The sequence below is a fragment of the Harpia harpyja genome, chromosome 14 (genome assembly GCF_026419915.1).
Source record: "Harpia harpyja isolate bHarHar1 chromosome 14, bHarHar1 primary haplotype, whole genome shotgun sequence".
NCBI lineage: Eukaryota > Metazoa > Chordata > Aves > Accipitriformes > Accipitridae > Harpia > Harpia harpyja.
Window position 1 is genome coordinate 15,006,445 of NC_068953.1, and position 243,793 is coordinate 15,250,237.

General features: G+C 45.8%; 3 protein-coding genes and 2 long non-coding RNA genes across 13 annotated transcripts; 2 read left to right on the forward strand and 3 right to left on the reverse strand.

Moving 5' to 3' along the window:
* The first annotated feature begins 74,493 nt into the window (after positions 1-74,493).
* On the forward strand, positions 74,494-76,962 carry LOC128151073 (uncharacterized). Its single transcript, XR_008238273.1, has 2 exons — positions 74,494-74,812; positions 74,907-76,962. It is a non-coding gene; the product is annotated as an uncharacterized LOC128151073 (long non-coding RNA).
* Positions 76,963-96,451: 19,489 nt separating this feature from the next.
* Positions 96,452-109,646, reverse strand: LOC128151490 (uncharacterized). The gene is made up of 3 exons (XR_008238386.1): positions 109,247-109,646; positions 97,431-97,519; positions 96,452-96,938 (listed from the first exon to the last, which is right to left on the reverse strand). It is a non-coding gene; the product is annotated as an uncharacterized LOC128151490 (long non-coding RNA).
* A 4,363-nt stretch (positions 109,647-114,009) lies between these two features.
* On the reverse strand, positions 114,010-190,934 carry IQGAP1 (IQ motif containing GTPase activating protein 1). Its single transcript, XM_052807404.1, has 38 exons — positions 190,749-190,934; positions 188,811-188,910; positions 163,622-163,778; positions 163,173-163,250; positions 161,423-161,499; positions 158,588-158,655; positions 157,454-157,567; positions 156,860-157,038; positions 156,092-156,182; positions 155,476-155,639; positions 149,378-149,462; positions 148,074-148,237; positions 147,552-147,712; positions 146,918-147,042; positions 143,177-143,340; positions 140,331-140,421; positions 137,737-137,904; positions 137,198-137,340; positions 136,678-136,848; positions 135,465-135,548; positions 135,297-135,368; positions 135,129-135,198; positions 134,520-134,728; positions 133,353-133,508; positions 133,030-133,193; positions 131,670-131,894; positions 130,264-130,404; positions 130,087-130,171; positions 127,620-127,852; positions 126,695-126,827; positions 126,238-126,340; positions 124,644-124,779; positions 122,701-122,788; positions 122,063-122,275; positions 120,225-120,391; positions 119,206-119,328; positions 118,165-118,273; positions 114,010-116,414 (listed from the first exon to the last, which is right to left on the reverse strand). The coding sequence occupies exons 1-38, from the start codon at positions 190,798-190,800 to the stop codon at positions 116,301-116,303; spliced, it is 4,977 nt and encodes a 1,658-aa protein (XP_052663364.1). The 5' UTR covers positions 190,801-190,934; the 3' UTR covers positions 114,010-116,300.
* A 5,143-nt stretch (positions 190,935-196,077) lies between these two features.
* On the forward strand, positions 196,078-209,794 carry TUBGCP4 (tubulin gamma complex associated protein 4). Its single transcript, XM_052808320.1, has 18 exons — positions 196,078-196,201; positions 196,277-196,405; positions 196,995-197,117; positions 197,619-197,672; positions 198,072-198,128; positions 198,671-198,750; positions 199,452-199,653; positions 201,507-201,672; positions 202,843-202,967; positions 203,664-203,714; positions 204,117-204,222; positions 204,570-204,677; positions 204,913-205,051; positions 205,525-205,702; positions 206,653-206,787; positions 207,927-208,043; positions 208,506-208,645; positions 208,950-209,794. The coding sequence occupies exons 1-18, from the start codon at positions 196,124-196,126 to the stop codon at positions 208,960-208,962; spliced, it is 2,001 nt and encodes a 666-aa protein (XP_052664280.1). The 5' UTR covers positions 196,078-196,123; the 3' UTR covers positions 208,963-209,794.
* A 1,265-nt stretch (positions 209,795-211,059) lies between these two features.
* TP53BP1 (tumor protein p53 binding protein 1) lies at positions 211,060-242,663 on the reverse strand. 9 transcript variants are annotated; one of them, XM_052807814.1, is made up of 27 exons: positions 242,403-242,660; positions 242,252-242,303; positions 242,094-242,181; positions 241,690-241,760; positions 240,881-241,039; positions 240,328-240,409; positions 239,327-239,472; positions 237,945-238,065; positions 237,515-237,606; positions 236,235-236,437; positions 233,923-235,177; positions 225,963-226,082; positions 225,094-225,330; positions 224,495-224,552; positions 223,215-223,307; positions 221,570-222,071; positions 219,558-219,710; positions 217,957-218,249; positions 217,446-217,622; positions 216,808-217,229; positions 216,485-216,676; positions 215,768-215,971; positions 214,993-215,205; positions 214,246-214,340; positions 213,041-213,240; positions 212,042-212,187; positions 211,060-211,400 (listed from the first exon to the last, which is right to left on the reverse strand). In XM_052807814.1, exons 1-27 carry the CDS (start codon positions 242,580-242,582, stop codon positions 211,213-211,215), a joined length of 5,742 nt encoding a protein of 1,913 aa, XP_052663774.1. In that variant the 5' UTR covers positions 242,583-242,660; the 3' UTR covers positions 211,060-211,212. The 9 variants fall into 9 exon arrangements, 8 of the variants coding, with proteins under 8 accessions (XP_052663774.1, XP_052663767.1, XP_052663768.1 ...); XM_052807807.1 differs by lacking the exon at positions 240,881-241,039 and having other exon boundaries at positions 233,923-235,156; XM_052807808.1 differs by lacking the exon at positions 240,881-241,039 and having other exon boundaries at positions 236,235-236,407; positions 242,403-242,659.
* Positions 242,664-243,793: the final 1,130 nt, after the last annotated feature.

Here is a 243,793-nt window from a genome sequence, read left to right on the forward strand (position 1 = left end):
CTCCATCTCTTAGGCTGGGCACTCAGGACAGGAGAGGCGGTCTGTTGCATGGAGTTACTGGGCACCAAAGCCAGCTCAGGTCAGAACCAAGAGGTTCCCCTCGTTTTCAGTGTCCAAAGCGTCACTTGTAGCATCTAGGCCACCCTTTCAGTGCCCAAAGCCTCCTTTTTAGGGCCCAAATCCTCATTTTTAGGGGCCCAAGCCCATCTTTCATTTCCCATAGACTTTTCTTTGGGCCCATAGTTCCACCTTGAGGGTCTAAACCCTAAAGGCGGAGCTCGACGCGTGGCAACGTCTGCCAAGAAGTCTGTGGGGAGACAGGAATGAAGAGGGAGCTGAGGGGCACCAGCCCCACTGCACACAACTCCTCTTTTTACCTGCCAGAGCTCCAGTGCTGCAGAGAGTTGAAACCACTGCACTGGTCCCCTGAGCCCAAGCCTCTCTGTGCCTTGAAGGTCAGACCTTGAGCTGGGGGAAACGGTGCAGAGGCCAGGCTTGCTGCCCCTGGTGGATAACAGGAAGGTGGGTAGGGGATTGCGCACTGTGGGATGGACACCGATGGCAGGGCCCTGGGATCCTCTCTTTCTGCTCTGCCCGGTTAATTCCTGTCCTGGACAAAAGGGAGCACTGCACAGCCTTGGGGGCTGGGACCAGAACCACTTGCACCCTGGTCACTCCGAGTAGTTTCCCCAGCCCGAGCCAACCCCATGGGCCTGTAATGGCAGAGATATGTGAACAAGGAGGACCGGCAGATTCAACATTGCCGCTGGGGCAGGAGTCCACAGCAGGAGGGACAACTGGCCTGGGAAACACAATGCTCTGCCGACCTCCTTCCCCAGACTGATGGCACTCCCTGTTGTGGATATGAAAAATTCCTGGGATTCACTTTCTGAGTTCTTAACAGAGACGTTCCTGACAAAGTAGCCAGCGCCACCATTGGCTCTCATTCATCCAGCAGCCTGTTGAGTCGCTGCCGTAACCAATGCAGCACAGGGAGATTCAAGAGAAAATTCGGGCTTCCCTCATACTTTGTTTTGTGGCTTTCGAGGTGTCCCGATGGGTAATGGGGCTCCTTCCACAAGAGCTCTCGCCCCAAACCGGCCTTGTCTCCATTGCTATGGGATGTCAGGGGCAAACGACGAGGCCCTCTCAAGCCCAGGAACTACGGAGAAAACCGTAGTTTTACCAAGGGAGGAACTCTTTTGGATACTCAGCTGGCTGGGACTGGAGAAGAGGGGAGAATGAAACACGACTCCCTTGCAAAGCTGATGCCCAATGTCTTTAATGAGAAAATCCAAGGAGAAAGGAAAAGACGAGAGCATTTGGGAGGCTGAGTAAAGCTCCGAGGAGTGCTGCCATCTGAAGGAAAACCTCCACGGCAGGGATGCTTCTTTTCCAATTCCCCTTCAAGGCTCTAGCAATCATGTATCGTATCACCTAGACCCGTTGCTACGGAAGGAAGGAGGAGGTATTTCATGGGGAGCATGAGGTAAAGCAGAGCAAGAGGGGGAAAGAGAGAGGCTTCCTTGGAAGAGACGGAAGGCCAGCGCAGGCCCCTTCCTCCCAGCGCAGGCGGAGAAGCGGGAGCTCGGCTCCTCTGCAGACCATGGCCACGCTCTCAGGGCCGGCTCCAGGGCTTTCCTCGAGGCTCCTGGCGCTCGGCCACGAGCAGGCAATCCACGGGCTTCAGCATAAGAGATTGCCCCGTCCCAGAGGCCCACAGAGCCCACGGCCCAGACCGGACCACCCAAAGCCCCCCAGCCCCAGGGAGCCCCCAGAAGCGATGGGCACACTGCCAGCGCTGAGAGAGCTCCCCACGGCAGCCGACGCGGTGGATCCCACAGCTGTGCTCTGAGGGAAGGAGCTGAGGATTGGGCCCGGCAGCGTCACCAGGACTGGCGAGGGCTGGATCGCAACGCTGGAGTCGGCGCACCGGATGACGCACGGCTCGTTGCAGCTGTTGGCAAGCGGGGTTGGGCCGCAGGCGGCTGGCAGGCAGGGGCTGTAGCACGACATGTCTCGCGGAGGGAGGCGACCCTGTAAGACCGGGAGGGAGCAGAGGGCATTAGCTGTTGGGCCCTTTCGGACCCCCAGCTCGGCTCCCCTGAAAACGGGCAGCGCCTGGGAGCTCAGCGGGGAGAGATTTGGGATGGGGCATGAGTCAAGAAAGCTGTGTCCAGCAGCAGGGCTCACAACGGTGCCCTGCTGTGCTTTTGGCCGAACACCACAACGCACCCTCCTCTTCTCCGCCTTAACCTCCCCGCTGCCTGGTCACACCCTGCCCTATCTGAAGACCTCTTCTCTCAGCCGCCTGGGATGTCTCACCCACAGGGACCTGGGCTAACGTGGCCAGAGTTACTTGCAACACCCCCATGAAATGCAGGGTCCCACTTGGTAACCATTCTCAAAGGCGGAAGCAGTGGCATGGCCCAACAGTTGATGGACCTCCAGTGTCTGCAGAGAGGGGGTTTCTGGGCCTTTTGGTGGGCCAGCAGTGGGTATTTGTTTGTAATTGAAGGGTGATCCGAGAGGGTCCGTCCAAACACAAGGAAGCTCCTCCTGTCCAAGTCAAGCTCCTTCGCAGCCTATACCTCAGCCGGCCTTGCCGCTCCCAGGCATGCCTGACCCATGGAGGCACTCTGCTACCTCCGGTTGCTCCATTACCAAGGGTGCGTCTGCAGGCTGTGAGGCTATTTCACAACAGTCCTTCTGCTCAGCCTTGAAGGCTTGGTAAGGAAGGCGCTCCAGAGAGAGCCCTCAGTAAGCCCCCTCCCAGTATGAGGAACTGGATGCCAGGTTTTTCAGATGGGTTGAGCGTAGCCTTGATGCCATGGCCTTAGTCAGGGAAAGATTTCCTACTGCAGACCAAGAGGCTCCCCCTCCTCTTGGTGTCAGGCTGTGTACCTACCTCCTGATCATCAGCCCTTGTACCAGCATCAGTGTGTTCACTCAGACAAACAGGTCTCCTTCTTCCCCCTCCCCGCCCTCGAGACCCCTACTCTTGTCAGGTCAGGCTCCTCTCGCCCACTTCTCTCAGGAGGGGACATGTCTGAGTAAAACGCAACAGGGCTCCTGAAGACAGCAGCCACTACGGCAGAAGACGTCTATGGTGGGACTAGCTCTCCTGAGGAAGCTCCTCGTCAGGCCAATAGTGCAAAGGGAGCATTGCCGAACTGCGGATGGCAGAGGAAGTGCCCAGTCATTGGTTAGAGAGTGCTGGCCGTACGTCCTGAGCCTTGGAAAGAACCGCTGCTGGCAAAGAAACCAACCCATGCCCTGTTTCACATCCTAGACCATTCACCGAGGACAAGGGAGGCAAAATGCATGCAGCCCTCTCCACAAAAACTGTCCTGCCAACCGAGGAGACGAGAGGCAAAATGAACTGAGACTTACCAACTTCCCAGAGCAGAGGAAGGCACGAGGAGAGGATAGAGGAGCTGGGAGTTGGGCACACTTTTATACAGCGGGCCAGAGCCCCAGGGGAGCTGAAAAATGACACAAACATGAAGCATGTTGAGAAACAGCAATTTTGGCTTCTCAAAGCTCTGCCGGTAGATGAAAGACATGCCTCCTTTGCCTGAAATGCTTGGCTCCCCTTTCATCCTGGGTAGCACTGAAGTGATTTTGTTGATAGCAATTATGTTTCTCCCCCAGACCAAGGCTCGTTTGAGGTCTCATTCCAGCAGCAGATTCAGGTCACGAGTAGGTGTTGTGCACGTCCTGCCCTTCCTGGGGAACACGGCCACCACTCACTTAGGACTTTGCCTGTGGAGCATGCCTGAAGGCCACTCAGAAGGGTCTCTCTTTGATGGGCTGAGGCTGACCCGGAGCAACACCAGTGCCTGCAGGCTGTGGAGCTGCTCAGCGCCCAGCCAAGCCTCTGCAGGATGGCTGTTCCGCTGAGGGACAGAGAACGGAGGAGACTCAGATCCGCGGGGTGACTGGAAGGTGGTGGTCAAACAAGGCCCTCCTGCAGTCTGGAGAGAAACCCCGTTGTGTACAGGGATGGGGACGCTGAGGCCATTGCTGGAGTGGATGAGGGTACTCGGTGGCCAATCTCTGCTCCCCCCCTGGGCCTCGGTGATGCACACACTTGCCGGCCATGCAAAGGGAGCCCAGCAGTTGAGCTGTCGTCTTCAGTCAGGAAAGGCCAGAGTGTTTTCTTTGGGAACTGCACAGCCCTTGCCTCGCCTGCCAGGACTTTACTCATTACTCTCCTGAGGAGAAGCAACGGCTCAACGTGGCCCTGGAGAGCAGTGAAGGAGCCTGCTGACTCGTGCCTGAAAGTGAGCCATCACCAAGTGGACCGGTTTGCTTCGGCGCAGTCTTCCCAAACAACACTCATCTTTGCATCGTTGCTGGGTGCTCGTTCAGGTCACTGACCCAGAGGGTCTGGCTTGTTTTTCCTGGCTCAGGGACGGATTGGCACATTTAATTGCAAGGTGGCACCAGCAGAACACCTCGGAGTCACCTGTGAGTCACCAAAAAGTGCCGAGGCACTATGAGAGACCTCAGCTCCACCTCGGTGCGAATCATCCGTGCACTGGCGTGAGGGGCTCTGGGGGAAATGGATTCAGACGTGCAGAGGACCCTAGGCGCAACCTCATGTCCGCATTCCTGCAGAAATGCAGCTTTTTGTACAGTGTTGTCATCACATCATGGCTGTTAGCATCTTGCCCAACCGCTTGGTGACTCCTTGAAATCCTGTCATGCTCCTTGGTGAAACTGCAGCCAAAGGAGGACATCATGGACGTGCCCTGACGTTCCCACTCCCGGACAATTCTGGAGCACAGACCAAATTGAGGGAAGTTGCCGCCCCTATGTGTCCAGGGCCTGGGGAGCCTGCTTTTTTGACGGACCGGTGTGACAGACCACCGGACTGAGGCTGCAGCCACTGAGTGGCACCAGATGGTGCTCCCTGCTGCCCTATGAGACATAGAGGAGACTGGGCCAGTCGGTCTGGGAAGGTTGGGGGGGAGCTCAAAGGCCAGGCACGTGTCGCCAGCCCTGAGAGCTGCCTGGAAAAGGCCTCTGACTACCCACGCTGCTTGGGAAGGTGGGCCACGCTCTCACCCGGGCGGCTGTGCTGTTTGGGGGAAGGGTCTTGGGAGGGGATCGTTGTTTTGTCCTGCAGAGGACAGATGGCTCTGTCTCGCTTCTGCTGTCATTTCCAGCAGGGCCATGCTCTGGGGCTGTTGTGCCATCCTGCCAGGACGGTCGACCCAGTGCCGCAGCTCACAGCAGAAACGCACTCACTGCGTACAGGCAGAAACAGGTCCCAGGAGTCAGTATGGCACCAGAGCCAAGGAGTGATCAGCAAAACCCGCTCACCTTTTAATAGTCCCATATGGCCAGTGTGAAAGTCTAATGGGGAGTGGAGACTAACAGTTGACTATCGCGGCCTGAATGAAGTTATGCCACCGCTGAGTGCTGCCGTTCCAGATATGCTAGAACTTCAATACGAACTAGAGTCAAAGGCAGCCAAGTGGTATGCTACAATTGACATTGCTAATGCGTTTTTCTCAATCCCTCTGGCAGCAGAGTGTCGTCCACCATTTGCCTTTACTTGGAGGGGTGTCCAGTACACTTGGAATCGATTGCCCCAGGGGTGGAAACACAGCCCCACCATTTGCCATGGACTAATCCAGACTGCACTGGAAAAAGGTGAAGCTCCGGAACACCTGCAATACATTGATGACATCATCGTATGGGGCAACACGGCAGAAGAAGTCTTTGAGAAAGGGAAGAAAATAATCCAAAACCTTCTGAAAGCCGGTTTTGCCATAAAAGAAAGTAAGGTCAAGGGACCTGCACGGGAGATCCAGTTTTTAGGAATAAAATGGCAAGATGGGCGTCGTCAGATCCCAATGGATGTGATTAACAAAATAGCAGCTATGTCTCCACCAACTAATAAAAAGGAAACACAGGCCTTCTTAGGTGTCGTGGGGTTTTGGAGAATGCATATTCCAAATTACAGTCTGATTGTAAGCCCTCTCTATCAAGTGACCCGAAAGAAGAATGATTTTCAATGGGGCCCTGAGCAACAACAAGCCTTTGAACAAATTAAACGGGAGATTGTCCACGCAGTAGCCCTTGGACCAGTCCGGACAGGACAAGATGTTAAAAATGTGCTCTATACTGCAGCTGGGGAGAATGGCCCTACCTGGAGCCTCTGGCAGAAAGCACCTGGGGAGACCCGAGGCCGACCCCTGGGGTTTTGGAGTTGAGGATATCGGGGATCCGAAGCTCGCTATACTCCAACTGAAAAAGAGATATTGGCAGCATATGAAGGAGTTCGAGCTGCCTCAGAAGTGGTTGGTACTGAAACACAGCTCCTCTTAGCACCCCGACTGCCAGTGCTGGGCTGGATGTTCAAAGGGAGGGTCTCCTCTACACATCACGCGACTGATGCCACGTGGAGTAAGTGGATTGCACTGATCACACAACGGGCTCGCATAGGAAACCCCAGTCGCCCAGGAATTTTGGAATTGATCACGGACTGGCCAGAAGGCAAAGATTTTGGAATGTCGCCAGAGGAGGAGGTGGCACGTGCTGAAGAGGCCCCGCTGTATAATAAACTGCCAGAAAATGAGAGGCAATATGCCCTGTTCACTGACGGATCCTGTCGCATCGTGGGAAAGCATCGGAGGTGGAAAGCTGCCGTATGGAGTCCTACACGACAAGTTGCAGAAACTGCTGAAGGAGAAGGTGAATCGAGTCAGTTTGCAGAGGTGAAAGCCATCCAGCTAGCATTAGATATTGCTGAAAGAGAAAAGTGGCCAGTGCTCTATCTCTATACTGACTCATGGATGGTGGCAAATGCCCTGTGGGGGTGGCTACAGCAATGGAAGCAGAGCAACTGGCAGCGCAGAGGTAAACCCATCTGGGCTGCCGCACTGTGGCAAGATATTGCATCCCGGCTAGAGAATCTGGTTGTAAAAGTACGTCATGTAGATGCTCACATACCCAAGAGTCGGGCCACTGAAGAACATCAAAACAACCAACAGGTGGATCAGGCTGCCAAGATTGAAGTGGCTCAGGTGGACCTGGACTGGCAACATAAGGGTGAGCTATTTATGGCTCGGTGGGCCCATGATGCTTCAGGCCATCAGGGAAGAGATGCAACATATAGATGGGCTCGTGATCGAGGGGTGGACTTGACCATGGACACTATCGCACAGGTTATCCATGAATGTGAAACATGTGCTGCAATTAAGCAAGCCAAGCGGTTAAAGCCCCTGTGGTATGGAGGGCGATGGCTGAAATATAAATATGGAGAAGCCTGGCAGATTGACTATATCACACTCCCACAAACTCGCCAAGGCAAGCGCTATGTGCTTATGATGGTGGAAGCAACCACTGGATGGCTGGAAACATATTCTGTGCCCCATGCCACCGCCCGGAACACTATCCTGGGCCTAGAAAAGCAAGTCTTGTGGCGACATGGCACCCCAGAAAGAATTGAGTCAGACAACGGGACTCATTTCCGAAACAACCTCATAGACACCTGGGCCAAAGAGCATGGCATTGAGTGGGTGTATCATATCCCCTATCATGCACCAGCCTCTGGGAAAATTGAGCGATACAATGGACTGTTAAAGACTACATTGAGAGCAATGGGGGGTGGAACTTTCAAACATTGGGATACACATTTAGCAAAAGCCACCTGGTTAGTCAACACCAGAGGATCTGCCAATCGGGGTGGCCCTGCCCAGTCAGAATTTTTACATACTGTAGAAGGGGATAAAGTCCCTGTAGTGCACATAAAAAATATGTTAGGGAAGACAGTCTGGGTTACTCCTGCCTCAGGCAAAGGTAAACCCATTCGTGGGATTGCTTTTGCTCAAGGGCCTGGGTGCACTTGGTGGGTGATGCGAAAAGATGGGGAAGTCCGATGTGTGCCTCAAGGGGATTTAATTTTAGGTGAGAACAGCCAGAATTAAACTGTACATTAGTTGCTATATAACCCTGCTACTGTATGTTATCCTTACTATAATTATGTGCTATATCCATAGTACTATAGTAAGAATCACTTAGATCAAGCAAGAAAAGAACTGTGATAAAACTGAGCAAAGCGCAGTAGTGATGGAACCAGAACTGACTCCAGCATGCAACAATCCAACGGTGCACACCATCCTCCTGCTGCGCCAAATGTCACCTGCTTGTCACACTGCACTGAAGCCCAATTCTGCTCTACCGACTGAGAGGACTTTGCACCATCCCTCCTGCCCAGAAAGACTGGTATGACAGATGGAGCCCAGAGTCGGAAACTAAATGAACTCAATGAACGTTTTATGAACATGACCCATGAACTAAAGGAATGATATCTCTGTGTGTGTATACATATATATATATCATTGCTCATATGTCTTAAAGGAATGGAAAGGTGATGATTGATCAGGATGTAACTAAAGGTATGGGAACTGTGCATGATGTCAATGGTATAGAATAAGGGGTGGATACTGTCCTGGTTTCAGCCGGGATAGAGTTAACTGTCTTCCTAGTAGCTGGTACAGTGCTATGTTTTGAGTTCAGAGCGAAGAATGTTGATAACACTGATGTTTTCAGTTGTTGCTCGGTAGTGTTTAGACTAATGTCAAGGATTTTTCAGCTTCTCATGCCCAGCCAGTGAGAAACCTGGAGGGGCACAAGAAGTTGGCACAGGACACAGCCAGGGCACCTGACCCAAACTGGCCAACGGTGTATTCCATACCATGTGACGTCCCATCCAGTATAGGAACGGGGAAGTGGGGGCGGGGAATCGCTGCTCGGCTCTTTTCCAGGTGGAACTGGAAGCGCACTGACAAAGCAGCCAGTGATGCTCCCTCCTGAAAGGCTCCGAGAGGAACTTGCGAGGCACATGCGAGGCACTCAAGCCCCAGCGTGTCCTCAGCTGAAGGGCAGGAAGCAGCTGCCTATCTCTTCCAGCCCCCAGAGCCCCAAGGTGTGGCCCTTTGAGATGTGGCCCAGCCCTGCAGAAGAGGCACGGGTTGCCCACAGCAATCTCTACGGGGGAAGCCGCCAGCAGGAACCAGCCACGAGGGGAACTCCCCGAATGGGACGACCTGCCTGTCGTGGCTTAACCCTAGCCGGCAACTGAGCACCACGCAGCTGCTCACTCACCTCCCTCACAGTGGCATGGGGGAGAGAATCAGAAGGGTAAAAGTGAGAAAACTCGTGGGCTGAGATAAAGGCAGTTTAATAGGTAAAGCAAAAGCCGTGCACGCAGGCAAAGCAAAACAAGGGATTCATTCACTACTTCCCATCGGCAGGCAGGTGTTCCGCCTCCATCTCCAGGAAAGCAGGGCTCCATCACGCATAACGGTTACTTGGGAAGACAAACGCCATCACTCCGAACGTCCCCCCCTTCCTTCTTCTTCCCCCAGCTTTATATGCTGAGCATGACGTCATATGGTCTGGATTATCCCTTTTGTCAGTTGGGGTCAGCTGTCCCAGCTGTGTCTCCTCCCAACTTCTTGTGCACCCCCAGCCTACTCGCTGGTGGGGTGGGGTGAGAAGCAGAAAAGGCCTTGACTCTGTAGAAGCACTGCTCAGCAGTAACGAAAGCATCTCAGCATTATCAACGCTGTTTTCAGCACAAATCCAAAACATAGCCCCATAGTAGCTACTATGAAGAAAATTAACTCTATCCCAGCCAAACCCAGCACACTGCCCTACGGCTGCTCTGTTCCCGGATGGTGCACTAATGGAGGAGCGCTCAAACTACTGATGTGCACCAGCACGTGCCAAAGGCCACGGTGGGTGAGGGGAGAAGTTGAGTACAGCCTTGCTGTTCGTCCCTCCCTGCTCTCCCTTCTGGCAATTGAGAGGCCATGCAAAGAGGAGCAGACGCCAGGACAGACACTCTGCTCCTCACGTAGCCTCCTTTGCCACCAGACAGGAGCATGACACAGCCCGTCACACCTCCGCTACAGCAGGCAGTGAGTACCATTGCTGGGCTGCTCTCCTCCTTGGCCTGCCACCCTGCCCCGCTGCTGGATGCGGGAAGGGTGGCGAGGCATTCCTCTGCCGCATGAGGAGCCTGGCATTTGCTGTGCCTGAGCAAAGCTGAGGCAGCGGGAGAGGGCACATGCATCCACCTGCCTCAGCAGCCATGTGGTAACACCTGAGGGCAGGAAGCGGACAGCACAGGCCCATCCTTGCTCCGCAAGATGCCTTCTGCTTTGAACTGCAGCCACAAGAGGACATGTCCTTCCCAGGGCTGGCAAGGCAACCGAAAGTGAAGAGCACCCTCAGTCAAATGCCTATGAGTTTACTCCTCAGCCACTTTGACCTTGCACCCTTGGGGCTGACTACCCACTTTGAGAATGACAGTTTTGAGAACGAGAATTGACAGATTTCCACAGAACAAGATTCCCCCCCCCCGCCCCCTTCCCCTTTTTTCCTTTGTTTTGGGGCCACCGGGCCACCTCTAGGAATGCTCCCAGTGCCCCCACCCCTTCACACAGCGGCGCTTCTCTCCATCTCACAGAGGGTCCTTCCTTGGCCTTCACCTTCCAACCACCTCTGGGCTTCTGAGTCCCCTCCTTTCCGTCTCCCTCGGCCAGACAAGCATCCAGCTGGGGCTTGGCTGATTGCTGAGCCCTTCCGTGGCCCTGCGGGGCCTTGTGTTTCTCAGGGTCAGCCTCAGCCCTTCAACAGGAGACCCACGTGAGTGGCCTTCATCAGGAGTGCTCCGCAGCTGAAGGCCTGACTGAGAGTGGTAGTCACGTTCCCCAGCAAGGATGTGCACAACCCACACACAGGCCCTGGAGCTACTGAAACCCTTTCCTGGGAACTGGCATGGGACCTCAAATGACCCTTGCTTTGAGGAGCCAGCATCTAATGCATCACTGTGCTCTCGCCCAATAGGGAAATGCAAGCCAGACCTTTCAGATGAAAGAGACAAGCTCTTCATCTCTTGGCTGCGCTTTGCAAGCCTCAAATTGCTGTTGGTCAAAGTGCTTCACGCAGAAGGTGTGTTCCAGCTCTCCTGAGGCGCTGGCTCGCCATATAAAAAGCCTGTGCCACTCCAGGCCCTTCCATCCAAATCTCTTCCCTTGCTCTCCACGGTGAACGTGGTAAGTCTGAACTCACTCCTTCTCTTCCTGCTGCTAGGATTTCTGTCACGGGAACTGCTTCCCTTCTGTGCGTGGTCCTTCTGATATGTGGTCCAGGCTTGAAAACACATTGTGCTTCCCTCTTCCGGGAGGTGAGGTGGTGAGGGAAGAGGGCAGGCTTCAGTCCCTTCCGAGGGGGACTGGGCTCTTTTGTAGCAGCGGCTCGGCTGAAGCCTGAGGCTGAACGACCAGTACCATCTAACCGGTCGTCAGGTACTTCCTCCCCCAACGACAGTGCAGCGACATGCCTTGGTCACCCTTGGCGTGGAAAGGAACTTTGCAGGGAGATCTGGCCCTACGCAGGCGCTGCCCGTTTTCAGGGGAGCCGAGCTGGGGGTCCGAAAGGGCCCAACTGCTAATGCCCTCTGCTCCCTCCCGGTCTTACAGGGTCGCCTCCCTCCGCGAGACATGTCGTGCTACAGCCCCTGCCTGCCAGCCGCCTGCGGCCCAACCCCGCTTGCCAACAGCTGCAACGAGCCGTGCGTCATCCGGTGCGCCGACTCCAGCGTTGCGATCCAGCCCTCGCCAGTCCTGGTGACGCTGCCGGGCCCAATCCTCAGCTCCTTCCCTCAGAGCACAGCTGTGGGATCCACCGCGTCGGCTGCCGTGGGGAGCTCTCTCAGCGCTGGCAGTGTGCCCATCGCTTCTGGGGGCTCCCTGGGGCTGGGGGGCTTTGGGTGGTCCGGTCTGGGCCGTGGGCTCTGTGGGCCTCTGGGACGGGGCAATCTCTTATGCTGAAGCCCGTGGATTGCCTGCCCGTGGCCGAGCGCCAGGAGCCTCGAGGAAAGCCCTGAGAGCGTGGCCATGGTCTGCAGAGGAGCCGAGCTCCCGCTTCTCCGCCTGCGCTGGGAGGAAGGGGCCTGCGCTGGCCTTCCGTCTCTTCCAAGGAAGCCTCTCTCTTTCCCCCTCTTGCTCTGCTTTACCTCATGCTCCCCATGAAATACCTCCTCCTTCCTTCCGTAGCAACGGGTCCAGGTGATACGATACATGATTGCCAGAGCCTTGAAGGGGAATTGGAAAAGAAGCATCCCTGCCGTGGAGGTTTTCCTTCAGATGGCAGCACTCCTCGGAGCTTTACTCAGCCTCCCAAATGCTCTCGTCTTTTCCTTTCTCCTTTGATTTTTCTCATTAAAGACATTGGGCATCAGCTTTGCAAGGGAGTCGTGTTTCATTCTCCCCTCTTCTCCAGTCCCAGCCAGCTGAGTATCCAAAAGAGTTCCTCCCTTGGTAAAACTACGGTTTTCTCCGTAGTTCCTGGGCTTGAGAGGGCCTCATCGTTTGCCCCTGACATCCCATAGCAATGGAGACAAGGCCGGTTTGGGGCGAGAGCTCTTGTGGAAGGAGCCCCATTACCCATCGGGACACCTCGAAAGCCACAAAACAAAGAATGAAGGAAGGCCAAGTTTTCATGGAATCGTAGAATCACCCCGACTGGTAGGAACCTCAGCAGATCATCTGGTCCAACCTTTTGTGGGAAAGGGAGCCTACATGAGATTACCTAGCGCCCTGTCCAATCGCACCTTGAAAACCTTCAGTCTTGGGGACTCTACCGCGGCTCTGGGGAGGTCGTTACGGTGAAGGATTGTTCTCACTGTAAAAAAAGTCTTTCTTATATCGAGGCGAAGCCTCTCCCGGTTGCTCCCTGTCCTCTCCATGTGTCTCACTGTTAAGAGAGAGTCTCCGTCGTCTTTGTAGTGGCCTTTAAGTACTGGAAAACTGTGATGAGTGCAGGAACAGAGCACCACAGGACAGCACGAGACTCAGTATGGGATGTTTTGGGGGAGGAACCAGAAGTGGGGGAAGGGAGGGTTCAGGGCAGCCCTGGGAGGAAGAAACGTGAGAAAACTAGAGTGAAGATGGGATAACATGGCTGTCACTCAGGAAATAGTTGCTGTTTGGGATGCTTGCCTGGCCATGCCCTGCTTCTGATCAGTGCAGCCCGTCCTGGCTTCTTCTCAAGTTCTATTCCTAACTAATTTCCCTGGCGAGGGGCTCTCTATTTTGTGTGTATGTGTGTGCGCGTGCGCGTGTGTGTGTATGGAAGTCTAGGGGCCAGCAACTGGAGTCAAACCACAGGTCGCCGTGGTTCCTGTGTTGGTGGTGCCAGTCACTGGAGTGGGACCAGAGGTCATTGGGAGTGTTTGTCTGGGGTGCCGGCACCTGGACAGACCAGGGTGAGTGGAAATAATGTGCCAGCAAGTGGAGCATGTCTGGGTATGCAAGTCAGTGTGCCCGTCTACCCTGTAGCTGCTCCCTGGCGCCAGTTGGCCTGGACACCGTGGTCCTTCTGGTAGCCAGCTCCTCCAGTTCTCTCGCCCCTCGAGACTCGCACACAGACACAAACAGGCTCTATGGTGTCTCTGGCAGTTGGCCAGGACTCTCTGGTACCTCTTGTAGCCAACTCCTTCTGTGACCTCACCCTTAGAGGCACACACCCGTTCCCCCAGAGCTGCTGTCCCCAGCGCTTAACAGGCAAACTGCCCAGTCTGTGTGCAGCAGTGGCGTGTCGAGCAGCACCAGACTGAGGGGCAGCTGAGGCAGGAGAGCAACCCTGCATTCAGCAGGATCAGGCTGCTCTTTCCTCTGCCGCCATCAGCAGCACTGGCAGGATGAGCCCTCCCCAGCCTCTGGCTCAGCTGCACCTGGCAGCCAGCAAGGGTGGGAAAAGGGAAATGGGTTTGTGCTGCTCTTACCAGGGGTGTCCTGAATCAGGCTGGGAACAGGTTTCAGCTGGTGAGCCAGGAGAGCAGGAGAACTGCAGTAAAACCAAATGAAAACAGCTTCCCCCAGCCCCGCACTTCCCAGGCACAGCCTCACTCCTCCCATTCTGACTCTTTGGCCCCCTCTCACCTCCAGGTGGCACAGGGGGATGGGGAATGGGGCTGCAGGTGGCCCACAGCACCTCGTCTCTGCCACCCTGTCCGCCTCCCGCCATTCCCCTGCTCCTGCCTGGGCCCTGTGGGCCACAGCTTTGGCCAGAGAACCTGCTGCTGAGTGGGCTCCTCCCTAGGGACTGCAGCTCCTGCCAGGAGCCTGCTCCAGCCTGGGCTCCTCTCCACAGCCTGCAGCTTCCTGGTGGAGTGGTAGATGGCCGCCTGAGGGTGACAGCGGCGGTGGCTGGATCCTCTTGTAGGCAGCCATTTCAGAGAATGACAGGCTACTTGAAGCTGGCCAGGAGATCACCTGGAGGGTGAAGTCACCTGGCCCCAGCCCCCTGCTCAAGCAGGACCACCTGCAGCTGGTTGTCTACGACCATGTCGAGAGGGCTGTGGAACATCCCCAAGGATGGAGACTCCACAGGCTCCCTGGGCAGCCTGTGCTGGTGCTCGTCACCCGCACAGTACCCTTTGCACTTCCCCTTGCTGAACTGCATGAGGTCCCTGTCAGCCCATCTCTCCAGCCTGCCCAGGTGCCTTAGGATGGCAGCACGACCCCCTGGCCTAGGCGCCACTCCTCCCACTTTGGTGTCATCTGCCAACTGTCACATCCCAATTTCTCGGGACGATGACTCAGGTTTGCTGATTCCCAGGTCAGGATTAAGGTGAAACGACACCAGGGATCCTTTAACTCACAAACCTCAACTTTTATTCGCTCACAACAAGAATTGCCATGGTCACAAGAATTGGCATGAAACTACATCAGTAAACTTTGTAACACGCTAACCACACGTCACCAAACATATACTACAGGCCTTGCTTATTTGGGGATCAGTTCAGGGAAGAAAATAAGGAAAGCACTCCTGTTGAGTCACAAGGTTCGGAGTGGACCCCCTTGCTTTCTAGACTCCTTCTCAGAGAGGAGCCCAGGGGTGGCTGGATCCACTCCTAGTCCCAGACTTGGTCAACGGTTTATGTCGAAAGGATGAGGTATAGGGATTATGGAAAAGAGAGAGAGGGAAGAAAGATTTCACCAGTCCTGGGTCCAGTGTTGGTCCAGCCAGCCTAAGGGTCCAGTTCTGGAGAGCGCACGCAACCGGGGCTTCAGTTTGTTTCCTTTTATAATCTCCTTGCCCCTCCTTCGGGCGGGCACTTGAACTCATTAGGCTAATTAGGTATCATGCGCGGTTTGTGCTTCCAGAACCTTCAGGAAATGGGTCGGTGGGCTCGAGGGTCATTTGGGGAGTAACTTCTCCCTCCCAGCAGGTACGACTGTTCTTTGACCTTTGGCCATATATGGTGAGCTGCCCCGCTCAGCGTATCAGAACACAGAACTGTGTACCCTCTGGCATGCGCTCCATGCCCTGTTGCTAATGGACTTCTCACCTGCCTGCAGTTCATTGCTATGCAGGGTTCGTTGTTATGCAGAGTGCACCATTAAGCAGAACTTGCCCCACCACAATGGTTGAGACATTAACTCCTTCAGTCTCTGACACCAACTTGCTGAGGGTGCACTCTGCCCCATCATCCAGGCCGTTCATTAAGGAAGATGTGCAACAGGATCGGACCCAGTGCTGGCCGCTAGGTGACACCGCTAATTTGTAGCCTCGCACTAGACTTGCTGCCACCGAGCAGCACCCTCTGGGCCCAGGTGCTCAGCTGGTTTTCAGTCCAGCTCGCTGTTGGCTCATCCAGCCCATTTCCTTTCGAGTGACTTGAACTCCATATTTAAAAAGAAGCGATTGCAAGATGGGCATATGCAAGCACACTGCTTTCAAAATCCCAAGACATAAACCTCCCACACCGGGTATTTCCACCAATTGCCCCAAAACCTACAGAGAAGGAAACACCCCATAAATTACACATGCAAGGCCAACAAGTGTTTTTAATTCTGGCTTTGGCTTTTCTGCCTATTGGCTCCAAATGAGTGCTGGTTTAGCAAGGTGATCCCAAAAGCAGAAAACAGATTGAAGCTCTTCCTTGACACCAGCTGGCAGAGCTGTCCGAGTCTCTGGAAGGTCTCTCTGAGCTCCTCCTGGCCAGAGGCAGCACTGGGAGGAGGGACAGGGTGGGCTGCTGGTGCCCTTTGTGCAGCTTGGTCCCTGAGGGGGGCAGTTTTGGTACTTCCTGGATTCTTCTTCCTCCTCCTCCTCCTCCTCCTCCTCTCCAGCATTGCAGAAGTCAGATGCTGTGCTTCTCCCTCATCCAGGGTCACAATCTGGCCCTGTCACCACCACAGTGCCCTGAGTGTTTGTCTGACCTGTATCTCTGGGGCACTGAAACCCTCCTCCTCCTCCTCCTCCCTGCTGAGGGGTCATAGTCTGTGGTGTCCACAAACTGGATGCAGACATCATAACCCTGCCACAGGGATCTGCTCCGCTCTCTCTGCCTTGCCAGGGTTTGGTCCTGAGCAGCCCTGAGTGCTGGAGCCTGCCTGGCCGGCACTGGAGGGCCCTGGAGCTGCATCATCCCTTGGGCCTCGGTCACAACGTGGAGGACTTGTTTTCACATCTCCTCCTCCTCCTCCTCGCTGAGCAATGGTAGTCTGTGTACTCCACAAACCGGCTGCGGAGATCATAGCCCCGCCGCGGCGATCTGCTCCGCTCTCTCTGGCGCAGCTGAGTTTGCTCCTGGGCAGCCCTGCGTGCGGGAGCCTGCTTGCAGCTGGCGTTGGAGGGCCCTGCAGCTGCATCATCAATTGAGGCTCGGTCACAATATGGAGGACTTGTTCTCCACCTCCTCCTCGCTGAGCGATGGTAGTCCGTGTACTGCACAAACTGGCTGCGGAGATCATAGCCCTGCCGTGGGGATCTGCTCCGCTCTCTCAGCCTCAGCAGGGTTTGCTCCCGAGCAGCACTGGGTGCGGGAGCCAACTGGGAGCTGCCGTTGGAGGGCCCTGGAGCTGAGGCATCCCTGGGGGCTTGTACATGACTTGGAGGACTATTTCTCCTCCTGCTCCCTGCTGAGAGGTTGTAGTCTGTGTTGACCATGAGCCAGCTGTGGAAATCATTGCCCCACTGCGGCGATCTGCTCCGTGTCCTCTCCCTGGCCCCATTCCTCTGGCAGCAGGAAGAAGAGCTGAATCCGTGCTCCTCCTTGTCTTGTTGCACGGTGTGCAGCACACGGTCAAATGGTTGACAGCAGAACGGGAAGTCAGGTTGCGTTCTGGACACATTAGAGGTGATGCTGAGCCTGCCTGGCCAGATGGGGCACGGCCTGCCTGCAGATGCCTCCTGTGCACCTGCCCAGGTTAGCCGGCTGGTGCTGGCTCTTGCAGAGGAGCTGCTGGCCTCTGGAGAGTCCTCCATGTCCACTGCCATGTCCTGCAAAGAGAGCTGTGAAAAGGCCCTGACCTTTCCTCATGAAAGGACCAGAACAGTGGGGAACCCCCAGAAGCTGTGGCAGGGGACAGCTAAGGGCCTCCCAAAGACTCTCCTGGAGGGCTGCAAAGGCAGAAGGGCCAAAGGCGGACAAATGGGATGACTCTACGTGGGATGCTTTGAGAGGGAGCAGCGTTGCAGCTTTGAAGAAAGCTGCAGTGTGGGAGGGAAAAGAGAGCAATGCCAAGATCCCAGAAAGAAATCCAGTGTCCAGCTGGTGCCCTGATCCATCTCCCCAGAGTTACCTTAGTCCAATGAGGCAGACCCCATGGTCCCACAGGACCTGCCTGCTTACTGCCGGCTGCCCGCTGACTGAGGAAGGCACGGGCATATGATGGTACCTGTGAGGAAGAAGGCCTTTCTCCAATTGAATCAGAGCTCCTGGAAAAAAAAAGAGTGATTTCCATTTAGGGCTGTTCTTGCAGCTTTCTCTGGGGTTCAGTCATTTTCTTGGAGCGGTTTCTATGACAGAGAGAAGATGTATCCAAAACTACAAATTTGAACTTTGATTGGGGTCTTCCCACCAGCTCTGCCCTTGTCGGAGCAAGATCTCATCTTTATACCCCCTACGGCCTCTGTTTCATAGAATTATAGAATCATAAAATGGTTTGGGTTGGCAGGCACCTTAAAGATCATCTAGTTCCGTCTCCCCTGCCATGGGCAGGGACACCTTCCACTTGCTCAAAGACCCATCCAATCTGGCCTTGGACACTTCCATGGAGGGGGCATCCACAACTTCTCTGGGCAACCTCTTCCAGTGTCTCACCATCCTCACCGTAAAGAATTTCTTCCTAACAGCTAATCTAAACCTACCCTCTTTCAATTTAAAACCATTCCGCCTCGTCCTATCACTACACTCCCATCTTTCCTTTAGGCCCCCTTTAAGTACCTTTCTGTTATTACCTGGCATAAAACAGCAAATAGGCTTCCTGCTGGAGAACTGTGTCGATGTCACAACGATCCACAGATGTATCATCTATCTCGTACCACAGTCCATTGCTGGCCTGTAAAAAAAGGCAACGATATCTGGAGATGAAATGCATGGTTTCTCCACAAAAACACAGGCAGAGAACTACAGAACCAAGCGTATGCCAGAACAAACCCAACCCAGCCCCAAAGGAGACCTTCTTCCCCAAACCCTTGGCTGCCAGTATCACTGCCGTGAAAGTTTGTCTTCCTCAGCACACATTCTTCTCTTGTGCGGAAGGAAGTTGCTCTTTACCTTTGTGTAGCAGAAATAGTGTCCTGAACGACAGCTGTCACCACTATGCACCAGGACAGCATATAAGGAGTAGAGGAGCGGTTCTCCAGCTGTCTGAGACATGTACGGGCGAAGATCCAAGTACTCGGGATACACCACAACCTACGGAGAGACCAAGAGGGCTCGGAAATGATCCTGAAATACTACACGAAATAGCCTTCCAAGACCAGGGGCCAGAGGTGTATAAATACATCGTCGGGGCTCATGAACACTTGGTTTTCCCTAAAGCAACAGGTAATGGTTTGGGTGGCAGGAAACTGTTCCCGGCCAAAGCAGCTCTGTCAGAGCAGAGTGCATGCTTGTCTTCCCATGACAACTCTCCTCTCCCCAGAAGGGAACACGAAAAACTCAACATGAACAGCTTGTGAAAGAGCGTACGGCTTTGGGAAATCTCCTGCTCCAGGAAGAGAACATTGCACTCCAGTTGCGTACACACCTTGCTGATCTTCCCACCAGTGAAATCTTCAAACCTTTTCAGACACACCGTAAGAACCTTGGGCGCGCGATGGATTGTAAACCTCTTGGAGGCGGCAACCACCTTGTCGCACCTTGAAACCAAGCACAGAGCCAAGTGCTGAAATGCACCCTTCAAATACACCCTATCTTGCCCCAAGAAGGCCAGACATCCTTTCACGTCTCACACACCCTTACACTGTTTTAAGGCTGCATAAAGCCATATTAAAATATCTGTTTCTCATTATTGTGCATCTAACCTATGAGAAAAGATGACTTTATGTTCAGGTATGCGCAGCACCTTCACACAGGATCTAGTATTAACATGTTGTTAATAAGCATCTTACCGGCTACATTTAAAGCCGTTTTCACCATCCAGCTGCTCAGGTTTCACGAAGTCCTCCAGAGCTGCGGTGACAGATGAGGCTGCCTGGAGGAGTGAGAAAGGAGAGGACTGATCTCGGGGAAATGCCCTTGCCCAAACACTTACTAGGAGTTGACAAGAAGGCCCAGGTAGCTCATGCTGAGGAGAGCCACTGTGAACCCGCAAGCAGTGCCCACAAGGAGGCAGAAAGAAGCTATGATGCTGAACATTTCCCTCACTTCCCAGGGATTCCCAGGGCTATCAAGAGCTACCTCTCTGTGCCACTGCTCAGTTCAGCTACCAATGCTGTACAGGGCCATCAATAATGAAAACAATACAACCTGTCAGCCTAGGAGTCAGACAGGTGTTGAGGGAGGGCAAAAGGAAGAAGGATGAGAGTACATCAGGTGTGCAGAGGGGATAACATGTACTTGTCCAGCTTAAAGCCGGCACCTACAGGGAGACCGCTGCCATGGCCTCCCCAGAAGGGCACTGTCCATTCCACTTCCCACCCACCACCAAGCTCTCTTTTGTTCGCACTATGCATTTTTAAAGCAAATGTGTTGATTCTGGAAAGCTAAAGGGGCCTTGGGATGTCTTGAAGCACAATTACAATCGCTCTTACTTTGATATCCAAAGGAACATCCAGGAAGGCCTCGTAGGAATCAGAAACCGCTTTGCAGCTCAAGCATGTGACTGGAAGGAAAATCAAAAGGCTCAGTGACAGGGGAAGTCGACTTGGCTGTGCCGCTTTAAGTCCTTCATACCTACTACACCAGTCACACGACCGGCTGTTTATCACAGGCAGACAGAAGGACACAGACAATTCCAAGGAAAGCAATAGTTATGGAAAAGTACCTCTGGATCTCAGAAAGCCCCCAAATATTTGATGGACAATGGTAGTTGATTGAGAAGAGATGTCCAAGCTGGAAATAAATGGTAAGGCAGAGAGTTATCTCCTCCAGGAGTTTTGCTTTGTGTGAAAGCCCTGGGCATAGTTTTTCCTTGATGGCACTACACCAAGGAGTCCAAAGGGCTTGGGAACATTGCAAAGATAATTTGCTTGTGCTTACTCGCTGGTTCCGCTCAGACAAGCTCTCTGCATGGCATCGACAGTATAACGTAAGAACTCATGGGCGTCTTCCTGCATGCCAAGCTGGAAATGTTCTCCTATTCCTAAGAAAGAAGAAGTTAGTAGCTCTCTCCTACAAGAACAGAAGAAAACTTGTCAAAGCACCTGAAATGACTCACGTGTGAGAACACTGATGACAGCCCAAGGATGGATGGCACTGTTTGAGGAATGCAGGACCTTGTTAACATGATCTTCCATTCTACACATCATGCAGAAGCCTTGCTGATGACCTGAAGAGGAAGGGAGGGAAGCAAGATCCTTAGGTGAGCAAAACATCCATAGCAAGGGGAAACCTAGTGGGGATTTTGAAGTTATAAGAACAGTCTCCACTCCTCCCAAGGTGACAGCATCCCAACAAGCCCAGGACATTTTAGTGCAGAGAAAACTTTCTTCAGAGGACGTTAAACTGACAGAATATTTCTGTGCGATAAGCACAGAGGGTTTAACCTGCAGGAATAGGGACCAGGACCTGGGGCTAGAAAGGGGTGCCCTTCTGAAGATGAACACAGCTAGATATGACAAGTGGCTTCTAGGCTTGAGTGTTCAAAGAAGACCAACTTGGGGGTTGGCAAAGAAGGGCTGCTTTTCTCTTAAAACAAATTCCAGATTCTTGGAATCCTTGGGAAGTGCCTGACATATTTACAAGGTGTTCATAAAAGTACTCACATGACTGGCTGTGCTCACGAGAGAGCAGATAGTTGGCCAGAGGGGGTGTGTACGTCAGGCACTGCAGGATGGAGTTGAGGAAGCACATATTGCCCAGATTGTGGAGTCCTGCTCCAGCTCTCTGTCGTTGCTGCCAGTCCATGCAAATCTTCTCCGGGGGAAAGAGGATCCTTTGTGGCGGAGCCATTCCCTCAACAATGACTGCAGGGAAATGACATTTGAAAAGAGGTGAGACAATATTGTTGCATGAAAGCACGTGTAAAAGTTGAGTTCACTACAGGAGCACCCAGTACAACCAGCTTAAACATCCAACCCAGAAGCATCAGGGGAAGCCTAACACTGCCATTGAAATTTACTGGTCAAGAAAGAGTTTTGGAAAATAATGTGTTCCCCTGCTTACTTTGCCAAAAGTCCAACAAACGCACACTCTGACTTCTGGGCCTTGGGCTACCTTCCTTTCCCTCTAGAGTCTTGAATTGCATTATCAACTCAAGTCTTCCATTTTTCTGACTGTAACGTCACAAAAACAAGCAAGTACCTAGCCCAGAAGGTAACCCTACTGATGTCAGATCTTTCTATGAGCAATGTCATCTTTCAAAGATTGTACGTAGTGGCAAATCAGTGACAAAACATGTCTTCCTGTGTCTAATCAAAAACACCTGGGTAAGTCTGGGTGCTATCAGGAAATGCCCCAGAATTCCCTCTAGGTTGTCAGCACCTCAACATTCAGGGATGGAGCACCAACCACTTCTGTTGCCTTTGGGGATTCACAAAGTCCAAGACTGCTGCTGAAGCTGTTACTCACAGGAGTCGTTCCCCATTGCAGCCATCGCTCCTCTCAGGAACAGAGGGGAAAGTTTTGGATGACAAAGTATGTCAGGACACGCTGCAGAAAGGCAAGATCAGCGCAAATCCCGTCACCTGATCACAACAAAGAAATAACTGTAGCTCAACAAAATTATTAAAAAAAAACCCAAATGCCATGCACAGAACAGGATCCATCATCAAAAGTGCTTCCGTGGTACTTAGAACTGCTGCAGAGCTGCATTCTGATGGCCCTGCTGTCCCTGTCACAGGACTCCAACTGACATCAATTACAAAGGCCTTTTTGAAAGACTGCATTGCATGTCACCTTCTCTGAAGAGGACCTGCTGCTTACCTGTGGCTAGCATTAACAGCACTCCTCTGGCTCTCCAGCCCACACTTTCCCACCTTGTGTGCAGCAGGAGTGACCAGCTTTCAGCTGCTACTTTAACATCTGCCTTTGCCATGCTCCTTTTCTGTCTCCCTTCCTGCCACATCAGTCAGGGCAGGCTTCTTGTCATTCTAGGCTAAGCCCAACACCTCAGACTACACTGCCACCCCCCCCTTCTTACCTATCCTAGGATATGATAAAGAAATAAGAATTAGCAAACAGGAACTCTACCCATAGCCCATCTCTGGCCAGCCTATCAAGGTGCAATAGCTCAGCCTACGGCTTGGAAGGTGTAGACCAGGCTATACTTTTATCCCGTATCTACCTACTCTATGATCTGTCCTGAAAGTCAAATCATAATTACCTTTGCACAAGGATGGAAGTTGAGGAGAAGCGGGCAGTAAACAATAAATGGTTGGAAAAAAGTAGGCATGCAAGTAGCAGAGGAAGGAGCTGAGTTATCCCGAAGGCCAGCTCAGCCCAACTAGCTTTCTCTGGCCCGCTTTTCAGGATCCCAAGCCCTGGCCAGGTGAGCTCACAAGCGCCGGGCGGGTGCCACATGACTGCCCCTTTGTGACACGGGGCCACGCAGGGGTGCACGGGGACACACTGCAGCGACGCAGCTGCCACAGCCAGGGCACCTCACGTAGCCAGCAGCTGGCAGCCACTGGGCTTCCCCATGCACTGCTGGCAAAGGGCTGTTCGTCTGCTGGCAGAACTCCCACCTCTTCCCTGAGCCGCACCAGCCAGGTGAATAAAAAGCTGCCCAGGGCTGTAAGCGTGCCTGTTCACGGCTTTGCTGGCACATTCAGGTTGCTGAGGGTTTCTTTTCCACTCTTCCCAGGTACAGGACTGCGTCTGAGAGACTCATGTAGCAAAGCGCCTGGTCCCTTGCAGGTTCATTTCCAATGAATTTTATCTGCCCCCCAAGATACAGCTACATGCTGACTCTGAACTAGCGCTACCAAAGAAACACCTTCAGCACCTGCATTGAGTTGACCTTGGCTGGCTGCCAGGCCTCCACCTAGCTGCTCTCTCACCCCTGAGCTCCAAAAAATGTTTGTGCATGGCTTTTTAGCATCTTCACATTTTCTCCTGCCTCCAGGGTTTGTCAGCTTTCTATCAATCAGCCACAGCTTTGCCAGATTCCCACTTGAGGTGGCTGGAGGCAGATTTGTTCCTGCCCCACTTGGCTTATGTGGTTTTGTGCTGTCCCCACTCGGGACATCTGGTATAACCCCTTGTTCCTGCTCAAAACGTAGCCCCATGCCAGCTATTGTGAAGAAAATTAACTCTATCCCAGCCCAAACCAGCACACCTCCCCTGTAAAAGAGAGGGTTTTGATGTCAGGACAAATGACGATTTGCCAGCTTGGCAGAGCACGGGTGCCTTTGCGTGCCCTGAGATGTCTCAGGAGGGGCGGGCTGGGCTAAAGCTTCTCTCCTTCTCCCCTCCGGGTTCTGTGGTCTAGCGGGGTAGCTGTGGCTTTGCTGCAAGGACACCCTGGGTCCTGGTGTGCTGTCCTGCAGGCAGCAGCACAAGCCAGGAATGTCACTGTCTGCTCAGCACACTCTGGGTGGTCTCCATGGGAAGGACAGCATGGGACTGGGCTTGTTGTTCCAGCTTTATTCAAAAAAATGATTTATTTGAATACAGCAGTCTTCTAGAGGGAAATTTCACTTCTGCAGGGGTCACCGGGGCCAGCAGCACAGTGACCGCAGGCTCCATCCTGATCTTGTCATCTCTCTTGTCAGGACGAAGATCACCTCAGCTGCCAGAGTCCTGACCAAGAGTTCAGTGTCCTTCCCCAAGGGCAGGAGGGCTGCAAGAGAAGGAAGCGGAGCATGAACCCCCACTGCCTGCAGAGACCCCCAGGAGTCCCCTCCAGACCACGGCACCCTGCCCAGGCCCTGTCCCCTGTCCCACCAGCCGCGGACAGCACAGCACTGCCCCTACTCACCATTGCAGGTATCCCACAGCTTCTGCCTGCTCAGGTTCCTCAGGTGCCATGCAGCAAGCCCTAGGCACAGAGCTCCTGTCAGACCTCTGCTCCCCAGCACGCTCCCAGCAGCCCTGCCAGCTTGGCTGCACACCGTCCTACCCCTCAGCAGGCCTGACCCCAGGGAAGGACAGTAGCCGAGGGCAGTGGGACTGAGCAAGGCTCTCAGAGAGCTCACCTGCACCAAGGACCCTCCTTGGGGCAGCTGGGGCTCTGGCAGCCGCAGGGCTGCCCCTTGCTGCCAATGCAGTGGCGGGGACTGGGGCCAGGCTGCCACAAGAGGGACCCTGGGGGTTGTGGCTCACTGATGAACCTGGAAGCCGTGGCTTGAGTGTCCTGCAGGTATGGCAGGCTCTGCCACAGGTATTTTTCCACCCTCCTCCTGTTGTGCACTAACTAGAGAGAGCACAAGGGCACAGGGCTGGTACAGACCCTCCCAAGTCACAGAATCATAGAATCATTTAGGTTGGAAAAGACCTTCAAGATCATCGAGTCCAACCATCAACGATGCCCACTAAACCATGTCCTGAAGTGCCTTGTCTACCCACTTTTTGAATACCTCCAGGGATGGTGACTCAACCACTTCCCTGGGCAGCCTGTTCCAATACCTGACAACCTCTCAGTAAAGAAATTTTTCCTAATATCCAATCTAAACCTCCCCTGCCGCAACTTGAGGCCATTTCCTCTCGTCCTATCTCCAGCCACCTGACAGAAGAGACCAGCACCCATCTCACTACAACCTCCTGTGACGGTCTGACAAATTACAGTCAATGTCTCAAACATTCGTTAAGGAACTTTGGTGGAAGAAACGGCCTCTGTAAAAATGCTGGAGTTTTGTGAACAGGACAATGTGGCCGGAGGAGAGGGCCCCACGGAGGGTGGGACCGTACTTCTCCAAAGCCGCAATTCCTTATCTTAAGTGACCAGGAGAAGGAGCACAGCATATGTGCCTGGAGGAGGAGGCCCCGCGGAGGATGGGACTGTGCTTCTATCTTAAGCGGTCATGCCACCAGGGAAAAAGAGGCAACTCCACAATGAACCCCCCCCCCAAGCTCACCAACCGATTCCAGAGAACCCTGGGAATGGGAACTGCGCATGTCGAGACCATCAACTAACACACTATAAAAGAAGGGAGAACAAGTTCTCAGTGCGCACTCTCTGGAACTGGATCTCTACGCTGGCTGGACCAACACTGGACTGAGGACTGGTGAAACCCTTTTCTTCTCTCTTTCTTTCTTTCTTTCTTTCTTTCTTTCTTTCTTTCTCTCTCTCTCTCTCTCTCTCTCCCCCTCTTTTCCTTCTGTCTTTTCCACAGTGCCTACACCTCATCCTTTTAAACATAAACTGTTGACCAAGTCTGACACTAGGAGTGGATCTAGCCACCCCTGGGCTCCTCTTTGAGAAGGAGTTCAGAAAGCAAGGGGTCTGCTCTGAACCTCGTGACTCAACGGGAGGGCTCTCCTTCTGATACAGTTTCATGTTCCTTTTTCCATTTCTTTTTCTATACCTCCCTTGTCTTTTCAAACAGCGGCTTAATGACATGTTGCAAGGTTCATATTGATAAGTTCACGTGTACTTGGGCAAGGTTAGCTAGGTTGAATAAATGTTCATTGTTGTTTGAAGTCCCCTGGTGTCGTTTCACCTTAATTCTGACAAAGGAAATCCACAAACCTGAGATGCTCCAACTTTGGGACACGACACCTCCTTTCCGGTAGTTGTGAAGAGCAATATGGTGCTGGAAACAGTGTGGATAACCCAGGGGTGTTTTCGTTACTGCTGAGCAGTGCTTACACAGCGTCAAGGCCTTTTCTGCTTCTCACCCCACCCCACCAGTGCGCAGGCTGGGGGTGCACGAGAAGTTGGGAGGGGACACAGGTTGGACAGCTGACCCCAACTGACCAAATGCATATTCCAGACCATATGTTTTCATGCTTAGCAATAAAGCTGGGGGGGGAGGTTGGCCGGGGGGCCGCTGCTCGGGGACTGGCTGGGCATTGGTCAGTTGGTGGTGAGCAATTGTTTTCATTTCCATCACTCATCTTTCTTGGGTTTTATTTCTCCCTCTTTGTTATTTTCCTTTTCATTACCATGTATTATTGTTACTGTTCTTTTATTTTATTTTATTTTATTTCAATTCTTAAACTGTTTTTACCTGAACCCATGAGTCTTCTCACTTTTACCCTTTCAATTCTCTCCCCCCATCCCACTGAGGGGAGCGAGCAAGTGGCTGTGTGGTGCTCAGTTACCGGCTGGGGTTAAACCACGACAGGCCTTTCTCCACCCCTTATTCCATACCCCATTGACATCACGCTCCGGCCCCGCACTATCCAATACATCCTCATGACCCACCACTCCCCTTCCCATCCTTGCTTATAATTCACAGATAGCATTCCCTCAGCCTATGGACCGCCCCTGTAAGAAGTCAATAAAATGTCCACAAATGTCCATGGACTTCATTTGGTCCATGACTTTGGGCTCCATCTCTTAGGCTGGGCACTCAGGACAGGAGAGGCGGTCTGTTGCATGGAGTTACTGGGCACCAAAGCCAGCTCAGGTCAGAACCAAGAGGTTCCCCTCGTTTTCAGTGTCCAAAGCGTCACTTGTAGCATCTAGGCCACCCTTTCAGTGCCCAAAGCCTCCTTTTTAGGGCCCAAATCCTCATTTTTAGGGGCCCAAGCCCATCTTTCATTTCCCATAGACTTTTCTTTGGGCCCATAGTTCCACCTTGAGGGTCTAAACCCTAAAGGCGGAGCTCGACGCGTGGCAACGTCTGCCAAGAAGTCTGTGGGGAGACAGGAATGAAGAGGGAGCTGAGGGGCACCAGCCCCACTGCACACAACTCCTCTTTTTACCTGCCAGAGCTCCAGTGCTGCAGAGAGTTGAAACCACTGCACTGGTCCCCTGAGCCCAAGCCTCTCTGTGCCTTGAAGGTCAGACCTTGAGCTGGGGGAAACGGTGCAGAGGCCAGGCTTGCTGCCCCTGGTGGATAACAGGAAGGTGGGTAGGGGATTGCGCACTGTGGGATGGACACCGATGGCAGGGCCCTGGGATCCTCTCTTTCTGCTCTGCCCGGTTAATTCCTGTCCTGGACAAAAGGGAGCACTGCACAGCCTTGGGGGCTGGGACCAGAACCACTTGCACCCTGGTCACTCCGAGTAGTTTCCCCAGCCCGAGCCAACCCCATGGGCCTGTAATGGCAGAGATATGTGAACAAGGAGGACCGGCAGATTCAACATTGCCGCTGGGGCAGGAGTCCACAGCAGGAGGGACAACTGGCCTGGGAAACACAATGCTCTGCCGACCTCCTTCCCCAGACTGATGGCACTCCCTGTTGTGGATATGAAAAATTCCTGGGATTCACTTTCTGAGTTCTTAACAGAGACGTTCCTGACAAAGTAGCCAGCGCCACCATTGGCTCTCATTCATCCAGCAGCCTGTTGAGTCGCTGCCGTAACCAATGCAGCACAGGGAGATTCAAGAGAAAATTCGGGCTTCCCTCATACTTTGTTTTGTGGCTTTCGAGGTGTCCCGATGGGTAATGGGGCTCCTTCCACAAGAGCTCTCGCCCCAAACCGGCCTTGTCTCCATTGCTATGGGATGTCAGGGGCAAACGACGAGGCCCTCTCAAGCCCAGGAACTACGGAGAAAACCGTAGTTTTACCAAGGGAGGAACTCTTTTGGATACTCAGCTGGCTGGGACTGGAGAAGAGGGGAGAATGAAACACGACTCCCTTGCAAAGCTGATGCCCAATGTCTTTAATGAGAAAATCCAAGGAGAAAGGAAAAGACGAGAGCATTTGGGAGGCTGAGTAAAGCTCCGAGGAGTGCTGCCATCTGAAGGAAAACCTCCACGGCAGGGATGCTTCTTTTCCAATTCCCCTTCAAGGCTCTAGCAATCATGTATCGTATCACCTAGACCCGTTGCTACGGAAGGAAGGAGGAGGTATTTCATGGGGAGCATGAGGTAAAGCAGAGCAAGAGGGGGAAAGAGAGAGGCTTCCTTGGAAGAGACGGAAGGCCAGCGCAGGCCCCTTCCTCCCAGCGCAGGCGGAGAAGCGGGAGCTCGGCTCCTCTGCAGACCATGGCCACGCTCTCAGGGCCGGCTCCAGGGCTTTCCTCGAGGCTCCTGGCGCTCGGCCACGAGCAGGCAATCCACGGGCTTCAGCATAAGAGATTGCCCCGTCCCAGAGGCCCACAGAGCCCACGGCCCAGACCGGACCACCCAAAGCCCCCCAGCCCCAGGGAGCCCCCAGAAGCGATGGGCACACTGCCAGCGCTGAGAGAGCTCCCCACGGCAGCCGACGCGGTGGATCCCACAGCTGTGCTCTGAGGGAAGGAGCTGAGGATTGGGCCCGGCAGCGTCACCAGGACTGGCGAGGGCTGGATCGCAACGCTGGAGTCGGCGCACCGGATGACGCACGGCTCGTTGCAGCTGTTGGCAAGCGGGGTTGGGCCGCAGGCGGCTGGCAGGCAGGGGCTGTAGCACGACATGTCTCGCGGAGGGAGGCGACCCTGTAAGACCGGGAGGGAGCAGAGGGCATTAGCTGTTGGGCCCTTTCGGACCCCCAGCTCGGCTCCCCTGAAAACGGGCAGCGCCTGGGAGCTCAGCGGGGAGAGATTTGGGATGGGGCATGAGTCAAGAAAGCTGTGTCCAGCAGCAGGGCTCACAACGGTGCCCTGCTGTGCTTTTGGCCGAACACCACAACGCACCCTCCTCTTCTCCGCCTTAACCTCCCCGCTGCCTGGTCACACCCTGCCCTATCTGAAGACCTCTTCTCTCAGCCGCCTGGGATGTCTCACCCACAGGGACCTGGGCTAACGTGGCCAGAGTTACTTGCAACACCCCCATGAAATGCAGGGTCCCACTTGGTAACCATTCTCAAAGGCGGAAGCAGTGGCATGGCCCAACAGTTGATGGACCTCCAGTGTCTGCAGAGAGGGGGTTTCTGGGCCTTTTGGTGGGCCAGCAGTGGGTATTTGTTTGTAATTGAAGGGTGATCCGAGAGGGTCCGTCCAAACACAAGGAAGCTCCTCCTGTCCAAGTCAAGCTCCTTCGCAGCCTATACCTCAGCCGGCCTTGCCGCTCCCAGGCATGCCTGACCCATGGAGGCACTCTGCTACCTCCGGTTGCTCCATTACCAAGGGTGCGTCTGCAGGCTGTGAGGCTATTTCACAACAGTCCTTCTGCTCAGCCTTGAAGGCTTGGTAAGGAAGGCGCTCCAGAGAGAGCCCTCAGTAAGCCCCCTCCCAGTATGAGGAACTGGATGCCAGGTTTTTCAGATGGGTTGAGCGTAGCCTTGATGCCATGGCCTTAGTCAGGGAAAGATTTCCTACTGCAGACCAAGAGGCTCCCCCTCCTCTTGGTGTCAGGCTGTGTACCTACCTCCTGATCATCAGCCCTTGTACCAGCATCAGTGTGTTCACTCAGACAAACAGGTCTCCTTCTTCCCCCTCCCCGCCCTCGAGACCCCTACTCTTGTCAGGTCAGGCTCCTCTCGCCCACTTCTCTCAGGAGGGGACATGTCTGAGTAAAACGCAACAGGGCTCCTGAAGACAGCAGCCACTACGGCAGAAGACGTCTATGGTGGGACTAGCTCTCCTGAGGAAGCTCCTCGTCAGGCCAATAGTGCAAAGGGAGCATTGCCGAACTGCGGATGGCAGAGGAAGTGCCCAGTCATTGGTTAGAGAGTGCTGGCCGTACGTCCTGAGCCTTGGAAAGAACCGCTGCTGGCAAAGAAACCAACCCATGCCCTGTTTCACATCCTAGACCATTCACCGAGGACAAGGGAGGCAAAATGCATGCAGCCCTCTCCACAAAAACTGTCCTGCCAACCGAGGAGACGAGAGGCAAAATGAACTGAGACTTACCAACTTCCCAGAGCAGAGGAAGGCACGAGGAGAGGATAGAGGAGCTGGGAGTTGGGCACACTTTTATACAGCGGGCCAGAGCCCCAGGGGAGCTGAAAAATGACACAAACATGAAGCATGTTGAGAAACAGCAATTTTGGCTTCTCAAAGCTCTGCCGGTAGATGAAAGACATGCCTCCTTTGCCTGAAATGCTTGGCTCCCCTTTCATCCTGGGTAGCACTGAAGTGATTTTGTTGATAGCAATTATGTTTCTTCCCCAGACCAAGGCTCGTTTGAGGTCTCATTCCAGCAGCAGATTCAGGTCACGAGTAGGTGTTGTGCACGTCCTGCCCTTCCTGGGGAACACGGCCACCACTCACTTAGGACTTTGCCTGTGGAGCATGCCTGAAGGCCACTCAGAAGGGTCTCTCTTTGATGGGCTGAGGCTGACCCGGAGCAACACCAGTGCCTGCAGGCTGTGGAGCTGCTCAGCGCCCAGCCAAGCCTCTGCAGGATGGCTGTTCCGCTGAGGGACAGAGAACGGAGGAGACTCAGATCCGCGGGGTGACTGGAAGGTGGTGGTCAAACAAGGCCCTCCTGCAGTCTGGAGAGAAACCCCGTTGTGTACAGGGATGGGGACGCTGAGGCCATTGCTGGAGTGGATGAGGGTACTCGGTGGCCGATCTCTGCTCCCCCCCCCGGGCCTCAGTGATGCACACACTTGCCAGCCATGCAAAGGGAGCCCAGCAGTTGAGCTGTCGTCTTCAGTCAGGAAAGGCCAGAGTGTTTTCTTTGGGAACTGCACAGCCCTTGCCTCGCCTGCCAGGACTTTACTCATTACTCTCCTGAGGAGAAGCAACGGCTCAACGTGGCCCTGGAGAGCAGTGAAGGAGCCTGCTGACTCGTGCCTGAAAGTGAGCCATCACCAAGTGGACCGGTTTGCTTCGGCGCAGTCTTCCCAAACAACACTCATCTTTGCATCGTTGCTGGGTGCTCATTCAGGTCACTGACCCAGAGGGTCTGGCTTGTTTTTCCTGGCTCAGGGACGGATTGGCACATTTAATTGCAAGGTGGCACCAGCAGACCACCTCGGAGTCACCTGTGAGTCACCAAAAAGTGCCGAGGCACTATGAGAGACCTCAGCTCCACCTCGGTGCGAATCATCCGTGCACTGGCGTGAGGAGCTCTGGGGGAAATGGATTCAGACGTGCAGAGGACCCTAGGCGCAACCTCATGTCCGCATTCCTGCAGAAATGCAGCTTTTTGTACAGTGTTGTCATCACATCATGGCTGTTAGCATCTTGCCCAACCACTTGGTGACTCCTTGAAATCCTGTCATGCTCCTTGGTGAAACTGCAGCCAAAGGAGGACATCATGGACGTGCCCTGACGTTCCCACTCCCGGACAATTCTGGAGCACAGACCAAATTGAGGGAAGTTGCCGCCCCTATGTGTCCAGGGCCTGGGGAGCCTGCTTTTTTGACGGACCGGTGTGACAGACCACCGGACTGAGGCTGCAGCCACTGAGTGGCACCAGATGGTGCTCCCTGCTGCCCTATGAGACATAGAGGAGACTGGGCCAGTCGGTCTGGGAAGGTTGGGGGGGAGCTCAAAGGCCAGGCACGTGTCGCCAGCCCTGAGAGCTGCCTGGAAAAGGCCTCTGACTACCCACGCTGCTTGGGAAGGTGGGCCACGCTCTCACCCGGGCGGCTGTGCTGTTTGGGGGAAGGGTCTTGGGAGGGGATCGTTGTTTTGTCCTGCAGAGGACAGATGGCTCTGTCTCGCTTCTGCTGTCATTTCCAGCAGGGCCATGCTCTGGGGCTGTTGTGCCATCCTGCCAGGACGGTCGACCCAGTGCCGCAGCTCACAGCAGAAACGCACTCACTGCGTACAGGCAGAAACAGGTCCCAGGAGTCAGTATGGCACCAGAGCCAAGGAGTGATCAGCAAAACCCGCTCACCTTTTAATAGTCCCATATGGCCAGTGCGAAAGTCTAATGGGGAGTGGAGACTAACAGTTGACTATCGCGGCCTGAATGAAGTTATGCCACCGCTGAGTGCTGCCGTTCCAGATATGCTAGAACTTCAATACGAACTAGAGTCAAAGGCAGCCAAGTGGTATGCTACAATTGACATTGCTAATGCGTTTTTCTCAATCCCTCTGGCAGCAGAGTGTCGTCCACCATTTGCCTTTACTTGGAGGGGTGTCCAGTACACTTGGAATCGATTGCCCCAGGGGTGGAAACACAGCCCCACCATTTGCCATGGACTAATCCAGACTGCACTGGAAAAAGGTGAAGCTCCGGAACACCTGCAATACATTGATGACATCATCGTATGGGGCAACACGGCAGAAGAAGTCTTTGAGAAAGGGAAGAAAATAATCCAAAACCTTCTGAAAGCCGGTTTTGCCATAAAAGAAAGTAAGGTCAAGGGACCTGCACGGGAGATCCAGTTTTTAGGAATAAAATGGCAAGATGGGCGTCGTCAGATCCCAATGGATGTGATTAACAAAATAGCAGCTATGTCTCCACCAACTAATAAAAAGGAAACACAGGCCTTCTTAGGTGTCGTGGGGTTTTGGAGAATGCATATTCCAAATTACAGTCTGATTGTAAGCCCTCTCTATCAAGTGACCCGAAAGAAGAATGATTTTCAATGGGGCCCTGAGCAACAACAAGCCTTTGAACAAATTAAACGGGAGATTGTTCACGCAGTAGCCCTTGGACCAGTCCGGACAGGACAAGATGTTAAAAATGTGCTCTATACTGCAGCTGGGGAGAATGGCCCTACCTGGAGCCTCTGGCAGAAAGCACCCGGGGAGACCCGAGGCCGACCCCTGGGGTTTTGGAGTTGAGGATATCGGGGATCCGAAGCTCGCTATACTCCAACTGAAAAAGAGATATTGGCAGCATATGAAGGAGTTCGAGCTGCCTCAGAAGTGGTTGGTACTGAAACACAGCTCCTCTTAGCACCCCGACTGCCAGTGCTGGGCTGGATGTTCAAAGGGAGGGTCTCCTCTACACATCACGCGACTGATGCCACGTGGAGTAAGTGGATTGCACTGATCACACAACGGGCTCGCATAGGAAACCCCAGTCGCCCAGGAATTTTGGAATTGATCACGGACTGGCCAGAAGGCAAAGATTTTGGAATGTCGCCAGAGGAGGAGGTGGCACGTGCTGAAGAGGCCCCGCTGTATAATAAACTGCCAGAAAATGAGAGGCAATATGCCCTGTTCACTGACGGATCCTGTCGCATCGTGGGAAAGCATCGGAGGTGGAAAGCTGCCGTATGGAGTCCTACACGACAAGTTGCAGAAACTGCTGAAGGAGAAGGTGAATCGAGTCAGTTTGCAGAGGTGAAAGCCATCCAGCTAGCATTAGATATTGCTGAAAGAGAAAAGTGGCCAGTGCTCTATCTCTATACTGACTCATGGATGGTGGCAAATGCCCTGTGGGGGTGGCTACAGCAATGGAAGCAGAGCAACTGGCAGCGCAGAGGTAAACCCATCTGGGCTGCCGCACTGTGGCAAGATATTGCATCCCGGCTAGAGAATCTGGTTGTAAAAGTACGTCATGTAGATGCTCACATACCCAAGAGTCGGGCCACTGAAGAACATCAAAACAACCAACAGGTGGATCAGGCTGCCAAGATTGAAGTGGCTCAGGTGGACCTGGACTGGCAACATAAGGGTGAGCTATTTATGGCTCGGTGGGCCCATGATGCTTCAGGCCATCAGGGAAGAGATGCAACATATAGATGGGCTCGTGATCGAGGGGTGGACTTGACCATGGACACTATCGCACAGGTTATCCATGAATGTGAAACATGTGCTGCAATTAAGCAAGCCAAGCGGTTAAAGCCCCTGTGGTATGGAGGGCGATGGCTGAAATATAAATATGGAGAAGCCTGGCAGATTGACTATATCACACTCCCACAAACTCGCCAAGGCAAGCGCTATGTGCTTATGATGGTGGAAGCAACCACTGGATGGCTGGAAACATATTCTGTGCCCCATGCCACCGCCCGGAACACTATCCTGGGCCTAGAAAAGCAAGTCTTGTGGCGACATGGCACCCCAGAACGAATTGAGTCAGACAACGGGACTCATTTCCGAAACAACCTCATAGACACCTGGGCCAAAGAGCATGGCATTGAGTGGGTGTATCATATCCCCTATCATGCACCAGCCTCTGGGAAAATTGAGCGATACAATGGACTGTTAAAGACTACATTGAGAGCAATGGGGGGTGGAACTTTCAAACATTGGGATACACATTTAGCAAAAGCCACCTGGTTAGTCAACACCAGAGGATCTGCCAATCGGGGTGGCCCTGCCCAGTCAGAATTTTTACATACTGTAGAAGGGGATAAAGTCCCTGTAGTGCACATAAAAAATATGTTAGGGAAGACAGTCTGGGTTACTCCTGCCTCAGGCAAAGGTAAACCCATTCGTGGGATTGCTTTTGCTCAAGGGCCTGGGTGCACTTGGTGGGTGATGCGAAAAGATGGGGAAGTCCGATGTGTGCCTCAAGGGGATTTAATTTTAGGTGAGAACAGCCAGAATTAAACTGTACATTAGTTGCTATATAACCCTGCTACTGTATGTTATCCTTACTATAATTATGTGCTATATCCATAGTACTATAGTAAGAATCACTTAGATCAAGCAAGAAAAGAACTGTGATAAAACTGAGCAAAGCGCAGTAGTGATGGAACCAGAACTGACTCCAGCATGCAACAATCCAACGGTGCACACCATCCTCCTGCTGCGCCAAATGTCACCTGCTTGTCACACTGCACTGAAGCCCAATTCTGCTCTACCGACTGAGAGGACTTTGCACCATCCCTCCTGCCCAGAAAGACTGGTATGACAGATGGAGCCCAGAGTCGGAAACTAAATGAACTCAATGAACGTTTTATGAACATGACCCATGAACTAAAGGAATGATATCTCTGTGTGTGTATACATATATATATATCATTGCTCATATGTCTTAAAGGAATGGAAAGGTGATGATTGATCAGGATGTAACTAAAGGTATGGGAACTGTGCATGATGTCAATGGTATAGAATAAGGGGTGGATACTGTCCTGGTTTCAGCCGGGATAGAGTTAACTGTCTTCCTAGTAGCTGGTACAGTGCTATGTTTTGAGTTCAGAGCGAAGAATGTTGATAACACTGATGTTTTCAGTTGTTGCTCGGTAGTGTTTAGACTAATGTCAAGGATTTTTCAGCTTCTCATGCCCAGCCAGTGAGAAACCTGGAGGGGCACAAGAAGTTGGCACAGGACACAGCCAGGGCACCTGACCCAAACTGGCCAACGGTGTATTCCATACCATGTGACGTCCCATCCAGTATAGGAACGGGGAAGTGGGGGCGGGGAATCGCTGCTCGGCTCTTTTCCAGGTGGAACTGGAAGCGCACTGACAAAGCAGCCAGTGATGCTCCCTCCTGAAAGGCTCCGAGAGGAACTTGCGAGGCACATGCGAGGCACTCAAGCCCCAGCGTGTCCTCAGCTGAAGGGCAGGAAGCAGCTGCCTATCTCTTCCAGCCCCCAGAGCCCCAAGGTGTGGCCCTTTGAGATGTGGCCCAGCCCTGCAGAAGAGGCACGGGTTGCCCACAGCAATCTCCACGGGGGAAGCCGCCAGCAGGAACCAGCCACGAGGGGAACTCCCCGAATGGGACGACCTGCCTGTCGTGGCTTAACCCTAGCCGGCAACTGAGCACCACGCAGCTGCTCACTCACCTCCCTCACAGTGGCATGGGGGAGAGAATCAGAAGGGTAAAAGTGAGAAAACTCGTGGGCTGAGATAAAGGCAGTTTAATAGGTAAAGCAAAAGCCGTGCACGCAGGCAAAGCAAAACAAGGGATTCATTCACTACTTCCCATCGGCAGGCAGGTGTTCCGCCTCCATCTCCAGGAAAGCAGGGCTCCATCACGCATAACGGTTACTTGGGAAGACAAACGCCATCACTCCGAACGTCCCCCCCTTCCTTCTTCTTCCCCCAGCTTTATATGCTGAGCATGACGTCATATGGTCTGGATTATCCCTTTTGTCAGTTGGGGTCAGCTGTCCCAGCTGTGTCTCCTCCCAACTTCTTGTGCACCCCCAGCCTACTCGCTGGTGGGGTGAGAAGCAGAAAAGGCCTTGACTCTGTAGAAGCACTGCTCAGCAGTAACGAAAGCATCTCAGCATTATCAACGCTGTTTTCAGCACAAATCCAAAACATAGCCCCATAGTAGCTACTATGAAGAAAATTAACTCTATCCCAGCCAAACCCAGCACACTGCCCTACGGCTGCTCTGTTCCCGGATGGTGCACTAATGGAGGAGCGCTCAAACTACTGATGTGCACCAGCACGTGCCAAAGGCCACGGTGGGTGAGGGGAGAAGTTGAGTACAGCCTTGCTGTTCGTCCCTCCCTGCTCTCCCTTCTGGCAATTGAGAGGCCATGCAAAGAGGAGCAGACGCCAGGACAGACACTCTGCTCCTCACGTAGCCTCCTTTGCCACCAGACAGGAGCATGACACAGCCCGTCACACCTCCGCTACAGCAGGCAGTGAGTACCATTGCTGGGCTGCTCTCCTCCTTGGCCTGCCACCCTGCCCCGCTGCTGGATGCGGGAAGGGTGGCGAGGCATTCCTCTGCCGCATGAGGAGCCTGGCATTTGCTGTGCCTGAGCAAAGCTGAGGCAGCGGGAGAGGGCACATGCATCCACCTGCCTCAGCAGCCATGTGGTAACACCTGAGGGCAGGAAGCGGACAGCACAGGCCCATCCTTGCTCCGCAAGATGCCTTCTGCTTTGAACTGCAGCCACAAGAGGACATGTCCTTCCCAGGGCTGGCAAGGCAACCGAAAGTGAAGAGCACCCTCAGTCAAATGCCTATGAGTTTACTCCTCAGCCACTTTGACCTTGCACCCTTGGGGCTGACTACCCACTTTGAGAATGACAGTTTTGAGAACGAGAATTGACAGATTTCCACAGAACAAGATTCCCCCCCCCCGCCCCCTTCCCCTTTTTTCCTTTGTTTTGGGGCCACCGGGCCACCTCTAGGAATGCTCCCAGTGCCCCCACCCCTTCACACAGCGGCGCTTCTCTCCATCTCACAGAGGGTCCTTCCTTGGCCTTCACCTTCCAACCACCTCTGGGCTTCTGAGTCCCCTCCTTTCCGTCTCCCTCGGCCAGACAAGCATCCAGCTGGGGCTTGGCTGATTGCTGAGCCCTTCCGTGGCCCTGCGGGGCCTTGTGTTTCTCAGGGTCAGCCTCAGCCCTTCAACAGGAGACCCACGTGAGTGGCCTTCATCAGGAGTGCTCCGCAGCTGAAGGCCTGACTGAGAGTGGTAGTCACGTTCCCCAGCAAGGATGTGCACAACCCACACACAGGCCCTGGAGCTACTGAAACCCTTTCCTGGGAACTGGCATGGGACCTCAAATGACCCTTGCTTTGAGGAGCCAGCATCTAATGCATCACTGTGCTCTCGCCCAATAGGGAAATGCAAGCCAGACCTTTCAGATGAAAGAGACAAGCTCTTCATCTCTTGGCTGCGCTTTGCAAGCCTCAAATTGCTGTTGGTCAAAGTGCTTCACGCAGAAGGTGTGTTCCAGCTCTCCTGAGGCGCTGGCTCGCCATATAAAAAGCCTGTGCCACTCCAGGCCCTTCCATCCAAATCTCTTCCCTTGCTCTCCACGGTGAACGTGGTAAGTCTGAACTCACTCCTTCTCTTCCTGCTGCTAGGATTTCTGTCACGGGAACTGCTTCCCTTCTGTGCGTGGTCCTTCTGATATGTGGTCCAGGCTTGAAAACACATTGTGCTTCCCTCTTCCGGGAGGTGAGGTGGTGAGGGAAGAGGGCAGGCTTCAGTCCCTTCCGAGGGGGACTGGGCTCTTTTGTAGCAGCGGCTCGGCTGAAGCCTGAGGCTGAACGACCAGTACCATCTAACCGGTCGTCAGGTACTTCCTCCCCCAACGACAGTGCAGCGACATGCCTTGGTCACTCTTGGCGTGGAAAGGAACTTTGCAGGGAGATCTGGCCCTATGCAGGCGCTGCCCGTTTTCAGGGGAGCCGAGCTGGGGGTCCGAAAGGGCCCAACAGCTAATGCCCTCTGCTCCCTCCCGGTCTTACAGGGTCGCCTCCCTCCGCGAGACATGTCGTGCTACAGCCCCTGCCTGCCAGCCGCCTGCGGCCCAACCCCGCTTGCCAACAGCTGCAACGAGCCGTGCGTCATCCGGTGCGCCGACTCCAGCGTTGCGATCCAGCCCTCGCCAGTCCTGGTGACGCTGCCGGGCCCAATCCTCAGCTCCTTCCCTCAGAGCACAGCTGTGGGATCCACCGCGTCGGCTGCCGTGGGGAGCTCTCTCAGCGCTGGCAGTGTGCCCATCGCTTCTGGGGGCTCCCTGGGGCTGGGGGGCTTTGGGTGGTCCGGTCTGGGCCGTGGGCTCTGTGGGCCTCTGGGACGGGGCAATCTCTTATGCTGAAGCCTGTGGATTGCCTGCCCGTGGCCGAGCGCCAGGAGCCTCGAGGAAAGCCCTGAGAGCGTGGCCATGGTCTGCAGAGGAGCTGAGCTCCCGCTTCTCCGCCTGCGCTGGGAGGAAGGGGCCTGCGCTGGCCTTCCGTCTCTTCCAAGGAAGCCTCTCTCTTTCCCCCTCTTGCTCTGCTTTACCTCATGCTCCCCATGAAATACCTCCTCCTTCCTTCTGTAGCAACGGGTCCAGGTGATACGATACATGATTGCCAGAGCCTTGAAGGGGAATTGGAAAAGAAGCATCCCTGCCGTGGAGGTTTTCCTTCAGATGGCAGCACTCCTCTGAGCTTTACTCAGCCTCCCAAATGCTCTCGTCTTTTCCTTTCTCCTTTGATTTTTCTCATTAAAGACATTGGGCATCAGCTTTGCAAGGGAGTCGTGTTTCATTCTCCCCTCTTCTCCAGTCCCAGCCAGCTGAGTATCCAAAAGAGTTCCTCCCTTGGTAAAACTACGGTTTTCTCCGTAGTTCCTGGGCTTGAGAGGGCCTCATCGTTTGCCCCTGACATCCCATAGCAATGGAGACAAGGCCGGTTTGGGGCGAGAGCTCTTGTGGAAGGAGCCCCATTACCCATCGGGACACCTCGAAAGCCACAAAACAAAGAATGAAGGAAGGCCAAGTTTTCATGGAATCGTAGAATCACCCCGACTGGTAGGAACCTCAGCAGATCATCTGGTCCAACCTTTTGTGGGAAAGGGAGCCTACATGAGATTACCTAGCGCCCTGTCCAATCGCACCTTGAAAACCTTCAGTCTTGGGGACTCTACCGCAGCTCTGGGGAGGTCGTTACGGTGAAGGATTGTTCTCACTGTAAAAAAAGTCTTTCTTATATCGAGGCGAAGCCTCTCCCGGTTGCTCCCTGTCCTCTCCATGTGTCTCACTGTTAAGAGAGAGTCTCCGTCGTCTTTGTAGTGGCCTTTAAGTACTGGAAAACTGTGATGAGTGCAGGAACAGAGCACCACAGGACAGCACGAGACTCAGTATGGGATGTTTTGGGGGAGGAACCAGAGGTGGGGGAAGGGAGGGTTCAGGGCAGCCCTGGGAGGAAGAAACGTGAGAAAACTAGAGGGAAGATGGGATAACATGGCTGTCACTCAGGAAATGGTTGCTGTTTGGGATGCTTGCCTGGCCATGCCCTGCTTCTGATCAGTGCAGCCCGTCCTGGCTTCTTCTCAAGTTCTATTCCTAACTAATTTCCCTGGCGAGGGGCTCTCTATTTTGTGTGTATGTGTGTGCGCGTGCGCGTGTGTGTGTATGGAAGTCTAGGGGCCAGCAACTGGAGTCAAACCACAGGTCGCCGTGGTTCCTGTGTTGGTGGTGCCAGTCACTGGAGTGGGACCAGAGGTCATTGGGAGTGTTTGTCTGGGGTGCCGGCACCTGGACAGACCAGGGTGAGTGGAAATAATGTGCCAGCAAGTGGAGCATGTCTGGGTATGCAAGTCAGTGTGCCCGTCTACCCTGTAGCTGCTCCCTGGCGCCAGTTGGCCTGGACACCGTGGTCCTTCTGGTAGCCAGCTCCTCCAGTTCTCTCGCCCCTCGAGACTCGCACACAGACACAAACAGGCTCTATGGTGTCTCTGGCAGTTGGCCAGGACTCTCTGGTACCTCTTGTAGCCAACTCCTTCTGTGACCTCACCCTTAGAGGCACACACCCGTTCCCCCAGAGCTGCTGTCCCCAGCGCTTAACAGGCAAACTGCCCAGTCTGTGTGCAGCAGTGGCGTGTCGAGCAGCACCAGACTGAGGGGCAGCTGAGGCAGGAGAGCAACCCTGCATTCAGCAGGATCAGGCTGCTCTTTCCTCTGCCGCCATCAGCAGCACTGGCAGGATGAGCCCTCCCCAGCCTCTGGCTCAGCTGCACCTGGCAGCCAGCAAGGGTGGGAAAAGGGAAATGGGTTTGTGCTGCTCTTACCAGGGGTGTCCTGAATCAGGCTGGGAACAGGTTTCAGCTGGTGAGCCAGGAGAGCAGGAGAACTGCAGTAAAACCAAATGAAAACAGCTTCCCCCAGCCCCGCACTTCCCAGGCACAGCCTCACTCCTCCCATTCTGACTCTTTGGCCCCCTCTCACCTCCAGGTGGCACAGGGGGATGGGGAATGGGGCTGCAGGTGGCCCACAGCACCTCGTCTCTGCCACCCTGTCCGCCTCCCGCCATTCCCCTGCTCCTGCCTGGGCCCTGTGGGCCACAGCTTTGGCCAGAGAACCTGCTGCTGAGTGGGCTCCTCCCTAGGGACTGCAGCTCCTGCCAGGAGCCTGCTCCAGCCTGGGCTCCTCTCCACAGCCTGCAGCTTCCTGGTGGAGTGGTAGATGGCCGCCTGAGGGTGACAGCGGCGGTGGCTGGATCCTCTTGTAGGCAGCCATTTCAGAGAATGACAGGCTACTTGAAGCTGGCCAGGAGATCACCTGGAGGGTGAAGTCACCTGGCCCCAGCCCCCTGCTCAAGCAGGACCACCTGCAGCTGGTTGTCTACGACCATGTCGAGAGGGCTGTGGAACATCCCCAAGGATGGAGACTCCACAGGCTCCCTGGGCAGCCTGTGCTGGTGCTCGTCACCCGCACAGTACCCTTTGCACTTCCCCTTGCTGAACTGCATGAGGTCCCTGTCAGCCCATCTCTCCAGCCTGCCCAGGTGCCTTAGGATGGCAGCACGACCCCCTGGCCTAGGCGCCACTCCTCCCACTTTGGTGTCATCTGCCAACTGTCACATCCCAATTTCTCGGGACGATGACTCAGGTTTGCTGATTCCCAGGTCAGGATTAAGGTGAAACGACACCAGGGATCCTTTAACTCACAAACCTCAACTTTTATTCGCTCACAACAAGAATTGCCATGGTCACAAGAATTGGCATGAAACTACATCAGTAAACTTTGTAACACGCTAACCACACGTCACCAAACATATACTACAGGCCTTGCTTATTTGGGGATCAGTTCAGGGAAGAAAATAAGGAAAGCACTCCTGTTGAGTCACAAGGTTCGGAGTGGACCCCCTTGCTTTCTAGACTCTTTCCCAGAGAGGAGCCCAGGGGTGGCTGGATCCACTCCTAGTCCCAGACTTGGTCAACGGTTTATGTCGAAAGGATGAGGTATAGGGATTATGGAAAAGAGAGAGAGGGAAGAAAGATTTCACCAGTCCTGGGTCCAGTGTTGGTCCAGCCAGCCTAAGGGTCCAGTTCTGGAGAGCGCACGCAACCGGGGCTTCAGTTTGTTTCCTTTTATAATCTCCTTGCCCCTCCTTCGGGCGGGCACTTGAACTCATTAGGCTAATTAGGTATCATGCACGGTTTGTGCTTCCAGAACCTTCAGGAAATGGGTCGGTGGGCTCGAGGGTCATTTGGGGAGTAACTTCTCCCTCCCAGCAGGTACGACTGTTCTTTGACCTTTGGCCATATATGGTGAGCTGCCCCGCTCGGGCTCGGCGTATCAGAACACAGAACTGCCTACCCTCTGGCACGCCCTCCATGCCCTGTTGCTAATGGACTTCTCACCTGCCTGCAGTTCATTGCTATGCAGGGTTCGTTGTTATGCAGAGTGCACCATTAAGCAGAACTTGCCCCACCACAATGGTTGAGACATTAACTCCTTCAGTCTCTGACACCAACTTGCTGAGGGTGCACTCTGCCCCATCATCCAGGCCGTTCATTAAGGAAGATGTGCAACAGGATCGGACCCAGTGCTGGCCGCTGGGTGACACCGCTAGTCTGTAGCCTCGCACTAGACTTGCTGCCACCGAGCAGCACCCTCTGGGCCCAGGTGCTCAGCTGGTTTTCAGTCCAGCTCGCTGTTGGCTCATCCAGCCCATTTCCTTTCGAGTGACTTGAACTCCATATTTAAAAAGAAGCGATTGCAAGATGGGCATATGCAAGCACACTGCTTTCAAAATCCCAAGACATAAACCTCCCACACCGGGTATTTCCACCAATTGCCCCAAAACCTACAGAGAAGGAAACACCCCATAAATTACACATGCAAGGCCAACAAGTGTTTTTAATTCTGGCTTTGGCTTTTCTGCCTATTGGCTCCAAATGAGTGCTGGTTTAGCAAGGTGATCCCAAAAGCAGAAAACAGATTGAAGCTCTTCCTTGACACCAGCTGGCAGAGCTGTCCGAGTCTCTGGAAGGTCTCTCTGAGCTCCTCCTGGCCAGAGGCAGCACTGGGAGGAGGGACAGGGTGGGCTGCTGGTGCCCTTTGTGCAGCTTGGTCCCTGAGGGGGGCAGTTTTGGTACTTCCTGGATTCTTCTTCCTCCTCCTCCTCCTCCTCCTCCTCTCCAGCATTGCAGAAGTCAGATGCTGTGCTTCTCCCTCATCCAGGGTCACAATCTGGCCCTGTCACCACCACAGTGCCCTGAGTGTTTGTCTGACCTGTATCTCTGGGGCACTGAAACCCTCCTCCTCCTCCTCCTCCTCCTCCCTGCTGAGGGGTCATAGTCTGTGGTGTCCACAAACTGGATGCAGACATCATAACCCTGCCACAGGGATCTGCTCCGCTCTCTCTGCCTTGCCAGGGTTTGGTCCTGAGCAGCCCTGAGTGCTGGAGCCTGCCTGGAGCCGGCACTGGAGGGCCCTGGAGCTGCATCATCCCTTGGGCCTCGGTCACAACGTGGAGGACTTGTTTTCACATCTCCTCCTCCTCCTCCTCGCTGAGCAATGGTAGTCTGTGTACTCCACAAACCGGCTGCGGAGATCATAGCCCCGCCGCGGCGATCTGCTCCGCTCTCTCTGCCTCAGCAGGGTTTGCTCCCGAGCAGCACTGGGTGCGGGAGCCAACTGGGAGCTGCCGTTGGAGGGCCCTGGAGCTGAGGCATCCCTGGGGACTTGTACATGACTTGGAGGACTATTTCTCCTCCTGCTCCCTGCTGAGAGGTTGTAGTCTGTGTTGACCATGAGCCAGCTGTGGAAATCATTGCCCCACTGCGGCGATCTGCTCCGTGTCCTCTCCCTGGCCCCATTCCTCTGGCAGCAGGAAGAAGAGCTGAATCCGTGCTCCTCCTTGTCTTGTTGCACGGTGTGCAGCACACGGTCAAATGGTTGACAGCAGAACGGGAAGTCAGGTTGCGTTCTGGACACATTAGAGGTGATGCTGAGCCTGCCTGGCCAGATGGGGCACGGCCTGCCTGCAGATGCCTCTTGTGCACCTGCCCAGGTTAGCCGGCTGGTGCTGGCTCTTGCAGAGGAGCTGCTGTCCTCTGGAGAGTCCTCCATGTCCACTGCCATGTCCTGCAAAGAGAGCTGTGAAAAGGCCCTGACCTTTCCTCATGAAAGGACCAGAACAGTGGGGAACCCCCAGAAGCTGTGGCAGGGGACAGCTAAGGGCCTCCCAAAGACTCTCCTGGAGGGCTGCAAAGGCAGAAGGGCCAAAGGCGGACAAATGGGATGGCTCTACGTGGGATGCTTTGAGAGGGAGCAGCGTTGCAGCTTTGAAGAAAGCTGCAGTGTGGGAGGGAAAAGAGAGCAATGCCAAGATCCCAGAAAGAAATCCAGTGTCCAGCTGGTGCCCTGATCCATCTCCCCAGAGTTACCTTAGTCCAATGAGGCAGACCCCATGGTCCCACAGGACCTGCCTGCTTACTGCCGGCTGCCCGCTGACTGAGGAAGGCACGGGCATATGATGGTACCTGTGAGGAAGAAGGCCTTTCTCCAATTGAATCAGAGCTCCTGGAAAAAAAAAGAGTGATTTCCATTTAGGGCTGTTCTTGCAGCTTTCTCTGGGGTTCAGTCATTTTCTTGGAGCGGTTTCTATGACAGAGAGAAGATGTATCCAAAACTACAAATTTGAACTTTGATTGGGGTCTTCCCACCAGCTCTGCCCTTGTCGGAGCAAGATCTCATCTTTATACCCCCTACGGCCTCTGTTTCATAGAATTATAGAATCATAAAATGGTTTGGGTTGGCAGGCACCTTAAAGATCATCTAGTTCCGTCTCCCCTGCCATGGGCAGGGACACCTTCCACTTGCTCAAAGACCCATCCAATCTGGCCTTGGACACTTCCATGGAGGGGGCATCCACAACTTCTCTGGGCAACCTCTTCCAGTGTCTCACCATCCTCACCGTAAAGAATTTCTTCCTAACAGCTAATCTAAACCTACCCTCTTTCAATTTAAAACCATTCCGCCTCGTCCTATCACTACACTCCCATCTTTCCTTTAGGCCCCCTTTAAGTACCTTTCTGTTATTACCTGGCATAAAACAGCAAATAGGCTTCCTGCTGGAGAACTGTGTCGATGTCACAACGATCCACAGATGTATCATCTATCTCGTACCACAGTCCATTGCTGGCCTGTAAAAAAAGGCAACGATATCTGGAGATGAAATGCATGGTTTCTCCACAAAAACACAGGCAGAGAACTACAGAACCAAGCGTATGCCAGAACAAACCCAACCCAGCCCCAAAGGAGACCTTCTTCCCCAAACCCTTGGCTGCCAGTATCACTGCCGTGAAAGTTTGTCTTCCTCAGCACACATTCTTCTCTTGTGCGGAAGGAAGTTGCTCTTTACCTTTGTGTAGCAGAAATAGTGTCCTGAACGACAGCTGTCACCACTATGCACCAGGACAGCATATAAGGAGTAGAGGAGCGGTTCTCCAGCTGTCTGAGACATGTACGGGCGAAGATCCAAGTACTCGGGATACACCACAACCTACGGAGAGACCAAGAGGGCTCGGAAATGATCCTGAAATACTACACGAAATAGCCTTCCAAGACCAGGGGCCAGAGGTGTATAAATACATCGTCGGGGCTCACGAACACTTGGTTTTCCCTAAAGCAACAGGTAATGGTTTGGGTGGCAGGAAACTGTTCCCGGCCAAAGCAGCTCTGTCAGAGCAGAGTGCATGCTTGTCTTCCCATGACAACTCTCCTCTCCCCAGAAGGGAACACGAAAAACTCAACATGAACAGCTTGTGAAAGAGCGTACGGCTTTGGGAAATCTCCTGCTCCAGGAAGAGAATATTGCACTCCAGTTGCGTACACACCTTGCTGATCTTCCCACCAGTGAAATCTTCAAACCTTTTCAGACACACCGTAAGAACCTTGGGCGCGCGATGGATTGTAAACCTCTTGGAGGCGGCAACCACCTTGTCGCACCTTGAAACCAAGCACAGAGCCAAGTGCTGAAATGCACCCTTCAAATACACCCTATCTTGCCCCAAGAAGGCCAGACATCCTTTCACGTCTCACACACCCTTACACTGTTTTAAGGCTGCATAAAGCCATATTAAAATATCTGTTTCTCATTATTGTGCATCTAACCTATGAGAAAAGATGACTTTATGTTCAGGTATGCGCAGCACCTTCACACAGGATCTAGTATTAACATGTTGTTAATAAGCATCTTACCGGCTACATTTAAAGCCGTTTTCACCATCCAGCTGCTCAGGTTTCACGAAGTCCTCCAGAGCTGCGGTGACAGATGAGGCTGCCTGGAGGAGTGAGAAAGGAGAGGACTGATCTCGGGGAAATGCCCTTGCCCAAACACTTACTAGGAGTTGACAAGAAGGCCCAGGTAGCTCATGCTGAGGAGAGCCACTGTGAACCCGCAAGCAGTGCCCACAAGGAGGCAGAAAGAAGCTATGATGCTGAACATTTCCCTCACTTCCCAGGGATTCCCAGGGCTATCAAGAGCTACCTCTCTGTGCCACTGCTCAGTTCAGCTACCAATGCTGTACAGGGCCATCAATAATGAAAACAATACAACCTGTCAGCCTAGGAGTCAGACAGGTGTTGAGGGAGGGCAAAAGGAAGAAGGATGAGAGTACATCAGGGGTGCAGAGGGGATAACATGTACTTGTCCAGCTTAAAGCCGGCACCTACAGGGAGACCGCTGCCATGGCCTCCCCAGAAGGGCACTGTCCATTCCACTTCCCACCCACCACCAAGCTCTCTTTTGTTCGCACTATGCATTTTTAAAGCAAATGTGTTGATTCTGGAAAGCTAAAGGGGCCTTGGGATGTCTTGAAGCACAATTACAATCGCTCTTACTTTGATATCCAAAGGAACATCCAGGAAGGCCTCGTAGGAATCAGAAACCGCTTTGCAGCTCAAGCATGTGACTGGAAGGAAAATCAAAAGGCTCAGTGACAGGGGAAGTCGACTTGGCTGTGCCGCTTTAAGTCCTTCATACCTACTACACCAGTCACACGACCGGCTGTTTATCACAGGCAGACAGAAGGACACAGACAATTCCAAGGAAAGCAATAGTTATGGAAAAGTACCTCTGGATCTCAGAAAGCCCCCAAATATTTGATGGACAATGGTAGTTGATTGAGAAGAGATGTCCAAGCTGGAAATAAATGGTAAGGCAGAGAGTTATCTCCTCCAGGAGTTTTGCTTTGTGTGAAAGCCCTGGGCATAGTTTTTCCTTGATGGCACTACACCAAGGAGTCCAAAGGGCTTGGGAACATTGCAAAGATAATTTGCTTGTGCTTACTCGCTGGTTCCGCTCAGACAAGCTCTCTGCATGGCATCGACAGTATAACGTAAGAACTCATGGGCGTCTTCCTGCATGCCAAGCTGGAAATGTTCTCCTATTCCTAAGAAAGAAGAAGTTAGTAGCTCTCTCCTACAAGAACAGAAGAAAACTTGTCAAAGCACCTGAAATGACTCACGTGTGAGAACACTGATGACAGCCCAAGGATGGATGGCACTGTTTGAGGAATGCAGGACCTTGTTAACATGATCTTCCATTCTACACATCATGCAGAAGCCTTGCTGATGACCTGAAGAGGAAGGGAGGGAAGCAAGATCCTTAGGTGAGCAAAACATCCATAGCAAGGGGAAACCTAGTGGGGATTTTGAAGTTATAAGAACAGTCTCCACTCCTCCCAAGGTGACAGCATCCCAACAAGCCCAGGACATTTTAGTGCAGAGAAAACTTTCTTCAGAGGACGTTAAACTGACAGAATATTTCTGTGCGATAAGCACAGAGGGTTTAACCTGCAGGAATAGGGACCAAGACCTGGGGCTAGAAAGGGGTGCCCTTCTGAAGATGAACACAGCTAGATATGACAAGTGGCTTCTAGGCTTGAGTGTTCAAAGAAGACCAACTTGGGGGTTGGCAAAGAAGGGCTGCTTTTCTCTTAAAACAAATTCCAGATTCTTGGAATCCTTGGGAAGTGCCTGACATATTTACAAGGTGTTCATAAAAGTACTCACATGACTGGCTGTGCTCACGAGAGAGCAGATAGTTGGCCAGAGGGGGTGTGTACGTCAGGCACTGCAGGATGGAGTTGAGGAAGCACATATTGCCCAGATTGTGGAGTCCTGCTCCAGCTCTCTGTCGTTGCTGCCAGTCCATGCAAATCTTCTCCGGGGGAAAGAGGATCCTTTGTGGCGGAGCCATTCCCTCAACAATGACTGCAGGGAAATGACATTTGAAAAGAGATGAGACAATATTGTTGCATGAAAGCACGTGTAAAAGTTGAGTTCACTACAGGAGCACCCAGTACAACCAGCTTAAACATCCAACCCAGAAGCATCAGGGGAAGCCTAACACTGCCATTGAAATTTACTGGTCAAGAAAGAGTTTTGGAAAATAATGTGTTCCCCTGCTTACTTTGCCAAAAGTCCAACAAACCCACACTCTGACTTCTGGGCCTTGGGCTACCTTCCTTTCCCTCTAGAGTCTTGAATTGCATTATCAACTCAAGTCTTCCATTTTTCTGACTGTAACGTCACGAAAACAAGCAAGTACCTAGCCCAGAAGGTAACCCTACTGATGTCAGATCTTTCTATGAGCAATGTCATCTTTCAAAGATTGTACGTAGTGGCAAATCAGTGACAAAACATGTCTTCCTGTGTCTAATCAAAAACACCTGGGTAAGTCTGGGTGCTATCAGGAAATGCCCCAGAATTCCCTCTAGGTTGTCAGCACCTCAACATTCAGGGAGGGAGCACCAACCACTTCTGTTGCCTTTGGGGATTCACAAAGTCCAAGACTGCTGCTGAAGCTGTTACTCACAGGAGTCATTCCCCATTGCAGCCATCGCTCCTCTCAGGAACAGAGGGGAAAGTTTTGGATGACAAAGTATGTCAGGACACGCTGCAGAAAGGCAAGATCAGCGCAAATCCCGTCACCTGATCACAACAAAGAAATAACTGTAGCTCAACAAAATTATTAAAAAAAAACCCAAATGCCATGCACAGAACAGGATCCATCATCAAAAGTGCTTCCGTGGTACTTAGAACTGCTGCAGAGCTGCATTCTGATGGCCCTGCTGTCCCTGTCACAGGACTCCAACTGACATCAATTACAAAGGCCTTTTTGAAAGACTGCATTGCATGTCACCTTCTCTGAAGAGGACCTGCTGCTTACCTGTGGCTAGCATTAACAGCACTCCTCTGGCTCTCCAGCCCACACTTTCCCACCTTGTGTGCAGCAGGAGTGACCAGCTTTCAGCTGCTACTTTAACATCTGCCTTTGCCATGCTCCTTTTCTGTCTCCCTTCCTGCCACATCAGTCAGGGCAGGCTTCTTGTCATTCTAGGCTAAGCCCAACACCTCAGACTACACTGCCACCCCCCCCTTCTTACCTATCCTAGGATATGATAAAGAAATAAGAATTAGCAAACAGGAACTCTACCCATAGCCCATCTCTGGCCAGCCTATCAAGGTGCAATAGCTCAGCCTACGGCTTGGAAGGTGTAGACCAGGCTATACTTTTATCCCGTATCTACCTACTCTATGATCTGTCCTGAAAGTCAAATCATAATTACCTTTGCACAAGGATGGAAGTTGAGGAGAAGCGGGCAGTAAACAATAAATGGTTGGAAAAAAGTAGGCATGCAAGTAGCAGAGGAAGGAGCCGAGTTATCCCGAAGGCCAGCTCAGCCCAACTAGCTTTCTCTGGCCCGCTTTTCAGGATCCCAAGCCCTGGCCAGGTGAGCTCACAAGCGCCGGGCGGGTGCCACATGACTGCCCCTTTGTGACACGGGGCCACGCAGGGGTGCACGGGGACACACTGCAGCGACGCAGCTGCCACAGCCAGGGCACCTCATGTAGCCCTCATGTAGCTGGCAGCCACTGGGCTTCCCCATGCACTGCTGGCAAAGGGCTGTTCGTCTGCTGGCAGAACTCCCACCTCTTCCCTGAGCCGCACCAGCCAGGTGAATAAAAAGCTGCCCAGGGCTGTAAGCGTGCCTGTTCACGGCTTTGCTGGCACATTCAGGTTGCTGAGGGTTTCTTTTCCACTCTTCCCAGGTACAGGACTGCGTCTGAGAGACTCATGTAGCAAAGCGCCTGGTCTCTTGCAGGTTCATTTCCAATGAATTTTATCTGCCCCCCAAGATACAGCTACATGCTGACTCTGAACTAGCGCTACCAAAGAAACACCTTCAGCACCTGCATTGAGTTGACCTTGGCTGGCTGCCAGGCCTCCACCTAGCTGCTCTCTCACCCCTGAGCTCCAAAAAATGTTTGTGCATGGCTTTTTAGCATCTTCACATTTTCTCCTGCCTCCAGGGTTTGTCAGCTTTCTATCAATCAGCCACAGCTTTGCCAGATTCCCACTTGAGGTGGCTGGAGGCAGATTTGTTCCTGCCTCACTTGGCTTATGTGGTTTTGTGCTGTCCCCACTCGGGACATCTGGTATAACCCCTTGTTCCTGCTCAAAACGTAGCCCCATGCCAGCTATTGTGAAGAAAATTAACTCTATCCCAGCCCAAACCAGCACACCTCCCCTGTAAAAGAGAGGGTTTTGATGTCAGGACAAATGACGATTTGCCAGCTTGGCAGAGCACGGGTGCCTTTGCGTGCCCTGAGATGTCTCAGGAGGGGCGGGCTGGGCTAAAGCTTCTCTCCTTCTCCCCTCCGGGTTCTGTGGTCTAGCGGGGTAGCTGTGGCTTTGCTGCAAGGACACCCTGGGTCCTGGTGTGCTGTCCTGCAGGCAGCAGCACAAGCCAGGAATGTCACTGTCTGCTCAGCACACTCTGGGTGGTCTCCATGGGAAGGACAGCATGGGACTGGGCTTGTTGTTCCAGCTTTATTCAAAAAAATGATTTATTTGAATACAGCAGTCTTCTAGAGGGAAATTTCACTTCTGCAGGGGTCACCGGGGCCAGCAGCACAGTGACCGCAGGCTCCATCCTGATCTTGTCATCTCTCTTGTCAGGACGAAGATCACCTCAGCTGCCAGAGTCCTGACCAAGAGTTCAGTGTCCTTCCCCAAGGGCAGGAGGGCTGCAAGAGAAGGAAGCGGAGCATGAACCCCCACTGCCTGCAGAGACCCCCAGGAGTCCCCTCCAGACCATGGCACCCTGCCCAGGCCCTGTCCCCTGTCCCACCAGCCGCGGACAGCACAGCACTGCCCCTACTCACCATTGCAGGTATCCCACAGCTTCTGCCTGCTCAGGTTCCTCAGGTGCCATGCAGCAAGCCCTAGGCACAGAGCTCCTGTCAGACCTCTGCTCCCCAGCACGCTCCCAGCAGCCCTGCCAGCTTGGCTGCACACCGTCCTACCCCTCAGCAGGCCTGACCCCAGGGAAGGACAGTAGCCGAGGGCAGTGGGACTGAGCAAGGCTCTCAGAGAGCTCACCTGCACCAAGGACCCTCCTTGGGGCAGCTGGGGCTCTGGCAGCCGCAGGGCTGCCCCTTGCTGCCAATGCAGTGGCGGGGACTGGGGCCAGGCTGCCACAAGAGGGACCCTGGGGGTTGTGGCTCACTGATGAACCTGGAAGCCGTGGCTTGAGTGTCCTGCAGGTATGGCAGGCTCTGCCACAGGTATTTTTCCACCCTCCTCCTGTTGTGCACTAACTAGAGAGAGCACAAGGGCACAGGGCTGGTACAGACCCTCCCAAGTCACAGAATCATAGAATCATTTAGGTTGGAAAAGACCTTCAAGATCATCGAGTCCAACCATCAACGATGCCCACTAAACCATGTCCTGAAGTGCCTTGTCTACCCACTTTTTGAATACCTCCAGGGATGGTGACTCAACCACTTCCCTGGGCAGCCTGTTCCAATACCTGACAACCTCTCAGTAAAGAAATTTTTCCTAATATCCAATCTAAACCTCCCCTGCCGCAACTTGAGGCCATTTCCTCTCGTCCTATCTCCAGCCACCTGACAGAAGAGACCAGCACCCATCTCACTACAACCTCCTGTGACGGTCTGACAAATTACAGTCAATGTCTCAAACATTCGTTAAGGAACTTTGGTGGAAGAAACGGCCTCTGTAAAAATGCTGGAGTTTTGTGAACAGGACAATGTGGCCGGAGGAGAGGGCCCCACGGAGGGTGGGACCGTACTTCTCCAAAGCCGCAATTCCTTATCTTAAGTGACCAGGAGAAGGAGCACAGCATATGTGCCTGGAGGAGGAGGCCCCGCGGAGGATGGGACTGTGCTTCTATCTTAAGCGGTCATGCCACCAGGGAAAAAGAGGCAACTCCACAATGAACCCCCCCCCGAAGCTCACCAACTGATTCCAGAGAACCCTGGGAATGGGAACTGCGCATGTCGAGACCATCAACTAACACACTATAAAAGAAGGGAGAACAAGTTCTCAGTGCGCGCTCTCTGGAACTGGATCTCTACGCTGGCTGGACCAACACTGGACTGAGGACTGGTGAAACCCTTTTCTTCTCTCTCTCTTTCTTTCTTTCTTTCTTTCTCTTTCTCTCTCTCCCTCTTTTCCTTCTGTCTTTTCCACAGTGCCTACACCTCATCCTTTTAAACATAAACTGTTGACCAAGTCTGACACTAGGAGTGGATCTAGCCGCCCCTGGGCTCCTCTTTGAGAAGGAGTTCAGAAAGCAAGGGGTCTGCTCTGAACCTCGTGACTCAACGGGAGGGCTCTCCTTCTGATACAGTTTCATGTTCCTTTTTCCATTTCTTTTTCTATACCTCCCTTGTCTTTTCAAACAGCGGCTTAATGACATGTTGCAAGGTTCATATTGATAAGTTCACGTGTACTTGGGCAAGGTTAGCTAGGTTGAATAAATGTTCATTGTTGTTTGAAGTCCCCTGGTGTCGTTTCACCTTAATTCTGACAAAGGAAATCCACAAACCTGAGATGCTCCAACTTTGGGACACGACACCTCCTTTCCGGTAGTTGTGAAGAGCAATATGGTGCTGGAAACAGTGTGGATAACCCAGGGGTGTTTTCGTTACTGCTGAGCAGTGCTTACACAGCGTCAAGGCCTTTTCTGCTTCTCACCCCACCCCACCAGTGCGCAGGCTGGGGGTGCACGAGAAGTTGGGAGGGGACACAGGTTGGACAGCTGACCCCAACTGACCAAATGCATATTCCAGACCATATGTTTTCATGCTTAGCAATAAAGCTGGGGGGGAAGGTTGGCCGGGGGGCCGCTGCTCGGGGACTGGCTGGGCATTGGTCAGTTGGTGGTGAGCAATTGTTTTCATTTCCATCACTCATCTTTCTTGGGTTTTATTTCTCCCTCTTTGTTATTTTCCTTTTCATTACCATGTATTATTGTTACTGTTATTTTATTTTATTTTATTTTATTTCAATTCTTAAACTGTTTTTACCTGAACCCATGAGTCTTCTCACTTTTACCCTTTCAGTTCTCTCCCCCCATCCCACTGAGGGGAGCGAGCGAGTGGCTGTGTGGTGCTCAGTTACCGGCTGGGGTTAAACCACGACAGGCCTTTCTCCACCCCTTACTCCATACCCCATTGACATCACGCTCCGGCCCCGCACTATCCAATACATCCTCATGACCCACCACTCCCCTTCCCATCCTTGCTTATAATTCACAGATAGCATTCCCTCAGCCTATGGACCGCCCCTGTAAGAAGTCAATAAAATGTCCACAAATGTCCATGGACTTCATTTGGTCCATGACTTTGGGCTCCATCTCTTAGGCTGGGCACTCAGGACAGGAGAGGCGGTCTGTTGCATGGAGTTACTGGGCACCAAAGCCAGCTCAGGTCAGAACCAAGAGGTTCCCCTCGTTTTCAGTGTCCAAAGCGTCACTTGTAGCATCTAGGCCACCCTTTCAGTGCCCAAAGCCTCCTTTTTAGGGCCCAAATCCTCATTTTTAGGGGCCCAAGCCCATCTTTTATTTCCCATAGCCTTTTCTTTGGGCCCATAGTTCCACCTTGAGGGTCTAAACCCTAAAGGCGGAGCTCGTCGCGTGGCAACATCTGCCAAGAAGTCTGTGGGGAGACAGTGGAGCCAGCACAGCCAATCGCATTTGAGGAGGTGGGGGCAAGGCATGAGACAGCTATGCAACCAGGCAGCCAATCAGAGGAAGCATTGCCACGGGGAAAGGCAGGCACTGATGGGAGGGGAGTGACCCCTCAGGCAGCCAATCAGAGAGGGCATCACCCAGGGGAGGGTGGGCCCCAAACCAGGGCAGAGTGACAGCCCAGATGACCAATCAGACATCATCACCTCTGGTGAAGGGCGGGCACTCTAGCACAGCAGCCTGACCACACAGGGGCCAATCAGAGGCAGCATCACCTAAGGGGAGGAGACTGACAGCCCTCCCGACCTATGCGGGTGAAGACTAAAGTGAGAAGAAGGCGGGCTCTGTCGGTGGCTAGGCCAAGCTTCAACATGGCGCAGTTGGGGCCTGCCCTGAGGGTCAGCAGCCCCTGGCCCAGGCCCGGGGCCCCCCTTCCCCCCTGTCGTGGTTTAACCCCAGCCAGCAACTAAACACCACGCAGCCGCTCACTCACTCCCCCCCACCCAGTGGGATGGGGGAGGAAATCGGGAAAAAGAAGCAAAACCCACGGGTTGAGATAAGAACCATTTAATAGAACAGAAAAGAAGAAACTAATAATGATAATGATAACGCTAATAAAATGACAACAGCAATAATGAAAGGATTGGAATGTACAAATGATGCACAGTGTAATTGCTCACCGCCCACCGACTGACACCCAGCTAGTCCCCGAGCGGCGATTCCCCGCCCCCACTTCTCCGTTCCTATACTAGATGGGACGTCACATGGTATGGAATACCCTGTTGGCCAGTTTGGGTCAGGTGCCCTGGCTGTGTCCTGTGCCAACTTCTTGGGCCCCTCCAGCTTTCTCGCTGGCTGGGCATGAGAAGCTGAAAAATCCTTGACTTTAGTCTAAACACTACTTAGCAACAACTGAAAACACCAGTGTTGTCAACATTCTTCACATACTGAACTCAAAACATAGCACCGTACCAGCTACTAGGAAGACAGTTAACTCTATCCCAGATGAAACTAGGACAGTATCCACCCCTTATTCTATACCATTGACGTCATGCTCAGTTCCCATACCTTTAGTTACATCCTGGTCAATCATCATCACCTTTTCCATCCCTTTGAGACATATGAACAATGAGATATATATATATATGTATACACACACAGAGATATCATTCCTTTAGTTTATGGGTTATGTTCATTAAATGTTCATTGAGTTCATTTAGTTCCCAACTCTGGGCTCCATCTGTCATACCAGTCTTTCTGGGCAGGAGGGATGGTGCAAAGTCCTCTCAGTCAGTAGAGCAGAACTGGGCTTCAGTGCAGTGTGACAAGCAGGTGACATTTGACGCAGCAGGAGGATGGTGTGCACCGTTGGATTGTTGCATGCTGGAGTCAGTTCTGGTTCCATCACTACTGCGCTTTGCTCAGTTTTATCACAGTTCTTTCTTGCTTGATCTAAGTGATTCTTACTATAGTACTATGGATATAGCATATAACAATTATAGTAATGATAACATACAGTAGCAGTGTTATATAGCAACTAATATCATACAGTTTAATTCTGGCTATTCTCACCTAAAATTAAATCCCCTTGAGGGACACATCAGACTTCCCCCTCTTTTCGCATCACCCAAGTGCACCCAGGCCCTTGAGCAAAAGCAATCCCACAAATGGGTTTACCTTTGCCTGAGGCAGGAGTAACCCAGACTGTCTTCCCCAACATATTTTTTATGTGCACTACAGGGACTTTATCCCCTTCTACAGTATGTAAAAATTCTGACTGGGCAGGGCCACCCCGATTGGCAGATCCTCTGGTGTTGACTAACCAGGTGGCTTTTGCTAAATGTGTATCCCAATGTTTGAAAGTTCCACCCCCCCATTGCTCTCAATGTAGTCTTTAACAGTCCATTGTATCGCTCAATTTTCCCAGAGCCTGGTGCATGATAGGGGATATGATACACCCACTCAATGCCATGCTCTTTGGCTGAGGTGTCTATGAGGTTGTTTCGGAAATGAGTCCTATTGTCTGACTCAGTTCTTTCTGGGGTGCCATGTCACCGCAAGACCTGCTTTTCAAGGCCCAGGATAGTGTTCCGGGCAGTGGCACGGGGTACAGAATATGTTTCCAGCCATCTGGTGGTTGCTTCCACCATTGTGAGCACATAGCGCTTGCCTTGGCGAGTTTGTGGGAGTGTGATATAGTCAATCTGCCAGGCTTCTCCATATTTATATTTCAGCCATCGCCCTCCATACCACAGGGGCTTTAACCGCTTGGCTTGCTTAATTGCAGCACATGTTTCACATTCATGGATAACCTGTGCGATAGTGTCCATGGTCAAGTCCACCCCTCGATCACGAGCCCATCTATATGTTGCATCTCTTCCCTGATGGCCTGAAGCATCATGGGCCCACCGAGCCATAAATAGCTCACCCTTATGTTGCCAGTCCAGGTCCACCTGAGACACTTCAATCTTGGCAGCCTGATCCACCTGTTGGTTGTTTTGATGTTCTTCAGTGGCCCGACTCTTGGGTATGTGAGCATCTACATGACGTACTTTTACAACCAGATTCTCTAGCCGGGATGCAATATCTTGCCACAGTGCGGCAGCCCAAATGAGTTTACCTCTGTGCTGCCAGTTGCTCTGCTTCCATTGCTGTAACCACCCCCATAGGGCATTTGCCACCATCCATGAGTCAGTATAGAGATAGAGCACTGGCCACTTTTCTCTTTCAGCAATATCTAATGCTAGCTGGATGGCTTTCACCTCTGCAAACTGACTCGATTCACCTTCTCCTTCAGCAGTTTCTGCGACTAGTCGTGTAGGACTCCATACAGCAGCCTTCCACCTCCGATGTTTTCCCACAATGCGACAGGACCCATCAGTGAACAGGGCATATTGCCTCTCATTTTCTGGCAGTTTATTATACAGCGGGGCTTCTTCAGCACGTGCCACCTCCTCCTCTGGTGACATTCCAAAATCTTTGCCTCCTGGCCAGTCCGTGATCACTTCCACAATTCCTGGGCGACTGGGGTTTCCTATGCGAGCTCGTTGTGTGATCAGTGCGGCCCACTTACTCCACGTGGCATCAGTTGCATGATGTGTAGAGGAGACTTTCCGTTTGAACATCCAGCCCAGCACTGGCAGTCGGGGTGCTAAGAGGAGCTGTGCTTCAGTACCAACCACTTCTGAGGCGGCTCGAACTCCTTCATATGCTGCCAATATCTCTTTTTCAGTTGGAGTATAGCGAGCCTCGGATCCTCGACATCCTCGACTCCAAAACCCCAGGGGTTGACCTCAGGTCTCCCCAGGTGCTTTCTGCCAGAGGCTCCAGGTAGGGCCATTCTCCCCAGCTGCACTATAGAGCACATTTTTAGCATCTTGTCCTGCCCGGACTGGTCCAAGGGCTACTGCATGAACAATCTCCCGTTTAATTTGTTCAAAGGCTTGTTGTTGCTCAGGGCCCCATTGAAAATCATTCTTCTTCCGGGTCACTTGATAGAGAGGGCTTACAATCAGACTGTAATTTCGAATATGCATTCTCCAAAAACCCACAACACCTAAGAAAGCCTGTGTTTCCTTTTTATTAGTCAGTGGAGACATAGCTGCTATTTTGTTGATCACATCCATTGGGATCTGATGACGTCCATCTTGCCATTTTATTCCTAAAAACTGGATCTCCTGTGCAGGTCCTTTGACCTTACTTTCTTTTATGGCAAAACTGGCTTTCAGAAGGATTTGGATTATTTTCTTTCCTTTCTCAAAGACTTCTTCTGCCGTGCTGCCCCATACGATGATGTCATCAATGTATTGCAGGTGTTCCAGAGCTTCACCTTTTTCCAGTGCAGTCTGGATTAGTCCATGGCAAATGGTGGGGCTGTGTTTCCACCCCTGGGGCAATCGATTCCAAGTGTACTGGACACCCCTCCAAGTAAAGGCAAATGGTGGACGACACTCTGCTGCCAGAAGGAATGGAGAAAAACGCATTAGCAATGTCAATTGTAGCATACCACTTGGCTGCCTTTGACTCTAGTTCGTATTGAAGTTCTAGCATATCTGGAACGGCAGCACTCAGCGGTGGCGTAACTTCATTCAGGCCACGATAGTCAACTGTTAGTCTCCACTCCCCATTAGACTTTCGCACTGGCCATATGGGACTATTAAAGGGTGAGCGAGTTTTGCTGATCACTCCTTGGCTCTCCAGTGGCGAATCAACTTGTGGATGGGAATCAGAGTGTCTCGGTTAGTGCGATATTGCCGCCGGTGCACCGTCGTGGTAGTAATTGGCACATGTTGTTCTTCAACCCTCAGCAACCCTCAATCGAAGGGTCTTGAGAGAGACCAGGCAGGGTAGACAGCTGTTCCGTGCCCTCCGTCTCCAAGGCAGCTATACCAAAAGCCCATCGATACCCCTTCGGGTCCTTAAAATACCCTCTCCTGAGATAGTCTATGCCAAGGATACACGGCGCCTCTGGACCAGTCACAATGGGGTGTTTCTGCCATTCATTCCCAGTTAGGCTTACTTCAGCTTCCAATACAGTTAACTCTTGGGATCCCCCTGTCACACCAGAAATACAAATGGGTTCTGCCCCTTTATAACTTGATGGCATTAGAGTACACTGTGCGCCGGTGTCTACTAGAGCCTTATACTCCTGTGGGTCTAACGTGCCAGGCTATCGAATCCACACAGTCCAATAGACCCGGTTATCCCTTTCCTCCACCTGGCTGGAGGCAGGGCCCCTCTAATTCTGGCCAGAGTATCCAGTATTCACTTCTCATAAAATTGGCTCAGAAGTCCCTTCAAGAGGATCAGAAATAAGATCAGCCCTTCTACTCTGTTTGGAAACTGGAGCGGCATTTTTCCTAGTAGAATCCCCTTTTGTGGTGGTTTTTCCTCGCAGCTCACGTACCCGTGCATTTAGGACCGAGGTAGGTTTTCCATCCCATTTCCTCATGTCCTCTCCGTGATCACATAGGTAAAAACCACAGGGCACCTCGCGGTGTGTACCTTTGTCAAACCACGACAACCTTCTATATTCTCTCTCTTGGGCAGAGGAGCGCTCACTCCTAATGGCTGAGACATTGGTCCTTACAGGTGGACAATAGGACATATCCTCTTTGAATTGCTGGAAACCCTCGGACAGCTTCTCCACAGCCGAAATGCAGGCTTGTAGGGAGGAGGAGAGATTTTCTTCGTATTGACGGAGTTGGCGAGCCACTTCATCCACTGTCGGTGCCTCTTCGTCTTTCCAGGTCATTATTGCCAGTGAGTTGGCATAGGACGATGGTGCGCTCCGTACAAACTTCTGCCACATGGGTTGTGTGCATTGGACTTCATCTGGATCTTTGGGTAATTGTGGGTTGTCTGGGTCATGATGAATCGTCTCTAGCACAGCTAATTCCCTCAGATATTGGATACCTCTTTCCATGGTTGTCCACTTGCTTGATTGACATATAACATCTTCCTTAAAGGGGTACCTTTCCTTCACACTTGACAGGAGTCGCCTCCAGAGGCTGATGGCTTGTGTTCCTTTTCCAATTGCCTTGTCAATGCCACCTTCCCTGGCAAGTGATCCCAGCTGCTTGGCTTCCCTACCTTCTAATTCCAAGCTCTTAGCCCCATTGTCCCAGCATCGGAGGAGCCAGATGATAATATGCTCACCTATACAGCGGCCAAAATCTTTTTGCATATCCCGCAGCTCACTCAAGGATAGGGACTGGGTTATTACCTCTGGTTCTGCCTCTTCCTCCTGTTCCCATGATGACCCTGGTTCACCTTCATCCTTCGCTAAGCGAACTGATTTTTTTGTATATTTCTTTTTCTGTATGGGGGCAACTGATACTGGTGCAGGTTGGTCCACTGGTTCAGTTGCAGTATCGCTCGCCAGGTTTTGGATAACCGCAGCGTCTGTCGCCAAGGTTTGGGTAGCAGCAGTGCTCGTTGCTGGGACTGGAGGGACTGCAGTGCCCGTTCCCAAGGTTTGGGTAGCTGCTGTGCTCGTTGCCATGGCTGGAGGGGCTGCAGTGCCTGTTGCTGAGGTTTGGGTAGCCACAGTTCTCGTCACCGGGGCTGGAGGGGTCGCGGTGCCTGTCACCAAGGTCTGGGTGGCCGCAATGCTCGTCGCCAGGGCTGGAGGGGCCGCAGCACCCATTGCCGGGATTTGGGTGACCGCAGTGCTCATCGTTTTGTTGTTAGGTCCAGAGACCTTCTCTTCCCCTTGAAGGTACTGAGTTGTGTCGAACAGGGCTCGATAGGCATGGGCCAGGCCCCAGCATGTTGCAGTGATTTGTATTTCTCTGGAGCTGCCAGGGTGACAGCATACCTTTTCCACATATTTTACTAGTTCTTCTGGATTCTGCACTTGTTCAGGGGTGAATTTCCAAAACATTGGAGGTGCCCACCTTTCTAGGTACTTGCCCATACTACCCCACACACCCTGCCACTCATAATTATCCAGCCTTGGGGCAGACCTCTGGGTGATTGTCCTGGGTTCAGCTGGGATAGAGTTAATTTTTACAGGAACCTGGGAGGTGGGGGGGCATAGCCGGGGCAGCCGACCTGAACTAGCCAAGGAACTATTCCATACCATGTGACATCATGCTCAGTATATAAATGGGGAGCGGGCCGGGGGGAGGGCTCTCGACTTTCGGTGGCGGAGCGTCGGGTTCCGGGTGGTGAGCAGTTGCACTGTGCATCACTCTTTTTGTATATTCTTTCATTAGTACCATTGTTGTTGTTGTAACCTTTTTTTGTGTTGTCCCAGTAACCTGCCCTTATCTCAACCCTCGAGGTTCCAGGTTTTTTTTTCTTTTCTCTCCTCCGTCTCCTCCCTATCCCACCGGAGGGGGGCGGGAGGAGTGAGCGAGCGGCTGCGTGGTCCTTTGTTACCGGCTGGGCTGAAACCATGACAGTCCTTTTTGGCGCCCAACGTGGGGCACGAAGGGTTGAGATAACGACAGATCTGGCCAGAGCGTGTTGAAACAAATTTGTCATACTGTAGTGGGTTGACCCTGGCTGGATGCCAGGTGCCCACCAAAGCCGCTCTATCACTCCCCCTTCTTAACTGGACAGGGGGGAGAAAATATAATAAAAGGCTCGTGGGTCAAGATAAGGACAGTTTAATAAACTGAAAGCCAAGGTCGCGCGCGAAAGCAAAGAAAAACAAATGATATTATTCTCTACTTCCCATCAGCAGGCGATGTCTAGCCACTTCCTGGGAAGCAGGGCTTCAGTACGCGTAGTGGTTGCTCCAGAAGACAAAAATGCCCCCCTTCCGTCTCCCTTTACTTAGTTTTTATATCTGAGCTGACGTCATATGGTATGGAATATCTGTTTGGTTAGTTTAGGTCAGCTGTCCTGGTTATGTCCCCTCCCGAGATCTCGCCCTGCCCCAGCCTGCCGTTGAGGAGAGAAATGTTGGAGAGACAGCCTTGATGCTGTGCCAGCACTGCTCAGCAGTAGCCAAAACACTGGTGTGTTATCAACACCTTTCTAGCTACTGATGCAGAGCACAGTGCTACGAGGGCTGCTATGGGGAGTATTAACTCCATCTCAGCCAGACCCAATACAATCTCCACCCCTTATTCCATACCATTTGCGTCATGCTCAGGTCCCACATAATTTAATACAGATATCTTCTAACCATGCCATTGTATTTAATTCTCATTACTGAAATCCCTTCTTACCAACACTTACAACTGAAACTACATACTTAAACCACTTTTATACCCAACATACAGATTTATACATTCTTATTAATTACTATCCCCTGTCCTTTAACAGATAGATATTCCATGGGCTTCTTCCACTCCTCCAGATGTTCACACACAGGTTATGACTTGGGCCCCATCCATCAAGATGAGTGGTCAGGACAGGAGAAGCAGTATGTTCGATCGTTGGGCACCAACACCAGCTTGGTTTGGGTCACCGATGCACTTGTCTGGTTCCTTACGAAGTTCACTCCTCTGCAGTTCAGGTCATTCCTGCTACATTACTTCCTACAACATACAATTCACATCACAGATTATTTTTCCCTCAAGGTTAAATGTCCTTGAGGCACACACTGGGTCTCCCCATCCTTCCGCATTACCCACCAAGTACACCCAGGTCCCTGAGCAAAGACAATCCCACGAATGGGTTTGCCTTTTCCCATGGGAGGAGAAATCCACACTGCCTTCCCCAGCCACTTCCCCATGTGCACTATGGGGACCTTATCTCCTCCCACAGTATGTAGGGGTTTTGTTTGGGCAGGACCAGGACGGTTAGCAGACCCTCTGGTGTTAACTAGCCAAGTGGCTTCTGCTAAATTTGTATCCCAATGCTTCCATGTCCCACTGCCTAGCGCTCTCAACATAGTCTTCAACAGTCCATTATATCTCTCAATTTTTCCAGATGCTTGCGGGTGATAGGGTATGTGGTACACCCACTCGATGCCGTGTTTCTTTGCCCAGGAGCTTATGAGGTTATTTCGGAAATGAGTCCCATTGTCTGATTCAATTCTTTCCGGGGTACCATGTCGCCATAAAATTTGCCTTTCGAGGCCTAAGATGGTGTTTCGGGCAGTGGCATGGTTTACAGGATATGTTTCTAGCCAACCAGTAGTTGCTTCCACCATCGTGAGTATGTAGCGCTTGCCTTGGCGTGTTCGTGGCAGTGGTCCAATGTAGTCAATTTGCCAGGCCTCGCCATATCGAAAGCCCAGCCACCGCCCCCTGTTCCAGGGAGACTTTACTCTGGTGGCTCGTTTGATTGCAGCACATGTTTCACATTCATGAGTGACCTGTGTGATGGCCTCCATGGTCAGGTCCACCCCTCGATCACGAGCCCACCTATATGTTGCATCTCTCCCTAGATGTCCCGATGTCTCATGGGCCCAGCGAGCTACAAATAGCTCACCCTTATGCTCCCAGTCCAGGTCCACCTGAGCTACTTCTATTTTGGCAGCCTTGTCTACCTGTTCATTATTTCGATGTTCTTCAGTGGCACGGCTTTTGGGCATGTGAGCATCTACATGACGTACCTTTAAAGTCATGTGTTCTACACGGGCAGCAATGTCCTGCCACAATGCTGCTGCCCAGATGGGTTTACCCCTGCGTTGTCAATTGGTCTTCTTCCACTGCTGTAGCCACCCCCACAGGGCATTAGCCACCATCCAGGAGTCAGTATAGAGGTAGAGTACTGGCCACTTTTCTCGTTCAGCAATGTCTAGGGCTAGTTGGATGGCTTTCACTTCTGCAAACTGACTTGACTCGCCTTCTCCTTCAGTGGCCTCAACGACTTGTCGTGTGGGACTCCACACAGCAGCTTTCCACTTCCGATGGTTCACTACCACACGACAGGATCCATCAGTAAACAAAGCATAACACCTTTCATCTTCTGATAACTCATTATATGGTGGTGCCTCTTGGGCACGAGCCACCTCCTCAGGTGATGCTCCAAAATCTCTGCCTTCTGGCCAGTCCATGATCTCTTCCAGAATTCCTGGGCGGTTAGATTTCCCCAGTCGAGCCCGTTGCGTGATCAATGCTATCCACTTACTCCATGTAGCACTGGTTGCATGATGTGTAGAGGGGATGTTTCCTTTGAACATCCAGTGTAGCACGGGCAATCGTGGTGCCAAGAGAAGATATGCTTCTGTACCAACAACTTCTGAAGCGGCTCGAACCCCCTCATATGCTGCTAGTATCTCTTTTTCAGTCGGGGTGTAGTGGGCTTCTGATCCTCGGTACCCCCGGCTCCAAAACCCTAATGGTCGACCTCGGGTTTCTCCTGGTGTTTTCTGCCAGAGGCTCCAGTTGAGACCATGCTCCCCAGCTGCAGTGTAGAGCACATTTTGTACATCTGGTCCTGTCCGGACAGGCCCAAGAGCTACCGCATGAGCTATTTCCTGTCTGATATGCTCAAAGGCTTGTTGTTGTTCAGGGCCCCATTCAAAATAGTTCTTTTTCCGCGTTACTCGATAGAGAGGGCTCACAAGCTGACTATGACCTGGAATATGCATTCTCCAGAACCCCACAAGGCCTAGGAAAGCTTGTGTTTCTTTCTTGTTAGCTGGTGGAGACATAGTTGCTATCTTGTTAACCACATCCATAGGGACATGGCGGCATCCATCCTGCCATTTTACTCCCAAGAACTGAATCTCCTGTGCAGGTCCCTTGACCTTGCTTTTCTTTATGGCGAAACCAGCTTTCAGAAGAATCTGAATTATTCTTTTTCCCTTCTCAAACACTTCTTCTGCCTCGTTGCCCCACACGATGATGTCATCTATGTATTGTAAATGTTCAGGGGCATCGCCTTGTTCCAGTGCTGTTTGGATTAGTCCGTGACAAATGGTAGGGCTGTGCTTCCACGCCTGGGGCAGTCGATTCCAGGTGTATTGGACACCTCTCCATGTGAAAGCAAACTGTGGCCTGCACTCTGCTGCCAAAGGAATGGAGAAAAACGCATTGGCAATATCAATTGTAGCATACCACGTGGCTGCCTTTGATGCCAGTTCATACTGGAGCTCTAACATGTCTGGTACAGCAGCACTCAGTGGCGGTGTCACTTCATTCAGGCCGCGATAATCTACTGTTAACCTCCACCCTCCATCAGACTTTCGCACTGGCCATATAGGACTATTAAAAGGTGAATGAGTCTTGCTGATGACTCCTTGTCTCTCTAGTTGATGGATCAGCTCATGGATGGGAGCCAGGGAGTCTCTGTTTGTCTGATATTGCTGGTGGTGCACCGTCCTGGTAGCGATTGGCACCTGCTGTTCTTCAACTTGCAGCAGTCCCACAATGAAGGGATCTTCCGAGAGGCCAGGCAGGGTAGATAGCTGTTTGATCTTCTCTGCGTTTACAGTGGCTACACCAAAAGCCCATCGGTACCCCTTTGGGTCCTTGAAGTACCCTCTCTTGAGGTAGTCTATGCCAAGGATACAAGGAGCCTCTGGGCCAGTCACAATGGGGTGCTTTTCCCACTTGTCCCCTGTCAAGCTCACTTCAGCCTCCAATACAGTCAATTCCTGGCATCCCCCTGTCACTCCAGAGATCCAGATGGGTTCTGTGCCCCTGTACACTGATGGTACCAGCGTACACTGTGCACCAGTGTCTACCAAAGCCTTATACTTCTGTGGGTCTGATGTGCCAGGCCATCGAATCCACACAGTCCAGTATATCCGGTCATCCCTTTCCTCCTCCTGGCCGAAGGCAGGGACCCTCTATTGCTGTTCCTCATCAGAGTATTCACTGTCTGACCCTTGCGGCGCCAGACCAGAATTCCCCTCACCAGAGTCAAGGGAGGTCGTTTCAGTTCTTCTATGCCTGGAGGATCGCTGATTGCTTTCTTGGGCCTCTACAGCAACGACACTGACAGCCTTCTTCTTGGGTGACCCCTTCTTAACAGCTGTCTTCCCTCTCAGTTCACGTACGCGGGCTTCCAGCTTAAAGGTGGGTTCACCGTCCCACTTCCTCATGTCCTCCCCTTGGTCACGCAGGAAGAACCAGAGTGTACCACGTGGCATACGCCTTGGGCTCCCTTTCCCTCTGACCGGGGCAGGAGAGGACTGATTTCTTGGAGCGTCCCTAAGAGCCAAGGCACTGTCCTGTAGGGATGAGGAGACACAGAGATTTTCTTCAAAGTTTTGGAGCCAAGACGACACTTTCTCCACAGTTGGTGTTTCCATATCTGGGCAATACATTGCTGCCAAGCTGTTAGAATATGACGCTGGAGCACCTTGAATCACCTTTCTCCACATGGCCCGTGTGCACAGGACATCCTCTGGATCTTTTGAGACTTCCTCATCATCTAGATCACTGTAGATGACTTCCACCACTGCTAACTCTCTCAGGTACTGGATGCCTTCATCTGCGGTAGTCCACTTTTCTGAGGAATTCACAAGATCTTCCTTGAATGGATATCTTGCCCTCACACTTGAGAGGAGCCGGCTCCAGAGACTGCAAATTGCTGCCTCTTTTCCAATTCCTCTTTCAATTCCCTGGTTTCTAGCGAGGGATCCCAGCTGTTGGGCTTCCTTGCCTTCCAGTTGCTGACTGTCGGCCCCGTTATCCCAGCATCGGAGCAGCCAGGCAGCAATCCGCTCACCTGGCTGGCGGCTGTAGTCTTTCCGCGAGTCCCGAAGTTCTGAGGACGTCAGGGACCGGGTAGTTTCCGCTTCCTGTCTAAGTTCCCTCACTCCTTCCTCCAATTTCTTTATCGAAGGACCAGCTTCTAGATTAAGCCTTTCCTCTTCTTCTTCTTCTTCCCTCACTAATCGATGGTATGGACCTGTTGATCTCCTCGTCCACTGTTTCTTTTTCACTATTGGGGCAATTACTGTAGTTGTTGTTGTTGTTTGGGTCCCTGCCTCGAGCCTGGTGTCCTCAGATGCAGTCTGGGTCCCTGCCTCAACCGTGGTCCTCTGAGAGTGTTGAACTATGGCTCGGTAGGCATAGGCCAGGCCCCAGTACAGTGCGAGAAGCTGCTGGTTTTCATTGGGATAGGCAAGGCACCCTTCTATCAGGTGGCGCGTCAGTTTGCCAGGGTTACTTGCCTGTTCAGGTGTAAAGTCCCAGATTATGGGAGGTGATAACCGTCCTGGGAATCTGCCCAAATCCTTCCATATACCCTGCCACCCAGGGACCGGTCGCTTGAGGGCACATTTCAGTATTGCCTCACCCAAAACTTGTCTTCTCTTATACCAGGACGAGACCAGATTCCACAATACCCATAATATACCACCAGTATTAATTATTAGTACTGAACAACTCACATAAGGGTGAACAAGGACCTCAGGAGCCTGCATAATAAAACCATTCACATCAATGCCCGGTAGGGAGAGGGAGATGTGTTCCCTCATCTCCTCCACAAGATAGCTCCCACAACACAGCAAAGCCATCAGTGCCAGGACAAAGCACATAGATATTATTTGTATTAGCATGTTCCCGAGTTCCTTCATTCTCCCCACAAGATAGCTCCCGCAGCACAACAAAGCCATCAGTGCCAGGGCAAAGCACACAGCCATTATTTGCGTTACCATGTTCCCAAACTCAGCAAGGTAGAGATAAGCAAGCAGCCAACAAGCTCCGTGACCTGCACAGGAGCTTGCCACTTAATAACTAGCTATGGCACGTTTAATGCAAAACTGCCGTTGTCTTGCCCCACGTTGGGCGCCAAAAACCCAAACCCCAATACACATACGCATTTCTTATATTAGATAAATAGATGTTAGTCACAATGTTGATTCATTTGTTTACATGGTGGCGTTTTGTAAGTTCTTATGTGCTCTATGTATTGCCTGTAGTTACGTTTCTTACCTCTGGGAGAGTGATTGGGATTATCATTTTGCTGTACTGGGCAATGTCGACTTGTGAAATGATTACATCACTGGTCATGAGGTTAAGCTGGTATCTGTATGAGGCAGTGATATCATTTCCATACTTCGGGCACCTTCTATCGGATTTTATTGGTAATTACACTCAATCCATGGGGAAGTTAGGGGGGGATACTTCCCCCCGTCCGTTCGCCTCCCTTCTCTCCTTCCGACTAATTACAACAGCTTTTGAGAATTTTGAATATCCTTGGGATGCGCAAGCCAGTGTGCTGTTAGTGCTATGCCTCCTGAATATGTTTCAGGTCTTGTTTAGGGCTACAAAAAGGCTCTTTAAGAGTACCACCCAGAGATCTGCCCCAAAGCTGGATATTCATGGGTGGCACGGCATGTGGGAGGATATGGGCAGGTATCTAGAGAACTTCTCACCTCCAGTGGCTTGGAAGTTCACTCCCGAACAACTACAGAACCCTCATGAAGTGGTAGAATTTTTGAAAGAAAAATGCTGTGGCTATTCCAAAGACGTACAACTCGCTGCACTGTGCTGGGCCCTGGCCAGTATCTACCAAACACTGCTTGATATTAGGCAGCACCCTCAGGGGGAAAAGGGGGAAAAGATGGAAAACAGGACAACAGGCACCATGGCTACCCAAACCCCGACAACTGGCACCGTGGCTACCCAAACCCCGACAACTGGCACCGTGGCTACCTCAACCCCGACAACAGGCAGTGTGGCTACCCCTACCCCGGCAACAGGCAGTGTGGCCACCCCAACCCCGGTGGCAGATACTGCAGCTAAACCAGAGAACCAACCTGTGCCAGTATCAGTCGACCCTGTACATAAAAAGAAACACACAAAGAAATCAGTGCGCTTAGTGAGAGATGAAGATGAACCAGGGTCATCGCGAGAACAGGAGGAAGAGGCAGAACCTGAAATAATTACCCGATCTCTATCCCTGAGTGAGTTGCGTGACATGCGAAAAGATTTTAGCCGCCACCCAGGTGAGCACATTGTTACCTGGCTGCTCCGATGCTGGGATAATGGGGCTAGTAGTGTGGAATTAGAGAGTAAGGAAGCCAAGCAGTTGGGATCTCTGTCTAGGGAAGGGGGCATCGACAAGGTGATTGGGAGAAAAACACAAGTCCTCAGCCTCTGGAGGTGACTTCTGTTAGGTGTAAAGGAAAGATACCCCTTCAAGGATGAAGTTACATGTCACCAAGGCAAGTGGACCACCATGGAGAGAGGTATCCAATACCTGAGGGAATTAGCCGTGCTGGAGGTGATTTATAATGATCCAGAAAATGCGCAGTCACCCACAGATCCAGATTAAGTCCAATGTACACAACCGATGTGGCGGAAGTTTCTACGAAGTGCGCCACCAACCTATGCCAACTCATTGGCAGTAATGTCCCGGAAAGAAGGCTATGGACAAACGGTGGATGAATTGGCTGTCCAACTCCGGCAATACGAAGGAAGTCTCTCTTCCTCCCTACGGGCCTGTGTCTCAGCTGTAGAGGAATTGTCCCGAGAGTTCCAGCAATTCAAAGTGGATATGTCCTCCTCCCCACCTGTACAGGCCCGCATCGCAGCTATTGGGAGTAAGCACTCCTCTGCCCAAAAGAGAGGAGAGAGAAAGTACACACGACGGGCTAACCTGTGGTTTTACCTGCATGACCATGGAGAGGACATGAGGAAGTGGGATGGAAAACCTACCTCAGTCCTGGATGCACAGGTAGAGGAGTTGCGAGAAAAAGCAACCAGAAAAGAGGATTCTTCTTGGAAAGCTGCTGCTCCAGTTTCCCGTGAGCAGTCCCCCAGACGCAGTAGATGGGCTGATCCCATTTCTGATCCTCTTGAAGGGACTTCTGATTCACGTGTGCGAAAAGTGAGTAACGGATATTCTAACGAGGATTAGAGGGGCCCTGCCTCCAGCCAGGTGGAGGAGAGGGACAACCGAGTCTACTGGACAGTGTGGATTCGATGGCCTGGCACGTCCAACACACAGGAATATAAGGCTCTAGTAGACACTGGTGCACAATGCACCCTAATGCCATCAAGTTATAAAGGGGCAGAACCCATTTGTATCTCTGGTGTGACAGGGGGATCCCAAGAGCTAACCGTATTGGAAGCTGAAATGAGTCTAACCAGGAATGAGTGGCATAAACACCCCATTGCAACTGGCCCAGAGGCCCCATGCATCCTTGGTATAGATTATCTCAGGAGGGGGTATTTCAAGGACCCAAAAGGGTACCGTTGGGCCTTTGGTATAGCTGCATTGGAGACGGAGGAGATTGAACAGCTGTCTACCCTGCCTGGTCTCTCTCAAGACCCTTCGGTTGTGGGGTTGCTGAAGGTTGAAGAACAACACGTGCCAATTGCTACCACGACAGTGCACCGGCGGCAATATCGCACCAACCGAGACTCCCTGATCCCCATCCATAAGCTGATTTGCCAATTGGAGAGCCAAGGAGTGATCAGCAAGACTCACTCACCTTTTAATAGTCCCATATGGCCCGTGCGGAAATCTAATGGGGAATGGAGACTAACAGTAGGTTATCGTGGGCTGAATGAAGTCACGCCACCGCTGAGCGCTGCTGTGCCAGATATGTTAGAGCTTCAATACGAACTGGAATCAAAGGCAGCTAAGTGGTATGCCACAATTGACATTGCTAATGCATTTTTCTCCATTCCTTTGGCAGCGGAGTGCAGGCCACAGTTTGCTTTCACTTGAAGGGGTGTCCAGTACACCTGGAATCGACTGCCCCAGGGGTGGAAACACAGCCCCACCATTTGCCATGGACTGATCCAGGCTGCACTGGAAAAAGGTGAAGGTCCAGAACACCTGCAATACATTGATGACATCATTGTATGGGGCAACATGGCAGAAGAAGTCTTTGAGAAAGGAAAGAAAATAATCCAAATCCTTCTGAAAGCCAGTTTTGCCATAAAAGAAAGTAAGGTCAAGGGACCTGCACAGGAGATCCAGTTTTTAGGAATAAAATGGCAAGATGGACGTCATCAGATCCCAATGGATGTGATCAACAAAATAGCAGCTATGTCTCCACTGACTAATAAAAAGGAAACACAGGCTTTCTTAGGTGTTGTGGGTTTTTGGAGAATGCATATTCGAAATTACAGTCTGATTGTAAGCCCTCTCTATCAAGTGACCCGGAAGAAGAATGATTTTCAATGGGGCCCTGAGCAACAACAAGCCTTTGAACAAATTAAACGGGAGATTGTTCATGCAGTAGCCCTTGGACCAGTCCGGGCAGGACAAGATGCTAAAAATGTGCTCTATAGTGCAGCTGGGGAGAATGGCCCTACCTGGAGCCTCTGGCAGAAAGCACCCGGGGAGACCTGAGGTCAACCCCTGGGGTTTTGGAGTCGAGGATGTCGAGGATCCGAGGCTCGCTATACTCCAACTGAAAAAGAGATATTGGCAGCATATGAAGGAGTTCGAGCCGCCTCAGAAGTGGTTGGTACTGAAGCACAGCTCCTCTTAGCACCCCGACTGCCAGTGCTGGGCTGGATGTTCAAACGGAAAGTCTCCTCTACACATCATGCAACTGATGCCACGTGGAGTAAGTGGGCCGCACTGATCACACAACGAGCTCGCATAGGAAACCCCAGTCGCCCAGGAATTGTGGAAGTGATCACGGACTGGCCAGGAGGCAAAGATTTTGGAATGTCACCAGAGGAGGAGGTGGCACGTGCTGAAGAAGCCCCGCTGTATAATAAACTGCCAGAAAATGAGAGGCAATATGCCCTGTTCACTGATGGGTCCTGTCGCATTGTGGGAAAACATCGGAGGTGGAAGGCTGCTGTATGGAGTCCTACATGACTAGTCACAGAAACTGCTGAAGGAGGAGAAGGTGAATCGAGTCAGTTTGCAGAGGTGAAAGCCATCCAGCTAGCGTTAGACATTGCTGAAAGAGAGAAGTGGCCAGTGCTCTATCTCTATACTGACTCATGGATGGTGGCAAATGCCCTATGGGGGTGGCTACAGCAATGGAAGCAGAGCAACTGGCAGCGCAGAGGTAAACCCATCTGGGCGGCCGCACTGTGGCAAGATATTGCTGTTCGGATAGAGAAGCTAGTGCTAAAAGTACGTCACGTAGATGCTCATGTACCCAAGAGTCGGGCCACTGAAGAACATCAAAACAACCAGCAGGCAGATCAGGCCGCCAAGATTGAAGTGTCTCAGGTGGACCTGGACTGGCAACATAAGGGTGAGCTATTTATGGCTCGGTGGGCCCATGATGCTTCAGGCCATCAGGGAAGAGATGCAACATATAGATGGGCTCGTGATCGAGGGGTGGACTTGACCATGGACACTATCACACAGGTTATCCATGAATGTGAAACGTGCTGCAATTAAGCAAGCCAAGCGGCTAAAACCCCTGTCGCGTGGAGGGCGATGGCTGAAATATAAACAGTGGGAGGCCTGGCAGATTGACTATATCACACTCCCACAAACCCGCCAAGGCAAGTGCCATGTGCTTACAATGGTGGAAGCAACCACTGGATGGCTGGAAACATATCCTGTGTCCCACGCCACTGCCCAGAACACTATCCTGGGCCTTGAAGAGAAAGTTTTATGGCAACACGGCACCCCAGAAAGAATCAAGTCGGACAACGGGACTCACTTCTGAAACAACCTCATAGACACCTGGGCCAAAGAACATGGCATTGAGTGGGTATATCACATCCCTTATCACTCACCAGCCTCCGGAAAAATCAAATGATACAATGGACTGCTGAAACTACATTGAGAGCAATGAGGGGTGGAACTTTCAAACATTGGGATACACATTTAGCAAAAGCCACCTGGTTAGTTAATACTAGAGGATCTGCCAATCGGGCTGGCCCCGCCCAACCAAGACTTCCACATACTGTAGAAGGGGATAAAGTCCCTGTAGTGCGCATGAGAAGTATGTTAGGAAAGACAGTCTGGGTTAGTCCCCCTCAAGCAGAGACAAACCCATCCAAGGGGTTGTTTTTGCTCAGGGACCTGGGTACACCTGGTGGGTGATGCAGAAGGATGGGGAAATTTGATGTGTACCTCAGGGAGATTTGATTTTGGGAGAGAATAGCCAGTGAATTAGGCTGTATGATATTTAACTGCTAAATAACCTGCCAATGTATGTCATTGTATCTATAGTGTCTATATGCCATATCAAGGGTATTACTGTAAGAATTACCCAAATGACTGAAGGATGGACTTTGAAACTGAGCCAAGTACAACAGTGATAGAACTTGAACTGGTGCCCAGCAATTTCCTCAAGATCAGCCTCTTCGACCTGCAGGCCAAGGGTGTGGGTTGCACCAAATGTACCAGCCACAAGTTCCAGAGACAGCATACAACAACCTAACACCTCACACCATCTCTCTTATCCTGAAGAACTGTTACAACAGATGGAGCCCCAAAGTCATGGACTAAATAAAATTGATGGACACATTGGAGGGATAGCCCATCGACTAAGGGAGTACTATTGGGGGGGGGGGGGTGTCCATATACATATATATATATAAGACAAGGAAAGTGGTAGTAGTTGATTGGAAAATGTAAGATCTGGGCATGATGTAGATGGTATAGAATAAGGGGTGGATAATGTCCTGGGTTCAGCTGGGATAGAGTTAATTTTTACAGGAACCTGCGAGGTGGGGGGGCATAGCCGGGGCAGCCGACCTGAACTAGCCAAGGAGCTATTCCATACCATGTGACATCATGCTCAGTATATAAATGGGGAGCGGGCCGGGGGGAGGGCTCTCGACTTTCGGTGGCGGAGCGTCGGGTTCCGGGTGGTGAGCAGTTGCACTGTGCATCACTCTTTTTGTATATTCTTTCATTAGTACCGTTGTTGTTGTTGTAACCTTTTTTTGTGTTGTCCCAGTAAACTGCCCTTGTCTCAACCCTCGAGGTTCCAGGTTTTTTTCTTTTCTCTCCTCCGTCTCCTCCCTATCCCACCGGAGTGGAGCGGGAGGAGTGAGCGAGTGGCTGCGTGGTCCTTTGTTACCGGCTGGGCTGAAACCACGGCAGTGATCTTCTTAAATAGTTGTTTAACCTTAAACAAGAGCTGAACCACATTCAGGAGCATGCTAATTCCTAGCAGTAGGGCTAGGACCGTGCTGGTCTCAACATCCCAAGAATATTCAAATTTTTCAAAATTCTCAAACACCATTGTAACTGGACTGAAGGAGAAAGGAGAGGGGAAGAAAGGTACCCCACCCATAGACTGGTTTTCCAAGGAGGAAAGGTAAATGGTATAATTATTAATAGTTTCCCACAGATGGCTCCCGCAGTATAAAGGTGACAATGCTGAGTGCAAATACCGGATTAATCCCACAACCGATGACTTTATCATACCATAAACCAGTGTTATACAATACATCAAAGTGAAAACCTTAATCCACCTCCCACGGATGATAAGCAGCAGAAGAGGGACTACATACAGCAAGTGAGGTGATACATAACAGAACTTTAAAAACCAGAGCAACAACTCTAAGAACACATAAATCAACATAATGACCAGCGACTATTAGACCAATATAATGAATGCTTATAACAAATTTGTTTTAGCAAGCTCTGGTCAGGTTTGTCGTTATCTCAACCCTTCGTGCCCCACGTTGGGCACCAAAATGGACTGTCATGGTTTAACCCCAGCCAGCAACTAAGCACCACGCAGCTGCTCACTCACTCCCCCCCACCCAGTGGGATGGGGGAGAAAATCGGGAAAAAGAAGCAAAACCCGCGGGTTGACATAAGAACGGTTTAATAGAACAGAAAAGAAGAAACTAATAATGATAACACTAATAAAATGACAACAGCAATAATGAAAGGATTGGAATGTACAAATGATGCACAGTGTAATTGCTCACCGCCCACCGACTGACACCCAGCTAGTCCCCCTGAGCGGCGATTCCCCGCCCCCCCTTCCCAGTTCCTATACTAGATGGGATGTCACATGGTATGGAATACCCTGTTGGCCAGTTTGGGTCAGGTGCCCTGGCTGTGTCCTGTGCCAACTTCTTGTGCCCCTCCAGCTTTCTCGCTGGCTGGGCATGAGAAGCTGAAAAATCCTTGACATTAGTCTAAACACTGCTTAGCAGCAACTGAAAACATCAGTGTTATCAACATTCTTCACATACTGAACTCAAAACATAGCACCGTACCAGCTACTAGGAAGACAGTTAACTCTATCCCAGATGAAACTAGGACACCCCCTTCCACCCCTCCCCCTGCCCCTAGCCGCCCCCATGTTCTGGACACCATCCCCCCCATCTCCATGGGAGCCACCGGCTCACAGAGAGTCAGTATCCTGTGGCCATACCACCAGCTGGCAGCCATGGGCCACCATGCTTCTCTCTGCCATCGCCGCCAGCATCTGACCGACGGTGACAAGGACATGACGGTGAGGTGGCTGGGATGGCAGTAGGGTGGACGAGGGCAGGTGGGGGGTGAGGCTTGCTGTGGGGCCACCCACCATCACCTCACCCCCATCCCCTCCCCGCAGCCCAAGTGAACCCACAGCAGCCTGAAGGATGGTAGGTAGAGTAGGGGGAGATGCTGGGGCTGGGGTCTCCCGCTCCAAGCAGGGGGGTCGCAGGGTTGATGCTCTCCCCTGCTCTCTCCCCACAGCTACTGCACATCATTTCCTTCCTGACGCTGCCCAACCTGCTGAGACTGGGCCAGACCTGCCGCTACCTCCATGAGGTGTGTGACAGCGAGGCCACCTAGCGCCCCCTCTGCACCCCTCTCCCCCCTGCCGCTGCCAGCGCCCGGCCCTGCAAGAGGGTCACCATCGTCAACCATGAGTCCCTGCCATTGCCAAGGGAGAGGGGGGGGTGGCACTTTGTCCCTCAGCCTCATTTTTAGAGTCCAAAGCTTTGATTCTAAGGTTGAAAGCCTTCCTTTTAGGTCCCAAAGACTCATTTTTTGGGTACAAACCCTCATTTGAGTTCCAACCCCTCCTTTTAAGGTTCAAAGACTCATTTTAAGGGCCCAGAGTGTCCTTTTTAAGGCCAAAGTCTGCTTTTGAAGGTCCAAATCTTCGGTTTTAGAGGCCAAGGCCTTATTTATAGGGTCCAAAGGCTCATTTTTAGCTTCCAAAGCCTCCATTTCAGGGACCAAAGCCTCATTTTTAAGACTCAGTATGCAATTTCAATGGCCCAAAGCCTCATTTGGAGCCTCCAAACACCCATTTTTAGGGTGCAGAGCCTCAGTGTTTGGTACTGAAGCATCATTTTGGGGCACAAAACCTAATCTCGGGGTTCAAAGCCTCAATTCCATTTCCAAAGGCCTATTTTTAAGGCCTAAAACCAAGGATTTTGACCCTAAAACAGGGCTTTGGTCCCTACAGATGGGTCTTTGAACGCTCAATATATGCCTTGGACGTGAAGCACATGAGGCTTAGAGCCTTAATTGAGGAGTTTGTACCCTAAAATGAGGGTTGGGACCCTACAATTGAAGTCTTTCAACCCTAGAAAGCTTTGGACCCTAAAAATGAGGCTTTGGGACCTAAGCCTGAGGCTTTGAGCCCTAAAAGTGGGCTTTGGACCCTCCAAATGAGGGTTTAGACACTCCAGATGCAGCTTGGACCCTAAAAATGCCTGTCTGGATCCTAAAAAAAGAGGCTTTGGTCCCTGAAAATGACACTATGCAAACTAACACTGAGCCTTTGCACCCTAAAAATGAGGGTTTGGGGGCCTAAAATGAGGCTTTGGAAGGCAAAACTAAGACTTTTGGAAAGTAAAAATGAGGCTTTGGACCCTAGAAATTCGGTTTTGGACTCTACAAATGAAGCTTTGGTCCTTCCAAATCAGACTTTGGGGCTGAAAAATAATACTCTGGGGCCTTAAAATGAGTCTTTGAACCTTAAAAACAGACCTTGGAACTAATAAATTAGTTTTTGTACTCCATATATGTGGGTCTGGACCTTAAAAATGACTGTGTGCACCCCCAAAAGTAGGCTTTGGTCTTTTAAATTTATGCTTTTTGCCCTAACATTGAGACTTACGTTATAAAAATAAGGGTTTACACTTGAAAAACTCAGGGTTGAATTTTAAAAATGATGCTTTGTGCTTTGAAAATGATCATTTCAAAGGCAGGCTGTCCCCCTGCAGCCCATGGAGGTCCACGGTGGAGCAGATATCCACCTGCAGCCCGTGGAGGACCCCATGCCAGAGCAGGTGGGTGCCTGAAGGAGGCTGTGACCCCAGGGGAAGCCCACACCGGAGCAGGTTTGCTGGCAGGACTTGTGACCCCACGGGGGACCCTCGCTGCAGCAGTCTGTGCCTGAAGGACTGCACGCTGTGGAAGGGACCCACACTGGAGCAGTTTGTGAAGAACTGCAGCCCGTGGAAAGGACCCACGTTGGAGAAGTTCATGGAGGACTGTCTCCCGTGGAAGGGACCCCATGCTGGAGCAGGGGAAGAGTGAGGAGTCCTCCCCCGGAGAAGGAAGGAGCAGCAGAGACTACTGTGTGATGAACTGACCCCAACCCTCATTCCCCATCCCCCTGTGCCGCTGGGGGGGAGGAAGGAGAGAATTCAGGAGTGAATCTGTGCCTGGGAAGAAGGGAAGGGTGGGGGGAAGGTGTTTTTAAGATTTGGTTTTATTTCTCATTACCCTATTCTGATCTGGTTGGCAATAAATTAATTTCCCCAGGTTGAGTCCGTTTTGCCCGTGACAGTAACTGCTGAGTGTGATCTCCCTGTCCTTATCTCGACCACAAGCCCTTTGTGATACTTTCTCTCCCCCTCCCAGCTGATGGGGGGGAGTGACAGAGCGGCTTTGGGGGGCACCTGGCGTCCTGCCAGGGTCAACCTACCACAATCCCCCCTCGCTCCCTCTGCCCCTCCATCCCTTTCCCGCTCTGTCCTTCTGCCCGCCCCTCGCCAGCGTTTCGCCTTCCTACACTCCGCGCCCCTCTGTCCTGTCCTGCTTCCGTCCCTCTCCTGCCACCCCACCGCCCTCTCGCCCTGTCCCCCGCTCCCCTTCTCCTCCCCGCTCCACCGGGGCTCTGGGACCGGGGCCGGGGCAGGCCCGGGGAGGCGGCCATGGGGCCTGCGGGGGGGGTGGCGCCGGACCGGGGATAGTGTCCCTGCAGGGTCGGGCAGCAGGAAGGAGCGCCCTGGGGCATGCTGGGAGCTGTAGTCCTGGGGCACGGCGCCGCCGGGCGGCCATGTTAGTTTGGGGAGGCGCAGTCTCTGCTCCAGCTGCGGCGCGGCTGAGGTGAGGGCCGGGGCCGCCTGTGAGGAGCGAGGCCCTTGGGCGGACGCGGGGGTGTCTCCTGCTCGCCGGCCGCTCGGGGGTGAGCTCCAAAGCGCCCGGTGTGACGGGCTCCCGGTCATCTGGAGCCAGGCCCGGCCGGGGTAGCCCCGGGAGGGACCCGAGAGCTGGGGAGGGGAAGGAGCCGGAGACAGAGCCCCCCTGGGCACAGGCAGCGGGCACCCCGACTCCCAGAGCCCCTGTGAGCCGCCCCGGCTCCGCTCGCCCACAGCAGCTGTCCCGGCCCCAGCACCTCCCCTGGGGCCTGTCCAGCAGCCCCAGGCCGCCCCACGGCCTGTCCTGGGAGCAGCGAGTGGGGCCTCGGGTGCCCTCGAGCCTCGGTTAAGGTGGGTGCCGTCAGCACGGGTGCGGGCAAGGAGCCGTGTCTGCAGGAGCTCCTGCAGCAGGAGGGGTCCAGCCTGGGGCCGGCTGCAGGAACCAAAGTTGCTGCTGCTTTCCCTCGCTCAGAGGCCACGCTGAGGGCTCTGTTGTCTGTTCCTCCCCGAGGAGGTTGTTGGCTGCATCTGGCTGAGGTGTGCATGGGCTGTCTCTGGCTGTGTTCTGGCGGCGTGGGTGGAAAGGGGCAGGTGGACACATGCTGGCTTTGGAGAGGAGCTGCTGTGGCTGAAGCTGAAGAGACCAGAAGGTAAAGCAGCTGGAGAATGAGGACAGCTGTCCCTTTGTCTCTCTCCAGCTGCAAGCAAGAGAAAGCTGGCCTCTCCAGGGGAGGAAGGATCCCTCTGAGTAGTCCTCATCAGACCAGATCAACATGCACCATGGGGTCTGTATATGTAATGACAAATATAGTGTGGCCATGTAGCGTGTGTTTGTGTGTGGCTGTGTATCTAGGAAGCCTCATGTTGTAAGAGCTGTAAGACACCAACACATTCTCTTAGATGGAGGACAGGCAAGTGACTGGAGCTACAGAAGGGGAAGGGGGGAAAGGACATACAGGCAGAGAAGGACGTGCCAGAACTGTAAAGTTTGCCTGGTAGTGCAGAGTCAGAGCTCCAGTGAGTCCCAGGCCCTTGGGGCCATGTCACCCCTCTTCTGCATCTCAGTACCTCCCTGCCCCCTCCCCTTTCCCTCTGTGTAATTTTTTTCTCACTTCCCTGTACCTCTTCCACTATCTCTATTATTGTGTCCTGCTCCCTGTCCCTCTCTTTTCTCCAGGTCCCTCTTTCTCTTTTGCTCTACTTGTCCCTTTTGGTTCCTTGCTGTCCCTCTCTCCTCCTCCCTGCCCCTCTTTTTTTTCTTCCTCTGTCTCTGCCCTGCAGCCCATTGCTGTTGTTTTCTTCTCTGACTCTTTGTCCTGATCTCCATTGCTCTCTGGTTTTCACAGTCTCCCTGGCCTGTTCCTTGTCCTTTGTCTCTCTCGGCTTTTATGCCTCACTCTGTGTCCTTATCCCCCCCTCTCTCCCCCTCCATCCTTCTGCTTCTCTATCTTTCTCTCTGTCGCTCTGTCCTGCTCATCCTTGTCTTTTTTCATTCTGTATCCCACTGTCCCTGTCCTTCTTCCTGTCCATCTCTTATGTCTCTGTCCCTCTCTGCTGCCCCCTGACACTTTTGGTTTTTTCCCCTTCCTCCATGTCTCTGCAGGGCTCCTGATAGCTCTATTTTTTCTCCATCCTTCTGTGCTGCTCACCATCCCTGTCTTTCTCTTTGTCATCATTCTTGTCTGTCACTTTGTCCTGCTCCCTGCCCCAGTGTTTCTCACTATATCCTTCTGTCCTGCTCCCTGCCTCCATTCTTTTTTGCTCCCTCTCCATCTTGCTGCCCACCCCAGGCTTTTTTTGGAATCTCTATCTTGCCTCAAGTCCTTGTTTGTCTTTCTTTCTCCTGCCCCATCTCCCTCTTTCTGCCTCTATTCCTCTTTACCTGCTGCTTCTTTTTCCATCTCTGCCCAGATCCCTGTCCCTTATTTTCTCTTGCTGTCCCTCTGTCCTTTTTCTTGTCCCCATCTTTTCTGTCTTTCTCTCTATCCCATTCCCTGTCCCATCCTTTCTCACTGTATCCCCCTGTCCAGCTGGCTGTCCCTCCTTTCCCCTCTCTCCTGCTTAGTATTTTTCTTTTCTCCATCTCTCTGTCCTGCTGCCCATCACAGTTGGGTTTTCCTCCAATGCTGTCCTGCTCCCTGTTCCTTTTTTCTCTTTCTGTCACTCTGGCCTGCTCCTTTTGTCTATTTTTTAATTCTTCCATCTCAGTCCTGCAGCACATCACTATTTTTTTCCTCTTCCACCCCTTTGTCGTGCTCCCTGTCCTTGTCTCTCTTTCCTTTTGCTCTGCTGCCCATCTTTTCCCCCCTTCTGCTCCATCTCTCTGTCCTGCTCCTTACCCCTCTCATTCTCTCTCTGGTTCTGTCCTTCTCCCTGAGTCTTCCTGCCCCTCTACGTTTGTGTCCTGCTCCTTCTTCAGGTTTTGCCCTCTCTTAGTCACTCTCTCCTGCTCCCTGTCGCTGTTATTTCTCACTCCATCTCTGTCCTGCAGCCCAGTGCTGTTTTTTCCTTCTCCATATCTCTGTCCTGCTGCCCAACCCAGGCTTTTTAACCTCCGTGTCCTGCTCCCTGTCTCTTATTTTTGCCTGTCTCTCTTTGTCCTTCCTCCGAGTCCCTTTTTTCTCTCTCTGTATTGCCTTGTCCTGCTCCCTGTCCCTGTCTTTCTCTGACAATCCATGTACTTACTGCTCCCTGTTCCTGTCTTGCCCTGTCCCCCACCCTTCTTCCTGTCTTTTTCCTCTCTCTATCCCTCTGTCCCTGCTGCTTCTCTCTCCACCTCTGTCCTGCTCCCTGCCCCTTTTTTCCTCTTGCTGTCCCTCTGTCCTGCTTCCTGTCCCCATCTTTTCTGTCTTTTTTTCTCTATTGTGCTGCCTGTACCCTGTACCATCATTTCTTGCTATACGCCCCCATGCAGCTGGCTCTCCCTTCTTTTATTTGTCCTGTCTTCCTCTTTCCTGCTCCTCAGCCCTCGTGTCCTCTTCCTCTCTGTCCTCCAGCCCGTTGCTGTTTTTTCCCCTTTGTCGGTCTCTTCGTCCAAATCTGACCCTCTCTTTATTTCTCAGTCCCTTTTTGTCTTTCTCCCTGTCATTCTTTTTCTCTCTCCATCTGTATGTCCTACTCCCTGTCCCTGTCTTTATCGCCCCTTCCTTCTTCCTCTCTTTCTGTCCCCATCTCTCTGTCCTGCTCCTCACCCCTACTTTTTTTTCCTCCTTCTCTCTGCAGGACTCCTCATCCCTGTTTGATTTCTCCATCTCTCTAGCCTTTTCTTTGTACCTTTCTTTCTTGCCTCCTCAGTCTTCTTCCTCATCTTAGTGTTCTCCTAGTCCTCTGTCCTCCCCATCAGCTTAAACTGAATGACCAGGTGTCCCTGTGCTCTGGTATTTCCTTAGCATTGCCTTAGGGAAGATCTGTGGTTTTAGGGCTAGGGATCATTTAGGAGCTGGTCTCCTTATGTAGGTGGCAGAGCTAGGTGTAGTTAAAGCAGAGGTTGTTCTCAGCTGGTGCTCTATGCCTCTTGCTGAAACAGCAGGCTGTGGGCCTTAATTTGAAGGAAGGTTTCTTCTCTGCTTCTTGCTCCTCGGGATGCTGCACAGGAGTTGGTAGCAAGTAAAAGCACTTGCAGTTGGCTTTTTTATGCAATCTTCATATGGAGCTTTTGGTCTTGACTGATTTCTGGGAAGCAAGACCTGAGTACCTGTGCACTCCTGTATGCTGTGCTGCCTCCCAAAATAGGTCCACCCTTCTCCACTTCTGCTTCTTTCACACTCATGTAGAACAAGGAAATGCCATAGTGTGCAGATTCAGTAATGCCCTGGCAGCAGCTATACGTTGGGGAGGCCTGGCAGAGGGGGTGGCCCGACAGGGCTGGGAGGTTACACAGCCCCACTTTGACATGCTGTGCTGTGCCCGCTGCGGGCAATACTGCTGCAGCAGCAGCAGCGGCAGCAGCATGGTGCGAGCCTGGGGGGCCATGGTCCTCACCTGCCTCCTCCTGCTGGCCCTGCAAGCCTGGGATGCCCAGGCTGCTCCAAGGCGAGCGCAGAGAGCAGGTAGGCAGGCAGAGGGCCAGCACCCAGCCCGGAGTTGTGCAGCATGGCATCCACGGCACCTCAGCGGGGCAGCAGTGGGGCCGGGGCTAGGGCTGGGTCTGGGAGAGCAGCTGGGCCAGGCTGAGCGAGCCAGGCAGGCCCCACGTTGTGGGCAGGGGGGCCCAGACACCCTGTGGGGAGGCATAGAGGGGCTGCAGCTGCTTTGGGGGAATTTTCTGGGTGAGTAGGGGAGCTGGGAGTGGCAGCAAGAGGTAAGAAACCCAGCGCTGAGTCCCTGTGGGCCCTCCCTGCCGTCCAGCCCAGTGCCATACCGCCCTGCGCTGGGGCAGCCTGGGCCCAATTTGTGTGTTGGGCCAGGGGTGGTGAGTAATGGGTGCTGCAGGAGCTAGGGGACAGCCCGCAGCAGCGCTTCTCCCCGGGCTGGTTGCAGCCGTGCCCAGGGCCATGGGTCTGGCCTTCAGCCTCAGGGACATTCCGGAGGGGTTTGCTCAGGACATGTCTGCTTGGGAAAATGGGAGCGTTTCTGCTCTAGTCCTGCAGCCCTGGCCCCCTTGGATGACCCACAGGTCCTCAGCCCAGAGGAACACGCAGGGGTAGCGCTGGTGCAGCCTTTCACAGGCTGTTGTCCACAAGAAGCGTGGACGATTGCTTTTTCCTCCAGTTCTTTGGTGTTGGCTTCCTCAGCCAATTTAACAGAGTGATTCGATGCAATTTGTTATAATGAAATGTGTGACTTAAAGATTCGAAAATGGCAAGGATCACCTGAAACTTGCAGCAGGGTTGCACACAGATGGAGGTTAAATCAAATTGATGTCAGATACAGAAAATCCCATGGTAGATTGGAAAGTCCTGTTTGAAACTAAGTTAGTTAGCCAAGATCATTCAGAGCTTTTCTATCCTTCCTGATTAATGGTGCCTCACCTGGAGCACCAATTCTGATCCCTTCTATTCTTCCTGATTGATGGTGCAACCCTCTTGGCAGAAAAATGAACCACTGACCCGAGACAGAGCAACTTAGCAGTCAAAGTGAGGAGCGGATACCTCCTCAAATGACCACTGAAGACCACCGGAGACCCCCACGCACGCGGAGAAGGCATTTGATGTGGCATGGTTATATAATCCTATGCATATGCATTAGTTTCAATATGTACTAGTTTAATAAATTAGATGCAATTGTTACTGTATAAAAGGGACACACCTGATGAATCTGGTGTGCTTGATTTGTGGAAAGTCCACTGAGAACCCTGTGCAGAATAAAGTGATATCTTTGCTGAGTGTGTGAGATTGGTCTGTTGCACACCGCTGACAGGCAGGACCCTTGCTGACCGGCAGAGGAGCAGGGGCACGTCGGAGAGGAGTTTTTGGTGAGGAGCTGTGAAGAGCATCCCTTTCCCTGAGCTGAGGGCAAGCGGCAGGCACAATGGAGGGCTGCTGCACCATGGCCATCAGCTTGGAGCTCAGCAGTTTGTTCCCCACACTCCTGCAGCTCTCTGCCAAGGGTAAGGGTTTTGGGAGCTCCTTCCCGAGGGGTCGCACCAGGACTGTCCTCTGGCAAAAGCTGCAGCTGCTGGGCTGTGGAGGTGGCTGGACAGGGCTGGGGCCTGCTGCGAGAGCCCTGCTTGGGTGTCCCACCGGGCTCGGGGGATGATGTGGCAACCAGCTCATGGTGCTGGGGCTGCCCAGAGCCCCAAGGCTCCCATGGGAATGGCTCCATCCCCTTGCGAGGGAGGCCATCAAGGGCCAGCTTTCCCTGGAATGGGATGAAACACGTGCCCCTTTCAGAAGATGCACCCCTCCAGGTAAGGCCCCTATCAATGACACATTCTTTTGTACTACTTGAAAACAGCCCAACCAATTTATTTGGAAGACATTTCCTCTGAAATTGCAGGCAAATTTAAACTGTTCCCACCAGGGCATGCGGCTCCAGAACCTATCAACAATTTATCTAAATTAGTTGCCATATTACAGGAAAGCCCTAGAGACTTCACCCTACCAAAAGAGCTGCAAAAACTCCCACCCCGTATTTCATATTTCAGGGTGGGATCCCACTGAAGTAGGACTCATAAAAAAAAAAAAAATGGTTATCCTATGAACTAAGGAGGATCCCTCACCTTCACTCAAACAATATCCATTATCTCATGAAGCCATTGAAAGGGTAAACCCCCTAATCTGAAGTTTTTTATGCCCTGCTTCCCCTCATGGCCTCGTCGTTGCCTTTCCTGACATGCACCTGGCTGCGCTGCCAGCGGCGCGGAGCATTTTACTGGGTGGTCTCAAAGTTGTTTTCTGAAGTGCTAACCTTCCTGTCAGGAGTTACAGTTGTTCCTTCTCTCAGAAGGGACAGACCCACCAACAACCTCCCACGGGACAGGATGAAGGCTTCGCAGCTCAGGGAGTCCCGTGTTCACACCCACCTTTTCCCAACCCCCCCTTTCCAGAGTCGCTCCTGAAGGAGGGAAAGGTGAAAGGCACTGGGTCAGGGCGGCCAGGCAGCCACGTCCCTCAGGCAGCCGCAGTGTCCCCCAGCGGGACATGGCCACCTGCCCAAAGTGTTGTTGCGACAGCAGTGGTCAGAGCAGGCGGCTCCACCCAACGGCAGCCGGTCCCCCATGGATCGAAGGCAACGCTTGGGCACCGCTGTATGGAGCGCAGACCCCACCAACAACCACACTGTCGTCACGGTGGCGTTTCCGACGGTGGCAGAGCTGGTGTAATGCATGAGTTGAGTTTGAGCATGGCCACGGGTGACTCGTCACTGAATCCACCCAGTCAGACAACAGGGAGGCTGATGGAGCAGGCAGGTGGTCACCCAAATCCTTACATGTTGTGAACGGCGGTCCTTCCTCACCCCTTGGTGCCACCTCCAGCTATGAACCAATCCACATTTCCATTTGTTGGAGGGAGTGCTGACTTTTTTCAGTCAGCTTCAGTGTTGACCTTGCACACGACTCAGGTGTGAAAACCACAGTAGACTCAAGTTCTCTAGCATAAACTTGACAGCTTCTTTCATGTAGGGTGTCACCTTTAGCGTTGTTTTGAATTCAGAACATTTCCTAGTTTAGACAAAACTTTTTGTGGCAAAGCTATATATGACTGGATCATCCTTAAGAAGGGGAAAAAAAAAACCCAAACAAAAAAACACAATTACAATTACCTGGCTTTTTCTCAACCTCTTCTTCTTGTCTGTTTCCAGATAAAAAAAGGTATAAAACATTTGGGAGGATCGAGGTCTTTCTAGATGTTTGCTGGTATTGTTTGATGGTTTTGTTTTTCTGCACAACAGTGGGAGCAGTTAGCTAAGAAAGCTTAGGCAAGCAGGTAAAACTTAGGTAAGAAAGCAACGTATCACATTGCTGTGGCTGTGGGTTGTGAAAACTCCAAATGAATAATATATTGCCTACTGGAAAATACAATCCTGAACTATTAATACACTCACTTAACAGTGCTTCTATGCCTAGCCGTGGTCGTTCTGCATTTCTTCACCTTTTACCTTTCTAGATGTTTTCAGTATTCTCTGAAAATACTTTTTTTCACTGTGTTGATACCTGTTATTGCCTGTGTTCTTCATGCTTCGTTGTGCACTTGTGCTGCAGTCAGGCTAGTAGCTTTATGAGACTTGAGCTGCAAAGATCTTACATCTCATGTTTTTTTTCTTCAGCAGACACTCCAAACCATTGCAGGGCATGGATGGAGATCACATTCTACTAAACCTGCTCAAAATGTACATATACGCAAACCTGGAGCTGGGTTTACCTTTGGTAAGTATTGCAGTTTTTGAAAGAAATATAACAGTTAAGGACAAATTGCAGAGTTGGGGAAAAAAACAACTGCGTTGCAGTTCAGTATGACTTTACAGTGAATGTGTTTATTCTGAATAGATTTCTATTTGTTTTCAAAAATGTATTTGAAAAGCCAAATTACCATCTTCTCCAGCTCAGGAAAGCCGGGTATGTGTGTGATATTTATGAGGTTTTCTTCTTTTTTTAACTGATGTCTGTCTCAAGCTTTTTTTTGTTGCCAAAGTTGCCTTAGCTTTGAGTAATTGTCTCACGTGGGCTTTTAAAATGATAAAATAACTGTATGGAATCTTAGTTGAACTTGGCCATAAAGAAATGTTATAAAGAAATTCATCCTTATCTAGGCATATTACATATGTAAAAGCAAATTTAGTGGGTCAGCAGCTAGATGTTTGAAATGAGTAGCCAGAATCGTCAAATAAGGAACATTTGTCTGCCTCCATCTCCTCCTTCATTTAATTAGCATAGCATGCTTCTTGGTTCTTTTGGTAATACATTTTATGTTACGTGGCACTTCCTACTCCATTTTCAATATTTTTTTAATAACTTTGTCAGATGTAGGTAAGTGCATTGTAGGCATTGTTTAGAGATCAGTGGAGGTTTTCTCTAGAGAGAAAGAGGAAGTTGAGCTGCTTTGGTTTCTGGAGAGGCCCAGCAAGGTGGGTCCTGGCGGTTTGGATTGTCCTGGAGGGAACTGAGACTTGTTTTCTTTTTCTCATAGTCTGACAACTGGCAAAATTTGTGACTTTTTTTTTACCTTTTTTTTTTATAGAACTTACTGATGAACAGACAGAGTTTCAAGCTACTGCTCATAAATTTGCTGTGGAGAAAATTATTCCTGTTGCAGCACAATATGACAAAACTGGAGAGGTATATCTACCATATAGTAGGGGAAAAAATAGGTTTTTATCTTAACCTGTGTCAAATTTAAAATGTTAACTGTGATCAATCAGAAGGTGATCCCTGTCTCTTTCAATATCGTCTTCCACTCATAAAACGGGCCTGGGAACTTGGTCTTATAAATTCACCAGAAAGCTGTGGTAAGTAAACATTCCTGTTATTAATCTGTAAAATAAAACAAAGAAAAGGCCTTGGAGGAGATTTATATGTGTAATTATGGATTCTGCATAAAACAAATAGTTGCATACTTGAATAATCTAAATTTAATCAGCAGGCAGGTTGACATATACAAGTGTTACTAGGGGTGGATGTAATCAGGCAACAAATTAGACCACGATGTAGTAATTTATGACCAGATTTTCTACTATGATTCCAGCTGCCTGATGTTCCCCTGGTGCACTGTGTCAGCTGATGAGGCAGAGAAATTAGAAAGTCATATTTTGATCTAGTCTGTGACACAGGCTGGAGCAATTTAAGAGTTGATTCCAGAAGGACAGTTTTCCAGTTTGGAGGAGGTGCCGTAGAGCAGTGCTTTGGCAGTGGACAGTGCTTAGGTATATCACAAACCATGGAAAAAATGTTACATTTTAGATTTTCTTTTTTACATGTATATATTACCGGAAAACAAAGTTGGGGAAATGTGATTGCAGGCCCTGTTTTTTCTGAAGACTCACCAGAGGGTATATCTTGTATCAAAAATGGAATAAACGAGGTTAAGGAACAAAGAGAGAAAAGGAGCAATTGGGAGGAACACATCTATTCAGTCACAAATTCTAGGGAAACTCAAGGCTGAAATAGCTGGACTATTGCAATGTATAATGACTTGGTTATTAAATTAAAACTTCTAAGTGACAAATTGGACACCATTGCTTTACAAGGTCTGCAAGGGAGAGCTGGGAAAATACGTACCAGTAAGCCTGATATACCATTTAAATTCTGCCACTGGGCGGGGGGGCAAGTGAATGAGCAGCTGCGTGGTGCATAGTTGCTGGCTGGGTTAAACCACAACACGTAGGGACAGGGACCTAGAAAAAGAGAATCTAAGAAAGAAAAAGTATACCTAGAATACAGGGCAGAGAAAGAGGAATTTCAAAATAGAGGCCAGCGCCAGACAGAGAGAATGGGGTGGGATGGGGTGGGGGGGAGGGGTGAAGGGCTAAAGGGCAAGCAGGAGGAATTAAAAAAATTGGGATAAGGAAGACAGATAGATGGAGAAAGACAAAGATAGTGATGGGCTGCAGGACAGAGAGAGAGGATGAAAAAGAGAGGCACAGGGAACAGGACAGAAGTGCAGAGAGAACAAGAAAACAGAGCTAGAATGACAGAGAAAGAGAGGGACTTGGAGAGAGAGGGAGAGGGAGAGGTGCAGGGAAGCAGACAAAAAAATTACAGCGATGAGAGAAGGGGGAGGGTGCAGGGAGAGACCAGGATGCAGTTAGAGGGGCAACATGGCCCCAGGGGTCCAGGACTCACTGCAGGTCCCACTCTCAGAGCTGCTGGGAGAATTTGACAGTTCAGACACTGTCTCTGTCTCTCTCTCCCCCCCACCCTTTCTCCTCTGTAGCTCTGGTTGCTTGACTGTCATCCACCTAAAAGCATAAATTGGTGTCTTACAGCTCTTAGAATATGAGGCTTCCCAGATACATGGACACACACACGCACACACTACATGGCTGTAGTGTGCTTTTGGTTATGTGTACAGACCCTGCCATGCACATTGGTGATCGGATCTGCTGAGGACCACACTAAGAGGAATCCTTCCTCACCTGGAGACGCAGGGTGTCTCCTGTCTGCAGCTGGAGGCAGCTGCCAGCTGGATCCCCTTTATTTTATTCTTCAGCTGCTTTACCTTTTTCAGGTCTCTCCAGCTTCAGCCACTGCAGCTCCTGTCCACAGCCAGTAAGTGCTCCAGGTGTCCCTTTTCGCCATGCCACTAGGAGAATGAGGCCAAAGGCAACCCACACAAACCTGAGCCAGAGGCAGTCAACAACATCCCTGGAGAGAAACCGACAATTGAGTCCTCAGTGCTGCCTCTGGGAGAGGGAAAGAACAAGCAACTGTTATCCACAGTGTCGTGGTTTCAGCCCAGCCGGTAACAAAGGACCACGCAGCCGCTCGCTCACTCCTCCCGCCCCCCTCCGGTGGGATAGGGAGGAGACGGAGGAGAGAAAAGAAAAAAAAAAACTGGAACCTCGAGGGTTGAGATAAGGGCAGGTTACTGGGACAACACAAAAAAAGGTTACAACAACAACAACAACGGTACTAATGAAAGAATATACAAAAAGAGTGATGCACAGTGCAACTGCTCACCACCCGGAACCCGACGCTCCGCCACCGAAAGTCGAGAGCCCTCCCCCCGGCCCGCTCCCCATTTATATACTGAGCGTGATGTCACATGGTATGGAATAGCTCCTTGGCTAGTTCAGGTCGGCTGCCCCGGCTATGCCCCCCCACCTCCCAGGTTCCTGTAAAAATTAACTCTATCCCAGCTGAACCCAGGACACACAGAGATGACTGTACTTCTCCTCAGAGATGAACCCCTCCTTCTGCAGGAGTGCAGCGATGAAAGAGACTCGGGACGACAACATGCTGGTTCCAAAGCAGCAGCAAAAAGAGTTCTTTATTGTCTCTTACAGCATATTTATATGTTACTAAAACAGAAGCACATATCTGGCTCAGCTGGGATGTTTGCCAGTCCTCAGAACACTTAAAGATAAACATACACTCCACACGCATACTCATGACTGTCTTCAGCCACATCTTTCCACGTACACTCCAGGCAGTCCTCTGACCTGACCTTGTAAAACTAGTTCTTCAAAGGCTTCGCAAACATACAGCACAGCAAGTTCTAATGTTCAATCCTGATTCAAATGCCAGATGTTTCGAGCTGCTCCCACACAGGAGCTTCTGGAGATGCCATTCTTTCCCTGAACTGATGCTAACAGCACCTGCATTTATGGTGCAATAAAGCATATTCAAGGACCAGCTTGCTGCCGTGAGGACAGGATTTGGGGGCGGTCTATGGCTACGGGACAGGCTTCAGGGCAGGTGCTGGAGTTGGGGGCAGCTGCATGGGGTGAGCAGGGCAGGAGGAGTTTTGTTGAGTTGGGGAGGCACCCAGCAGCACCTTTTCCAGGGAGGTGGAAGGCCTCCAGGTAGCCGGGACAGGGGGGTGGAGTGCAGCCATGTGCCCCTTTTCCTGTTTCCTCTCCACCAGCTCTCAGAAAATCCCTGGGAGCCACCCTGATGGGGCCTGACTCCAACTGACCATATGCCTGCCAGTTGGAAACATCCTTGCACCTCTTTCGTGCTCTCATGCAGGTATGCCCCAGCAGCACCATCCCCTAGGGCTGCAGTCCTTTTACACAGAGAGACCATCACCTTCAGCCTCACTGGCCCCACCTGAGGCTCCTGCAGCCTCAGCCCACAGCTGCAGCCATCACCCCTTACACCCACTGTGTAACCTGCTCTCTTGGACTCTGACAGCCACTCACCAAGTGCAAAGGAGACAGCAAGTGTTTATTCGTTAATGCATGTATGTCCCAGGAGTGAGTCTCCTATGGATCTCCGTGCCTGTACACTCGCCCTTCCCCTGGGACAACTCAGCAGTCATTACTGGAGCAGCAGATACAGAAAATGAAAATACAGCAATGGGAGGCAGGACTGAGGAACAGAAAGAGAAAAATGAAATGAGGGAGAAAGGCTGAGGAGCAGAGAAAGAAAGGTACACGGAGAAGGACAGTGAGATGGAGAACTCCATAAAAAAGGGGTGAGGAGGGCTGCAGGGACATGGTGGCAGAAGAACAGTGTCAGAGAGCAGGACAGAGGGAAAGAGAGAGAAAATTATAAGCCAGGAGCAGAACAGACAGATTGAGAGATAAATTGAATGAGAGGAATGAAGGAGGGAGGAAGGGAGAGAAAAAGACAGGGAACAAGCCAGAGGGACTGAGAAAAAAAGAGACACACACAGATCAGGACAAAGAGAGGGAGGGGGGAAAAAACCAGTGACGGGCTGCAGGATGAGAAAAAAGGCCACGGAGCAGGACAGAGGAGAATAATGGGACAGCGAGCTGGGCAGAGGGATATCGCGAGAAACAATGAGACAGGCAGTGGTATGGAGATATACAGACAAAAAGTTAGGTGGAGGATGGAGGACAGAGAATAAGAGAAAAGGGACAGGGAGCAGGGCAGAGATCAAGAAAAACACATGAGAGAGAGAGAGAGGCAGAGAGTGACAGGACCAAGGCAGAGAGATGGAGAAAGACAAAAAATACATTAATGGGTAGCAGGCCAGAGGGACAAGGAAAGACAGGAGGAAGGACAGAGGGATATAGAAAACAGATGAGGGTTAGGGAGTCAGAAAGCAGGCTACTGCAACAGAGAGAGGGACAGGGAAGAGGATGCTGGGATAGAGAGCCAACAAGAGCAACAGAGACAATGCCAGAGAGATGGAGCACAAGAGAAAAAACAGGGACAGAGAGGGACAGGGAAGAGGATGCTGGGATAGAGAGCCAACGAGAGCAACAGAGACAATGCCAGAGAGATGGAGCACAAGAGAAAAAACAGGGACAGAGTGTGAGACAGCAAAGTGAAGCAATGGATAGTAGGGACAGAGAGCAAGACAGAGGGGCAGAGAGAGTAAGAGATTAACAGGAAGGAGGACGGGGACAGTAAGATACAGAATAGAAAAAAAAAACCCAACAGTGACAGTGAGCAAGACAAATGGGGCTACAGAAAGAAAGAGAAGGAGGGAGGGAGAGAGGAAGGCAGGGACACAGAGCAGCACATGCAGGTGCAGAGAGGAAACCACCAGGAAACAGGCCAGAGAAATTGTGGGGAAAAAAGAAACATATGGCAATCGAGACAAAGAGATGGAAAAGGAAAAAACAGTGATGGGCTGCAGGACAGAGACAGAGGGTGGAAAAAACACAGAGAGGGAGTAAGACACAAGAATAGAGAGGAGAGGTACAGGGAAGCAAAAAAAAAAAAACCAAAACAAAACACAGCAGTGTGGGAGAGAGCGAGCGAGCCAGGGGAGGGGCAGGGCGGGACCAGGACACACAAGAGGGGTGACGAGGCCCCAAGGGCCTGGGACTCACCAGAGCTCTTGCTTTTGGTGCTGCTGGGAGGATTTGATAGTTCAGACGCTTCTTTCTCCTTCTATCCTCCCTTCCTTTTCTGTAACTCCGGCTGCTTAGCTGTCTTCCACCTAAGAGGATATGTTGGTGTCTCACAGCTCTTATGAGACAAGGCTTCCTAGACATGTAGCCTCACTTGCTCACGTACTACGTGGCTGTACCACACTGTTGGTGATGTACACAGACCCTGTGGCACACACTGGTGGTCTGGCCTGCTGTGGACTACAAAGAGGGATCCTTCCTTACCCAGAGAGGCAGCCTCTCTCTTGTCTGCAGCAGGAATCAGCTGCTGGCCAGATGGCCTTCAATTTCTTCTTCTTTACCTTTCTCTGACCACTTCAGCCACAGCAGCTCTTGTCCATAGCCAGTAAGTGCTCCACCTGTCCCTTTTTGCTCCCATGCCATGAGAAGAGCAAGGCCAGGCAGAGACAACCCATGTAAGCCTGAGGTGGGTGCCGTCAATGGCTTCCCCAGGGGAGGGATGGCCAACCACATCCTCAGCGCGGCCTCTGGGAGAGAGAAAGAAGCAGCAGTGACCATTATTACTGCAGCTTGCCCCTGGTCAAATGTCCTCCTTCCCCGGGGGGTTCTGAAGACACATCAAGGGCCAGCTTGCCACCATCACGACAGGGCTTGGGGAGGCCTGGGGCTATGGGACAGGCTTCAGGGGAGCTGCTGGAGCTGGGGGAGAGCAGGGCAGGGGGAGACTCAAGGGCAGCTCTGGCAAGTTGGAAAGGCACCCGGTGTCTGCACCTGGAGGGGGTGCCTGGCTGCTTCCCCTCTTCCCTTCTGTCAGCTCTGGGGTAACTCCCTGGGGCTGCTCTGACACGGCTTGCCTCCGGCAGAGCCGGAGCCTGCGGCAGCGGGGCAGTTTGAAGCTTCCCGTCCTGCCACTCCCAAGCAGCCAGTCAGCAGGAGACACCCCCCACACCCAGCGAAGGGGCTCTATCGCCTCACTGGTGGCCTCAGCCCTCCACCACCACCACCGACGGGAGGTGCGCCCAGCACGCCACAACGCTGGTCCCAGGGACCCACGCGTACACCGGCCACCAACCGCGAACATCAGGCTGCAGCACCGCGGTTTGCCCACGAGGCGGCGGCGGCGCTGCCGCGCACCTGACGGCTGGCGCACGCCCAGGGGCGGCACCGGCGCTGCGGTCCGCGCTTCGCGCGCCGAGCGCCCCGGGCGGGGCGGCGGCAGCAGCATTGCCCCAGCGGCCGGCAGCAACGAGCGAGGCGGCCCCGCCCCGCAGGCCCCGGGGTGTTGCATTGCCGTTACCGGCGGACGGCAGCCAGGAACGCAGGGGCGCCACCGCGCACGTGCCGCGCCTGAGCCGCGGTACCGGATTTTGGCCGCCGGGCAGCAGCATCCCCTCAATGATCCTTTTCTGAGCCTCAGCTGGATGAGAAATGACTGACGTCTCAGCCCAGTTTAGACCATCCAAAGACGGAAACTACTTACTGGGGTACAAGGCTTGCATTTCTCTGCCCTTTGCCCACTCGCAGCCCAGGCAGTAATATTCATTGCTGCTGTACCAAAAAGCATCCAAGTGGCTCGAGCATTTCATTCCTTTGCATTTGACAGCTTTAAAAGTCTTGTGGTTGTTTCTGTCCATGCTGAGGAGAAGCAGCACAGGGAACCTGTGGAACAGGAGATTTTTTGCCCCAGAGTAAGCCCCAGGGATTGCTGTATCGGTCTGCACGTGGCATCAGGGTTGTGGGAGTGACAGCAGCGAGTCAACAGACGCTGACAAGAGATTTTAAAAAATAAGGCAACACAGGTGACATCCTGAAGGCAGGCCAGAAGAGACCAAAAGCTGCTTTGTGCCAGAGGGGCAGCTCTGTTTAGCAGGAAACGGCACGTTGGAGCAGACCAGATGCAAGTGGCTGATGTGCAAATGAGCGATTCACTGGTGATCCTTGGGCTTTGTTGTCATGTTTGCACCTTCCCTCACCTCTGTGCTATCAGCGCTCTGCTCTCCTCATCCTGCATACACACAAGGCTTCCTGTGCAGGGCTTGCCACTTAGGTAAGAGACACTGCACGGTGTTACCACCCTGCCCTCCAGCAAGCAAAGTAATTAGACATGAAGCAGGGAACGCAAAGAGGCATGTTGGGATATTAGGTGTGCTCAGCAGACGACCGTAGAGCCCTGGAGGCTCGATCTTTGCTCCGTACAGGAGCGTGGCTCTGCCCTCCTTGCTGCTCCCGCCAGCAAGCGTTACAGTTGCATTTTGCTGCCTGCAACACACAATACTTATATGACCCAAGTACTGCTGCTTACAGAGCAAAAGGCACCGGCTATAAAGCAGCAACGAAGAACAAGGATGGCCTGTCAAGATGGCAGGAATAACATGGACAGCCTCAAGAATTAGCCAGGCAGGGCTTGCAACTAACCTTGTGTCACAGTTTAACACCACCGGCAATGAAGCCCCACACAACAGCTCGCTCACTACCCCACCCCCGGTGGGATAGGGGAGAGAATCGGAAGGGTGAAAGTGAGAAAACCCGTGGGTTGAGATAAAAACAGTTTAATAATGAAAAAGAAATAACAACAACAACTTGTAAGGAAAAGAAGAAAAATATAACAGAGAATGGGGTGCAGGCACCACACTGGGTCGGGAGGCTGATGGGTGATGGGGGGGAGTGCAGAATATGGAGGAGGGAAAGGAGGGAGGCGGGGGGGACAGGAGATAGGAGGGCAGAGGAAACAACTCCCATGGGTTAAAAACTGGCATGGGTGAAGGGGGCGGACTGGAGCAAGAGTTGGGGGGGCACATGGGGAAGACACAGACACAGGGGGGAGGGTATGTGGGTACAAAGGTGCATGGGGGGACATGGGTGGGGATTGTTGAAAATATTTTGATAAAGAAATTAAAATCTAATTATATAAAAGGGTTTGGTTTGATTAAGAAGTAAAAAATTGTGAACCATAGGTGTGGGAGTGTTAAGTTTGAAATGTAGTCATAGGAACTTAGGAACTTTAGAAAATGTACTATGTGTGACTATAAGAATTCAAGTATTGTCTAAAATCAGTTAACCACAGAAACTTTGACAAAGATTTGTTGGTTTGTAGTGTTTTGTTTTAGGAAACTAGGGAAACCGTTATGGACACCAGTTTGCTGCCTGGAAACCCCTTACCCTTCCCACCTCTATCTAATTATCGAGGATTCCAATCAGTAGAGTTAAGTGAGATTAACCAATGATTGTTTTAACATAAGAATATTAATAAGATGGTGTGACCAATTATTAGAAAGGTTAAATTTAAGAATAGACATAGTATGCATTTTTATGTAAACTAATATAGATGATGGTGAGAATCGTACTGCGCAGAATCACCTGAGAGGTCAAGAAGCGGACAAGTGAGGAAGACTATGGAAGACCACCAGAGGGCTTCTGAAGACCACCAGAGACCTTCACTGCGCTTGCGTAAAGGACATTTACATATGTTAATAGGTTCCCGGAAAACTAATGATTATGTATAACATTTATCGGAAATCTAGTGAATATGTATAACAGGTGTGCATTTAACCTGCATAGTTAAACCAGACAGATGCACACGATAGGTGGAGCGATCCCCCGTGTGCCCAGCGCTGCAATAAAGGAGTGCCTGCTTCTTAACTTCTCATTGCTGTTAAGGAGTTTTATTCCGGATTTTGGCAACAGGATGACCTACCGCAGGGGTCCACCGGGGATGATCCACAGCAGGTAACTCACCTGGGATAACCCACAACAGAGAATCCACGTCAGATAATCGACACTGGAAAGACCCCCAGCAATGCCCTTTGAGCTGTGTTTCACCCCCAATTTTCCCCAAACTGGGCAGTTTTTTGTTTTTCCAAAATACTCAGTTTGGGGTGTGACTCGGTGCTTTTCCACAATATAAAAAGGGGTGATCTTTTGGTTGTGGTTTTGTGCATGAAAATGGGGGATTTTTTGCTTTCCAGCTGCACAAATCCAGGCGGATTTGGCTTTCCCGGGAGCCCCGAATTGTTGGGGTTTTTTCCCTGTTGCAGACCCAGAATCAGGGGTTTTGGGGTTGTCCTGGTTTTGGCTGGAATAAAGTTAGTTTTCTTCTGAGTAGCTGTTACAGTGTTGTTTTGGATTTAGGATGAGAATAATGTTGACAACACACTGATGCTTTAGTTGTTGCTAAGCTAAGTCAAGGACTTTTCAGCTTCTCATACTGCCCCTGCCAGCAGAGGCTGTGGGTGCACAAGAAGAGTAGTTGAGCTAAAGGAGGATTCCAGGTAAACAGGTCAGCTCGAAATACAACACGTCTTTTAAAAGTTAGAGTGATTTGAACTCTTAAAATCAGCATTTAGGCTAATTGATACGATTTTGAACATGTTCTTAGCATAAAAGTAAACACTCTTGCTGGTATTGGAAAATGTCTCCTCCCTTCCTTACAGCACTGCTGCAGGGAGATAACCCTGGGAGGCTGTGGGACGACGTTGTATGCAATCAGAATCTACGCTTACGGATCCACCACAACTGCTACAGCCCTTGCGCTGCTGCTGCGCATCTTGCTTGCTTGGTCAATAATGCTGAAAGTGAAGTGTAAAACTTCAAAGAGCAAAATGAAAAATAAAGAACAAATCTCAATAATTCACTTTATACTAAAAAGGTGTGCCCATGTTTATATACATCCAATAAAAATACTTATTCTATAAAAGTATTTGATTTTCCTTTTGCATTAACTTAACTTGCACAGCTGTGAATTGATACCATTAAATTATCTATCTCCAAAATACACAGTTATAATTTGACTAGGGGGTTTTGTGTGTGTTACATAATGAGGAGAGACACCTGGCCAGCTGTGCTGCCCAAGAAAGACGCTACTGAACTGCCAGGGAAACACGCCATTGAAAGCGAGACAGAAATAAAGTACTTCAGAGCACTCCGTCAAAATATCAGGGAAAAAAACCCATAACATTCAGTTGCCTCTCTTTTTAAACGTTTAGAACAATACCTAACCACTTATGTATGCCTAATAAATTATATACTACAGCTATTTGGCAGTTACAGTTAAACAATGCAAGTCAGTTTGTAAAATCCCCAGTGCTGCAATACCTCAGACTACCAAAAACGACTGGCAGATTTGCTAATGCTTTCAGCTGTACTGAAGCATGCAGAGCAACACATTTTCATGTTATCTCGACTGTTAAAACTGAGAACCCAAAGACCAGCGATGCCATCAACTTTAGGAAGATGTGCTGTGCTTGGGTCTTTGGAAGGAAATTGACTTTTTTTTCTTTAAGAAAAGAGAGTGAAAAGTCTTCTTACTGATGACTTCTACTGTCAAGTCGATCACCTCTGAAGATCCACTCTGATGGGAAGTTCATAAAATGAAATTTCTTTGAGTGGGAAAGACTTCCATTTTGGAAAATCTCTTTCCAACTGAAGTCAAAATTACACACTGTAGGTTAAGGAAAAAAAGACACTGAAGCAGTAACTCACCAAAAATACCTCAGGACTCACTGTCACTAGTTACAAGGCTGCTAATGCTTCTTGGGAAAGCCTGGAAAACACACAGACGCGACGCCAATTTGTCCTGTTTCGTCCACGTCTCTTCTTTGACCTTGATTGCTTTTAGTACAGATGCTAGTTATCTCAGTAAGGTTTTTGAGTACTACTATAAGATATTTTTAAAAACTCATTGACTACAAAAGCATAAAGCTTTTATCATGAAAACAAAGTCTGTTTCTTCTGAACAGCTGAACTCTTATGAACAGTTTCTTCCCTCTTTTAGTACAAAATTATTTTCACAGTATCATTTAGTAGTAAGCACACAAAAACAGAAGATTATGCTTTCAGGAAGAGAAAATAAACAGAGGTAAGTAAACTTTGCATAGGCATAACATGCTCCAGAACAGAACTTCTTTTTAGTATTTGTGTTAAAATATTTCATATAAAAAAATGTAGAAGGAGAGTTGGCACATTCTTAATGTTAACTTTAAAGTCCATACTACAAGTACCTTCAGAAAAATGCAGACACACATCATAGATGTACCTTGTACTTGCAGACCACTATGGATTCTTTCCATCTGTCATGACAGAAGAAAGGGCAACCATGGTGAAACGGTGCCAGCTGACATCCAGCTGAGAGAAGAAAAAACCCTTTAGCATAAAGCTGGGTAGGAATCCAAAGCTGCCTTTTTTTGTGAAGGTTTATGAAGACAGTACAACTGAGTGGAGGAAAAAGTATTTTGCATCACCTTCGGTACAGTTGTTGACAGAAGTCACTAGAGCTTTTGCATTTTTTAGACAACCATGCCTTTTTTTTTTTTTCTTACCGACTCATTGGCAGCTTTAGTTTCACTAGAACTCACTTTCCTAGATACATGCAGATGACATGCAGACATAGGTATCTACATACATTTTCTCAAGCTTAGGTATAGCCAAGACTTCCTCACCCTACACATCCCAAGTTGAGTATTTTTGTTAAAGAGTACAGCAATAAGTCTGTCCTTGTGAACAGCCTCGTTGCAAAAAAGGAATGATTTTTTCCAGGCTGTTTCTCCAAAAGGTCAAGATCTTTTAAAACAGCAGCTGTGCCACTAAACCTGCTTAGGGTCCCTCCTAGCTTTTGACTGCCCTTAGATTTAACAGGCACACGCTCCGTTCCGTCTTCCAACAGCAAAAATCTGTAACGCTCTCAGACCCAGAGCACGACCCTACAGATGTCCACATACACCTTGCTGTTTTGATGAGGAGCCATCAAGTATCCCTGCGAGCATAGCTGCATGCGCCAGATCAGCTTCACCTACACTGCGAATTACTGATTTCAGTGAATGCAATTTCTGACGCTTTAAAATGAAAACCATATCTTGATGCTTTGCCACAGCAGAAATGACCCATAACTAGAACTCTACAAAAATGCAGTAACACAAATTGCAAAACCACAGCAGCAACAGCTTCAGAAATATTTAGACCAGGAACAAGGGAGAAAAATAAAACAGCTTCATCTCATGCACAGGGGAGCAGCAGACAGAGAAAAGGGTCAGCATTCCAAGCCCTTACAGAAAACAGGCATTCTCCTTCCATCCCTCAACCCGTCCATTAGGTCTAAATACCACAACACTACTATGGCAATATCAAGAATAGGGAACAATAGCCCTGCCACTGGATGTGCCATTGACTGGTGCTATTTATGTAGCAGGACACGTACACAGAGAGACATACGCACAACCCTGAATTTCCTGAAAATTTATGTTTACCAAAAAAAGCCATTTGGAATATATTGCCAAACAACATTTGGCAATAAAAATTTGACGTGTTTGAGACACACAAATTTTTGGTAACTTGCTATTTGCTTCCTGTTGTTGTTGTTCCTCCTTCAGAAATTCTATCTGTAGCCAAGTTATTCACTACCAGTTCAAGCATTTGCCTTCCTGGTATTACCAGCACATTTACAAAGGCAAGTAACTTAATTGCTCTTCTACAATTATCCAAATGACAATTACAGCCATGAAAGAGAAGGAGAGGTCAGGCAGCAGACGAGCTCTGCAGGCTGGCACCAGTCAATATTGCACTTTTTAAAAACAAACAACAATAAAACAAAACCATGACCCTGTGTCTTTTTTTTTTTTCTTTCTGAGCTCATCCTCGTCTCTGCATATTGTCTTGTCAGAGCATGAAGTTCAGGTGACCTGTACCCTGATAACTCTTGCATGTGATGAATGCCTGTTCAGAAATAGTCCAGATCTGTAAGACTGGTGTCATTTTTATGGTTTTAATAATCATAACTAAAATTTTATATACCTACGCACTCGTGAGGAAACTAATTAACTTTTAGACATTGCCTCTCCTTTTTGGGGAAAAAAAAATTAGGGACTGTTAGAAACTGAAAAAGTTATGATTCAGAGCTCCCAACCATGAGGGAGTGGTGGAGAAATTAATGAAAGTGAAGACCAACAGCAGTAACATCAAGTGAAATTTGGCTTTAATTCCGATCATGTACTTAAGCGACTCTCCAAGTCTATGCCTCAATCCTATGGATGACTAGTCCTTTTTTGGAAGGACAAACCTTTCTACTTAAAAGTCCTAGACTGAAGACTCCGCTGAACAGAATGGGGATTGACGGCATGTTGTCCCATGGCACAACGCTCTAATGAAAAATAAAAATCAAACAAAAATCAAGTTTAAGTAGCAGTTTCCATCATGTTTCATTCATACTGTTACATTTTAAAAGAAATCAAATCTGATTACAACTGAAATATTAGGAATATAGAGTTGTGGGGTGTAACCATAGTAGATAAAGAACTTAAAGAATGTGCAGTACTGTACTTTTAGCTGATTATCGTTGGCTTATATTTTCTTTTAAGAAGCCAAGAAGATTTGCTTCTTGAAAACTCCCTACCTTTCCCATTTTGATAACAACCCGAAAGACCAATCATTGAAAAGGTTGGATTTCAAAAGAGAACATAGTATACATTTTTATGCAAACTAATATAGATAGTGATGAGAACCATACTGCGCAGAATCAGCTAAAGGAGGTCAAGAAGCGGACAAGTGAGGAAGACTATGAAAGACCACCAGAGGGCTTCTGAAGACCACCAGAGACCTTTGCTGCACCTGCGTGAAGAGACATATACATATGCTAATGATTTACTGGAAAGTTGATGATTTTGTATAACATTTCCCAGATATTTAATGAATATGTATAACAGGTGTGTATTTAACTGTATCGTTAGACAAGACAGGTGCACACGATAGGTGGAGCGATCCCCCGTGTGCCCAGCGCTGCAATAAAGGAGTGCCTGCTTCTTAACTTCTCATTGCTGTTAAGGAGTTTTATTCCGGATTTCGGCAACAGTTTTGGCGACCCAGATGGGACCTTGCGAGTGAGACTGGACGAGATCGAGTGGTGATCGAACTCCAGCCGGCACCGAGGGATTCTCGGGGGGGAACCATCGCTCTCGACTCGCAAAGCTCCTCGCAACGTTCCCTGGAGAAAGGGTAAGGCACTTCTTCTCTGGAATCTGTTCGGATAGCCTGCCCGTAAGGCGCGGCGAAAGCTTCGCAGGGTTGGGGCTCAGAGGGTACCCGTCTGTGGAGAAGCCTAGGCGTCTGCCCGTAAGTCATAAGCGAAAGCTATTGCTGGGTTGGACATCTGTGTATCTGGGATAAGTCTGCCCGTAAGTCATAAGCGAAAGCTATTGCTGGGTTGGACATCTGTGTATCTGGGACAATTGTCATTTGCATTTATTTGGTATTTGATATTTGGTATTTGATATTTGGTATTTGATATTTGATATTTTTAATATTTGGTTATTAATATTTGGAACTTTAATAATTGATATTTGGTGTATTTGGTAATTGATATATAAGCATAATGGCATTAGCCAAATTATTTAAGAGTAAGAGTATGGGAAATATAACCACTGATGAAAAGATACCAAAAACATCACCATTGGGATGTTTATTGGCACATTGGAGTGAATTACATGATGATTTACGTAAAAGTCAAATGATTGAATATTGCAATCATTGGTGGCCTTTGTATGTTTTGGAAGATCAAGAAAAATGGCCAACAAATGGAACTTTAAGTTATAATACTATATTACAGTTAATGTTATTTTGTAGGAGAGAGGGTAAATGGAGTGAAGTGCCATATGTGGATCTGTTCTTTTATTTGAGGCAGAGAACGGATTGACAAAAAGAATGCAAGTTAATAAGTCGAGACAATTTGGTGATGACATTGACTTCAGAAAATAAGAAAGTTAAGAGTTGTTGTTCAGCTTGTGATGTTGGAAGGAGGTGCATTAGATGTACGGTGCCAAAGGAGGATGAAATGGGACTAGAATTAGAAATAGCCCCACCAAGGGAGGAACAGGATCTCTCTCCCTCACATCCACGAGAGAGGAGTATTGAGTCAGAGAGAATAATAGAACCGGACAGTACTAGAATGAGGGAAGAAGCTGATGAGACACCAGAAGTAGTAGTTCATACCCCAGTGTCTCGGAGAACTCGTCAGCAATCTCAATTGTTGGCTCCCTTGAGACAGGGAGTGGGACAGCATGGGCCAGTATATGTCAAGGTGCCGTTTTCTATTATGGATTTGATGGCATGGAAACAGGCAGCAGGGGTTTATAGAGAAGATCCGGAGAGAGTAGGAAAGGTTGTAGAAACAATTATTAGAACTCAGGATCCCGATTGGAATGATTTACAAGTAATATTGGATAATTTATTGGATAGTACTGAAAAACAGATGGTATTAAAAACTGGAAAAGCACAAGCAGAGGCAGCACTTATGAATGAAACGCTTTCTGGGACTTTGGAACAGAGTTTTCCTTCAGGGGATCCCCAGTGGGATCCAAATGACACTGTACACAGGAGAAGGTTAACTCGATATCAAAAATGGGTATTGTATGGAGTAAAGCATGCAATGCCGAAAGCTTTGAATTGGTCTAAATTATATGAGATAAAGCAAGACAAAAATGAATCTCCCTCTGTGTTTTTAGAAAGATTGAAGGAAACCGCTAGAAAATATACTGATTTGAAATTGGAAACAGAAGCAGAACAACAACAATTGGCTTCGATTTTTATGGGACAGTCGGCGCCTGATATAAGGCGGAAACTCCAAAAATTGGAGGGAGAGGATTCAAGAAATTTAAATAAAATGTTAGAGGCAGCATGGAAAGTCTATAATAATCGAGAGAAAGAAGAAGAGCAAAGAAAAGAAAAGAAAGAAAAGATTAGAGACAGTAGATTAATAGCTGTCTTAACAGGGAATGCAGCAAGAGGAAGAGGACGAGCTCGGGGAAGAGGAGGTTTTAGAAACTTTGGTAACCGGGAACCTAATGCACCTCTAGGAATGAATCAGTGTGCATATTGTAAGGAGGATGGACATTGGAAAAGGGATTGCCCTAAAAGGCAAATAAGTCAGCAAGAGGCTGCAAAAATGATGACTTTAAATGAATGAAGGGGACCGGAGGGGAACCCAGCTGAACCTCTGGTTACAATTAAGCTGGGAAATGATAAAGTTGAATTTTTAGTTGATACGGGAGCAGTATATTCTGTTTTGAATATTTATAAAGGGAAATTGGGAAACAAAACAGCGAACATAATTGGAGCGACTGGGAAACAGGAGAATAGACCATTCTTTCAACCCCTTGATTTAAAATTTGGAAATAAAGCAATTACACATGAATTTTTGTATGTACCAGAATGTCCGATACCCCTGCTGGGTCGAGATTTGTTATCCAAATTGAATGCACAGATAGCTTTTAAGGGAGGAGAAATTCTTTTAAAAATACCAGAATCAAAGACAGGGGAAATACTGATGATACAGGAGAAGGTTAAGATTCAGGAGATGCCACAAGAAGTTGATGATGCTGTGATCCCTACAGTTTGGAACACAGAGATACCTGGAAAATCTAAAATGGCACAGCCTGTAAAAGTAGAACTGAAGGAAAATGTGAAACCAGTGAGATTAAAACAGTATCCAGTTAAACCTGAAGCTAGATTGGGAATCAAGAAATTAATTGATAAATTTTTGGAATATGGAATCTTAGAGGAGTGTGAATCTGAATATAATACTCCAATTTTACCAGTGAAAAAGCCATCAGGAGAATATAGATTAGTACAGGATCTGAGGGCGATAAATCAGATAGTGAAAGACATACATCCTGTAGTGGCCAATCCATATACACTTTTAACAGCTCTAGGGGAGAATCACCAGTGGTTTACAGTGCTTGATTTAAAAGATGCTTTCTTTTGTATACCCCTGGAAGAAGGAAGTCGAAAATTATTTGCTTTCGAGTGGGAAAATCCAAAAACAGGACGAAAAACACAATTGACATGGACAAGATTGCCGCAAGGATTCAAGAACAGTCCAACAATATTTGGGAGCCAATTAGCAAAAGAACTTGAGATGTGGAAACGAGATGGTCCCAAACCTGGACATTTGCTCCTACAGTATGTAGACGACATATTGATAGCAACAGAGGAGAGACCAGCGTGTATAAAGGTAACAATTGATCTTTTAAACTTTTTGGGGTTAAGCGGATACAAAGTCTCTAGAACTAAGGCCCAGATAGCAAAACAGACTGTGATATATCTGGGTTTTGAAATCTCACAAGGGCAAAGACAGTTGGGAACAGACCGCAAAGAAGCAATTTGCAGTATCCCGGAGCCGAGGAATACCCACGAATTGAGAACCTTCTTAGGAATGGCTGGGTGGTGTCGGCTATGGATAATGAACTATGGTCTGTTGGCTAAACCTTTATATGAAGCTCTTAAAGGTCCACCATTTGAATGGGGTCCAGATCAGCAGAGAGCTTTCAAGAATCTAAAACAGGCCCTGATGACAGCACCAGCCCTGGGACTTCCGGATCTGACTAAAGACTTCCAGTTATTTGTACATGAGAAACAACACCTTGCACTGGGAGTGCTGACTCAGAAGATGGGAAGTTGGAAGCGACCGGTTGGATACTTTTCCAAACAATTGGACTTTGTAAGTAAAGACTGGCCTGCTTGTTTGAGAGCAGTAGCAGCCACTGTGATGATAATACAGGAGGCCCGAAAATTGACTTTGGGAAGGATGATGGTGGTATATGTACCACATATGGTGATATCAGTGTTAGAGCAAAAGGGGGGCCATTGGCTCTCCCCAAGCAGAATGATGAAATACCAGGTAATTTTGATGGAGCAAGATGATGTACTTTTGAAAACCACTAATTTGACTAATCCTGCAGTCTTTTTGAGTTCTATACAGGAAGAAAGACAACTGGAACATGATTGCCTGACTACCATTGAGTATGTATATTCCAGTCGAGAGGATCTGAAGGATGTACCTATGGACAATCCAGACTGGGAATTGTACACAGATGGTAGCAGCTTTGTTGAAAATGGAATCCGCTATGCAGGATATGCGGTAACAACTGAAAAATCAGTTATAGAAGCCAATGCTTTGCCAAACACAGCTTCAGCTCAGAAGGCGGAACTAGTGGCTTTGACAAGGGCTCTAGAATTGAGTGAAGAAAAAAAAAGTGAATATTTGGACTGATTCGAAATATGCATTTGGCGTGGTCCATGTCCATGGGATTTTATGGAAGGAAAGAGGACTATTATCCTCTCAGGGGTCCAACATTAAATATAAAGAGGAGATTTTACATTTACTACAAGCAGTTCGGAAACCAACTGCAGTAGCAATCATGCACTGTAAAGCACATCAATCAGGGAATACAAAAGAGATTGTAGGGAACAGATTAGCAGATAAATCAGCTAGGGAAGCAGCCAAAAGGAATGCCCTACAAATGGCATTAATTCCTACAAAAACTATTGCAATACCAAAGGAAAAACCTAAATATTCAGAGGAGGATGAGAAATTGGGGAAATTATTAAATGCAAGGAAAAATTTGGAAGGATGGTGGGTGACATCAAAAGGACAAGTAGTAATTCCACCATCTGTAATGAGGGAAATAATACAGACAAAACATAAGGAATGTCATTGGGGGGCAGAAGCATTAATAACTCTTTTGAAAAGGCAAGTAATATCAGTAAAAATGCTAGAAATAGCTACAATGACAACTGCGAAATGTGAGATATGCTTAAAGAATAATCCAGTTGTAAAAAGGAAAGTTCAAATGGGAATGTTGAAATCAGGAATGGAACCAGGGGATTATTGGCAAATAGATTTTTCGGAGTTACCTCGACAGAATGGGTATCGATACATTCTAGTGGGGGTTGATACTTTTACAGGATGGCCGGAAGCCTTTCCCAGTCAAACTAATCAAGCAAAGGAAGTCATTAAATGGTTATTACAAGAGATTATCCCGAGATTTGGGGTACCTATTGGAATCTCGTCTGACAGAGGTTCCCATTTTGTTGCAGAAGTAGTCCAGGGTGTTAGTAGAATTTTAGGAATTACGTGGGACTTGCACACACCTTGGAGACCACAATCTAGTGGGAAGGTGGAAAGAATGAATCAAACATTGAAAAGACAAATTAGTAAAATATGTCAGGAAACTAATTTGAAATGGCCTCAGGCCCTCCCACTAGCCCTTTTACGAATTCGGGTTCAGCCAAAGAGTGGGACATTAATCAGTCCCTATGAACTATTATATGGTAAACCTTATGAATCTCCTGAGCCAAATCTGAGCATACATTTAAAAGGAAAGCAAGATGTGTATAACTATCTGCTCTCTTTAGGAAAAACTCTAACTGCGCTTCGGAGTGCAATTGTTTGGAACAGACCTTTATCTTTGGAAAATCCAGTACATGATTTCCAGCCAGGTGATTATGTCTATGTGAAGACATGGACTTCTGAACCTCTTCAGGAACGCTGGAAAGGACCCTTCCAAATATTGTTGACCACCTTCACCGCTGTCAAGATTGCGGAGTCAGATGCATGGATTCATTATACTCGAGTAAAGAAAACACTAACAGGGAACTGGAAGGCTAAAGAAACTGGTCCTTTAAAATTGAAAATTTATAAATAGTTGGCATGTTGTTTATTGAATTATGAGTCACTTAATTAGGCTGATAACACTTTTTTGTATCTCACCCCTAATTTGTAGCCAAAGAAATACAGAATGGCCATGGTCACAAGCTATTGTTCAGTATACTCAGAGTATGGGGCGATATCCCAAAGGCCGTTTCCCAAGCTTAGCCACTGTAGTAATGCATGATTCTGAAGTGTACCACCCATTTGAATGGGGGGAATGGGACAGAAAAGACTGGGTCCGTGTCTTGACTGGAACGGTTGGAGAACAAATTCAAGTGGGATGCAGAAAAGTGGAAGGATCTCTTTATGAGAAAGCCTCTTCAATTACCATCTCTGGAAATTTATTGGACCCAAGTTCCAACATCACTACGAAATTCTGTCCTACTATAGAATGGAGATGTAACAAACAGGATTCTATCATTATGTGTTGCCGTCAAAAGAATGTCGGTAACTACTCCCTAGACCCAAGTACCAGCAATGTTGAAATTACCAAATCCTGTATTAAGGAACAAGGAGATTGTTGGTACAATTTCACTCTGACCAAACCAGTCTATGTGGTGTGCAATTGGCGATCTAATCCACCGATAGGAGAACTATCAGGCCTAACATTTAAATTCAAAATGAATGCTGTAACTAGACCTATAGTGATGCTTGTTGCAGTAGTCACACACGATGACATAGATACCTTCTTTCCGCTAACTGACAAAGATGAAGTTATACCCTCTTTTACGGTGATACAAGGAGATAACATCGCAATAAGATGTAGACTGATCACTGAATCTCACATTGAATCCACAAAAAGTTATGGGATTGGACCATATGGCCCTACTTTGTTGTGTAAAAATCAAAATCTAGACTGTTGGTTAAATTTGACTGCTGTACAATATTCTTATAACGTCATGTGTGGAAAAAAACAATACCAAATATTGGGGAGGATTTAAAGTAGATGTTACAATACCTACTACTCAACCAATTGTTGTACTTAGCCCAAAAATCTTTGAAATTGGACCGTATGTGATCAGAAATACGGGCCTACAACAAATGCTGCTTAACCCGGCATGGTCTCTCAAACGGGTTGAATAGTCGATGCAGAACAATGTTTCAGACATTCAGCCAGCTTGCTCACCTTTCCTAAAGACTTCTTACGAGGGATGGACAACCTGGCTGCAAAAACGAACTCTTTTCATGAGAAGAACGCGGAGAGACCTAACCGGTGTTTTGGGAACAGGATTGGGAGTTTTAAATAGCATTGATTCGGAAGTAATAATGAACAAGTTGGCTATTTCAATTAGTGATTTGACCAAATTGCAACAACCTTTACGATCCTCGTTATTGGCTTTGGGGACCAACCAGTGGCTGTTGTCCAATATATTACCAAAATGGGAAGAGGTAAATGTAAGGGACCACGAATTGATTACTGATGCACTTGGGGTGGTCCAAAATAACCTCTCTTTGGCTCTTAGTTGTATCCAGGCTCAAATATGGATGCAATCGGTAGCCGCCTCAATTATAAGAGAAGGTGAAGAAGGCATTCTCCCTACTGAAATTCGGAAAATAATTTGGGACAGTGCCACTGATTTTGAGAAAGAACTCCAATCCTGGTGGAACTTGGTAAACTTTACTTATGATCCCGTTACAAACACAGCTACAACTTTTGTATTAACTATATATAATGCTACCATATACCCAATTTATCCCATTATTGCATTAGGGTTGAACCACAACGGAACTATACTCTATCCTTTTGAGCATAGAGTATGGGCCCGAAAAGAGAATGAAAAATGGCAAACTGTTAATTTGGAATCTTGCATTGTACGGGAACAACAAGGATTTGTTTGTGAAGGTAATGCAATGGAGGCACAAGATATTTGTTTAGATACTGAACAAAATATTTACCATTTTGAGATTCATCCTAATGAAAACCCTAAAACAGTACTTATATATATCGGCAAAGGCTGTGTATGTTTGAGGACTGTTTGTGACTTTTTATCTGTAGACGAGGTAGTTGTAGAGACTAAAAATCATTCAAATTATTGTGTTTACAATTTTACTAAGATTGTAGGATGTGACTTTTCCTATTTGGCCCCGGTCACATCTCACCAACTTTTGCAATCTAACTATATGTTGATTCATGAATTACTACCTATACCCATCGGAATGAATCTTGCTTTGGTAAAACAGTTATTACAACACAAGGATTTAGTTGAGATTTTGGAAAAAAATTAGGGAAAATGGACAGAAAACCTTAATAACTGTTCATAACAATGTGAAAGAAATACACCGAATTTTTGAAAGAGTGCAAAAAGATGCAGAACATAAATGGTGGGACACACTTTTCGGATGGTCACCTACTGCTACAGGCATCCTGAACAAGTTGTGTCACCCCATCGTGGTTCTTTTGATATTGGTTTTGATCAGTTTGACTCTGTCAGCAATATTATATATCCTAACTTGGAGAATGATGAATCGGCTAACACGTTTGACTTGTGAAACTTCTTTTAATCACATGATCGTCCAAGCTGTTGCAAAACAACAAAATGAACAAAGAATCCCAGAACCTCCTCCAATATATAGTAACTGATCAGTAGAATTATAGTGAAAGTATTGAAGTGATTTTCAAAACTTTCAAAGGGGGGAAATGTTACATTTTAAAAGAAATCAAATCTGATTACAACTGAAATATTAGGAATATAGAGTTGTGGGGTGTAACCATAGTAGATAAAGAACTTAAAGAATGTGCAGTACTGTACTTTTAGCTGATTATTGTTGGCTTATATTTTCTTTTAAGAAGCCAAGAAGATTTGCTTCTTGAAAACTCCCTACCTTTCCCATTTTGATAACAAACTGAAAGACCAATCATTGAAAAGGTTGGATTTCAAAAGAGAACATAGTATACATTTTTATGCAAACTAATATAGATAGTGATGAGAACCATACTGCGCAGAATCAGCTAAAGGAGGTCAAGAAGCGGACAAGTGAGGAAGACTATGAAAGACCACCAGAGGGCTTCTGAAGACCACCAGAGACCTTTGCTGCGCCTGCGTGAAGAGACATATACATATGCTAATGATTTACTGGAAAGTTGATGATTATGTATAACATTTCCCAGATATTTAATGAATATGTATAACAGGTGTGTATTTAACTGTATCGTTAGACAAGACAGGTGCACACGATAGGTGGAGCGATCCCCCGTGTGCCCAGCGCTGCAATAAAGGAGTGCCTGCTTCTTAACTTCTCATTGCTGTTAAGGAGTTTTATTCCGGATTTCGGCAACAATACTGGCATTTAGGTGCTCAAAAATGAACTATAGTGACACCACATATTAATAAAAATTTAGTTATACATAAAAAAATAAAAGGTTATTTCCAGCTTACCCATAAAATCAGTATGAACAAAGAGAAGATAAACACTTGACCCTAAAGAAGCTAACAGGCAGCTCTGAATTTATCATAGATGGAAATTCATTCTTTCACCTGAAACAAAAACATATCAAGGGACCAATTCAGAACAGGGCACGCTCTGTTAACTGCAGTTTTTCGTCACCTTTTCTGCACTAGCAGCAAATTTGCCTTTTCTGTGGGTTTGATGTGGAGTATCTGTAGTGCCCCCGAACTCGCAAAATGTTTCTTCCCGCTCCCCCAGCCCTATACGTGCGATGACCTGAGCAGCAAGCGGAATAAACCATGCAGGATTTTCTTCACGTGACGCAGAAGGTGACACTGGGAAAAGAGGAGGCAAAAAATGAACGTGTTTGTCACACCCAGCCAACGGTGAAAAGGCAGGGGAGGATTCTGCCGGAAGGGATCTGCGCCCGGGAGCTCCGACCGGCCCGGTTCTCTCCCCTTTGCCCGGTACCGAGGGGACGCCGCCGCCTCGCCCGCGCCCCCTCGCAGCGAGGGTTGCCCCAGGAGAGCCGGGGGACCCCCACCTCGCTTCTGCCCTCGGGAACGGACCGGGAGAGACCCTCCACGCGGCGAGAGGGGCGTGGTGTGGAGCGGATCCCCGAGGGAAGAGGCCGGGCTCTCCGCTGGCAGAAGGACAAGTCGCCTCCCCGCTGCCCGGAGCTGCTTGCTGGGGACAGCCCTGCCTGCGCCCGGCCGCTCTTCGGCCGTGCTGGGACGGACGCTCCAGCGAAAAGACACTCCAGCTAATTGCAGCTCCTGCTCATTACAGCGCAGGTAATTTTGCCTCTGGCTAATGCACGCTCCAGACAGCCGACACCCCATCTCGTTCCAGCTCCTGCTTGCTAGAGTTCTGGACTAATTGAAGCGCCAGCTCTGCACTGAAGCTCGCGTTGATTTCAGCTGCTTCTCCTTACAAGCTCCAGCTATTTGCAACAGTCTGGGCTTTTGATAAGGTCATAAATCAACTGTCAAATGCTGTCAAAACTTGAGCATTAGGATTAAACATCATAGTTGTATGCTGTATAAATACTCATCAGTTTGTGTGATTAATTACTTAACTATTCTAAGCAGCGTAGAAAGAAGAGCTGGACTCAAAGAGGGCATGTGGGATCTGAAAAGAACCTTTCCCCCCAGAGACCATCACAGATGTTGAGTTCGGCCTCCTGCGTGCCAGCCTCCCGAACTTCAGGGTCCGACACAACCAGACCCCCACCTCCGGGGAGGGTCCACGCACCCTGCCCACGCCCTGCTTTCCCCCGCAGGCCCCAACACCCTCCCACCCGCCTGCCTGCCTCTCCCCCACCTGCAAAACCAGCCAAGCTGACTTGTGCTTTTGGCTCCCAAACCAGCTGACTCAGTGCCCATTTATGAGCCAAAAACCCCAGCTGCTGAGCCTGTTCTAAAGTCCCAAAAACGCAGGGCTGGACCTCTGTTTCTGAGCCCCAAAATCAGCCACATGAGCCTGTTTTCAAGCCCCAGGAACAGAAAACTTGGTCTCCATTTCTGGCCCCCAAACCAGCTGACCCCCTTTGCAGTCCCCGTGGGCGATGCTGAGGGCTGGGGGGAGTGTAGCCACCGCACAGCCCTGGGCTCCCGGGGCCCCACACACAGTTTTGGAGAGTGCTCGGGAACTGCGGAGGGCCCGGCCCCGCGCCTCTGCGGGGCAGCCCCAGCACAGGCAGGGATCGCTTCATTACTGCCGTTTCAGGGTTTATTTCCCCGGCGTCACCGGCACCGCCGGGCCCGCACCCCAAACCCCACAGCCAAAGCACCCCCGCGGGGAGCCAGGCCCAGTCACCCTCCAATCCAAGCCGAGCGCAGCCCGGCCCCGCTCCAGGAACCCCCGCCGGCAGCAGCCGGGGCCCTTCCCCGCCCCTACGGGTACCGGGACCCGCCCGCCACCGCAGGAGCCCCCCGGGCCGCCGCCGCCCGGACCCGCGCCGGGAGCGGCAGAGGCCGCCCGGCCCCAGCGAGGAGCAGCCGGGGACGGGATGGGGCTAGCCCTGCTCCCCCCGGCCGGCCACGGGCTCGGCCCCAAACGCCCCCCCCAACGACTCCGGGGCAGCTTCCGCCCCCACCAGCCCCGGGAGAGCAGAACCCGGACCCGCCCGGGGAGACTCCGGCCGGCGGATCCCACCTCCGCGACCCGCCGCGCCTCACCTGCCCTGAGGCGGCTACTGCTCCCTCACGGCCCGGAGCGGAGCCGAACAAAACCCGCACACCGGCCGCCGCCGCTCTTCCAGGCCCAGGCAGGCGCCCCGGCCCCGCCCCTATTTAAGCGCTCCCGGGTCCCGCACTCGCCCTTCATCTTGCCGGGGACGGGGGTTTCTCGTCTCTTTTATCTCTGACGGTCCTACTCCTCCGGGGTGCCGGTGGTGCCCGCTCAGCCCCTCGGTGCTGGACCCTGCCCGCCTGGGCCGAGTGTTGCTCTCTGCCCGGCCGCGAGAAGCCGTCCCGGGGCTTTCTCGGTGTGTCCAGCCCCGTCCCATCCCGAACCGGGGAGAGCTGGGTGCGAGTTCGGAGCCCCGAGGCAGGGGTTGCCCAAGTCCCGCCGGCGGTCCCCTCCCGCAGCTGTCTCCCTTCCCGCCCCCCCCAACCTTCCCCCTTGCCCCGCACAGGGGGCGGGCACACGGTATCCGTAGGTAGGGGCATCCCCGGGGGCCCAGGCAGCCCTGGGTACGGGGCTGTGCCGTAGGGAGGCAGACAGGGGAAGACGGGATGAGGGTGACGAGTACAGGGAGCCGCAGGAGGGGAAGGTGATGTTGGTTTCCCATTTTTCCCACAGGATGATTCTCCTCCCAGCACCAAGTTGCCCCCCCCCCCCCCATTTCCCACATGTTAACAGTTCTCCGATGTGAGTCCTGGGGCCAGAGGAGTCACACGTCAGGCAATGAGGACGGGGACAGTGGCCCTAGTGCCCCGTCACCTCCCAGCAGTTCTCCCAGCCTGGCACCATGAACCCCTGCTGGGGCAGGTGACTCGTACCTGTGGGGGTGGGTAGCCATGATGGGGCAGCCCCTGGCCTTGGGCTCTGGCTGGGGCCTGGCGCCCACTCCTGGCTGGGTTTCTCTCACTTGTTGGGAATCTGGCAGCTGACAAGGCGTCACTGCCCATCGCCATCAAGATGCCAGGCTTTGACCAAGGAGTTGCCTGTGCTGTTGGAAATGCTGACAACTCAAACCCACTGCTGGGGACATCATCTGTTGCCTGGATCTCCCGGTGCTTTTTCTTGGTCCCACAGGTAATTGTCCACAGTAATAACACTGGCACAAAAGCATGCGGTGGGGCATACGCGCTGTGGATCCATTGGTGCTGTTAACGATGCAATTGGAAACACGCAGACAGTTGGGTGTGAAGGTGAGGGTACTGCAGCATGGTTGCAGGAGGCTCTGTTACAGGTCCTATGACTGAAGCAAACAGCTCAGGTTCATGTCTCTGCCCGCTCATGGCAGCTGCTAGTGCTCCTGCACAGTGTGACCGTTCTGCTCAGGTGGATTCATGCTGTTGCTTCCTGTGCTGCTGGCTGAGGCTGTGCGGCAGGGTCAGCTGCACACAGCTGTGCTCGGTATGAGCCATGGCCAGGCTGGCAATGTGTTCCCAGGCTTAATGCTTCTCCTGCAGTGATCTTAGATGTCCCCAGGTGGATGCAACTTCAGCTTTATTTTGGACAATCCCAGAACTGGGCATTTCCCCTGGACAGCTCAGGATCCCAGCCACCTCCAGCCCCCTGGTGCCAGAGGGCTTTGTTCGGTTCAGGTCAGGTTCATTTTCATCCAGGCACAGCACATTGCCTTCATGTCAGGGACCACCTCAGCATTGCTCCTGGCACCCCAACACAGAAATTGTCCCGGTGATTGATCCTATTAATTCTTTATACTGCCCAATATAGTGGCAATAGATCACACTCGCTGCTTTCACACAGACAGTCCGTAAGGGCAGGCACCGCTTTCCCTGCCAACAGAAATGGCACTTCTCCTCTTGGGAGGCAGAAATACCCTAGATCTTGTGTTCATCACTTCGGTTGATCAACATTTTCACTTGTCCTGAGGCAGGGTTTGGGGTGTTTCATGGCCCTGCGGGCAGGTTTAGAGGGTTTTGGGGATACTCAGCCAGGGTCTAGTGGCCAGTCAGAGTTTGGGGGCAGTGTTTGCTGGCTCTGGGGTAGGGTTTGAGGTAGTTGGGGGCCACGAGGACACTGTAGAGCCATAGCAAATGGCAAGGAGAACACCAGTACAGTGCTAGGCTTGTGGGCGGCCAAGCAGGTTGCAGGAGCATCTATGAGGACCTTGCCGTTCACCCTAGCTGAATCAAAAGACATTTCTGTTAATTGAGAGTAAGACACCATCGAGGGCTGACTTGTGCTAATCCTACTAGGATGGGGCTAGAGTGTTCCGGGAGAGTGGGAAGCATGGGTCCTGTAGGGTGCTACAGAGCCACAGGGAGGTCCCCAGGGTGGGGGCACACAGTCATGTCAGGAGGTCCACACCTCCACCATAGGTGTGTTGTGTCATCCATTGTTTCCTCACACCATGGCCAGTCCCCCAGGCACGAGAAAGGCCAGGACTGACTCGCAGAGGAGGTGGGAGACCTCTGGAGAAACGGTGGTTTCCCCAGTGCTGGTGCAGCCTAACCATGCTCACCGATGGCAACGCCTGCTGCCGCCAACACTGTGCCTGGGGCCCAGCTGCGTGTTCATGGCTGCTGCCTGCAGTCAGGAGTTCACACAAAGCCCGTGGGGACAAATTACTTTTTACTTAGATGTGAATTACAAAGGCAAATTTTACCAGGAAAGAAAGACAACACACTTTGTACTTGTAGCTACTCCCATGGTAAATACAGTGGCATAATGGAGCAAGCAAAGCTAAATCACCATTAAATGACAAAATATATATAATTAAGTGCTGAGATTGGATCTTTTAATAGAGCATTTCCTTTAAAAAAACCTCCAAAGTGCCATACTGTTGCTCAGCTAAAATAAGTAGACTCTTTTCCCACGTTAAAGATTATTTTCAAAGAACCGAGTTGTTTTTAATTTTTGCCAAAAGCCTGTTTTTTCAATAGGTGTAGGCAACAAGGGAATTATTGTAAATCACATAGTAAAGATGCTTTCCCCACAGGTACTACACAGGCCTTTAACACCTCATTTCCTTGTCCCTGAATCCCAGCTGAAATTTATCTGGAGACATTGAAAAGTACTAAAAGTATTCATTTAAAAAAAAAAGAAAAAAGAAAAAGGGGAGGGCAATCAATCCCTATCACTCAAGAGCTTGCAGAGTACAGCTGCATTTTGCTAACAATAATTTTATAATGTTCCACCATTCTTCTCATCATCCCCTAATCTAAGGCATTCATTTTTAAGTCCTCCTACAATATAGCAAATTCAGAGGCAGGAAAAAAACCAACCAAAACGAAAAAAAAACCCACACAAAAAAAACCAAGGCAAGACATTTATCCCATTTCAGACCTCTTTGTCAGATTTCAGTGGAAATCCAGTTCTGAGGTATCTCTTGTTTCAGACTATCTGGACCACAAAGATCTTTCTTGGGTTTGGCAAGTAATTTTTGTTACTGGGTTGGACCACACATACACCAACATTAAAATATGTTTAAATACAGTCTAGACATCAGCAGGTTGAAATAAATATTTGTTTCTGAGAGGACTGCAGAAAAGTTATCCTCAGGAATGTAGCCATTTCCAATACTATGAGTGTCTTTCATGAGAAAAAAAGATCTAAGCTGAAATAACTAGCTCAGTATAGATCAGAGATAAAGCAGTTCAATTAAACTCAGTAATCTGAATGAACAACACAAGTGACCTATGAATAACTTCAAATTTGCAACTAAGAGCTATGTCCCTTTTTTAAAAAATAAAAATGTTAAGAAAAAAACTGGGGGGAGAGCTGGAGCAACCGATGAATTTAAAGGTCAGATTTCTTTTTTTTTTTTAAAGAGTCTCTGCATTTTTATTGGATATAGCAGAACAACCAGCACCACCACCATGGTGAAAAAAAACCCTACAAAGTAGCAAAAGAAATGGGAACTTGAGTATAGGTAGAAAAATGTAACTTTTTAAAAGCTAACCTGTTTAAGATAGTTCTCTTCCTTTGACAAGTCTGCAGGTAGAGCTTAACATTTATTGCATCAGATACAGATATATATAGAACATTGCTCTAAACTGGAAAAAAGTTATTTTTTACATTTCAAATGCTTTGTAAGCAACATTAAAAGTTAATATGCCGCAAGAAATTTTTAAAGTTTCCCCTCTCCTTCCCCAAAAGGCTTCTTTTTAAGCCCTAGTAAATACATTCCACAGTCCCTCTGTTTAAGGGGCCATCTGTAAATTATTACAGTGTAATAAACAGAAACAAATCAAGAAAAATGAGACACTAAAGCTGTTCTATGTGGCTATAGTACATAATCACGAATAGTTCAGCAACCATTTATGACACTTACTGATTCCGCAGACCATAGTAGTTCTATCTTGGGAATTGGCCACCACCACCACCGCAAGCTCACAAACAAATGGGTAACCTGGACTTTGACCATTTTTTATTTTGGTCATTGCTGTTAGAGAATAATTGGAGTCCGAACACAATCTGCAACCTTTTTTTGCTTTCAGGAAGAGGCAAACCAACTGCTGTACAGTGCCAGCTTTCTCTTTGCACAGGCAACAAGAATTCAGCCTCATGAAGCACACAATTAGGCAAATAAAGCATCCAGATGCCCTAAGTATACTAGAGTATTAGTTTAATCCCCAGCGCCATGTAAAAATACATTCTAAATTAACTGCTTTTCAGGGGACCTTCAAAGTTGAAGATAAAAGATCATAAATAAACAAGAAACCAACTCCCTGCAGACTCAGTCAGGGTTATCAATTCACAAGAGGTTCTTAGTCCTCCTTCATGATACATTTGATATACTTTAGCACAGCATGGGCATATACTGATACATAGCTAGGTCATTAAAAGTTGTATGTGCAGGGTTCTACTCATCTCCCCTTTCACAGACTTGCTAGCAGAGGTCAGTTACTTCCCATAAAATTTCTTATTCAGAAGAAAGATCAGAAGGTTGACATTCACTTTTGCTCTGTCAAACAACTTCATGACTGCAACACCTTCATACTGCAGCTGCAAAAGATCCTGCCAAAGAGAATACCTTTATGAGCAAGGAGTCCTCAAGAGCTTATAAAGAATATACAACACCCTGTGGTACAGTAGGTTTTTGAGGAATATCTGTCACAAAGTACATGGCATAAGATAGAAAAATGAGAGACTCATTAAAGATCCGCTCATACTGCATGAAAAATAAAGTTGCTCTAAGGCATTTAAGATGTTAATTTTTTTAATCTTTGTTTATTAAAAAAAATTACCAAGAGGGCAGAAATAGAAGACCATTCTAAGAAAGCCAAATTTCAGATTTAGCCATCTCCAGGCTTTTCATTTGCACAGTAGCTATAAAGTTGTTGTAATGTTTAGAAAGGGTCTCCTATGTGCCTAATTATATTATGTACCCAAGAAATATTACACCATTCCACAGCATCAATTTCTAAAATTCTTCGTTGCCACAGGTCTCAGTGAGGTGGTTTAGAGCACTGCAATCTAGGGCAGAGTAAGAAATGGCATCTGTTAGGACTATGTACACAATGCCGATTCAGTCTCTCAGGTGTTTATGTAGGCAGTATTTCTAGCTACACTTTGCTCTTGTCAGTGATGCACCTGACAGAGCAATAGGACTCCCTGCACTGATTTATCTCAGCAAGGAATTTCTTTCAGCAAGCCTGCTCTTGAACAATACATATTGAAGAAGGCGTTCATGTAGTACTACTGCAGGGAAATATTGTGTGCATTCCAAAATCCAAATCTGGCTCCTGCAGCTGTCCAGCCTGGGTGACACTGGAGTAAAAAATCATAAAGCTATTTCTGCTGCTTTCTGTAAAAATTTTGGCAATGGCAATGCAAGTCTTTTTAACTGATACGACTGTTAATGCTATACTTGTATGACCAAAGGCAGTTCTCTCATTGCTGTCCTCTCAGAACATCTGCTTTTTCTGCAAAGCAGTGCTACAAACACATAGTGGTATAGCAACACATGTACCCGAGGGGCGAGTGACCTTGGGTAGCCCGATGAATCAAGAAGTTCATGACCAGCTCCAATGGATTAGGACTGGAATGAACTAGGGGAGTCCTCAGAACACATGAACGGCATGCGCAAGGCAGCTGTCCCTCCCAGCAGCCAGTTAGGTGGCATGGACTTCCCACAATGCGAGGTACTCCTGCACACAATCTGTTTTGAGATCCCTGAGGCATCCACGATTAACAAACCTAATGACGCCCAAGCTGGGTGGGAGGTGGGTAGAGACAGAAGTGGAAGAAGGGAAAAGAGACACCAGGCATAACAGTACTGGCGTGGGAGGAAGAATGGGGAACCGTTTGGGAAAAGGTCAGTTAGTATGCCTGTTCCAGTAGCGTGGCCTAAGTAAAGGTTGAAGACTCCTAAGAGCTGTATGGCTAAAGAAACAGGTAAGTGTAGGGTGGCAGAAAGAACACCAATATGTGATGACCAGCTAAAGCCACCACACCCAAGCCCAGACCACTGCCACAGACTCCCGATCTCTCTGCTGTAGCAGGAAGTTGTTGAAAATGCATGCATTTGTTCTGTGTGCGTACATGTAAGTGTAACTAAGAACACAGACTGACATCAGGCTTTCATTAGTAAAGAAACAAAAGTAGTCTGAATCCTCCATTTGCGCTGCATCTGTTTTCCCTGCAACAAATGGGTTGTTTTTGAGAGCATTTTTCAGATTGTTCAGGCAGAAAACGTCTTTATTATTTTTATGAAGAGTCTGGCAAGCAGAACTTATACGCCACTACTAAATAGGACAGTTCTTACCTGATAATGTAACATAAAGGTTTCCATCTGTACCCCCATGAATTTTGCTTTTACCTCGAAATCTCCTACTTCTTCTGTTGGACTGATTTCAAATATGACGTTTTTAAACCTACAAAATTTGAGAAATGAAAACCCACAGTTCATTACTGAACATGTAATTCCTACTGAAACAGGGAGAGAATATATGAGATGAAACCTGAAGATAAATTTCTAAGAATTCTGTTCTTAACTCTTTATTCTATATCCCCATTTGGAATGAGACCATAAAAGCTGACAAGACTCAATACAACAATGAATGGAAGCCTAACAGATTCTTCGTCTGGTAGATCACACCTTCACACAAGCATAGTAGGAAAGACAGTAATTTAGCCCACGCAGTCTAAACAGTCTACTTTAGTGCTGCACATCCATCCTCATTTAGTGCACAAAGTACAAAATATGATTCAGGGTTGAATAAAATTCTAGTAACAGGCAGATTCTCTATATTCCATAGAAGATATACCAGGTTCTCAAGGCTAGCAAACTGCAGCTGGACAAACTCAAGCTAGCATTAAGTTGATTTTTCAACAGTGAGAGCTATTAACCATCATGGCAATTCACCCGAGGAGGTACCCTTCCATGACTGTAGGGGTGACAGGGAAGGGGCGGGTGGGAAGAGGTTGTCGTGTTTAAATCCCATTACAGTTCTCAATCAAAGACTTCCTTTGCTTCAACCAGGAAAAAAAGATTAAAAAAAAAAAAAAAAAAGAGAGAGAGAGAACTGCCAAGTGATCACTATGCAAGGTTTCCTGGCCCTAGGAATGCCAGCCTAGATCGCCAAAACAATTCTTCAGCTTTAATAGTTATGTCTACCAACAATGCTAAATTCCAAGAACAAAACCTCAAGACAATCTATCACTATCTCAAACAAATCTCAGAGCTTCTGTTCTTCAATTGCCAGCACCTAGACTAGTTCAAAGAGAGACAAGAATTCAACATACCTGTTTTCCTCTTTCTCCAAGAAGGTTATTTAGCTCTAAAGAGTTTTTAAAAAATACTCACTGGTTAACTTGCAGGTCCTCAATCTCTAAAAGCACTCCCTTCTCATGAAGTCGAGCTGCTGTATATTTTAGAGAAATCTTTTTACTGTTTTTGCCTTTCATCTCCCGAGGTTTCTTAGAGACTCTGAAAACAGCAACAAAAAAACCCCCAAAATTAAACAAGATGATCAGTCAAACGAGTAGAGAGATTTCAGACAGCAAATATTTAAGCCTATTTGGATGAGGGGATAGAACCAGACCAGCTAATCCACTGTGACCAATGCAGCTGATAGATGATGTGTTTCTACTAGTGAGTTTATCTACAAAGCACTTGTAGCTCAGATCAGATCTTTGATTTTCTACTATTTACCCATAACACTTACACTACAGGAGAAGAAAAAAACCAAACAACAAAAAACCCCCCAAAACATAACCACATGGTACTTCACAGAAAACAGCATCATCTATCATTAGGCAAAAGGGGATCTGGTGACAACTGACATGGAGAAGGCTGAGGTTACTCAACAACTTTCTTGCCTCAGTTTTCACTGGCAGTTGCTCTTCCCACATCTCACTGGGGAGGAAGACACTTCTTCTTTTTTTTTTAGGAAAATCTGAATTATCTTGCCCTACAATTGACTCCATTTGGGATAAAAAGAGGACAATTCATGATCAATGCTTTCCTTGTAGGTAACTATGTTATTTTCATTCTCTGCTCCTAGAAAGGATGACAGGACAGACTGACTGAGCAGCATGTGCATTATCTGCACAACCTGCTTTGTTCCCACTGGGCTCTCTAAACTCCCCTATCCCAGAGGGACCAAAATTCTTTCAAGTATGTCTTTCTGACCCCATTCGGGACACTGCTCTCTCCCTGTATTTTCCCACCACTACTAAGACCCTTTCCCTAGAACTATTGCTGCAGTGAAGAGCTTGGCCGAGGAGCTTTGAGCAGATCGCATTACGATTCTTAGCAACAACATACACGTGTTTTCTGTAAGAAGCACTTCTAGGACCACAGCATGGTTCTGAAATACTTACTTGCCCTTGCTGGCCAGGTTATCCAAGCAGGTTTTGATGTAGCTTTTGTAATAATCCACTTGTTCCCCATAAAAAGTGGCTTTGGAGTTCAAGGCACTGTATGTCTGCTGCAGCTTCACCAGCTCCGCCTTTCTTCTCTGACGGTATCTACGCTGATTTCGGATATCCTACACCACAGAGAAAGACAGGCAGAGACTTAACAGTCATTTGAGCTCTCCAGTTGCTCAAGCCCAGAGCACAGAGTATTCAAAACGCATCATTTGGTTTTGCTTAGTCTTGCTTCATGCTACAAGCTGGAGCCTCAGTTGTACTTGCCCCAGTTTAAGCATCATCACTTCTTCTCTGTGTTGACTATTTTTGGAACTAACCAACTCTACACAGCAGTTCATTTGAACCTGTTGCTGCTTTCTCAAAGTTCAATGCTGTCCTAGTTGCAATGACTAGAGTGGGCACCGACAGTCCGTGATCTAAAGGAAGGCAGCAATTTTTGCCACCACCAGGTAGGAAAGGTATCTTGCACTATAACCACAGCACACAGACATTCTTATCTTTCTTTGTTAGTTGGCCATCTTTAAGTATATGTTACCTTAATACCTGAACAAAAAATATCGCATGTTCAAGTCAACTTCTGTTTTCATTTTTGGTACATATTAACAACAGTATGATTAATTCTAATTGTATCCCTAAAGGCAATTATTCACTTTACATATATAACATTTCCCAAATAGTTTTTTGGTAAACATGATATAAAATACATTGTCACCATAGCAATATACAACAGTATTAGATCACTTTTGCAAGTTGTCCTGGTTTTGGCTGGGATAGAGTTAATTTTCTTTCTAGTAGCTGGTATAGAGTTATGTTTTGGATTTAGTATGAGAATAATGTTGATAACACACCGATATTTTCAGTTGTTGCTAAGTAGTGTTTATACTAAGTCAAGGATTTTTCAGCTTCTCATGCCCAGCCAGCAAGAAGGCTGGAGGAGTACAAGAAGTTGGGAGGGGACACAGCCGGACAGCTGACCCAAAAAGGCCAAAGGGATATTCCATACCATGTGAAGTCATGCCCAGTATATAAACTGGGAGGAGCTGGCCAGGGCGGGGCAGATTGCTGCTCGGGAACTAACTGGGCGTCAGTTGGCGAGTGGTGAACAATTGCATTGTGCATCACCTGTTGTGTATATTCCAATTCTTTTACAATTATTATTATTATTAACATTCATATTATTATCACTATTACTTTCTTCCTGTCTGTCCTGTTAAACTGTTCTTATCTCAATCCACGAGTTTTACTGGTTTTTTTCCCCCCCAATTCTCTCCCCCATCCCACTGGGAGGGGGGGAGTGAGCAAGCAGCTGCATGGTACTCAGTTGCTGGCTGGGGTTAAACCATGACACAAGTTTTTCTCAGCTCCCCCCTTTATCATTCAGGTATTCTTGAATGGGTATATTTAAATAAAAATAATAGTTAGGATGTCTTTAAGTTATGGGCAAAACTTCCTCATGTGAATAAGTTTGTAGAGGTGCTACTTAAATTAGTAAAAAGGAGCAGAAAAAAAGATCACACATCAGGACTTCCCCTCCAAGCTATAACACCTTTCCTTAAAGCGCCTGAAATTCTGGCAACAGTGTCATTTGAGAAAACAGAAATGTCCTATAAAAATAAAGGACTTCCCAAATGCCAAGAGGTGGAAATGCTGTGGCAAAAGGTAGGCTTTGTGTCTGTAAATTAGCTACTATGAAACTTACTCCTCCTGAAAACTCACGCCAGTTTCACAATGCTGCAAACTGTGGGAAAACTCCACTACAACTACTAGGAAACCACTGATTGGCATACCTTCGCGATGTCATTAATTAGTTCCTGGTATTTATTTTTTGCATTCACTGTCCCCAGTTCTGTCAACTTCTTCAGGCCTGTCTTGATTTTATCTTTTTTTCCTTGAAGATTTAAGTTGCAACCTTCCTTTACAGACACAGATTTTTTCATCTTATCAGGAGTTTTAGCATCACGAATGGCCCGTTTCTGCATAGCTCTTTGATGCTCTGCTTCCTAGAAAAAGAAAACAAAAAATTATGAGTTCTTAAGGAGATCAATTTTAAGGTGACAAAGAACCAGAAACAGATTGTCTGACCTCTGGCATAACATAGGATAAAAAGTTTTGCTTGGTCATTCCCATACTGACTCCAATAAATCCACGTTTGATGAACACATTCCATGTATGGGAACCAGCAGAAGCCTACCTGCTAATTAAAATGGTCTTCTAGAAAAATAGTTTCTAGCAACTACCACAGGAGTAAGATTCACACATACAATTTATTTCCATTACATTCCCTCCTTATTATTGTTACACACTGCTCCAACATCAGTGGAGACAGCTTCACTGCAATACATAAATGCAGATTCCCATGTATACCCATATATATCTAGATGACAATTTCCTACTCTAAAAAGAATGCAGATAAATAACTTCGTACTTGCTCTGAGGTAGCTGGAGTTTCCAAGATTTCAGTCAGCGTCTCCCCTGGTTGGAAGCGTATTACATCAACAATTAAACGTTTTGTGCTGCAAAGAAATCAAGGAGAATGGGAGAAAAAACTTTTAAACTGAAGGACCTTCAATGCTGTTCTGTTTTGCAATAATACCAATGTTACTGATTTACCTAAGGTCAGATTATCACTGGATGCATGCTTAGGTAGTCATAGCTAGACCAGACCAGAACCCTGAGGACTTTACTTTTTCGACATTATGTTATCAGAGACTGGTTCCCTGAAAGGTTCATCTATGTAATACATACGATTTGCTCCCCAGTACCCCTCAAACAGCAGGGATGTTACCCCATACATTCCAAGGCAGCCCCAGTACTGCCACATGGACCACAGAAGCTGCAATACCAAGGTGAAAGGTAAAGCGGGTAGCAGCAACAGCAAATTTGTGCAGCCAGAAAGAGTCTATAATATTATCCATCCGTAAATGCACTTCAGTGCTTTGTAACAGGTATCAAAAAACTCCACAGGACTATTTTCTTATGTGTATGGTAACTGAGCCGAAACAGATCCCTGACTTCAATCTGGTGACAGACAGGGTCATTCCTTGATCTCAGCTGTGACTTAATCGCAGCCAGTGCCCACTCTGAGGCAATTCTGTCCTTGAGCCACAGAATGAAACGAAATAGCACCTTCAGTACTTGGCAGTCAGGCTGGAATTACTTCTGGCATCGCACAAAGTGCGTCACATGCACAACTTCCTCATCATCCACAATTTAGATGACTACCAGCACATCTGGTAAATCTTTACTTTTGAAATCAATGTCACCTTCTTCTGGCAGGTAGGGAAATATTGATGTATCTTTTGAGAAGCCCAGTTAATTTAAAGTTATTTTTGGAGACAAGATTTTCTTCTGAGAGATCACTGGTCCATCTAGGCCAAGTAAAAGCTAATCTGAAGAATTCTCAGTTAAACTACCTAGTATCTGAGCAGGAATGCATCAGGGCGGGTAAATATGCATCTGAATGTCAGGTAGCTGCTCTATACATCTCAGCAAGAGGGATTTGCTTAGTACTAATATTGACTCTTGGCCAGTTTTAAGTCCTCCAGAATAAAGAGTCTGGCAATAACGAAATCCCTGACAGTTGGTTGGTCTCTTTCCATTAGGCTAATAACACTTCTATTTCTCAAAAAGGCTATTAGTCTTCATCTATTAAGAGTCAGGTTTGGGGGACAGCAAGTGCAGAGAGAAGGAGACCGCATCATAAACCAAAAGACGAGAGCAGCAACACCAAAGTACCCTAAGGAAATATTTCCCACAGACAGGGGAAAGCTACAGGGAGAGTATTGTAAATTATCATTGTCTCCTGCTTCGCTAACAGGATACAGACATAATCCTCTCAAAGGCTGTGTAAAGAAACTAATTCTGCAGGAGCTAGCAAACTTAGCAACAAAGCCTTATTCACATATTCTAGACATTTAGTTACCCTTAAAATTTCCATACAGGCAACACAAATATTGATTCACCTTAATTTTACATTAATAGACTTCAGAGTTAAAACTCAATTGTGATGTATACTACAGATTATTTAAGATGATCTTTACAAATTATTCACATGCAGGCAAATTCAACTGCTGCTGTCACACTTGCTCACATCTGGAAAGTTTTCTTTTCTGGCAGTTTTCCCCTCCAGAACCATCCAAGATAGACTTTTAAAGAATGACAAATTCAACAGTGAAAGAACTAACAGGAACACATTTAACAGCCACAGCATTGAAAGGACACGGCTACAAGCTCAGTGCATTTGGAGTAACAATCCCACGTTTGTTTAAATTACACTTGGATTCTCTTATTTTCACATGCAGATTAACTGTGAAAATTCAGGTTCCTTGTTCTCTTCAGGAACATACCAGGCAGTTACCCCCTACTTACTTCAAGAGAATTGTCCTTGCATCCATCTCTGCATTCTCATCACCAGGAACGTCAAATTTATTAGTGAGTGTGAGAGAAACCTCAGTCTTTGCTAGCATTTCCCTGTTGGGGTCATTAATATTGCCAGACCCTTCCCCTGCCAAGCAGAAAGAGTTTATAGATTAAATCCTATTCTTTACGTTCTTGACTGCTACAGCTTTGTAATTTTTCCCTATGTAACAGACCACAGAAAAACTACACTGTTTCCTATACTGTCAAAAGGACCCTTCAAAAGCCAAAAACAGCTTTTAAAAAACCATCTTGAGTATGTTACAGATGTTTTCTTCATAAAACTGAGAGAAAGGCACCACAAAATCACTAGTTCATATGCCTTAAAAGATGTATGTGTATTCCACACTGTATCTCAGCATCTCACTCTTTACTAAGAAGAGTAGCTGACCTGCCAAAAATACTTTTTAAATAAAAATATGACCATGCCTCTATGTCCGTGTCCTCATTAGAATGAATTTTGCAAGCTAAGAGCAAAGCCCTTTTTGGCAACTGAGCTTGTAATCCTCTGTTAAACAAAGTAAGCTATCCCGTCAAAAGGAGATTTTCTTGCTCTAATTGTGTCTGAACTTTCATTACAACAGTTGTTAGGATGCTTCCCCTCCCGCCTCCCTTTTTTAAAGGGCTGCAGGAAGATTAAATTCCAACATATTAACCACCTCAATACAATGCACACGGAGAAATGAAATGGGGAAGGAGGGTAAGTTCTAGTTAAACTCAAGGTCTAGGTTCACTCAGATAACACTTCTGTTCTTTGCCAGTGCTCGGAAGAAAACGTACTAGCAATCATTCCTTTAAACAGTTCCAACCTTTCTCATCAAGCGACTTCAAGACAAGCATTTTTATGTCAAAGCATCCTCTCCAAAAACTCTGTTCACCTCCTTCCCCCCTCCTCCCCCAATTTCACGATTCAAATAGCTGCAACATAGAAACCAAGGAAGGAGAGGGGCTTGTGCAACTTTCCAGTGTTTGTTATATCCTGAAGCATTGAACCGTGGCTCAGGTTTTTAGAAAACTTTCAAGTAAAGTCAGTTCCTTCCTCCCCCAGCCAGAAGAAAGAGGATAAAATCCTTAATGTATAGAAAAAACTCTAAAGGAGGGAAAAAAGTTGTTTGTCCAATTGCCAAAGATCCCTATAGGCACACACATCATTTAATAGACTTACTATCGGACTCTGAAAGGAATGCATACAGATCTCCAGAACAGAAGACAGATCTTTGCAAACAAGCTGGAACGGACACCCCTCCCCACCCCTTGCCCCCAGAAATGGCTCCAGCATAATAGAACAAAGAAAACATGTCAAAATACCGCCTGCCTTCTAGAAACTTCTGGAGTGAGGTGAGTGGGGAGAAGAGAAAGAACTCCTGTTTTTTTCAGGGTAACAAATTCTGCAGTCTGAGAGAATACACGGGAACAAATCTGTTGCTGTTTTTTAGAGCACATCCTCCTAAATGACCTGTGATGATTCCTTAGATAGTTTCTTTATTGCACTTCAAATCATTTAAGGTAATATCACATATTTCTTAAGTACAATAAACTAGACCACCTATTAAGGACTCAATTGTAGGAACCTCTCCGAGATCGTCCAGCAGCTCATGAATTGGATCATTGTGCTCAGGAGCAATTGCATCTTGATGGTCTAAGAGCAACTAGATGAACAGAAAGAACATTTATGTCGTTAATCATACATCCTTTTCTAGACAGTAAAATTACATTACTTTGAGCTGGTATCTTTTAGAAAAAGATCTTATTTCACTGAACTCCAAAGCAGCAATATCAACATTCAAAGCTGTGCCATTATCACATACGCAAATACTTTCAAAAGAAACTTAGAGAAGCCACAACAAACAAATTACTTAATCCTATAAACCAACAAGCTCTTGCACACTATACTCAAAAGACAACTTTCAGCCTTGTATTTGGTAACTTTGCGTTTCAGCCAGAAGCAGAATTTTCTTTGTAAGCACTGTGCAACTGAGCAACTGTGACTGATGTATACTTACAGTGTGTGTATTGATGATTTCACCAATAGAAATATAAATAACTGGTTTAGTGAGAGTCACCAAGTCAGAATATTCATCAATATTAAATTTATCCTGCAATTCAGGAACCTCACAGGCAGCCTGAAAAAATCGTCTGCAGAAAAAAAGGAGGAGAAAAGAAGAATCAGTATGACTCAGAGTCACGAGATGCATCAAGAGCATTAACTCCCCATGATGTTCCCAAGCATGGTTTCTTTTCTTTAAACTATGGTACATTATGGCACACTACAGTTTGTCAGCTTTAGTTTAACACATCAGAAGTAATCTAGTAAAGGCAGTTATTGACATTGGCCATGCTGACATTGACTTATTTTCAGCATTCACAGGACTGGTCTATGGCTCCAGTGACCTGTTCACACGTCCTCCTGCCTCCACTGCGGTAACACCCCTTGCTCCCAGCAATCTCTGGTTTTCTTTCTTCCAAAACATGAAAGGTGTTAAGATCACAATTCTTGAACAAAGGCCTACTTCAAATATATGAACAGCTAAATGCCAACCTGCTTTATTCCTGAGCACCACTGGCTTTTCATGGAGAGCCAATGTTCATATCAGAGAGAAGAATGTATGTCCATTCTAGTTGTCCACATCCAAAGTATCACAATAAACATGTGCAAAAGCAACCTTTATTCTGGAAACTCCCAAGTCTAAATACTTGACTTCACAATCTCATTAACATACAATGTATTGTTCATAAATTCCAGGTACACATTTTATCTGCCATTGTCACTGATGCTTATGGCAGTCTGGAGTGCAATCTCTTATTTTCAACAGACCACATATTTGACAGAGATAGAATTTATCATATTTAAAATTTATTATTATCCGTTTTTACTTGCAATGTTACCCTCTGCCAAACTTCCCAACTTAATTAGCTAAGGTCTTCTACCTGAATTTCTGGTATGACTGCGATAGGTATTCATTAATGATGCTTAGGTGTGCATTGTCTCCCATGAACATCTTATTGGACGCAGCATGCTGCAACATCTTTGCAATGGAACCAAGGTTTCTGCGTTGATCCGTGGTCAGCTGACCTCCAGCTGAAAGATCAATGATGTCAAATGCATCTGGTGCGACAATGGCTGGATTCATGTAGCGATAATACAATAAGTTGCCAACAATCTGCAAAAAGTTGAGTAGAGACGAAACACATCAAGAAACAGTGGTATAGGACCGAACTGAATTTTACTGAAACTACCCTGACTGTGCTTTGATAAATTATTTTCTTGTAAGCCAGCGGGCCCTTCCAAGCTAAAGGTTTTGCTGTGCTGCTGTATACAAGCACACACTATCCCAAAGAATCTACAGTGTAAAAATAATTAAAAAAAAAATATATCATTCAGACACAATAGGATGGTCAACACAAAGAGGGAAGACTGAGCACTACTAGTCACAGGACAATACAGCAGCAGATATTCCTATGCATAAAGATTTAAAACTTCAACTTATAACAATGTACAGACAGGAGATATTACAAGTTACCAGTGGACTACTTGTATGAGCATGAAACAATCTATCAGGAGAATTAAAAGTAATTGAGTTAGTCTAACAGAGGGCAGAACAATCATGGTACAGAGGAACCCGGTAGTGCAGTTTCAATATGGAACAAGAGCTAATTCTTAGAGAAGCGTGCAGAATCGGCTGCCATCTCTGACAAAGCAAAAATGGTGAGGAAGCATGACACACCAAGGAGCTAAACTGAGGAAACTACTTTCCATTCCTTCTCCAAAGCCCTTTTCTCTTTCAGACTAATTCTTTGATAAGCCAGCAACATTTTCAGGCACAGACCCTCAGTTAGCAAGAGTAACTGAGAAGCCATTTAATCCAGAGGTAAGAACATCAGGAAGTACAGAAGATGAATGGCATTTGATGCTTCAATATCCAATTTACCTAGTCAAATGTGAGCAGCAATAAACTTCAAGGAATCAAAAATAAAGGTGTCACATTATCCATATGTTCACAGATATACTTCTAACCTGTATTTGATATTTTGCCAAAAATAATTCCAGCAATGAAAAGGAATTAACCCAACATGCTTATGTAAAGCAATAACTCTCACACCACATGCTCTAGCATTTTCTGGTGGTTCACAGAAATATGCAGAGGGCCAGCTTACTGAATCTTGGCTTTGCCTGCTTGCCACGTGACTTAAATGCATGGAAGAGACTGGGGTCTGAACAAACAACTGAAAACAGAGAGAAAAAAATCTAGCCATTGCTGAGCAGCCCCAGAAATTACTAATTGCTTTCAGTGAGGTCACGTTTTTGACAACTGTTTCATGCAAGCCCCTGCTGTACTCTCACAGATTATGTCATGGGATGACAACAGTCAAAGCTGTTTACTAGCAGTAATAAGAAAACACATCTGTGAAAGAAACTGTATCAATAACTTCCAAACTTGCAGGGGGAGAAGAACAGTATACTACATGGGTAGCTTTGGATGCTAAAAAAAAAAAAAAAAAATCTATGCAGTCATGTGGACAGTTACATTGTTTCCACAAGGATTAACAAAAAGTACAGTTTTCCACCTAAATTTACAGATGGAAGAAATTAATTCACCTGCATAGAAAGAATCGATGTCTCAGAATGGGAAAGCACAGAACTAGAAGAGAGAAGAAAACAGCATTCAGATTGTTAATTATTTTGTAATGAAGCAGAGGCAGAGAAGTTTTAAGAGACATTGTCAAGTATTCTAAGATCCAAACTCTGTTTTATTAACAAGCAAAGCAGTCGTGGACATAAAGGCCTTCACAATTACCAAAACCCACAAAAACAAAGAAATTTCAATCAAAACCCCAAAGCTATACTCATCTGAGAGTGCTTACTATTAGGATCCTTTTAGTTCTCCAAACCTACTGAAATGCAAAATACAAAACTGACTAGACATTATGCAAAGTGACTCTCTACATGCTGCTGTTAAAATATCCTAGAGTGTTACAGATAGGGGAATTAGGAATACCAGAATTTTGCATACCGACTTTTTAACTTGACACTGTCTCTTCAAGAAAGGAGCAGCTGGCTGTGATCATACCAGCAAAACCAAGGTTTACTTTCTAGAAGCAACAGTACCCCAAGTCAAGAAACCTAAAGGACCGACTGCCCAAGATATTAAAAGCAAAGCAGAAGCAACAGGATACCTCCCTCTGAACAATGTATTACATCATATGATGTATATGAAGCTAACAATCAAAAGCCCAAATGTGAAACATTTTCTATCTGTAGAAGTAAATAAGTAAGCTTTATACAGGTTTACATGCACTCCTCTCCACACATACAGCCAACAAAGGAGAAGAATGAGATGTGCTTGCCACAGCCAGTTTGGCTGACAATTATTCACAAAGGTGTTTAGATCCTCACCTTCAGAAGCTCATCCTCGCCAGCATCGGGGAACTTCTCATGCAGGGAGTCTTTTAGTACCTTGGCAATGAAACGCATTCCATAACTTCGAGAGAAAGAAAAGGGCAAATAAGACTGCTGCAAGCATAAACCCACCAACAACTTCCCAGGGATAATACTGTGGTACACCAGACTCACGGGATTTTGTCCACTGAACTAACAATGGCAGACAGGAACTTGTCTGTCACTGTCCTCATGTTTCGGATCGAGGCATCCAGGCGCGTCCTCACCTCTTCGTGATTTAGAGCTTGTTCAGGTGTAACATCGTATGGCAGTTTGCTATTTGAAAAAGTCAAACGTGAAGGTGAATATTCCTCAAGCCAGCATATTTCAAGAATTTCTAGCTCGACATGGAAACAATTATATTCACTTGGCTGCCAAGAGCTGTGCATTGCCTTCAATTAACGTTTTAGGCACTGGAAGAGCTGAAGTCTTCTTTATTTTACTTCCTCTACTCTCCCTTACAACGGCCACTGTGAGAAAAGGCCCAGTTAACTCAAAACTGTATCTCTTTTACAGCGTGCACACTAGGCAAAAAATGCCATCTATGACATGTAGCGGTAATTCAGGCTGCAAATAAATTGGTGAAAAAGCAAGCTACACATTTGAACATCAAGATAATAAAAGCTTGGACACAAGCCAGAAGCTAGAACAGCATCCATAAAATTGCTATAACATGCTATTGGTAGGAAGCAGTGCCAAACGAATAGTTACATTTTCTCCATCAGCTGAAACTACTGCATAGTGTTCCAGTGAAGACAGACAGATGAAGTGGGTAATTCATAAAAGCATCTCCTAAATCTCATGTAAAGAGAAGGAACTGAACACACATCTTCACCTGCATTTTTAACACGTCCAGAATTTTGAACGAGGTATATGGCAAGATATATGACTGCACATTGCTTTGAATGGGGAAACTCACTCATCTGTATGGCTTGCTTTTTTTTTAAAGTATGTTAAAAAAACCCCAAACAACTCAATAGAACACAATAGAAACCTCAATTTCTAGCAAATCACATGCATTGGAAGAAAAAGAAAGCAGAATGACAAAACCATCTAGCACAATCCAATTGTCATCAGTGGCTGATATTAGAAAGATGTTACGACTAAAAGAACTGCAATGTCATGCTTCTCCTCCAGCAAAAGAGGTTTTGTTGACTTGCAGATAGTACTTAAGTTTGCACAGGCTATATATGACACTAACAGAGACTGACACAGAACCGATTCCCAAATACTTTTTCTTATCCTGATTTCTTTTAGGTTAGAGGGCATCTCATAGCTACTTATCAAGTCCACATAGGCAAACACCAAAGAGCATTTCTTCTTCCACCTCCTAATGAGATTCCCTTTCAATACCCTCAGCACCATCACCAGAACATGATCTTTAGAACTCTCAGATGAAAGCCATCTTGAGGAGATGGAAAAGCTGGTATCATTTGGACAGATGCATGCAGTGAAGCCAAGGATAGTTTGGAATGATTAATCTAGCAGTGCAAAGCAGCCAAGCAATGTTTAGAAAAACACAGTAGTAACAGTTCCCATACCTGGCCTCACCAGTTTGAGACTCCATCTGGTTAACCCAAGACTTGTAAATGTCCACTGGATCGGTTTTGATATTGAGCGATTTGTCATCGATGATTTCCTTCACAACTGGTGCCAGGATCTGCCTCAGGGCATTCTGACCACGGGCACCACGGTTGAAACTTACCACCATTTTAATAACAGTAGGATTCCCAGTCACAATTTCATGTATTTGGTCTACTTTTGATCTAAAGAAGAAAGAATCTATATGAAATATGAGGTACACATAATTTTGTCAGATTTAGATACATTTCTCAGCATAAAACAAACGGTTATAGAGCATCACCCTCACAAAACAGATGATGGATTTGTACTAAAAATCTCGATACAGCAATAAACTACAACACTGTATAAGAACAATACTGGAACACTTCAAGACAGATGAGGCAAGAAACTTATGACTTCTGTTTGGGTATTCCAACGCAACTTGCCATGCAAAAGTACATTCTATTTGAGAGCACAATTCAAAAATACAAAGGAAACAGAGCATGTTTTATGTAGAGAAGGAAAAAAACAGTAGGTTTCTTCCAGTGTTTAAAATAAGAAAACAAGCCAATTTTAGTATACCACTATGTGAAATACAGCAGTAGAGAATGAAGCATCTGCATTTCCTTAGACTACTATTCCAAGCATGAATTTAAGGGGAAAAAATCTCTTTTAGGAGTTGTTATTTGTTTCAGGGCATATACCATCTTCATGCTTTTCAAGCACTCTTCGGAATGCTTTTTGAGTAGTTCCTCAAAATTTTTTATTACACATTCTTCTTCACAGCAAGTTGTGTAGCTCTGCATTGTAAAAAACTGAAGTCATGTAACACCAAGCTCCTAAAGCCCAACCGATCAAACAAAACAAGCCTGAGGACAGCCAGAGTCCCTAACACTGACAGTAAATAGAAATGTCAAACAATAAAGCCTCTCTATTTCAGCCTCCTCATCAGCTTTTGGAAATCCAGAGAGCTTAGTGTTAGTTCTCTCCATGGCTTGTAAAGCCCGAGTTTGCCGTTTGTTGGAGGTGTTTATAACCAGACACTGGACAATTGAGATTAGGCTGAGTTTTAGGATGACTTTACATCAGATTAAAAGTAGCTGCCGTGTTGAGCAGTGAAATCTTGACTGAAGTAAAAAGCCCTCGTCCTCAATGGACATACCTGACTCCTCCTTTATAGACTATGTTAAGAACAGATATGAAATGGGAAGAGGACAATGAAAGGACAAGTTAACATTATCTGCATATAAGCATGAGACATAACGTGAAAACTGCCTCAATTCGAGAAATTGTCAAAACTGATTCAACAGCAAGAATGTGCTGTATGCTACCACATACTTGATCTCTTCCTGCAATGCTGTTTGGAAAAGCCGCAACAACAGGTATTCCTCTCTTTGATTGGATGCATAGTTATACAGTGTGAAGATGACAGAATCCATGAACTTTGTGGATTTGTTTTGAGGCATCTGAAAAATCAGCTTGGCCAAGTAGGTTGGGTTAGTCTACAACAACAAGAAAAATTACTTAGTGTGCATGTCCACAGAGGCCAGTGTTGCTAAGAACTATGGTGGCTCAAAACTACAGTGCATAAGCAAAGACTGTGCCAACACATATAAGCCTCTATGACAAGAGGTTACTGAGCAGTGTTAGAAGCTGCTTACCTGAAGTAAGTAGAACAGATGCTGATAGGCTTCCAGCTTTTCTCTCTTCTCTTTGCTCAAAGCTTTCAAACCTCCCCTTTGTTTGTTCAGCATCATCATGTCAGAGAGCTGTTCTTTGTTCTTCTTGGTAAGTTTTTTGCTATGAGAAACAACATCCTGGAAAGAAAGAATAGGGACAGATTCCACTCTTAAGTATTTTATAACTAGCAGTATTGGAAAATAGTTGCATCTGAGAGCTCACTTCTCTTGTATGTGGAAAGGCAAGGTCAAGGTATGCCTGGGACGATTAAAGTGAAGCATTACTTGCTATGGCAGCAATTTCTCTGACTGAAAGTACATGTTCTGCTTTCTGCCCGACTTCCTGAATTTGTCCAAAAGCCTAGAAGGGTTAGTGACTCTTGGCAGCAATTACTACCAGAGCTGGCAGCAACCTGAAGATGCTTAAAAATGTTTTGCTCTTTAAATTGGGCTTAAAACCTAAAAATCCTGTTTCATACTCAGCTAGCTTGCTACCTCAGCATACTGTGACAGCAATGGCACTTTTCACTGCAGGCACCAGCCTAAAAACTGCAAGCCTCCTTCTGAGATTAATTTCACTACACCAATTGAGATTTTACACTGGGAGGAGCCTAGTGTCATGCCATCCAGGACCAAATGAAAAGCTGACCAGAACTTCAGCTGGAAGAAAAGGCAATGCTGTATCAGCAAGAGGGTTTTTTTGTGAAATTAATCACGTCAGCCAAGATAGAGGGGGCCTCCTTTAACGAACAAACACCAAGCGGCATGAGTGTGTCTCCTGCCTCTGAAATCACCCCCCTCGCTCCAAGCTTGTGGCATGTCACTTGTTTAACCACAAAGGAGCAACAAAACAGAGTTCTCAAAGCCTTCAAACACACAATCTGTCACATTCATTAGCTCAAGATAGTCTGGTGTTTGTCTTTTTTAGCTTCAGCTCTTGTTTCTTCTCCTCCTACAGTTTTCTCTCTAAAGATACATACTAAATTAGTGGAATGGAGTAAGAACATACTGGGAGTAAAATCTGCAAGTCTGGGGCAATGTTTTCCACTGGGCCTGAGCAAGTGACATCCAAGGCAAGGAACTCTCCATGTTAACTACTGCTGGGCTCAGTTCAATCTGTAGTTGGTCTCCCATCAGCACATTGCCTACCTGCAATGTAATTTTGTTTTTCACTAGCAGCCCAATTTTGATGTCCATGAGATTGAGGTCATTTTCCAGTTGCTGATTGGATCGGATCAAGGTTACAACTTCCTCACGCAGTTTCATTAACTCAAGCTCCTCCTGAAAATCTTGGTCACTCTGATCGAGCAAGTGGACAAATTTCCGAACCACAGCCATAGGTGGGTTTTCAGCATTAACTAAAAATAAGCAAGAAAACAGGGGATGGGAAACAGAAGTAAATATATGCCTTATCTATGTTTAAACAGCACATCAAGGAGTAGCCAGAATAAAATTAGCACCACCATGTCTAACAGCTTCCGACATTTTGAATTTCTTGTTTTCAGTAAATCATGAGAGAAGCAAACAGTAAAGAACGAAGTCAGTATCAGCCTAGTATCAGTCCACACCGCCAAAGTTAACTGCAAAGCTACGGTTTTCCTTCAGCCTCACTGAAGAACTACCTACTCTCTGCACTGCCCTACCAACTTCATCCCAATCACTCTTCAAAACTGCCTTGATGTTATAGATCACACTAGCAATATTCCTTGCAAATAGAGATTCGAGGCACATCAGTTTTATTCTCTTGGCAACACTTACTGAGGGTTTTGTAGTCTTCTCGTGCTTTGTTTGCTCGGATAAAGGCTTGAATTTTTATAACATCATTGATCTAGGATTAAAAAAAAAAGAAAAGATAAGCACTTGACCTCATTCTGGAAAGAGTACAAAAGTCAGGTACTGAATTCATTTAACAAGATAGCCTCTTACGTGGTTTCTGAAATACTGCAGACGATCTCTGTAACGTTTTCTGGCTTGATACATCCTGGTCATTGATTGAATCTACAGAAGGGTAACCAAAATACTCAGATAAAAACCTTTCCTACAAAGTTCACTACCCAAAAGGTTTACCAAAAGTCAGCAGAGAGCCTTCACTACCTTAACTACTTGGTCCTTTTGTGCTCGCAGGTAATCCAAGCGGATTTGATATGCCTTCCTCTGCTTGTAGCCACGCCACTGGGACTGAAAACAGAAAATAGGCGCACTGACGTAACTTTTCTAATTAAAGAGAAGTAATTACAAATTTGAGCTTCTTTCTGCTCCTCAGCTTCTGACTTCCCTTTTGGCTAAGTAAAACGTGAGGGAGACATGCTTATCTTATCAGGAGATACACAGTGTGAAGCATTAACTATTTCACCAACTGCAGTCACGAGAGACTTGGAATTACCCCATGAAGACCCTGGTCCTTCTGAAGCACAGTTAGGGATCAAGGATATAGCTAAACAGTCAAGTTGACAAAACTGTTCTACACGAGGATCACATGTTAGATGCTGCTGCTGGCGAGAACAGTGATGTAACATTATAAGCCTTCAGAGCAGACTCACTGCTACGAATACTTGGAACAGAAGTTAGGCAAGGGGTTGGACTACACTTAAAGGGAGAGAGCATTATTTTAACGAGCTGGGAGTGGTTTGGGGTGTTTTGTTGTGGGTTTTTTTCAGATATACAGGCAGAACATGTGCTACTTGGGCAGAAACAAACACACATATAGTGCTCAAATAATAAAGTCGTAATAGGGTGCAAAGCATCTATTTCATTTGCACACATTTCAGTTACAACACCAGAGAAAGATTTTTTCATTGTTCTCCTGTAAATGTGCCCAACCTCATGCTGAATTATCCCACTCTCTCTTTGAGGTCCTCAATCCTCCAAATCCCTGGTCAAATTTGAAGAGGAGAAGAATCTTGCTCAGGAATACTGAAAACCATGTTGTTTCTCTTCAATTCATGAGGAATCACAGTAGTAATTCATCGCACGGAATTATCACCATAAAGACATATGACACAATTCATATTGCCCTATTCCCAAAACACTGAAGCTGATAATAAAGTGATAGGTAAAGCTTCCTCAAATAAGTTCTTCTCTCTCCAATTCTACCTGAGAAGACTTTATTGATTATATATGACATGGAAAAGAAAATAATATACCAAAAGTCTTTGGGAGAAGGAAATGCCTTTAGGTAATTTGCAAAATGAGGTGAAGACAATTGTGTGCTGTAACTGTTTGAATTGAACAAAACCTGTCAGTAAGCTTGTGTATAGAAAACAATTGCACACTACAAGTTTCAAACATAATTAAAGGATATCATTACCTGAATGCAAGTGATTGCTGGGACTTGTTTCTTCAAAAAATTCATTCTTGAGTTGAATTCCTGGCGAACAAGATATCCTCGACAGCAAGCCTGAAGTTTTGTAATCAGGTTCTCATTGGCCAGCCACAACTGCTCTCGGTTGTATGCCGCAGTGACTCCAGATATAGTGCTCTGGATTAACGTTATGGTGGGAAGAAGAGCCAGAAAGAGAATGGAGATACAAGAAACAGGATGATGTTACATCAGCTTTCCATACTGTTCTTATGAGAAACTTCAAAGCTGCCTTTCAATAAACAGCAACACCATGGTCCTGTACGCTTTTATCAACAGGATGAATTTTTCTGAAATAAGACAGGGAGTTTCAACACACACAATCTGATGATGCCCAGTGAAATAAATGAGTTACTAAGCTTGTTAACATGACTATGGCATTGAAGCATTCTCTCTTAAAGCTGCTTTAAGGATGGGAATGGTAGGAACGTCAACTTTTCAGAGAAAGAGCATGTTTTATCTACCCTACCTGTATCTCCTCCCGTGACAGCTGTGTGTCATTTTGCACAAATTCCGCTGGTTCATCCCATCCTCCCTCTTTGGTCCGCAGGTTATGATAATAGTGATAGCCTCCTCTCACCCAGTGTTTCACCCATTCACTGCCATTGCCCCCTAAGAGCAGAAACTGCAGTGTAAGTCTCAAAAACAGACAAGTGTTTTATCTTTCCCGCATACAAATGTTACAGCTAGGAAATCCACATATACAGCTGCTCCTTCCTCCAAGCAAGAGAAGGAATGTTTCCGAGTCCCTAATGACCTCATACGAGAACTACCTAAATACAACACATTCTACAAGTGGAGAACATTCTACAATTCAGGTTTTGGTTTTTTTTGGTTTTTGGTTTTTTTTTTTGGTTTTTTTTCTTTTTTAACCTTAGTTCACAAACCGTCTGCAATTGCCACCTGTAACACAAGACTTCTCACCAGAAGCTTTTTTACCTCTGGTTCTGATTCCACATGCAATAATCTTGAATTTATTTCACTAACAGTTAGCTACTTAAGGTTTACCTGCTGTCATTTTTCTTCTCTTGACTTCTGACAGCTCTCGTTGGTATGTCTCGGCACATTCTGGAGTGACTCCATATAGCCCAACATCCTGTGAACGCAAGGTGCTCAGGGTCTGGCTAACATCACCATGGTCTACTGCTTCATTAATGGCCAGAATTCCTAAGGAGACTTTGATAACACAAGGAAGCAGGTTATCTTGGCATTCATGGGCTCAGTGACTCAAAGCAAACACAAAACAACAGAACAGAGCAAGGCAACATGAACACACACTTACAGTTGAGGGGTGTGTGTATATACAGAAATATTTAAGTGTATATAAATACAAAAGAGAAATAAAAAACAATCTGACAACTTGCAGTATAGAGGCCTCTTCAGTACGGAATATCTAACCATATGTGGTACTGTACCTGACAGCACATAATTTGTACGTCCCGAGTCCCGGTATAGTGCTGATTTAACACCAATATTTATTTCTCAACAACACAGAATGTTTTAGCTCTACTCTTGACATGCATTTTAGTTAAGGCAGTTTCTTCTGGCAGAGCCAGTCACAACTTAAGAGAGGCCCTTTTAACAACTAGTACCATTCATCCCTAGTGAAAAAAGACTTGTTTACAAACTACTCCATATAAAAACCTGATTGGGAAAAGACAGGGGGCAGAGGAAGAGAAAAATTACAACATGTCATTCCAGGGCTACTCCAGAACTGCAACTCAAATACAGACACATTCACAAGAGCACAAGAATCACACTGACACAGCAAACATGAAATACAGTAATTTTCAGCACTAGGTAAGACTGCAAAAATGTCTGTTCGTACATGGATAGATAAGGGTACCTGAAGATCTTATTCAGGCTTAATGGCACATACTTTAATCCTGGTTTTGACCAGATGTTCCTTGGCATGGCATTCAAGCTGCTGCCTTGCCAAAATGCTCAGTGGGTGGGAAAATGGTGAAAAAATTGCACTGGTACTACTAGAAACAAACAGTAAGATGAACAGGTAAAGCTCTGCCCTACTCCCCCTGCCCCCCCCCCCCCCTTTTTTTTTTAGGCCGTTGACAGGGAAATTCATGGACCAAATAACATCATTAAAAACAACTGAACTAGGCCACGGAGTTGGACAAACTCATTGCATCTTCTGTTAGAGAGCTTTTTGTGAACCTGTTGATTTTTCTCTTCCAAAACATCTACAAATAAAGAATACAAATATACAAGGCACAAATATAAAAGCAAGCTCATTTCTGTGCCAACAGAGCAAGGACAAGAGGAATCAACTGTGCCAGAAACTCTACATATCTGATACACAGGTTCATTAAGAGCTCATGTTGGAGGGCAATCTAGTCCAATCTCATTCTCAAAGCTGGGCTAGCTTCAGGGTCTTGTCTGACTCAGTTTGGAAAATCTCAAAGGACAGAGATTCCACAGTGTCTTTGGACAACCTGTTTCAGAAGGCACCAGAGAGATTCCAGACTCAGATTAAACTTTTCAGTTTCCAGTATGGTTGCCTATTCAAAGCAAAATCAGAATGGACTGACTGTGCATCTTTGGATAGCTTTAAGTATCAGCCTAACATCAAATAAGAAGTTTTGGAAGTGGTAAGTAAGACATTTTATCAGCACACCAGAGATGAAGAAACAGAATCAAGAAAAATATCAGGTGACTATAAAGAGAGAAAACAATCAGTTTGCTAATACTGTACAAATCAAGCAAAACAAGCAGACAGGTGCGAATGTTGAATGTAATGGAAAATTAGAGATTTAGAGTAAATGCAAATAGAACAATATTATGTTTTAAAAACATATAAAAACAAGCTCTCTGAAGCATGTGGTACCCAGCAAACAAACAGCATATACAGAGAACAGGCCATTAGAATTTATCAGAAGACTTTAAAAACCCTCGTGTTTTGTTAAAGAGAAAGGTTCTGTCAGAAACAAAACCAAACCAAACCAACAAAAAACCCCCCCCAAAAAACCCACCACAAAAAAACCCCAAAAACGCACACCCCAAGTTAAGCAAAGAGTAGTAATTACTTCACTGTTTCTGGAGACAGAAATGACATCATTATAAAGACTGGGATGTAATGATGGGTGGGCCAGTCCACCTGCAAACTGCTAGGGAGCAAAGGTGGATATCACTGATGCATATTATTGTCTGTATTTGAAAAAGACACGAGGTAGTCTAGAAATACTTAATAGAACTGAGACAAGAGAACAGCATGCTGCACAAACAAAAGGTAAGGCACACAGGAAAACACTATTTAAATTGTGCACATAAACATTCTCACACCTAACCAACCACCCACAGATACACACAATTAGTTGCAAGAGACAAACAATTTGATAAGAGATTTGCCCAATGAGGTAACATGGTCACATGCAAAACTCACACATCCCCCTAAAAGATAAGAAATTCAATATTTGAAGAATCTGACATTTACTCTTCAAAGAAAAATTACTACACCAGAAGCACGTAAGTGCATTTGATTTCCTTTGCCACATTTACATGACGTTTCTAGCTCTCAACCTTTCCTTAAGTAACAAGTATGTGGTTGATAATGGGGATTAATTGCAATGTTGTGCAACAATACTTACATCTCTCAGACTCCTCTGTGTCCTTATTAGCCCTATGAATCCCATCCTGAATTTCATCTAGCCAAAGTACAGCTGTTTCATCCTGTGTGTCCTGAAGAGAATATGATGAGAAAAATATACACAGTGTGAGGAGAAAAGTATCATTATTTTTGCCAAGTAAAATAACCCGTACTCAACAATATCCAATATAGTAGTTTTCTGTATCAGAGGGAATAAGCAGCATTTCAGTCTTTCTAATTGACTGCAACACAAGGACATCACGTGTGTTTTTGACTAGCAGAGACTACTATGGCATTACCAGACTCAATACCTCCTCCAAGTCAAAAACTCTTCTCAGGAAACACAACAAAGAAGAAATTCTGTCAATCGGAATCACTCTGATAAGCAAAGAGAACACAAGGCCAAGGACTCAGTACTGGTTAGTCCTAAAGCGGTACTTGCTAAGAGGACATGACTTTCCAGGAACACAAGTTAGTCCTTCAACAGAACATGGCTACAAAGAGTTCTTAGAACAAAGAGCTGCCAATTCACATCTGTGTGCAGAAGCTAAAAACTCTCAGGTAACCAATGCCACATCAGGCTGTTCTTGTCCCTGTCCACAAAAGTTCACAAACCTGTACAAACCAGCAAACTAAAAAGCATTGTACATATTGTAGCTGCGTGTACATGCACAACAGTCAAAGCCACGTTTCAAAGTCTTAGTTTTAACAGATTGCTCATCAAGGAGCAGTGATCACACAGTATTCTGTATTTTGGCTGGGATTTGAAGAAATCCAATCAACTAATGTTACATGAAGAAATTTGAGAAGAGGAAAGATACAAGTGTTTAGCAAGTCCCAAAATATACATAAAGAACAATGATCCAGCAGTTGCCAAGCATAGCTTCTCCCCACCCACTGTTGCTTCCGGTAGGTAACTACTGAAAGAAGTGCTAAGACACAACTGCCACCCCTCTGACAACTCGTTGTACAAACAGAACACAGGAAACATTCACTTCTGCTATGGAATAATAATCACACTGCACAAAAGCCACTATTTACAGTGTTCAGGAGCTTTAGGGCCAGACTGAAAATGAACATTTCTTTACATGCCCTCCACATTTTTCCCCACTGTTTTGGCAGGTCTGAAACTGACATGCTTAATGATACTTCATTCAAGAGACTATCATGTCTTTCACAGGCAGGTTTCACCTGAAAGCCCAGACAGTCCCACAAGAGTACCGGCAACAGCTAAATTCCTGTCCAGGAAGTGAGGGAGAATAATCAAAGAAACAACTTCCTCTACTGTAATCTCTACCAGCAGAAGTCAACCCAAAGACTACCGAAACCATCCCATGCTTTTCTATGGATTTACTGTTGCAGGCTTTCCAGAAGGAACACACAGTGTAACATACTACAGGGTCTACTGTTTTTCTCCCTCTCTACTCATCACGGGAAAAACATGCATCATACAGCACTCCCCATTCACATAACCAACTGAACAACATCTTGTGGTGAACTACAATCCTTCTCAGCCCCAAGGTACAGAAATCATTAGTTAGTAAGTAACAGTTGACTTCAAATAGTGACTATTTTCCCCATAATGTTACTTAATAATACGATCTTTCAATTTCTGAAATTACTGCCATACTGCTGGGAGAAGCCCTGAACTGAACATATGCCTAAATAAGGTAATCTCACACCAACTGCGAAGTTACCAGCATGGCCTGGCACAAGCTTAAGCCACACTAAAAAGAGACGATTATTTCATTCTGACTCAGCGGGAGGAAATGCTTCAGCACAAAATGGGTTCCTGAGGAACATTAACCGTTTCAGGGCCATTGGGGAAGCTGTTTAGTGATTTTTCATCAGAAATGTGTACAGTTTTCAGCTATTACCATCACACGTGTTTACCTTTAATAATAATAATAAAAAGAAATCAGTGTTCAACACAATCTAGATTTTAGTCTCTATGCAAACTTCTACATTGGTATTAGAGCAATGAGCTCCACAGCAGAAAAAAAAAAAGCCAAACCACTCTCAAGCCACTGAAAGCAGAGACATCTGCTGCTACTTTGTAAATAGATGAGGAAAAAAAAAAAAAAAATCAGTATCACATCCACGCTACTTGAAAATCAGTTGCATACACATATGTGCACTCTCATCCTCTTTCCTAAACCCGTAAGATGAGACTTGCTCTTCCTCTTCCCATGTTCACCTTCACATTTAGTCAGTGAAAGCAGCAGCTATGTACAAGTAGGTCCTTAGCTAGTAAGACAGACAACTACCATTCAAAAAATCATTAGCAATAAAAGTGTCACCAGGTGAACAACAGGCATCAGTATGCATTTTGCTAGCAGCATGTATTTTGCTTCATTTCTTTTTTCTAATTTATCACTTAACAGGTTTTTCTGCTTTCAGAAACTTTCTTTTTGCCATATATAACTATGCCTATGACTACATTTAACAAAGAACACTAAAAAAATACTTAAGCTTGCAGAAACTTGCATTCAGGAGTCCAGAACTCCTAGAATGAACATGGTCTCCTTGCAAAAACAGATGAGGCATATTATTTCTCTGTAAACAAGATACATATCTCATTCTGGACCTGGGATTAGCTGCAGAAAGCCATCTCGTGCAGTTAATATCCTTATACCCATCTCTGTAGTTCGTGAAGATTCGTATGGTCTGGCTGCAAACCTCTTTCTCTAGTACAGAAATATCCAAACTATTTGGGTAAGATCAGTTGATGGTATGCAGAATGCCCAGCTCTCCACTTCCAGTTTGATTCCGGGCTTTCAGGAACCAGTAATAAAACCTTTGCATCTGTGTAATGGGCTATCAAGAGGTGCATTTAATTGCACTCACCTGTGCTTTCTCTCTCTTGGCTCGAAGTAGTGTATCCTGGTAATGCTGTGCTACCTTTGGGGCTACACCCTCCAATTTTGCTGCAGGAATCTGTAAGGCTTGAATAGTCTTTTTGGTGTCCCCTTCATCCAGAGCTTCATTGATAAGACCAATTGCCAAAATCCCTAGGGAGGAAGGCATGGGGGAAGAAATACAAAGTTCCATTTTTGGTCAACAATAATCATAAGCATTGCTTCAGAAGAAAAGTGCAGTTGGTCCTTCCTAAACCAGGTATTGGCTGAGAACTGCAGTATTTTTAAAAGAAAACATTATTTACTGGTAAAGAAAGCAAAACTATTTCTCTACCTTAAAGTAGTCATAATGCTTGTGCACTGCAATTAAAAAAACCAAACAAACAAACAAAAAAAACCCCCAAAACATTCAGGGACACCACATGCAGGGACAGAATTGAGTCCTCAGACATCCAGCTCAGAGCCACTAGAAGAGAATTATCAAAGCCCAAATGGCCAGAGTTCATAGGTTACAGTTTTCCAAGGTTCTTGCTTCTCTAGAAATTTTCACAGGAAGCTAAAGATTTGCATGGGATACTATTTAAATATACAGTAACTTCATATTTTAGAAAACTCTTTTTACTAAACATATGTAGTATTAGCTGTATTATCAGAGATGTGGATGCCAGTCAAGTACAGTAAAATTTACCATTCAGCTAAATAAAAATAAATATCTCCTAGTTAGCTAAATGCAAACAGAGTCTACATCATACATGCCCTACCTACAGCACCCATCTCCTGTGAATCACAAAATAACTTAGGTTGAGATGGACCCTAGAGGTCACCTGATTCAATTCCCTGCTTAAAGAAGGATCAACTCAAATCATGGCTTGATCAGTGCAGAACAAGGAGATCTTTTAACCAAAAGAAAGTAAGGAGGTCCATGTGGGAATTTCCATCTTTGGTTAATATATCTGAAGATTGTGAATTTTTCTTCTACGCAGGAAAGAGAATCACAAAACAAAAGTTTATATGAAAAACAGAACATCTTAGGGAAGAGGTGGTATTTGAGTGGAACAGATACTAGGGAAAAATATACGTTGAGGATGCTGCAAGAACCAGGATCACTAAAATGATGGCATGGTTTCTGTCGAAAAGCAGATATGGTAACTGTTTGACTTAAGAAAGGGCACAGAATGTAAGTAGTAATTCTCTCTGATTAGTTTGCTAATACGGGCATGACAAGACTACTCCATGAAACAGCAATATGTTACAGCTCCTCACTAGAAAGCATTTTTTAATTTGAAAGTATTTACAAAGATAGGGGAAATTAAAAATATATGCTCATATGCCTTGAGGATCTTCTCAGACTAATTTAACTTACAGACAGGAGAGAAAAAGTGTCCTTGCATAAGGGCATATATGAAGCAGACCAAGGAATTAAGAAATTCCCCATGTGAACAGCTTATCTCATTACAGGATTTTCTGTACCTTTTTTTACAGGATAAGGAGTGTTATAAGAAACAGGGTGCTGGGACTACACGAACTTCTAGAATTCTGCTGTGACCTATTACATAGAAAAGATACTAAGAAACTAACATCTTGGTGTGTGCATGCACCAGTGTGGGTCTGCGTTTGTGTGGTTTCAAGAAATCTGCTCGTGTGACCCAAACAGGAAACCCAGTGTCTATTTGGAGATCCAGGAAACAAGATCAAGATAGCAGGCTCTTAAGTTAAAATTTAACCCTCTCTAGAGTGTAAAGTCTTTTCAAGGTGAAACACAACTCACCAACTACACAACAAGTGGCAGAAGACACCTGTTTGTCTCAGTGTACAATATAAACTTTATCACCACCTCCACATTTGTGACAAATTTCTCCCCTCTTACTATCCAAGGCTTTGAGCTAAATGTTATGAAAATGGCTTGAAAGTAAATGTCATGCTACTTGCATATGCAGGAGGTTTTCAGTACTGGTTATAACCAAAAATTATGGTCCCTTAATGAAACTGAAGAAAATTAATAGAAAATTAAACCACCTGATACAGAAACTCACAAGGATCTACTTAAGAATAAGTTTGCTTAATTGTGCGATTTTCAAGGACTCCTCTATCTCCGCTCTGGATTTTAAGTCAACTAATATTGTATTACAGAAAAGAGAATTAATCCAATTTTCTGTTTTGCTGAAATTTTCATCATTACACTCGATCCCAGTCTTTTATCACTGCTAAAAGACACTTATTAACATAACCATTACTAAAAAGTAGAAATGAAAAAGAATGCAGAACTAGAAGAAGCACAGAAGTTACATTAACATCCATTCACATTTCTCAGCTTGCATCAGGAATTTTTTCCTTCATGAGTATTTAAGTTTTGGTACTCATACTTGCTGCATACACTTATAACTTCTATGGGTTTTTTGCATATTTTCCAATTGGGGATTATTTTTTTTTCCACTTTACTGATATTTCATACTAAAAGGCAACAGCTTTGCAGGGATATTCTTCTTCTACTGGTCAGAAGGTCAGTTATCAGTCATTTCAGCTTTTATAGATACTGGTTTTAACAACTAGTAGTCATACAAAGTGTTAAAACAGAAAATAAAAGCTTCTAATTCCCTGATGGAACTAACTGTAAACAAAGTAATTAACCTCTTAAAATATCAGCACTCTCCACTTCAGCTCTAATTTGAGATTTGGGTCCCAATATCTGGACTTAGAATTTGAATGGCATCAAAGTTATGAAATAATTAAATGTTCTTTGAAAAAAGAAAAATCTGTATCAAATGTTTTAAGCAAAAACATTTGAATACATAACTGTTGAACAGAGAGCATTTCAGAACGAACTTTGGGGGGGCATCTCTGTTGATTTATCACTGAATCAAAGTAACTGCAAAAGCCTATTTCTTTGATGCAGTATTTGCACTACTGATCTTCAAAGAAGCTGTAATTTGGAAGTAGTGTTAAAACAGCCAGGAGTTCAAGGACTAAGACCTGGAAATAAACTCATCTCTCTGTTGTTCATACAAGCTCCTCACCCACTGTAGAAGTGCATCTGACAGATCATTACATCCGAGAGTCATCAACACAAAGATGGGTAGCTTATCTTGCATTTGCAGGTCAGATTACCCACAGATAAAGAGTAGAGGGGGATCCTGGACTGAGTCTGTGGAACTTCCACAAAGTACTGGAAAGGTAAAAAGGCCAAAGCACATTCAAAAGAAGGACTAAAAGGGAGAAGAGGAAAACCTGAATAGGGCAGAGATTGCAGCCAAAGAGAGAACAAGACTTCAAGAAAAGTAACTTCTGCTGAATGCAGCAAATTAGCAAGGAGGGCGGAGTACTCAAAGACTGGGCTACAATTAACCTGGAGATTTTGGTAATACTTGTTTTCATTAAATTTGAGGGATTGAAGCAAAATTAGAAAAGATTCTAGACTAATCCGAGACCCAGATGGCAGACAATGCATTTTGTTATCAAAAAAGGGTTGAAATTTGCATTGGAAGGATTAATACACTGTTTGGAGATCCTGATTTCAACACCACAAACACTCCTGCCTGCCTGATCTCTCCATCAACAGTCTTGCTATCAAGCCTTTTATATTACAGACTATGAAGTCTTGCTCACAACTAATATCTTCCTAGATATCTAACGTATGACACAACTACAAGACAATCAATAACTTTTTGTATTGACATGAACCTAATTTTAGCACTCCTTATGAGTCTAGCATGAATCGAGCAGAAAAACTTACTTTCATGTTCTTCATGCACAACTATGTTCACACGATCAACACATGACTGGATATCATTCCACGTGATAAATTCATTTCCTTCTGCACGTGTTTGAGCTTTCAGCTTCATCAAATCATCGACATATCTGGCAAAGAACAAAAACCAAAACCAGAAAACATCACATCGCAACAAGCTGGCCAGGGAACACATGAGAGAATTGCACAAGAATTGTACAGAAAGTGGAAGAGGTAGCATGAGGGTTAAAACTGGAACAAATATGAAAAGGGGGAAGAAGAGAAAGAGCAAAGGCTGCATGCCGGATGGTCAGCCCAAATGTGAAATAATCAACAAAATCACTAAAACACTGAATGAGGGTCCAGGGCAAAGAACACAGCGGGTATATTAGTGACAACCTAATGGTACCACAACATGGCTTTAATGTGAAATCCCTAAGAAAGCGTTGAGAAACAGCACAGAAATCAGACCAGTAAGAAACAGTAACCACAAAAACAAGATGCAAGAGTCAACGGAGATAAAATCAATACTGTAATAAATAACATAGAAAGAACGTGATGTGTAAGAGGAAAAAAAAATTCAAAAAGTCACAGAATATAAGTAACGTCAAGGACAGACATGATTCCTTGAAATATCCACCTCTGAGAGTTCTCATCCTCAATGTTTGTAAGCCCTGTGACAGGACTGCTCAGTTGTTTCCATACTGTATTCACATCCCCTGAATCCAAAGCCCTATTAATCAGGGCCACAGAAGACAGCATCTCTACAGCAACAGATAATTCTGGATGGGTGAGGTTACCCTGCATACAAAGAGGACAACAAATTAGTTCCACTCGCTCTTTACAAACTATTGCTGCACACAGAACAGTCATTGTCAGAACAGACATATAACAAAGCAAAGGGACAATCTTTACGACATAGAAGTAGAAAGATGAGTATCATAAAGCTAGAACACCAAATAAGAGATTAAAGTAGAACCTTACAGGACCAAGTGTCTCAAGATTTAGGGATTAAACTTCACATGAGAACAGACTGAACACCAAAGCAGTTCTATGAAGACTCAAGACAGGTTTGTTCCAGAAAACACATTTAACAAAACAGACAAGGTAGACCAAGTGATCCATACCAACTTGCAGAAATAAGAGAGAATGTGATACTTACTTCAGGGCTCTGTTGCTGCAAGGTGGCCAGCTCCCTTTGGTAAAGATCTGCAGCAAATGCATAAACCTCTGGTAACTGGGCCTCTGGATTCATCATTTCTGCCACAGTCTTCTCAGCATCACCCATTCGAATTGCAGAATTAATTCTGGCTACTGCTGCCAGCCCTAGAAGTTCAAAGATGTAGCATAAAGAATGAGGAAGGCTGACAATTGAGTCCCCAGTAATAAGAGAGCTGCTATTCTACTCAATAATCAGATACCTAACAAAAAAAAGAATAATTCCCTTAGCTACAGGGAATGAGTGAAACTTTCTGATCCATACTTCCCCAGTTAGTCTTCCATTACTGCAGACAACTGAAATACATAATGCCTTCTTTAAAACAAAGCTCATGTTTAAAAACAGTTCACCTTTTTGCCTGCTTATCAAAGGATTGTTTCACCATTTCTGTCTTTGACAGTAAGAAGCCTCAAAATTGCAAATTTTTGGATGGATGAGTAGTAGCAACTTTTTCTTCCTGTCTACATCTATCCTGCTCAAGGCAGAAACAGGCACTCTACAGCGGGTACATGGTGGCTAACTTTAAAAGAGCACAAGTAGGTAAACAAATGCCAAGGTCCATGCTGAACAAGTAAGGTACTTCAAATGTAGCCTCCTAGCCTAGTTATTAGGCATTCACTATTTTCCTCTTGTATTCTAAACCCTCTCTCCCCAGATCTCTAGTAGTCTCCTTTCTACCTATTACAAATTGAACTAATTGCTCCTGCACAGCCAGAACTGAACATTATTCTCCACAAAAGAGCTCTGCATGGTGTCAGAAGCATCAATCAAAAAACAATCGGCCATCACTATCTGCATTGTATTTGCTACCTGATATTTAGAAACAGTTAAAGGTTCTGCAGCTCAAACCAAGTAAGATTTATGTCAATGGTCAGCAGGTAACCTAGTTTTCACACCTCATGGATCAATCCAGATTTCCTTCACAGATCCAGAGCACAAAAACTCATACAAGCATTCTAAAAAAGAAATTATTTAAGGTGGATGCAAAAGTTCTATGTTTCTTAATATTTCAAATTATATGCTGTTATCTCCAGCAGTATTCCAACAGCTGGATAAAAGACACCACAAATAATCAGGGCAACCATCTCTCTTTAATGTTCTTGGCACCCATGAAGTACTTAAAAGAACATTCATAACTGTTTGAGAGAGACCTCACTTATCCCCATATAGACCCAAATATTGTGCTGTCTCATCCTTTGGCTCACATCCATGGTCACTTTGCTGCAGTAATTCCTGCTGATCCTTACTTTGCTGATACTGTTGTGCTGCCCTGTTAGCAGCATCCACTCCCAACTGCAACTCTTCCTTCTGCAGAGGACCTGTAAGGCCAGCCTGAGAAAAAGAAGAAACCAGGAGGGTGAAATGATGTCAGCTTATTCACTTCAAATAGTTCAATAAAAAGAAAAAAAAAAAAAATCCAGCTTTTCCTTAAAACACTCTAATGCCACATAGCTTCTGCAAACAAAGAATGCCACATATGTGAGGAAGACAGAAATTGCTCACTAGATTCTCAGTTCATATGATGAAAGACTGTATATGTACAACCTGATCCCTTTTACAGTATTAGAAGTGCAGCCCCATGAACACAGCAATTAAAGGCAAGACTTAGCTTCCAAAATTATAAAACATTTAAGACAAAGGGAACAATTTTGTGGGAAAAGACTCCCTGTACGTGAGCTGCATGCTGGAGTGAAATTAGTAATTGTGTAGTTTGCCATGAAGTGATAAATTAATTAATGTTCCATTTTACCTCTGAGCAATGAAAGAGTTAGCAGAACATCAAAAATGGACAACATGCTTCTTGGACTATATGGTACCACTTGAATACAAATAGAAAATGAGACTGAGTGACTGGGGAGCAGGAGGACTTGAATAACTTGGGTAGTAGCCATACAGGTCATGACCCTTTGTATAGTTCACACAGTAAAGACGATAATTCTCCAAAAGCACGAACAGACCACACTTATGTAACAAGACATTTCAATTACATTCTGGAAGAATATGCAATCTGACTTTGCAGTTTAGAAAACAGCTCAACTTGTCTTTTGTGTCTACTAAAAAACTTAGTAAAAATCTCCCTGCTCCTATTTCATCCCTAGAGACATCATTGGACAACTATGGAGAGTTTCTGCCACACCAAAGCTTGGGAGGACTTTTTAAAAAGCCTCCACTTTTCCTATTTTATCTTAATTGTAGGTCCCAAGACACAGCTTGTGAAGATCTTTCTTCAGTGATAAGTGACAAGTCTTCTGAATAGCAACAGCTGCGGGGCTGCCTGTGCCGTAGAAGTCCTCATACTCCCATAGAAGGGTATAACAGCAATACACACACCCTTCAGCTCCATCATTCACGCAGAAACCCAGGTAAGGAACACTCACAAAGTATTGCAGTACACTGGCTGACGGGAAGAGTATCCCAAAACAGCACATTCACTATAAAGGAATTATTCTCTAAGGAACATCATCTAGCTATTGACCAAACAAATCTTGCATCACAACCCCCCCCCCAAAAAACAAAAAAACAAACCACCACACCAAAACCACACCCAAATAAAAATAAGCAAGCAAGCAAGCAAGAGCAGTTCTGAAGTACTGCTGCATGCCTTTCAGATTGAGGGATCCTTCTGAACACAAAAAAGCTGCACTCCAGCAGAAAAAGCTGTAACAGTCTACAAAAGAAAGGTATTATATACCTATATATATAAACATATATTGATGCAGATAGATTTTGCAGGGGTTCAGGGAAGAGGACATGCTAAATTACTAGAAATGTGGTCCTAAATGAGCCCTATGCAGGAAGTGTCCCAAGTTGGAGAATATATGAGGTCACATGAGACAGGTACGGTCACACAGCCAGGCAACTCCCACTGCAGCTGCATTCAGTCCTGCTCCATAATAAATTATATAGCAGTTGAGGAGTTGAATGAGCTGCACTAAAGTCTGACAACAAAAGGATAGGGGCCCTGTTTGAAAGCTGCTTCCTAGTTAGGTACTACAACTGAGTCCCAGAAACTTTAAGGCGGAGAGTTTCTTCAGCCCCAGAAAGGCCTAAGTTCTAAGTGAGACTGCTTAAAACGACACAATCACAGAATAGTTGATGGTAGAAGGAATCTCTGGAAATAGTCTAGTCCAAACCCCTGCTCTACAGCAGGTTACCCAGTACCTCTGCAGAAAAGCATCTGAGGGTCCTGATGGACAGCAAGTTGAACACGAGTGAGCAAAGTGCCCTGGCAGCAAAGAGGGCTAATGGTAGTGTAGGCTGCAGTAGGAGTGTTGCCAGCAGGTCGAGAGAGGTGATCCTTCCCCTCTACTCAGCACCAGTGAGGCCACACCTGCAGTACTGTGTCCAGTTCTGGGCTCCCCAGCACAAGAGACACATGCACATACTGGGAAGAGTTGAAGGAAGGGTCACTAAGATGATTAATGGACTAGAGCATCTCTCCTATGAGGAAAGGCTGAGAGAGCTGGGACTGTTCAGCCTAGAGAAGACAAGGCTCCGGGGGAATCTCAGCAATGTGTGCAACTGTCTGAAGGGAGGGTGCAAAGAAGATGAAGCCAGGCTCTTTTCAGTGGTGCCCCATGACAGGACAAGACCCAACCGGCACAAACTGAACCACAGGAGGGTCCCTCTGAACATCAGGAAACACTTTACTTACTGTGAGGATGACTGAGGACTGGCACAAGTTGCCCAGAGAGGTTATGGAGTCAAAAGCTATCTGGACGTGATCTCGGGCAACCAGCTCTAGGGGACCCTGCTTGAACACGCGGGTTGGACAAGACAAGCTAACTCGAGAGATCCCTTCTAGCCTCAACCATTCTGTGAGTCTAACTGTGTTCAGTTGAGCTTTGAGTATATCCAAAGATAGAGACTCCACAAACTCTCTGGTCAATTTGTTCCAGTGTTTGATCACCCTCCGTAAATGAAGTTTTTTCTTACGCTTAAATAGAATTTCCTGAATTTCAGCTTGTGCCCATTGCATTTTATACTGTCGCTGTGCATCACTGAGAAGCATCTGGATCAGTTTTTATTCCCTCCCATCAGTTATTTGAGAGCGTTCTTTTCCCAAGGCTCAGTAATCCCAGCTTTCTCAGCCTCTCCTAATATGTCAGATGCTCCAAGCCCTTAATCAGTTTCTCAGATGTCACTAGACTTGCTGCAGTATGTCCATGTCTCTTGCCCTGTGGAGCCTCAGAAGTGGGTGCAGTACTCCAGCTATTATCTTCACCAGCACTGAGTAGAGGGAGAAGGATCACCTCCTTCAGCCTGCTGACAATGTTCTTCCTAATGCATCCCAGGACATTGCTGGCCACTTCTGCCACAACCGTATATTCCTTGCTCTTCGCCAAGTCATTGTCCACCAGCACCCCATATCCTTCTTTGCAAAGCTGCTTTCCAGCCAATCTATCCGCAGTCTGTGCTGCTTGTGCATGGGGTTATTCCTCCCCCAGGTATAGGGCTTAGCATTTGTCTTTGTTGAACTTCATGAGATTCTTAATGGCCTATTTTGGTCCCTCTGAATAGCAGTGCAACCATCTGGTATATTGACTGCTCCTCCCTGTTTTGTATCATCTGCAAACTTACAAAGGGTACACCTCGTCCCATTTTACAGGCCAATAGCGAGGATGTTAAATAGTATTGGCCCCAGTACCAATCCTTGGGTACACTGCTAGTGACTGGCCTCCAGCTGGACATCATGCTGCTCAACACAACCCTTTGAGCCTGGCAGTTCAGTTAGTTTTCAGTCTACCTCACTGTCTACTTACTTAGCCCACACCTCAACAGTTTGTCTGAGGATATTACGGGATACAGTGTCAAAAGCCTTGCTGAAGTCAAGATAAACATCCATTGCTTTCCTCTCATCCACCAAGCCAGTCATCTCTTTGTAGAAGCCTGTTAGATTGGTCAAGCATGATTTCTCCTTCAAAAATCAACACTGACCACTCCTAACCACTCTCCTGTCCTTCATATATTAGGTAATTGTTTCCAGGATTATTTGCTCTATCATCCTCCCAGAGATTGAGGTGAGACTGATAGACGTATAATTCCCTAGATTCTCCTTGCCCTTCAAGATAGGAGTGACATTCACTCTCCAGTCCTCAGGAACCTCCCCCAATCTCCCTCAACTTTTAGAGACTGCCTAGAGCGGCCTCACAATCGCATAGGCCAGCTCCCTCAGCACTCACAAATGCAGCCCACCAGCTCCCTTGTCCAAGCTGTTTATATGCTCCCTAACTTGATCCTCCTCTACTGAGGGGTCTTCCTTGTTCTATACTTTCCCACTAGTGTCAGAAGCCTGGGATTCCCAAGGGAAAAATCTTATCAGTAAAGTAAGAGGCAAGAAAGGTATTCAGTACCACAGCCTTTGTGTTCCCTGTCTTCTGCTCCTGTGCCCCATTCAGCAGTTGTCCCAAGTTTTCCCTAGTCTTCCTTTTGCTGCTGATCTATCTACGTAGAAACCATTCTTGTTGCCCTTCATGTTCCCTGTCAGATTCAGGCCCAGTTGGGCTTAGGCTTTCTTAATCCCACCCTACATGCTCAGACAGCATCTCTATATTCCTCCTGAGTCACCTGACCCTGTTTCCATCCACCTCTTGTATGCTTCCTTTTTCTGCTTGAGCTTTGTGGGAATTTCTTTGGTTCATCCATTAAGGCCTCCTGCCACTTTTGCCTGACTTTCTGCTCATCGCAACATGCCATCCTCAAGCTTGGAGAAGGTGATCGTTGAAAAGTCAATGAGCTCTCCTGGATCTCTCTTCCAGGATCGTAGTCCACAGGATTCTTCCAAACAGATCCACGAACATGTCTTCAGGCTCTCCTGAAGGCCAGGGCTGTGACTACACTTTTTACTGAGTTCCCTCCTCTCAGGATCGTCAACTCTATCATCACACCATCTCATAGTCACTGCACCCAAGGCTGCCCCCGACCTTCCCATCTCCAACCACTTCTTTCTCATTTGTATTAGGTCCAGCAAAGGACTTTCCCTCATCAACTCCTCATTTACATATACCAGGAAGTTATCACCAGTGCACTCCAGAAATGTCCTGAATTGCTTGTACCCTGCTGTGCTGCCCTTACAGCAGATCAGGCAGCTCAAGTTCCCCAGGAGGAGTGAGGCATCCTCCACTTGTCTGAAGAAGGCCTCACCTCCTTCTGCCTGATCAGGCAGCCTGCACATAAAATCCACTAAAGAGTTCGCTTGAAATTAGAAGCCAAGGTTAACCTTACTTATAGAATCATAGAATCATTTAAGTTGGAAAAGACCCTGTCCTGGTTTCAGCTGGGATAGAGTTAATTGTCTTCCTAGTAGCTGGTATAGTGCTATGGTTTTGAGTTCAGTATGGGAAGAATGTTGATAACACACTGACGTTTTCAGTTGTTGCCAAGTAATGTTTCGTCTAAGTCAAGGATTTTCCAGCTTCTCATGCCCAGCCAGCAAGAAGGCTGGAGGGGTACAAGAAGTTGGGAGGGGACACAGCCAGGGCAGCTGACCCAAAGTGGCCAACGGGGTATTCCATACCATGTGATGTCATACCCAGTATATAAACAGGGGGGGAGTGGGGGAACTGCTGCTTGGGGACTAACTGGGCGTCAGTTGGTGGGTGGTGAGCAACTGCATTGTGCATCATTTGTATGTTCCAATCCTTCTATTATTACTATTGTCATTTTATTAGTGTCATCATTATCAATACTAGTTTCTTCTTTCCCGTTCTATTAAACCGTTCGTATCTCAACCCACAAGTTTTAATTTTTTTTCCTGATTCTCTCCCACATCCCACTGGGTGGCAGGGAAGTGAGTGAGCAGCTGCATGGTGCTTAGTTGCTGGCTGGGATTAAACCATGACAGACCCTTAAGATCGAGTCCAACCATTAACCTAACACTGCCAAGTCCACCACTAAACCATGTCCTGAAGCACCATGTCTACAAACAGTGTATGGTGGGATTCTCCACAGTGAAAGTAGTATATGCTTACCTGATGGGTATTTATAGAACACAAATATCCACATTATTTGGGCACTGACAACAGTAAAATGAGAGGGAAGACACACCAATATTATAACGGTTCTATACGCACACACGAGTTAATATTTTAAGGTTTGGTGAAAGTATTTTAAGTATATATACATACATACAAGCATTATATTGGCCTTTCATATGCAGAGATGAAAACTAAATGATAAATATGCTTACTGTATGCTTCTGTCTCTTTGCATTAACTTTTTCAAACCAACACTAAACTGTAACGCAGGTATATAGCAAGTGATTAGTATGCAGTGGTATGATGAAAAGGGGAGGGCAGGGGGAAAACCTCATGAATCAGGCAGGGTAATCTAGACTTTTCCATACCTCCTGTTTCTGCTGTCTATCACTCAAAAACTGCTTGAAATACCAGTCACAATTTTCTCGTAGCAATCCTCGGAGTCCCAGGGCTGGTGTTGCCAAAGCTTCATACAGTGCTAATGCATCTCCTCGTTCCAAAGCTAGGTCAATCTTTGATATGGCTGCATGTGCTAGCAACAGTAAAGCAGAGTTTTGAGAGAAACATTACCTGAGGAAGTCCCATGGTTTACATAACCTACTGCTCAGAAAGAAACAGTCGCTAGACCCGATAGATAGCAAGTTAGGCATGTAATCTGAAGGGAAGACTTCTAAAGTCAATTGCAAAGTAGTACTTGAAAAAGGGGCTGAAGGTTGGAAATAGCATGCATTACTCAAGATGAAGAACTGAGGGGGCCAGCGACATGGACAATCCATTTCCTAAAGGAAGGGCAACAGAAGTCAAAATGAATTCAGCTTACAACTATTTACTAATGATGAGCAAAACAAGCAAAGAAACAAACAAACCCCAAACACCACCAAAAAACCCCACAAAACCAGGGGAACTGCCTTCCACTTTTGTTAGCATTACAGAAGGTGAGGAAGAGCACTCTAATTAAGACTATTACTTTAGCATGATACCTACTGTTCACTTTATTGATGTTTCCCTGAATCTCAGCTTGAGTCAGAAGTTCTTCATACACATCTCTCTCTCTCTCTGAATTTTCCGAGGCAATCTGAAGATGAAATAAAAACTAATCAGTGTTTCTACAGTTTCCTTTGCCCTCATAGATCTTCTCATTGAAAAAGTCAGGGAGCATAACTGTATATCTATATAGAGTTGTGATAGGTCATAGATCGGCTACCTCTACACATGCAAAAAGAAGCCCTAGAAGTAAATACATATAAAGTAAGTATACTCACACTCTGATACAGACAGCCCAGAAACATCTTATTTCAATGTAATTGCTCTATATGAACACACAGTAGAGCTCCACAACACCGAAAGCAGTACACATAGCTAGGCATTTGATACACAGCACTTTAAAACAACATTGACCCCTTCTGAGAGCATCAGTCAGTTTTGCTCATCATTTCATTGTTTGGAAAAATGTATCTATATTGTATGAAAATAGAGGGATAGCATTCCCAACATTTAAAGGCTGACATGAATTCTGTATTCATGCAGCCCATATTTCAGACAGCTGAACAGAGTAACACAGCTAACTGCTGCCTGTCTTCTACAATAGGAAGACAGGTTACTGGGGAACATATTAGAATACCACCAGGAGTAACTCCACCTAACACTATACATACAGGACTAACACACATTCTGTGAACTCCCCACAGTTTACACTGCAATACAAAATTGCAATGCATACAAATAGATGGTTTGAAAGAAGATTTGATCTACCCTATTTTTAGCATTCTCCATCTTGTCTTGCTTTGCTCTGTAGAGCGTGTCTTGGTAAGTGGATTCCAGTTGATCATCAAGATTTATTAGCATGGCATTAGGGTTCTTCATTGCCATAAGAGTGTCAGCTGGAACCTGATGGTCGATTGCTTCATTAATGGCAATGACAGCAGCATGTACTGAAAAAACAAGTCACAGTCTGCCAGTTAGTCCCAAACACAGCAGCTCTGTTAAAAATTGAGAACTTCACTGGAAAGAGCAGAAGAATTATCTGGAAATTAACTAGAAAGCAAAAGAATTATCAAAGCACCTCTCATTCTATCGCAATTTTGTGTTCTTGACAAAAAAAGGCAGCCTACTTCCCAGTACAATACTCTAGCTAGTCAAATCATTATGTTCCAGAAAGAAAAGAAAAAAAAATACATCAGGGAAAGAAAACCCTTTTCCCAGTCTTCCAAAAGGCATGTCAGAAGGGCTGTACTGTCTTACAACAGGGGGCATTAAAACCAACACGTTAAAAAAAAAAAAAAAAAAGAGAAATCTAATCTGCTGATTTGAATAATCACATAAAATGAAACTCCCATTTTTCCTTACATGCTGCTTCATCCACAGAAAGTTCGTTTGCAAGAATTCCTCCAATCTTACTGAAGGCAGGCATCTGAATACCATACTTCTCCAGTTCAAGCCTCATATTACTGATTTCCTCCTCTGAAACACACATAAAAAACGTTATGCAGGCTTAAACTCACTAGGAATCAGCACTGTTATACCAACTGCTGCTACAAAAAAAAAATTAGGATAACTACAATAAGTTATAATTACTCTTTAAATAATACTTTGAATATAACCCAGTAAGTGAAACCAAATAAATGAAAACTGATAGACATTTTGCACACGTCCCTAAAATCTACATTTCTCCCAGAAACTCATATGGGAATATTCTGCAGTCTCTCTCACTAGAAAACAACACACAACTCTCATGAGGAGCTGGAAACACACTCCATCATTCTGAGGTGCCTCAACTACATCTGCCAACAGGTCAGGAAAACTCATAGCAGAGAGACTATGATGAGAAAAGTGAATGGAGGATATCAAGACATGCTGTTGCTAAATACCATACAACTCAAGAAGAGAGTTGATAGTTTAGAATGTTATAGATACAATCAACAACTGTTTTGCAGGAAAATAAAGTTTATACACCTTTTAAATCAGATGCGTGCCCTCAGGCAGGAACCTAACGCAAAACAGAATTTGACACTTTTGCAAAAATCAAGGAACTAAAACCTTGAGGAGGCATGTGGACATAAGAATTTGTGCTGGAATCTCCTGCAGCAGATTAGCTGGTAAACTCTTCTTCGGAGGTGCTGATGGCACCTCTACTTTAAACTGTCAAGGGAGGTCAGAACTGTTCACCAAGTTCCAAACTGAAACCTCTCCCAAGGGGATGGAGGCAAGGTTTAAGCATCTTACAACAGTGGCAAAAAAGTTAAAGGGCTGTTATTTGCAAAAGTAATGATTAGCAAATGGATGGCTATTTAACAGCCTGGCTCAGAAGCACCCAAATCAAACCTTTTTCTTAAATTAGTAGAATTCCTCATAGCCATTAATTTTTAATTTAATTTGCATTTAGGATATCAACAGTAACAATCCTTTAATAGATCTATATAGTGTGTAGTATAGTATCAGATAAAGACAGCACACATATCAGCACTTTTTATTTTTTTTTACCTGTGAAGTCCACCTTCCCATATAAATCTTGAATCTGGGGGGCAAGACCCAGTTTGAACAGGTACAGGCTAGAAAAGAAAATAAGCAAAAAATCAGAACTAGTAATTTTTCCTTGTGGTTCTGACATGACACAGATAATTTTAGGAGAAATAGATTCAAGAAGCCACTCAGGTAAGCCAACATAACAGCTCATAATCACCAAGAGGGTGAGCTGACACCTCTCTTCCCCCCTCAGCTGCACATAACTGGTCCACCAGTCTGAAGTCTTCACAGAATTACAGAATGGTTGAGGCTAGAAGGGCGCTCTCAAGTTTGTCTTGTTCAAGCTCTGTCCTCAAACAAGGTCACATAGGACCAGGTTTCCCAAGATCATGTCCAGATGGCTTTTGAATATCTCCAAGGGTGGAGACTCCACTTCTCCGGGCAACTTGTGCCAGTCCTCGGTCATCCTCACAGTAAGTAAAGTGTTTCCTGATGTTCAGAGGGACCCTCCTGTGGTTCAGTTTGTGCCGGTTGGGTCTTGTCCTGTCATGGGGCACCACTGAAAAGAGCCTGGCTTCATCTTCTTTGCACCCTCCCTTCAGACAGTTGCACACATTGCTGAGATTCCCCCGGAGCCTTGTCTTCTCTAGGCTGAACAGTCCCAGCTCTCTCAGCCTTTCCTCATAGGAGAGATGCTCTAGTCCATTAATCATCTTAGTGACCCTTCCTTCAACTCTTCCCAGTATGTGCATGTGTCTCTTGTGCTGGGGAGCCCAGAACTGGACACAGTACTGCAGGTGTGGCCTCACTGGTGCTGAGTAAGGGGAAATATTCACTAAGCTGATCTGGCTTACTAAAATGGTGTTAATGTATTCACTTGGAGCCTGACAAGAAATGGAACTGCTACAAAGGAGGGATGAATCCATACAGCTAAGGACAAATGGGACTGGGGAAAGAGAAGCAACTCCTCTCCTTTTTGCCTGTTGTGCCGGGTCAGCACAGATCATTGAAATGTGCCCTCTATTAAAATATTTAATTATACAAGAACATTAAAAATAAACTATTAATAAAGTAAATATCTATTCCTCCAGTAAACTTAGTTTTAACAAGTTTGGAGATTAGAGAGTAAGCAATCCCACCTTTTCACATGACCTCAACATGCCAAATCTAAATCTCCAATATTTATAAATCCAAGCAGATTTTTTTCATATAACAAAACACACACACAAAAAAAGGCCAGAACATTTCTGACCCACAGACTGTCAACAAAACTGCATTCTAGATCTTTATGTCTTAACTGGAATATACTTCTGCACTAAGTTTGAAAAAAGAGTAAGTTTTTAATAAAACATCCTTTTCCATATTTATATTTACATGTCAGAATTACTCTTCTTTCCTTGATAAGGAAAATTATTTAAATGATAAAATCTTGAGGCTGCCTTTGCAGAAAAATTGGCTACAGAACATTTCAGCCAAAAAGGTTAACAATTGAAAAAAATTAAGTAGTATGGAAAAGGTATTATTAGATGAAAGATTATAACTTCTACAGCCTTAACTACTGGAACTGTTTGCATCTATTAATTTTGCTCCCCAAGTTAATTTTCTTTTCCTAATATATGATCTAGAAAGAGTACAGCAACAGCAAACAATTTTCTTGGAAAGCTTGGTAATTGTCCACAATTCGGACTACTGGCAGGGGCGAACGGCCAGGATATAACAAAGAACATGTAACAAGAACATATGCCTGCCAACTCCTGGCATAAAGTAGCTATCACAAAGCTGCCAGCAAGGGAGGAACTTTGCCATAACGTAAACAAAAAGGAGCATTGGTCGTGATAGTGGCAGTGTACCCCACCACACGTCTACTCCCCACTGCTCTATAAACTCCAAATGACTTGTTCTACAGAGATAACTCATTTTAAAGTTAAGCTGGGATCAAGCTCGCTTCTATAAATAATAATTTCATCTACAGCAATCTGAAATATCAGATAACATTCAGATAAATGCAATCCATCTCTATGGATTTCACACTTGCAACAGATTAGAGAGCATAACAAGCCGTTCTTGAGAACTGAAACTGAGCAAGCAACAGATGAAGACCCAAATGTACGCAATCCAGCATTCAATCACCTAGTAAATTCTACAAAAGGAATCCTTTTAAAATAAAAATGTCAACATGTTCCAAAAGTCACATTTGCATTCAAACCAGCTAGCCAGATGAAAAAAAAAAACAACCAACCCAAACAAACTGAAAACAAACAAACAAACAAAATCAAGCACACATGTGATGTGCCATTCTGTCAAACTGAAGAGCAAAGCATCAACAAATGAATCCTGCCAGTTTTCTCAGGAACTGGGATTATCCTACTCAGTCTATGTGAGATTTTAAAATTTAAGAGACCTTTCAACAACAGTTCCTGGTTGATCACTTACTGTGGTCATCAAGATACACACGCTGCAGTACAATGCTGTAACCACACTGGCTTTCATTCGGTGATCTGACTGATCCCTACATAAACTAGTATCTTGTGTTTCTCACAAACACCTTTTAGGGCTTCAGGCTTTCCTTTAAGCCCCAAAATGTTTCGCTCTGCCTCAGACAGTAGAGAGGGAGTGTGAGAACTGGGACGGGAAGGTAGTAATCACAACATACTTGACTGGTTCTTTTTCCTTCAGCATCTGATTTGGCCACTGCCCAAAGCAAAATACTGGCTTCATGGATCTTTGCTCCAACCTGGTAAGATTGTTCTGCTAGAAAATTCATCCTCATCCAGGCTTCAGTTCAGCTCTCTCCCCTTTCAGCTTTGCAGAAAGATTTCAGAAGCAATTAGATTTCTGCCTAGCATGCCTTACCTGAGTGCATGAATACAATAGATACAGCGTGGCATGTTCTTGCGATCATAGATATCTGTAGTTTCTGGGTAGAATATCTGAAGATAAAACAAAGTTAGCAGTCTGAATTATACTCACTTTATATAGCCAAATCGCATAACTGTGATAGGCCCAATTCTTCTGCAGTACACTAATGAAGCAGCCCACAGAACAAAACTCTTTGAGCTTCTCTGCCCTGGCCCAACCTTTCTCCTACTTGAAGTGCCAATCCTTTTGTTTCTACCACCGAAACCAGGGCTCCCCTTTCCCTGCCCACGTTCTACACACATGGATGAGTACACCCTTTCTTTTGTGTGCCCACCAAGATACTGGGTCATGAGGTATTAGCGAGGACTTTGGTGAAAGCCAAGAGATGAAAAAAATACTTAGAACAGAGAAAAGAGGATTTTTTTGGACTAAATGGGGTTGAGAAGCAAGAGAAGAGACAGTGACAAGGGAAACTGAGACCAGCACTGGGGTGGTCTGCGTACTACATTTTCAGTTAGCTGGACCCAAAAGCTTTCAGACAGTCTCAAATGCAAAGTTGAATACAAGGGGCTAATACTGGAAGCGTCAATTCATTCAGAAGTGCTGACAAGGTACGTTACTTTCTAGTTATTGGGAAATTCCTTGCTATTGCCTGTGAGCACAAAATAGCATTGCTCTTTCTGTAAAGGCAAGAGCAACTGAAGGACCCTCACAATTCCACAGCATCAGTTCCCTGGCTCTTCTGCATGGGGAAATACTTAAAGCACCAATATCTCTTTGTCAGTGTACTGGACCTCAGCACAGTTTCTTTAACATCTCACACATTTATTTTCCCCCTAAATCCGCTTAAATCTGAAAATCTTGCCTCATACCCGGCACTTAACTTCTCTCTGTCTAGCTCCCTCCTTGTTTATTTTCACCTAACAACATTAAGAGCATATTTCAGTATTTCCTAATCCCAAATTTGCTCCTGTAAGATCATCATAAGCCAGCCAGCAAGGCTCAACTAGTAAATCTCAACAAGCTATTTGAAAAACTTTGCCAAATATAGTGTTCAATTTGCAAGCATGTATGCAAACAAAACATACATGAGATTAAACTATGCAATGCTGGTTTTAGTGAGACTAAGCATAACATGGCTTAAAAAAAAAAGTTTAAAAAATTTACTTACTATCCATGTATGCAACTTGACTATCAGCACAACACTACCAAGTTCCATATATTTTCAGGCAACAACAGTGTTTATTAGATCAGAGGAGTTTATCTGGCCATTCCCTTAGTGAAGCCAGTGATTTATATTTGATTAAGCTACACCAGGAACATTTCAATTTGATGTGAAAATTTTGTAGGGAAATCTGAAGAAATGGAGAACATAGTATTTTCTGCTGTACTGCTTCTTTTAGCATAGACTTCTAAAAACACTTCCACAATCAAACTGTAGCTCAGATATTGCTCAAAAGAATGCATGGCAAGAACAACGTAATGCAGATGTTATGCAAGATTAGTGATATTAAGGATATGGTATAGAAGGAGGAATTATTTTGCTCCTAATCGTTCTCACACACATAGCAGAATGAAATCTTTCAGCAGTTTTAGGAGAAAATTTCTACAGGGACGCAAATGTAGAAAATGAAGAATTAACTAGATGAAGTTTGCTGGTTTTTGTACAACAGCAAATGCTTCCATGGAATGTAAAGCTTTTCTGAGATTATTTATTTATCTGCACATGCAACATAGAAATTACCTTGGGGAGACCAATCTCAGCCATGGCATTCAGCCACTGGATTACATTATCTGTGTGCCGGAAGTGGAGACCAGTTGCCTGAAACAAAAATAGGCAGGAACAAGGGGGAGGGCAGTAAGAAACAAAATACCACAGATGCCAAGAACAGCGGGGACATTCATTAAGACAGATAGTGAAAACACTACTCTTACAGAAAAGAAGTCAGAAGTCTTCTATATACAATCATATTGACTGTTTATGACAAGTTCTTTCACATGAGTGCAAGCTCAGATATAAAGCTAAGAGTCCACGCCCCCTCACTTAACCAATGTTCTAGAGTGAAGGTGGAGTTTCTTAGGTAGCGCTAATATAAACTAACTTTCTGCTTATTTGCTCACAGTACCTCAGTGTGCATGTTTTCCTATTTTAGATTACTACCAAAAGCAGTATCTATTGCCAACACCTCTCACCTTATATCTAGTCTGTTCTCTATCATAGATTTTCTTCACAGAAACCACTTTAGGGGAGAAGAAGTTTCCAAGTTTGGCCAGATAGACTCCATTTCTCAATCCTTCTTCCAGCTCTGTTGTGGGAGGCAGCTCCTCATTCAGACAGGCCTCCATCCATCTGGAAGTGCAAGAACAACAAAGTTGGTCACATGAGTATATTTCCAATTTGTGAACACAACCCCACGCTAAACAAGTTTTATGCTGCTGTTGCTGTCACACTCTAGCATACTATTTACTTAGCATTAGGGGTGGAAAGTAGGTATAGCACTACCACACATTCTGTGCCATTAAAGCGCTAGTCAGTAATACTTTAGACAAAATATTAAGGAGAAGTAAGGATTCCACTAGCCAGAGTTTCACAAGTAATTAAGATACCATCTCATGATCATGTTTCTCCTTCAGCTCATGATTTAGCTGGTTCTGCTCTAGACACAGTGGCCAACCTGTCCTCTTAACTAACTTAAATCTTCCTCTTGACTACAGGCTTATCTCCCAAGCATTTCTCTACTCTAGTCTCATTAAGTATTCACTAGTTATTTCATGACTTTGTACCACTTATTCAAGCTCTTTTAGCTGATGTCATAGAGAGGCCCTACAATGTTGTCATCAAGTCTACCTTCCTGACCTATATATTTTTTCCCACCCTGCTATACATTTCAAAAATGGGAAAAAAACTGGAACAGGCATTCCTCTCCTCATAACAGCTGATTTTCCCTTATCTTGTTTTCTTCCATCTCATTTAATGGTGTCACGGATCCTCATGACAAAAGCAAAGATTACAACAGCAAATAATTTGAAAAGTCACTGTTCTCAAAACAGAGGTGCACCTTGGTATTTCTTCTGTACAGGGCTACCAGAGGCAAGTTCAGCTATGCAGCTTCTTCCAAAGACAACATGCTCCCTGGCTGTTCTGTCCTCTGAAAAAGGCCTCACAGCCGTGGGACAATTTCTAAAGCATTTTTCTTAGGATCATACCTCACTTGCAGCTAAACTCTAAAGCTCTTATAGGACGGATGAGCCTTGGATCAATAAAGATCACAGAAAAGTGGCTTTCAAGACAATAGTGGCCCAGAATAGCAGTAGCCCATACTATAAAACAGAGCTGATAATGTAACATAAGCAAGGTTAATAATTTGACTCATGGAGATGATGAGTCCACATTACTAGGATTGATCTCAAAGACAGATATGTAGAGGATCCTGCTTGAACCCAACAAATAGAATTTTAATATTCCAAATACTCTTTCAGATGCATACATAACTGTAAACCATTTAGCTCTGTATTAATCCAGGCAAAACAACAGCGAAACACCATACCGGATGCAAGTGATAACAGATTAAATGAATAACTGTAGTAAATTAACACAATTTCACAGAAATCAGTCCTGTAAAACACACCTGGGAACACTGCGTGGCTCTGTTGACCACCTAACACTGCAGACATTTCACATCTGTGAGGTGTGTTCATGCCTCATAATATTCTGATTAAAATCAAGCACTGTACATACATACAAAAAATAGCTCATATATACTAGGAACAGACAGACATCTCCAAGCAGTGTTTTCATGGGGATTCATTGAATAGTGCTGTTTCTAGCACATTTTGGCATAGATGGGTGCTATGCTCCCCTCTTTCAGTTTTTCAGGAAGTAAACACAAAAATTGAGGCTGACAAAATTAGAGAATTAGAGGGTAACACCAATATTAGCATAACTGTAACCTATAATTAGCACACAGGTGGTCACAGCTTGAGTAAGAACAGGACTGTGCAAATAACGTAGGCTTTAGATATGACTAAATATTAGGTCATTGATCTAGCTTATCTACAGACTGGGGATTGTATCCTAAAAGACAACTGTGACACTGAGAAATGTGTAATGAGTATAGCAGACATAACAAATTCAAAGTTTAAAGCTGTAAGACCTAATGTTATCATGGGGTGTATACAAAGGGGAACAGCAAAGTCAGGCATTACTATTCTTTTGTACACAACACTGATGAGCCTAACCTTGTCACTGCGGTCTGCATTTTTTTCCAAACTGGAGAGCAGGAATAAGGTAGGAAAGAAGTTTTTTATTAGCTAAGATAATACTTAACAGTGAGAAGCCTGAAGAATGAAGTGCATTCCGTTTGTTGAAATAAAGTCAGAGAACCAGCTTGGTGCTCTGACAGTCCCTTTGGTAGCAGACTGAAATCAGATGACTGAAACTGTAGTCACTGACATCAGCCTGCTCCACCTTTTCTGATAAACAGCATGAAATCTAAGGCAGGAGCATATGAACTACACATGAATCAGCTTCTGAATCACTGATTTTCAGCCCAGCACGCAAGGCTCAATGGAAAGAGCTAAAAATTATTTAACCTGCAATATCTGAGAAGACAAAAGAATAAGTGACCATTCTTTCTGACCCCAACAAGAAAATAATACGTGATGATTTCTTTACAGTAATTTAGAAAAGAAGTATTATAAACATAAAAACTAATTTGCATTTGGGGGATTTTTTTGCACAGTTTACTCTTGATCTCAAATACAGAATACCATAGCAGTACACAACAGAGATGAGATGCATTCAAATTCACCACAGCCAGTTCTTCCATCTCTCCTGAGAAGGCAGTAAACTGCATTTCTAATTAGAGAAGACAGGTAGTTGTTAGTGAAAATTAAAAATCTCACAGGCTGCAGTATTTTAATGGTCAAAGGAAAGATAACTTGACTAGTGCAGATACGCAGTCTTAGACAATCATCTTAATTGTCTTGCCTGTATTCAGTTTCAACTATCTCTTAAGGTTTACTGTTTTTAACCTACCACAGAGCTAGTGTTACTCTACCACAGCTCCTCCATTTTCACATCTGTTAGCATAAACAGAATGCTTGCCAAAACATACATTTCAGATTAATGTACATCTTCACTAATCAAACTCAAGGGGAATGCCAGTCAAGTTGTCACGTCTAAATCTATTACTTCTCCATCTCTCTCTACTTGAAATGTTAGTATACAATGTGGTCTTGTAGTACATAAAGTGGCCATCTGCCTTTTAAGATAAACAAGCCAGTGTTCTTAAAACAACAAAAAAGGCATAACACCGGTGTTTTGCTCTTTGCTCTAATTTGATATTTGCTTAAAGGTATAATTCAAACACATCTATTTAGCTCAACTGCCACTAATCCCCAGATGGCCTTTTCTACTAACACAAGTTAAAATCAGCTGTAGCAATTCCGATGCCTACACCCAAGAGCATCTAAAAACTGGCTGCAGAGCAAATACAGCATAAAGTCCTCAAATTTTTAATTCATCCCTCTTGCATTTCTGTTTGAGTTTTTTTTAAAGATCTAATCCTTCATGCTATTTTCCTATTTGTGCATTCTGCAGCAGACAGTTATGCATACAACCTCATTGTTGAAAGAATACTCATGATTCAATAGAGGTTTTACGAACAGCTTGATTTCACCACTGTTTCTTTGGTTATTCAGATTGTTTTCCATATCTGCATTCCTCTCCAGATAACATAGAAAAATGTGAATTTATTTCAAAAGGAAAAACTCACTAACATCCCATAGCTGCTCATCATAAAGTACCTACAATCAGCCACTACTACAGTCCCCAAATCTCAGTTCTACTGATTCTTCCATCTGAATGCAAACTACTCAATTTTAAGACCCATCCCCTGTGCCCAGGAAAGCCTCTTCCTCACACTTGGCTTCTCTACAGCTCCATGCAGCAGAGATGACACCTTTGAAAAGCTAGCACAAGCAAGCAAATGGTGCCACAAAGCTTTTCAGTAACTAATCACAGAAACAGGTCAGCAGCAGTGGAGATTTCAGGAGAGCCTAGGAGGAGGGGGAAGAGAAATGGGAAACTACACATTTCTCAGGAACCACCACTCACAAAAATCAACAGCAAGAAACAGTTTTATGTTTCTGCTGACAGCCCTCCCACAACAGGGAGTGGTTTTCTGCAGGAAACAGGCAACACACCAGATTCTTCCAGCTTCTGCTGGCTTCTCATTCTCCAGTCGCCTCAGTCCCTTATAGTCTTTCCCAAGCCCCAAACTAGAATAAGTTTCCTAATTAATGTCTCACAAAACTCTTCATAAAATGTACAACATGATGATTGTAGCCTCTGCTTTGAATATCCAGATTACAAAGGCTTTCTGTGCAGAAACTTTCAATCAGCAAATGGGTAGCTGGTTGGAATGGCTGAGAAACTTTACACAAAAATGACTGGGCCCTAGCACTACTGAAGAAAGCGTTACTTGAAATAGGACTCTGCAATACTACGTGGCAGGGGGACACAGAGGGAGAAAAATCTACACACACACGCACACCCCCCCCAGCAAAAGACCGAATACTCTGCAGAAGTCAAGAAGTATCCTTTCATATTCTGGAGAAGCACCTAAAACACTATTTGGAAAGGTATATAAAAATGACATTTCCAAGCCTCAAGTCTCACACACTCTGTATGGGTTCTACTTGCTTTCCTAAAAAGCTGCAAGAAGTCAGAGGACTGATTTATGTGCCTTTTGATAGCACCTGACTAACTGGAAATGATAATTAGTCTCATTGCCTGGTTTATTCACAGAATCACAGAACAGCCCAAGTTGGAAAGGAAACTGGAAAACTGTGATGAGGTCCCCTCTGAGCCTTCTCTTCTCCAAGGTGAAAAGACCCAACTCCCTCAGTGTTTCCTCACAGGGCAGGTTCTCCAGCAGTTTGATCACCTTTGTCACCCTCCTTTGGACCCTCTATTCACATATGAGAAAGTCACCAGCTAGCCACCAAACACCAGATGATGTGCAGCCATGTTCTCTCCCATCTTGTCTTTGAGCTCCTTGCCACCTAACTCAGGAAAACAATAGGAAGGCTGTTTATGCAAAGCCTGTAAGGTACAGAAAACAAATACAACCCGAAGGACATGTTAAGGGAGTAAGGAACTGAGTCAAAGTACAAGTTACAGAAAGCAAACCAGTTCAACAAGTTTTGACAGGAGTTCAGTATTCAATGTGAACAGCTTACAAATTCTATGCAGTAAAGGGATGGGAGTGCAGAAGGCATCAATTCAGGACACATACAAGTCATAGATGGTGGGGCCTACATATCAGAAGAGTTCCAAAGAAGATATAAATCAAAACACCCCATATTAGAGAAGCTTCCACAAGGCAAAGGATGCTCAGTCGCTCTAGTCCAAGTGAAAATAGCATTAATAACCTCAGAAAGTTTTATGAACCTTGCATTTAGTACTTCAGGTATAGTGCACTTAAATGGTAAGTAACAATTTTGAAGTGGAAAAAGTATATACAGGGAGTTGCTAATTTGAGCCTAGTTTTGCCTGGAAAGCATTAGCTTTCCTGCAAGCTTCTCAACAGTGTCCTACAGTAAGAGACTTAGTACCGCACTTTCCTTTCTAACATGATATAAATACAGTGTTCTGTGACTTAGACTGTCATGTTTCCTCAGGTTAATTTTATAAGTAGGACTGCAAACACTCTCCTAAAGGGTTTAAAAATCAAGCTGGTTGCCACAGCTTCCCCAACAGAATGTTCTCAAAGAAGCCTCTACTGCAAATGAAGAATAGTTAAACTTGGAGAGCACTTTAAATCCCAAATGAGACACCATTACACTGTAGAGTGCAGCCTGAGCCCAAGAAAAGGGGGGCTTGCAACCCAAAGCAGGACGGGGAGCCTGGAAAGGCAACAAGGAGTAGTGTTTACCAGGAAGAAAAGGTTTCTGGGAACACCTGGCCAACTTCTGTACAGCAGCTACAAAAAGAAACTCATTCTTCTGCAAACTACTGTTTTCCTGGGTTTTGCTGCTTTCCTCTCAAAAAACTTAGTTCTTGAACTTTAAGTTCTAGAAAAATGCAGATAGCAACTGAATATGTGATAGAGAAAACATGACATAAGTTTAAAAATTCTGGACCATTATCCAAAAGATACTGTAAAGCAAGTCAAACACTATCATTCAGATGATGCTCTTCCCTTATCCCACACAGCTGTGTTTCCTGTACTCCTTCAACCCAACCTTCACAGAATCTCCGAGGCTGGAAGGGTCATCTTGAGATCTAGTCCAACTCTTCCATGCCCTCACGAGCAACCCTTCTGCCCATTCCTTCTGAGGGGGTCAAGAGGTTTCTGTAACATCATTTGCATGCCTTAGATCATTACAACCAAAGACTCCCGAGAGGACACAGAGCTACTCAAACCCTGAAAGAGTCCAAATGCTAGCAATAGGGTTCATAATACCCTCCCAAGAACTTTATCAGGGCAACAAAAAAAGCTCACCCACTTTGTTCAACCTAGGAAGACCTAAAATGAAAGTAGATCGGACATGCAACCGAATCATTTAATGCCTTACCAAAGGACATAGAGGCAGTGAATTCTGTTTAAGCATCTCCATAAAGTAAGATAAATAGCCCATAATTAGAACATAAGCTGTCTCAATGTACTCATACCTGTTTCAACAGGTTCTTAAGTGGGTGTTAATATAACTACAGAACTAGGGCAATTTACATACAATAATGCTTGGTACAGCATTGCTTAACCATTTGCTAGGCCAGAGGACAAAGCAATGTTTTCAGAAAGCATTACGCATTACCTTTTACATTTAAAAGCTCACATACTCATATTAAAATTAGCACCTGTCATCCTTAAAATGCAGAAATAAATGCAGAATTTCCAGATGAACAAGAGGAAAGCATTTCTCAAGTCTCACGGGATGGGGGGGGGACGGGACACGACCTAGTTGATGGGCAGCAACCTCTATCTATCTACTCCCTTTAGACCTCAGGCATTAGAACAATATGCCACCAATAAGCTTTCCACAGAAACCTTAAAATCTTTTTTTGCTACTTTGACAGTTTCCAGTTTCCACTATGCTCCCTCCCTCTCACCAGCATAGAAAAGAGAATTTTTAACCCAGAATTAATTCTTCAATCAAATTGCATCACATGACTGCATAGGTAATGTTGGACTCTCCAATTTTACTGGAGCTGGCTCAAATTAAAGTAGTAATTGCACCTTTCTAATCAGTCAGTCCTACTGCTATGAAATGCAGATCCCCCTCCTAGAAAAAGATCCTTGAATATCTACACACAGCTACTACCATTAGCTGCAATTTAGAGCCAGGCCTTCCTTGAGAAGACATGACCATAAAAATGTAACATCAAGTATTGTCAGGCAGCCAGTCTCTCAAGTAATGCTGTCTTCAAACTTCTAAAGGCAACATTGTTCCATCAGCAAGGACTGGAAAAAATTAACATCAGTCATCTAAACTACCAACTTGTTTACTCTCCCCTAATACAGCATTATCAAGGATTGTGACAAGTTACACAAAGGTGTCATTTTTCAACAGCATCATAGGCCAATGTTAACCATTGGAGTTTAGACATAGCAGAAACTTAATATTGATCACACGGCACACATTTTGCTCTTAACACTTGCAAAAACATCAAAAGCCTGGCTAACCCTGAGACAATGGAAAAAACATGGAAAAGAAAGAAAAAGTCACTCTTTTTCTCTCAGACTGATTATAGGTAAGCCTGAGGAAGAAGAACTAGCAACCCATCTCTCCAGAAATTGTTGCAAGAACACCCAATTTCATAAACAATTATAGCACAGCAGGTAAGAAAAAAAAAAAACCTGGACCAAACCTGTAAGGAACACTGCTCATTTCATGACAGGACTACCATGCAGTATGTTCCAGCACAAAAAGAAAACAGAACATGGCACAGAAAACACAGAAGGCATTAACAGTCAAAAAAAGTGACCATTATCAACCAATGAGGAAAGCTCACTTCTTGGTCATCCCTAAGTAGTGGTAATTTCAAGGTAAAGTTAATTATTTGCAGAGACCAGAAATAACTTTTTCTAACCTTCAGCCGTCCTAGAATTTCAAGACAAAGGCTCTTCCTTTTGTACACAGACCTAGCCAGTGACATTCTTCAACTCTGAGACCAGACTGAGGCCCAACACACCACCTGGGTCTGCACCTGGTGACCACTTCTACTGTGTTGGCCTCAAGAGCTACGCTTCAGCATTTCCAGCCATTAAGAACTCTAAGAAGATAAAGTATGTAACACTAACATATCATGCTAAAGGATAACCAGTACCACTCATATCAGAGCCTGGTACTAATGCTAAGTGTTGGTTGAAGCTCAGTTGTCCACAGGATCACATTGCATTCTGCTTATTGCACACCTCACCAATTCCATTAGCAGGAAAGCTGCAAACAGAACCTCAATGCAAACTTCCAAGCCTCTGGTTTGGGAGCACTGGCCACAGAGTTCTTGATCATGGGTCAGAATCACAGGAGTCTTCTCTTTGTAAGCATGTCAGTGCCACAGCACTCCTTGCTTGCTTCAAGTGGTCCCCTACCAACCACGTTTCAGAAGGGTGTTGTCTTCTTCTTCAAGAAGGCTGAATATGCTTTATTTCCTCCTGAAGGAGGTCTAGAGGTGGACTGGAGGGGCACAGAGCTTGATTCTTTTTCCAGGCACTCATGGTATTATCCTCCAGTCTTTGTAACACTGTCTGTACACTATACCAATATATTTTAATTAGCAAAATAAGCCTGCCTAAACCTGTGCTCTACTAACACAGTCAGACTGCCTTACACACAGTTGAACTGCCTTACACATCTCCTTCTCATAACCATGAAATAGACAGGCTATTTGCCCAAAATCAAATTCTCCAAACACATCTTCAAAATGTGATCTCCTTGTGCACGCCTACACTGTGGGAACAAATTCTTGAAACAAGGTGATCTCTTTGCACTTTCAAAGTAATCCTGTGGGTATTCACCCATTGCCTGTCGCTATATCCATATACAGAAAAAAGGTGCATCTTGCACTCTTCATTTCTTCAAATCTCACCCAAAATTAAATGGAAAAGAAGAGGTGCCATTTGAATGGATGTACTGAAAATGCCATGAAGATCTTAAAGAGTTATTTCCAGTTGCTTCCCCTTCTGAGTGTTCACCCCCTAACATTTAAAACGTGGGCAACTCCAGGCAGCACTGTTCAGCCTACACAGAGATCTGGAGAGGTACCTGGATACTGTTAGAAGAGTGACTGAAGAGCTGTTCAAACATTAACTATGGCTGGAACTTGGAAGCTGTGCAAAAGCTACAAGTAGAGCTTAGCGAAACTGCTGACAAGCTTCAAAGATCTTTCTCACAACCACCAAAGTAATTTGTACTCTCAGAAAGTATTCACAGCACAATGAATACTGGCACTCTTGTAGGTTCTTAAGAGTCCAATACTGAGTGCAACAAACACCTGTGTGTCAATATAAACAGTATAAACAGCCCTCTGCTATGAAAACAAAGAGGCAAGAGATCACACTGGAGTCCTTCAGCCTGCTGAAGATAAAGCATTCACGGTGTCCAAGACTATGAAGTTTGTATAAATCCTGAATGCATATAGATCAAGAAAGAGTGATTAACAGTATTTCATGCTAAAAAACACAGCTCAGAAGAAAAAGATTCTAAGTGGTGAGAGCCTTACGACTCATCCCACTGTTGAAGTGACATCCTGTTGACCTCAGAGAGAGGCTCCTACTTCCAGCACTCAGTCAGCTAAGGGACTGCCAACATATTCCCTAAGGAAATAACAATCTTGATTTTAAGTAGAGGCAAGTCACTAGGAAGGGACTGGAATTGTGATACACAAACATCAAGATCATTTCGCCTAATGCTGCATGTCAGGCTGGGATTTTACATGAGCTCTTGTGAGAGCAGGCCTTCAAGTGATGGTTAAATGAGCTAATCCCAGAACATCAAGGCTGAGATCACTGGGGATATTGTTATCTCACAGGGAACTAACACAGTTCTTCATACACAATCATCCACAGGAAGACTGGGAAGTCATCCCTCAAACTATTACAGTATACCATAATTTTAACCAGGGGTTAAAATAAACCCCTGTAATTCCAAGCTTTACACTGGACCTACAGCACTGCATTCTCCCACTTCATTTAATCAGAATAAGAAATCTTTTTCCTTACTGCTCTTGAAGGAAGAGGTTCCTGCAAGAGTTTATTGCTTACATCTCCAAACTAGCTAGCAAAGATTACCAATGTTTAACTTCATCCAAACAGTGCAGCTACCACCATGTAACAAATAGGCTTCACTGTTGGCTCCCTGCTCTTCTCTTGCACTGAAATACTCCAGACAGGCAGCCAAAACTAGCAAGGCAGGCAGATGGCATACCCAAGCACTCACTACGACTCAACATTTTCTTGCCCGTGGAGGTTTGGTTTGGGGTTTTTTTTTGTTGTTTGGTTGGTTTTGGGTTGGATTTCTGGTTTGGGGTTTTTTTGTTTTTTGGTTTTTTGGGGTTGTTTTTTTTTTTTGGAGGGGGGACAGGGGGAGGAATATCTCCTTAGGATTTCCGCTCCCCCTGCTCCCCAGTCACATCACATTCCCAAATGCACAACAAAAGTTACAAAATAGAGGTGAAAGCATATCAACCAAATGCCAGAAAGGGATGGGGACAAATACCTTTAGAAAATTCAAGCCTCCCAAGTTGCTGTAGGATCATCTGCATTTCCCTTAGGCAACCACTCTACTTCTGTTCTCTTTGTATTTTTTGATAGCATCTGCCTGCACTTCTATGACTATCCAGTCTAGCAATCTGGTGAGCACAGTTGCTGACAATGCCTTCCAGCTACCTCAACTATATTTAATACAGGAAGCTATCACCAAGGAAGGCACAGATGACAACAGCAACCTCTATGCCTGTTCATGGTGTCAGACCAAAAGTTCCTGCCACACATAGCCCAATACCCTGACTCTGATAAAGGCCAGGAATAGAGATGCAAATAAACATAGTCTTTTATTGAACTAGGTAATTGACTGTTCAATTAAATATGCTGTATCTATTCATACTTACTTAAACTACTGTACATAACATGTTTAATTGATGAAACTTTTTTTTGACAAGTTTATGAATGTCACATTTGCGAGTTTATCTGAAGTGCAAAAATGTATTTGGGAATCACAGAACTATTAAAATGCATTAAAATGGTCTTTGGATTTGCTTTCACTAGTTGTACCTCACACACAGGAAGTATATACGACTTAAATACATTTTGCTTTAACACGCAGGCAAAAGTGATATTAACTGTAATTAACAAAGATTGGTTTTAGTCACCCTAAATCAGACTTTTAACTGTATTCATGTAACCAGAGATGTCAATAGATATCTAGCAAAATCTTCAGAAGTATTTATGTACACCAATTTCTACCTCCTCCAGTAATCAATGAAGATCAGCTGCTAACCTGCAAGAACAGCTCTTAAATAACATTAGACCTTTTAGTATCTTTGAAGCTGTTGCTCTATCTCAGCTTTATTTAACTGAAAAATCCTCATTCTTCTCCTGGACTTAACTAAAATAAGCCTTCTTGTGTTTTTTCCCCCTCAACTCTCTACCACTTACATGACTGAACAAAATATTCCAAACCGAGATTGTATTCCATTTACTGCAATAAATTACAAAACAGAGGGTAATTTTAAAAAGGTAGTTTACAAAACACTTTTAAAAGAACATACTCATTTCTTTCTTTTAACCATTAGCCACATAGTCTTAGACCTCACCCAGAAACTGACAGCCAGCACACAGGATGCAAAACTTGAAGTTGCAACTTCACTTGAAGTACACTGCAGTAATTCAGAAGAGGAACAGCAGAGTTCCTGCATTGCTCCAGACACAGACAACACACAACAAACAGAATCCAACTCTGCTTCTCCATTTTGCCTTTAGCACTCTATACCAAGGCAAGATAACCCCCATGTATCCAAGAACAACGCAGCATAAGCACACCACATATCAAGGATACATGCAAACTATTTATTTAGCTTTGAGAGAGATTCTCTTAATCAGTACAGGTGGGCCTAGCACAAGCCTAAATCTCCCCTCCAGCCAGGAAAAACCTAAGTATCCTCACATGACATGCTTATGTCTACACAGGTGTATTGCGTTTGCATGGTGAGGGTTTTGGGTTTGTTTGGGGTTTCTTTTGTTTTGGTTGGGGGGGGCGTGGCACATCTACAGGGGTGGCTTCTGTGAGAAGATGCCAGAAGCTTCCCCTGTGTCAGACAGAGCCAATGCCAGCTGGCTCCAAGATGGACCTGTCGCTGGCCAAGGCCGAGCCCATCAGCAATGGTGGTAGCACCTCTAGGATAACAGATTTAAGACGAGGAAAAAACTGCTGTGCAACAGCAGCTGGGGGAGAGGAGTGAGAATACGTGAGAGAAATAACTGCAGTCACCAAGGTGAAGAAGGAGGGGCAGGAGGTGCTCCAGGCGCCAGTGCAGAAATTCCCCTGCAGCCCGTGGGGAAGACCACGGTGAGGCAGGCTGTCCCCCTGCAGCCCATGAAGGTCCACGGTGGAGCAGATATCCACCTGCAGCCCGTGGAGGACCCCACGCCGGAGCAGGTGGATGTGCCCGAGGAAGCTGTGACCCTGTGGAGAGCCCAGGCTGGAGCAGGATCCTGGCAGGATCTGCAGCCCCATGGAAAGAAGCCCACAGTGGAGCAGATTTTCTGGCAGGACCTGTGGTTCCACAGGGGACCCACACTGGAGCAGTCTGTTCCTGAACAACTGCAGCCCATGGAAAGAACCCGTGCTGGAGCAGTTAATGAAGAACTGCAGTCCGTGGGAAGGACCCACGTTGGAGAATTTCATGAAGAACTGTCTCCTGTGGGAGGGACTCCACACTGGAGCAGGGGAAGAGCGTGAGGAAGAAGCAGCAGCAGAGACAACACATAATGAAATGACTACAACCCCCATTCCCCGTCCCCCTGCACTGCTCAGGGGTAGGAGATAGAGAAGTTGGGAGTGAAGTTGAGCCCAGGGAAGAAGGGAAGGATGAGGGGAATGTGATTTAAGACTTGTTCTTATTTCTCATTATCCCACTCTGATTTGATTGGGAATAAATTAAATTAATTGTCCCAAGTCTGTTTTGCCCATGACAGTAATTGCTGAGTGACCTCTCCCTGTCCTCATCTCTACCCACAAGACTTTCATCTTATTGTCTCTCCCCCTGTCCAGTTGAGGGGGAGCGAGAGTGGCTTGGTGGGCACCTGGCAGCTGGCCAAGGTCAACCCACCACAACAGGAAAAGAATCCTCTCTGAAACCCCTCCCATCCACTAGACATATAATGTGGTCCTCCACAGCAGCCAGACAAGAAATTATTACGTACTGTGGTACACACAAACCCCAATTATGCACAAGCCATTCATTGTGCTTCAGCACGTTATTTTCCAAGCCATCCCTTGCCCCAGACAGCCCATAACATGCCATAAAATGTGCAACACAGCAAAAAACAAAGGTGAGCACTGGACAAAGAAAGCATACTCCAAAAAGTAAAAACCAAACCAAAAAAAACCCCAAAAAACCCCCACCAAAAACCTATCTTGGCACTCTCAAATCCAGTGCAGGATGGTAGACACTGCTGCAGAAGGCATTAAATAGAAGAAAAGGCAGAAGCTTTACACCAGCTGGGGGGTAAAAGAAATCATCTTCAGGAGGGACCTTATTTGAGGAAGCTATGGAACAGGAATTGATCAAAGCTACTCTCCTTGGCCAAGTGAAAGTAGTGATCAGCAAGTGAAAAAATTATTACTTATGACAAAGCTAAATAACATGCATTTCAACAAAAACAAACTTGAATTTGATGTACTGGAAAAAGGAGACTAGAGAGGGGAAACCAAAGAGAGACAGCCACATGACCAGAGTAATAAACTAGCACGAAGCAAGAACAAGTGTAGCTGTCTAGACACAGATGATAAATTTAAAACTGCATGGAGAAAAAAGTCACAATATCAGGGGACACCTACAAAAGATAAATCTCTTTCTCTGACTGCAGCAACAGACTCCAGTTGCTTCCCTTGCATTTTGGGGGCCCATATGTCTCAGCAAGCAGATTCAGCCCAGTCACCTGACCAAGAGTGTCCTCACCCTCCATCCCAAGGAAAAGAACAGATTATTTTTGCCAGGTCAGCAAAGTGGCTATTAAAGAATATTTAATCACTCTTAACAGTACCAATATAAATAGAGTATTTACAAGAGCAGGAGTCTCAACTAGACAATGATAAACAACAGCTAGAAGCTGAAGCAGGAAAAACTCTTATTGGAAAACACACATGAATTTTAATCCATCGGAATGATCCACCTAGATATTGGCTGACCTCTCATTACATGGAACCTCAAAAAATCAACATTGGATACCTTCATGGTCTAACTCAATCAAATGTCAACTGATGCAAAAGTCACAGCATATATTGCTGATGTACAGGCTTTTTTAATACTTTAAAGGAGACCCTGGGGAAAGACTGAAAAAGTTTCTCTCTTCTCCTTTCAGTAGTTTGGAGAGCAAGTGAAAGGTAAAACAACAGATTTGTCCACAAGAAAATAAATGGAAAATTTGCACCTGATCTACCAAAGCCAAAATGAAAAAATGCAGCAGCAAAGACTCAAAAATGTTCATATGCTTCAGTTTTTGGCAGCTAGTTAGCTAGTTTCACAATTCCTGGATATCTACATTTGGAAGAACAAGGACCTGTAACATAATGTACCTGTCCCTGTGTTGAAAAGGACTTTTATTTTAGTGGAGAGTAGTTTGTTTCAAAAGATTTCTGACATGCAGTAAATTATATCATCTTCCTCAAGCAATAGAGGTTGCAATAACATCTTATTCATGCAGCTGCTGTAACAGGAAAATTTGGCAAGAATCTGGTAGATGATAGAAAAACTGCAAGGAGAAGAGGGCAGAACCCTCTGTGAAACCAAGTTTCAGTGATCACAGTATAACTGCCAATCAGAAGCTGGAAACAAGCCAGTGAACACTGCTAACCAGCCATTCAATTCATGCTACAAAAATGACAAATTACATCACGCAAAGACTTTCAGAATACCAAGCATTCCACTCAGAACAACAAAACCTCAAGAAAGAAAAACTGTCTCCCTTTCCCCAACTCCCCACCAGGTTTGCTCACCCTCAGGGTCCATATTTGCATAACATATCATTGGCTTTCCCCCATCTGGTCTAGTATCCTGCACTGACACATAGTATTTCAAACATTACCATCTTTTGCCTGACAACTCATCCTACAGAAACAAGGCTCAGAAAAGTGGACTGAGGGACACCAGCACATTCCAGACAGCAGGTGTCCAAGCTAAAGGAAGGCACTAACAATAGTTATTTAGAATTCCACCCTTCAAAGAACATATTCAAATCTATGGTGGGGGAGGGGGAAGGCAAGTTGGCTTCCGCAGTAGTGTAACAGTGGACATCAAGAGATACAGTGTTCAAGATCAGCCCCTTAGTCTTCCAAAACAGGTAGATCTGAAATCACACCTGTAAACAGACAGGGCTTTGCCGAAATCATTATGACATATTAAGTCAGGTAACTGTACAACTTAAAATTACACCAGTAATTACTGCAAAACAATCAGAAGTGTAATTTGAAATATTCTATTGAGCAAGATCTGCTTCCTAAAGCACATTTTGACTGTCCATTAGTTTATAATTCTCTTCTCTAGTTCTCTATCAAAAGCAGCATTCTTAATTTCAATTTCAACTCAAATAGTTTTGAGAAATCTAACAAGCTGAAATAGAAATTTAAATCTTTGTCACCTGTCCCAGAAAAGAAAAAAAGCTCTTGCATTCAACTTAGGTCTAAAGCCAGCATCTATTGAACCTGTAAGGTGGCAGATGAGTAGGAAATGTAGTTATACCCTTGTACCAACAATGTAGCAAAATAACCTTATAGAAGGGGGAAGCTGATTGTATTTGACATACGAACTCAAAACAAAACAGGTTTTATTCAATCTCAGACTCACAAGCACCAGAAAGCATTCGGTGCCCAAGAAGCCTGTCCAGCAATCAGGCAACCAGGAGAAGGATGTTCAAGCTGTCCACCCAGCAGTGGGCCGTTACACCTGGCCCAACAACAAGCATTAGAAGCTCCAGGACCTGTTGCCCTGACATGGAGGGGGAGGGATGCCAGTTGTCAAATTCTCCTCCCATCTCCTGGGCTCTTCCTTAGTTGGCAACCACATGCAGATTTTACAGGTTACAGATAGGCCTTTTCATACCCTTTTGTAGCTGACAGTGATGACTGTCTCTGTCCTGTGCCACCTCCATAATTCATCAGAATTTGTTCACTGTGCTCTGCCTCCAAAGGGTATCTCATGAAACTGAACGCAAACATGCTGGGGTCTTGATGACTAGCTGCTAATCCGGGCATTTTTAAATACAGGTCATTCCAACAGCCCTTCCCCAGTTGCACGTGATGCCTCCATATCTAGATGCTTCCATTCACATCCATTCAGCCCTCCTATTGCAATTACCTACAGGTGTGCCAAGGAAAACATGCACAGCCGCAGCACCATCACAGCAGAGGAAAAAAGTGGCCAGAGTGAAAGGGCAGCACTTCCCATCCCGGCCCCCCCCAACAGTGTTTGCATAAGCCATCCGAAAGAATGTACGAAGCTATGGCTTAAAGGCTTTTGCACTGCTCAGTATTGCCAACACCACAGGTATGGCATTTTTTGGACAAATCACACTATTCATTTTATTGAAAGACGAGGGATTTCATACTCCAGTAGATCATTGCCTCTACATACAAATCTCAAAACATTTTTAGTTCAGTTACAATCGCAGACTTGGCACACATTCTCTCAGAGGATCAGAAGAGAAAACTTGCAGACAGCCTCAGCTCTTCATCCAATTCACCTGAGCAAGGGCATTAGACATCCATGCAAAAATTCCAAACAAAAACTTCTCTCTAAAATAACTCATTCTACCAACTCTGAATAAATCAAGGAATCACCTGAGAAGATGAAAGAAGATCTTTCAGAGAGGTAACAACAACAAAGTAAAATAAATTTATCACATCAGGAGTGTTCTCTTCTAGAGAAGTAGGTGGAAATTTAAATGCATTTCAGTACTGTTTGTGCAGAAGACACGGCCTCTCAAATGAAGAGCTGGGAAAACAAGTGCTGCCCACAGCTAAAAGGTCCCAGAACATTCTCATTACCCACAGAAACATTTTCAGTTCAAAGATACCAAAAAGCAAAGGATTAACAAGTAACATAGGCCAGATTTTCTCAATGATTGATGTACCCTCCCTGGCAACATGCAGCTGAACCAAAGACCATATTAATATTCTGGCACTGAAATCCTTTCCCCTCCCCCTGCCCCTGCCTCTGCCTCCCCCTCCCCATAAAAGTAAAGATGAGGTTCCTCTTTGTTCCATTGCAAACACTGCCAACAACTGGTAAAAATTACCTTAGCTGCTCTTGCTGATGGGGATCCTATCGCATTTGCCATGTTTGCCAAAAAGATTAGTCCTGAAGAGCTTTCGGATGAGTACCAAGCACATAGGCATGAGGAACTTATCACATATGCAAAAATCTTTTTCAAGCCACATTGAACCACTCTGTTGCCAAAGCTAATTGCCTTGATCACTTACCATTAGAAACTAAAGTTTCTTCACTAAAGTTATCGTACCTTAAGACTAAGTTGTTTTCTTGCAAATAACTGTTATAAGGAGCACTCCACAGTACATAATAGTCAAGAACTGTTATGTGACAACTACTCGCTTTGGTTATTTTGGGCTGGTATCTTCTTGCATTACGTAAAATATTCCTTCAGAAACCGCCTTCCAAACAGCAAAACCCTGGTCTCTGAATTGAATTCTGTGCAAACAGCTGTTTCTCTCCTCCTGGCCTGCCTTTCATTACTATTTCCAGTGAGTCATAAAAAAAGTATTCAGTGAGGCAAAGACAGTGGTACTTCACCACTGTCCTCCCCCCACCTCTCTCCACCCAATTCTGAGAAAAATATAGTTCTGAATGTGCATTCCAAGACACATCCAGTCCAGACAGCCACTCCCTGCCAGCTGCATGAGGTCATCAACAAAACAGTACAGGAACTGTACAGAAATATCTCCTCAAGTCCAAACAGGAGCTGACAAGAAGCCCCAGATGAAGTGGTGAGAGCTAAACAGCAGCTACTTCAACTTACAACTATTGATAATAAAATATTATCTATGAACATTCATGGATTACAATCTAACATGGGACTTGCATCGTATCTGACAGAAGAAGAAAACAAAAAAACCCACAAAACCACACACACACAAAAAAACCCAACCACCAACCCAAAAAACAGTACCTGACCCAATTTACAAGTGGGAATAAAATGGAAATAGAAGGAAATAAAGAAAAAAGTCTTGATTAGCCTGGAATATAAAGAGGAACTCTGTTTATGCCACATAAGAGTAAGTTCTGCTACATCATTTAGTGACCGTCTGACCCACTCGCCTGATCTAGAGGGCTCACTTTTGGTGGGAGTTACACAAGTCATTTTCAGCCAAATGCCAGTTCCTGTAATTTTGTAACTTGGATTATACATGAATATAGTGGGACTCCTCACATACAAATATATCTACAAGTACATCAATTTATGAACAAGCTTATTTCTTGCTTGACTCTGCAACTGTAGAAATCCAATCATACTTCAGTATTACAAATAGGTTAAAAAAAAAAAAAAGGCCTCATTCTAAAGTTATAAAACAAAAATTACTGCAGATGTTTTCTAAACATAACTAATTCTATCTTTAGGTCTTTTTCAGCATGCAATACTAATCAGGCATTATTAAAGAGAGGACCGTTATGATCTCATGGATTAAATACAGACGCAGGCTGACCTGCATAAGGCAAAATAGTTTTCACATATCATAACTACAGAATACGTTTCATATCTAGTCTGTGAACAGTTTAAGATCCACTGCATTATCTTCTCCTGTTATTTCCAAAGTTGCAATAATTTCCTATGCTTCTGAGGTAATTAATTAATTGCTCATAAATCACTGAAGGACAGTAAACTGTAGCTGGGCTGTATACACTCTGGCCATTAGAATATGAATGCAAATAGAAATATCTTTAAAAGCTAAAAGAAATCTTATCCCACAAAGTCAGGTTTGCCTAAATCTAGGGAAAAAGCGGGGGGGGGGGGGGGGGGGGGGGGAAGGATTAGCTCAGAGACAAACCCAGAACAATCCTTACCTTTCTTTTTATTTGAGGGACTCCAGAGAAACTATTCTTGCTGTCTTGAGGTTTACAATAAAACAAAGCAAAAAAAAAAAAAATTGAAATTCTTCAACTGCAGCTCTGGTTCACACGACCAGGGCTGTGGCACTCTAGGTTGTACTCCACAGACTGCTATTACAACTTCATCCTCAGAATCCTCCAAGAGGTAGTGCACCAACTCTACAGCTTCAAAACCCATGGGAAACTTGCCTGTATCCAATTTGCAGATTAATTTAAGCAGGATTTAAACAAGATTTTCTGCCCACGACTTGCTTATCTGAGTTACACTGAGAACTGTACAAAAATAAGTGAGAAAGCCTAATCCTGCTTTTCTCAAACTACCTTATTGGTACCTAGCTCTCTATTGCAGCTCTGTTCTTACCAGAGGCTCATGAGACACATTTTAGCTGAACTACCACAATTTTTCCATGTTCAGGTTAATAAGAGAATGGAACCAATGCAATTTATCACCTTTCTGAAAAATCTCTGATTTGCAATGAAGAAGCCTCTTGAGACTAATTCTGTGTAAAACAGCAACTATCACATTTCCTTCACAAGCAGGTTTAAGCTGTAGTGCACCCTTTTAAATATTTTGTCTTCAAACAAGAGCTCCTTCAACAACGGGTATCTATACCTTTACAGACACTGATGAACCAGCTTTACAAAGTTACTCACAGAAGAAGCTTTACAGAGCTTCCCATCTAGCACTAACTCTAGAGGTGTTCAATCTATCCAGAAAGTGGTGTCCTCTATAATTCTTCCTCGTCATCCTTCTGGGCAGCCTACACCTCTGAAGAGAAAGAAACCTGTTTAAGCAGATCTTGGATGACTATGCCAAATTCCAAGAGACAATGATATCCATCCAAACACTTTCAAACTAAAAGTGGGAAACCCAAAAAGATGAAGACCAGATTTTTTCTTTAAACATTAGATTTCTTCTGGGAAACAAAATTTAACTGGGTCACCTGGCAAACAATTTAGGTTTATTTTTTGCTTAGACACAGACAAGTCATCCCAGTAAAAAAAACAAAAAAAAAACCAAAAAAAAACCCAAAAAACCCACTGCTCCCCACTTTAAAGAGAGAGAGAGTATGCATGAGGGAGAGGGGAAAGTGATTCTTACAGAAAAGCAATCAGTTGGAAAGACCCTTCAAACTTTACCACACAGGCACAAAATATTTATTTCTCTCAATGGTGTCATCACTCTACACTAAGCCCTCTTCTAATCTGTCAGAAAGAAGGGGATTACCACAAGATCACAGATAGTACACTTCAATCCTGAACATGTTAAATCAGCAATAAAGAGCAAGCAGCATCTTTTTCTTGATCAACAGGGACCATCTACAAGAAACCTCAAAAAGGAGAAGAAAAAAAAACCAAACCAAATGGTCAGATTCCATCCTGATGCATACAAGAAGAAACACACTGCTCAGGTACAATGGAAATTATACAGTTATTGGAAGCCACATAATCTGGGCACTAAAATGCTTACACCATGCTAGGACATAATCCAGAATGAAAATATTTCCTATTATCCCAGGGGAAAAGCAGGGTACCATCACCCAGCAAGCCAGATAAGGAAACAAGAGAGCCAACAACATTCTAGTTTCCAACCTGGAAAACCTAAAATATTCCACAGTGAAAGACAAAGCTTGAAAAAGCCTTTGCCAAATTGTTAAATGCTAATTTCATCATGAAAATGCCACAATACCCCAACAAGTAACCCACATAGGAAATAAGGCTATCTCACAACACAGATGAGGAATATTATAGTGCACCAGCCTGACTTCTAGACAAGGACCACAAAAAGAAGTTCTCTTGGGTTGCTTCTATTCCAGAGAAGTATACCCTTACCCTTCTGTGAGCACAAGCTGCCATGTCACAACAGAACACAGTACTTCTTACAGTTTTATCTACACTGCCACAGCTTTTCTGTATAGATTACTGTGATTTGGAGACAGAAAAAAGAAAAAACAAAACAAAACCAGAAAAACAACAAACAACCAAACACAAACCACCAAACTTGAAGTATTAAACAACACTTATTCATAAAGCCATTTTTATTCAAGAAAGAGGTATCTGGTCCAAGCATAGCAGAAGAATACCTCTATTCACAATCTTCATTTTAGCTCCAATTTTCATTTCAATGTTTTTTACGATCTTGAGCAATTTAGTTGCACACTCTGCCTCCCTTTCTCCAACTAGCAAGAATAATGCCTGTTTCACAACACTGTTGCACATTAGTAGCTCAAGTCAAAAACTGCTACATAGAGCAACAGTGACAGCTCAAGAAAAAACAAACCAGGCTAGAATACCATTAAATAAGTACAAGTTATTGATATTCCTCTGAAAATGCCTCCGATGTATGCTCTTTAGCAGACAGGTACTCCAAACAACTTCATGAAATACTCAAAGCTACTGCATATGTGCTGTTACATCAGACAGCACAGAAATTCAGACTTTTCTGGATTTTTCATTTCGGTATGAAATTAGGTTCTAGCCAATTTTCATCTTACCTTCTTCTTTTAACATTTACAGGGGGCAGGGGGGAAATCACTTCTGTTTCTAGATTCCGTATTTGTTGCTTGGTTAAAGGGATAGCAAGCCTCTGACAATGCTGATGCAATGCAAATCAACATGATATTATTCACATCATTTTAGGTGCCTTTATGTTATAGAAAAACTGAATATAAACTACAGTGCCTGAATGCGACATTATAATGTAATATGATAATATGATTACAGGAGGGAGGAGGGTGGCCACTAAGAATCATTCTTCAGCTGCCTCCCACCCTGCCCCAGCCACCATCAACTTTACAACGTTCACCTTTTCAGCTTCTGAGAGTGTGACACAAGGCGTACCCAATACCTTCCTCTGCTATTAGGTCCTCCTCTTTTCCTTATAGATATAACTTCCAATCTGAAAATCTCTCACTACGAAGAAAGATTGTAAACCCTCCTATCCATACCCACAGTTCTGAGGCACTGTAATCAACAGCACAAGCAAAATGCTACAGTATCTAATTCACTTGTTATGTCTCAGTTATACTACTGGCAAAGAAGTCAAATACAGAAAATCTCAGACCAAGGACATTAATTTCAAATATAATGATCTCTTACAGTTCTGGTTTAGTTGTTTTTGTTAAATAAACTCCTTTCAAACAACACAGCCAAGAGCCCTCTTTTAGGCTGTACTAGTAGTAACAAAAAAAATTCAAAGGACAATTTACAATAAGACTGCTCAGTGAGGAAAAAAACTTCTTGGGAGTAGACCATGAACTCAAGCCTTCCTGCTCTCACTTGTGTATCTTAATGATTAAACTAAGGAGCCTGCTCCCCTCCTTCTGGTCATTTAATGTTTAACTGTTATGCAAAGTGGTACGGCTTCAGCTATAGGAGTCAGGAATTCCCACTCACATATGCATCAACAGCCTATAGGCCAGTAAACAAACACGGGTTGAGGGTTGGAAAAGGGGTATCTGAAGGTCTCCAAGCAGACTTTCCACTTAACAAGCAAGTGGTCTGACTGCCAAGGTCAGGAGGAAGGCTGCAACACCACTACTTGCATTTTGAGCGACACAGCTGTTGCTTCGTTCTTCACAAAACACACTGGCAACCACGAGGCACTATTGGAAACATCTGAAGGCTCAATCCAAGACAAAACGGTGAAAACATCTTGCTTCTGACAAGGTGCGGCAAAATCAAACACCCAGCTGCTCAGCCTCATCAATACCAAGGCAATACTCTGAAGCAGAGATAAGATGGCCAAGAAACTTTAGAGTCAAAGATGATTTATCTAAAGAGTAAGTCCCCATGATTAAGCAAGAGATTAATGAAAACATTAAAGCTGTTGCTGTGTTAAGTATTTTTGCCTGAATTTTTTTGCAAATCTGGACATGGAATTGAACAGAGAACAAGCACCTCAGAAAGCATTTACTCTGAGGCCAACAACAGAAAGAGTCCACAAGTGATGGATCTGGGGCTCCTTCAAGCATGGGCAGTGACTACAGCACAACTCATCTCTCCCTGTCACCCAGCATTTGCTCCTAAAGATTTTGGATTCAAAGGGAAGGAGTTATTTTGACTTATTGTCAGATCTTTCCCACTACTTCAAACCTCATCCAAATCTGTATGGACAGAAAATTATTATCTGCTAGGAACTAAGCAGCCTCTGTGAATCTATAGTAGTGACAATTGTTACGAAGCACCTAAAAGACTATAGCATAAACTGAGTGCTCCCTGCCCCCTCAAAAATATACTATACATTCTTGGTAAGGCAGCGTAAACTACTAAAATCCTGGAATGAAGTCCTTCTTTATACTCTGCCAGGAGTGAACTTGTACAAGCTCAGCATTTCCTCCCCAATAAAATTACTACAGTGGAACATGTCTGTCCTGCTGGGGAAGACTTACACAGATTTATCCAAAATTCATCACCCAGCCAGTGGAAGAGAAAGTTTTCTGGCTCTTCATCTATATCATCTTTTGAAGGACAAAGGCAGACTGAAGTATTCAGTGAGCCATGACAAAACATGCTGTTGACTATTTAGAACATGTTTTTATGCACACTCCGTACTTTTCTATGGCTGCAGAAGTTATTTTCTGTGGCATACACATTGGCTAGTTTGCCTAGATCTTTGTGGGAAAAAGGAAAGTCTAAGCTCGCAATCCATTTCCTGACTAATTGCAAAATGCTCACAATCCATTTCCTGACTAATTACAAAATGCAAACTGAAACACTAGCCTTACTTTCAAAAGTGTTGGGGGCAGAGGGAATAACCAATACAAACATTACCTCACCTCTTTTTCTTTAATCTTGTTCTTGAAAAACCTGTCTTTGGTCTCAATCTCAGCTTCAAAAAACATTTTAAATTTCAAGTAAAAAAAAATCAATTTATACAAAGGCCAAATTTATGAAAAGACCCAACTGTCATGAAGGGAAGCAGTAGACAAACCGATCTGTCTCATTCTATTCTCCATGTACAGCATATAAGATAAGATTGAATGTTTGCAAAAAGATTTAAAAAAATACCAACAGTAAGACTTCATGCATTCATTTTCAAAATTGGTTCTTTTTACTTTAATAGCAGATACATAGCATCTACTGATCATACTTTCATTAATTGTCTGCATGAAGAAAGACAGCATGCTTATATGCTTATTAAACATGGAGATGACACAAAAGTTACACACATGCTGGTGGACAGGAATAAGATCAAAATTATTTCAACGTATTAAACAAAGATCAGGAAAAATCATATTCGGCAGGATCAAGTGAAACGTAACACACTCAAGAAAACAAGATAGACTGTATAAACACAGGATGAGGAACAAATTCCAGCAGCACACCTTCAAGGAGAAGCGTGGCAACTCAGCAAAACACTACTACATCATACCATTATGAAAACGTAGATACCATGCCATAACGTATGACACTAGCATATCTGTCAGGGTACATAAAACAATCCTTGTGCTCTAGTAAGTATGCATATTAACACCCCTGTTGGAAAACTCTTCTGTTTTGGCAGTGCACTTCCAGAAAGACATGGAGTGAGTGGAGAGAAGTCAAAACAATCTAGGGAAAAGTACTGCAGATCTATTAAATAGGACCCACAGAGAAATATGCAAGAACTGGGTTTTCAGTCTAAGAGAAGGTAAGTGCAAGGAAAATAAAGTTACAATTTAAATTTGTAAAAGGTTGCAGTTAAGAAGAGAATAACCTGTTCTTCAGGTCCATCGATAAGTAATGAGGTAAAATTGCACCATGACATACACAAGCTAGATAACAGGGAGAACCTATCCAGTGCTAGGAATACTGGAGCACTAGAGCTAAGGAGTCCTTGTCACAAAAAGTCTTTAAGAACATGTTAGATGAGTACATCAGAGGGGTCGGTTGTTTGGGGAAAGGGGGGGGTGTCTGTTTGGTTTTTTTAACCAAATCTATATAGCTGCTAAGAAACACAGACAAGAGGTAAGCTGCACCCAAATTATTCCCCTTACCAAATATCACAAGTTTTTTTAAAGCACCAGCAGTTTCAAAACCACTTATTCTTACCTCTTTGCTTCCTCCAGATGACAAAGGTATTCATAGGCTACATTCTGGCGTCGTCTTTCATCCATTTCCTCTGCTGTTAATCTCTCATTATCCAAGACAGCTGCAAATAGTCAAAACACATTCTCAGGTGGTTGAATATTGAATGTAACTGAACAGGCACACCAAAAATCAGATCCAACCTTTCCCACAGAAACTCATCACAGGTTTTATTTGACTCAGAAAAACGAAGGACCAAGTCTATCTGTTCTTTACAAGCAACAGAAGAGACCCTGTTTCCTTATCCTTCCTTGTCACATAAACTTGCCATCTTCCCTCCTTCTGATTTCTCAATTTGACTGTGATCCAATTTCTTCCATCTTCCAATTTCTCAGAAACAGTCCTTCATTTTCTTATTTTCTTCGAGCTTTGCCTTCCTCTTCCTCAAAAGCACATCAGTGACCTCACGTCCTTCCATCTATCCTCCAATTTTGGCAGTCAAAGATTAAGGAAGAACAATATATATTCACATCATATAATCCCTTCTGTATCTTTATAGTCCATCTCTAAAATAAAGATGGAAATGCTACTCACAATCCTCATCTGGAAGGGAATCATTCAGATCCACAACCTGCGTGTCATTTTTGGATCAAGCTGAGGACCTACATAGGGGTATGTACCTAAATCTTACAGATCCTGTGTGTTTAAAGCCTCAGTGATAAAGCCTGCTCTTTCCGCTCTTACAGCTAAATACTTCATCTATGCGCTCATGTAAAAAAAAAAAAAAAACAAAAAAAACACAAAAAACCCACAACTTTTTAGGTTTTATGGACCAACTTGACAAATAGGAAATGTGTCATACCGTTATTAATCAAAGGTTAGCTTACACCTAAAATGCCTTCAACAAAGGCACGCATGTGATGATGTATCAACAACAGCACTTGGGATCAAAGAAGATCTTGGTTCAAACTGCAAAGAAGCCAGTTTGGAGTACCGCAAAAGCATCTTTCTGATTACTCCAACCCCACCCAAAGTTACAAGAGCTGAAAACGGTCCGAAACCACAGGGTAACGCCTACCAGTAAGGAAAAATTCCCTCCCCTCCCAACTCAATCCTTCCTTCTTACTTTAAGCCGAGTGTCCAGCACGCAACCCACTCCACCTGCCGCTGCCCACCCCGGGCCTGCGTCGCCGGCCTCGGGCGGCACCGCACGGTCTGACCGACTCGCTTACGACACCTCCCATCCGCAGCACCGCGTTTTTCCCCGCTTTTGCTCATTTTTGACGTGATACCGTAGCACAACCGAGCACGTATCTCGGACACCTTGAGCTAACGCCTCCCTCTCCACAGCAAGCGTATGACAGGAGGTGGAGGTGACCGATCGGGACGCGCGTTTCGCCCGGTAAGTCAGGTGTCGTCGCCGAAATCCGCGGGACGGAAGGCGGCAGGGACCGCCGCGGGCCCGCGCCCCTCTCCCGCCGGGCGGCCGCCGCGCGCCCTCCCACCAGCGGCGCCCCCGCCCCGCGCTCCCCCCCCGCCCCCCCCGCCCACGGCGGACATCTTGGGCGAGGCAGGGAGCCCGCCCGCGGGAGGCGACGGCGGGAGAGCCGGAGGACGCCCCTGCGCTGCCCATCCACCGCTTTCTCCCAGCGCTCTTCTCTAAGGCTCGGTGAGGGACGTCGAGCTTGGACGAGCTCCCGCGCCTCACGGCGCCCACCCCGCGGGAGGCACGGCGGGCCGCGCCCCGGGGCCCGGACGGAGAGCCGGCGGGGCCCACGGCGCCCGCGGGCCAGTCCCAGAGCCACGGCCCCGCGGCTTGCCCCGCGCCTGCGGCACCCCAGCCTCCACTCCCAGCACCTTCCCCGGAAGAGACGGACAGCGCGGGCCAGGCCGGGCGTCGCCGGGCAGGTCGTTGCCTGGCGCCCGCGCGGATGTCCGGACCCCGGGCGCCCCAGTACTCACAGCCATAGTGGGGCCGGGACATAGCCAGCCCGTCCATCTCCTCCGCCGCCATGGCGCTGCGCTGGGCCGGGGCCGGCCGGGAGCTGGGCGTGGGCGCGGCCGTTCCTCTTCCTGCCGCACCGGGTGTGGCGGGGGAGGAGCCGCGGCTCCTCGCTCTCTCCCTCTTCCCCGCCCCGGCCGCCTCCGCCACCTTCCTCCGCCGCCGAAGCGGGGCGATAACTTGCCCTGCCCTGCCCGCGCCGGCCGGACTCGGCGCCCGGCCTAGCTCGGCTCCGTCCCACAACCCCTAGCCCCGACGGACCCCGGCCTGGCCGTCCTGCCCTAGCAGGTCCCTGTGTCCCGCCCCGGGCCCTGCCCCGCCCCACCCCTCCCCGGGGTCCCTCTCACAGGGCCCCCGCCCTGTCCCTGTCCCACCCGTAGCCCTGAGCCTTCCTGTCTGCCCCAGGTCCTGCTCTGACATCAGCTCTGCCAGCCCTGCTACGTGGGACGCAGCCCAGGTCAACCCAGTCATGACCTTACACCTACCCTCTCCACCCTTCCAGCCTCTTCACGCACACAGCCCCACCATGCCAGCCCCCCCCTGCACACAGCGCGGCCAGATCGGCTCAGCCTTGACAGTCCGTCCCCCTTCCACACACCTTTCTGGGCCAGGCTTGCGTAGGCCCTCTTCTCTTGCCAGGCTTCCCGGCTGCATCAGCCCTCGTCAGTAGCAAAACCTGGTCTTGCTGGACACAGTTGTGCCCTTCCATCTAAACAGCTCTGCTGACCACACCACGGTAACTCACCTGAAACGTCAGCCACAATTTGAAGCAGGGTGCTCCAAAACATCAGCCTGCAACAACAGCAACACACAGCAGCACTGCCACAGGAGATAATAGTGTCCTGAAGTTCCCTTCCTCTCAGTGTGTGGTAAGCTCATCTATTACTGTTGCTTTGCCTAGTTCTTGTTCAAGAGTCAGAGTACCAAAGATGCCATCATGTGTCCATTTTAATCAGTCCCATGAATTTCGCTGCCAGGGCATAAGCTTACTACAGCACAAATTAAGTAATTCAGTAGACCAATAGCCTCTATTAGGAAAAGCATCACCAACAGGTAATGGAGGGGATCCTTCCCCTCTTCCCAGTGCTGGTGAAACCACATCTAGAGTACTGGGTCCAGTTCCAGCTTCCCCAGTACAAGGAAGACGTGGACATAATGGAACAAGTTCAGTGAAGCACTGAGCAACTGATTAAGGGCTTGGAGCACCTGACATATGAGGAGAGGCTGAGAGAGGACAGAACAAGCAGCAATGGGCAACAGACTGAAATTCATGAAAGTCCACTTAAACATAAGAAGAAACATTTTTACTCTGAGGGTGGTCAAACACTGAACAAGTCGCTCAGAGAAGTTGCAGACTCTCCGTTCTTGGAGATTCTTCAAACCTAACTAGACACAGTCCTGGACAACCCGCTCTAGTTGACCCTGTGTTGAGGAAGCGAGGTTGGACTAGAGACTTCCAGAGGTCCCCTCCAACCTCAATGATTCTGTGAGTCCATGAAAAAGTATATTTACATAAATTTTTTAAAGAGTCTGTATGAAAGGGAGATTAAGTGAAAGCTGGTTTTGTTGATTATAAGGGGACATGTCAGAGATCAACAGTTACAGAAATAACTACATATGTGAATGCCAGACACAAATTACAAAAGGTTTTATAACAAACAGTTATAGTTCTAATTATTAACATTTATTTGCATTACTTCACATGTGGCCACTTTGCAGTTATACAATGAGAAGACATTTAACATAATGTTTATATGTAGATTGTGGAATGCAGAACTGGTTTTGTTCCCCCTAAAAATCCCGTAATATTTTTTGCACAGTCGCACAATCCTCCCTAAAAAAAAACCTCATAAACTTACTCTTTCCTATAAGACCCATTCTGATAAGAAAAATAAAACATGATCATCACACATCATCAAAGAATCTGGCTGAACCTCTTCAAGGTTATATTTCAGTTGTTCCTGTAATAGCCTCCGATTTAAGATTTCTGGTCTTTGTTACCGTCTCTGCTAACTGTTGTTTATTAGGGTTTGTGTATCTATGTGTTTAATTTATTGCCTCTCCTGTTTCTTGTCTTTTTTTTTTTCAGATGTTGAATAGGCACTAGCCAGATAGCCGTACAAATAGCATTACAGAGGTACCTATTTTTCTTGTTTCAAAATTCGAGCAATCAATTCTGTAAAAAGTACTTAAGTACTTGGCCTTAATGCCTAATCACTAGGCTTCCTATGGAAAACGAGAGCTCCAAAATTCAGTCCTTTATTTAAACTACTGTTATCTCTTCTTTTGCAGGTATTTATTGGCCACTTCCTTTATGAGAAAGATTATTTCTGTGAATGGTGCTAAAAAAAATACATGGTTAGAACACCTGAAGACTCTGAAGCTGTGATTCTGTAGTCACTTAAAGATAACCTAGCCGCAGGCTACCACTGAAACATAAGGAATCTCTCATCTCTTCAAATCTTCCTCCAAACAGGACAGTATATACAGTTATCACACCTGCCTTTCCAAAGTATTGAAGTCTTGCAGTCCAAAAAAGATTGGGAAATAATAGCATATTCAAACAACCTTCCACTGAATAATTGTTCACATGTATCCTCATTTCTGCCAAAACAAAGCCTGAAGATGGAGTAGGATCTGCTCTAGGTCCCATTTAGCACTAAGAATTCCAAGCCATCACTTATTCTCTCTATAGCACACATAAAACTCTCAGACAGCTGGAATAACATACATCTATTGCCACTAGATCTTAGCATCCTTGATTCTGATGATCCATCTCATCCTTATTAATCGTTTTTTTCTTAAAGCTATTTTATATATTTCAATCATGTACAGCTGATCATGACCTCTCCCTTTAGACCCCATTTGTCCTGGATAAGTTTAACTCTTATCCTCTATGTCTGTAATAAGGTTTAGATCCCTATTCATTTTCACTGTCTAACTACCCAGTTTAGCTACATGTTCTGTGCCCACAGGGTCAGAAGGTCCTGTAGGAATCCAGATGGAGCTGTCTTAATTGAGTAAGTATGTATTTTTTACACATATATATTGAAAAATGTATGTGTGTGTATGTGTATTTGTATGTGTGTGTGTATATATATATATATATATAAAAAAGACTCCTACCCATCATATACTTGATGATACTCTTTTGTATATGGTTGCATGTCACGCTATGGATTGCCAACAGCAGAAGTTGCCTTTTGGCTCCCAGCATCAGACCAAAATCATAGCTGTCAAATGAGACAAGTTACTGACCTGGTTTTAAAAGAAACATAGACATACACACAAACATCCCCATACCACCCTCCGGCCTCCAGTGCTAGTTCACAACTGCACTCTCAGTGCTAGCCCAGATCAGTCCCACAGCCCTGATCTGCCCATGTTTGCAGCAGGGAACTTTGCATGAAGCTCTGGAGAAACTGCAAGGGAAACAGCTGCACACTTGGGGCAAGAGAATGCAGACCACCCCATCCCACATGCTTCCACTGCACCAGATAAGTCAGGCAGGAAAAAGGGAAGTCTGGCTTTCAGAATGGGTCTCCTCAATCCCCTTTGCTTCCAGACTCTGCTTTTGCATCCTGACCTCGCTTCAAATGGCCCAGCAGCTGCCTGGGATACAGCCCTGCATGCACACTATCTGCAGGACTCCACATGGAAGACAGAGCAAGTGACAGAAAAGCATGGAGCCCAAATCCTGCCCAGTTCTGCTGAAAGTCATGACATGATGCTAGGGCACAGCAACAGGCTGCTGCAATAGCAGAAGAGTCCTTACTCTTCGGAGGCAAGTTAGCAATCTCCCCACTCTGAGTGCCCACGATAAAATCCTCTCCTTCCCCAGCTCATGACAGTGCAACACGGGCATGCTCTGTACGAGCAAAAAGGCTTCTTGAACTGGAAAACTGTGCACTTGTCCCCACGCACCAGTTATGGTTTCTCTTGAAGGACCTGTAAGGTCCAAGGAAGCCCCACAGCTACTGAGAAAAACAGAACAAAACACAAAAAAAAGGGGGGAGGGGGATAATTCAAGATTCTTTTTTTTCTGTGGTACATACTCCTTGTCTTTTTATCCACTTTGTAATGCTGTTTTGTCTCCTATTTGTTCTCATGTATGTTCTCAATTATTGAGCCATCACTACATACTTAACTACCTATAAGCTATCTATAGCATGCTTAGCTTTATAATCTACTGAAAATAGTATTTAAATTCAGCATTAGTCAAAGCCTACCTGCTAGCACAAAACTTTTGGTCAGCAGCATGGGATTGAACCAAAGCCTTTTACGAACAAGGGAAGGACTGCCACTAACTTCAGCACTGCAAGATTTAAGCCAACAGTGCTAAATCTCAAATACAGCTTCCTAAAAGCAGGAACGGCACATAGCTTTCCTGGCCCAATTGTATACTGTGATATTTACGTCAATGCTGAACAACAAGTTCCTAGCCAAATTCCTCAGTCTTTATTCAGACAACAGAAGCTTTGTCAATATAAAGAGGATAGTGTTGCTATACTGACACGATAGAATGACACTCTTGGGGCTCTCAAGTTACACATAAAGATAGCTATAGACAGCCAACGCATACATGTCAGAGAGACTATATTAAAAGAAAAAATACTTTAGAAAATGAGACAATGTACTAGGAACTTATTCATCCCTGTACAGAAGTTCTTCTTCCTGCATTTCAGACCTCATTGTGACAAGCTGATCAGGAGCCAAATACAAATTTAAAATGGACAGTTAATAGACGTCTATGATAGTTAACACTAATTTCTTCTAAATGAAGAAGAGTAAAAATGGGCATGAGGAAGAACACTGCCAAAAATAGGAAAAAGAAAATGAAAAGGGGATTGCTAAAAACCAGTTTGTTAGACAACTCCACAATCTTGAAAGTAGGCAGCTTTGATTAAAAGACTACCTGGGTTACGAGAGAAGGTGAAGGAAAGCAATACAGTAGGTGGAGAAAGGTAAAACTGGCATTGATAAAACACTGGCAAATAACATGAGAAACTGATAAAGAAACCCGGTAAGGCATACCAAAACCAAGAATCAACCTGGAAGGCTGCGGATTCGCTGCTGTCCTGGAAGGGACCTTCCGGACCAGCACTTGCCACCACAGCCCCCCACCGTACTCAGCCGCCCTCCCGCCGCACGCCAACGCGCCCCAAGAGCGGCCAGGGCGCCCCTCGCGACGCGGTCCGCCCCGGCCGGCCGGCCGCCCCCGGTGACTCGCCGCTCCCACCGGGCCGCTGGGCGCCGCTGACGCCGCCGCGCGGGCCCGCCCTTCCCGGCGGCCCTTGCGCGACTCCCAGCAGCCCGCGCGGCGCCGCGCGGCAGGATGATCCACGAGCTGCTGCTGGCGCTGAGCGGGTACCCGGGGGCGGCCTTCACCTGGAGCAAGCGCGGCGGCCTGCAGGTACGGCCCGGGCCCGCCGGGCCCCCCACGGTGTGCCCCGCCCCGCCCTGCCCTCACCGCTCTTTCCCCCCTCAGGTCTCTCAGGAACTGCCGTTCCTGCACCCCAGCGAGACCAGCGTCCTGAACCGGCTCTGCCGCCTCGGCACCGACTACATCCGCTTCGCCGAATTCGTGGAGCAGTACACGGGACACGTACAGCAGCAGGTGGGGCCTCCGCTCCGCTCTGTTTCCCGGGCGGAGCGCGGCGGATGCCGGTCCCGCCAAGCTGATGTCCCGCAGCGCATATCCGCGCTAACACAAACAAATGCGCTTCCCCGAGCAGAGCTCCAGAAAGCTCTGCGCGATGCAAATAAGGGAGGGCACAGAACAGCCAAGGATGGACCAAATATAAAATCTCATGCTTGCAGAAGCGTGCAGTAGTAATTTCTGGCCACTGCAGACTGGCCAGGGTTTGTGAACTGTACAGGATGCTCATCCCTATGTTGTAGCGAGTCCTCCTCACAGTTTGTGAAGAGCTTTGAGATCCCAGAGGCGTACATAAGTACAAAGAAGCACTGAAGTTACCAGTGGTTCCTGGCACTTGCATATGTCCCCAGAAGAGCTAAATAAAACTCTGCTCAAGTAACTCTCCTTGTGCCAAACTTCTGGGTTGTTTTCTGGGCGTTTTCTGGTGGGCTAAGGTGCATTTCAACATGTGTGGACCACTGGCTGCTGGTGTAACACTGCACAGCATCTCCATTACTCTTTAGACCTGTACTGGGGAGCTGATGTAGATTTTATTGTTCGGTTTCAGGACCATCATCCGTCTCAGCAAAACCAGAGTGGATTACATGGCATTTATTTGCGAGCCTTCTGCACAGGTCTTGATTCAGTGCTGCAGCCATATCGACAGGCACTACTTGACCTCGAACAAGAGGTAAAGGAGAAAGACTTGGAGGTCAGGCTGTCCTGCTGCTGACAGATTGGAACGTTGTCATTTCTGCAATTAATGTGCTAAATAGTAGTAGCTAAAGAGGAGACAAGGTATTTTCCTTTCCACATCAGGGGTGGCTTCCAAATTATTCCTGTGAGATGCCACTGTACATGACTCTTCATTCAAATAAGCATTAAGTCCCTTCTGCCTTCAATTCAGTAAGTGCCCCATCTGCCTCAGAGCCCAGTGCTGTCTCAGACTATTGTGACTTCTGTTTTCAGTTGTAAAGGTTTTGATTAATCTCTGCTAGATTAGCAGCTGTCATATCTTGCCTACTGTCACCATCCAGTGGTTGCTATAGCCTAAAATGGGACACGGCCCAAAAATACGTGGCAGCAAAAAAAAGCTGTGGGAACTAAAGGTTTGTAATATAGAGCCAAACATGCTTTTTTATTTACCCATACCTAATTTTAATTTTCATTAATTGCTTTGTTGTTCTTACAGTTTCTGGCCGACCCGCATCTTTCCATCTCACATGTTAATTACTCCTTGGACCAGGTATGTCATGTTAATAAACAGGTAGTGCTCTTTGGTTACTCTTATCACTCCTTGAGTCTAATAAGAAAGTGGGTGGGATAAATACAGGTTAGTCTTTTCAACGCCTGTACATTTGTAGTCCCTTAATCATGCTCAGAGGATCACTTGCACTTTGACGCAAAGCTTAGGTCCTCTACCTTGACCCTTGCATATTCCTTACTGCCTGTGTCCACTGCATCTTGGTGCAGTGGAGGGAGGACATACTTCCTAGAGATTTCATGTTTCTAATCTATGGGGAAAGCAAGATGATAGTTTCATTAAATTTTTTTAATCAGCTGCTGTCCACACTTACTCAAGTATAGGTTTTCTCTCTCCCTTGCATAGCAACCTAATTAAATATTTTTGCTCCTGGTTCTGCAGTTTCAGTTACTTTTCCCCTCTGTGATGGTCATGGTGGAACAGATCAAGACTCAGAAGGTACAGTAAAATTGTAGCTAGTTTCTCTTAAGTTTCCTTTTTAGCTAACAAAGTTCTTTCTGCCCCCATCCCAGACCTTTAATGGGTGCTGCATTCCTAGTACTACTGTAAGTATTGAATAACTATTTTGCAAATCCATTTACATTGGATTTGACTTTTTCATTATCAGTATGATCTTTGATTACTTGCATTTTATAATCACAATACATTTCATAGTACAAGGTGCTACTGGTTGGAATTTCTTCTTTTCTGAGTCTGTTTTCTCGCACCGTCACTTGCGGGGGGGGGGGGGGCAGAAGCTAATGTGTTCAGAATCCAGAGATGCTTACTTTTTAAGGGAAATTCTTGAGAGAAGCTTGGGTGTAGAGCCACACATAGAAGGCCTCTTCACTAGATGGAGTATGTTACATCTTTCTTTCTGTAAGACTTGTGCAGCTTGTTAAGGCATTTTCTTGTTAGCCAAAGCATAGTGTTTAAATGTCTGAAAAGGTCAGTACAGATTCAAATAACAGACCTGGTCTAAACATGTTTTCTTTCTGCAGATTCATGGATGTCAGATATTGGAGACAGTCCACAAACATAGCTGTGGGGGGTTGCCTCCAGTTCGCAGTGCTCTTGAAAAGTATGTAGATACAGTAAAGCTATTATTTCATTCTGCTGTAGTAACTGGAGTTAGTGTCAAAGTGTTTATCTTACTTTTGAAAACAGTACATGCAAAACAGGCTTGCATGATATAGAAGTAGGAATAACATGCAGGGAAAACTGTCACAGTCCCCATTATTTATCTAAAGCAGACTTACAGCAGGAATTAAGGCTTTCTCCATACTTTGGACTTAGGGCTGAGGAAAGTTCAGACCTTATGTTTTTTCTTCTTTTGAGGTCTACATGAACTGTTTTGCCTGTGGTAGACCTGTTACTGGGTTTTGATCCTTCAAAAGGATAAATGTGACTGGGTGAGTGTTGCTAGGTTTGTATGTCCTTGGGGAGAAAGTCAGACTACTTAAAAGACAACTTGTGTTCATGCTGAAATGGTAATTGAGTAGAAACAGCAGGACTGGGAAGCCACTGCAAGCTTACTTATACTTCTGGTATACTAGCAGATCTCAGTGGAAAAGTCACATATTCAGAGGATATGTTAGTTCAGTTTTGCAAGTGATCAGTCCACCTTTCTCTGTTTAAAAAAAAAAAAATTTAAAATTCCACATTAGCTATTTAGCACTTGCCGTATTGCCTGGCTGACTAACTGGACTTTCCAGAATGATGAACAATGAGGTTTTGATCACTGCATGCAAAGGTCCCACTGTCTATTTCTCTTGACCTCAGGATTCTGGCTGTGTGTCATGGAGTCATGTATAAGCAGCTCTCTGCCTGGATGCTGCATGGATTGCTACTAGACCAACATGAAGAGTTCTTTATCAAACAGGGCCCCTCTTCTGGGAATGTCCCTAGCCAACCCGAAGAAGATGATGATGACCTAGGAATTGGGGGACTTACAGGAAAACAGCTACGAGAACTGCAGGACCTGGTAAGACCGAAGTCATAGCTTGTCATCCTTCAGTCCTTAGGGAACTAAAGAAGAAATGTCTTCTGCTTTAGTGTGAGCTATGCTAGACTGGACATATATTGAGACAGAATATTGTAATAGGTTGTAGCTAGACATAAAGGACAGAGACATATCGTTTGGCACAGTTGGGTAATCTCAGGGCAGAATGGAATCTGTAGATGCTGATGTCAGGTCATTGGAACTGCTGTACTCACCCTGCTCCTGACTGACTCTTTTCTGATTCCTTATGGTCAACACTGTGATCTGCTCAACATAGGCATTGGTGGTAGTGTGAGCAATTGCAAAGGAAATGGTGTGGGGAGCTTGGGTGTTGACTTTCACCCTTTCTATTGGCAGCTGGGTCAGGTACCTTTCTTGCACAACCATTTGTTGTGCAAATGTTACCTAACAGGGTAATACTACTGACATTACTGCGTAAAATGTGCTATGCGAGAGTCAAGAGGCTGCTAAGAACATGTCCAGGGTGCTAAGTTAAGCAAGGGAGCAACCTGCCAGTATACTGGTGAAATGTGGTAACTCCTCATGTAGATGGCATACCATTAGAGCGCCAGTGGGGAGCAACTGCAACTCTGTAAATTCATACTCTAGTTTACTGTGAGAAAACATGTGATGGGCACCCATGGTGTTAGTGTGCTGCATGCACCTTGGCTGTGAACACACAGAAGATTCACCCCTGAAACACCGTGTTGCATACTAATTAGGTGCCCTGTACAAACAGTCTCTGCTGAGGACAGACTACACACAGGTGAAAACAAGGGGGAACTTTAAAAGGCAGTTAGTGAAAAATCTATTATTTCACTATATCAGATATAGGAATAATGTGAAAATTGGTGAGTCTTCTAGATCCATGGTGGAAAATGTAGGCATTAAGAAGATGACAGCGAGAGAGCCTAATTAACTCTCTTCTTCAATATTATTGACTTACCAGTGTTGGCAATTCTTCAGTCAGAGAGTAAAATAAGAAATCCTGAGTGTTGATGGGATAGACCGATAAAATACTTGGGTATTTCCTCATCTAAAAGTGTCAGAAGAATCTTAAGAAAAGAATTGCCAAGCTGCTAACATCAGTATACAGTACAATGAACTCTCCTATTAAAAGGAAGAATTCTGTAGGTGGCAAACGTTCTCAAAAATTTGTTAGCATGGTGTTTTTTGGATTATGGACTAATGAACTTAATTCTCCAATAACAAGAAAGCCAAATGAAATAATCAGTATTACTTCTCTGAAGGAAAGTCTTGCCTCCGTACTTGGGAGTCCTTTATTAATACATTCAGAAAAAAGTTAATGATTGCTGTATTGATTTAAACACCTTTTGCAGGAACTGAGAAAATTGCTTAATTTATGCTAGGAAGCATTCAGATCTTTAACCTGTTTGCTTACTAGTGGAGGTGTTTACATTTGGCCTATATCACAAGTGTTCTAGCAGTGTTAAAACATATAGGAATGGGTGTAAGGGAGGATTATTTTTGGTACTGCTAATTAACATTGTTATGGATGCAAAAAACCTAATGTAATGAATTGCAACAAAAATTCCTTTTGCTGATGTAACATTATCCTTTGGCAGAGCCAATTTGCTGCTATTCCACAAAGTATTAGCTTCTCCTGATGAAAGCAGTATCTTCTCTAGGGAAATATGCTAGCGTACTGGAAGTCTAAAGAAGTTTGCAGGCTTACTTAAACAATGCAAATTAGGATTGCCACCTTTCTGCTTAATTCCAATGTACTTGGATTCCCCCACCCCTTTATACACCTTTTCTGCCTGGTTTTCTCACACTTTTTTTGCTTGATGTCTTTCCCCTGGGGTCTCTGACAGCGCTTGATTGAGGAGGAGAACATGTTAGCTCCATCTCTAAAACAGTTTTCTCTGCGAGTAGAAATGCTGCCTTCATACATTCCTGTGCGGGTGGCTGAGAAAATCCTCTTTGTGGGTGAATCTGTGCAGATGTTTGAGAATCAAAATGTTAACCTGACCAGAAAAGGTAAGGAACATCTTCCTTGTGGTCTTTGCTCAGTTATGAGTGACTGACAAGTATCTTCCAAAATGCTGTATTAACGAATTCCTCAACAGTCACTGACTATCGGCTGATTTCTTCAGAACGTAGAGATGGTTGTGCCAGGACAGAGCAGTGGTCCCAGTGTTCTGCTTCTGATTGATTCCAAGGGAGTGGTATAAGAACAGGATGAGTAAATAATAACACTTTCCAAACATAGTCTCCAAGTTTCCAGCAACAAGTCACCATGTGATTTGCTCTGGATAAATAAAGCAATAGCAAAGGTCGTGTTTTCTTTTCAGTTTGCATCCTTGTCCCTGAAGGGTGCAGACAGACACAAGGACACAGCTTGCTCCAAGTATGTATGTTGCAGAATGGTGCCATAGGATTAAAACGCATCCACAAACGAGATTAATTGCAAGGTGGTCCCAAAGGTCACAGTGGAAGACAAATTATCAAGATGGAGCCTTTAAGTCAGCAAGAGAGAGACAATTCCAACTGATGGTTCTCTTTGAGAGCCTGATAAATTCATACTGGAGGTGGTTTTGGAAATATATTCCTACACCAATTGGGGAGGACTGCTGTGGAGGCTCTATCTTGAGCTTGTCTAGGCAGAAGTACTCAAATGACTTGAGCAACATTGCAGAGAACAAAGGACCAATTAAATTGGACTGTTTTCTTGCCTTAGCAGAAGCAAGGTGAAAAGAAATTGGTCTTCTAGCTTAGTTGGTTAAAAAAAAAATAATCTCCAAGTTCAAGCAGTAGGGTAGATTTGAAAGGGGCAGGGGCAGGTGGAGAACTAAACCAACTGGTTAATGTCACAGAAAAGTTGAGAGTTCAAAGATCTAGCTCAGTCCTAGGAAAAGGGCTGTTAGTGGCAATCATTTACATAGAAAATATTTTGGGTTTTTACTGATACTGCAGCACTGCCATGTCAAGTGTCTATACCGTAACTGTACTTGTAGCAGTAATCTTGTACCTTGATACAAGAAACTTTGTACCTTGTACTTTGAGGCCTCCTCAACTTCACATTCCTCACCAGACCTGAGATGGTGCTGCCTGGACAGCCTTTCTGCCCCACTGTGCTGGAAGGGGTCTGCTCTTCTCCAAATAGTATTCCTTTTTATTGTCCAAAACATTTTTCTCATTGCTGCACAGGCTCCATCCTAAAAAACCAGGAGGACACTTTTGCAGCAGAGCTACATCGACTCAAGCAGCAACCGCTCTTTAGTTTGGTGGACTTTGAATCAGTGGTTGACTGGATACGGAGCACTGTTGCTGAGGTAAGGATCCTAGGAAGGATAGCTACTGTACAGGCTGAGGAGCTCTTCAGTTTTGTGAATGACTGGGAAAAGAAGGGGGCTTTTTAGAATCAGTGATTGAACAAGCATGTGAACACTGCAGATAGCTTTCATGTTCTTATGGGGCTCAGAGCTTCATGTTACCCCAACTTCTAATGACAAAAGGACATGAACAAATACTACACGCTTTCACGGGGGAAAGAAGGGAATTTTTATGTATTTTTTTAATTTCACTTGAAACAACTTCAGAACTTTTCATCATGCTTTCAGCATATTAGATGGTGTCTCGCTGGACAAATGCTTTGCTTTGGCAATTTTTAATCTTTTTTTAATTTGGGGGGGGGGGAACCTGAGAAGATGGGGAGGTTACAGAAGTGAGAACAAAGCTAGGGTGGAACTGATTTTGTAAGAATTTACTTATTTTTTTGTCATGGTTCTTCATGTTTCTTAGGCAGAGTTTCTTGCTGGTATACATCAAGAGTGTTCTAACTAGTAGCATGGGCTGCCTACACACAGGATTCTTAGTTTGTTGTCTTGTGCTTTATATAGCATTTTATATAGGTGCTTTTTTGTATGCATCATAAGTATTTTAAGACAGCTACTGTTCTCACTGAATGGGTGTAGATAAATCTGAGAGGAGGTTTCTTTTGTTTTGTTTGGTTTTTGTTTCCTCACTAGCATCTTTGGAAACTGATGGTGGAGGAATCAGATTTACTAGGACAACTGAAGGTAATGTAACTGCTAGCTTGTTTTTGCTACAGCAGTTTAAATTTCTTTCTTTCTTTTTTAATGGCTCTTTCCCTTTAAATACTTTACTGTCTTGGATTCTACGCTTTCTTGTTTTAGGTAAAGCTGTTTTCATTTTCCAGGTCTCAAGAATGAGCACAGAGTGATAGAACTTGGGCAGAGACAGAGTTAGAGGGGTATGTGTATGTGGTTTCATGGTTTGCATCTTGAAGCAAAGGCAGCATAGACTTTTTGGGCACTGGATGAAATTCAGAGATCTCCAGCTGTGTTTTCAAATGGCAGAAGTTGTCCAAGCAATAATGAAAATAGATGCTATTAGCTAGGATGCTTAAAATTTCTGCTCAGTTTTTGATATGCTTATACACAAAAAAATTATCTCCACAGATTATAAAAGACTTTTATCTTTTGGGAAGAGGTGAGCTGTTTCAGGCCTTCATTGACACTGCACAGCATATGTTAAAAACACCACCTACGGCTGTAACTGAACATGGTGAGTGTTGCTTATTCACTTACCAAACTGTCCTTGCTGTGGTATAGCAGCAAAATGGTTAGCCACGTCCAGTACAGAAGAGCTCTATCTTATCCTCCAGATATTGTCATTCGTTTTGAAAGAAACAGCACTCGTGAATTAGAATGTCTCACAGAGTAGGTGAAAATAACATCTCAGAAACTTTCAGATGGCAGGTTTCTCTCCATATTTGAGACTGGAATTAAATGAAACTAGTGGAAATAGCATGTCAGCGTAGTCTTTTATGGCCTAGCATAAATAATTAATGGCTGCAAAACTAGCACTATCTGCATCATCTTGTGTTACTATCTGTGCTCTCTTCTTGTCAGATGTCAACGTTGCATTTCAACAGTCTGCTCATAAGGTGCTGTTAGATGATGACAACCTTCTTCCCCTGCTTCACTTAACCATTGAGTATCATGGAAAGGAGCATAAAGGTATCTACCTGCATTTTTAGTCATGAGTTAAGAGGGCAGATGATGATCTTGTTCTCAAGTCTTATTACTGACCCTTCTCTGAAGTTAAAGAAATAATAACTTTGTTCCCTTTGGAGCCCTATGTGATGGCCTAGCCTGCTTTGGCTCTTCTTATTCTGTTCTTTCCCCTTTTCTTCCTTGCCATGGTTGTCTTGACTAAGAAGATGACTTAATTCAGCACCTCATTTGTTTTCAGATACTTCTCAGACTCGTGAAGGGCCTTCCCGGGAGTTATCTCCACGTGAAGCCCCTGCATCTGGATGGGCAGCTCTGGGCCTTTCTTACAAAGTTCAATGGCCACTACACATTCTCTTTACTCCTGCTGTTCTGGAGAAGTAAGTACTAGGTATGGTCTTTGTATATTCATCTATAGGTTCCCTGATCTCAGGCACTCACTAGTGTATTGGGGATTTTTCCTCTCCATGGAGAGAAAGGTAGAGCTATAATACTTTATCTTGCTCCTTGAACTGTGAAATGACTCTTTCCACTTATTCATATTGAGGATACTTGTTCTAATGACAGTAAGACCTGCAAGATGCTGACAAATCTGCACTATTTTATAGAGTGCTACTTTGACAAAGCATTGTCAGCTCTTCCCTCCTGACGGTGAAATTAACTTTGTATTTTTTAGGTCAGTGACCAATACAAGCAGAAATCTGTTACTCTGAGATGGGCCATCACCTGACCCACCCTGTCTGCTGGCAGACAGCCACCTCCTGTTTCTTTTTCCATCTTGCAGTTATGTTCTCCAGTACCAGCACCCAAGGAAGATTTTCATCTTAAACAACTTTGTATTTTTTGACTGTAGGTACAATGTTGTGTTCAAATACCTGCTGAGTGTGCGACGAGTCCAGGCTGAGCTACAGCACTGTTGGGCTCTCCAGATGCAACGCAAACACCTGAAATCTAACAGAACTGATGCCATCAAGTGGCGTCTGAGGGATCACATGGCTTTCCTCGTGGACAATCTTCAGTATTATCTGCAGGTCAGGATTATAGAGAAAGGTAAACTGTATCAGTTAATCAGGAACTGGCAGAAATGAATGGAGGGAGGAGCACTGAAGTCCTGCCTTTCAGGGTTCAGATTCTTTGTAACTTAAGGAAATCAGGATTTCCTTTGGAACAAGTCTAGAACTTTTTCTGAGTTCCCAGACTTAGTGCTACAATTACAAAGTTTCTGGACTTGTGAATCAGTGAGTGTTACTGGAAATGCAGGAGTTTTGGTTCTCTAGTGCTACTAAATATTTGTGAGAAGCCACAGTCATCTCTGAAGTAGCATCATTAAGATACCATCCTGGCTTCTTCCCTTGCCCCTTTAAGTGAACTCCAGTTTGAGTTAAGTGACAAGTTGGTTTGGGTTTTTTGTTTGGTGGTTTGTTTTTTTTTTTTAAGAATTGAAAGAAGCCATATTCTGACACTTTAAAGTAAAAAAAGAGACTTTTCAAATGTAAACACCAGTTCCTAGTAGTATGATTTTGTGAGAATTGCATATCATTTTGTTAATAGCCATAACAGGTGAATTGAGGGGACCCGGCTTTCTAAATTCTCCAGAGTAATGTGGCTGAGCTTTTGCACTGCAGCCTTTGCCCTGAGATTCCAAATACTATCTCCCAGTGTAAAATTCAGAGATGACTACAATCAAATACCTTTGTTTACATGCTAGCTATGTACTTTTTCAATAGTTAATCTTAAAGAAAGTGACCATTTCCCTTTCTACTTAGATAATACTTAGGCATCAAAAATTGTGTGTGTGTCGCCCCATTATGTATTGCTGTTGTATATAAGTCCCCATTCAGGAGGCAGAGAGAAGGTGATCCTCAGCCTCTAAGGTAAGAGTAGCAATAAGGAAAGTAAGTTGCTTACAGAAAACTTCTGGCTGGTCTGAAGTACTCCCATTCCTCAAGATACTAATGAGCTTTCTTTACATATCCATCAGGTGGATGTACTGGAATCTCAGTTCTCACAGCTTCTGCAGCAGATAAATGCCACGCGAGATTTTGAGAGTATACGGTTGGCTCATGATCATTTCTTAAGTAACCTGTTGGCTCAGTCTTTCATCCTCCTAAAACCTGTAAGCAGGTCTTGTTTTCACCTTTTTCTACAAATTCTCCAACTGCCCTAAGAAATACACCTTTTGTGAACAGATAGGACAAACCATCTCTTTTAAAACAGATCAGTCATAATCTCCTGCAGAGCACAGACTACAATTCTAGGAATAAAGCAGGTATAAACTAGAACAGATAATTGAATTAAGATCACTTAATTTACAGTTGGTAAGTGTGGATGCTGCATTCCTGGCAATTTTAAATCAAGATTATTCCAGTGTTCTGTTAACCTTATTAACTTCATTTTTGTTGCTATATTTTTCTCACAGGCAATTTTATTAAAGTACTAGTTAGCATAGTGCTGGGAACTGTATTCCTGTGGGACTCATTCTGAAATTCATTAGATTAGGAAAAATTCCCTTTCTTACTTACACTTTAGAGGATAAAAATAGTTGATATGTTCCTGAGTGGACTTTAAGGGTCTTTTTTATTGTTGTTTTAGTCAAAAATATGTTACAGTGTTGCCAGTATTTTTTTTTTTTTTTTAAACCATGTAGCCTCACAATAACAGTCCCAAATAATAATGAAACAGACAAGATCTGCGTTCCCACTGTTTTATTTGGTCAGTCTATGAGGCTATAGTATAAAGGTGGCAGAATACTGATTATCCAGTCTGGAACTTTTAAGTGTTCCAGTAGTTATGTCTGTGAGGCATTTGGGGTTTCTTAATGCTCTTGAATGCAAATGTCCTTGACCAACTGATACAAAAGAAATTCCAGGTTTTGTGAACAGTGAAACCAAGGCCTTGAACCACAGCTCTTGCTGTTCTTTATTCTTCCTTCTCAATCCTGAAGCTGCAAGAATGGCCTGCTGGTTGGATAGGGAAGCCAATGTTCAACTTCTGTGCCTATGTGGATGGCTCATGCCAATTGCTGTTTCCCCAGTAATGTCTGCAAAAGGTTGGGGGTGGGGATTTAAGTCCTTTTTCCATAGAAAACCTTACAAAAATGCTACAGGTGCTTTAACATCTTCCTTGCTGATTGAGAAACATGGTATCAGCAACATCTTGATTATGAACACTGCCATTTTTCAGGTACTAAGAACAGCTTTGTCTGCATTTGAACTCTTGTTTAAACTACTACTTTCTACTTCTTATCCTATGCAGGTTTTCCACTGCTTAAATGAAATTCTGGATCTTTGTCACAGTTTTTGCTCTCTGGTCAGTCAGAATCTGGGCCCATTAGATGAACGGGGAGCTGCACAACTCAGTATTTTGGTGAAGGTGAATCTATGTTTATATGGACCTGTTCTTCTCCCATGCAAACATTTGCCTAAGCAGTCATCTTGGCTTTAACAGCTGTATAACAGGAGTGAGTTTAAGCTGAGACATTCTATATGAGTGCTTGCAATGATTTTAATTAATCAACTGTTCCCGAGTTTAAAATTCTATGTGCACAGAGAGGAAGAGTATGGGCAGATATGCAGAAATTACCCTATTGGAATAGAAAGGAGGTGGATGGATATCAGTTGGTGCCTCTACCCCTCCTTTTGGATACCTAACACCTAATAATTTTCGCAGCTGACAGCTTACCTTATACTGGACTACAAGCAGCACTTCTCTTGCAGGGATTCTTTTCTTCAGGCTGTTAAGGGATTGTTTAGGAAGGAACAGAGATGAAAGGCTGGCTTGCGTGCTTGCTTTCTCTCTTGAGAATGCCCAGAACTGACTTCTTCTAATTTGTAGGGATTCAGTCGTCAGTCATCACTTCTCTTCAAGATTCTCTCTAGTGTTCGCAACCATCAGATAAACTCTGACTTAGCTCAACTGCTGCTACGCTTGGATTATAACAAATACTACACCCAGGCTGGAGGAACTTTGGGCAGGTAGGAATACCTTCAGGGTTGCTTGTAGCATTGTGCTGAGGTACTTGAAGATCTAAATGATCACAAGTAATTTTTATTGTGTAAGCCAAAACAATTAGAAGCAAAGTGTTGCTAAATACTATGACAGAAACGAAACAAGCCAGCATGAGTTCATTTTTGTCTTTCATATGCTTTCTCCCCTTTGAGTTTGTTTTGGCACAAAGTTGAACTAGCTGCTAGCTCATGCTGGCTGAAGAATGTTCAGGTGGGTTGATAAAGGGCATTCTTTTCAACATGTAGTTAATATTGTACCCTTCTCTTGCAGTTTTGGGGTTTAAGTACCAAGACCTTTTCTTCAGGCTGTGACCAATGACCCATCAAGCAGTGGACATGGGTGCTTTTGGAGAGTTTGCACTCAACTGAGTTTCTCTGTAGCTGGCTCTTGCCTGGTGAACCACCATTTCAGAAGGAATTGGCAGGAAGTGCCACTTATGTGAGGCTGCCCAGTGACTGCAGAAAGCTACTCCATTTTTTCTGCCACTAGTAAAAACATGCTTTCTGCAGCCCTGCGTATACTTATAAATGCTTCTAAGGAGGCAGTCTGTGCCTCTTCAGAAAGTGAAAAAGCAACAATTATCATGTCTTGACTCTTCAGCTGGACTATGATCCTTTGCAAGTTGGAGTATGGAAGAAGTAGTCTATTGTTCTTGACTATGAATGAAGTTTTGGCTGTATTCAGAAGTTCCACTTGTGCAGTAAACTGATTTACAGTACAGTGTCTGTTAATCAAATACATACTTGCAGGTAAATGAAACAACTGCAATAGCCGTTTGAGGTGAAGGGGGAGGGAAGAAGGAATGGATTTGAAGAATCTCTTACACAGTGCACTGTTCTAGCATATCTGTATAGGTAAAGGAGCCACTAGTGATGTGACATGCTTTCTCTAAAAATAGATTTTGTGTGCTAAAATTACGCACATCAAGACAGATGTAGCTTTGCCCTGTTCAAAGTACAAAGCTCCCTCTGCTCACAGAAAAGCATGCTAGAACTAAAACTAGGAAGAAACTCAATTAGGATGCCAGCTCTAAATGTACTGTTTTCATTGAAGGCTATTTGGAATACTGCTAGTGACTATCCTACTGAACCAAAATAAAACCATCTTGTCATGCAGTTATGTGGAGTATTGTCAATGTCTGCACCCAAGTGCAAAGGGACTAGAGCGGCACAGCATCCTATTTCAATGAAAAGCAGTATCTGGCAGAACTTCTTGCATGTTACTAAGATTTCCTAGCATTGCTGTAACAAACAGACTATCTTGCCATAAGTCCATTTGGATGAGCAGCAGTAGAAGGTCCGTCACTGCGGTATAGTACCAGGTTTCGAAATTTGAACACAAAGGCTGCCAGTAAGCCAGCCTTCCCCTCAGAGGGTTGGTATTTTCACAGTATCCAAAGCTGCATATCTCAAGAAGCAGGGTGGGGAGGGAATCTCTGCTCGCTCAGAAAGACACAGTAACAACAGACAGCAAGTGTAAGGCCTGGCATCTTCAATGCACTATAGCTGTTTGTGGTAGGACTGTGCCTGATGCAAAGTTTAAAACCGTGTGACCATGAAAAAAGCTAGAAAACTGGAGAAAGGTTGTTGAAGTTTGGATGTGGGATTTATAGACCAACACAGTCAGAAGGTGACTGAGCTAGGAAACAATACGGGAAAAAATAAACATCAAGAAAGACTTACACTTTTGAAGCAGGTGAGTAAAGACTGTGTACAAGGCTGGAGGGAGACCTGGGTATACCTCTAGCCTATAGCATTGTTGGAGTGAAGAGCTGTCAAACTCAGCTGTTGCCTTTTATGCCAGTTGACCACTAAGATAAAGTGCCTGGTTGTGAATGCAGCAGCTCAGAAGCAGATGATTTACCCCATTACCATTTAAACAAAAATACACAGCAGTTACGTACTCTTTGCACCTCAGTCTCCCAGTAGCTGAGTTGTCCTAGGTCCCTGTGTCTATATCTTGACTTAGGTAGTCTGCACTAGGGCAGGTTAATACCCATAGTCACAAAAGGAAAAAAAGAGAGGTAGCCAAAGCAAAATGGCACTTTGTCCTAGAAATTCTTACCAGTTGCTTCAGCAACATCTTGATGAAATTAATGGAAAGGAGCAATAGCAAGCTGGAGGAGTACGCAACATGCTACTCTAACAAAAAGAAGTGCTGAACTTGGTCATAGGGTATTCACTTCTGTAAAATATAGGCTGCCAGTTGAGAACACCCCTTTCCCTTCTTTTATAATTGTCTTTGTGTTGAGGCCAGTCTTTACTGAAACTAGAATATTAGTGCTATTCAGCTCAGAGAAATGTAAGCATTTCTCTTCTTTCTGCCCTCCTCTGGAGGCATGGCCCTGGAATAAGTTTAGATAAATGACAGTCCCAACAGCTACCACAAGAGATTGAACATTTATTTCATCATAAAAGTCCAGCAGATAAAACTATATACAGTAATTCATGCACACTGTTCAATTACACAAACATTTAAAACCTGATTAAAACACAGTCTGCACAACAATGGGACAGCAGGGCAAAGTTTTAGTTTAGTGGGGGACATAGTCATGTTTATATTTTGGATGCTTGCTGTAGCCTACTCTCTCGCCAGCAATAAGGCTCTGGATCACCCACTCTTGCGAGACAACAGGCAGCCGTAAAGCTTCTGCACACTTCAAGACACCAGCTGGGCAGGAAAAATCAGTCACCACCACATCATAAACACCCAAAGCAATATCTGCACAGGAGGAAAGACAGGCATCTATCAGGTGAAAAGAAGAAAACAGATCTTCTCTGCAGCAGCAGATCAGTGTGTTTCACCACTACAAATCTCTCTTCCGTGTCCTCTCATTCCTAGCCAGTGAATTCTCTTTGTAAAAAGTTAAGACATGCTCGACAACAACACTGCACCTGGCAAGTATAAGATTCCCTCTAGTCCAGATAGAAATTAACAGAAAACCAGTAGCCAACGTTACAGGCAGGACTAGATAACCATGAGCCCTGACCTCAGGCTGCAAGTATGAGGGCCTACATCCCATATGGAGAGGGAGAGACAGCTGAGTTCAGAAGGACAAGGAAGCACAATTTTAGTGGCCCACAGACGGTCCAGGAGTAACTGTTGCCTATTTCCCCCTTTCAACATAGGCTGGTAGCTGACAGCTTGTGTCCTGAATTGCTGCAGCATCTCCTCTGGAAGGTAGGTCTTCTAGATGTAATCTTCTAGATTACATTCAAGCAGAGAGCTAGTGTCTGCATTTTCCCTTCCTTTATGCTTATAGACAACTTTGTAAACCATCCTAAGTGGTTTTAAGTCGTAGTAGAGACCACAGTGGCATGGGATCCCCAAATACTAGGCCCAAGAAACTGGCCAATGAGTACCTTTGTTGTGAGCATTTGAGTAATGCTGTTTAACAGATGCTGCTCCCCCTGTCATGAGGATTTCAGACCACAGATCCAGGAAGTTCTGCTGCTGGTCTGACACCAGGAGAACCTTCAGGTTATGGAATGGGTTTTCTCGTGGGTGCCTGTAGAATAAAAGAGAAATGCAGACTGCTAAGAATATCCAGTAGTCTGAGAATTTATTTGAGGACCATTATCTAGTACTTCTAGTCACCTGATTGGCTCCCATATTGGTTCTTTGAATATCTTGCATACAGTGACCTGTTCTCTTACCAACCCTCCTGAAATACTTGGAGCAACTATCCTCTGTTTACAGATAGTAAAACAGAGCTAGACAACATTGGTGAGGGTTGTGTGCAGCAGCCTAAATCCAAAAAGTTAGGCTAAACTCCTTCTTAACCCTGAACCATCTTTTCTGTGCATATCCAAAATGCCTCTGCTTTGACACGGCTGAACAGGCAGGCAGGCATCAGTCTCCTGCCCAAAGCCCAGAGATTTACAAACTGCTTTTGTCCACCCCTCACCTTGCCTGAGGAGTCTGACCTGACAATTGTACTCTTAGAACAGACTGGATTGGACTCTGTAGAAAATGCAGAAGCTGGCTTCAAAACATACCAAAGGAAAAGGAAACTGCAGTAATATTGCTCTCCTTTATCCATTTCTGAGCAATTGGAGAAGTCAGCCAAGTGTTTGGGAAGCCTTGCCTGAATTCCGTCTTCCTCATGAGGAGACAGACATCTTTCCTACTTCTCAGGAAACTGTCTTTTCTGTATACGGCACCCAAATGTACCTTGGTGTTAGAGGTCACTGTAAATCCAAGGAAAGAGATGGAAGTGCTGTTCCTATATGGAAGGGAAAGCATGGGGAGCAGTACTAGGGACATCTTCAGTACTTGTAACATTCAAGAGCCTCCCAAACATAACAATTCTCTCTAAATCCTTGGTCTGTGGACTCAAATCATAGTTATTTGGCACTTACCATTCTAGCAATTTTTGCTCCTGGAGGCTATAGCCAGCTGGCAAAAGGTAATTCCGGTAATTTTGAAGCTGGTTAGCATGACAGCTATCATGGACCCAGATATGAGACACACAAGGGATCCCTCTGGCAAGGCACAGCAAGTATTTCCGAGTTCGACAATGCTGGTCCGCAATTAAAAGACACTGATATGCTGCATTACACTTCAGGGGAAATAAAAGGACATGTAAACTGGAGACAATGCTTGCAAAAAAAACCCCAGAAGTTATCCTGCTGCTAAACACTATAAAGAAGAAAACAATCAAAACCTTGATTTTCACAGCCACATTATGTGAAAGGTGAATTAGATAAACAGGTTCTGAAATCAGGAGTACCTATAGCAATCACCTGTTCCAAGCCATGCAGTTCACAGGCAAAAACTCTGCCTAGTAGTTTTTCTATCAAAACTATCTCTTCTAGTTCAGACAAAGGAGAAGATTCATCTTTTAGTTTGCAACTCAGTAAGTCACTAGAGAAGACTCCGCAGCCTCAGGCGAGATGCTTCAAGAACAATTTACCCTCTCTATTAAAAATCTAAATATAAAGTAAAAGTGACAGTGAAATTAGTTGTCCAAGTAGATCTAGTAAGCGAAGAGCAAAGAGCTCTTGTCTGAGGCACAGACCTGTGGTGAGACCCCATCTGGAGTACTGCATCCACTCCTAGGTTCCACAGTACAACAAAAACCACAAGACATACTGGAGCAGGCCCAGCCAAGGGCCACTAAGATATCTAGGCACTGGAGCATCTGACATACAAGAGGAAGCTGAGAGAACTGAGCTTGTTTAAGCTCAAGAAGGGAAGGCTTGGGTGGTCTTATCAATGCATATTCATGACTGATAGGAGGGTGTACAAAAGATGGAGCCAGACTCTTCTCGGTGTTATCTACTAAAAGGACAAGAAGCAACAGGTACAAATTGAAATACAGGAAATTCCATTTAATTTTTTTTTTTTTTTTTTTAAATTGGGGGTGGTCAAACATGGGATCAAGCTGCCCAGAGAGGTTGTGGAGCTTCCATCCTTGAGGATACTCAAAACCCAACTGGATAAGGACCTAAGCAATCTGCTCTACCTGATCCTGCTTTCAGCAGGGGGATTGGACAAGAGTTACAGAAATTCCTCCCAATGTCAACTATTCTGTGACTATTGTTCTAGATTAGTGAGCCCTTACCTGGGTTTCATTGAAGTCTTCCAGAATATAGCCAGCTCCTGCTCGCAGCTGCTGTGCTATGTAATGTTTGTCATATGGAGTAATCTCTAAAAATTCTACAGCAGAAACAGAAAGTTCAATTTTTGGCTATAATCTATCCGCTTATGTCCGTACACTCCTCAGTCTAGAGAGCCCTCATCCATTCCAGTAAGGGACCCCAGCCTTTCTCCCAAGAATCTCTAGAGAAAACCCTTGGAAGAATCAAAACCACCCAAACAAACAAACAAAAAAAAACCCAAAAAACCCCCCCAAAAAACCCAAAACAGCAGTGGAAAGGGAAGCACAGCACTGGCCAAACTAGCCAAGTGAGCGCCTTGTTACCTTTTTCATGCTGCAGTTCATTGCATGAAACATGATCCTAGCAAAGGCAAACTGGAGCAACCCATTCATGCTTTCAAGTCCTAGGTTTCCCAGCACTATCTCAAAACCTTCCTTCTCATATTATACTACTCTGAGACTGCTGATCTCACTAATTTTCACACCTTTCTTAACTTGCTGAACAGCCCTATGATCATCACTGATGTTTGCCACATTTCAGGCTGTAAATTCTCTAAAACAAAGACTGAGTCTTAGGTCCTTTCTGCAAAGGATTAAAGAGCAAAAGGGTAAAACAAGCACTCACACAAATGCCTGATCAGACAGCATCCAGTGTTTTTCCTAAAGCCACAGCATTCCACCTGGAAATGCAATAGGTAAGATTTGCCTCACCTTCTTCCTCCTCACTACTCCCTGTGGGACCATCTGATGGCTTCTGGTGATTGACCAATTTGTCACTGGGTGTTGCCATGGTGAGGAGAAAGGCATAGCCCAAAAAGAGGGTCTTATTGTGAGGCAAGGGTCCATGATGGTCCTCCAGTACTGGGGGGTCTACAGCATCTACACCTTCACAGGTGCTTACAAACTCTCCAGCTCTCACAGCCCCTGCAGAGAGACAGAAGCACCATGAGTCTCAAAAGTCAGGTTCAGCACAAAGACCCTGGGATGTGTTCAGCTTAAGTTATTTTACTGGAGGAGACAGAGGGAGGCAGGACTGATTGGGTTAGGATTACACTAGGATAGGTAGGGATCTTTTCTGGTTGCAGAGTCTTCAAATCAAAACCTGAATGACTAATGGGACAATGTTCGCCAGTCTATCAACATCCTGAAACAACACTTACTGCTGTGAAGGGTCCCTTTAACAGCTAGGCCTTTCAGAACTGACTAAACAGATAAGAGAAGAAAGGAGAGAGGCAAATGACAACATTAAGGTCACAACATTTCTAAAAGGCAGAACTGAAAAGATGGCAGGTAAGTACTCAGACTGTACTAAAAATATCTGGCTGCTAAATGCATCCAGGGAGAATCAGTCTCGAATCCTGCAGGGCAAACAAACAAGCCTCATCTACTTTTTGCTTATGGCAAGTGGAAAGATCAATTACAGAAATACCAGGGAGATAAAGAAATAGCTGAATGTAAGTTTAAGAGCAGAAAATAAGGTTCTCACCAGGCTTTATTATTGCTGACTTGCGGCCACGTTTAGCTGGGGATCTCTCATCTTCAGAAGCAACAAGTTTCCTTTTCCCAGAAAATGTGCCTGGTGGGACGCGCGGACTCTCCTGCCCTTTACGAGTGGGAGTTGTGCTGCTGCTGGAAGTGCTGGGAGAACCAAGGTTACTACGTCGCTTCCGCTTCCCCTCCACAAGATTATCTGTAATATAGTATGCAGAGACTAGTCACTGGCTGTCACCTAACTCCGTAAGCTTTCACTATACCTAGGTGCACAGAGGTGGCTAAACTCAATAGTACCTAGAAGGTACACACTACCACCCTCTGACAGAGAAGAGCAAGGAAAAAAACCAAACAAATAAAAAAGAGATCTCGCTTGTGTATCTTTCTTCTCAAGCCCTGTACCCTGACTGTCTCTTTTCCTCCCAGTATGACTGAAGAGTTTGTATCATAGCAGCCATCCAAGTGTAAATGAGTACAGAAGCATCACTGTCCTAGAAGCAGGCCACTCTCCACAAGCCAGTCAACACCACTAAGTCTCTGAGCAAGACAAAAGAATAAAAGGATCTCAAAGATCCCATTATGAAGTACCAAAAGCATTGCTGAATACCCAGAAAGATGTAAACATTGGTAATTCAGATCAGGAACTAGAATCATCATAAAGGCACAAGATGCAGAACAGCGTAGCCGGCAGCTCAACAGCACCTCCCCTTACCGAGACTGATGTCAGCTGCTTTGGTCAAGGGGGTGACAGGTTCATAAGGACCTAGCCCAAACTGCTCCCGGAGCTTATTTCCTTGTTCCAGAGACAGGATAACAGCCATTCGTTTGTACCACTTCCTCTGGCCTTCCTTTTCAATGCAGTAGTATAGCTCTCCAGACTCCTTCCGGTGTCCCTTCACCACACCTGACAAGACAGAAAATAACACCCGTTAACCAACTATACCCAGGCTTCTTATCCTCCTGGACAAGCGTCCATCTCCCATTTCATTCAGCAACTCAGAAAACCCAAGGATGGAGCTCAAGCACTGCTCTTACCTGCACTAAAGTACTCATCCTCTGAGAGTGCAGTCACCTCAGTCTCCAGTGGGATAGGATCACAGAGTAAAATATCTTTTCCTAGCACATCACATTCATATCCATCATCAAAGAGCAGCTTGTACTTTCCTGCCCCAACATCTTGGGTAATCATCCCGGAATAGAAGTACCCATTTGAGGACCACTTTGCTACAACCCTGAGGCCCACAAAGCTGCTCCCAGAAGATGAGTCTGCACAGTCCGAAGGACCAGTCACCATTTGTAATGGGATTTCTGGAGAGTCACTTCGACGTAAGGCACAGAAGCCAGAAGTGTCAGATTTCTCCCCTCCATCTGGCAGGCGAACCGGACGAGTAAATGATTTCTCCTCAGGTGATGCTGTAGTTGAGAGATCTTCCACACCTGGCAGTCCAGCTAAATCTCTGTAGAAAAAAGAAAAGCAGTCCCAGAAGGATCAGAAAAAACAGTTACTAAACAAAGAATAGTTGGGTGAGATGCTTGCAGCTGCTACATGCTATCACCAAAAAATAGCTCCTGAAACATTGAGTACTCCTTTTCCTCTGTCACATTAAGACAGTACCTCCCCATTCTCTTACTCCGCCATAAATTAAAGTTACAGTCTCCTTTTTCCAGGGTACCTTGTTCCTGTTGTTCGAGATGGTGGGCGGCCTCTTCTTCCTCGCCCACGAGGTGTCACAGGTACTCTGCCACCCTGACGAGTGCCAGGCATAGAGTCCTCCTCTTCCTCACAAGGCAGTGCTCCTGCCTGGCTAACTCTGAGCGGAGATGCTGGCTGACCAGCTCCTTTCCTAGGGCTAGAGAATTTCTGAGTTAACTGTTCTGAAAAGAGAAGCCAGCTCATTAGGATCCCCCCATTTTCTCTGTGATCTCACAACTGGTCAAGAAGTTTGCCTCATTGCTGCTAAACTGAAACAAGCTTAGGCAAAGCAATGTGTCACAAGGAAACAAACTACTCTTTTAGGAAGAACAGAGGTGAAAGCAAAGACTATCTCCTTATTTCTGTTCATCAAGCCAGATCCTTCCCAGAAAACTCTTGGTTTAGGGTCTACCCTGCTTCACATGCCACCCAAGCCAGCTGTTCACTTCTGTAAAGTATCTATTCTTCCTTTCCCAAGGCTCTGCACGTACCTTAATTTTCCTAAGGCGCCTCTGCCAATGGGTAAAGCAAACTCTCCAGTTTCTGTTCCACACACTTTCCCTTTGACAGCTCCAGTTCCTCGCCCTGAGCTGCTGCTGCCGCTGTGTGTGGCAGAGTGACCACTGCTTGCTCCGCTGGATGTACGGTGGAGGCTCGAGGCCTTAGATGAGAAGGAGCTGACGTCACCAAGGTCCCCTGAGGTCATTGACGAGCCCACTGCAGTTCTAGAGGAGGATGTGTCAGTCTCACACTCCTGGCACTCCACTACAGGCTCCTCAGTTTCCTTAAGAGGAAAAAAAAAATTAAAAAAGGAGGTTCGCCAAAGGTGATGCACCTGCTAGATGGAAGCTCTACAAGCACCAGGAAAAAGTGCAGACAAGTTGAGACCACATTCATGAAACTGAAGATAGCCATGCAGATTTGAGTCTGGACTGATCAATGGTAGACAGTGTGTCTCTCACTATAGGCCTGTAGCTGCTCTATATAAAGAAGTCACATTAAGAAATCAGTCAACAGGACAGAGCATGGTTGGTATCAGATTAGTCTGTCTTTGAGTAATTCCCAGCCTTCAAGAGCGTGACAGTGCAACAAATACATGAGACATTAGCAGCCTTTGGTTACTAATAATCCAAGATCAGTTTCAGACAGCTGGTCATTTGGAGCCATTAAAGTTTTATGGATATAAAAATATGTATCTACAAAATAGTGATATCAAATATTGATAGATAAATTGGAAATGGTTATATGATTGTGATTACACAACCTATGTAAGCACATTTCAGGAAACTTAATTCTCTGCTTTAATGTTACAATAAGCAATTTCATGTGTAGTATCAGGTGTGAAAGGATAAGCTTTGCACTGAACTGATGTATCCTTTTGTGTCATTACTCATTGTAACAACACAGCACAAGACTCTTATGTTATTTACTTTTATAGCGGAACAGCAGTAAAATTTTATTGCTAGCAGGCCGATATGATTACTCTACACACCAAATCAGCATTTGTCAGCTACCTTTTGAGATTCCCTAAAGATTTTCCAATTAATGAATGGACATACACCAACACAAGTGTACTAACAATAGGCTTGCTATTTTTTTGTTTTTAAGTTGCTTCTTGTAGACCTCTTATAGAATCTGGTCCACAGGACTCAAAAGAGTGTGGTTAAAAATGACGCTGAGCTGCAAACAGGCTAAACTACCTTACATAGTTCAATTTTACAGGCAGAAGCGATTTTTGCTTACTAATAGAATTTCTGCCTATTCTGAAATCTCTCTATTCTGACAAAACCCCAATAATTTTAAAACAGTTGGACGCACATAGTGAAGTCTTTTGTTCAGTTCTTTGGGTAGAAAAAAAGTCAGTGTGTCTTCAGAATACAGTAATGGGCACAAAATACACCAGCAACAAATACACAGCTTTTGCCATGCACTAAATGGTCTACATGTTTGCTCATGAAGAAAAGTTTGTCATCACAGCATGCCAACTTGTTCACTCAACTCATTTTCTGCAGCCACAACACATTCCCATTTTAATTAATTTTATTTTTCAGCCAACATGTAATTATATGTAGCCCTGAAAACAGGAACTTACCTCAACTACCTTTCGTTCCACTTCTGCACCATTTATGTAGTAAACATCTGTTATAACACGTGTAACAACAGTGCGCACTTCTCGAATAGTTCGCATGTGGCGTTGCTGAACTCGGCCTTTGGGTGGGTGAAGAAGGTTAAACTCCTCCTCTCCCTGTAATAAACAGGACAAATTAAAAACAAAACAGACCACAATGAAAAGCAAATAATTTCTGGGTACAGCTTTCTCTGCAGTATGGTTTCTGCATACGACGTTCAAGTACTGGGTTAGGGAACTGTGAGAGACTGAAAGAGTTAATGTCTCAAACATTGTGGTGGGGCAAGTTCTGCTTAAAGACAAACCCTGCACAGCAAGGAACCAAGGTGAAAAGCCCATCAGCTCAGACATCAGCAACAGGAGGGGGAGGGCGTGCTGGAGGGTGCGCAGCTCCCTGTTCTGATGAGCTGTTCTGATACAAAGATCAAACAATGGCCACATCTGCAGGGAAGGAGAAGTTACTCCACCAACCACCCCCAAGCCCAAAGGCTCACAGACTGCTCATTAGCCTGACCAGTTCAGGTGCCCACCCGAAGGAGGGGCAAGGATGATAAAAGGACACAAACTGAAGCCCCAGGTGCGCAAGCCCACCAGGACTGGACCCCTCGGCTGACTGGACCCCTCAGCTGACAGGACCAACGCTGGACCCAGGACTGGTGAAATCTTTCTCTCTTCCTTTCTCTCTCTCTCTCTCTTCTTCTCTCTCTTTCCTTTTCCACAATCCCTACACCTCACCCATTTCAAGATGTAAACCGTTGACCAAGTCTGAGACTAAGAGTAGATCCAGCCACCCCTAGACCCGTCTCTGAGGAGGACTCTGGAAAGCAAGGGGGTCTACTCTGAACCTCGTGACACAACAGGAGGGATCTCCTTATTCCCTGAATTGATGTATATGGTTACACAGTTTACAGAAGTAGTCCTATGCCAATTCCTGTTGTGAGAAACCCTGCCACCTACTACCACACCTCCCCAGTTCAGTTTGCTTCTGTCATGAATAAAATCTTTAACTGATTGTTTGGTGTCATTTCACCTTAATTTAGCCTGAGGGAATTTCAAATTAAACGACTCCCTGGTCTGTCCAGTCTGGGTCGTGACAGGAACCTTTCAGCATCTTGTTACAAATTTGATGCAACAACACAAGAGACCCTAAACAAGGGAGAACTGAACACATTTTTTTGACAGGTAGAAGAAGGGAAATCATAGCAGTTCAAGGAGGAAACAGCAAACTTGCTTAGCATGGCTTCTGATACTCTTTCACTCAGTGGAATCTCAGGCATATCACATCAATGTTGCACTGCATATATATTAATGGCCCTGTTAAACTCCTGTTTCCCAAGGGACACACTATTCTTAACTCAAGTTTAGAAAAAATCATTTTTCTAGTCTTTTGTGTTCACAAGAAAATATACAAAATGTAACTGCAAAGCAGTGATTTTTCTTGAGTCTGCAATACTTTCTGAAATACTAATTCAAAAGTTACTCATCTTGTCAGAACATTTCTCTGGAGGAGCTCTCCCCTCGTGTTTATCCATTGACATTGGATGGATTGGCAGAACAAGCTGTCAGAAGTTGGTTGGTGCAAAACAGAAGGCATCAAACCCTTCATTCAAAATTTCATGCAACTCCCATCTCCATCCAACAAGAAGCGAAAAAAATTTTTTTTTTTTTTTTTTTTTTACAGTAACTACATCTGGACACATAAAAAAACCCAAAACAAAACCAACCAACCAAAACTTGTCATTTTTCAAAAAAATAAATATGGAGACATTAACTTCCCAAACTTATGCTGTCCACTGAGTATTGCTACCTTAGCAGTTGTGTACAGTTGATAAAGGAAAGCTTGTGACATTAACACTTTAAAGTGGTCTTTTGAGGTTTTTTTTGACAGAGAACCTACTGTTAGTGAATTTACTGGCTGAAGGGATACTTTACTGTTCTAAAGCAGTAAAATTAAATACAGGCAGCCTTCATCCCACCTGACTGTGCAGAGAGTCTGTGTCCTCTCCAGAGGCATTCACAAGCTTTTCCCCACTCTCCTCAGTTTGGACATTCGCATCTTGTCGCCCAGGTCTTTGCCCAGACATACTGGTTCCCACTTCCACCTGCCTACAGATTTCTTCTGACGTTTGTGTTGATGTTGTAACAGTTGTCGGGGTAAAAAGACATTCTGCCATAGTCTGAATCCCTTTATTCTTGGTGTTTGCCCACCTCTCTCGGCTTTCATCAATTTTAACAGCCTTACTTGGTTTCTTCTGCATTCTTCTCCCTTCTTCTGTCTGAGTGCTTACAATACCAGTCTCCACAGAGTCCCCATCCTCTGCACCAGAAGGTTGTTGATGGCAATCCTGCTGCATCCTCTGAGGAATTAGGACCTGTCCACCACTGTCATCTGCCTTTTGTTGCTGGTACTGCCAACCACTGGGATTTTTCTGTAATTCAGCATCTTCTTGTGGGCCAGGAAAACTGAACAGATTCCCCCTGCAAACCAGTTATATACAGATCAAAGTTATTGATTAAAAAAGCAGGACAACCAATATGCTGCCACCCAAGTGAAAGCACTATTAAAAAAAACCCTGGCAGTCATTCGATTGCTTCTTAAGATTGCACAGAACTCCATGAGTCTCCAATTATGAAATAATCTTTCAACATCTGTCAAGCGATTCGCATGGTAGCAAGAAGAATGGCTGACACCTGCAGAGAACTAGGTGCTTTTCCAAACACTAATAAAGCAATCTATACTCCACGCATCGGGCACCAACTATGTAACATGCTTCTGGAAGTCATGCCATCTTGAAGTCACTACAGGCTGCTTCAGTGCTTCATTGGCTTGAAACTGGTAATCACACCTAGCGAGAAGAGGCAGGAGCATAAACACAAATGCTGTCTAACGTTTTCATTAGAATTTGTCTGCCCTGTCAAAAGTCTTATCAGGTACTATATGGGACTGTATACTGACCCTTACTAAAGTATACATTTGGCTTCCCTCATGTACTTGAGGGCTTTGAGGAGTGACTGTCTTCTGTTCTGTCTGTACATCGCTCAGGACTGGAATTCCCTATTCATTACTATCTTTAGTATAACTATTCAATGCACTTGAAATATAGGTTACTCTTTCTCCATAGACCAAGACCTCAGTGCACCATCAAAAGATAGAATGGAAAACCCTGAAGGAGATTTCTACACCTGGTCCTCCAGCCAGCACCCTTATCACCATAAGATATGCAGCAGTACAGTCCTTTTCAAAGTGACCAGAGACAGCAAAAATTGATGGACTTGGAAAGGAGACAATAGCAGAAACAATAACACACACAATAGGTCAGAAGACCTTGGAGCAGAAGGAAAAGGTATTTAAACAGCTGTAAGTATGATCTCAGTTCTTTCAAGCCCCAGATTTTACCAAAGTTTATTAGCCAGTTGGAACCACATCGCTGCTCAGTCAAAAAGGTAAGTCTGATTACCATGTGAGATACAAACATACAGTACTTATTATACTTACCCCATTGTCCCCAACCTTCTAAGTCACCCAAAGATAATGACTTAGTGCAATTTCTTTGATGTAGAAAGTGCACATGTGCATATAAATCCAACCAGGACTGGCAGGCAAAGACTGTGAGGAGTTACCTAAACGGAGAAGTGGAAAGACCATGACCTCTGGCCTCATCCTCTCGACGAACTTCACAGACACGACTAAACACAGATGATGCTTTCTGGGAGCTAGCAGTGCAGATTTAAAACAAACAAACAAACAAAAAAGCATCAGGGAGTGAGAAAATCCCTTATACAGCAAAACAAGAGTTTTCTAGCCCCTTGGGAAAGCAACAACTGGTATTGAGCTTGTTGACCTACACAGCCACAGAATGAGTGAGATGGTCAGTCTCAGAGGTGAAGAAACAAGCTGCAATTGCATAAGCATTTCTGTCATTTCTGCAGACACCCTAATAGCCAAGAGCAATGTAACAATTCCAGAAAACATAGTGTGGAAAACTGCAGTGCCATCAGGAGGTTCACCATCTACTACCTCTGGTACCCACCAGGGGACACAGTTAGACCATTTATGACTGACTTCTCAGGATTTTCATGACAGTCATAAAGCAGACCCTGAGAGATCAAGTTCAACCTATGGCTACAAAGGCAACCCATCCTCAACCAGTGAGGAACAACTGCCACTCATCCTCAGCACTAAGGCATGATTACCATCCAGCATGCAATCCTGTGACCAGAGATACCGAGTTTATTTCAAAGTTTTCTCACTGCTTCAAACCATTATACTTCACTCAGATGACCACACATCACTATCTTCTGACTCTGATTCTTATTAGTACTTACAAATCATACTCCCCAAAAGCTAAAATCAAGCAATGCTAGGCATTAAATGTGAGATAAGATAGATACATACAAATCAAAAGACCAAGGGAGTAACTTTTGTTTTGGTCAACATGTTAAACTGATTTCAGTGTATTGGTGACCTGGTTATGTTTCTATCAGCTTCCTATCAAAAAGAGAATTCTCTTTCAGCACTCCTCAGAGATTCTTTGCAGAAAATTGCACAGTAAGGAAAGAAAGCAGAAAAACATGTATTTAAGAGGTGGATAGGGCAGACTTGCATTCTGGACTGCACAAGATGTGAATTTCTGCTTTGACTACAGTCAGAAGGGGGCAAAATGCTGATATTAGCAGGAAGCACAAATCCTGTAGTGAAAGAGCAGGTGAGGCACCCACCTTGCCTATGTACTTAAAACCTGCTGCAAGAGCTAACGTCACAGCTACTGCTGAAAGTGTCCCCTGCTTCTGTGTCCACTTCCCCCCCCCCCCCCCCCCCCCCCCCCCGCTGCTGGTAACCAGTGGAAAAAGGGTTTACCCAGACCTTTGTATTAACTCTGCGCAGCAACAAGTCCAGTTACCTGGCAGCAGCCCCAGCAGCAGCAGAGGATCCATCTTTCCTGTCACTGGCTGTAGGCTCTGAAACAAGAAGGAAGGGAAGGATGATTTTAATGTCACCTGAACAGACTCTCCTGCCCATTCCCAGCCCCCCAGACTCAGCAAAGAGAGAGGTTGAGTGGTGCTGGACAAAGGGTGCCCAGGCCTCCCTGCCCAACTTCTCATCACAGACCTGAGTTTCTACAAGTTTTAGACTGTTAGACTGAATATCCCTGTTCTGATTAAAATGCTGTCAAACGTTTTTGTCCAGATGATACTTTTAAAATCTTTTCCCTCCCAATATAATCAAACTCCAGTTCCTGTCCTGTGACGTTGCCACTATACATCACAATTTTTAGTCTGCTGGAAATACCTTTCCTCACAACAGAGGCCTCTCCTCTCACTCCATCCTTGCTTAGAGCATTGCAGAAACAGAGAAACAAATTTAAGTGATGCTGCCCAAAAAGAAAAATGAGAAAAACTACAGAGACTCAGAGACTGTCTCGGGGAATGCCACAAAGACGTTTTGAGTTAGGGCTAAGATCTAGCAGGACCTGTGTGTTTCAAGGTTTCACCCTCTTACTTTCCAAGCTGAACGGCATGGACTCCTCACTCCCATCATTCTCAGGGGTAACGAGGTTCATTCGCAGAGAGAGTTTTGCATCAGCCTCAGGAACCACAGGAGAATCTCCTTTCTCGCACACTTCTGACACATCTGCTGATACCATTGCACTTTCCACAGTGACATTGTTGGTCCCCATTGTGCCCTCTGCTGTAACATCACTAGTTGCTATAGTGCTGTCTGGGCAACTATCATCCACTGAAAATAGGAAAACAAAAAAAAAAGTAAACCAAAAAGTAGCTACTGTTATTCACACTGCTGGGGTTCAGGTCCCAGTTCTGTTTTGAAGATGCTTCACTGCATGCATTATTAGCAGTAGTGCAGTAGTAGAAATTCCTATATAGAGTTCTGAAGCATGAAAGTTCTGTAGCACAGGTATCATCCTTAGCTTGCGACAGAATACTTTACCACTACCCAAGCAGAAATACACACTTCCTTTCATCCAGCAAATGCAGGGTGTTGGTTTGTGAACCTAGCAGAGAAAGTCCTGCTAAAAGATGATGAACACTGGGAACAATCTTCTTTTAGTCTAAGCTCTTTCACTACTCAGAGGGGTCTTTTGCATTCTTTAATGGAGTTGTATGCAGGAACGCCATTAGTGCAAGGTAGATATGTTCCATACCACCCCATACTCAGGGAGCAAACACCTTCACTAGAGACTGAGGAAAGAACACACCAAGGAAGTGTGGAGAAGGGATGAGCCCTCCCCATAGAGCAGCAATGTTTTCTGCCAAGCTAAGTTTGAGTTATCCCATCAGATTCTACATCAAGAATCAAAAGCTTCCAAACAGGCTTTCACTGCAGAACAGAGCCATTCAGGACAAACTCACCAATTGGCGTGCTATGTCTTCTGGGTCCCATTTTAAGTTGGCCAATGAGAGGTGGTGTTATGCTGGTCAAGGGCTGAATGACATCACCCTCCTTCGGCAAAGTAAAATGAAACGGGGTTCCTAAAAGACAGAGAGCGCCAGGATTAGTCATTTCAGGGGGCTACTTTGGTTCAAATACCAAAAGCACGGGTTCACTGTGCTGTGGAAATGGGGAAAAGCGTAACCCTGGTGCTCTCCTGTACAAAACCCCTCCGAACAGTTATTGGTTTCAGGACAGCTGCTCTAACTGATCTTCCTCACCTTTTGTGTGGAAAAATCTTGGTGAAAATCTGGGCTGTGATCAGCTTGATGCAGCTGTCCCCAGGTGCTAGATAAAAGCCGCATGAATAGGACTTTTACAGAATGCAGCTTTGCTTCAGAAATGCTCAGGATTTTCCACAGAAAAGGGAGATGAGGCCAGAAACAGAAATGAAGGTTAGGATAGAAGTGAATTGGCAGAGCTATGTGTTGCCTGAATTAATAATCTGAAACTTACACAGAATGATGCTTTATCATCAAACATCCTTGGATAAAAGGTCAGCAGATACACTTCAGATAGCCACCTATGAGCTCAGACAATTAGTAGCAGTCAATTAAGGGTTAGACGATGACAGCAGAAACTTGCCTGGCAAGTAAGCTTTGAGAAGTAACAGATACTGCAGTTTAATAACCAGCTGCAGGCTGCCACCAGAAGGGCTGGCCCCATCCTCCTGTCCTCTCCAATACTTCTGCCCCTTCTTGTGCAGTCTCCAGCAAAAAGGCTCTGCAGGGTCTACTGGCTGAGGCAGCCTATCCCATAAGGGAAACCATACCTTGGTGGATATACCATGTGTGGATCTTGCAGGATTTAACAGATAAAATACATTAAAAACCTAGTAAAATGCTCCTTCCTTTTGCCTCACCCATGCCATTTATTTGCAAACCTTCAACAACACATATCAGTAATTTGCAGGCTGTATTCTTTCCAAATTGCATAGAAGTGTTTAACAAAACTAACAGAGTAACCGTTTCCTATCCACACTGAGGTCAAAATAGGTTTTCATCATCTTTGTCACTATCCTTCCTTTTCCCTAAAACTGTATTTGTTCCTTGGATTTCATTCAAGATACTACTCAAATAATGCAAGTCACAATTTATGTAACTCCTGAATTTTAAGAAGCATGTATTAAAAAAAAAAAACCAAACCAAAAAACAAGCAAAAAAACCCCCTAAAACCAGAGCCAAAACTAAACAGTATTGGAAAACTGTTAGTTAAGATCATAAGAACACAAATACAAGTTACTTAAATTCAAGAGCTAGCACTAGATACAGATACAACTTTTCATTATAGCCAGAAACAGTGCATCATTCTTCAGTTACACAAGATGCTGACATATGATTTACAGACTTACCTTGTGGCAAATGAAGCCATACATACAAGACAAAGACATAATGCCCTCACAGAAAAAAACTGACCAGTGAAAAGCTATCTATTGTCCGTTTGAAAACTTTGAAAACCATCACCTGCCCTGCAGTCACAAGCTTTAAACACATGGTTCAGCAATTGCAACATCCTTGAGATGAACCTAAAGACTTCAGTGTATTTTTGCAGCGGGTAGGTTATTTCAGAGTGCAATGGTACTCACTCTTCATGAGTACACCACATATCTCAAGGCCAACTACCATTCCTCACAAACAGCTTAGGAATGCCTGTCATATCATCACCTATAGCAGATCTCTGCCTAAACAGTGTTTTATTTAAGAACTGAAGTCTTTAAAAACTCAAGTGAATTTTGATCCGATTTAGCTATCACAATCCCTTCTAGCCTACAAATCCACATTTGGCAGGCTAATAACAAATGATGAAAAGAATTTATGAAGAAATGATCAGCCTGCATTTTAGTAAGAGATAATCTAGTTATTAAACCAGCAGATATCATTAGAGAAAACAAACAAGCTTTCACACTCACAAGACCTGAAAAAAATGTGTACGCGTGAAAGCTTAATTGCTTTCACATAACTGCATCAACTGTTGTAACAATGAAAAAAGGTTAATTCTCTCCACAAACTTTTCTTATGTTCTTAAGACCATCATCCTATAACATTTCCTTTTACCTATCAGCATCAAAAGATTGGGTCTTACTTTGGCCCGCTTTGTCTCTCTCAAGTTTGCTAATGCTAAGCTATAAAAAATTTCATTTGCTTGGGTAACGCTTTCACAGGGAGAATTGGATGTTTCTAGCACAGTGCAGATGGCAAGCAACTACCAGAATAGCACAAAATGCACCCTCATAATGGAAGGGGACAAAGAAATCTCCCAACTCTGTGTCAAAATAAGTGAAGCAGAGCTATCACCCTCTTTTCTTCTAGATGAAATGGTAAGTCCCACCGCCTTTTCTGCATACTGTGATGGTTCTTGCACACCACTACTACAGGGATGGCCAGCCTGCAGCTCTCAAGCAGTTCAAGCACAGCTCCCTCTGCTCTAGTTCTTCTCTCCTACCCATTACCTCTACACGGGATGTGGCACCTCTACTGTGGCATCGTAACATCTACAGAGATCTAAAGAAAAGGCTAGTAATAGTGGATGGCCACTCTGTTTTCTGTACATACAGAAGAGGGAGGGGAAACAACACCACCCCAAAGAACACCACACCTTTTATTTAAGAACTTTTGCTTTATCTTTCAAAAAGCCCTTTCTTAGCTCTGTTCTTAACTCACTAGCACAACTATTTAATAGACAGGACAAAAGCTTTATTACATACATTTTTCTCCATTGATAATTCATATCTAGCTGTCACATGTCAAAAGGACCCCATTAGAAAGTAAGAAACAACTTTACTTCCAGAAGTCTTCCAGATTAAGAATTACCACTCTAGCCAGGCCTGAGGCAATGTTAAAAAGATTTAAGACCTTGACAACACAACTTTTCATTATTTTAGTAAAAATATTAACTTTTTATTTAACCTGGTAGGCTTAAACTTTATCGTAACTATGTTAACTGCACTGCTTATCCGTTTCTTCTTTATTTTATACTACCAGTAAAAAGAGAACTTTCTGAATAAGGTTTTGTATGTACAAAATTGTACAATCTACAAAAAAGACTTCACGGGCAGCCACAACTTCCATAAATTCCATAGAGTCCTAGAAACAGACTTCAGTGAGTAAGTTTCTTTTCCATATCCCTATATGCTATCATGTTCTAGCCTTTGAGCATTTTTTAGTAGAGTAACTAAACAGTTACTATCTTATTCAAGGAAACTTCAAAAACAAAGACACCCCCGAAACCTCACCATCCAGTTTCTACTCCTGCTTCTTGGACTCTTCTCCAAGGTCCTTCGAATCCTCACCCAAAGCTTGTGCTTACTGATGTATGCTTCATAATCTGTTGATAAGGGATTAGACTCCTGTTGGAAATAACTATTATAAGAACAAAGCTGCTTTAAAAGAGGGATGGATGCTCTAAAGCTCTTCACACCTTAAGGACTGAGCAATGATAAGAGAACAAATATCACTCTACATACTTTTCCACCATGCTTCATGAGTCTGAAGACAGCAGGCAGAACATCTCAAAAGCCTGAACTCTCTCCTAACACTGATCAGCCCTTTAGTGTAATACAAATGCACAAAGCACAACCACCAGCATTAATTTCTGAGTTCGCTTTCTCCAAACAGTAGCTTATTCTGTTTCAAAAGTAAATCCAGCCAAGTGTGATGTGTTTAAGTTGCATTTAGATTTATCTAAGAAAAAACATTTCAAGTACAACATAGCAAGGGAAATGTTACCTCAAGTTAAATGCAACTTTGTTCACACTCTCTTACAAAGGAAGTTTTGGATTGTGAACTCTGTGAAAGGCCATACTGAAGTGGAACATAACATTCAACCTTGTTATGCACCTACAGCTACTCATCTTTATTTTTCATCATTTCAGCAGTGTACTGCCAAACATATTATTTAATAAAACCTATACTGTTCTTAAATTCAAATATCAGTACTGTTCTCTTGACTATGCCAAATTTTCTTAAGAAACATGCAGTCCCAGCATACCAAATGCCCTGGACTTGTTCACAGAAAAGTCAATTTGAGATCACAAAATCCAAAGGGATCAGAACACCTTTGAACTTCCTGACCAGTATTTTGACCAGATCCCCTCAAATCATTATTTGCTATATAATAAAGGTTTTATTCTTCTTTCAGTTAAAGGAAATTAAGAATACAGTATCTAAAACTTCATCATTCAACTTCATGTAAATAATGCTTGAGCTCCTGCAATCTTTGCACTTCCCTAATAGACTTACTAGAAGGTAGATAGATTTTCTGATACTAACATCATGTTCCTTCATTCTTGCCATGTGCAAGTTTCTACATAAAATTTAAGTTCTCAGATTTTAAAGTTTTCAGAATTAGGGGGCATCAAATGAAACTAACACCTGATGAAATAGAGTTGTTTTTTTACCCAGTACGTAATTTAATCTGTCAAACTTCATACTGCAGGAAGCTCTGAAGCCTAAAAGTTTACAGAGGTTCAAAAAAACCACAAACAGAAATTCCATGGTAGGGGAGAAAAACACAACTACCCAAGATATCAAAAAACAGACATCACTTCAGACTCAGCATGTTCCTAAACCATACTTTTCTTGATGATGAAAGAGCAACTTCTTCAGAAGTATGTCCCCATTGCATTTTTGCCCTTATATTCACCCATATGCATCTGCTATTCAATATTGGGGGAACTTGCATACCAAGCTAGACTGATGCAGTATGGCTGTTCTTCTGACTGTTGTAGTACCTCAATTCAGAGACACTACGATTTTCAGTCTTTAGTTCAGAGTTATCAAAGGCACAATGACCTATTGCAAGCCACCGAACAGGAATGACTGAAAAAAACCCACCCCAGCAATGACACCCCACCCCCCCAAAAAAAACCAAACCCCACATTAAATGGCAACAGAATAACCCAACACTAACAAAGAAGCTGGTCTTCTTGGTCCACAGAGTACCTCAAACCCTGGTGATTCAGATGTTGTGTGCAGTCTCCAAAATCTGTCACTGATGCTTTTTTATTTTCTAATTTGAAAAAATACAGCATGATTCAATTGTACCACTTATAAACAATATTCAAAGCTCTCCCTAAATATCGCTAGGGAGGCAGCCTCCAAACTTTAGATAAGATGTTGCTAAGACACATCTAAACACCAAAAATTAAGAACTTAAATCTGAAATTGATGACACTACTGTCTTGATTGCAGAACAACCCACTGAATTGCCTCCAGCATGTTACTTGCTTAGCAAGCAGTTCCCCAAGCCAACAAAGACTCCACTGTCAGAGAATGCACTAAAAAAAAATCATTGCATTTCTGGCCAGCTGAAATGCTCTACTTTCATGCTCAACAACAAAGCAGTTTGCTGTAACATTCCAAAAGAAAGTAATAGTCACTAGTTATGGGATGTTAAAGAACGCAAAACCAAAAAAGCTCCCTAGCATCTTACTGGTCCTACCGCATTCAGAAGAACAGGTTCAAAAGTTACATCAATTAAATTGCTACGATAGCTGGTATATTAATTGCTCAACAATACAGATTAATTCATATGACTACATTATTGGGAAAGTGGAGTTTTTAAATCTAAACAAAGAAGATATCAGAACCCCTAAAGCATGGGAATTTTTACATGACTAAACACATACTTAGCTCAAAATAAAGTAACCACTGCAGAAGTTGTTGTCAAATGTCAGTGATGTTAAAAAGCTGGGGCCACAAGGATCCATACTCCTTGAAAATAATTTGAGCTTTATTTCACTTTAAAATAGGTCAACCAACACTTATAGCAAAGTCTAGGTTGAAAACTGCTATTATCTTTTGCTGGAAGTCCCTCTAAAAACTGATGACCTGCATAAGCATTCATATCTCTTTTCCACACCTCACTGTAATCTAACTTCTACAGGTATCAATATTTACCCGTCATTCTTATCTTACAACGCAAGATACTACCTTCATCCTATTTTTTAGTTATCTTGAGTTTCTTCTCACCAGCCAGTTCCATACTATTCAATGGTTATCTTTCTCAAACTTGTCAGCAAATTTGGTATTAAAAACACACGTAAGTATTACACTCAATCCCTTTTCATCCAAGTCTCCATCTAGCACTTCAAAGTCATCTCACCTACTTCTGTTCAGACACAAAGAAGAAAGCTCTTCATCTTGCTTCTTTTTGAAATCTGCCATTTTGACCTTTCCAAACAGGATCACATGTTCCAGAAGTCAGCACGGTTCAAGGTCACAAGAACTGAAGAAAAGGGGAGGGAACCACATAAGAACGAGCTCAGAAGGCTTTCGGGAAGAAACAGCCAAAGCCGCCATAAATGGCAGTAAGGATCAGTTTGTAACTGGAAAAATTTAACAAGTAGTTCAGAAAACAGTAACAAAAAATACTGGACTCATGAGACTGACGAGAGAAGTTCTGAACAGGTGTTGAAGAAATGTACAGCTCTTGAAAAAAACCCCAAACATAAAATGGCAGAGAAAATAAGAGAGATGTCCCTCACTGACAAAGAATAGAAAATTATTCAGACCATTATCAACTGAGTATGTAAAAGGAAAAAGAAGACTGAGCGTTAGGAAATAGTTTTTAAGCAGTGTATCTTACACTAATTTCTCAAAAGGAAAAGCTAGAAAACATTATCACTTGAACAAAGCTCTGCAGAACAGACTATAAGGCTGTATAACAATATCATGACCTTTGAGTAGTAAGAGAAATTCTGTCTAGCCCACAGCTTTGTAGGTTCCACAAATCAAAATCACAGACTGGTCAATCTTAACCTATCAGATGGTTCACAAACATCTTCCCTGCTAGACATCTCCTTTTATTCTAATAGCACGGCACAGTTCTATTGATCTTCCATTGTACTCTAACTTAAGGACTGAGATAATTCACAGAGCATAAACTACCTAGCAAATCAGTAAAGAGAGTTAAATAAACCTCTACTAACATACCAGTCTGTTCAGGACATGTAAAGACAACCATCACCTATTGACAACTAATGTTTTTAGACCCTCAACTTTCATAATCACTCACTTCAGGAGACTGGAAATCACCTACCTTCATCATAAGAGGGGGGGAAAACTCCCACTCTCTGATCCCGCAGTTTAATGAAAGATTACTTAGATCTCAAAAACGTGTACAATTCAAGACAAAGATCTAGTAAAACTTTGCTTTCTATTGCTGTCTCATTTGAGGAATACAGAACTCTGTTTTAAAATGAAGCCAACTAAGAGGCAAAAGCTCCACAAAACTCGGGTATAGCATCCCACATTTCTTGTGTAACTACACAACTGCATGTTAAAGGAATTTCAACACATCATGACAATACCTGCTGAGCCACTGCTTACATGCAAGTGAAAAGCCATTCTACTTTAAAATAATCTCAAGATAAATTTGCTGTATTAGTTTCTAGCTCAAAGCTGCTCTATACACCCCCGCAAACAAAATTCTCCTCTGAAAATGAAAAAAGAAGAAAGGGAGAAAAAAAAAAAAAAAAAAGAGCGAGGAGACCTATGAGAGGTACAGACTACCACACACCCTTCTCCCTTCAAGGACACTACTGTTGTTGCTTCAGGGGGCAGAGGGAAGTTACAAACATCCCTGAGCATTGCCAAGGTCACAATATTCTGAGTTTTCAAAGTTGCTCTGCATTTCTGCCACAAAACAGCAAGAGTGTTAGGAATAAGAATTACCTTATTCTTGCCTGCACTCGTGTGACAAAGGGGAAAAAAGTAAAGGCATGTTATGCATGTAGCACAGTAACTTGTAGTGCTGCTCTTAAGAGACACTGTTCAACACGCATCCAAGATCAGTGCTCCCAGAAAACACTGAGGATTGTACACAGCTGTCCTTAACATTATTCAAAATATACCTGTGAAGTACTAACCTAAATTCACTTACCACTGGAAGGACTGGGGGATTTAGCAGTAGCCTCTTCTTGTGGCTGCATCTGCTCCTCTTGCTCCAGATTCCTTGTCGTAACAGTATCCTCCGTATTCTTTGGCACCTGATTCTCCTGCTGAGTCACCAGCATGCCAACCCCGCTCTCTTGAAGTGGTGGCTGATTCCTTATTATCATTATCTGTCCTAATTCTGAACCACCTGGATGTTTTTTGGCACACAGCGCCACTTCCGATGGAATGTCACTCTTTAACTTAGGAAACAAATTGTTGTGCTGTTCCAGTAAGTCCCCTACAGAAGGCTTACATAAAACTTTATTGAGCTTCGGCACGTTTTCTGAAGCAGCCTTAAAGGTCAGTTTATCCATGCTCTTTGCCTCTCCAGTACCAAAAGTACAACCTTTTGAAGTTTCTTTTCCCTGGCTTTCTGGTTCAATCTTTTCTAATTCTTGGGCCTGATCAGACAGATTTTTGCTATTTTTACAAGAACCATCAGCAAATTCCACTTCCATATCTTCATGACACTGTACTTCCCTTCCAAGAATAAACCTCTGAGAAAGCGTTATATTAACAAGGGACCTATCTTCATTTATTTGCTTCTCTCTTACTTGCAGCTTTTCTTCTTGTTCTTCACACTGAGTCTCAGGAACTGCCTCAGGTTCAGAAGTCTCTTCCAATGGATAATCCTCAGACTGTGCTTCTCTACCTTGAGTGTAGGACAAAATCTCAGGCAGACCAGACTGATCTGCAGCAGCCTGACTTCCAGAAATACATTCTATCTCCCGATGAGCTGTAGGGGCTAATGACCTATCTCCTGCTACATCTGCACTAACTAACTGCATTACAGGCCTTCCTGCAGTCTGTAAATCCTCCTTTTTTTCTTCTTCACAGTTTTCAGAAAGGGCTTGATCACCTGCATCCAGCCTCAGTTTTATGTTGTCATTCTCCTCAGAACAGAGCCTCAAGTCTGAAGCCTTGCATTCAGAAATCACCTCTACCTGTGTGGTTTCACCATCTTGGCCCATGTTTAGAGAGCCTGAACTGACCTCTGTATTTGTGGGCTGGCTACATTCACTTGCAGAAAGCATCAGCTTACAGGACTCGGAAGGCTGTGACACAGAGTCACCTGTAGACATCTTTGACAAACCATCTATGGATCCAGAGACATCTCCTGGTAAGTATAAATGGGTTAAAGCAGCAGCTTTTTCTTCTCCTTCATGCTTCTCCTCTGGGCTCTGAGTTGGAACAAAAATATCCTAAAATTAAAAAAGTGGGACATGGAACATCAGGGCATGCCAAGTAGGACCATTTGTTATTCCTAGAACACTACAGTGGAATACGGAGCAGAGCAAGCTCAGCACAGAACTACAGATAAAAAAAAAAAACCACAACAAAAAACACACACAAAACATTCCCCCCCCATTTATGAGTCATAATTGGCCCATTCTTGCTGAGAAAAATTATCACCACCCATTACTTTTTAGTACCTTTGTGGCAAAGTCAGACACAATCCTTGGTACACCTCTCACACTACCAAATCATGAAGTACGGGTCAAGTATGGCAAATTAGTAGCTATTTTTAGTCAAACAACCAAGGGTTCTGGAAAGATTCTCTGGAGAAATCTAATATATTAGCATGAAAGCCACTTTCAGCTAAGGAGAAGCCCTGCTTTGACTACTGAAGTCTCTAGTACAACCTTTATTTTCTGCCTTAAGTTGATGAAATTTGTAATATTAAGCTATTGGCTTTAGCCACCAACTGTCTGTTAAATCCCTTTGAATAATAACTTCCAGAGATCAAAAAGCACAAAGGAAACAAGAGATAATAAGAATAAGCAACTTGAAAAACGCAGTAAATTAATTCTAGCCTTGTAGGAGAATACAAATGCTTTATTACAAAATAGCTTCACTTTCTCAATGACAAATGATCCTAAGGTCTATCCTGATAAAAGTCAAATTTATGACACAGTCTGACATGCAGGACACCCAGTTCAGCATCAGAAAGCAGCAGCCTTTGAAAGAGAGAAAGAAAAAAAAAAAAAAGCACAAAACAGGTTTCTAGCATAGATTAAAAGACAACAAATTCTATGTTCAGTAAGTCACTATGCCCTCTTAAGCTGTTCCACATTTTCTCTGCAGGATAAATTGCCACACAGTATGATCAATATATAACTGTGCCTGGTGGGAACAGGGAAGCTCATGAGAACCAGCTTAGTAGGGAAACTCAACACAGAAGCATAGAGGCTGACTCAAACACACATTTTCTGCAACAGCCATAAAAGCCTCAGAAAAGATATCTACATGAACCCTTACATGAGAGAACTCTGGTTGCGATGGTATAGGCAAAGACCCAGGAAAGAAGGTTGGGGCACTCTGGGACACTGGAGTTGAAGCCTGTGGCAGGACAAGAGGTCCTGGTGGGATACATGGGATGGCCATCTCCACTAGCATATCTCCTCTCTGCTTCTGCATCAGCTCTCTTCGTTCTGCAGGGATAGATAGATCCATCTGTTCATCTGGTTTGAAAGAGCAGAAAATACATAACCAGCAAATTCTTGTGCTGTACCCAAAGTTTCCAACATTCCGTTGCAAGACTCATCTTCAGCGGTATATGCAACTTTCTCATACTTTAATGGGTGAAACTAAAGTCTCTCCAGGTGAATTCTTTTGGGGGGGGGGGGGGGGGGGGGAGCTGCAAAGAAATTAACACAAACATCCATATCCTTGAATTTAAGGGGGGGGAGAAAGTGTTTTGTTAAGAATTCATATAACTATTTTGCTACAGGTCTAGAACTTGCTACAATTAGAAAAAGGTATCCAAAATTTATAAAAAGCATTTCTCTGAGGTTTTTTTTTTGTTTTGGGGTTTTTGTTTTTTGGGGTTTTTTTTCCTTTTGCTATCTTTATTAAAATGCAACCAAATTCAGACCCTGGCTAACAAAATATCTATTCTAAAAGTATTTCACATTCTGTGACAGGAATCTCACAGAAAGGAATGATGATTTGGTATCATACTAGAAGTCTGCGTGGATAGGTATCTTATCCCTGATGGCAAATGGGTTCTTAGAGAAAATGTTTAAGAACCAAGGTATCATATAGACAACAATCCCTCTTTTGGCATGGCATTCTAGAATACACACATATAATATAGGAAAGCTTTTTAAAATATTGTGCAAGTCATCTAAGTTAAGGTAAAATAACTGTTATGATGCAGTTCTCCTCTGCCATTTCTATTGCCCTAACAGTATATACTTAATACAAATATCTGCCTGTAGCAAGAATGGCTTGTCCCTAAGAAAGGAGGACAATTGTAAGCAGCAATCTGTATCCCATACGAAGTATTCCCCATCTTTCAAGTGAAGGGGAGCTAACTGACAGTACTAATTTTATTATGATAGCTATGCAGGAAATAGCAACAGCACATCAACCTCCGAGTCACAAATACAGACTTCCCTTCATCTATCTCTTTCAGTGTTCTCAATCCTGCTTTATTCTTTAAATATAATTTTAGCAGGTTTTGAAAAGGCTGCATGGTCAGATTAAACCACAGAGCACCTAAACATGACCACAAACCAGCATGCAGAAAATTTTACCTTTTGCTTGCTCCTGTTCAGTAGGACTGCTGGGGACAAGAGCACTGGATCCAAAGGCAACAGGAGGAGGAATAACTAGGCCTGAAGAGACACTGCAGACCAAGAAAAGTGAATATGGAAAAGACGACCATACATCACTAGAAAATGAATTAACTTCTCCCCAAATGTAGCTCCAGCTTGTCACAATAGGAGTCTTCTCATAAAAGGAGAGTGCCAGGTATTCACTTGCAAGAGACTTAAGAAATGGCTATTGACCACATGGGCATCATTAGTTCATTTCATTGCAAAACAAACCCATGCTCCTCTCATAGTGCAAAATTAAAACATTGATTGCTTAAAATCAAGCACAAGTCCTCGAATAAATAAGAGTGGTGAAAATGCACTACTGCAATTAAGCTATTGCAATAGTTTGGGGATTTTTTTTCCTTACATGGAGTGACTCTCCTGTACAAGGGATCCCTGTCCAGAGAGCTGCAGGAGTTGCAGACTGCGGGCAGGGGTGCACGCCAGAGAACTTCCCTCTTCCACCCTGGTTATTGGACAGCCACTCCCTGCAGCGGTTTTGAACAAAAGGAAGTAAGATTAGAAATTTGGCCAATAACCAAGTTGATCAGAAAATTCTGAGGAATGATATTCACACTACTGCACAGTCACTTCTCAGGTAGGCAAGGACAAGCTGATTTTCACACAGAGTTGGAGAAGGACTGCACATGAAAGTTCAGTATGTGAAATGTGAGCATAATATAGTTAAGATTAAAAAGATAAGGTCATACCTATAGATATAGAGTAGATTTTTAATCAGGCCAGACTGTACAAGTCTTCCTACTTGGGAATTTTGAAAGAAAAACCCCCAATGGCTGCAATATCAGCACATTTGATCCAGCGCTAGAATGCAAATACAGGCAAGGTTCTTACAAGAAAAGACACTTTGCATTGACTGACTCAGTGCAAGTAGGAGGTTGTTATTGAACCTTCTGGATACAGAGAGTTCATGCACAAGATCATACTGGTATAGACACAGTTGTGCACAAATTAAAACTAAATAAAAAGCATGAAGTGAGACTTCATTTAGCTCATGCTTTATAAACTGTGACAAAATTGCCTTTCAAAACTTTATTTTCTAGGCCCTTCACTATCAAGATTGTTAAGAACCTTTCTACTTCTTTATTAGCCTTTCAGTTGTGCATACCAAACCCAGACATAGACATCCTCCTAGCAAGACATGCAGCAATGACCTCTCTCCTGATCCTATTTCCTGTAATCTCTTCTCTTACAGGGAAGGAAGATTAACCTAGATGACAAAAAAGGTTGACCAAAATTGTGGTACGAAGATTTTGATTGCAGGATCCTGTCCTATCCCAAACAGGAAGGCCAATTCAGAGGAGTAAGGTGAAATGTTTTGCCAAAGTTACCCAGCATAAGTAACACTACAATATTTGCCTACACTACTTATCCACACTTTAGATTGTGTCACTACAAAGGGTGAGCATTATTGCTGCTTGTTTCAGAAGAGGATAAAAGGGGTATTTTTGTTTTGTTCTTCAAGGGGCACAGAACGAAAGGAAATTAAATGTATTTAACAAGCCAGTGCAACTGTTCTAACACAGTGACATTTAGACATTGCTCCATAGTACAATGAAAGAGGCTGTGGCCTTTCATTTCCAAAGCGTTCTCAATTTTAGCAGGTATTACGTGAAAAATACTCACAGCACTCTGCACCCTAAAACACTACATGCTTAAAAGGATCAAGTAGGGATGATGATTATCATGATCTCTGGGATGGACACTCTGGCTCTGCTGGCCTATTGTTACCTGTTGCATTATTCTCAGGAAACATTTCTTCCTGAGTTGACAAGGTATCAGACTCCTCGTGGCCAGAATCAAGGGATTGCTCAGTTTTAGTGGGGTCGCAGACAGGCATTTGTTTCCTAGTATGCTCTTCTGCTTCCTGCAGAGTTCTAGAAAAGCAGGACACAGTCACTGACCTGAGAAATTCGAAGTATGAAGTAATACTGCAACACCATAAAGAAAATTTATCAGCACAGATGAAAGGTATTCACTTGTGTATACCACAGAAAAAAAGAAAAAAATATCCTGACAAAATAACATATTCATGCTTGACAAGTCACATTTTCAGAATTGTTTTGTAAGTTTTCTACCAATCTAAGTAATGCTTAAATGGAATGCAGATTGTTCTACTGACTTCTATTCAATGTGGATTCTAGGAATTTTGTTCCACCTCCTTTTTAATATTATTTTGTGGCAGAATATGACAATACAAGATGACCTAAATATTATTCTATCCGGCATAAAAGATATATACAGAGTTTTCAACAAACTGAAGTTTCACATCTAAATAATTAAAACTATAAAGCTTACAATAATAAATACTCAAAAGCATCCTGGAATAGCCACCACTTTGCCTCTTTGGCCTGAGGCCAAAGTCCGTACTGCAGTGAATAAGTTATCTTGAAATAACTTCTGTGACTTAAACTGAATTATTACTTTTAATATATTCCAGTCATTTAAGAAAGTTATTAGTATATTATCCAGTGCATTCTCCCTTAAAAATAAACCTATTGATATCTTTGTGTGTAAGAGTCTGACACCCCATCTTTTCTCAGCTAGGAACAGTGAAAGCACTTCGTCAGCACTGCTACAAAAAGGTCTGATCAGTACTTCATCTTTCCCTTCACTTTTCTGTTTTGCCTGGAAGCCTGAACTCTCCTACACCTAAAAAACCTAGTAAAAAAGACACAAGTCAACTTCCATAACGTCAGCAAGAGATCTACAAAGAACATGGTCTGTTTTACCTTTCAGACTTCTCCGACTGGCCTTCCAAAGCAGTATGTGCTTCTGTGCTGGAGACAGCTTCCGTGCTGTCCCCACACAGCTCTAGCAAGAGAGAGGAAAAAAAAATAAATTTGTTACTCAGTCACCTGGAATAACGTACAAAGAGAAGAAAGCATAGTTCTGCAAATTACACAAATATCAAGACAAGCTTTGTATGAAAAAAAAGTAATCTTGAACTATCAATGATAACAATGACAACAACAACAACAGACAGGATGAGGTTTTTACCAGGGAGGGAATTCAGTATCAGATTGTCTGAATATTCTGGAAACTAATTAGGAAAGAGAGGTGCAAGAATCCATGACAGCACTTGGACAGCTACAAGAAAACAAATGAACTAGCCCAAAGGAAAGAGAAGGCAAAATTCTTTTCAACTGCCAATGAGCTTTGAACTCATTTTTGAAAACTACCAATACTGTATTTCCTGTCAAAGAAGCATAAAATCTATAATTTAAAGAAGCCACAGAGAATTGACAGAGCAAGAAATGGACACGTAAGATAACTTTCACATACCATCTTTAGTATCATTCTTCACAAGTCTGGAAGAAGGGACAGCAGCTCCAGGGTGAAACTGATGCCTAACATCTCCTTCATTGGGCACGAAGTCACTCTCAAAGTCCTGGCTCTGTGAGAGCTCTAGAGCTCCAAAATGTGGCTGTGACATGCCTGTATTTAACATCAAACATCCATAACTAATATATATATATACACAAAAAAAAAAAAAAATCAGAGCCATCTGTCACTCTACAAGGGCAAAAGATACACCCCTCTAACAAGAAAAATATTTAGGCTATTGCTGAAACTCTGAATAAACTAACAGACTCGGATCTCTGCTGCGCTAATTAAAAATACGGTAACAAAACACGGACAGTTGCCATTAACTCAGAAACCAGTGTTAATCAGCAAGGTCTTATGTAACGCCATTAGGTACTGCAGCAGATTTGGATTCTGTGATGAGAAAACAATCCTGATAATACATAGCCTGTGCCTGAAAGTCCTTTGATGACAACAACCATTATGCCAGGAGTTCTTTGCCATGAAAGGCTTCATCTCCTAATGGTCACGATGCATCCATGGCTCTTCCAAGCCATTTCCTGACTCCAAGATCCTTGATAACAATGACATGAAGTCACCCTTACCCTCCCCGCCCCCCCCCCAAACAACAAAGCATACAGATCAACTTCTGGAAAAAGACACCAATCTCCGACCTGTTATCACCACAACTAACCCTGGTGAGACAAGCAAGGCAGCTGAACTGAAAAACTACACAGATGGCTGACAGATTCACAGCCCCAAGAAGAGACCCGAAATGGAGAAGTTACCTTCTACACACGGCGAAGTAGCAGAGTCCTCAACACCACCTTCACCTCCTTCTCCTGCCTTTCCCAGGGCACTGCAACAGAAAGACTTGCTCACATCGCGCCGGGGTTCCTGCAGGCTGCCTTCTTACAGCCGACTTGCGTTCCGAGGGGTTACTTCGCAGCTGCAGCACCCGGCCAGGCGCTCCTAAGCCCTCCGAACCGCGCCCCCCGGGCCGGGCCGGGCTCCAGCGCCCGCGGCGCTGCACCGGGCCTAGCGCGGCCGCAGCCAGCACCGAGCCCGCGTTTTAAGCCCGTCCTCGGCGCGACCGCGGCTTTACAGGGCAAGAGGGGCCCAGGAGGTGGCGGCCGAGAGCCGGCGCGCCTCGGCCTGGCAGGGGAGGCTCCCGCGGTCTCGGCCCACGAACCTGCTCTCCCCGCCGGGCGGTGGCACCTCCTCAGCGGCGCGGCCCCGCGGGCCGGCGGCGTCCGGGCGGGCAGGGCTCTCCATCGGCTCTGCAAGCACAGCACCGTTAGGGCGGCTGCGGCCCCCTGGGCGCGCCGCTGCCCCGCGCCCGGCTCTTACCTACGGGTCGCTCCCGAGCCGCCCGGCTGCCGGCAGGACCGCAGACGATCTCCTGCAAGACAGACGCACGGGCCGCGTCAGGGCAGGGCAGGGCAGGGCAGGGCAGGGCCGGGCCGGGCCGGGCCGCGCCACCCCCGCGCCGGGCGCTCACCAGCACGGGGCTCGGGCTCCGCCGGGCCGGCAGCCGGCGGGCCAGCACGCCGAGGCAGGCCTGCTCTGCGTCCTCCTCCGCGCCCACGCTCTCGGGCTGCGAGTCCTCCACGATCAGGCGGGGTGTGTCCCGCTGCGAGAAGCCGGGGTCCAGCTGGCTGCTGCCGCCGCCGCGCTCCATGCGGGACAGCCGCGGGAGACGTAACGCCCGCTGGAGCACCGGCCGTGGCCCTACGCCGCCCGCCCGCCACACCGCGCCACGCTTCCCGCGGCCGCCATCTTGTAGCGCGCCGATTGGCGGCCCGCAACCCGCCCCGCCCCGCCGGCGCCGTTACCAGGGAGACGCCGCCCCGGGCGCCGCCTGGCGGGTCCCGCGCGCTCGGCGGGGCGGGGCCGGGCCGGGGCCCAGTGGCGGGGAGCGGGCGGTGCGCCGGGGGCGCCGCCCACGGAGCGGTAACGGCGGCGGGTCTAGCGCTGCCCCGCCCCCCGCTCCCTTCAGCTAAGGCAGACGCCCGCTCGGCCTCTCCGTGAGGAGCCGGGGAAAGGCAGCAGCGCCGTGCCCCCCCTCCGCCCCGTCCCGGCCGGCGCCGGGGGTCTCGGGGCGTGGGGCCGCGGCTGGGCTCGCTCGAGGGCGAATACGGCAACTTCCCGACCGGCGCAGCAGGCAGGCCGAGGGGTTCCCGACCGGTGCCCTGCCGACCCCCTTTTCATCAGGCAGACAGAACGGCACCGGCACCGACCGCCGCTTGTCCCGGGCAATAAGTCGTGCGTGGGAATTCCTAGGTATCATCGGAAAGTGAAATCTGATCCACTTCCCTGTGTTTATATTAATAAGTGGCAGTCACTGAGGAAGCCTTGGGCACAAACGGTGGCGGTATTGTTGTCCTTCAGCATTAAACTTTTTGCCTAAAAACTAGTTAGTTTGAATAGACTAACTTATGTCCAATTTTGCAACTTCTCTTTTTTACTTCTGCACCCCTCTGTATTTTATAGATGAGAGTTCTATATATTTTATTCAAAAACCTGTTGTAGAACCAAAAACACAGAAGAGTGAAAAACCGTACCTGGCCTAGGAGAAACTGTTGTTACGCAAAGTTATAGACAAAAGGTTGTACATAGTGAAACGCTGTAAATACGAGTTTGTGTTAACAAATTTTGTGTGTAATGTGAAATCCAAGTTTGCACATGCATGTTAAGAACATTAAACAGGCTATAAACATTTACAACTCCTACACAGGAAGGACGCTTTAGTGGTTGGTTGTTCAGCTCCCAGAAGATGCTCCTTTAGCACATATTAAGATGTATTATTGAAAAGTTCTTCTGGTATACTAGTTTCAAAAATACAACTTCAAATATTGCCTGAAATTTGCCCCAATGCCAAAGAACACCACG

Coding starts and splice junctions, on each gene's coding strand:
- IQGAP1 (XM_052807404.1), bottom strand. CDS start 190,800: ATGGCGGCGGAGGAGATGGACGGGCTGGCTATGTCCCGGCCCCACTAT. Junction 133,194..133,352: donor ATCTGTTCTACTTACTTCAG/GTAAGCAGCTTC, acceptor TTGTTGTTGTAG/ACTAACCCAACCTACTTGGC. Junction 122,276..122,700: donor CTCCAGCTACCTCAGAGCAA/GTACGAAGTTAT, acceptor TTCTTTTTCTAG/GAAGCAGAGCATCAAAGAGC.
- TUBGCP4 (XM_052808320.1), top strand. CDS start 196,124: ATGATCCACGAGCTGCTGCTGGCGCTGAGCGGGTACCCGGGGGCGGCC. Junction 196,202..196,276: donor GCAAGCGCGGCGGCCTGCAG/GTACGGCCCGGG, acceptor TTCCCCCCTCAG/GTCTCTCAGGAACTGCCGTT. Junction 208,044..208,505: donor AACTCAGTATTTTGGTGAAG/GTGAATCTATGT, acceptor TCTAATTTGTAG/GGATTCAGTCGTCAGTCATC.
- TP53BP1 (XM_052807814.1), bottom strand. CDS start 242,582: ATGGAGCGCGGCGGCGGCAGCAGCCAGCTGGACCCCGGCTTCTCGCAG. Junction 238,066..239,326: donor TCCTGAGAATAATGCAACAG/GTAACAATAGGC, acceptor AAACCGCTGCAG/GGAGTGGCTGTCCAATAACC. Junction 225,331..225,962: donor AAGACATAGCACGCCAATTG/GTGAGTTTGTCC, acceptor TCCTATTTTCAG/TGGATGATAGTTGCCCAGAC.